Here is a 253,590-nt window from a genome sequence, read left to right as displayed (position 1 = left end):
AAAAGCTCCAGCACCACTTGAAGTATAAAGATCGACTTCATCAGACTGACGCTTTTCGGTTCGTGACCTTACCCTGCTTCTACAGTGCTGTTCTCCAGATGCCATCATGATAAAGATAGGAATAATATCTTAAATTCACTACAGGAGAAACTTGGTGGTATTTGCATTACATGGAAAAAAATATGTGCATATTTGCAGCATTGGCAATCAGTCAAAGTGAGTTAGACAGTATTATCATAACAGACACAGACAATCCAATGCCTTGCTTCCATAAATATCTCACAAGCAAAAAGGTAAATATGACATCACCAAATATCTATTCTTTCATTTTCTTTGTGTAATTTTGCTACTTTTAGCTTTATCTTGCAACTCTGTGTGGATCCCAGCTGGTTGAAAAAAAAACTCTCACATACATCCTACTGATAAATATCGAGCTCCTAAATGTATTTATCTTAATTGACTTACTGGACTAACTTGATTAAGTCATTCAATGGAAATGAGATGGAAAGAGGCCTACGAGTCACTTAAATTATGTAATGATAGTTCTAAAGGGAGAGTGCCTCACACATTCACTTTGTCGCTCCCAAGAGAGCAACAAAATGTGTGTGAGGAAAGGTAGGGAGAATAGACTGTCACAAAAATAGTATAGTAGTAATAGGCACGTAATCCTTTATTGGTATCTCGGGGGAGTCCCTCAGGGCTGGTTTTGGGACTGCTGTAGTTGTAGCACTTAAAAGTTTTATTCCACTTAGCATCGCAGCTCAACAAACACACCACAGCTCCTCTCAATTCCCCAGTACTATTTCTTTTTAAGTCTTCTGCCTTCCCTGTTCTTGCTCCTCAACAGTTTCTGTCTCTGCTTAACGATTAGCATCGAGATCCTTCAGTTTTCCTTACAGTATCCCCACCTGTTTATGTATACCATCATGGCCATTGCCCTGCCCTGATAACACCTCATTTACGTCTCGATAATTGCGGCCTCCTTTAAAATAGAAGTAAGGCCAAGTCCTATTTATCACCAGTAGAAAAAGAACATGAAGAGCCACTTAAGAGAAATCCCTTCAGTCTGATTCAGTCATTTCTGGAGCTGATGTGAACAAACACAGAGAGCTGACAACTCTGCTCTTGAGTCCTGCAGCTCATTCATGATTGCCATGCAGAGGGAGGAAATAGTAGAAGTGGAAAGGTTCTTGTGTGACCCAGAAGCCTTGGGGTTAATAGACTTATCATCATTGGTGGCAGCTCTACAAATATCTGTCCGTCTCTTTGAATGAGGAGCTATATTGACCCAGAGATGGCATCTGTTTGTGGTTTTAATGTGAGTGTCTGTGTGTGGTTGACTGTGTGACTTATTTCTTGGAGACTCTGTGTTTGGAGAGCGGTATTTGATAGCCAGCTGGATGGTTGTGTGTTTGTGTGTGTGTGTGTAAATGTACATGCATCATGGGAAAGACTGTCTGAGTGTGTGTGTGTGTGTGTGTGTGTGTGTGTGTGTGTGTGTGTGTGTGTGTGTGTGTGTGTGTGTGTGTGTGTGTGTGTGTGTGTGTGTGTTGTGCTTTGTGGTGCTCTCATCTGAATTCTCTTTCTGTATGCAGACTGGCAGAAGTGTCAGACCAAACCAGGTCAAGCTTGGTAAGGAACCGTGAACATAACACAGATACATACTGTTGCTTTACAGTTACACACAGCCTGTTCATGTGCATTAGGTATGGTGAGGCTCATTCTGCCATTTCAGGAGAACAGTGTCTGTGTTTCAGAAACAGGGGCGTTTCATCCAAATAGTACACAGTGTCGAATCGAAAGCTTGTAAAAAAAAACCAACTGGAGTAGGTTTCTAAAGAAAAATGAAACATTGAACATTTGATAACACATTGGATATGAAGCTACAGGGATCTATGGCATTTAAGCTTTGTTTGAAAAAATATGGTGTTCCACATGCATGAATCCCAGAATGAAGACCCAGAATATTTCTCATATTCTGTTTATACTGTTGATAGCATTGTGTGAATTATGTGAGCAAAAAGCTCCAGCAACACTTGAAGTATAAAGATCGACTTCATCAGACTGACGCTTTTCGGTTCGTGACCTTACCCTGCTTCTACGGTGCTGTTCTCCAGATGCCATCATGATAAAGATAGGAATAATATCTTAAATTCTCCACAGAAGAAACTTGGTGGTATTTGCATTATATGGAAAAAAAATATGTGCATATTTGCAGCATTGGCAATCAGTCAAAGTGAGTTAGACAGTATTATCATAACAGACACAGACAATCAATTGCCTTGCTTCCATAAATATCTCACAAGCAAAAAGGTAAATATGACATCACCAAATATCTATTCTTTCATTTTCTTTGTATAATTTTGCAATACTTTTAGCTTTATCTTGGAACTCTGTGTGGATCCCAGCTGGTTGAAAAAAAACCTCTCACATACATCCTACTGATAAAAATCAAGCTCCTAAATGTATTTATCTTAATTGACTTACTGGACTAACATGATTAAGTCATTCAATGGAAATGAGATGGAAAGAGGGCTACGAGTCACTTAAATTATGTAATGAGTTTCACTACAATTAAGTTTAAACAAGCATACAAAAGGGCAGGCACTATAGTCTAGTTACAGGTGAGTGTACAAGAATAAGTTCTGATTTTACATTCTTAGATTTTCTTTGTGATTTTCTTTGTTTTTATTTCTGAAAAATTAAACAGGCTGTTTGTGATAGATTAAACTAAAACAAGCCATACTGATCTGTTAAAAAGGTGCTTCAATCAAAGGGACTGTCACTGAACACTACATACATCATCTATTAAGGCGATGTTCTTTTCTTCTCCACCTTCACATGGCATGTTTCCATCATTACTCTCAGCGTAATTTGATATTTACATTCAATTCTGCGTTTCCTCTTCCTGCCTCCTTCCCTTACACACACACACGAGGAGGAAAGAACCAGAATGTAAAGATTATTTAATTACAATATAATTAATACTGTATATAAATGTTATGAGACTGTTATTCAGGACATTCCCAATCTGGCAGATTTACTGTGTTTGCATGGCACACACATGGCATACCAACATGCCTGCATACCATTCATCATCCTCATAAGATTTCTGTTTGCCAGAGAGGCAGCCACCCTCATCACCACCTGCAGCACCCCGCTTGGCATTCAGAGGGTGGTGTCTCGTTCATTCATTACTAGCGGAACATTAGTCATCCGTCACAGGCTGCTGTTGCCATGACCCGTTAGTGCCAGGAAGGGTTTAAGTCAAGTGACAGATGGGCGACCCATGCCAAAGTCCAGCAGTATGTATACCAGGATCCTCCTGTTCCCCCTCTCTAATAGCACCATATCCCCCCCCCATCTCTCTCTCTCTATGAATCTCTCAGCCTGTGATTATTCCAGCCTCACTGATCTAACCCAACTTTTGAATGAGGGTAAATACAATGTGACAGGTAAACAAAGAGAGATAAATGGATGGGGGGTAGTAGAAATAGAAACTGAGAAGTGAAGTATATTTGGCAGTCGACCAAATTCGGACACCCAAAAAAGAAGCGCCATAAAAATTCTGTCTGGCTGTGGAGAAGCATCAAAGACAGGGTCTGTATGAAAGAGAAAAGAGACGGTTTTTTTTCTGATGCTGTACGTGACTCTTCAGGAGTAAGTAAAAGAAGCTCATGTAGTTTGATGTTGTGTTAAAGCTAAAAACCCCCCCCAAAAACACTAGACAATAAATTGATAAAACTAAATAACGATAATTAAATTTTGTACATCTATTTGTTTACAAGTCAAATATTTAACTATTTCATGAACTTCTAAATTGAACACCTTTTAATTTTGAACATTTAAGATGTAAACCCTTTGAAGCCTGGACAAATATTACTATTGTTGTTTTAACTCTCCCCTTTCTCCTGCCTGGAAGTCTCACTCCTCCGTGTTATCTGTCTCTGCTCCCCCGAGAGGAGGATGTGGGGCACAGGATGTAGGACATGTTGCTTTCAGATAGATAGTGTGGTTTTTTTACTCTCGTCTTCTTAAACTGAACTTTATCAGACAACACAAAAACACACTGCTGTGTTACTATGGTCTGCCTGTCAGTGATAATGTACAAGAATGCTGTAACGAGCCCAAAGACTGTTGGAAAATTAATTTGAAAATCAAACAAAACAGTGTCATCACTTACAGTGTTTCGACTGGAGTGTTATTAATCTGCCATTGGTTTGTTGTCATCGGCGTAATCAATATTTCAATGTTCCTTGTGTTGCAACTCCTAAATTGACTTCAACAATGGCCACTGATGTTTTGCAATTTTACAAGACGTGGCACATTCTTTTGAAGCAAATGTCAGACTGTGCATCAAACAAGATGAAAATCTGACATTCAAACTGCCATTTATGCATCTGCGCATGCAGGTCGAGACTTTTTCAAGGCAGCAGTGTGATAGAAGGATTGTTCCTTCACGTGTGTGAAGGTGCAGTTTTTCCAAGGAGGACTTCATGGTATGTTTGTGAACAGGGACATTAGAGCTTGTGGGGATGAGTGCAGAGGCATCGTACAGTAAAAAAAAAAAAGAGTAATTCCCTCTTCTGCTGATGGCTTCAGGTGTAAGTGCAAAGTCACACTCTGCTCGCCCTCATCTTTCAAAGAACAAAGAGAGGTCTTGTGGGAGTTCAGGCCACAAAGCTTCACGTCAAGGGCGTTCAGATAAGGAGAGAGAGAATCGTGCACCCCGCTGCACGCCGCATCTGCCGAGAATCATCTTCACATCCTCTATGTTCACTTTCTATTTCTGTCTTTCATCACACATAAAACCCTCTCAGACTGAAAGACATGAAACAGCCGAGCAGCTGAAATCATGTAAAACATCTGATTATGTATCCCACATATTTACATCGCAAAATGGTTACATGAATAACAGCTTGATGACTCAACAGCTTGAGATCTCTGGAGCAATTAAATCTTGCCCGCCACATGTCAGCTGTAAATGATCTTTGCAGAAGCTTGCTACTAAATTTGTTTCATGTCGGGGCCTTTGGTCATGTCCCAAACATGACTTTAATTCTCCAAGCAGCAGAATTTGAAGTTTTTTGTCTGGAGCAGGAAAGCTTAGAAAACTCAGGTGATGCTGCCTCCTCTTTAACCGTGCTTTACACTTGCTGTCATCAGCTGATCATCTCTAACCAAGGCTCAGCAGCTGCGAGTCCCAACAGTGTCCAGATGTGTTTGCTGGTCTTATAATCACAGACACAATGGCTCAACACCAGCAAATAAAACAGCCAGGCCAGACCCGTGGGGCAATGACAATGCATGTTGTGAATAAGCTAATGTCAGCCTTAATTAAAATGTGCTAAGAAAAAAGAAAACACCTTTTCTCACAGTTGTCAATCAGGTGTGCTGCTGCTGGATTTCCACAGAGAACAGATACATTAGATAACCGCAAAAGATGGAGAAACCTTGGAGAATACAAGCTTTATATGCATCCGAACAAATCTTTCATAACCTGGTGATGAATCTGTTTCTTTTCTTTTGCTTATGAAATACAAGACAAATATAAATCACATATGGCCACTAGTCACGTATTTTTCTAATAAACTTAAAAGATTTGTCAAAATCTAGCCTTGAGCAGGACCCATCACAACTCCATTTGTCAAGGCCGAAAACCGAATACACACATAATTACCAAGTCAAAACTGGACTGGGGGAAAAAAATCCACAACCTTATTATTCATTCAGCCCAGAGAGTGATTGTTTCGTGCTCCTTGAGATGTTTACAGCCACAACAGATAAATGTAGGAGCTATGACACCCAATGAATCCACTATTCTCACGTATCATATCTGTGGATGCACATGACAGTTCAATGGCAAAAAGATCATCGAACGGTTTTGGGCTGTATGTTTTTTTAAACGGTCAAACAACAACGCTTGATCTAAAACTGTCAGAAAATCTAGTAAGGTAGGAATAAGAAAAGAAAGCCCAGGATGGCATGTTATGTCTGTTGATGGCTTGATATTGATTTAAATATTCTGCGTGTTGTTTCTGGAATTAAGAATATTTAAGAATCACAAGACTTATGAGATATATATAAAAAAAAAAAATGTCAATCTTAACTGTTGGATCAATTTCATCAAAACATAATTGATGTGCAGTATATAGTTTAAAAAAGGGTCTACGTTAACTTACCTCTGATCTCTGGTGCCTTGTTTTTATTTTCTTTAATTGTCTTACATCTAAGGTAGCCTTGCTAACCACTGAGTTAAGTAACTGAACAATACAGAAAAAAAATGATTAAATCTTGATTGTGAGGTATGGTTTGTTCGAAATAAAGCTGAAAGAATAACCATCAAATGTATTCCTGCTGCAGAACCTTCCTTCCCCTGAATACTGTACATGATATGATCCTGTTTTCTCACATGACAGCTGGCTGATTGCAACCTTTTGCTTATCAACCTACACATCCCTGGGACTCGTTCAGCATCTCCATTACAGACAACACCACCCCTCTAATCTTTCACTCACATCAGCATTGCTAATAAGCCCCACTGCCAGAGTACACAGAGTATGGACACATTTATTTCAGCTGCAGACCATGATGACAGGCCTGCAGTGTATTCATCCTTCTTTATTAGAGTGAAGGTTTTTTTTTTTTAAGTGCTTTTTTATAAATGTTGTGATAAAAAAGTATTGTACTATAGACCTGTATTTAAAGGAACAAACAACTGAAGTAAAGAACCTTTGACATTCAACACTGGAAAATGAAGACGCAAGGTCAGACTCTTGTTTATAACGACAAGAAGTAAAGACCATGCCTGTTGCGCATGTGTCGGTGTGCAAGCTTATAATGGATCAATAGCCATCAGGTGCATGAGATTCAAGTGCAGCACCCTCCCATTGTGAAATCCTCTTAAAGCCTCTGATAGTTCAAGTAATCTGGGAGAGGCAATGTGTGAGTGTGTGAGAGTATGTGTGTGTGTTTGTGTCTATTCCATGTGCTGTGTCTCCTCCCACAAAGGCCGTCTGCAAAAATATCACGTGAACCACTAAATATTAGCACAAGAAGTGTTCACTGTGCAGCTCAGGGGGAAGGTGAGAAAGAGAGAGAGACACAAAGTAACACAATCAGAGAGACACAGAGAGAGAGAGAGAGAGAGAGAGAGAGAGAGAGAGGTGTAAACTAATTTGTCATTGATCAGAATTTAAACTCAATTGAAACAATGATTAATTACAACTTTGATCACCATTAGTATGCACAGTTTTTAGTCACGTGAATAGCGCAGAGGCTTTCTTTGAGTGAGCAAAAAGATCTCAAGAAAGTGCCAGAAACACCCTGTGCAGCTTCAGCTCGAGCTTCTTAAATTAGCATATTTATAAAACAATGCATGTTTACATCGCCTGACAACCTAAAAAAAAAAAGCAACATTACGATAAACAGCATATTTTGGGCTCTGCGAGTTCCCCACTCAGCAACCACAGCACTATTTTGATCGATAATAACAGCAAAGTCCTTGCCAGAACTTCACCTGCTGATGTTATATATGTCTAATGGAGAATCTTTCCCCTTACACAACTGCCCAGGACGGAAGCCTACAAATGTATGGACAGCTTTATGTATTTTTTTGGTATAGCTGGGTCAGTAATGCTGCCGTTTGGGAAGTGAAGGCCAAGGCATCATTAAAGCATGGGTGAGTGCCGAGTGCTTACATTTGCTTGTTGTTACATAAAGATAGCATCATGATCAGCTGTCACTTACAGTAAGTGCTCTGGGGCAGTAATGTTAGTTTAAAGGCAGTAACATTTTTCTCAAGTTAATGCAGTATTTCATGGCAGGATTAGGAGAAGTCGGTTCTTGTGTTCCCTCAGGGACAGGGGAGCGTCCTTTAGCATTAATCCACAAACTACTCCTCTTGGGGTTTTCTATTTTAGCTAGGATTCTGTAGAAGCACAACCCGGGCTTGTGTCCTCATTGGTTAGTACGTTAAAGGAAAAGTCCGGATGACGTTGTACTTATTTAGTAATTCCTGAAATTCTCATACATGGTGACATTATTACCATAAAACCCAATGGAGGCCGAAACACAAGTCAGATGATCTGAGCCCCAACACTTAAACCAGAATATCTACACTGCTATGGAGGTAAGATCAAAAGTTATAGCTTTCTAACTATTGCTAATGTTCCCTCCTTACCCAAGAAAACTGTATGTGCACCTGTTTACAGTCAGTGCAGATTGGGGCAATCTTTTTTACCATTCACCTTTCTTTACCCTTCAAAATATAGTATGACAATAAACTTTATCACATGCTTGAGTTCGCAACTTCTATCTATGATGACTTATTACTTGATCTAAGCGGTTTACATGTAAATTATTTTTACTAGGATGGCAACGACTGAGAAGATCTAACTCTATTAAATAAGATATCTCTTTCAAACTGTTAAAAAAAATCATATTAAATATCAATAAAATGTCTCAAAGTGTCACTCAGAGAAGTTTCACTAAACTGTAGACCACTTTGGGCTCTATGAAGTTTCATTGTATTGTTTCATTGGTCGCCGGCTTTGTTTGATCTGTTTTGGTTTAGTGTCACTTCTCTCCCTAGTTTAATTTCTAACTCCAGAAGGGAGGCTGTTTTCAATGACAAAACGTGTTGGCTACCATCCAGGTCCACAAAGTTAGCAACTAGCTGGCAAAGATAGTGGGGCATTTAGCAACTTAACAAACCTGTATGCCAGGGTAAGGTGGACCAATAGGCAGAAATTGATTAAAATACTTGTCAGAAGTTTTTTATTAGATTACATTTGTCCTAAAATGAGGTGTTTTGTGACCTTGAGTTTTGTGAAAAGGAGCTCATATCAACAGGGTTTCTACATCACGAGGAGTTTAGAAGAAGATATACTACACTACATACACACATGCACAAACACGATCCTATGGACATGCACTAATGGAAAGATGTCAGAGTGAGGGGGTTAACCCAGCAAGGTGGGGTTCAGCGCCTTACTCAAGGGCACATTGGCAGTTCTCAGGAAGTGAACTGCCAACTATCCAGCTTCCAGACCAATTTCCAGACTTGGTCCCCACTGGGACTTGAATCAGCGACCCTCCGGTTCCCAACTTAAGTCCCTACAGACTGAGCTACTGCCGCCCCGGTGACAAAAATAGATTTTCCTACACAGTTTGAGGGGGAGGTTAAAAGAACATTATCAGTTGGTTGCAATCAATAAATGGCCTGCAAGATGTCACTATATCATTGTTGCTTTCGGGTCCAGATTTTTCCAAAGGGATTGGTGGAGACCAAAACAGCGCAAGAAGAAAGCAGATAAACCGAGACAAATAGATATGCTTGTCTGGCTTGTAAACACGCAGATATACAATGAATAATGTGAGTGTCAGGTGAAGTCAGTTGGAGAGTAATGATCAAGGAAGCCATCACAAACAGAGACGGCTGTATTAAGGCATAGCAGATGAGACTCACCAACACTTGGGGAAAAACAGATGTTAAATAGGAACTTTATATTGAATGTCAAAGACACAACTTGGATTATGTAGATTGGGAGGGGATGTCATCTCATGTTAACCCAGTGCTGCTATTCTCACAGGAAGCTCATAGTTCCCTGGCCCTAGGGTGTTGATCAATAACCAGGAGAAAGTGGCCGTTTGCCTTGATCCTAATTAGTGCAGAGTTAAAGCAGATTAGCTCACGCCTGAGACCCTACCATAGCCTCAAACAAGAGCTCACTAATTATCAGGCTACCTAGAGGCAAGAGACATCTCAGTCAGCTTATGAAATCTTTTTTTCTCAGAAGACCATAAATAAACCAACAAAAATACACTAGATGGTTGGTTTTTCAATAGGGGGATGGGGGGGTGGAAGGGTGATTAGGGACATGATCCTTTCAAATAAATATAGTTTTCATGGAATGGAGAGATTAACTGTAAACCTTTATTATCAAAGTCAAGTCTGTTAAAACCAGAGTTCAGGGAAAGGTTAGGGACTGGAGGCCATGGTGAGATTAGTATGCGTTGCTAGCACTGTGTTTATGTGGTGTGCTGGTTTGTTTGTGACTGCGCATGAGTTTGCCATCATGTGATACAAGCCCTAGTCATCAGCCGAGTGTTGCAAATCAACAGTTGCTATTTATAGAAAATACCGTCTTCATAGGCCTCTGTTATACTATTTTCCTGTAAGGACAAATCAAATATTGTATGTCTATTTTGAAACGCAATCAATGTAGGAATCCTTTGATTGAAGCACCTTTTTAACAGATCAGTATGGCTTGTTTTAGTTTAATCTATCACAAACAGCCTGTTTAATTTTTCAGAAATAAAAACAAAGAAAATCACAAAGAAAATCTAAGAATGTAAAATCAGAACTTATTCTTGTACACTCACCTGTAACTAGACTATAGTGCCTGCCCTTTTGTATGCTTGTTTAAACTTAATTGTAGTGAAACTCATTACATAATTTAAGTGACTCGTAGCCCTCTTTCCATCTCATTTCCATTGAATGACTTAATCAAGTTAGTCCAGTAAGTCAATTAAGATAAATACATTTAGGAGCTCGATTTTTATCAGTAGGATGTATGTGAGAGTTTTTTTTTCAACCAGCTGGGATCCACACAGAGTTGCAAGATAAAGCTAAAAGTAGCAAAATTACACAAAGAAAATGAAAGAATAGATATTTGGTGATGTCATATTTACCTTTTTGCTTGTGAGATATTTATGGAAGCAAGGCATTGGATTGTCTGTGTCTGTTATGATAATACTGTCTAACTCACTTTGACTGATTGCCAATGCTGCAAATATGCACATATTTTTTTCCATGTAATGCAAATACCACCAAGTTTCTCCTGTAGTGAATTTAAGATATTATTCCTATCTTTATCATGATGGCATCTGGAGAACAGCACTGTAGAAGCAGGGTAAGGTCACGAACCGAAAAGCGTCAGTCTGATGAAGTCGATCTTTATACTTCAAGTGTTGCTGGAGCTTTTTGCTCACATAATTCACACAATGCTATCAACAGTATAAACAGAATAAGAGAAATATTCTGGGTCTTCATTCTGGGATTCATGCATGTGGAACACCATATTTGCAATTAAAACAGTTTAAAAAAATTGAATTAGATGACCACATAATTGTTAACCAACTATCAAAATGTTATCACAGCTTTCAATGCATTAAAAAAAAAGATTTACTTTGACAAATGAAAATAGACAAATAGCCAGAAACATACCAAATATGAGTAATCTTTGTGTAATGATAGATTAGCCTTTTTGTCAAACAAAGCTTAAATGCCATAGATCCCTGTAGCTTCATATCCAATGTGTTATCAAATGTTCAATGTTTCATTTTTCTTTAGAAACCTACTCCAGTTGTTTTTTTTTTACAAGCTTTCGATTCGACACTGTGTACTATTTGGATGAAACGCCCCTGTTTCCGAAACACAGACACTGTTCTCCTGAAATGGCAGAATGAGCCTCACCATACCTAATGCACATGAACAGGCTGTGTGTAACTGTAAAGCAACAGTATGTATCTGTGTTATGTTCACGGTTCCTTACCAAGCTTGACCTGGTTTGGTCTGACATTTCTGCCAGTCTGCATACAGAAAGAGAATTCAGATGAGAGCACTACAAAGCACACACACACACACACACACACACACACACACACACACACACACACACACACACACACACACACACACACACACACACACACACACTCAGACAGTCTTTCCCATGATGCATGTACATTTACACACACACACACACAAACACACAACCATCCAGCTGGCTATCAAATACCGCTCTCCAAACACAGAGTCTCCAAGAAATAAGTCACACAGTCAACCACACACAGACACTCACATTAAAACCACAAACAGATGCCATCTCTGGGTCAATATAGCTCCTCATTCAAAGAGACGGACAGATATTTGTAGAGCTGCCACCAATGATGATAAGTCTATTAACCCCAAGGCTTCTGGGTCACACAAGAACCTTTCCACTTCTACTATTTCCTCCCTCTGCATGGCAATCATGAATGAGCTGCAGGACTCAAGAGCAGAGTTGTCAGCTCTCTGTGTTTGTTCACATCAGCTCCAGAAATGACTGAATCAGACTGAAGGGATTTCTCTTAAGTGGCTCTTCATGTTCTTTTTCTACTGGTGATAAATAGGACTTGGCCTTACTTCTATTTTAAAGGAGGCCGCAATTATCGAGACGTAAATGAGGTGTTATCAGGGCAGGGCAATGGCCATGATGGTATACATAAACAGGTGGGGATACTGTAAGGAAAACTGAAGGATCTCGATGCTAATCGTTAAGCAGAGACAGAAACTGTTGAGGAGCAAGAACAGGGAAGGCAGAAGACTTAAAAAGAAATAGTACTGGGGAATTGAGAGGAGCTGTGGTGTGTTTGTTGAGCTGCGATGCTAAGTGGAATAAAACTTTTAAGTGCTACAACTACAGCAGTCCCAAAACCAGCCCTGAGGTACTCCCCCCAGACACCAATAAAGGATTACGTGCCTATTACTACTATACTATTTTTGTGACAGTCTATTCTCCATACCTTTCCTCACACACATTTTGTTGCTCTCTTGGGAGCGACAAAGTGAATGTGTGAGGCACTCTCCCTTTAGAACTATCATTACATAATTTAAGTGACTCGTAGCCCTCTTTCCATCTCATTTCCACTGACTGACTTAATCATGTTAGGAATCAGTAGCGGAGCGAGTGTGGGGGCAGAAGGTGCGGCCGCCCCGGGCCCACTGTTGTCTTAAGGGGCCCACTTTGAGCCAAATTTAACATGCATTTTGTTATTTAGTTGAATTTTCGAATAAAGTTAGTTTGACTAGGTCTGAGTCTCTCTTTTCTTTTGCCGCAATCAAGACACACAATGTATTTGTAGAGCAGAGAGGGGCCCCCCCTTCACTGCCAAGGGGGTTCTCAACTTCGGCAGCAAACAGCACCAGCGGGGTGCTGTGGCCTGTTTATAATGTCATTGATTCCACCTCTTAGCACCCCCTTTGCTGGGCCCCTCGCTGCTGTATGGAGTTTTAAAAACCTAGTCGTCTGTCTGCTTTATTTCTGTTTACCTCGCAGTTTTTCGTAACATTAAAAGTGTAAAAAACTAAATAAGAAATGTTTTCTCATTGACAACTCAACCTGGCAAGTCTCCTCCCGTTGCTAGCTCCACTAACCTAAATGAAACTAACCAAGCAAATAAACATGTTAGAGAGGAGCACCCAGCTATAGCTGCAGGAAAGCAACAGTGCTGATGAAAACTTAACTGGTAAATTGTTTCATCATTATTTGAGATTACGCTTAGATGCTGGTCTTTTGTTTGTGGGTCCATGTGTTGTAGACCGCTGTGTCTGCTTGGTTATCGTACTGTATGAACGGCAGGCCATTGCTGTCACACTGTTTACAAAGTTTGTTGTTGTGCGTGGGTTGATAATGTGGGTCTTATTGTATTGTCTGTGTGGCTGGATGAGCGTCCAACTTCACTGAATGTTAAACTGTAGTTGCCTTCTGTCTTTGGTTTCCCGTCCGGATAATGAAGTCTGCTTTACTTGTTTAATCGGTGGACTATGCGCACAGACATGTCAGCACTTGTTCTGCTTAAATATCAGCAGGTCACTCACTGATAAGTCCCTGTCACTGTTATAGCACCCTTTGTAATCTGCAGCAGAATTTCTCTTCGTCCCGCCCCGTCTTTTATCTCCATACATCCGATACTAAACCATAAATGCTATACTATATTACTATGTAGGCTACAACATAATCTATATAGCCTATAGACAGTTTAAGGGCCCACTATTGGTCCCCGCCCCCTCTGCAATGACCCATAGGCTCCGCGCCTGGTCACAGAGGAGCCCTGCAGCTCCCAGTCAAATCGTCTTGACTGTGCGTTGAGTAGCTGAGACCTGTCTTATCTTCACCTCATAATGCGCAGGCGTGATCCTATCTAAAAAAAAAGAAGAAAGAAGCTTTTAGACGTCGTGTGCGCTGCTCTCCTTGAAACGGACTCGTACATTTTGAGAGATTTATTTTGAACGCGCAAGAAAAAAAAAAAAGAAGAGAAATGAAGGAGGGTCTGGACGGTGATTTCTCGAAACAGCATATTTCAACCTGTGGATAGTGTCGGTGTGTGTGTGTGTGTGTGTGTGTGTGTGCGTGTGTGTGTGCGTGCGTGTGTGTGTGTGTGTTTGTGAAGCGCGTCTGTGGTCACCAGTTACAGGCGATCCGGGACGCTCTGCCTCCAGCCTGCTGTGCTGCTCGTGCGCTTCTTTTCCCCCATCGTTTGCTCCGGGATCCGGTGTGTTTCGTTTGACCCCAAGCTGTGAGCGGGTATTCAGTTTATGAATGGCACTGACATGGAGGAAGTACCGTTTCAGAAAGTCAAAACCAGGCGGAAGAGAAGTCACTGCCCAAAGGCTGTCCCTCTGACCACCATCGTGTGCGAGGACGAGTTCGACTGCAAGGAGCTCGAGTCTCTCTTCCAGAACTACAACCTGAAGCTGGAGCAGACATCCACTTTAAAAGCCCTGGCCGTGCTCATCGTCATGTCCTCCACACTGGCCGTGGTGGAGTTGCTGTCCGTCCCCAGCCTCACCATCTCTAAGGGGTCCCATCCGGTGCACTGTGTGATCTTCGTGTCTCTCTTCATCGTAACTAACGTCAAGTACCTGCAGGTGACTCAGCTCCAGCAGATTGTCAACCTGACGCTGCTCTTCGGCTTCACCTTTTCCTTCCTATGCTGCCCTTTCTCCCTGGGCGCGATGGGGGTGGACCCGCCAACGTCCCCGGAGCAGGGCATGTGGCAGCTCATCCTGGTCACCTTCGTCGCCTATGCGCTCCTACCTGTGCGGACTCTGCTGGCGGTGGTGCTGGGAATAATGGTGTCCATCTCGCATCTGATTGTGACCGCCACCTCTGTCACGATGAAGACACAGAAACTATGGAGAACGGTGCGTATGTGTTTTATATATATATAAATATAATTTTTTTTACCCCACAATCAATAGGGTTTTAATTATCACTATTTAACTTAATCTATACATAGGCTATATACAGTACATTAAGTAAATACATTGGCCGATGGCGAGAAACAAATTATAAAAACTCCGGTTCAGCACCAAGGACAGCTCCCTGTGGTTAGACTTGATGGGATTTACTCAGGCTTTGATCAAATTTGACACAAGTGTTATTCTGCCAAGGACTGTTTTTGTTATTTTTGTGATATAAATGAAGCTATGTAATGGAAAACACAACTATAAAAGAAGAATTTAAATGAGCTGTTTGATTTGAACATAGAGGCATGTGGTGGACAAACTCAAAGTGAGTCATTTCTGCATGAACACTTTTTCTCAACCAAGTTAAACACTTAGAACAGCACAGATATTATTAGTGTGACAGATCTACCTCATAGTAGCCAATAAGTGAGCAAAGTAATGATGTATTATTTTATATCTATATACATGTGCGATTGCGTACCTGTAGCCCCCTTAAAAAGAAAACAAAGATGGACAAATGAATGAGCGTAGCAGTCTGCATGCCCATGTTTGTTTCCCTGTGGATGTGATTCAGTCCCCAAAGGAGCTGGCTGGGAATGAAGAAGCAGTGACATCCTGCTAACACGAGAAGTAGGGCATACAGAGGGGCACTCTCACACACACACTCACACACACACACACACACACACACACACACACACACACACACACACACACACACACACACCCTTCACTATATGCTTCTGTTATGAAAAAAAAAGAAAGAAAGAGGGCAGAGTCATGCATGCCATTCCTTGAGCTAAAATAGAAATTGGTACAGTGCTCTCTGTACATTTATATCTCTGTACCTTTTACTGTCACAGTGAAACACACACACACACACATACACACACACACACACACACACACTCACACACGCACACACACTCACACATTCATATTTTTGACTGTCATCAGGTGTGAGGAGGAAAGATATGTCACATCAGTCAAACCCTCCTGGGGTAATGGAACATTTCTGTCTCTGCCTCGGTGCAGCACATGACGTGAAGATTGTGCATTTTCTTGGAAATTGAGATGTGATCAGTTCATCATGGCCCTCGGTCGATGACAGCGGTATTTGCAGAGGAGATTGTTTTCCCTGTATGTAGGCTATGTGATACCTGCATAGCCATGTGAAGGACAGTGTTAGCTGTACTACCAGAGATAGCTAATCCATTAAGCTTAGAGATGAGCCGTGTGGCATGACCCTGTGCAGCCGAGGCTTGCACTAACCACCCACCTAGGTCCCAGGCACTCAGCCTGCGGAGCTGTTGGCTGTCATGGCTCAGTCTACTTTCTATACCTTTTTCCTGAGGCAAGGGCGTTGGAGTATACAACTTGATAAATAAGTTATTTGTATTTGCCAGCTTATTAAAAAAATAATTCACGTTGTCCTATAGTTTAAAGGCAGAACATGTTTTACATGGCATCTGTAAATAATATATATTAGGTCCAATAAATGTTTTTGGAAGAGTCAAATTTGAAAAAGTAGAAGTGCCAAGGGGCTGGGCAATAACATTTTCCATCTCAGACTGAAATAAAGCTATGAATTTGAATGTATTAGCAGTGCACTGTTTTAATCTCAGAGAGCAGTAGGTGGATGTGTTTGGAAACCTGAGGTTGCAATCAGCATCTTTTTAAAATTAGACTTACATCTCTTGGTTAAAAAGCTTGACTAAAATATGCATCTATCTGCATAACAATAGACATAAATATTAAATAACATGCTGATAATATGACAACTTTCTAATACTCAGACGTTAGTATAAGCTCTGTGCTTTGAGGCAACATTTCATGGAAGATATGAATAAAAATGAACATACCGTATTTTAAAAGCACATTTTATCATTTTATTAGAAATTATTTGGGGCCAGATTAAAGTTGATAAAGTAACTTGTTTGGCCTCTAATTGAATGTACTTATATGGAACATCCATATTTATGCCAAACTGAATTGATCCAAAATGAGTTGAGAGTAATAACATGTGATTCTTGTGGTAACACTTCACAATCTTGCATGTTTAGATGAACAAATAACACTTTTCAATCAATCAGTCACATCACATAACTATTACAGTCTGGGCTTTTTATGCTGCCCATTAACATTTTATTGAAGACTATTAACGTAAATGAAAAGCTTGTATTGTGATTGAACAATACAGCGTTTCAGGTATGCATTTAACACCTTTTGAAACATTTTTTATTATACATAATGAAAGTGAATCAAAGTATTTCTGACTGAAAAACTATATGGAGCTGTTAGAGTGAATTCATTGCAATATGGTCAATCTTTTGCATCTTAAGGCAAGAAAGCAGAGAACTGAGTGTTTTTACCCCCACACCACTCCGATGTCCACTTTTAATAACTGAAGGCTGTAAAGTAACTTGAGCATCAACTGAACGTGTTGGAACTTGCCAGCTCTGATGCTGAGCACAAAGACAGACGGCTGCTGCCAGGAAAAAAGTATTTTCAAGGCGATCCATTATTCATACACTGGGAAACATTCCTGTCTGTGGCAATAGATGTTTGTTAAATGTGAGAAGTGGTGTGCATACCATATGAAGCTTTGACAGTGTATTTATCGTTCTCATGAATGAACTGAAATTACTATTTATTTCTAGAGTTAAAGGGACATTTGTTATGGCTTCTCTTGAGGTCAAATGTGCTCGATAGTCAACTCCGCTTGTGACACTCGTGATGAGTGACCCAGGATGAGAGGAAAATAAATTCCTTTATTCTGAAGAATAAATAATTACTGCACAAGATGACAGCCTGCTAGTGTTCAGCTTAGAGGTGAACACAGGACCTTGTTTGGTTTGTGTAAAAAAAGTCACAGCCAGACGACTTCAGTGAAGTAGAAAAAAAAAAACACTTTTCTCTTTGTGTCCTGCACAAGGTTAAAACAGTCAAGCTGCCGTGCATCTGCTGTGATGGATGATCTGGAGCACAGATCGTCAGATATTTTTGTCACAAAAAAACAATATATTAGGATCCACCACCTACTCATCCATCTGTCATACAGGAGAGTGTTTGTTGTTGATTTAGTCTGAATTGGCATTGTGAAACCTGTGATAAGGATAATAATACAACTGTGTCTGTACAGTGTATACTCTGAATGTAACAGTATAAAGTTATGTTTGTAATTGTTCTTAAATTCAATACAACTTAATTAAACCCAGTAAGAAATAAACAGATACACGTACAAAACAATCAAACTTAAGGCACACATAACGGAGTGAGAAACTAAACTGTACATATTAAAAGCTTTTTAAAAAGTGTTGTTTTTATATGTCATATATATCAAACTAATGATATATACACATAAAATACACAAAAAATGTAACAGTAAATTAAAAAAAAAAAGGCAATTCAGATCTATAACATTTTTGAAGGTACCTACAAGAAATGTAGAAAACCAACTTAACGCTACTTTAACTTCACTATGGAGTAAGTAAACAAAAGTTTGACCCTTAGCATTAGGGGTCAATGTTCTGTATGCAATGTCCATGCATGTGTACATACAGTATATCAGTGTAAACATAAACCCAAGAGCATACTGTGCACCAATAAGGACATACAAAATAAAAAAACATGGAATATCCAATCCAAATGTATTTATAAAGCACATTTAAAACATCAAATGTTTACAAAAGTGCTGTACAATCAAACAATACCAATATAACATCAACATGACTCTGTGATTACAAGGTAACACAAATTATTTATTTTATTTATTTATTAAACTTTCTCGTTTCTTTCTATTTGCAGTTGGTTGCGAACACAGTGCTTTTCACCAGTGTCAACCTGTCAGGCCTGTTTGTGCGCATCCTTACAGAACGAGCCCAGAGGAAGGCCTTCCTGCAGGCGCGCAACTGCATCGAAGAGAGACTGCGCATGGAGGACGAGAACGAGAAACAGGTACACATGGCACCTGTGCTTAGACCATTTGAAAATGAGATGTGTGTCCCTTTTTTATTCTCTTCTCCACTGCCCCCCCCCCCTCCCCCCCACCCCCCTCCCGCCCCCTTTTGCAGTGAGTCATTTCAACACATTATTCATTTCTGTTATATTTGTTGCCTTTTTTGTCTCACACATTTATTATCCCCACTAACACTTTGTCCTGTGATAGCTTTATGTTTCTGATTGTATTCATGTGAATTTAAACTTCTTTTATCCCTCTCCCTCAACACACACACACATACACACATACAAACACCCAGGAGCGCCTGCTAATGAGTCTGTTGCCCAGGAACGTAGCTATGGAGATGAAAGAGGATTTCCTGAAGCCCCCAGAAAGGATCTTTCACAAAATCTACATCCAGCGCCATGACAATGTCAGGTAGGATCCTCAAATGCATACAACACAAAACAACTGAAGGCTCCAGTGATATTTAAACCTCTCTTAACTGTGAAAAGACTTAACCAATACCACCTCAGGACTTGCATTTGGAGACACTATTTTCCTCATGGAAATATCCTGCTTAGTGGCATAAACACTATCTCACTACATTGCTGTGTTAAAGAAGAACATCAGTTCACTAAACGTCTTCTTTGGAACACTTAGGGCTACACAATCTTCATATCTTAATGCAATTAAATGGTTTTTAAACAATACTGAGTTCTTCAGAGGAAGTTCTGTTTCAGTTATTATCCTCCCTCTCTTCTTCCGATCATCCTCTCTCCTCCTTCCGAGCAATTTTTGACTCAACCCTTCTTCCAGCAAACAAACCAGGGTTTAATCCGTTTTTGTCCACTGTTTGTGGATACAGCAGCCCTTCAGTGTTTGAACATAATAATGGCTTGCTGTTGTTTATTTGATTTGGGCTGCTATAATATATTCTGCATGAAAGTATTCGGCTCATTTAACCAGAAGAACAGTAACAATACCACTGCTGCAACCACAGTATGAGTTAAAGTCAGGCATTCTGAAAGTTATATCCAATTATTCAAAGGTTAAATTAGTTATTGTGCTGCAGAATCACCTGCATGTATTATTAATACTTCACTAGTATTACACATATGAAAGCTGATTTTTACACCTAAGCCAGTCCAGAGGAAGCTCATTTTATATAACTAGTTAGTTAACTCTATAGGAGTGAAGCTGTAATATAAGTGGATAATTTAAATACACAGGTAAATTAAAAGTACGACTGAATTGTTCTTATTTACAATAATTGGGTAAATGCACTTATTTACAAAACGTGAATATGGGTCATGAACTTTGTCCCCTGTTACTGGGATTGACCTTTATCACTTTGTCTGCAAACAGTGTGCTTAAAGCATGGCGATCAGTTCCTCCTTTCATAATTAGCTTTAGTGACTGCGTTATTTCCTTCATCACGCTCCTCACCATTTCAGTCCTCACTTTCCATATCTTCTCTTCATTCCTTTCTTGTCCTCTGAGTTTTCCAAGCAGCAGGGAGGCTTGAGGAGCAGAGTTTGCTCAGCCCCAGGATTAAGTTGCTGCAGGGGATTAAATGCAATCGAGACTAAATTCTTGTTGCATAATCGTGTGTGTGTGTGTGTGTGTGTGTGTGTGTGTGTGCGTGTGCGTGTGCGCCCGCTGTGGTTAAATATGGAAACATCTCAGTGGAGCTGTGCTGATTGCTTTTGTGCCTTAAACTGCTTCAGATAGCGCCACCCTTTGAGAGTGATCTACAATGGGTGCAGACCGGTGCAGACATGATTTAAGTGATTTGGGTGGAGGGTAATTAAAAAGTAAACAGTGCACAGCACAAACAACTGTGAGTTTTCTTCATTATTTTCTGAGTCTGTGGGCAGTCTTTGATCTAATTAAATTCCAGCCAGGGGGATAATGTAATGATTACAACAACAACAAAATCAAAAATGACTCCTAAACTTACAAAGATATGATAGTTTAAACCTTATATTAGAAAAATGTATTCCCTTATTATTTTAAATTGTAATTGTTTTTAGGAATTTAAAGTAGCCAATGGGGAGATTCCACTGGCAGTGGTCTGATTTATGAAACTGGATAGGATCATGTCTTGGAAACAAGAAACGTTTTTAAATGATTGTCCCTTAAAGAGTTAAATGACAGAAAAGCAAGGTATTCTTTTAGGCTGGGCTTCTTGTGATTGACAGGTGGGATGGCTGTGGCTCAGTTGGTAAAGTCATCGTCTCTCAACAGGAAGGTCAAGGGTTCAATCCACAGCTAATGCAGCAACATGTCCAATGTGTCCTTGAGCAAGACACTTAACCCCGGCAGCGTATGAATGGGATTAGTTACTTCTGATGGTCTCAGTATTGTTGGCTACTTTATTGCATCGCTTTAACGGCTGCTGTATTCTTTACACATCAGTTATAGGTTTGAGTCCTGGCCACCTTTGATGCATGTCTTCCCCTCTTTCTCTTCCCCACATATCCCGTCTACCTTCAGCTGTCCTATCAATAAATGCAAAAATGTTAAAAAATACAATAAGAAAATGACCAGCAAATTAACTTTTATTAATTTACCCTCAACAGTTATTGTAAACATGATTTCATTGAGAAGAAATCAGAAAACTTCATCTTCGTCAATCTGTTTATAGGTTGACCTACTTTGCCATCGATATTATGAGAAGTTTAGGCTTCTGTAATATGCTGCAAGCACCTTTCACAATCCTTGGTGCTACCCCACTTTATTGACCCAGTGTCAGCACACACACCGCCCACATACTGAGGCTCCAGAGGGGCCCATCCAGAGTTAACCCTTGAGTTGGCACGTGGCTCATTTGTCTTCCAATGTGTAATTAAATAAAAATCACATCTGCCAAAATAGCTCCAGTAATACCTTCCACAGAGAGAAACAGGATCTGAGCATAAATGAGGGAATAACTTTTCATGAATATGTGCCTTTGGAGAAGAAATAATGGATGAGGCTGAGGGGGAGGAAGACAATATTAGATATTAGGCAGGTTTGAGTTACCAGGGGAAATATTCTGTTTGTATTACATTGCTTATTCTTTAGAAGTGTAGAGCTGCAGAGGATGAGTTGGGGATAAGGTTATGACCTTGAGCAGTGAATCTAGTTCAGTACAGTGTAACAGCTGGAGCCCGAGTCACTTCCAGCTGTTGCCAGGAAGCTGCAGAGTTTGTTTTGACTGATTTGCTGGAAGTCATTCAATGTCTCTTACAGACGTTTCCAGTCTGGGATTTCTGGGCTTCCCAGAGCTCCAACTCCTTATGACATGATGCCTTCTACATGGACTTAATCATTTTTATAAAAAAAACAGTAATAACTATATCAAACATCTACAGTATGTCAACTACAGTGACTGTAAATTTCAAAATTATAGATTTTTCACACATACAATGAAAAAGAACGATATGAAAACACATCTTAAAAGTAACACTATGTGGCGGACTTCTGCACCACATGTTTGGGTTGTTCACTGCTAGCTCAGCATCAGACAGTCATATTTTTCTTTTTTGATTTATTGCACCTGTCCCAAAGGTTACTTATGAGCAAGTAACCTTCTGTTTTTCAACATATAATCCCAGATTAGATACTTAATATTACCATTTTATGATCTGAATAAATAGTCCCATGGACATCAAGCATCCTTTGACCCAAATGTGCCCAAGCAGAGCAAAGCTGTTCACCTAAGCTGATGCCACAATACATACAAATAGAATATACAATATTTCAAATAATAATGTTACACGATGTAAAATAGATATCTTTATCTGAGTTATTCAAGGAATGAGAAAAGTAGTTCAATTTTACTGCATTTCTTTCAATGAAAGCCATTCTTTTAGTGGTTCAATGCTGTGATTCCTGACCAGGCACAGGCCTCATGCTCCATGCTTGCTTCAACTTGAAAGTCAAGGCTATGCATGTGGTCTGCATGAGGTAAACACTGACCAAAAATAACTGAGTGTTTTGAGGTTCAGGTGAGGTCATGAGACGGCAGAGTGCTTGCACTCAGTGGGACAGTCTCTGCAGCACATAACGACTGTTTTTTTTCACTTCATTCACATTCACATGCCTCAGTCTTACATTCTCTCAGGGAAGTTTCTGCATAAATCCTCATGAAAAAATCTCCAAAAATTAACCAAACCGAAAGGTAGCATTATTGCAGTATTTTACATTTTACCGGAGTCTGACAGCATGTGCAGCATCTTTCTAAACCGTGTGTGGAATATCATTACATCAAACAGTGAGAGATCACATGTAAGCCACTACACCTAGAGATGGAAGAGTAACTGTGCTGTTTCACAAAAACAGAACTCTGTAATAATCAGCAGTGTTTTCACAAGCTAAACAGTTGTCTTGTGAGCAGATGAAATTAGGAAGGCTTAAGTGTTGACTGAGAAACGGTTGTGTCGACTGTGTGGAAGGAGAGCTAAAGTACATAAGCTGTGGCTTGATGAGTAGATAGCAGACAGGTATGGAGATGTGCCAGGTTTCAGATCAGGTAGCCACGCCCACAAGACGCACAGACACAGCCACACAGACAGTCAAGAGAGGAGGAGAAAACAAAGCCCTGACAGTTGGTTACTTCTATTTTTGTTCTACTAATCTCCCTGTTGAACTCCTATACACATTTCAAGATGGCTTTTAAATGAATGCTGCAGATGAGACATTGAAATTCATTTTACAATTTGTTTGTCTGAGCTAACAGTTTGGCCCTTTAATAGGAGCTACAAAAGGCTAGAGACTGTAAAAGGAATATGTAGAGGAGTTTATTTTTCATGACAACTCATTTACAGTTTACAAAACTGATGATCTGAATCATGAATAAAACAGAATTTTTGCTTTGGTTGCTGGTCTACACTCATGTCATTTTACTTTGGAATTTTACTTTGTCTACTTATATGAAATACATTATTTCATCATTACATTTTAATTCAATCTTGATTAAACTTCAAATTGTTCTCCAGAACAGTAGTTGAATATTTGTCAGCTGCCGATGAATGCCATTTACAACATCCACAAAAATCAAATTCATTGCCCCCCATTAAGTCAACATCTGACTTTTAGCAGCTTCCCCTGCCACTTAACGACTTGATATTGGGAAAAGTCTTGCCCACGTGAGAGCCGCAGACATTCTTGTTGTACAGGACAGGTAGAGTTTGATGACTAATCCTCTTCTCAACCTCCATCCTCAACATTATCCAGGGCACAACCTTCTCGGGAAAAGAACCTGTTCTGAAAGAACCAGAACCGAGAATATGCAAATTGATAACAAATTGTGGATGATGCAAAGCTCTTCACTTTTGCAAGCACCTTGAACTCACATGCAATCTTTCATTCATTTTCTGACTTTTCTTCAGCTGTTAATAAGATGCAGCCTCATATTTAAATTGAGAGACTAACCTATTATTTTCTATTGCTTGGTCATATTTTAATGTTACGTTTTAACAGACAGAATTCAGCAGGTTTTCACATATTGTGAATGGTCACATGTCCAAGGCTATAATGTCAAAACAACTGTTCTCCTCAGGGCTGTGTCCTTATCCCCCTGCTTTTTGTTACGTACACAGAAAGCTGTAGAACTTCAGAAGACAGCAGCTATCTGGTTAAGTGCTCTGATGATTACTGCTCTGCTGTTGCTTCTTAAAGGGATACTTCACCCGTTGAAACATGAATCTGTACTGACATTGGGTCATATGTAGTAGAAATGTGAAATACATTTTTAAGTTGGTGCCTTCTTGGCCGAGAAAAGTCAGAAAGTGTCTTTTTGACTCATGTGGATGAAAGACACCAAATCCCAGAATGCACAGCACCACAGGCCACTCCCACTAAGGTCAGGTTTACAGACACATTTACTTCAACACATCAGGCCATTTCCTCAACTGATCCAGTCTTGTGTCAAGGTGGCCCCGGTGGCCCCAGCGGCCGCAGCAGCCAAAACACAATACCAGCCTGTCGGCAGCAGCCGTCCCACCACTATATTTATATATTTTTTCCATTATCAGCTTTTACCATAGAGCCTGTTAGCATAGCTTCCAAGCAATATGGCGGACGTTAAGTTTCAATTCTGGGAGTGAGTTCCCACCCACTGATATGTGATTGGTCTGTAGCTTCAGTGGTCGAAAATATGAGAAAATTGCGTTGTAGTTTCACCCTGCTAACCGCAACAGCTTCCAGTGACGCAAAATGGCTATTTTTGCGTCATCGGAAGCTCCTTTTCAGACTTAAGCCTGGCTCACACTGCAGTATAATCGGGCCGATTTGAGCTCTGATTCTTCCTTCCCGACACTCTCAGGGTCGCTCCCAACTCAAGGCTGCTCGGACCTGATTATCTGCTCAGATTATCTTGTAGTGGTGAAAGGATCTGGCAGAAGTTGTGTGTGAGTTCAATATAATCACGAGAGACAAGGGAGGAATGTAGTCATGGTGACCAGTAGCAGGACGCAACCCAGCGTTTTTTTTTTTTTTTCGTTTTTTTCGGTACAGATCATCAGTGCAGCACTTTACTGAAACTTGTATCCATATATCTACTAATGTATCTACTTTCCTCTATCCTACAACAGCTTTCACTTCCTTCTCTTTCACCAACCGCCATCCGTTGGAGTTTTCAAATGAAACTTTATTAACAATTGTTAACACTCCGTCCCGATTTCACTCGTTCACTCAGCTCTCCGGCCGTGTTCGACAATCGGGGTGGTACAGTGTGAGCAAGGTTTGGTCGGGCGTCGTAAACGATTCAGTCGTACAGTGTGAGCTGACATGCCACCCCGAAAATGACCATTCAAAAATACTACCAGGTTTCTAATGATACAAAGCTCAATGCGAATGGGTGAAGTATCCCTTTAAACTCCCTGTGGAAGGAACGTGTGGTCCAGAAAGCCAAAGTGATAATAAATCATCCTGGACACAGTCTTTTCTTAAATTCCCTCTGGACAGCGCTATCTAGCTCCTCCTCCGAGTAGAAACAGATACTTTAACTCTGTTAAATGCTCAACAGCCGTAACTGATTTATGGTCAGTTGCTGTACACTTGGTAACCTGTAAGGCCTTTCATTTATTTATCCATTTGTTAAAGTTCACGTATTATGCAAAATACACATAACCATGTTTTTCTTACACTAATACGTGTCCCTAGTCCGTCTACAAACCCCCCAATTATGAGAAAAGTCCACCCTCTTTGACTTTTACCATCTCCACTCCAAAATGTGTGCTCAAACAGGCCGTTTGGAGATTTTCCCTCTGTGACATCATGAAGGGCAGTTACCCCTCCCACAGGTGGGTGACACTCCCACAGTTAGGTATTTGTACATCCTCTGAGTCCTTCTTCTCACAGTAAACAATAGGGAATGGTGCAAAGGCAAGCTACCCAGGCCCTTCTAGAGGGGTCTGGTGGAACACAGCTCACTCGCATCTACAGACACAGTAAAAGCCTGTTCTGAGCAGGGCTGAAATAGAGGGGGTATAAAGGCATGATAAAATACAGGATCAGAGTGGATTTTTGGAAAGAAACTTCAGACATGTGTTTTGGGGAGTTCTGAGTCTTATTTAAACGTATTGAAAAGGAGGATAATATGTGACCTTTTGTGGAGTTGTATGTTTTTTGGATCTGGCTTCTTATTTGGCAGCCTGTTCGTCTGCTGATCTGTTGTTACTGGCATGTTAATGCAATTGTCGAATGCTGTTGTGGCTGTGTTTGTTTCCCTGATATTGTCTTGATTTCTTTTAATAAGCTGTGAAAATGAATTGCCCTTCTAGGATAAATAAAGTCATCTGAAACTTAAATCTGAGTTGTCCCTCAGCTGGAAAAGGAGCACATTAAAACACCAGTCAACAACAAAAGGGCGATGAACATTCTTTAAAAGGATAAAACCATTTGGGGAACATATTTGTGGAAACTGTCAAAGATACATGGGGGCATTTACCATGGAAGTGTTAAACACATGAGGGCTGGTATTCCTTCTAAGTCTAAGAAAGGTGATGCAAGAGCTTGCAAGCTAGGCTAACTTAGCTAGGGACTAGAAAAATGTGAAGTCTGATGATAACTGAGCTTTCAGATTCATTTGTTTTCCCCCCTGTTTAGACAGATTCCCATTTGCTCTAATTAAAGCCAAAACTTGAAACCTAGAAGCTTGTTTGCTAACGCTAGCCAGCTGATGTTTGGAAAGTAGAGGCCTGTCTTGTTCATGCAAAATGCAGAAATGACTTTACGTAATTGCTAATCAATTTTTCTGATTCATAAACACCAACGGGTGCATTGTCAATTAAAATAAGCATATCTAATTTATGGTAATTATTACTCTTACCACATCAGTACTCAAGTCAATCAAACACCAAGGACATGTATGATGCTTTCTCCATTTTTTATTTTAAGTCTAAAGGCCTTTGAATCTTATACAAACTTTCAATAGGGAAAGCAAGTTCACCTGGAGATGGTAACAGCACCTTGAGGGCTGCATTAACCTCGAACAGTTCCTGACTGGCTCCGAACAGGACATGTCTCCACCTTCATCCCCATGAGGATGCTCCTGCTGCTATTTTGAGTTTCTTTGCTTGACTGAGCTGTCAGTCAGTTAAGAGTACAGGCTCTCCTTCTCTGTCTGTTTTTAGTTTATCTGCTGCTGTAGGTCATTAATGTGTACTGTGATTAGTTAGCTAGAAACACATAATCTAAGCAGAGTGTTAAAGATTCACTTTAGCTCAAGTTTCTTCCCTAATGTCTCTTTTTTTCCTTCTTACAGTATGCACCCAGCATCACAATGCATTACCTTTCAGAGTTCATTCATGCCTTCGTTCATGTCTGCCTCAGTCATCCACACCCACAATCATCTAATAATCCAATCATGCCAGCGAGTGTTAGCTGGTGGAGGAGAGAACGCCAGCCTTCCGTAGCCATTTTTCTAAATTTGTCAATTTTGACCCTGACAGGCATCCCACATTATTACATGATGTCAAACTGGCTTGAAGTGAAACATTATTTGATTAATTACATGCATTGACTCAAACGCTTCTTTTTCACTGTGTTACAGCATCCTGTTTGCAGATATAGTGGGTTTCACCTGCCTGGCCTCGCAGTGCACAGCACAGGAACTGGTTAAACTGCTGAATGAGCTGTTTGGAAAGTTTGATGAGCTTGCCACGGTGAGTCTGTTTCCCTTTCCCCCCCAAACACATATCCCTCAATTACTGTCACTGTCACTGTTGGCATAAAAAGCTGCTCCTTTTCTCTCTGTGCACTCTTTGTCCAAACTTATGTGTTTGTTTGTGTGTGTGTCTAAGCGTGTACTGCCTTAGCTACAGTGTGCCGGCACATGCCACCATAGTTCCAGCTTAGAATGATGATGACGTCACATTGAATACTTGAAGCCCATATGATGCTTAATATGATTATCCCGTGCTTCATTTGAGGAACAGTTGAGAGACCTCTTTAATCTAGGCCAGATTTACCCAGAGCTAAACCTTTCCCTCACTCTGACTGTTTGAATTGACTTGCATGACGGGAGCGCCGAGTTGTCCCAATCTCTCTTGGTTTGCATGTGGAAAAGATTTCAGCTCTCCCATCTGTCAATATTTCAGTCTTTGTGAGTTCAGTGCTGAAAATCCACTCAACTTTTGCTGTGAATTTGTTGTTAATCTAGTTGCTTGTGACACTATCAGAAATGTACAAAACCATCTAATCCAAATAGATGCCTTGATATTTGTTTTACTCTTAGCTTTTTACTTTGCTTTTTACTTTCTGTGAGATCACTACTTCTCCAACGCTGTGATTTCTGCTGACACATGCAGTATTTTTTTTTTGGTGAAAGGGTTGAGCACTTGCAGATCACCCTGCCACAGCCTTATCTACATGTAATCTGGCCTCTGTTACTTACACCAGGCCCATGCCCTTGTCAAATCCATTAATCCAAAGGATTACAACTAACCCTTTTTTTGCTTTCATAGAAGGTATTACTTGGCCAACACAGCTTCTATTTTTAACTTGTTTGTTTACAGGCACCAAATTAGAACTGACTTAAAAGAGAGGGCCTCTTATTTGACCCATAATTGTCAATTATGCCAATTTCATAAGCTTCTCAGTAAATCTTCAATCATCTGCGTTACCTTCCCTTTTTCTATTCTCTATTTTAGCTGCGGTCTGCTTTGTCTGGTACATAAAGTTGAATTCTACCCTTAAATGTTGAAGCTGAAACCATAGACTGTATAACTTTTGGACAAAGCCATTTTGAAGTCATCCATTAGTCAGTCTTTTAAAGCCTCAGATTGATCATTTAGGCCATTTGAGCCAGAAGTTACCACATTAGGAAGAGCAGCTGCAGCACAAAATAAACTTTGCAGCAAATATTATTTGGTCAATATTTGTTTGAAATGAAAAAAATCCCCAAATGGCACCAACAACAAAAACAAGGCCCAGATGGTGACATCAGTGACTGAATCAGTTGAGATAACACCAAACACATGGCAAGCCATCTCGTTATCCATCACTCAAATCAAGTGCACCCCTGATTATGCATGACTATGAGCCTTTTTTAATATATTTTGGGTAACATAAAAATTCAACCCCCGTACTGCTGTTAGGAATGAAAAAATAGCCAGAGTCACCGAAAGTGTCCTTTGTACCTGTAAAGACGTTCATTCCTTCTGCCAAGTTTAGCATTTTGATGTGGGGCCTTATGGAGATGGAATTACTTTTGTGGCTAGCCTCAAGCGGCCACTCGGGGTATTGCGGGTTTGGGCAAATCTTCATTTTCCTTAGTTTGCTACTTAACAGGATGCCATGCATTACAGTACTCACTCAACCCATCCCCCCCCCCCCCCCCCACACACACACACACACACATACACTCAAACATTCTCATTAACAAGTCAAGTCTTGTCAACAAGTGGATGCATTTTTACAATTCATTAAGCCTTAGATTGTACACTCTCATTTCCATCTGTGAAAGCAGTTTGGTAATTGCAAAAACTATCTTAAGGCATATTGGTTACTCTCTGTTGTGATTTGAGTTGCATCCTTTTGCTTGTTGTTGAATAAATTGGTCTGATCTCCTCTTGGCTGCTTGTTGGGAATCTTGTGTTTCACTCAAAGGCTTTCCCTCGCTACGAAAGTTGTCATCAAATGTTCTCCTCTTGCCCTGCCCTGACCAGTAGCCGCACTCACTCTGATCCACTTTGGCAGGAAGTGGCAGTGCAAGTGACTCATTGCTGTGGTCATTGTGGGCATGCAGACTCTTCTTGTTCCATACGAAGAGCGGGCGATGCCACATGGCCACTGGGCATCATCCCATGATACGTTTCCAGCACCATCCCCACACCACCTGTCCACGCTCTGGACTTGTCAAGTGGCATGGGAAGTGGGCCAGGAACGCAGTGTTCTCCTCAAGTGCTATTGGTTTAGTTAGTAGACCCAGGATCCTCTCTCCTCTCCTCTCCTCTCCTCTCCTCTCATCTCCTCTCCTCATCTTTTTCAGAAAGCTTCAACTCAACCAGTTGGCTATCTAGCTAATGCAAGCTAAAATACTTACCAGTTTTGAATCTCTCATATAAGATGATCTTAAACCAGAGATACAAACTGAAAGAGAGGATACAAATGTATTGTCTGTTTACACAGAAATGTGTCTAGTATAACAAACTCACCTGTCCTCACATCACGATCACATCACATGTAAAAGACAAAAGCAACACAAGATACAGTAAATAGGAGTCCATTAGTAAGTGAATCATGCTATTTGACCGAGTGTGAGTATGTGAGGCTGGGCCTCTAAACCTAGTGGTTTTGTCTTGCACCCCATGTACAGAGGCTATAGTCCTCATTGCAGTGTCTGTGGGTTCAAATCCAAACCCGGCCCTTTGCTGTATGTCTAAAAAAATCTAAAACAGTCTTACAGTTATTGTTTTCATTTTTTGGTATACATTGATAAAAACATGAACAGACTTGTAAACTAAATGCCCCCCTCTATGTTTGCCCACCTTAAAAAAAGTGTTTTTCTAGAGCAATTCTGCTTTACCTCTTTGAAAACATGAGATGATATCAGGGAGGACAGCTAAGCTCCAGTTTGAAAATCATTCCACATAATGGGTGCAGCATACTGAAGGAGGTCTTACTCAATTCTGTCCTAAACCATAGTAAATGGTAAATGGACTTGAGTTTATATAGCGCTGTTCTAGTCTTCTGACTACTCAAAGCTACTTTTACACCGCAGGTCACATCCACCCATTCACACACTGAGAGGTGGCAGAGGTTTCCATGTAAAGGGACCAGTGAAGTAACTAATCCCATTCATACACATTCATACGCCACCGCCAAAGGAGTAGGAGCAAATTGGGGTTAAGTGTCTTGCCCAAGAACACATCGGACATGTTGCTGCAGGAGCTTGGGATTGAACCCCCGACCTTCCTGTTGGTGAGACGACCTACTGAGCCAAAGAGCAAAGGTCAATGGTATCTTTATTGTCCCCACAGGGAAATTTGTTTGCAGCTGAAAACATACACTACATAAACAACACTAAGAAATAATCCAACTAACATTAGGTGCATGAATACATAAAACATGAAAGCCCAGCAGTCACCCCAACCGTAATATATTTAGTTGAGGGGAATATGTGTCTCTCTTTGACAGCACTCTGTCATCTTGCAAATAAGTATGCAACACCCAGAGGAAAAAAATACAAATATGAAATAGCCAATGTAATATTAACCTGACAAGCTAACAATAAGAAATGGGTGGAATATAGCCAAACTTCTAAGGTCAGGATTGAATTTAAAATGTGTTTGCGGCTGTAAGAGACTAAAGCAGGCTGGATCTTTAAGAGCCCTCCTGATGGAGTTTAATCAAGTATGTGCTTGCGCCCTTGTTTCCAGATATTGATATGAAGGGAATAGAAAGAAGAGCTATGGGCTGCATCTCTTTATCCAGCACCAACAGCATCACATTTACATAAGTAGATTTAAAGAAACATTGTCTTTCTTCAGGCCTTAGACTGTACCAGATTGAGTCAGGGGTCCAGCTTGAAAATTGAAGTTAACAGGAAACCCACTCACACTGATCAGTATTTGCTGTTTGATTCCCACCACCCACATGAACACAAGCTGGGAGTAATTATAACTCTTCACCAGCAGGCTGAGAATCTGAAGACTCCCGCTGAGAGTGAAGACAAGGGCCGCAAACAACTCAGAAAATCTTTGAAACATTATCACTTCACAAAGTTGTGCTGAAAGAGTGTAAATAGTATGTCAGATTGACACAGGAAGCAGATCCAGTAATTATTCTGTAAATGTCATTGAATATAAGTGGGATTTTCTTTTTATCTTAAAGGGAACAAGACGCATTCAAGATATTTCAGTGTTTGTACGTTATAGAAGAGGGAGATTTGTCTCAAAGATTGATAAGATATGCAAAATTAACAGACCAACTGGTCGTCCTTAGGCCCCCACTCTTGATAAACACTTCCTCCTGCTGGCACAGTATCCAACAGTCTGTCCAGTGCCAGAAACAACAGTTTCTTCTTGGAGAAGGACTCTGTGATTAATTTATTCTTGTTTTGATGCTTCAGTATATAACATTAATAGATCTGGACTGGAATTGCTTTTGTGTCTGTCCACGTTAATGTGTATGTGCTTGTCGCTGTTTCCATGGCAGAGTTTCACAAAGCTTTTCATTCTTGTCTCTCTTTTCTCTCCTCTCTCGACACCTCCCTGCATCACAGCTCTAAGACTCCTCCGCCTAGTGTTTCGCAGCTTTTTCTTTTTTTTTTTTTGATTGACATGCAGCAGCCTACTTCCCTACGCTGTGTCTTTTATGCCCTGTGGTTCTCTACACTCGCTTCCTCTCTCATGTTTCCATTTTTAGGGTGGCGCAATCATGTTTCTATCTGCTGCCTCTCACTTCCTCAAAAAAGTCAGAGTTCCCCTTTTCATTCATATCATGACTGTGAAAAAGCTTGAAGAGTAGCCTGCATTATATCCCTCTTTTCTTTTTTACACACACTTCAAGAAAAAAACGAGGACGCATTCTTATTTTTGAGTTTTCATCATTTGTTCCCAGTTGAAACTTCCTATACTAGTCCTTTTTAACTGGAATAACTTAGAAGCATCTGTTTGTTATAAACCTGAGTTTTTATATTTTTACTGTCATTACATTACAGTCGTATTGTTTTCTCTTTGTGAAGAAAGTCCTTCTTTGAAAAGATTCCCAAAACAGGAAAGTTTGTACTAACTGAAGTGTAATTCTTTAATAAGTTATAACCTCTAAAAAACTTGTTTCATCTACTCTGTCAAGGTTATAATTTGTACGTTGCCAGGTTCATGCAATAAAAAAAATATCTCAGCCAAGAAAAAACAAACAAATGCAAGCTGTTAAGACGCTAATAAAATGTTATTTTTAAATGAAGCGCAAGGAGTGTTCACTGCCCACACTGTGGCAGCTGCCTGCTGGAAGCTAAATTCTGGGCGTAAACACGACTCAAATATAACACTGTTTGGGTTTGTTCCATGAACAGGTGCAGGGATCACTGTCGAGTCACTGTTGCGATCCCTCAGATGCATGTGAGCTGAAAAACTGTGGACTGAAGTAAAACCCAAACCGAACATGCCAGCTTGAGGTCTAGAAGCAGGAGAAAGAGAGTAAACTATTGTTTCCTAGAAAAAAAAAAAAAAGACCAACGTGTTGATGGCTGCCAAAAGACACAACTTGCACAACCTGTCTTAACAAGATAAGATAGGAAAAAATATCTTTATTGTCACTGGACAAGTACAACGGCAGAAAACCAGTAGATGCCTAATAGAAGTAGCTAAATATAGAAAAAACAAGGATGGTCAATAATGAAGCAGCGGATCAGCTGGATTTCTTGACCCCCTAGTCTTCGGTCACATCATTAAGAATGATTATGTATCACCAGTGTTTTTATTATTTATTTGGCTTGTTTGATTTGTTCGACCCTCTCTGACAAGTTAATGACCATACAGCCAAAAAAAAAAGATTTGTCAGGTTTGTGCTCTGCTTGGTGGTCAATAAATCGAAACCAGAAAAGTTAGCGCCACATCTCAAAAACATTTCTCTGAGTCCATCAGAGAAAAACCTCAGTAACATTTACTAATTGGAATCTTTTCAAACTGCTTAAAACATGATTATTGAATCTGATGGTTTGACATAGACCGCACCTTTCCTGAGTAACGCCTGATGTTTAATCTTTTTTGACTTTGCTCCACTTCACTCTAAAAAATCAGACAAAAGCAAAAAACATCGGCATGGCTACAGATCAGTGTCAGCTCAAAACTACATTAAAATGGATACAATATGTTGATCAATAGCTGTTGGTTAATTCCCTTTCTCTGATACCATGAATACATTAAGGAACTATTATACCCTTTGAATTGAATGCTTAGTTTATTTTTTTCTCTTTAATAATGATCATAATGTTTTCACCTTTTTACATGTAGCTCAATCTTTCAGTTATCAAAGGCATATTGGTGACATTACAATTCCATCTCTCAGTTAGAGGCTTAAAACCATAGACTCTAAATATTTCTTAAAACAGAGAAAGGTTTTAAACTGTTTTACTGTACATGTTTTTTTTTTTTTTTTACTGTTATTACAAGGCTCACAATCCCAAGTGTTTTTGAGCTTTTGTTTAACTATTGTGACACAGAAAAAACTGAAAAGACATTTTACAGAGAGTTGTGGAATAAGTTGCATAAACAGATTTAGCATGATAGAATAAAATATGTATTTATTTGCTCATTCAGAACCGATTCTAAGTGCAGAATAAGTGTGAGTTCAGTGCAACCTTTTGGTTTGACACAGTCATGGTTGGTGCAGGATTGCGATATTGGCTGTCACAGTTGTAATGTTTTTTTTATTCACCACTGAATGTTACTATTTCTGATAAAGACCACTCCCATCTTTGTATAGTAAGCTATCTGTAAACACTGAACATTCATTATTATTATTATTATTATTATCTATAATGTGATTTTATCTGCATTGCTCAAGCCCACCAAGGTTGTGGTGGGAGGAGGAAGTGTTGATACATTATTCATTCGCTGCATTATATAAATTGTTGTAAATGAAATAAAATCAATGAATGAGCTGTTGACTAAAGGGCAAAAAAATACCCAGGCAGTGAAGCGGGGGGAAAGTTGGAAAACTTCTGTCGCACTTATAAAGATTTTTTACCAGTGTGTCCTGGTAATGAATCATTGTGGGCCTTTATTGATGAAATGTTGACATTTAATAAATCAACAAACCATATTTTCCACCTAATAGTATGCAATGGCCTTATAGAAGCATACAGCGTCACTGTCTATTTACATACAATTCAACATTAGAAAAGGATTAAAAAAAAAAAAAACATAGTCATGTGTCCCTTAATACCCCCCACCCCCTTTAGTCCCATCAATAACGATGACACATCACTTATCTTTGTCTTTGTTTGAAAGGCAGCTCATGGTGTGTGCCAGCTCTCTCCTTTTGGGACTTATAGGAAATGAACCGCCGCTTCTCTCAGCTGCCTCATCATTTCCTTCATAATTATTTTCTGAATGTTTCCCCTGCCTGCATTTGAGTCTTTTTTGTCTTCCCCTTTATGTCTCTACATATTAAAGTATTTGCACATGTGCAACTCTACAGGTGTACTTCTATACTTTATGTAAGGTTCCTGGTATATGTAAGAATACACCTTACCTGATGTGGTTTATGATTTATTTTTTATTTTAAACACTGAGAGCATAAAATATATGGTTCTGAATCTGTTCCAACTAAACTCCTATTGCTTTTCATTCCTTTGTTATAAAAATACGAGAAGGTGTCACTGTATCCATCTTTTGTCTATGCTGATGACCACCCATATTTCCCACAATGCTTCAGTCACATGACGACTGTAATCCAGCTTGTGACTTAATCAGCTCCTAAACCCTCAGAGTGCAGATTAGCAAAGGAAAAGTACAGAGTAGGAGACTCTGTAAGCACTGGGGCTTTCCCTGCTTCCTATCTTCCATCATGGCTCTCTACAGCTCCATCTGTTACTGCTCACATGACCTCAGTTAACCTGAAGACACCTCAGCAAGTCTTTCAAGAATGAAACTTTTTATAGGAGAAAAAAAAACAACTTAGACCTGGAGAGATATACAGCAAGATATGGAATACCTGATTGCATGGTTGCTTGACTTCGTGTGTAGATTGCTAATACCAGAGAGAGAGACATATTTATCTATAGATATTACAATTTTTGCTAAATTAATAGTGTTAACAGAAGGATGAAGGAACAGGTCTACATTCCCTCCCACCCACTACACTAATGAAAGGCGTCTGATCCAACCTTCACAACAGGGCCCCAAGTCTCTAGCTACACTCTTCTCCTCTGTCGCCACCCGGTGGTGTAACGAACTTCCAAACTCCATTCGATCTGCAGAGTCCCTTTTTCACCTTTAAGAAAAAGCTAAAGACCCAGCTCTTTCAAGAACACCTACGCACTTAATGATAGTATTGATAACAATAGATATGATGATGATGATGATGACAAATGTCTTGGTTGATAATGACGATCTTAGGATAGTTTTGATGCTGATTAGAACTCTCAAGAACAGCTGTCAATGTTGTGCTTTGCCTCTGTAAATTGACTGTCAGCACCTGTGTGTCCAATCAGACTTAAAGCTGTTTGTTTGCACTTACTGACGTTGTTTCCTCTTTTTCTAGATCCTTGCTTGTGTTGTTCTTACTCTCTGATGTACATCGCTTTGGGTAAAAGCGTCTGCTAAGTGAATTGTAGAATTGTACTTTATATTTTAGTATATATATTATCAATTAACTATTAACAAATTGTCATGCATTTAAGTACCATCTTGGATCTTTATGTCATTATGTAAGAGGTAATGTATAGTGAGCGGGTTGTTATCACTTCCTCCATGATAACAACCCGCTCACTGTACATTATCCCACTTATTACATAGCTGCTTATTAAGGAACGTTACTATTTGAAACACAATATGGATAGAGAAATGGTTTTATTGATTTAAAAATGATTTACTTCTTCTGCTAAACAAATATTGTTTGCAATCTATAGTTAGATCTGTTTCCACAGCAACAGTTAAACTGTAGCCTTCATCAAATGAGTTAAACTAGCTGTTATCACTCACATGAAACTAAACATTTCCACTGTTGGTGAAATGAGACACAGTCAGAATATTTCACTGAGATTTGGGTAACAATGACAAAAAAAAAGCCAATATGCTACTATGCTTATAACAAACCAGTTAAGTGTTAATAACTCGTTTGTTATCCTGAAGTTAATATGAAACAAGTATCTGTAATCTCTGTGTATATATTGGCCCTGCACAGAGAGCATGTCCCTAATTACGTTTATTATTATGTCTCCAATTATTCAAAATTATTTTCTTCAGTGTTTAGAACAATATTTTGACAGGAACTGTTTACCTAACAGAGCTGCATAAAACTCGTCATCACAGCTCATCCTGTATGGCCTCATTTCACTGCTATTGTATGTGTTTTTTTCTTTTATACTTCTGTGATTAAGAATATATTCCCCATGAGCAACACATGTGCCTCCATGTCACTGAACACCGAAATCTTGACCGCAGCGTGTTTAACCAAACCACAGAAACTTTTGCTGCCATGATGAATTCAAGCCGTTTTTTTCTTCTGAAACCCGAATGGTGTCCATGTTAAAAATAGAACATCATCTTGTCTCGTGCCCATCACCGTGCCTAATTATGACTCTTTGTGTGTTGCACGTGCATAGCCAGTGATCCCATTTCCTCCATGGAAACAATAAAGGGTTATGAGAAGGCGTCAACAGTAAGCCGGTCTCTCTGGTAAAATGAATGTCTGGTGCTCATATCCTCTAATAATGTGTTATATTTGTAAGCAGCCTTTTCATGCCTCTGCTTATTGTCCCCAAAGAGAGAGAGAGAGAGAGAGAGAGATAGAGATAGTGACTCACCTTATTCCCTAAAGTGAAACTGATCCTGTGATGTAGCGCTGCATTGTGAGAACCATTTCAGTGCTGGTGTATGTTCAGAGTCTCAGAAGATAAAGAGGATAAAGAACATGTTTTACATCACAGCAGTCCTGTCGTACATGTTGTATTCTTGTCAGACTGGTTCTGATAATTGTAGTCACTGCCTCGTGTCTTTCTGATTTTGACTGGACAAGCTTTTGTGCTTTCTAGAGCTAGTAAACCTTCAGGTGTCTGTATGCTAAATATAAAAGCCATCACCTAGCTTAACTGAAAGACACAACTCCCCTATGTTCATTGACCAAACAGCTGAGATATTACATCATTGTTAGTGAGCTCTAGAGTTGCTTTGAGGTGGATTTATTTACTTTAGTACGCCAGGCTAGCTGTTTCCTTTGCAGTATTGCTGCCAAGCTAGGCTAACTGACTGCTCAAATTAGCCTCATATTCAGTGTCCAGACTTGACGGTGGTATGCAAGAGAGTCAACAAGTTTGTATTCTGAAAGTAAGATTGTTTGTTAGTTAAGGTCTTGGGGTTTTTGGTGTCACACTTCATTAACAAAACTGAAAAACATTGCTGTGCTAATAGCTGTTAACTAAAGCAGAGAGTTTGCCCGAAGCTCAATCTGGGTTTCCCTGATAAGGGTTTTTATCTTGATGTCCCGTAGTTTGTCACATTCAAAGTCTCAAAAACTACTACATTATTTTTGGACAAACTATAGGCTACTTGGATACACAAGGGAATAAAGATTTTCCTAAAATGTTGAGGGGTGGCATTGTTTAGCATTTATAAACAGAGTGTTATGCTAATATTTTAAAGGCTATAAAGAATCATAAACCTGCACCATAAACTTGAATGACCTCGAAAGCTGCAGCAATGGATAGCTTGAAGCAATGCTAACAAATTACGGTGATGAATCAGTGTAATGGATAAACTATAATTAAATGTCAGCATATTTAACACAAACACAACTGGTCTCAGATACCTCTGGTAAAACTTTAATTAAACTGAAAGATTGATGCCTTTGGTACTCTGTTTTAATGTTTTTTTTTTTTTTTTTTTAAACTAAGTTCATTGTTAATTCCTATGAGATGCTGTTAAAGGCCTTAGGTGCCGACGCAGAAGTTGTTCTGTTCAAGTTGATTTTGTTTCTGAAACTTGTATTGGCTCATTCTTCTAAGAGGATATTTAATCACAGTTTCACTCCTTTTCTCATGCGCAGGAGAACCACTGTCGCAGGATTAAGATCCTGGGCGATTGTTACTACTGTGTGTCCGGCCTGACCCAACCCAAGACTGACCACGCCCACTGCTGTGTAGAGATGGGTCTGGACATGATTGACACCATAACGTGAGTGTTCAGTTTTTTATGAAGGAGGATTCTTGATTAAGATCTTGCAGTACTTTATAATAGTAACATTGTATAGTATGACGTCATCACTGTAAATGGATGGCAATAATAGTTAACTGTCCGTCCATTCAACTCTCTGACTCTGAAGCCAAAGTACCCCCTTGCGACAGGTACTAACATCTTAGTCAGACTCTAAGTCAGTGTCCGTGCAATGGAGATCGACTGGTGGAGCCATGGTGTGGATGTTTCATCCCTTTAACTCCAAAATGTAACTTACTGATAAACAGCGAAGATCACTCAGCTTTCTTAAGAGACTGTTGTGTTCGTTTTGGAGCAGACACTATCAGTTACAGAAAGTTCAATGACTCTAGCGTTTGTTTCCTTTTCTCTCGCTGTGACTCCTCTACTCTGCTGGTCCGATGCACACTGTGCACACTCCCTATATAAGGCATCGAGAACTTCACTCAACAGAAGTGTCGGGGGTTACGTCAGTATAATAAGAACTAACTATAATGACAAAAACCATATGTGAGATTAATGTATTTTTTGTGTATTACAGTTATAGTCTGACTCATGTCCTGTCCGTTAACATGGAGGAGGAGAAGCTTAGAGACTATATTGCATCCTGTAGTAGAGGGAGCTCAGATGTTTTGTTTTCTATTTTAGGGAAAGTGTCATGTCGCCAAGGTTTCAATACATTCTATGGTTCAATAGAATTTGCTTTGTTAATGGATTTTGTAGAAATTGAATCATTTTTCTAAAATCTAACTCAACAGTCTATTTCAGTGAGTTCATGTTGAGAGATTTCAATAGGGAAAACCACAGCCTTATTGTTACCCATGTGGGCTGTGGGTGAATTCTAACACTGAACATTTGAGCAAGCAGGGCTGCAGTTGGCAGAGGGAAAAGGCTCTATTGGAGAGAGAAAATAAGGGATTTTATTGAGCTTGAAAGAGCCTGTTTTCCCCTCACATCACTTATATAGTTTGGAAGGCAGAGGGTGAGGGATGGAGATGCAGCAGAGGATTAAATCAGAAAAATGTCATGACTTGACTGAAAGTCTGTTAATTAGATCACACTTTCTCCTCATCACCGATTAAATAGAAACGCTCAAACAAAGCAGTCCTTTTGTTCTTTGTTCTATTTTGGTGTGTTCGAGCAAGCTGTTTGTTTTCTCTCCACTTCTTGACAGATAGAATCTTACAAGGAATGATTCTTGCTTCAGATTTTACGTCGTTCTTAATTTAGGATGTGCATGTCACATGAACTGACCTTGATTAAGAATGAAGTTTGCTTTAATTAAAATGTTGTTGTATAGCAGAGCTGTTAGATTGAACACTGATGACTTCCTTTAGAGCCCATAATGGAAACTAAAATACTTTTTAAATTCATTAGGGGCTATGCTCATAAAAGGTGCATCTACAGGTATCAGACATGATGGTTAATCAAAAACTAAAAATATTTATATCGAAGTTTATCTAAACTTTAATGACACTGGGTTTAAGTTGGGTGTGTTTAAACTCAGATAATCTAGATGATCAAGCAAAATTAAATCTTCTACGCCCTCACAGTCTTGAGAAATGGTCTAGCAACAATTACAAAGCTTCAGTGAGGAGTTTTTAATTAGTAATGAAAACTGAAAAAAATTACCGAAGCATCTATATGATCTGCAGAAGCAAACGAGACCATCAGTAACAACATGGATTATTACTTTATTGTTATGTTCAATAGAGCCTGACCGATTAATCGCTGATAATGACAACCAATATTTGCTTATCTAGTGACTCTCCGTATCGGCTAATTTTATCACAGATATACGCAGAACTAGATTTATTTACCTGTCAAATACGATTTCATTTGAGTTTTGTTGTATTACACTAGCAGTTCTCTTTCTGGCTGTCAACAGCATAATGAGCTATATGAATTAAATCAAGCATTATCGCTCTCCAGAGTGTCAAGCGGAGATGCATGTACATGTGCAGCTACTCTCCAATTGAGTGACCATCTATCTTTTACAGTGAGTGTTTGATCCACATATGCAATACATGTATAAATCTTTTTTTTCTCCCCGATATCGATATCAGTATTGGCCCCAAAAATTTCATAGCGGTCGGGCAATCATTTTCAATGCCTGAAACAGTTACCGCAAGGTAGGTGTAGGACAAAGAAGAGCTTAAACGTGTGCTGCCAAAACAGACTTTTTACATTTTCGCCCGCAGAGATTCTCGATGAGTGAAATGTTTGACTGTTAAAAGACAGCAGGATGAGATTTTTTTGGGGGAAAAATCAATACTCACACATGTACATGACAAAATAAGCAAAGAGATAAATGGCACTCCTTTGTCCACAGGGGGCACCCATACTGACACAATGTTGCCCACAGGAGATGTAATGTTTTATTTAAACCATGTTTGTAATAGTTCTGAACATGTGTCAAAAGATTTTGCTCAGATCTTTGTGAACACTTCAACACTGATATCAAATATGCATTTTTAATATTTCAAGGTGAAATCCCAGAGGCATAGAGATTTATCTATTTCAACAACCAATGATAAAAGCAGTTGTTTTACATGCTCTCCTTTAAGTATTTATAAAACATAAAAGGTCGAACTCTTAGCTGCTTTGCTTACATAAAGTATAAACTTCAGCGTAGAAAAGTCTGTTCACCAGTGAGTCATAGATATGCTAATCTTATAACAGCACAGTGCTCATGTACATGAAATAAACACAACAAACATGTGCCCTAATAAAGCAAGTAAAGCATCTTGAAAGGCACTCTTAATGTCTTTGTGTTACATTTTAATGCATTGTTGTTTCTGTGCTACCTCATGATGCTCTGCCTCATTATAGATTCACTGCAGATATAGATTTGATATGATCTCTTTACCTCACTCTGACATGTGTTGTGCCCCTGCAGGTCAGTAGCCGAGGCCACAGAAGTCAACCTGAATATGCGTGTGGGCTTGCACACAGGTCGGGTGCTGTGTGGAGTGCTGGGCCTCAGGAAATGGCAGTATGATGTGTGGTCCAATGATGTGACCTTAGCCAATGTGATGGAGGCTGGAGGACTTCCAGGGTCAGTACTAGGTTTATTACATGAATAACAGCCTGAGCGGGATAGGAACACAAATCTTAGTCTTCTTTCATTGTGGTGTTCTAGAAAGAAAAAAACATTTTTAATGATTATTATATGATCTACATTGATGGTTGAAATCTAACTGTACACTATGGTATTAAATTATGGGTGTTTTAAAACAGACATCAACCGTTTGGTGGAATTTCAGATTTCTGACCTTATTTTTACAACCTTCTGCAAAACTTAACTTCAGATGCCCTGCTCTGACCGTCCTGTCTCCACAAAATGACATTAATGTACGACAAATATATATAGTATATATATATCATACATCTTAAGGAAACCAAAATGTTAATAGAATAATGTAACTAGCACGTTGCAAAAATGTCGATACAGAACATGTCAGTATATTATTTAGTAGTGTTGTAGTACTCAAAATCGGTCTTGGTCTCATGACCACTTTTTGAAGGTCTTGGTCTTGTCTCAGAATTGAAAGTATTTTATTTCGGTCTTGTCTCGGACTGGGTAGACTCCAGATTTTAAATCAAAACCGGTCAAGACCACCACCGATTTTTTCCACGTCTTCACTGTGATTAGAAAGAAAACGCCCCTTTCTAACAGAACAAATAACTTCAATTTATTAATAATTTCATTTATTTCCCCCCATGACGGCTGCAACCGTCCCGATGTTATAGTCTAAGTGAGTGACAGGCCCAATGCACACAAGATGAAGATTTCTTAATTATATTTATGGTCTTGATCTTGTTCTTGACGAGGTCTCAATCCCTAAATGTTGTGGTCTTGTCTCTATTATTATTATTATTATTATTATTATTATTATTATTATTAATAATAATAATAATAATAATAATAATAATAATAATAATAATAATAATAATCTTGCAATACACTATCCACACTTACAGTAGGACCTGTAGCATAATACAACGTTTTATGGTTATGTTTCATACAGAGCAATTTAGCAGCGACTTTTTGAGACTCGACTTTAAAAAAAATAAAAATCCAAACGATAACACAATCAGTTAAGTTGTATCTTAATTTCTAAGTGGAGTCCAAAGATTTTCCTTTCAAACGTTATGAGAAAAAAAAAAGTAATATTGCTCACTGTTTTCCTCAGGAAAGTCCACATCACCAGATCTACGTTGGAGTGCCTAAATGGAGATTATGAGGTGGAACCTGGAAATGGACATGAAAGGAACGCCTTCCTCCAAAAACATGAAATTGAAACCTTCTTTATAGTGCCATCTCACCGAAGGAAGGTACCGTATTGTAATTCTGCTCTGAGTAATGTGTGCTTAACATACTGAATATTTCTTTGAGCTGTAAGCAAGGGAAGATGACTAAGATGACAGCATCAGCTTTATCCTCAGACGACACTTTTTGTTTAAACTTGGTCTCATTTGGTCCTCTTCTTACCTAGACGGTGCAGTAAACACATAATGACTGCAGGCTGCATGCTCATTTGTATTAAGTTCAACTACTTTTCCTTGTGATTCAGAGTAGACTCAGTTCTAAATACAACAGGATTATTCTGTGTTTTCTCTACCATGCAGATACAATAATATAATTGACTTTAGCATCCAGCGTCATATGAAGGAGCTCTCACGCATATTTTACAGAGCTGATCTCTCTTCCAGCCCTTAATGGATTGGGACTGGGGCTGTAGAGACTACAGAAAACCAAAAAAAACAGCCCAAGGCATCCATCATCTCAAATCTGCACAGTTCAACAAACTTACAGAGATATACGTGTGTGTCAATGATTGCACATAAACACGCACATCTTTAACCGATGTTGCAGCCGGAGAGGGAATTTCAGTCTTGTGTTTGCTCTCGTCTCCTCTCCTCTCCTCTCCTCTCTTCTCCTCTCTTCTTCTCTCCTCTCCTCTCCTCTCCTCTCCTCTCCTCTCCTCTCCTCTCCTCTCCTCTCCTTCTCCTTCTCCTCTCCTCTCCTCTCCTCTCCTTCTCCTTCTCCTCTCCTCTCCTCTCCTTCTCCTTCTCCTCTCCTCTCCTCTCCTCTCCCTCTAGAAGCAGGTTTTAGGTTATGCAATACAAAGCTTGTGCATAGGAATCCTTATGTGAACCTGTAACATCCCAGTTGCGTGTTTTATTTTCCCTTTGATATACGGGAGACTTTGCTAATCCGCTTAATAGTGCTGTTGGTTAGGCTTCATCAAAGACATGGCACACAGATAGATACTTCCTCACTAAGCTGTGTTAGATAGGCTTCTGCTCACTCTTGCTTTTGTGTCGTTAATTACTCCTGCACAGGGACACATTGCCAATTTTGTGTATCAAACAAACGTATGTTTCCCACTAAAAATGACCCCTCCTCATACTCTTTTATACTTGTTAAGTGTTTTTGAAATAGCTGATATAAAGGACAATCAGGGCCTAACCCACCTTATATGAACCTCTTTCTAGTTAAACACTAGAGCCTGATAATAATGATTGCATGCATGTGTGTCTGTGTGCATGAGCATGTGTGCACATACATACTGTCCAATGCCTGTGCATGATTTACCTTTACATAATACATATAGCTGTGTGGGGTATCATGACTAAATCCTTGTTCCCGTTTCTTATCTGGTGACAGATATTCCCAGGATTGATTCTTTCGGATATAAAGCCCGCCAAAAAGATGAAGTTCAAAACTGTGTGCTACTTACTAGTGCAGCTTATGCACTGCAGGAAGATGTTCAAGGCTGAGATTCCCTTCTCCAATGTCATGAACTGCGAGGACGGTGATAAGGTATAAACTCTCAGTGTCTGTGTTGACGTCTTCTGTGTTTGTCTGTGCTATGATTTGTGTTAATATAGAGGCAAAGAGGTGCACCCTCTGAATGTGTAAAACGTTGTTGTTTAAAAGTTCTAGATTTCCAATTGCCCCTGAATGTGACCTTCATTTTAAGCCAATTTTTTCATTCTCTTAAAGTCGGTGTTTCATTACAGCATTATATGATAATGATAATTAAATTAGTGGCGTAAGTTGAGTATTTCAGGTCATGCCTCAGCTCTCTGCTTTAGGATTTTACAAACCAAAGCAAAAGTCCCCAAACTTTTAAGAACATGTAGCACTTTGTTCCAAATTAAAATGAAGAGTAAACACACGTTTTAATAATTGGAATAACATTATTGTGGTGAGTTGAATAGGCCTGTTTTTGGCAGTGTTTTAGACTTCAGGTGTGAGTGCAGCAACCATATGTCACATTGTCAGAGCCCATGTTGTAACTTACCTTTTGACTATTTTTTAACCTTATTGTCATTTAAAGAATTAATGAATTAGCTTTATCCAGATCCAAATGCATTAGGTCTACAATAATGTGACTAGTTCATGTGATGTTGGGTGTAGCCTGGCATCATTTTTACATAACTGTAATGTAATATTAGTCATACTTTTTAATCATTCTGAAATAATTCCCATTAAATGAAATTCTTTTGGTTTTTAGGGGAAAGACTTGGGCCATTAAGAGTGCGAGTAGATGTAATTCCAGCTGTAGCGTTCCACTAACTGAAGCTCACATATCACCAAAGTTACACATACCACAGTTTAAGAATCACTGTGCTAAAGCTTTAAATAACATCGTTCCAACAGGATCGTCCAAGGGGTCCTCTGAAAACATCATGTGGATTCCTTCATGGTTCAGTAGCTTTACAAATGTGAACTCTTGGGCGGTAGATTTACCATGTGTAAGAGATGTGTCTTTTCGTATAGCTGTAACACAAATTAGGTTTTTCTCACCTCATTGAACATTACACAATGCTCTCATGCATTACATGGAAATCAGAACTATCAATATCCCCCATATAGTAATCCCTCTGTAGTGTAGTTAACACAGATTGTGTTTTCTTTTGATGTTTTGTTGCACATAAAAACTTTTTCTGTGCTACAAATTAGCTGAATTAGCAAACCACAGTTTAGTTGAAATAATTCATAATTCCAGGCTTCAAAATGCTTCACAAACTTGCTCTTTAAATTTAACATTTATTTAGGTATAGATATAAAGCTTTCACAAGGTGTATTCATTTATAGTAAGAAGATAGAGGTAGTGACAATAAGTGATGATCATATTAGCTGTAATGACCTCAGACTGGTGCTCTATCACACACACACACACACACACCCACACCCACACACCCACACACACACACACACACACACACACACACACACACACACACACACACACACACACATACAGTATTCCCCTCACATCCATATACTATACTGTCAGTGACACAGCGGTCTGGCTACATGTCAATATATCAATATGTCAATATATATATATTTTTTATTAGTATGGAGGTTGGACTCATGATGCTACATATTGTGGATCTTTTCTGATACTGTATGATAGTGTCTGCCCTTGAATCTATATATATATATATATATATATATATATATATATATATATAACACCTTTGATGATAGCATCCTCCCATTGTAGACAGTAGTCAGATTAGTATAAAATGGACAAATGAAAAAGTAGGGACAGCTTAAGTTATACACACATTTTACACTGAGTAGTTATTTCACATTCAGGCCACACACACTTGAATTGTGTGAAATGGCATATGCATTCAAGGCACGGAGGGGGAGTGATATGAAGGACCAGGGTTGAATGAATAGGATTTTCAGTGCAGCAGACATAGCTGAATGATTGGTCCTGTGCTGCTCGGAGCAAAATATGAAACGTATGGAGAAGTGGGCCTCTGCAGGAGGAGAAATTTGATTGAAGGACAAACAGGAAACACTGGAGGGAGTAAATAAGAAAAGATGAAGCAAGGGTGTGAGGAAGAAGGTAAGGATGAACAGAAATGAAACATGAAAGAAGGACAAAATCAAGGAAGAAAAGCAGGGAGCAGTGTAAAATATACAGGAGCAGGAATGGAAGGGGCGACATATCGGAACAAAGATAGAAACAAGGGATCATAAAGGAGAACATTTTGAGGCATTTAAGTGAAAAGAACGTGCTGTTTTGTAGTGGAGTATATACTGTAGTAGCAAGACAAAATATAAGTAAGAAAGATCCTACAGAAGCTAAGAAGGTTAGAAAGAAAAAGGATGGGTGTACAGAAGCGAGGGAGGAGGAACGAAAGAAAGAATATGTGGATTTTAAATATGAAAAGAAAAATACACAGACACTGAGCTGAGCAATATGGAGCAAAAATCATAGCTCAGTATTTCTTTAGCTGAATGGTGATACACAATACATCACAATATTTAACCTGTAAAGCAATAAAACAAAACAAAGTCAGTTCTAAGTCAAATCCACATGGGCCACATTCCAAATGTCACTCAGGTACTTTTATGAACAGCCTGCTGCACAATGTGAACATGTACATGAAAAATAACTTAAAAAAACATTTGTGAAATATTAATAATATTATTAAATAAACATGCTTACTCAGTAAAATAAAATACAATTTTATAAATGTTTAAATTTGCTCAGAGAGAGAGAGAGTGAGAGAGAACACAGTGAAGAGAGGACAGACAGGGAGAGGAAAAATAGGCGGATTAGCTGCTGTTCGTGAGGAACGTATGATGTTTTTTTGACCATGTTTTGTCCTTTATCTCGTTTGAAAATATAGCAATATTTCTTAAAAACTCTATATTTTTCCCAGCCCTAACCGAAACAGAGAGGAGATCGAAGTAAGGCAGGTAATAAGAATGAAAATACAGAAGTTTGGAAGAAAACAAGAAAGAGTAACTCAAAGCATAGAAGGAAATAAGGATGAATATAAGAAAGCACTGAATCATGAATGACATGAAGTAGGCTGTTCAAAAACAGAAACAAATGAAGCAGAGATCAAAAAGACAAACATTTAGAAGTTGGGAAGATAATAAAGAAGCATGTGGGAAGCAGATAAGGAAAGAAATAGTTGAGAAAGCATCAGGAAGCATGGCATGCTGTAGGATCAACATAATGAAAAACAAATGGGAGCAGGGTACGCAAAAATACATTAAAGCACAAAAGGTTGTAAGGAAGAATGTGTAGATGTTGGTTATGAAAAAGGAAGTTAAGATTAACATCAAATAAACAAGGAGGGTAGTAAAGAAAAGAAATATGGAAGCAAGGGGGAAAATGAAGGGAGGAAGCGGGAATAATTAACGGTAAGGAAGGACATTAATATAGAAGAAAGAAAAGGAGGAAATGCAGCAAGTAAACATTCATGTCATGTAATGAACTCATGAACACTTTTCCTCCCTTACTCTGCCACTGAGCTTAACAATTCATCCAGAATGCTCTCTTATATGGACAGACATACGCACACACACACACACACACAAACACACACACACACACACACACACACACATACACACGTACTCTGCCATGTCTCTGGCTTTGCTCCAGTGGCCAATGTTTTGCATAGCTGCTCATTTCGGCTGCTGTAGACACTCAGACTCAGCGGGGTGCGTTCAGTAATGAAGTTAAGTGTGAAGGCAATGGCCTGATTTGGAAGTATAATAAGCTGTTGTTCACTCTTATCCAACCCTGTCCCTAATATGATAACACTCCAATGGTATAGAGAGAATACAGGAAACTGAATTTTAGCCTGTTAATCACACTATTGTTTCTAGAGTTCTTTCTTTTCAATGTCTTTTCTTGTTTTTATCCCCCCTAGCGGAGAGCGATGCGAACAGCTCCACAGAAGCTGAGGAACCGTACCAACACAAACCAGGCTAACTTGATCCAGAGCAGCCCGAGAACCCGGGTCAACCGCTACATCGGCCGGCTGATCGAGGCCCGTCAGACCGAGTCGGACACGGCAGACCTCAACTTCCTCACACTCATGTACAAGTGCTCTGAGCGCGAGCAGAGGGTAGGGGTAACATACTTAATATGCACAGTGAAATGAACTGTCCTATTATGTCACTCACTTGTATCTGCTCTCTGTTTGTACACAGTACCACCAGGTTCCTGATGAGTACTTCACCAGTGCAGTGGTGCTCTCTCTAATCCTAGCTGCCTTGTTTGGCCTTGTCTATCTTCTCATCATACCACAGTATGCTCAGCAAATTCTCTTGTTTTCCCCCTTTCTCTCTCTCTCTCTCTCTCTGTCTCTCTCTCTCTCTGTCTCTCTCTCTCTCTCTCTGTCTCTCTCTCTCTCTCTCTCTGTCTCGTTGTCTCTCTGTCCCTCTCTCTCTCTCTTCCTGTATCTCTTTTATTGACTCTTTTGAGATTCAGTCTGCTTAACTAACCGTTTCAATCTTCCTCTCTCTCTCTCTCTTTCTACTCAGGGGCACAGTGGTACTTGTTCTTCTCGTCTTCTGCATCTGTTTCCTAGTAGCTTGTATAATGTACCTGCATATAACTAAATTACAGGTAAATACGGCTGCTTTCTTATCCTAACCCTACTGAATACAGGACTTTACTTTTCTCTCAAACCTCTAATTTCAACATTTATCAGTCCTGTGTGAGTTGGTAAGTGTACCCTTCTCGCTTATTCTTTACCCTGCTATGATTCTTGGCGGACTAAAATATAACATGTAAATGCACTATAAAAAGCCATGTAATGACCATTCCCTTTTTTTTTAAATTAGTTGCAATATTACTTTAAAGCCCCTTTGCAGTATTTCAACTTGGATAGCTAGCTCACTTATTTTCAGCTTTTGTTGAGTCTTATGGTTTTCATCAATTCTCCTGATGACATTAAGCTCCCTCTCCTCTCTTTCTTCTTTTTACACACCTTACTTGCCTCGTGATATCTCAGTATCTGGCTGCACAACATTTTCATCATTTTTCTCACAAACTATTTTTAACAGCTACTTACACTTTTTGTCCTGTTATAATCTTCTTGGTACAAGCACATATACTACACACACACAATGTTGGCATGCTTTACATTCCCATCTAATGTTCATTTTCTCTCAGTGTTTTCCAGGGTGCCTGACTATTCAGATCCGCACTGCTCTCTGCATTCTCATAGTGCTCTTAATCTACGCTGTGGCCCAGGCCTGTGTGGTAAGTGGAATAGGTGATAGTTAAATAACAGCCTTCCAAAACACTGCACTTTACTGGCCAACCTGTGAAGGATTAGAATGTTAAACAAGGAAATCAAAAGTATGGTAAACAACAAATGCCAGTTGAGAGAGAACATGGTTGCTGTCAGTCATATGTGCTGCATTTCAGCCTCTTGTGGCTGAAATGAATATCACAACAACAAACTCTTTTTAAAAAAGAGCCCTGAAACACTACCTACTTGGCTTAATGTAAAAGATAACTAAACTCGGTTGATGTCGTTCAAGAGATTTAAACCTTTGTCAGAAAAGAAGCCTCGCAAAAAAAGAGGTGAAACGTCTTTAAGAACGTTTACCAAGTCCAGTTTATTTGAATAACCACGACCCAAATGACTGAGAACATTCACAGACATTTCTGAAACTGTGATAATTCTCCTCACCTTTTTTCACGGACAAAAAAAAAAATTATAATAGTTAAGACACTTCTGCTTTTCACCTAATAAAACTACCTTTCCATCCATATCACAGGTGAAAACGGTAACAAAGAAAGATTACCTCAGCAACCTTTCTTTAACCAGTTCAAATATATTTTTCCATACAGGGTGATTAGAGAAATTATCTTACAAAACTCTTTTGCCAACTTGGCCAAACTTTTATAACCCCCACCTTTTTCACTGATGAAGAAAAAATAATAAACATGGATAATGTTGCGAAACCTTTTTGCCCCCCTTTCCAAGATCAAAACCGCAGGAGAAAGGGTTGAAAATGGATCACTAGTTCTTTCTTTTTTTGTAAAAGTACCACTGAAAAATTCCTCTTAAGTATCCGGCTATCTTCATGACCATTTATCTTCTTGTTTCGCCTCTGTCAGGTGGGCTGTATGCCCTGGTTGTGGGGTAGTGCCAATACCAACAGTTCCATCATCATCATCGATGCGGACGGCGGCGCCAACCACACCATGGCAGAGCTGCCTTGTGACGGTGCCCGATACGCCTTTCTGTCTTGTGTGGTGGGAACACTTACCCTGGCACTTTTCCTGCGGGTCTCCTGGCTGCCAAAGATGGCGCTAATGCTGCTTCTGGGGGTGCTGTACATCACCGTGCTGGAACTCAGTGGCTTTCGCAAGACAGCAGGGTGAGGGTTCACGCCGCACTACAGAAACAGTCATGCAAAGCACTTCTTTTGCATATTTTTTTTATTTCTGTCCCTGACATACATACATGTATGACAACAGCAAACATCTTATCAGAGCTTAAAGTAAGAGTCCCCTGATCTACTTATGATTGTGCATCATTCGAGTAGCAGAGGCGAAGTGTTTGGCTGTGAATGTCCAGAAAAAGGTTTCTGTGTTTGTTTTAGAGAGAGCAGATAACCAGGAGTTTGGGAGAACATTTACTGTACATGTACTGAGATAAATGTGAGTGGAGGAGTCTTTTGCTTGTCTGCAGCCCACATGCTCTTTCATTTTCCATCCTTTCAGGGCAGCACATGTGCTCATTAGTTCCAAATCAGAAGCCTGAAAGGACACTGTGGGCTGGATGACAGTAGCTGTACAGAGGGGCCCAGCCAATTTCATTGGAGCTCTGAAAATAAACGTGTCCCTGAAAAGTGGTTATGTTGAATTTCTTACAATTATTCAGAGAAAGAATTGTAACTGAAAAACATACTTTGTTGAGATGCACATAATGCATCAGTCAATAATATAATTTTGAATTGTTGAAAATTTCGTTAGTACAATTTTGTGTTGATGTTCCCTATGAAAAAAATATATACATTTTTAATTATTTCTTAAAACTATACTTAAAAATACTCTCTGCACTGTGGGGGGTCCATTCAACTTCTCATGTGTAGTTTTGTGTGTGGTCCAGTCCAGTGCTGACGTGTGTGTTGGTCTCTTCCACAGTGGGGAGTCCTCCCACATCTGGGGCTATGAGCCCATCCTGTCTCTGTTGCTCTTTGTCAGTGCCCTGGCCCTCCACTCCAGGCAACTTGACCTCAAACTACGCTTGGACTTCCTTTGGGCTGTGCAGGTCAGGAAGTGTGTGTATCAGTGTGTCTGTGACAGAGATTTAAATCTAATGATCAAAACACAAGTTTAAAACAGAACAAACAAAGTAGACAAAGTGTACTGTATGAATGGTGACATTTGATCTTTGAAACAAGTAAACTGTTGAGTTATGTTCAGTGGATTTGTACATTTTTGCTGTCTTTTTTTCGGTAAATATGATGGTAAAAGGCTTCATTTAGATTTATGTCTTTTGGCACAACTATAGGGCATAGTGGGACTGAAAGTGTTGTGCAATTTGTGAATTTGAAGCACTTGCTGCTTGTTAAACTCCAAGTCCATACAGAATGCAAATACAGGCCATGTAGGAAGGCTTGTGAAGTTTTATACTGACCCCAAGTGGTGAAAATGTTCAATTTAAGGCTGCATCTGTTTATTTGCTCTTTGCTTCATTTGCTGACAGGCCGAAGAGGAAAGAGACGGCATGGAGAAAGTCAAGCTGGACAATCGGAGGATTCTCTTCAATCTTCTGCCCGCACACGTGGCTCAACACTTCCTGTTGTCAAACCCCAGGAACATGGTGAGCCTCGCTAATAGACACGCAGACAGACAGACAGACAAACAGGTAGATAAACAGGCAGAAAACCAAAAATAACGTCTGAGTAAGTCATCAAAGGACCTGAATTATCCCTTTTCTGTGCTCTTTCTTTTTCTATTAGGATCTCTACTATCAATCATACGCACAGGTGGGTGTGCTGTTCGCCTCGATCCCTAACTTCAATGATTTCTACATCGAGCTGGATGGTAACAACATGGGAGTGGAGTGCCTCAGACTTCTGAATGAGATCATCGCTGACTTTGATGAGGTGGGTTTGTTTTTTTTTTCTGCTGACTTTCAACATTAACTTCTTGGAGGTTTGTTGCTTTGTGTGTTTATTTGAATGTAAATGGTTTGCAGCTCATGGATAAGGAATGCTACAAAGACATAGAGAAAATCAAAACCATTGGAAGTACATACATGGCAGCAGTGGGCCTTGTCCCGACCATTGGTACCAAGGTGACATGACCCTTGTTTTTCTGTTAGCACATGTATGAATACATAGCTCGTTGCAATGAAGATAATATGAAGGATCATTTTAAACAGATTCTAACTGATTGGTGACCGTATCCCCTTTAGGCCAAAAAATCAGTTTATGACCATTTGAGCACAATAGCGGACTACGCCATCGAGATGTTTGATGTTTTGGATGAAATCAACTACCAGTCATACAATGAGTTTGTTTTGAGAGTGGGTGAGTGTAAACTTGTAATCCTACTATGATACAACTACAAATGAGAGGGTTTTGTATTTATTTAACATTTTCCTTTGTTTGTGTAGGTATCAATGTTGGTCCAGTGGTCGCAGGGGTGATTGGCGCAAGGCGACCTCAGTATGACATCTGGGGGAACACAGTTAATGTGGCCAGCAGGATGGACAGTACTGGAGTACCAGGGAAGATACAGGTATCCAACACACTTTGCAATATTAATCTAAAGACACTTTTCAGATGAGGTTAATTTGATTTACTGACATAGGAAAACAACTATATATATATATACTTCAGTTGTAAAGGTTGCATTAGCTTATAAGTTGGTCAAGTCCTGAGCTGACCCTTTTCAGTGAAGTTCACTCAAAACTTTTAGTTTTAACTTTCAAAAATGTAGTTGAACTTGACTACACGGGTAACCTGCTGTGTTTGACCCTTTGGAAATCTCCTGTTTGCTTTGGCACTGAAATAGGCCCTTCAGCAGAGTGTCCAATCTGCAATATCTATTCATTGTTTCATAACAGAGACGAGTAGTGGAACATGGCCCAGTACCTCAAGTTTGACATTTTTTGATGCAAAAATTGTGTAGTTTTTTTTTACTGTGAAGCATGATGCCATATTGACACCCATACAATATAATTTCATACAGAAGACCAAGTGATTCAAAGGATTTTAATTTGATGTTTGATTGAGCTTTGTTGAACCCTGATGAAGAGTTCAATATTTTCCAACATAGATTATGTCAATAATGAATATATTTCTTTGTTGTTTGATACAGGTGACTGAAGAGGTCTATCGCCTACTAAATACCAACTACGACCTGGTGTGCCGTGGCAAAGTGAGTGTCAAGGGTAAAGGTGAGATGCTGACCTACTTCCTGGAGGGGAAGGTTCAGGGCGTGGGCACTGTAACCACTTCCTCAGTGGTGCGTTCCGCCAGCCTGGCGCGTCGGATCCATTCCTGTGGCAAGACTAGTGTCCCGACCAAACTGGGGAGCGTCTCCTCATCCGCTAGCCTTGCTGCTTATGCCAGCATGGGCAGCAACATGCAGATTAACGCTGCCAACAGCAGCAACAGCCAAGCGACATGCCTTCCTTCATCCTGCGTGCCCGCAGTGGGTGAGGAGGACGAGGAAGAGGACGTAGAGGTTACAGGGATTGAGATTGGGGCTGTTGCAGATGTGTCAGTGTAAAAAAGGACAAGACCAAAAAAATTTAAGGAAGAAAGGAAAGAAATCCCTGGTCTGAGGCCTAGAGGAGACAGGGCTGTCCCGGTTCTCCTTTAAATCCTAGCCACTGGTACCAACCAGGACATGCTCGTTCAGGATATGAATATTCTGAGAAATAACATGATGATGCAGACAATCATAGCAGCTCTAAGGAGTGTTTAACTGTGTGAGGGAAAAGGTGAGAAGAAGAAAGACACCCGGAATCAAGAGTCATCTTTTTAACATCTTTTTTCCAGATGATGCAGTTTGTGGTGTTCCTGGGTTCCCACAGATCCAGGTTTACAGTAATGTGCATCTTTGTTTTATAGAACATGCTCCATGTACAAGGGGGTTTGGGAAATTAATATCCAGAAAAAGACTGATCTTGCTATTGCTTTTGCACTGTCTTTCTGAATATGCCAAGGAAACATTGCATTATCTACAGAAGAAATTGTGTTTTTATTTTGTTGGTGTATGTAAGCATGCATGCGTGTATTTGTGAGTGGGTGTAAGCATGTGTGGTCAATTCTGAATTGTAACGAAAACAGCACAAAGTCCTTTTTTTAAATTCTTGGAGCTCATTGGATGAAACTGGCTTTTTATGACATATTTACATTCAATAGTGCATGACTTTTGAATTGTTGACAGCCATAGTTACAGTACTCCTGTTGAAATAAAACCAAAGTATTGAGCTTTCATTAGATCTTTAGTGTTACAGCTTATGTTGCCTCATCACACAACACAGCGAGAGAGAGAGAGAGAGAAAATGTTGCAGTATTCTTGGACACATTTTGTACGTGGGACGTCTTCAAACAACTTTAAAAGTGACTTTTTAACAGAGAGAAATGTACCTGAACTGCAATTATTCATGAGGGTTTAATTTAATATTGCATTAAAGGCTGATGAATGGAGCAAAGGAAGGTGTTTAGTCCTCAAAGTATTTCTAGTTGTAGTGCTGCTATGAAATAAATTAAAGCCAAACTGGATTAGTGACAAAGTATGATTAACATTGCATAAAGGACTAATACACCCTTATGTAGGTGCAAACATACATGTGGAAATCCAGGAACGCATACATCAACAGAGAGGAAATCACATACAGGCACAAACAATAAGCACACAGCTTCTACAAATGCACAATGTAGTCCTTTAGCCAATGCCTTTCAAATGCTCCATGTACATTGACACATCTCTTGAGGCAACAGAAGCTTTGGTGCATCATCCAGCTATACTGTCGTCTTGCAGACATTTATCACTATACTCCAGCTTCTTTGATAAACTCGAGCTTCATTTTGGGAATTCCTCATAAAATGTAAGCTTTGGCACGTCTCTTTCCTCAAATACAGTTTCAGAAATGTGAGGCGCTTCAGATATCTTTATAGCCTGTATCTTTAGCATCATAGAACTTTCACTTTATCTGCAAAAGTGTAATTTCATCATGTTTCAAGTTTTTGCCTTATTAAATAAGCTTACAGTGATTGCAACCTGCCTTTTTAGATATATACACTTTGATATGCAGAGCATACCTTTTTGTAAATAGCCAAAAACTGCAAACTATGTTGTATCTTGTACAGTGTAAAGTTGGTTTATTTGAATATTTTGTAATAAAGACAATATTGGTGTATAAAATAACAAATGAGTAAGGCTGTAAATATCGGTATAAATGTGTAGCTGCTGACACACAAAACACATAGGTGTTAAGGATTGTGGACTAGGATGAAATGGTAAATGGTGATGTTTGTTGATTTTTATGTATGAGAACTATGAGGCCACCAAACATCAATATGTGCATGTAGCATATCAAATGTTAAATGGATAACACATACATCTTTATGGGCAGTCTTCTGTGTTAGTTCTCCACTTAAAAATGGAATCAATCACATTTTATTTCATGGCTCTTAAAGTTAACAGTTTCACTTTGCATGGAAACAAATATATAGGAAAATGTCTCTCAGTGTACTCCCATAGCCAGATGAATGTTACCATGTCCCAAACACTGAGTGGGAACCAAATTTGTTTAGCCAGTGTTAGTGTACACATGGTTGCAGGTTCACTCAGTGCAACAGTTAAGTCAACAAACATTGTGCTTGCACCTTTTTTTTTTTTTTTAGGACAGTAAAGCTGTGGAAGTAATTTAATTAAGAATGAAATAGTTTTGAATAACTTGAAATCAGATGTAATTTCATTTTGAAGTGTGTAAAAAAACTTAAATAGTGCAGCTGTTGTTACAGTTTCACCTTTGTGGTCAAGTTGCCTTACTCCCAGCTACAGTTGACATTAAGCAATAAAGGGAATCTAAGGTGAACACACACAACTCCCACATCATGTCACAAGGGCTAAACAGGCTCAGATGAGTAAATTAAATTCTGACATTTGATTTGACATCTAATTTGATTTTAGAGACCCCAAAGTACTAAGCCCTTTTCTTTTAACTTACATAATGCCGTGGTCACTTTGCTGAGTATTTCTCCTCATGACAAGTAAACTGAACTTTATATCTTAAGTTGGTGACTCATTAAAATAATTTGTTACTAATAAAAAAACAACAATAAGTACAAGTACATTACACTTATTTGATTCAATAGATCATTTTTCTCTGGTTACATTGCCTTCTTCTTCTCCTCTTGTGTCAAAAATGATATCCACCTCCACCTGTCATCTCTGTGTAGTTCAGCTTTAACACCTGATTTCAATGATCAACTAATTAAAGCCTGACACTGCAGGATATTTACATGACATGAAAGCTAGGTCATTAGCCAGCTAAATGGACATTCAGAAGCAAACGGTAAGTAAAAATCGACTTTTGGCTCATGCAGATGCTATCTTTAGTCATTAATAAAAACGTCTGTTCAAATCTCTTAAATTGTGGCAACTCTGTTCTTTGTGTAAAGAACATGATGGAACAAAGGCGACATCTGGAGACCATGCAGGAAGAGACCGAGCCAGAGGAGGAAATCGAGAGAGGCGAAACAGGAGAAGAGAAAGAATATGTTCAAATAAAAGAAGGTATGGAGACTCAGGAGGTAACGGAAGAAGACCAGAGTGAAGAAGATGAACAAGCTGTTTATATTAGGGCCCTGAGACCTAGGCGACTACCTCATTCCCTCAGCAATTCAGAGAGTTATTTAGAAAAGCCATCTACCAGCAATCTTCAGGAGGAAATGGAGCATTTCACCGAGTCCAATCCAAGCACAACTTCAGTGGATTTATTTAATGATTCTACCAAACCTAGGCAGGCAAGATTAAGAAATGAAGAGAGGTCCAGTAGTGGTGAGCTGAGTATAAAGGTAAGACATTTTTGATTATTCAACATTATATATTAGACAACAAACAATACAAATGGGGGGAAAAGATAATGCTCTTTTGATTTATGGTCTCTAAGATCAATTGGCAAAAACACAGACATCAAGTTTTTGCAGCACCTAAACCGTCTGCTCGGAAGAAGACAGGGCGCAAAAGGACAAGGAAAGCTTCTCAAAAAGTGGGTGTTTGTTTTAAGCCATCATTTCCTTTTTACTTGAATAATACAGGTTATATTGTAGTTTTTTTTTTTCCTCATAAAAGTCCTTAATAATATCTCCAAGCAGGAGCCCTTTCCTCAGTGGCTGGTTAACTTGATGGTAAACATCGAAGAGGCAACAGCACACCAGCTGGTGGTTGAGTAATGCTCATCACAAGGTGAGCGCGAAACATGTTGGGCACGGTGATCAATGACCTCTTTGTGGAGCACCGAATGTAGAACAATCTCTTGACGGATTATCATGGTTGGCACTGCCAGGGATTAAAGTCCATGTACAACGTGAAAGCCACAGTTTCTCGTTTTTGGTTATCCACAAATAAACAATATAAGAACAAGATATGTACAATTGAAAGGCAATTCAGGGGCATGTGTTTGCACTTTATTAACCTTGACATACATCAGGCATGTAATTAATAAATCACTAGCACTAGCACTAGTATTCATGAAAAATCCAGTTCCTCCCAACACCTTGAACATGAACCCTTTGACCTTTCTTAGTGGGTGTTCTTTGATTTGAATGCAGTGTACAGTATTATTTCAGAGGCCAAAGCTTTCTCTTCAAACAACATCACATAGGTACACACCACGCACAGATAGTAGTTTATTGAACTTTAGGAGGGCAATGGGTAAGGGGTTATGTTTGAGGTTTTTCATTTACAGTCAGGTTTTGGTTATGATTTTTATTTTATTTTTTTGAAGTTTTTGGAAATTGAGCTGTGAAAATATAAACAAGAATAAAGCTCTTGAAAAACTTTATGAACACAGACTTGATATCTATATCTGTCCTAGGATACCATCGCCATGGAGATAAAACTTAAGGCATTCTTAAACACATGTTTAAAATGTATTTTCCATTGATTTAAGAAATATACAATATTATATTTATATATAAGTAATTGCTTCTCATTACTAATTAAGTGATACTATAAGCTGTGTAAAATGGAATCAATAAAGCTAAGTTTACCTCAAACATGCACTAGTTCTTTCAGAATATATATTCCACAATTTAAATACTCCTGAACCTATCAATTTATATCAGTTTTTCTGTATGCTGAATGTTGTAAATTTAGTTTCTCACAGTTCAAACCATCTTCTCACCACCACCATATAGCACCCAAATTAGTCTCATACTATTTGTTCATCGTGATCTATTTTAAATTATATTCTTCGATATCCATTCTCTGCTTAAAAGCAAAAACAAACAACAGTTACAAAAGGAAGAGCTTGGAGTCATATGGAGTACATTGCATGAGTGGTGTTATTGTGTAAATAGTAAGTGGAGGTATTTGGCAGACATACATATAGTTATACTACATAATACTACACTAATGAAACAACCATTTACTACTGTCTTTCTCCACACAAACATGTTATGATTCAGCCAGAGGGATCCATAATGCTAGGGTTATGCAATGCTAAAGGCGAATGATCTCGTTTATCTGTCTGCCTGATAAGAGGAACAAACAGGGTTTAAGTTAGAAAACAATCTGTTGACATAACTTAACAAAATAACAATCAGAGGTATTGAATCACCGGTCATTAAATCATGGCCTATAACTATATGGATTATTACTTATTCTAGGTGTTATCTATTACCACCTAATTGACACAGTTCTTCCAAAAGCAGCATCCATGTAATTGTTTTCATAACCTTATGTAAAGACAGAGATCAGTAAATTGGTTGTTCAAAAACAGGGTTGTTTTGATGTTCAATCACTTTATGTTCCAAAGTCAATATTGACAACAGACCTTGTGAAACTGGATCTACGCACGTCAAGCAGGGTCATCCATGGTTTAAAGCGACTTTGTCAAAAATATTTTATATACCTAGTTGGCGTGTCAATCATTAACACCTCTAGAGGCCGGACCTCGTATAAATATTGCTGGCTCAGAGAAAGGAGTTTAGAAGGAAAACTACACTTGAACTGAGCAATCCAAAAGGAAGAAGTTATCTACACAAGGACTAGAGATGTCTGGATTATGTGAGAAACTGAGATTAGTGGCAGCAGTTGCTCTGGCTATCTTGGCTGTGGTGAGCTCATCCCCGGTGTTGGGACCGGAGCCTATCCGCTGTGCCGTGTGTTCGCAGGACAAACTGAACGACTGTCCTGCCATCCCAGCAGACTGCAAGCAGGTGCTGAGGGAGCCTGGCTGTGGCTGCTGCATGGCCTGCGCCCTGGAGAGAGGAGCGTCCTGTGGGGTGCACACAGCCCACTGTGGTGAGGGTCTTCGCTGCACTCCCAGGCCTGGTGAGGCCAGACCGCTGCACGCACTGACCAGAGGACAGGGGGTCTGCACTGAAAACCTGAGCCAAGGTAATCTGAGTTTCATCTCTTTCCCTTGAGTCTAATTTGTTAATGTTTACTACTTTTAAGATCTTAAAACGACAAAAAGCACAAAGAACCATTAGGCATAAGGAATAGATGTTGGACAATGTTAAAAAAACAACATATTTCTTTTAGGTTTTCAGACCAAAGATTAATTGTCAGCATTAAATAATTGATGTAACCATTACAGATGAAGCAGATGGAGCTCCTGAACAAGGCTCCCTGCACTACCTGCTGGGTCTCAACCTTCCTCTTGATCACCAAGACACCGCTGAAGGGCAAGAGAGTTTCAAAGCGAAGATCAATGCCATCCGCAACAAACTGGTTCAAGAGGTAAGGTGGGGGGGAAACCTGACTAGTGAAAATGATTCAAAGTAATCTGGCTTCCTTCCACTAGAGGGAGCACTTGCTTATAAGGAAATATATTTAGAGATAATGGGGATGGATATATTTGGCATTAAATACATGCTGGGTCTCTTTACACGTTTGTGTAGTTCTCACTGTTGCCTGTTTGTCTTTTGCACAGGGTCCCTGTCACATTGAACTGCATGCTGCTCTTGACATGATAGCGAGCTCTCAGCAGACACTAGGAGAGAGGTTCACTACTTTTTACCTCCCTAACTGTGACAAGTACGGCTTCTACAAACCCAAACAGGTGAGAATCGCTGGATTCCTCAGAAAATTAAATTCCGCCCACCTGTTGAAAGAGATTCATCCTAAACCACTGGGTGATTTATTCCTGTGGTTAACCGTCCCCATTTCTCTTTCAGTGTGAGTCATCTCTGACTGGACCGCCGGCTCGCTGCTGGTGTGTCTCTTCCTGGAATGGGAAGAAGATCCCAGGATCCAGTGACTTTCTCGATGACTCAGAGTGTCATCAAGAAGTTAGTCACTAAAGGATGGACACTTTTGATTGCTCATAAACAAACACAGACTCATACACAAACAAATCAAGACAAAAACAAAGAAAAAAAAAAAAAAATCTGATGAGTTGACCTCATTTTACGAAAACACACTCATTCACACTAAATCTAATATCCTATTTCAGAGGTGAAAACTTCCTCTCCTTTTATGTATGTATCAAGACTTATTTATTCAGTGCTTGTATATTCAAACTAACCATTTGTCGTTTTTAGATATTTTATATGTTTGCCTATTTTTTTGATTGTAAATAGGGCAACACTGTATACATTTGTGTTTCTGAATAACTCCACTGCTCACAACCACAAGTCCGCAGCTCTGCCAAGCCCATTTCAGAGTCTTCAGGATCAGTTTTTTTTTAAATTCATTCAAAACTGGAGCTGCTCACTGCAAGACACAACACAGCCGCTCATTCATTCAACATGTTGACATTGTCTGAATGTATCTCCGTTGGCGTTTCCTCAATGGGTATTGGGGGGGAAATACTTAAAGGGCCACAAGTATGTACACGGTGGCCAAGCACAAACATATCAAGACTCATCCAGGCCACCATGAGGTTTGGGACTGTTTTTTTTCTGCATTTGTCTACCTCTACAGGTCCACAGGTTCAGCACAGGATCGCTGAAGGCTCTCTTCAGCTACAGCTTTCTCATATTAAGGACTCTTTTATTTGTCTGTTTTGACTTATTCTATCATTTATTCAGGTATTTATTATGATTCACTTGTATATTTATGCTGTTTTTTTTTTTTTGCTACTGAGCTCTTGTGCAGTGAACAGAATTACTGCTGAATGCTATTTGCCAGGAATGCTGCTATTCCATTATTGTTTTGGGGAAACAATGTTCCATGTTTCTGTAATCCTGTGGATGTGCACCCAATTAAAGTGTTATCATGATGAAGTCATGCTTAAATTACTTTTCTCATTGCAATATAATCTATTTCAAACATATAGTCCAATGCAAGAAAACGCAACATGAGAAAAATAATGAAAATGCTACATCTGGATAAATTAATGCTGCCTTTATTAAGGAAAAATAGACCTCTGAGGGTTGCATTGTACATGCAAACAGTATAATTACTTCAACATGGGCAAGTGATGAAAATGATCACTGGCTAACATGAGATGCGAGATAACGGTTCGTGGCCTTTATCCCGAAGAATCAGCTTATGCAAATTTGAAATTGACAACAAAACAGTTACAACCACAGTACAGATCAAAGAAAATCGCTCTTTTCCACGGCTTGAGATCCAGCATAAAAAAAAAAAACTTAATACACACTGTAGTTGCACTGCCTTGTCCAACTCCCTCAGGAGCAGGAAGCAACTGGACAATAGGAATTCATAGTGATAGGAATTCATAGTAAGGCACTGCATGCTTACTCTGAACTACATATATTAAACTTACATACATTTCATGTTTGTCATACCAAGCATACATATTATGATGTACACATGTGCAATGCCATTTAATTGTGCGTAAATGAAGAGCGTTCTCATCAAAGTTTGTGACAAGCACAAATGTCTTTTATTCAGAATAACACAACTGAATACTCAGATGTGGTCTCGATTTGGTCATACAAACAGCTTATGAAGACTCCATCCATGGCAGACTGTATCTGTGACATGAAGGCTTCTTCCTCCTGGTAATCTTCCTCTGTTCTCCCTGCTTTGCCTCAGAAAAAGGTCCCACAGGTAACAGATAGAAATAGCAAACATCCATGTATCGGTTGAGCCATCTCTGGACCTCTCTTCCAATATCCTCAGTGTCTCCATTTGTATTTGTTTACAAATCTTCGTGCTCACACTCCCACCCTCCCTCCCTCCGTCCTGCTCCGCTCCTATTGGCTGTCGGAGTTGTAGTACTGGGCGTCTCCTCGCTCCTTCCCATCAAAACCTGGCAAAGGCTGCCCGTATTTGTCCACACACCAGCAGAAGCCTCGCTTTCTGCCTTTGGATGGACGGCACTAGAAGGGACATTTAAAAGTAGGAAAATAATTTAGGTGGGTAGTAGGCAGCTAAATTCACAAATCCAGTTGAAGATGCAGCATTAAGGTTAACAAGGCACTTCACTCAATGCAGTATAACAGCAATAGTTAAGCGGCATTAATGGTCAGATTGTGCTGAGCCTTGGTTATCCAGCACACTGTGGTATTTTGAGCTGCTTTTATGGTCTACCTCCTGTTACACACACATATAGAGACCTTTAAGGTAAACAGAAACCTGGTAAAATATTTGCTTAGTCCCATTTGTGAACAACTGACAACCAAGATCTATTTTCAGAAGCTGGTGGCCAGTACGAATCATCTGTTGCTGATTACACCCCACAGCTCCAAATTATGGGTACTACAAATGACTTACAGAGCCTGTGCAGCTACCCAAGGGCTGTTATTTTACTGCCAATTTTACTAAAGGTCAACCTCCACTCTAGTAAAACATGCAGCCATTCATTTCAAAGACTAAAGAAACTGCTGCTGCTGCACAGAGAATTCAGAGCTGATCAGGAAGGAAGACATCCTTATTTTTACTCAATATTTTAGCAGGCTTTGACTCATAGGCTGCTCTGAGCTGAAAAGAAAGTCCATCTCTCAGACCAATCCTGCATAAAAGAAGACTAAGTAGATTCAATGAGACTTAAAACTGTACATTGTCAGAACAACATATTTTGTGAACATAGAATGTATGATGAGGAGTTTATAATAAGTATATAAGTTGCATTACAAAAGGCACTGTGATTCAGGTTTTGGGCTGCATCAGCTGACATCATTAAATATTTGCCAAGTCGTGGGTATTTCTGGAAAAACACATCAAGTTTAATTTTGAGTTTTAAGAAGAGATTATTTCTACTAAAATGATGCAAATGTCCCATTTTAAACTGACTATCTACATCTGCCTGCCACTCCTACAGCGCCTTGGGGCTCAGCGAGGACACAAGGTCCATTCCACTAAAACAAAAACAATGAGCCTGGCATTGTGAGACTGGTTATGAGATGATTGCAGGTCAAGGAGAACACTCCATTAAGCAGGAGGGACTGCTGTGTTATAAGAAAAGCTTCTTGGGTGATGCAGTGGCCCAGGAGCCCTAAGTGCCTCCATATGAATGCGTCAGAACCACTCATTTAGTACAACCCAGATCGTGGGTGAACCATGTGAGCGTGGGGATGGCTGAAGCTCTATTTCTGTGCATGCTTCTCAAAAGTCCAGCAATTATAGGGGGAGCGCATCGGGTGCTGGTGGCCACCTTGACGTCTGTCTCCCTGGGAGGGTTCCCGTTAAACGGCCATCGTCCCAGCCGTCAACCCCACTGGGGTTTGGCCCCTGTGGCTTTCCTCCAGCGCCAGTGGCTAGGGTCTACCTCACTGGTGTGGTGGTGCAATGATGAGGCTCTAATAACTACCAATGAATACAGGAGGACAGCTACAAATCTGTAATTGGGCTGTAGGAGCCCTAAAGTTTGAGTCACTAAGCTATAACACTGAATCCATATTAATGCAGCATGTGAAAAGAGAAATGCTGGTTTCCTTTCTTTAACAGCCTTTGTACACAAAGTTTTTTTATCAAGTAGTTTTAGTAATATGTTGCCACTCATAAAACTGAAGCGTACGATGATCCTTGGATTCTTACCTGCTTTTTCTTATAGAAACCCTTCTTGTCACAGTTTGGTATCCGGAAACCTCTGGGGTTGAGGATGTCTGTAATCTTGAGGCTGCTGAGGATGCTCTCAATCTCCCTCTGACAGGGTCCCTGCAGAGTGGGCAAAGTGAAAACAGTTAGTGTGTACATTGTACAATAAGTCTGCTCATAATACCACATCTTCTAAACCTGAGTGCCACTAATCCCATAAGCACATGCTGTCTCCTTTTGTAGCATAAACCGTTGGACGTTTTTCTAGATAGACATAAGCTGATCCAAAATTGCATCAGACGCTGCCCTACTTTAACAACTGAACAATGGTTGTTGCAATATAAAAGGGGTGTGGATGAAAAATGTATTCATCTAACAAGTTTGTAGCCAGTTTTTAGAACTTCATCATTTTACACAAAGGATGGAGTATACATTAAATTCAAAGCGCCCTAATAAAAAGCCAAAAGGCTTCACTTCAAGTCCAAGTTCTTCAGTCACTAATCAACGCAGCCAGTCAATGCCCATTACTCGTGTGTGCTCACTTTTCTGGCCACAAAGAAGATCAAAATAGCAGCAGGACTTCCTAACAGGCCTTCATATAGGCCAATCCATCATTCGCTGGCTCCCAGTGCACCCGGCACGCGGACGCCTTGTGGCCAAACAATCGCCTGACCCAGGTCAGCCACAGGGCCATCGTACCCGCTCGCTGCCATGCCATTCTGCAGTTCACGATGCCTGCCAACTGTCAGCACCATTACCCAAAACATTTCATCACCCGCAGGGGGAGAAAACACCAAAACACAGAGGAAGAGGAGAAAAACATTCCTCCAGTATGCTCTGAAGACTGAAAAATATTGGTTGCGGTACTTACATACTCAGGCTCCTGTTTTGTTTCCAGTGAGAAGTTTAGTTGGTCTGTGATGAGTGAACCTGGGAGCTCCTCCATCTTAAAGCTCTGGGTTCTCTTCTGCTGTTCCCTGCGAAGGACTTCTGACTTGGCAGAGGGGAAAAAGGGGTGAAGCGGATGCCTCAGTGGTCCCATTGGTCTTTGGGTGCTGTACAATGTTTGAGGGATTAAACCGGTGAAATTCCTCTCCTCATCCTGAGACTCAGTATTATCTGCTGAAATTTATAAAAAAAAAAAAAAAAAAAGTGTTAATTTCAAAAACAGAGGACTAGGAAAAAATCGATTTCTCATAAAGATAATATACTTAATATACTTATGTCAAATGTGGCAGAAAAGGAATGAAATGTGAAAGATGGCTACCCCCACTTTATTGAAATGTAACCTTGAATGCCTATAGTTGCTTTAACCAAAAGCACACATTTAATAAGGTTACTTTTTCAATATCTGAATTAAAGAGGAAATCTAAAATGATTATTTGCATACGGGTTCAGGGAAGTTGAGGTTTTCTCATGAATTAACCATCTAATCTTTCACATTCTCTTTCCATCAATTAATTATAAATGTTAATGAAATAAATGAATAATCGGTCGTTGAGCTGGATTTCTACTCTAAATGCATGTTATGGACATAAGAGATGATTATTAGGCTCCTTTTAAAACTTACCTCGCACCACAATGGAAATATCTTCACAAATAGAGCCAGAGGTTTTAAACCATCTGACAACTCCACTGCATCTAATCAATGTATCTCACTTTTCAAATATACATGAGGGCAACACACCAAAGAGACTACGGAGCTAGTATTACATTACATACGTGTTAAGTGTGTGCAGGAACCGTGAAGAGCAAACAGAAAAGTATAAATCGTGCACGTGGCACGCAAACTGACGAGGTGCACTGCAGGAGAATTACCTGGAAGTTCATTAACTGGAGGTGTTGGTCTGACGATAAGTCGTTTATTAGTAGCATTTGCACAAATCCCTCGTCCCTCCAGCAGAGCCAGCAGAGGTTTCGTATCCCCGGGCTGATGCTGACATGTGAGTCCGAAGCCACATCTCCCGGTGTACACGCCGCACGGCTGGCCGAAACTCAGCGCGCAGGTCATGCAGCAGCCGCAGCCCGGTTCGCGGACCTTCTCTGCACAGTCCTTGGGTAAAGGTTTGCACAAAAGCCTCGCTCCGGCGTCACATGGCTCGCATTTTATAACCGGTCCGATTGCACCTGACCTTCGAGTGAACGATGCGAGGAGAAAAGTCATGCAAAGTGCGCGAAAGCAGGAATCCATTGTGGCGTCTGAGGGCTTATGGTGTCAAAGTGAGGAAGAGCACTATGTTACTGTGGTGACTTTTCACTGGACAGCTTCTCTCTCATTCACATGAAGCCACCGGACAAAACATCTCAATATATAGACCCCAGTGACTGTACTAGTCACACCCCCGCATAGCTTGTGGTCTACTGATGAATTGCCTCGACTCCGTTATTCTATAAAACCATATGATGAAATTGCGAAGATTAAACAGATCGCTAGAATAATAATTTACTGTATCGACATGTGACTCAGAACAAAATAATATTTAGAAAATAAGAAAAAAAGCTTTTGTTTGCCTTATCTAACAGACTTCATGTCTTGATATTGTCAATATGTTTTAATATTTATTGACCCACAATCAAGGAAATAATCATGCCAAGGTAAATAAAAATAAAAAATGCACTGAACTGTTTTGATATAGACCAATTCTAAGCTTTGGAGCCAACACAAAGTTCATCACATGCAATACACAGAGTCATTCATAGGGGGCGCCCTATGTGTTTTAGTGTGTGCGTGTGTGTGTGTGTGTGTGTGTGTGTGTGTGTGTGTGTGTGTGTGTGTGTGTGTGTGTGTGTGTGTGTGTGAGAGAGAGAGAGAGAGAGAGAGATATTATTTTAACAACTTGGGCGAATCACTATTTTATTTTCATATTCAAAGGCTTAAATGTTCGTATCTGTTATTACTGTATATAGTTGTTCCCTTAGTTTGTTGTATGATTTGATTTTTGTTGCAAACTGTGCTTGTGTGCACTTCATGTGTCTCGTGTTTGTGTGTCCATTGATTAGTGGCTCAAGAAGCTGCCGCACATGAACCTGCATGACCTGTGTGGTTTTACCACATACACTTGGACAAATCCATGCACAAGATGATTGTATCTAGCTGTAATAAGCTACAACAGATGAAGTATTTAAGACTTGGTGATGAGTGTTAAAAGTACATTCACTCAAATGTTCATGTATGATTTTGTGCCCTTACCTTACCTTTAAATCAATTCTACTATTCCTCCATTACAGAGGCAAATATTGTACATTTCTCTTTTTCACTTAACATGTGCACATGGGAAAAGTTATCCAATTAAATACTTATGCTTTTTTTTATTTATTAAACAACCCAACATGTATAAAAATCTCCAAACTGACAAATGCTTGATAATAAAATTCTGCCTTCACATTCATTTATCTATATATAAAAATTAAGAACACTCCCCTGGAAGATGTTGATAAAATAAAGTACCTTTACTTTACCACTATTGTATACAATAATAATAACTGAAAGAGTGAATATGTAAATGATAAATCATTTGAGACATTGAACATGTTCATTACTTATGCATATATGCATTTTATATGCTTTCATATAGGCTACGTCAGATCTTTATTTTTAAAAACATTCAAAAAATTGCATTGAACTGCAAAAAGTTGCAGAATATATTTTGGTTTCAGGGCTGAATTTACGAAGAGGATAAAGATGAACCAAGTAATGAGAACATAACTCAAGGAGACCTGCCCATATGGTTATCAATGTTTTGGACTCTGTAAAAATACCTCTCATGTACCTGTTCCCCACATGTACAGTAATACTATGGTCTCTGACCTTGTTGTTAGGATGTGTGACATAGCTGGGCCTGTTCGTCAGTGCTACAAAGCAGACCTTAGAATAAGGACACATACCAAACATGTAAGTGAGAAAATTCCTGAGTAATTACATCTGAAGCATTTTTAGGTCCACGATTAATTGGTTACAGATGAGCGAATGAATGCACCAGCACAAAATGTCCAAACAAACCACCTTAAAAGAATAACAGCAGGAGCAGCAAGGTGTATAGTTCCTCATTGCTTTTGAACATTTTTAAGAAGCCAATGCCAAATCAGTTGCCAACAAGCTCTGGCGTACCGCCACTTGACAGACAGGTCTACAGCAGAGCAGTGCTCAGTGGAATGCCAAACATTTGTTTCATAAGCTGAAAAAAAGCCTGCTGATTTCCCTCCCTCTCCTCTTAGAGCTCTTAGGAAGGAGGTCTCTCAGCCACCTGTGCATATTCAGCATAGCATAGGAGAGAGTCGGGCACAGGGAGTAATGTACTGAAGGAATGCCATCCCACAGAGCAGCCACTCAATAAAGGGGAGTGTGAGGAATTAGCTTTAGCACACACAGGATATTACTGTACATGTGTTTAACATAAACTGCTGTCAAAGTCTGTACTGGCCAACCGCAACTGCTTGTCAAAACCGAATCCGGAGCAATTTTCTACTGTTTTAAGATGATTTGGACTAATGGGATACACTCGCTTGAAGCTCTGAGAGTGGTCTGCATTTGCTCCAGCAGTTGTGTTGTAGCTCTCTGTAGCTTATTGAACTGAAACCGTTTTACTGAAAAGTTTTATTTTAGTATTCAAGGGGAACTTACGTTTTATATAAAGTTGTCCGCTGATGAGTCATGATGGCATCGTATGTATTTGATGTATTTTTAATTGTTACACAAAATCCAATTCAATTGTGAAAGGGGCCTGGCACACCTGCCTTGAAAAAAACCAATAAAGTCATACACACCGCAAAGCAAATATCAATAACCACACAAGTGACACACACACACACATATAAAAAGTAACTATTTGTGTGCTTGGGAGAATAGATTTAGAGGTTTTGAGTTTCGCTTAAAGTAGAGACAGTAGTGATGGACCTCAGGTCAGCAGGAAGTTTGTTCCAGGGAGAATGACCACAGTAACTAAAGGCCCCCTTTCCAGACTATGATCTAGGTACGGCTAAGAGACCTCCACCTGGGGTGCTGGTGGCCCAGTGGTTAGAGCGTGCGCCCCATGTATGTAGGCTGTAGTCCTCCAAGCTGGCGGCCCACGTTCAAATCCGACCTGTGGATCCTTTCCCTCATGTCATTCCCTACTCTCTGTCTCCCTGATTTCCAACACTATCCACTGTCCCAGCTCTCCAATAAAGGCACAAAATGCCCCAAAATAAATCTTTAAAAAAAGAAAGAAAAAAAAGGCCTCCACCTGATGACCTGACGGGCCAGGTCAGGTTGTAGTCTGTGAGCAGGTAAGAAATGTACTCAGGAGCTGAACCATTGATAGCTTTATGGACTAATAAATTATTTTGAAAGTGAACTGTATTGTACGGGGAGCCAATGGAGTTTTTTTAGGACTGGAGTGAATGTTTAAATTTTCTAATACGTGTCAGGACTCTGGCTGCTGAATTTTGAATAAAATTAAGTCTTCCTACAGATTGTTTGGATAATCTGGCATATAGAGCATTGCAGTAATCTAACCTGGGTGAGATGAATGCATAGACTAATTTCTCTGCATAAGTTTGGGATAAGAATGATCAGAATTTTGATCAGAATTTTAAATGGTAAAATCCTGTTCTGGTAATATTGTAGATATGACTGTCAAAGCTAAGGTCAGAATCCAGAATAATGCCAACATTTTTGGCTTGCTCACTGTATTTAGTGGACATGGATTTGAGGTGAATATGGATGTGTTGTGCCTGAATTTTTAGACCAATGGTGAGTATTTCAGTCTGGTCTGTGTTTAGTTTAAAAAAGTTGATGGACATCCTTGAGTTGATATCTTTTATGCAGTCTGTTAGTTTATTTATAGGACTAAGATCTTCAGATGAAAGAGAGATGTACAACTGTGTGTCGTCAGCGTATGAATGGTAAGACATGTTATGTAACTGGATGATTGCTCCAAGCAGAAGCATCTATAGATTAAAGAGTAATGGCCCAAGGACTGACCCTTGAGAGAAACTTCCTGTCTTTTAAATAGGACTTTAACCAGTCAGGCACAGGGCCAATAGAATCATGAAGCCTTTGTACCCAGATTTTCTGGTCAAGGTAGCTTTTAGTTAGATTTTACCTGAGTTATGTCAAGGGATAGATTATATACAATTCATACATATAACCCTTTCATCAAATCGAGGTCTGCAGAACAAGTATGGGTAAAAAAAATGTTTATGTATGTGCCTATCCCTAAAACTTGAAAATTAACCAAACTCTTTCCCTGTCTAGCCCATATTTTGAGATGCCAGTTGGGGTACATCTGTCTACATGTGTCTATATATTGTATTTAAGTGTTTTGGAGTGAGAGGGTTTGGGGGATGGGGTTCAGGAATGAGACTGCCACAGATCACATGACAAGTCTGGTAGGGTCACTGTTATTCTTTTATCCCCCGTAGTCTCATGACTGTCTGTCATATAATTGCCCCTGTCTGAAGCTTTTCAGGCACACTCTCATCACATATGAGTTGTAAGCAAATGTCTCTATCATGATTAATACAATCTTCCTTCCCTTTGATTCTGGTCAGACTGGCACCCATACAGGGGTTTGACAATTATCCGATTATAAGATGTGGTTTGAATGGTGAGCAAAATAAAGAGGCGAAAAGGCAAAGGCTACCTTTCATCTAATTCCAGGGTCGGCTAATTATTTTTTTGGAGCGGTCTGTTCGTGTAGCTGTCGTGGTCCCCATTTCTGGAGGCTTGGCCCCCGAGGCAGTCCAAGGCTGTAATTAGGCCTGAGCGTAGTGGAGGACGGAAAGAGAGGAACTCTCAGCACTCAGTCTGACAGATTGCAAAGTGCTCGGAAGTGGGCTGAGAGTGGCGCCGCTCACTTTGGGCCCTGAATCCCCCCTACTGCCAGACAGTATCACTTCCTGAGTCTGTATTTCTATGTCTCGTATTGAAACATTAGAACTTTGAACTTGAATTCACAGATGTATTCATTTTTCTTCACATGTGCAAAACATATTGATTCTCATTTTTGTTTTATTGCTCTTTTTTATCACTTTGCCACTTCGCCTTCTGTTTGACATCAATAATAACTGCTTGAGTAAATCCCATGATTTTCATTACAATATGTACATGAAAACTGTTTCTAATTGAGTAAAAGTTTGTTTTATTCACTATTTAGAATTCTTCTTCTGTGGTGTGTTTTTGAACTTCAATAAAATAAAGCACAAGTGAAATGGACAACTGCATGTAATTTCTTCTTGCAATAGCCCTGTATCATTTTTCTCCCTGACACCAACACACCATTACTCATCGTAAACAAAGACAAAATTATAGTTGGTGGATGAGGGAATATCCCTAGCAGATGCAGGCCCTACAATGCTCCATTTATTTTATAAGTGATGGTGGTCTGTGGTTGCAAGATGTGGTTTGATGCTATAAAGAAAAGACAAAGACTTACAATAGTCAGTTTTAAAAGTTATAGATGTCAAAACAGGGAACATTTTGGGTCTGCAGTAAATAGAAGATATTGAGTTATATTGAGAATATTAATTGGCCTACTTTATATGAGATATTCACTGCTGTTGTTTTACTTACATACAGATAATGTTGAGACATGATTCATTTAAAGCACACCTCGCATGATTTAGAGATCATGAATATTACATTTACAAGTAAAAATTGAAAGCAAGTCTATTCATACACACCAAGTTCATGTGCTAAAACATCACCAAAACTTTTCTGTAATAACGGGGATCTAGCGTCTATCTCTTGAATAAACATCTTAAAGTGGACATTAAAAAAACTCACTTTAAAATGATTGACAATGTCAATAACATCCAGGTACTATTAAAGTGAACATACTAAGAGCATAGTGGTCAAATGCTATTGATCAAAGAAACTTGAGCTCTGATAAGGCAGCAGGCACAGCACACCATTGAGTCACAGGTCAGGAACCCTTGGCCAGTATTAAAATCATGATGTAAACACATATTCACATGACAAAGGCATTAACTGACCTTACAGCCTGTTGATTTCAGTTCAGTGACCATGCCCTACTGAGACCCCTCCACAGCAGATGTGAGCAACATTATCGATGAGTAGACTGGGATAGTCATGACCATCTGTGAACTTTATCCCATGCTACAATCCAGTTATGTTGTCACCTTTTACCACAGTCACGACTGCGGAGCATTACAAACTGCTTTGATTTATTTCTTGGTACTGTATGGCACAGAAACTTGCAGCTTTGACACATAAATCTGTTTTAACCGATTCTGAAGCAAAAAAGTTTGTAATCCTTTAAAACCTATTGACAAGTAATGGTACACTGATGGTGTCGGGTTCATTTAGACTGATGGTGGTGGGTTCATTTAGACTGATGGTGGTGGGTTCATTTAGACTCAGTCCAAACTATGTTGAGGCCTGATCTGAAAGCTAACAATTAATCTCTGTATTTTGTGGTTTTGTTGTCTGCTGAAAAAAAAGGGAAGCCTCAAATTGTTCTAATTTTTTTCTCCCCAACCTATACCCTATTACCCATGTGCCGCAGAGAAAAGAGATGAGCCCTGCCCCTCTAATTAAGTGGCTGTAAAAGTCCTGCAGAGCTAAGGTAATTGAGGAATGAGAATAAGTTCTGTCAGGCAGATATACAGGGTCTCTCATCTCTACATTATATCCAAAATGTGATTGGTCTCAGCCTGCCAGAGGACAGTGTAAATCTGTTAAGTAAATTTGAAAGCTTACATTTTTAGGACATTCATATTGTGTGTGACAGGCTCAGCATACCGACTTCATGCGTCAGTAAAGAATGTCAACACAATAGCAGTGATCATACTGCAGAGGCTTGTCAGCAATTGCCATATGTTGGTTAAAATAAGTCTACTTTTGTAGGGCATTTTCAGTACATCTTTCTTCTTTGAAAAGCTACTCAAAATAGTAAATATAAAGACATCAAATCTTTTATAATGGGAAATTATTACACTATCATGCTAGGCATACATACTCTTCTCAAATGTATACAATGTTATTACCTGTTTGAAATATAGTCTCACCTTACAAGCTTTTCTGTAATCTAATCATGTTGCTTGGTTTTCTGGACTTTCCCTGGCTTCTTTTATTTCAAGGCCACTCCACACTAAATAACAGAGGAAGACAGGTTCAGGGCTCTCTGCAGTCACCACACCTGGGCCCTTGCTTCCTTCCTGCCCTCCCCGGGAATTCTTCACTTTCACCACCTGCAGAGGGACAGTACTGAGAGGGGAGGAAGGAGGGTCTACCCTATTACACCTTTCCTGCTTCTCTGCAATTTTATTCCCTCTAAGCACCATTGCGCCAGCCTGTCCAGGCTTGTGTGCAGGTAAAATCTTTTTTTTTTTTACAGCATTTCACCAATAAGACAGTGGACACGTGTGCTGGATCTGTGCATTTGTGCCAGGAAAGTAACGCACATATGCACTGAAGCTGGCTGTATTTCAGCCCTACTGAAGGATGTAGTGGAAATTCACTTGAGACTGTCACCACAACTTTTTCAGCTTTTAAGAAAAAGCTAAATAAATGAAGGTAATTTTCGCTAGGGTTAGCAGCCACATCACACAACAAAATAGGTTCAAAAATATTGTGTAGCTAGTGTCCTCTGCTGGCTGTACATTGAACTGAAGCTTTTCATAAAACTTCATGTTTCCAGGGAGGTCTCTTTATTACTTAACTCTCAGCAGTATAGTGACATGAACATGTTACTTATCAGCTCCTCCTGAACAATTCGAAGACAATATAGCTTGAACTCTGCCTGTGACAAACACTCCAGATTTTTGTGGCTTCAGACCACACAAGACCTTTGCATGGTATCAGCAGTCTGCTCAGTGACAGTCCCTGAACAGCAATCATCAATCAAGAAAGACATACATGTAACTTCCTGTTATTCACTGTTCTTCTAACCTACAATACTTTAATAAACATCGTAGAGAACACTTAAACGTCTGACAGATTTCATATATGATTCTGAAGATTAAAAAAAATGTACACTTTATAAAATTAGGCACAAGACAAGTACATAATGTCTGTTGGATAATACGATTTAGGAATACAAAACATGGGTTCTAGACTTTGTCATATTGAAAAAGTCTGATTGCTTCAATAAAGAGCAGGTGTAAACTGATAAAGAACATAAACGACATGTTGTGTGACAGAGGATAGAATACGATTTTTACCAACAAACGCTTCAAAGGAGAAAATAAAGCAGAAAACCATTTAATGTCAAAAAGTGAAGTTTCGTGATACTTGCTTACTACTGGTAAGCTATAGGTCTACTCAGATATTAAGTTTGCTAGCTTGTTAGTTACACCCAACACACATGTGGATAAACATGGGGCCAAAGTTAGCCAGTCTCTTAATTCACAACTTAATACGACGAAATGTTGTGTGTTTACTTGAAGCCTTACAAAAACGAAGGTGCTAAGAGCTTTCAACTCACTGTTTGTGGAACCGGTTCCTTGATCTCTGATGGTTGCCAGGCAACAGGTCCTTGTCCTATTTTTCTCTTACGTCATACCGGGATGGGAGGTTAAAATGCTGTTGAAGTGTTACTTGTTAAATAGCCTCACTCTAAATTTATAGAACTTACAGCTGTTGTTAGTCCTATAGAGTTATTAAACAAATCATGTATTTGTCATTGCTGCTGCAGTTATCAGCAAATGAAAAAATAATAAACAGTAGGCTAATTATAAATCTGGAATAAGCACACTTGGCCACTAGATCTATAGCTAATATTTCTGTTAAGTGGTGCAACATGATAGCTAGTATGTGAGAGGCCTAGTTTACATTATGTTTGCTAGGAAGTGGTTCAATTGTTGTCTAACCATGAGGTTATTTTGAATGTTTTGCATTGTCTATTTGTGTTTTCATGTATGCTAGGCCTACTGTTCTTTTGTGGGTATTTTTTCTGTTTGATGAATAAACTTCTGTTAAAAGGAATTTCCTCATGGGGATAACAAAGACGTAAGTCTTATAATTAGCCAATATGTTATAATAACCCATTAGCTATGTTTAGCTAGTTTGACACAATCACAAACTGGGAGCTTTACACTCCGAGCGAGCGTGACATAAGAAACAAATGGCCAAGTAAATAAATTTCAGATTTGACAGCTCAAGGAGATTAAATAAATGTTTCACTTTGTTTATTTACAGAACGCATCACACAATGTCATGTCAATACACAAATAAACTGTCCACTTGTAACAGTTAGCATGTTATAAACAGAGGCAAAGTATTGTGAGATACATATGAGGTACAGAATATAGGTTATGAAAATGCTTTTCTTTTAAAGATAACAATTGTGTAGGCCTACGATTGTGTAGACCTACATTGATGTAATAATTACACCCCTAACAGGACTGCATTTGGAGGTAGGCCCCTCACTAGATAAAAAGGATGCTTAACCAAGAGTTGAAAGGAATCAAGTTTTATGGTCATTTTCTCACACACATTTCTGACAAGCAAACAACTGGGGTCAAAATAGCTATATTTTTGCTCCAGTGCAATAAGTCCAATATCACTGACAAATGGCCCCTTTGTTTCTTCAAACAACTTTTAAAAATAAAACCAAATATGATTACAATGTTTGCTCTTCTGCTTTAGCAGCCTGTTCCTTTTAAGTAAAAACAAAAAAAAATACAACAAAAATTGATTGATAAGCTATTTGGTAGGCCTACTGAAACCTGCTCTGTTGTTTTGGGCAATGAACCATTTCAAACATAGGGCACTTTAGTAAAACATTGGCAGCTGTTTGTAAAATCAATTTGTACCCACTTCAACAAAAAGTAATGAAGTGTTTTTAACTCTATATATATATATATATATATATATGGGAATAATTAAAATATTGTTCTATGGTTCCTCTCATTTTAGCACACACACAACCATACAAGCACACTTTCATTTCAATGTTGCTTACAGCTTTCAAAGTGGTAATAATCAAATACATCTTATAAAGAAAGTTATTTAACAGTTCCAGAAAGGATACATACATGCTGCACATATACAGAAGGCGTTGGTTTAAGTAAAAAGGTTGTTTTTTTACATTGCATAGATAAAATAGATAAAATCCTGTTAGCGATGAGGCCTACCCTGAAGTCAAAAAACATGTCTGCAGCACTGATTTCTCACAGTTTTTACTCCAAAACAAGACAGCATGCTTGATTATAGGGCACAGAGATGCTTCTACATCAGCTTCAATATAGAGACTATATATAGCTTGAACAAACTGTTTTGGTTAAATATAAGAAAAAAATCATCACATGGAAATAGATAGGTTCTTATTAAATGGTACTTAAATATGCCTGTATGAGAAAAGCAGCCTTTGTGTTTTGTACTTTGTTCTTAAAATACATTGAAAGAATATATCTGTGACAGACTTTACAGCTGTAAACCAGTAAAATAGGACAACACATTTCATATTTTTTAATTTACTGACTACTTTACAGCTAATTTTACAGAAAAGAATAGTAACTGAGTAGTAGGGCTTTATATTTTTATATTTTTTATTGTTTCTATTGTAAGATGTCATTAGATATCCTTCTTCCTGCTGCTGGTAATTAATCATTATGCATTTAATGTCCAGAAACATCCAGGGTTAATGTCCAGGTCATCCCCATCTTCAGTCCTTAACATTTTGTCCTTTGGCCTTTAAGTCCTTTTTTGCTGTTTCTTCCCTCAGTGAAAGTTCTTTCAGATGATCAGCCCAGTAGAAGGCAGCCCTACTTACTCTTCTGCGAGCCAATCATCACCTTGGAAACAAAGTTGACAATGGCACTCGCCGGCTGTTCAGGGTCATGCTCTGCAAACAGGTGACATACGTTGTCCATGGAAGTACCAGTTTTCCTCGCCACAAAGCCAAAGATCCTGCAGAGATGGAGCAAAGTAGTTAATAGTGGCCAGGTAATTGGACTCTAATGTGACTTTGAATAGAACTGCTTTAATGCTGTTCTTGTTATTTTAATGTAAAAAAAAAAAAAAGATTTACTTACTTAGCTGAAGGGTAACCATCTTTTTTCCACCTGTGAGCAGAGAAAATAGCATTTTGGTGTTGTTGGCTTAATAGAATTTCCTCATACATACAATTAACTATTTCCACCTACAGCATTAAGCCCTTTTCAACCGCCATACACTAAATTAAGATGTTACATGTACAATTGTATAATATTTAATTGTGTTTTTTATTCATACTCCTTTTTCTCAACAGTAGGAGTATTGCGGTTGACTTGTTTTCTATTTTTTATTTAATATTAACTGTTGTGAACCAAATCCACAAAGACAAATTCCTTGTATATGTAACTCTACCTGGTAATAAACACGGCTCCTGACGTTTAAAATTATCTGTGAAAATGTGCATTTATTTTAACATATTAAGCTGTCCTTTTCAGAAACTAATTATGATATTCCAAGATACATTCCAACATTGCCCGACATATCAGGTTTAGCCAACCACAGCCATTGGCAGCATTCTGTAAACATTTTAAGGACAAGTGTTTCAACTTTAAGCAACAATACTCACTTTCTCTCCTGAGGGTCCAATGCACAAAATATGACTGTGCTGACATTGTAATGCCTCCTGAAGAAGAGCCTTAAATGAGACAAGGGGTAGTTATTGTAACAAAAAGTTTTTTTCATTTCATGCAGATAGGCGTTTTATTGTCATTGTATTTAGGTACCAGTATGAATAATATGAAAAGCCTGTGTGAAACTCACTTCCTCTGGTTGTCTGTGAGGGTGATTCCCTGGGACGACACCTTGAAGTGGACTACAGTGGAGGTTGGTGAGGGATTGGCGTTCAGAGTCATGCTGGTTGCTTTCTGCACGGCCTGGACGCCTGTTAGTGACTCCATCTCCACCGAGCACAGATACCACACGTTGCAGGCTGCAGGAGCACACACAGTCAAATTATACTATGATCACAACTGTGCAAATAGAGCAAGTGTATTTAGTGACTCAGTCCATAATAACAGGGCTAAATATGGGGATACGTGTGGCTGCACCCAGTAACAAAAGTGTTACAGAATTGCACATAAAGATTATGTAAGTGTTTATGTAGAGTGGCATCATTTCTTTGTAATACTGCTATTTAAAGAAGGTGATCCTGGATGATTACCTGCACCCTGTTTTAACAGCTCAGCAGCAGAGTTGGTGACTGATTGTGAGGTAGTCTCCACAACATCTTCAAGAGGATCTTTGGACAAGAAAAGCAGAAAAGTCAGTTATATTATTCAGTAGAAAACCACAACAGTTACATCAACAAATGAAATGACCAAATGGCCAGACAGGCAGATGTGGGTATGACCACAAGCTTCCACATAAAATTAGCTCTGTGACTGTGTGTCCAATGTTTACCTCTGTCAGGTATGATAAGTTTGCAGGGCAGGGCCAAGGGAGTAATTGAATGTTGGCAGACCAGCGCCGTTAAGCTTCCTACAAAACAATACAAAATCAAATCAGTATTACAGTAAATGCTTTCGATGCTTCACAGCCACATCAATTTCTTGTTTTTCTTTTAAATGTATATTCTGCAACTTAAACGTGAATCATCATACTTTATATATCTTTACAAAAGTAGAAAAAAAACAAAATAAAATAATGATCAATGAAACGACCGTTGATTAATCACGCATTCAAGCATATGGCCGTTAATTATATGACAAAAAAAAAACATGATTTAAGCAGAAAATGTCAGGTAAAAATATACAACATGACACAGACGGCATATTTTCCAACAAAAGCAAATGGTGCAATGAGCAACTGACCAGAAGAGGGCAGTATGGTGCATGACGTCTGTTATTCTGGCGCACTATAAACAAACAGCCAGCAGCTTTGAAGTGAGAAGCATTAATAGAGTGTGTACTCACCAAAATAGGGTTCATTGGGGCAACCCTTCAAGCGCACTCCTTTCTGTGTACACTCAATCAGGAAGTGGCGAACCAATTCATTAGATAGATCGCCTCCTGTTAGAAAATGGACCAAATTACATCCAGACAGTGAAAAAAAACCCAGTGAGTCTGCAGTCTGTTGTAGATAAACCATCTCACCTAAATCACAACTCTTAGCAATTACCTCAACAACATGCCATTTCCCAGCCTTGAGGAGTTACATAAAACATATTCATCTCCACACTCCACTTCAACATGTCCTAAGATTAATGTGATTATGATTCAACAGAAGGGCCTCTGAAGGGGCAGGAGGGTTCCATGTGTGGAATGTCCTGACACAAAGGCTTGGAGAAAGGCCCGCTCCTTAAAGTGGGTTTGGTTTCACACATATAAGAAGCCACAAAGCCCTAAGCTGAAAGTGTGGGGAAGGACAGTGTCATGATGTCACTGCAGGTGCCGTTGGACTGGGAATGGGTGAAGGCATACAAAAGGACAGGTGTGAGTGGGAGATGAAATAAAAAGGGATGAGTGCTGGTGTGGGTTTCTGCAGGAAGGGCAGAGGGGCATCCGTTTTGCCCTCGTGTGTTGACAGAAAATACACACAATTTGTTTCTGATAGTTATTGTGTAGGATTGTATGTCCATGTATTGTTGAATAAGAAAAAATGTATTTGTGAATCTCTATAATCACTCAATCAGCCTTTGTTTTCATACTGAAACATGGCCAGAGAATGTTTGGCCAAATTTATCTAGCATCTTCCCCAACCCATTCTTCCCAAACAAAACAAAACAAAACAAAACAAAAACACTGGGAATTACTTCACCGGGCAGCCTGTTTTGACCCTGCTCCCTGGGTAATACATCCATATCAGGCAGTGTTATGTCGGGCAGAGAGCTTCCCATGAAAAGGCCCCCGGATCACAGTAGGCTTATCAAACCGGCACATCCTTTGTTTGCGAGTGAAACATTAGCTGTACATCTAAGACTACGAGGCAAAAAAGGGGGTCTGTTTGGCTTCATCGTGGTGATGCCCAGGAGAGAAACACAGAGTGAGGAGCTCTCACACACAAACAGAGGGAGAGACTCTCAGGTTCCAGCATGAAGGTGAGTACAGTGGGCTGTAACTGTAGATGGCTTTGTGTGTGATTATGTGATGTATGAGTGTCTTTCCACTGCACCAATCACTGATATCAAAATACACTTATTTTCTTTCTTTTCTGTACTAAGATGAGCAGGTGGATACTTTTCCCATATGTGCATGCATGTTCATTTAGGAGTTACATTCTGCAGGATCTTTGCCTAGCTTGGGAAAGAACAAGCATCGAAGGGAAGACAGCCTAGCGCCACTGAAATGGCTAAAACTACATGTAAGGTTCTTTGTAAGAAATACGTTTTTTTTTTCAAAGGAAAAGTCTTGAGCTGTAAACAGCCAGCAACCCTATGCCTTCGAAATCTATTTTTTTACCTTTCTTGGTCTGCTGGAAAACTGAGGGTGGAGGAGTAGCCACCTTCATTGCCAGTCCATAGGCCCCTCTGAAGGAATGACTGTCCCGCACGATGAAGCAGCCAGGCTCCTTGTCCTTTAAGACTGAAATGGCTGAGTCAAAAGAAACATAATCAGGCGATGGCTCTAGGGTTATATGGGGAAATTCATTAACTTTTATCAAATCAGTGGAGACTGAAGGAATACCTTGGTCCCTTGAGATGTCTGGCTTGTACCAGAATTTAGATGTGTCCTGTACAAACTTTACAGTAACCTGCTTGACAGCCAGCACATCTGGAACACAAACACATATCAGTTCAATACAGTAGTGATTTAATTTCATGATGTTAGCTTAAATTAGGTAACTCTTTTTTTTTTTACCTGGCAGAGGTGAGGCTGTGCCCGGTATCTGAGCCGAGAGGTCAGGCAACACATTGGGGAAAGGAATGCTGAGGGAGCTTCCACTGTGGGGACTCGAGAATCCACTGAGGGATGGAGATGCTGTTCCCAGCGAATGCTCTCCATCTGACGCCCTCTTCTTCTCCGGCAGAAGTGGTGGCAGCATTTGAGGCAGCTGAGGCAGAGGTTCCCTGTCCATGCCTCCATTTCCCAGCAGAGTGGAGGTGGAGTTTGGACAGTCCGTGCCATAGCCGAGCCCTGAGTCATCCTGCTCGTCAAAGCTTTGAGCAGGACTGCGGCTGAGGGCGTAGCGACCCATACAGCTTCTCTGGCTGCTTCGGGGAGAGCTGTGGGCGTTAGGGGCAGGGTGGATGTGGGGGTGGGACAGGGTAGGAGAGTGGTGGCCATAGTCCAGTGACATGGAGTGCTGCATTTGCTGTCTGGCAGAGGAGTAGCTGCTAAGAGATGAGTGGCGACTAAGGAGAGGATGCTCCGGCCAAGATGGATTCACTGTTGAACTGAAGTCAAGACGAAAAAAGAAAAAAACAGATTTAGAACATTATTTTTTGTATCTTGCAAATATTGCATTCTTGTTTGTCTCATGAATTAAGGACATCTACAATGTCCTGTTCATCCCAGGTAGATTTGTCGTTTTTGTTTGCCACCATTTCTGTCTCCTCATTTACTTGTGAACTTAAAATTACATCTCTTATATACTTCTTAAAATTAGCTGCAAAGTCTGTTTACATTGCAATTTGTACAGGGCAGCTTTAATTTTGATTAATGCACCAACATCTTCAACACAGATAAATGGATTGTGTAGTGTACTTTAACTTATTTTTAGGAATTAATGACACTCCCGCTGCTCTGGTTTTAATTGGTCTCATTCTTCATTTCACTCTGGTCTCATTTCATTTAATGAGACAATAAAATGTGGATGCCTTATTTATAACACTAGTGCTATCTTTGAAACTGTAGACCGACAAATCCTTTATCAATAAACTTACTTACAATCGCACTGAAAATCAAACCCCCAGTTCTACGTTGTTGTTTTTTTGTTATCACGCTCTCTAACAGGAAGAAATGGTTCTGGATAGGACAGATCTGTACCTGTCTGTCTGCTGAAGGGTCCCAACAATAGAAGCAGAGTGTGTAGTACTGAGCATCCTGTGACAATTGATGGAGGAGTCTGGTAAAGCCTCAACACCAACATGACTGACCATCTCTGGATATCCCCTGGGTTCTGTTTAAGAGCAGGAAAACAAGAAATCGGAATTATTGCACATGCATTTAGCACATTCATAGAAAGATGCTATTTTTGCTCCAAAAGGTTTAAGCTGTGAATTGCTGGTATGTTTAACCGATATTGCTTGATTCAAATGTTGACGTAAAGGTTCATATATGAATAAAGGTAAGATAATGTGTATAAAACAAACTGACAAAGGTCAAATAAGCAGAAGTATTCTAGCTGGATTGTATGATTGGAGTGGGGGAAATCCCTGAGGCTCATGGTTTCCAGACCCAATCAATACCGGGTTTGAAATGAAATGAAATATGTCCACATGGCTTTAACCTTGACCATCAATCTATAAGAAACCAATCAACAATTCCCCCTGCCACAGCCCATGAAGTCAACAAATCAGTCGAGACTGCAACTACAAATGAAAAGTCTTTTGATATAATTATCTAAAAGCTTTATTTTAATCAGTTTCAGCCTAACGTCCCTGTCATGAATATAAAGGTTATGTTCAAAGTCAAACCTAACAGTCAGGTTTTCTCCGGTTCACATGAATGAAAGGTACGAAGCTGAAAGAGTAGCTGGTTTATTCCTCTCCCTGTTTCCCCTCTGTGTAAACTTTCATGGGGGAAGAAAAGTTGTTTTGTGTCCTGCCTCCTGACCCGCAGTAACCATGGAGATGTGGCAGGACTGAATGTGCCGATTCTTGCCGGGGTGTCTGAGGTAGTAAGGCACAGCAGGAGAATGAATCTGCTGCCGGGCCTCACAACTTTTAACATACCAACAGTCAAAGTAAACTGAAAGTAAACGTATAGGTTGTATTAGGTTCACGGAGAATGATCGATCTATGTGTGGGTGTTTTGTTCCTTGCATTAACAACAGTGTTAGTCTATGACAGCATTACAAATAAAGCTAGGCTCACTTCATCTAAAATACTTCACAAAAAACATTGCAGTTCATGAGTTTGAATCACCTCTTCCATTGATGCTTTTATAGTATAAGAGAATAAATATGTAACAATTTAAAGATCTATTTTGTCAGTGTCCACACAATGCTGCACGGCAGTGGACGACGCTGTTCTTTCCCCATATAACATAACATTTTTGAATAACTTTTCCAGTCATGGCGGGCTTAACCCTTCATCAATGTGGACCCACAACAATGCAGCTTTCAATTTGGCTGTGAACTTCATGGAAACCCACTTTTTTGGACCAGCGTCAGCTAACTTCTTGGTTAGACTGAATTGGTTTTCACTGTGAATTGTCAGCCCATTGTATGTTCAGCTTATACAATGTTCCCTGATCTAGTTCCATAAGTTCTAACCCTGGAGTAACTTTATATTTCTATTTTGAAGTTTTAAGAATATCAAAGAACATTCCCATAATGTCCAATTTGTTTTCAGAATGATTGTGATCTTGAGACTTAACCAGGAACTGGCATCTGCTCATTTTAACGTTGACTTGTGATATTCCTTCTTTACTCAGATGAATCTTACTCATATACCCCGTTTAATTGAACATTTAGATGAACAACTGCACAGTGTTGTATTTATCCATGTAAAAATAATTACATTTTAAAGCATCCTAAATCACGAAAGTTGGAAAAAGCATTCTTCTCAGTCATCTGTTCAAATCAAGCTTTGTTGGCAGGTCAAGTCAAAAGTTTTGAACATTAGCTTCCATCAGAAGAGAAATGCCTAAATAATTATGTGATTTAAAAATGTAGCGAACAATTAACACATAAAGGATATTTAATGCAATGTCAACAATCCACAGATACTGGGCTACAAAGTGCTATAAATGCATCACCTTTGCATCTCTGAGAATTATATAAAATGGGGTTTTTCCCTTCAAGCACCTCAAAAAAGAGCACATCCCTTCAAAGAAAAAAAATGCCTAGTTTGAATCTGAAGAACAACACTGTTCTGTCTAAAAAAGATTTCTCCCCTGGCCATGACCACAAAAACATTCTCCCAAAAAAACTAACATGAAGGGCAGAGACTGGTTAGGAATCTCCCTCTGCTTTTGCATTTATGGGACGTCTTTGTTTTCCGTCTCTGACTCAAAACCACTAAAATTCCACAAATGTTGTCTCCATTATTATCTGAAGCCAGGCCGACCTGCTCTGTTCTTCCAAGATATTGTTCCCAAAGAGTCAGTCACAGAGCAGACATGAAAGACAACTCGTGCGTCACCAATAAATCTCTGCATGTCACCGTCACTCACTAGCTTTATGTAGTTGAGGGGGAAAACAATGGGGAGATTACTGAACAGTCACTTGAACCTACCGTGGTCTGTTCTGTATCCTCCGTAGGACTGCATGCTGGGTGATGGTGTTTGCCTGAGCAGGGTGAATTCAGAAATATTTTTCACTGAAAAAAGAAAGGGAACCAATATGAAGACATTTAACCAAACTACAAAAAAAAAAAAAAGATATTGTGAACACATCTACAATCAAATACTCCGATAAAAGCATCTTACTTACAATGACACAGGAAACATTCAGTGCTTACCATAAGGTGTTGGAGGAGAGATAGGGAAGGCTGGGGTGGGGGGAGTCATGTCACTGCCTGCTTCGATCCCAGTGTCCATGTCTGGTCCCTGGGCCCTGTAGTCTGCACTGTCACTCCTGTACAGCATGTGATGCTGTAACAAACAACACATACATGTTAGCAAACATATAGAATAGAATGGTATACATGATATACTTCATAACACTACACATATGTGCTTTATTTACCTGAGTCTGTGGCACACACGGGGAGTAGGTCCGCTGGCTTCTGTACTCCTCTGTAACACCCCACCCCGAATTACAGAAGCCTGGATGGTCCGTGACATCACTTCCTTGGCGACTGAGACTCCTTGTGACACCCACCTGGCCCTCACTGGACTGGACAGCTGGATACACACAAAAGAAATATGCAAGTAGATCATTACATGTTCATAGATTTACAGGGATTGTTAACTTCTTTTACATTTGATACCGTTTAGAAAAACATTCATTAAAAATCTTTGACTATAACTGTCTTCTTCTAGTCAAGGTAGTATTGAGATGTTTTCTCTCATATTCAGGGTGAATAGATAAGGGATGGGCAAGACAGTTGAAACAGTGATCAAATTATTTAGAAGGGTTTGTTAGTTTTGTGTTACTGAGTCTTTCTGGTGGATGGAAAAATGTGCATTACAAAATAACCTCAAAAGAACATATCACAATAGTATTCAGTTTAATTCTGCTGCCTGCCTCCATGTTATGTGTTGTATGTGCGTTCAATGTGGCCTCTGGGACTATTCCCTTGTCTCTCCTGTATTGTCTTTATTGCATGAACTGCTTTGATGTCTTTGTTCCGTCTGTGCCACATGCTGTATGTCTCTCTTCCTTTTGCTTAGGCCTGATGTAATTATAAATGTAATTTAATTTATTGTATTTTAATTTTTAACTCATGCATTTGAGGTTGCCTACTGACAACTGGCCGGGGACTACATATGGAAATTAGCCGCAAAGGCTAAAGCTGCTACTTTCACTGTACAGTTAATTAAAGGGGACTGTCCACCCAACAATAAGCTAATAAACTAAACTAAACTGTGTGGGATTGAGGAGCTCTACCGTTAGAACGACTGTAAATTAAAAAGTCGGACTGCAAAAAAGAGCCAAAAGTATTATCAATAAGACTGATTATTCTACTCACACAAATCCACTTCTTCTAAATTCCCATGTCCTGAAATGCAATGAGCTGTTTTATTACAAAATAAAACAAATGATGTTCAAAGCAAAATCAAAGTCACATCCAGATTCTGTGAAAAGGGTTACTGCCAATATGATTAAAAAGTTTGTGTTTGTAAGTTTCTAGTACAAAAAGCTAACATAGGTATTAAAAGGACATTGTGTTTCTACTGTTGGGCTTTAACTACGGAATGATGCCAACATTTCATTCATTTTTAATGATTCAATACATTTTTAAAACGTGTAATTGACTTTTGGTTTTAAAACAAATGGGTCGTAAAGCTTTTTTTTTTTTAAACTGTATACTGTGAGGGTGAATGATGTATCTGTTGTTGTTTTATTTGCACTTCTGGAAGCTTTTGCCTATGCCTGTTCAGTCATTACTTAATACATGACAGTTGACTTTGTTTTTTATATTGTTAATCATTATTGTGTAATGGATGATGACTGAATAAAAAAAATATGTATAAGTCCACAAAGAGTACGCACTGCACAGCTAACCCTGTGGCACTGCCTGCAGTCATGTTTTGAGAAGACAGCTGAGGAATGCCAGGGGTCTTGTTGGGGGGGGGGGGGGGGGGGGGGGGGGTGTTAGTGTGTATATGTGTGTGTGTGTGGGGGGTCAATGTTGTGACTACTCTGATGAGTGCTGCCACTCAGCACTAGGGTGTTAATTTGAGCCCTCCCAGTGAGCTCTGACCCCACAGCTCTGAAGAATGCTAATGGTGCAAGAAGTGCTAATGCCCTGGATCATTATTCAGCGAGCGAGTGTGGATGACACAGACAGATGTTCCTCCATGCATGCATCACGGTGATACAACTTTTTATTTTATTTTTTTTAATCTTCTTTCATCATTATATCCAATCTACCAACCAATTTACAACATTTGACATATAAGTGTGAACCATTGACTCAGAGTAGGGGATCCCATCCGTCTCTTAAAATGTGTGTGGAAACAGTGAGGAGACAGGTGAGAATGGATCTGAATGGTTTGGCCAAAAAAAAAAGAAAAAGGCTTGTCTTTAATGAGTAATTTTCATTGCCATGTCTGTAACCTTGAACCCTCGAAGACTAGGGCTGGGCAATATGAGGGTCAATACAGTGTTGTGAGGCCATAGAGAGGTTTCTTCAAAGTTTGAATTCAAATCTTTGAACATCTCTAGTTGTTTCACACAGTTAAAAATCAATAAGGATCACTGTTTTCAGGTAGTATTACTGTCTTTAAAGGACTATCGCTCACTGTGATTCATTTCCTTATAGTGTGTCAGGTATTTCATTAATAATACTCACCCAAACAATAACATACCATACAGTAAGGCAAAAATGAAATACTTCTTTAATGTGTTTTTAAAAGTATTTCCGTTACCTTTAACTAATGAATTGCACACTTAACCTTAATGTTGTTTGAGACAATGCACAGTTACTGTAAAAAGTAATAAAAGTAAAACTTGTAAAAATCGACTTTCTGAGCCAACAGACTTTAAAGTTAGTCAAAATGACAACATGGGGGCTTGGTCAAATGACGTGTTGAGCACATGAAGAACAAGTGGGACTGGTCTAGTTGCTGGATGCAAACATGAAAGCAAGTCACCCCCTTATACTTCCTACAGGGTACTTCCAAATTACAAATCTTCTATAGCCTGTAGCCTTTGTTTCTTGGAATGATGCCTCTTTGTAGTTGATATGCACAGACAGGTAAGCTTTCAGAATCAAATGGGAGAGAGAAAAAAAAACGTTGCCTGCGGGCTCACTTGTTCCTCTTTTGGAAATTCCTCAGGCCTCCCTGTCGTGTGCCCCTCTACAACCACATGTTCATGCCGTGTGATTCAAGCACTGCTAACAAGCAGACGGCTTTCTGCATTTTCTCTGCCTCACTGGTTGTCAGCTACAGAATAATGGATTGCTATTTCTTCTTTGATAAGTACTCCTGAGTCATTAGTAGCAAAAACTGACAAGTTGAAAGGACAAGCCAAACCTGATAAAGCTATAAAGTTAAAATCTCAGGAGCAAGGAAGTGGTCAGTGCAACTTAAAAGAAACTACAAATAGTAGCTTAAATGTTGCGGTTTTGTAACCTTGCATTTCCTTTATCCTTTTACAGCTTGTATGGAGAAGCAGACATATAAATAGTGAAACACATTCTGTGAATATATTTGAAATGATCCTCGACTCAAGTGGAAATAACTTCGTCAAAAATCATAGAGATGAGTCAATCCACAGCATAAAAGATAATTAAAGAAGAAATTATAATAAGCAAGGTATCATTCACAAGAGCTGAGAAGGAAAGACTGCGCATGGATGGAACTGTGATCAACATGAGATTACAAAAGGGAGAGAATCTTTTAGTGATGAATAAAATCAAATACAAAAATACTGCTGATTTTCCTTTAACGGCTAACAATGAGCAGTCAGTATAAGGGAAGCAACAACTTCCAGGACTTTGATTTACTGCATATCTGTATTTCAATCTCTGTAATCAAACAGAGAGAGATGGCCATGTTCAGAAAGGTCGATGACAGCTGCTCTCCCTCTCTTCATGTACGGTACTGATCGTTGAGTCAGATAGCTCGACAGACAAGTCTCGACGGCGCTCTTCGCTCCGAAACATACCAAAAACATCTGAAAAGCTGGCAACAACCCTGCTATTTCTGCCACTAAAACACGCCAGGTGGAAGAGGGAGGGACGGCGAGCTTTGTTAAGTTAACTGTGTCGTGGAAGAGAAGAAGAGCTGAGGCTGTTTGAGAGGGAGCGACTGCGCTGTAAAACCAGAGCTGCCAATTCTAATTATCAGCGTAATTAATCATTATGATTTATTTACACGATCTACCGCATGTACACGTTACCATTTTGAAAATGAAAGAGAAAAGGTTCACAGTTTCAAACAAGCTGAAGTAACATCACTATTAGCTTTTTTTTCTTTTTTTGGGGGGGGGGGGGTTAAGCCAACATGGTAAAAGCCAAAGAGTCTTCATTTAGTGACAAAGAAAAGCAGGAAAGCTTCACATCTAAGCAGCTGGAATCGGCACGTTATGAATAAATTATAAGACAATTTGGCAATTGATTTTCTTTAATTTGATAAAACCATTAATCACCATTGCAGATCTATCTTAAATATTCAAAATCATTCCATATTTATAAATAGAGTTTAGAGCCAATGTTTGCCATGAATATTAGGACTTTGAAGCAAAAAGACTTAGAGGGATCACAATGACTGTCAAAGATTTCTTTCCATGACCACATTCCCATATCAAAGCACACCACCACCACCACCACCACCACCACCACCACCTCCACATCCAGACTGTCTGTCTATCTTACCTGTCTGTTGTGTGTTTTTCAACGTTGCTGCGTTATTATCGCTGAATCTGACGTCGATGCCATTTGAGCCGTTCACTATCGTCCCGCCGTTCTTCTTCATGGGGCTGCTTCGGCTCTTCACTGGCATGAATGTTGGATCCAAATCCATGATCAGCTGGTTGAGCTGGTCGATGGAGTTGTCGATGTCCATTGTTAGCGACTTGAACTCCTCGTCGCGCTTGTTGTTGTTGTTATTGTTCATCGTCGCCTGCTCTTGGTGGGGCGCTGTGTTTCTCTGAGAATCCATCGTACCAACTCTTGTAAGGCTGTGTAGTTCAGCGGGCAGGCCTGGTTTTGGTGGACTGCTCCCTTGCTTGTTCCCTGAGTATCTTTCTGTACCGTTTCCCTCATCGGGCATGTAGATAAACTGTTCCGCGGCAACCATCTGCTGCTGGCGAACCCAGGACTGTGTGGAATAGCTCCCCTGTCTGTACACATGCTTTTTTGGCACAGGGGCACTGCTGGGATTAGAGGAGGCCACAGAGTTACTCCTAGAGGTCAGGCACCCCCTTTTAGCCTCAGCGTAGGCTCTCTCGTACTCCTCCATGGGAGGGGGCACAGGCTGGTGGATGTGGTGCTGGCTTTGGTTTTGCTGCTCTTCCCCCCCTGGACTCCCAAAACCATCGGACAGCAGAGAGTTCTGGCTGCTCTTGTGGCAGGAGGACGACAGAGTCCCTAAGCTGTCCACACTGTGCAGATCATGAGCCGTGATGACCTCATCATCCAGGATGTCGGTTTCCCTCTCGCGAGGCCTGGAGCTTCCGTTTAAGTGCACCTGCGCTGGGACTACCTGCTGGACGGCCGACCTAGGGCCTTGATCATCCATCACCTCCAAGGGGTCCTCAAGACCAAATTTGCTTAAAAGCCGCTTCAGCTGGACTTTCTCCTGTGAGCTGGGGCCTTCTTTAGACTTGATAGTGGTGGTGGAGGTGGTGGTGGTAGAGGTGACAGGTGTGGGTCTGTCTGCCCATAGAGAAGTGCTTGACAGTCCGGAGTCACTGCTGACAGAGAGGGCGTGGTCGCTGTGGTCAGGGCTGGAGGTGGCAGAGGTGGTGCGAGCCCCCCGGCCAAGCGTGGCCTCTCCTCCTCCTCCTCCTCCTCCTCCTCCTCCTCCTCCTCCTCCTTCCCCGTGGCTCGGGATCCTCTTGTTAGCTGCTTTGTCCTGGGTTAGGCCTTGAGAGCGGGGCGCTGCAAAATAGAAGAGATGCAGCGCTTCATACATTCAGCTGGGATCGGCACACATACTGTACACACACAGAGACACACAAACAGGAAGCAGGGACACATACACACAAAACCACAGAGGCTCTCAACAAGTACAGTCATGTCATCCCATAAATTAAATCATTCAGGATCTGTTATTGAGAATGTTCAACCCTTACAAACACACGTCACCTGACAAAGACAATACAAACAAACACATGACTACAAAGATGTAGGACATCAATACATTGAAATGAAATGATTTACATTCTGTTATGTCAATGAGAAAAATCACCTGATTAAGAGAAGATACCCAAATTATTCAAATACCTCTCTTTTGTATATTCTAATTCAGGTATGTTTTCAGCAAATCTATTCTTGTAAGCTGTCAATGAGTTACATAGACTGGAGATGCATGTGGACTATCAGGTTATATGATACATGTGATTTTCTGTAAGTTGCTACTAGAGTCAGACGGCCGTGGATCTGCAAAGTCTGACCCCGGCATTCCTCACCCTGCTGTGATTAAGCCTCCCTACTCCCTCTCGACTGCCCCTTGACCCCCAGCATATGTCCAAACAACCGCCTTAATCCTCAGAAGTAACAGGAAAAACTCCCAGGAGTCAGTCATTTTGCAAGGCAGCGTGCCATCCTTGACAACAGAAAACAATCAAAAAGTTCAGCCTTCGTGGACTTACTGAAAATGGAGGCAGGAGAGGAAGAAGAACACGTGAGCAGCGTTGCCACGTTAAGTAAAACTTGCTGTTTCACTGTCACTCTCCCTGTTCCTCAACAAAAGGGAGCTGGAACATGACCCCCTATGCTTCTCCCTCAGTCTGCCGCCTTAAGTGCTTGCCTTTCAGTCAAACCATGACTGGAGGATCTGAATACCAGACATGCATGATAAAAGCTCCCCCTCCTCCTCCTCCTCCTTGTCCTCCACTCAGAAAGCTCCTGTATGTGTAGTTGGGCCCTTCCTCCTCCTCCTCCTCCTCCTCCTCCTTCTCACACAAACACACCAGTTGAACCAGCATCCAGCCTTGAGCAGCCTCTGCTCAGGTCTCCATGCAGGTCAGATCCAGTGGGAGTTTTCCCAGCAAATCCCCTCTTGTGGCATTCTTTCTTGCAAGGTGCAAGCAGGTTTTGGGGCAGATGTTTCCCCTCTTACTCAGCAGAGGCCATCTTTCTCAGTCACCCTTGTCATCATCCTGCCTCTCCTGTCTTTTCCCTCCCCCTCCTCATCTGTTTCAAGACGGAACAAAAAAAAAAATCTCTTACCTTTACCTCCGCTGCCAGGTGAGTACAAAATACAATCCCAGGAGCGGGGGAAACAAAACTCAAGGAGAAGAAGAGGCAACAAAAACACACGCGAGAGAACATGGCTTTCGAGCAGCAGATAATGCTCAGGGTCAAATCAAGAGAGTTTGAATGAGTTGGCCCTGTTCTCTGCCTCTGCTGAGAAGGTGAGAGTGTTTGCACTCCACACAAGGGGGGACCTTGAGATCTCCAAATAAGGGTAGAGGAATGTAAACAAGTAGGGCGGGGCTTAAGTGTGTAGGCGGCGCTGGAGGAGAAGAAGTAACCCAACGCTCTTGCCCTGCGTAAGGGGACTACCCCACTAGGGAGAGAAAAGGGGGAAAAAAGAGAGAAAGAGAGAAAGAGAGAGAGGGCGGTGCAGAAAAGGATCAGAGAATAAAAACAACATTCCTGCAGCTCCAGACTTTTTAACTCTGTAAAGAAGACACTTTTTAATTAAAGCAATCCTCCTACTTGGTGCTCTGGGCAATTTTCATAAAACAAAGCAGCAGCTATGTTGTTTTTCTCTCACTCTTGTGTGTCATGAAATTGCAAGCCTTCCGCCCTTGTGTACAATGCTGCAAAGAAACAGATGTTCTCCACGCTCAATTATGGGGTTCAACAATTGTTTGTAAAACTGTTGCACCTATCGGGATTGCATTCACATTAACAACCCCGTAACTGGTTAACCAAGTATGTTCTTAGCTCAAGAGTCTGTCAAATCTTTTTTAATCTGGCGTTCATCATGTTAGTTGCTGTGGTAAAGTCAGTCCCAGAAGAATCTACCAATTACAGTGCAGAGAAACCAGAACTGTTCCTCAATCTGCTCTCACATCACAGGAGGAGGTCTTGATGTGTATGGCTTTGCAATTACCCAACCTTTCCATTGCTTCTCAGTTATACAAGCCTGACAAGCCCTTGAATGCCAAAACCGTGAGTGGAAAGCATAATGATGATCATCACCCTTATTTTCTTCTGCCCAAGCTTCTACATGCAATAGTGGAGATGTGTCTCTTAAAATCCTGTGTACAATTTGAACAAGACAAACTGTCTGTACAGAAATGGTGGAGAGGAAACAACTGATGTATACAGATGTTGTGTAAAGCGCTTTAATCAAACGCCCCTGGTGGTAAAGTTGCCATGCACACACTCTGACTGCCTATTCTTCAGGCAGAAGAACATTATTTAGTTAGCGGTGCTCCAAACATTAAAAAAAAAAAATCAAAAAATCTTTACAATTTCAGCAGCATTTTTTTCACAAGCAACAGTGAAATCACTCCATAGACTTAGCTTTGCATTGTTTTCTTTGATTCTAAAACTTTTCAAATGCAAATTTGTTTTTCTTATCATTACATAAACATGATCAATTTCTGGGGAAATTGATCATTTCACACGCGGATAGCCTCGTGGTTAGTCCGCATGCCCCAAGTACAGAGGATAAAGTCCTCACAAGTGGGCGACCCAGGTTCCAATCAGACTTGTGGCTTCTTTCCCCACTCTCTCTCTCTCTCTCTCCTGGATTTCTGACTCTATTCACTGTCATGAAGGTCAGCTGAAGTTCAAGCAGGAATATTAATTATATTCTCTCACACAGTCCACTTCCTCTTCCACCATCTCCCTGATGCAGTGATCAGCTGATTTGGGGCGTTTACTCTTGAAGGAATAATCCAACTCTGCCACAACCTCTCTCAACCAATCATCCTGCTGCGGTCAAATTTTTAAATCTGTTCTCTCTCTTCCTGCAGTCAGTGTGTCATTTCAGTGCGATCGCTGCGACCCTCCTCCGCCCCAATCCCCTCTATTCCAGCTCAGCAGAGTTCAGATACAGAATGAGAGACCCACTCCTGATCACATCCTGGTTTCTTCTATCACCACCACCACCAGTATCTAGACTGGAGGGGGGGGGCATCCTATCCTGCTGTCAGCCTCGCTACCCCTCTGAGTGCATGAAGTCATCATGACGGAGTCTAATCACAAAAGACATTGCATATTTATCATTTCCTAAACTGTCAAAAAAATGATTGTAAACTCTTACTTAAGTCTCTCCTTATTGAATTGTCTTCATAATATAGGCTTAAAAGACCAAAAATAAGTCTTCAAAAAAGACAAGAAAAACAAAACTTGAGACTTTCTTAATTGATTTTCATGTAATGGTGAAAAGATCTTTGTCAGTTGCCAAACACAGTCCTTTTAATCAACAGTCGCTGTCCAGTCATATTTGGTTCTGTATTATGGCATTTTTAAGGACCTGGGATTTTATTTAGTTATAATGTAACAAAAATGCAATCAACTTTTATACCAATTACATGCCATAACAGTGTTTTTAGTCTTAACTTTCTGTATTTAAAAGCAGTCTTCCATGGTTATCTTCAGGGAGGATTTACTTTGTTACTATGATTGTATTCTTTTGTTGATCATCTTAAGAGAGATTTCCAAACAGTTTCAACTGGAACTAAATTGTACAAAACAAAATGTAAAAGTTGCCATGAAAGAGTAAATGGCATGGTCCAATGTAAAGCAGACTAAAAGGAATATTATGGTTTTCTGCAGAATTATTTAATGCCATCCCAAATAGTTTTCTACTCAGCAGCAATTCGAGAGCAGCACAATTTAAAACAATAAGCCTGACTAAACACTACCAAAGGTGAGCAAAAAGACAAGGTGCTTTGGGTTAGGTTACCTTTGAAGAGTCAGTACAGTTAGAGCTAACTCTTTTATTTAGACATGAATAATTACTATTCAGCACTTTTTGTTTTAATAGCTACTCTTGTCCAATAATTTCCACATCAGCTGTTAGTGAAGCCACACAGAGACAATAACTGACTTTCACAGTAAACTGACGAAAACAACCTTTCTGGAAAAACCATCTTTTAAAATTCAACTCCTAATTAACACGTGGGGATAAACACACTCTCATAGGTGATTGAAGTAAATGAGGTTTTCTTTTCACTACTTTAGCACTTCTGTGGCAACCGCTCTTTAGACTTCCTCCTCCTGACCCGTCCTCTGACTGACAGCTTCTCTGCAGGCCACACTTGGCCCGCCAGACGACTGGTGGTAAGTAGATGAAGAATTCCAACACAGCTCTGAGTCTTCCCTCTCAGATGTAGTGTTTACATGAGAAGACAAAGCTGTAAATATCCCACATAAATGCTCTGCAATCAAGGCAAGAGAAGAAGAAAAAATGGCTCCTTTGTTGTTGCCTTTGCATTTCTTTGATGCATTCTTAAATTGTGGTGTTTCGCTCTTTCATTGAAGTCCCAGGGGTTTTCGTAAAAAGTTCTAAATGGACGTGTTGGGGTGTTTTAATGGAAAATAAAAAGAAGGCAGCTCATTTTCATCAAGCCGAGCCTTGCTTATAAAAACACTGAATGAATACTGGGAAAGGGTGGATCTCTGTTTTAATGCTACCACCATGTTGCTCTATTCTAGGAAGTTGTTGTGAATTCTGTGGTTGAGCGCAGAGCAACCACCGCAGCTAGGACGGGACGCTCCGAGTGTGAGTCTGTGTGTGTTTGTGCACAAAGGAGTGAGAGTTAATGTATGTGTGTGTGTGTGTGTGTGTGCTGTGTGTGCTGTGTGTGTGTGTGTGTGTGTGTGTGTGTGTGTGTGTGTGTGTGTGTGTGTGTGTGTGTGTGTGTGTGTGTGTGTGTGGGGGGGGGGGGGTGGTTAAAGCATGCCTATTCATTTGATGGAACAACAAAATAGAAATCTCTTGAGAACTAACTGCTCTTCCTCTGAACTCAGCATTCCCTTCTCTCCTCCCTATCCTCCACACAGGAAAAACATGGTTTGTCATTCCCAACATACTGCAACCGTCAAGTCAATTTTTAGCTTTCATTTCCTTTCACTAAACTAAAATAGAAGTCTTCATTCCCCAAGGGCCTGTGCGCCTGGATTTAAAGCCTCACTCATGCGTAATAACTTTTGTTATTGACGACCGAAACATAAACCGAGCGAGTGGTGACTGTGGGTGCATGTTAATGCAATCACACTGCAGTCCCTAAATGCCATAAAGCACAGGACCTGTCATGCTGTGTTTATTCCCTAAGAGATAATTAGTGTATATTTGTAGGAATTTTATTTTTAAAAAAGGCTAAAAAACAGTCATGCTTATATCACACCCTTTGCATTCTCCACCCATTCATTACACAGCCACTGATGTTTTCACGCTCGTCTGATTTATTAAGCAGAGCTTGTCAATGTCATAAAGAGAGTCTTGTGAGTCATGCGGTGACTAATGCAGAGAAGGAGCCGTACCTTCACCATCACAGATGTTCTGGTAGGAGTCCCAGCGGATTAGTGGATCCGCTGTGTTGTAGTCCACAATAACATCTGCTCCATTTTGCCACCTGTCAGCACCTAGATGCAAAAATAACAGACACTGTTTTGTGTTTTTACGGCTAAACAGCGGGGAGTAGAACAAATACAAGTCAGTGTTATGTTGTAGTAATGTTGTTCATGGCTTGAGGGAGATGAAAGTAGGAATGGTTGGACAATTATTTGAGGTTCTCGGTTATGCAATTATATCACAAAGATTTGATCCTTTTCTTTAAACTTGTTAAGAACTGGAAATGTATTTTCTTAACAAATGTTAAGCCGCGAACAAAAAGAAAAAAACAATATGAATGTTGTAGAAGAGAATTAAATCAAGTTTGTCCTCTTTTTCTTTGCAAAAAAAAATGATAAAGTGTATTTTATCAAACTACTAAGAATCCCAGCACCTCATGGGGAAAAAACAAACGGACAAGTCATTACGAAGGTATTTGACCAGAAAAAACAGTTTTGATCAAACAACAACCATTCACCATGTCCATATTCCCCAACCCGAATATTGAAATTTCCCACAGATTGGTGTTTTTTAATGAATGCTGAAGCAAATATTAACAATACATAGTACATCTGGCAAACATGCAGAAACACACACCACGGTTTCATTCTGCAACAGAGCATGCTGTGCTTCTTTACCTCTCTGTCAGCACACACTTCACACTACATTTCCCCTCTGCAGCATTCCACATCCCCTCTCATCGAGGGGGGGGGGGGGGGGGCAGAGGGGGAAGAGGAGAGCACAGGACTGTGCAAAAATAAAGGCCGGAGAAAGCTCTGTGTCTGCTTTTCTAACTTAAATCTGTTCTAGCAAAGAAAACAAAACAAAAAACAAAAGTGGAGGTTTGGGAATCTACCTGGAATCTTCTCTGGTCCCTCGGAGAACACCAGCTCCACTTTACCGTAATCTGGAAATCTGGGATCTGGAATATCGGAGCCGACAGGAATCCCAATTGTGAGGCCATTCAGAAAAGAAAAAAAGATGAATGGTGTTGTGTGAGAATAGTATTCCGCTCTGTACACGTAACATGTTTTGGAAAACAAAATGATCAGTCTCAAAGTGCCAAGTCTAAATTAAGTGCAGACACGGCCCAGCAGATGTTGCATGGAGCAGCTGAGTGAACTCGACGCAGCACGTCGAGACCTGTCCACAGGGTGATTTGATTCAGGTGTACCTTTGTTGGCAGTCTCCATGTCCTCTTTTTCAAACATCAGGTTGTAGCCCTGCACTGCTCCCGTGTGGAACTGCAGGCGGAAAATGACTTCACGCTCGGAAGTGATGTCACTCTTGTGATAGCATTTAATCTACAAAAGTAAACACAAGAATATTTTTACTACTAGTCAACACTGATTTCTGATTTGAGGAACTTTCCAACGGTATCCTCTGCTTTTTTTTTTTTTTAAACCTACCATGATGTCTCCTTTGAGAAGCTGGGCAGGCTCCAGGGTGATGCATACACGGTCCCTGTGGGTCAGACCAATGTGACTGAAACAAAAAACAGAGACGCCAGTCAAGCGAGCACAGATACAAAATATACAGACAACATTAACTCAGAACGATTACAATAACTAATGACTGTACCACATGTGTAAACTACTTACTAGATACCAGAAGAATAAACTGCCTGCATCCCCTGGTAGACCTTGATGTACGGACGACAAACTGAAAAGCATAATTTCTGAATTAAATAAAAGTCAAAAGTGCATTGATTAAATGACCTACAGTAACCTGATAGTAATTCATGGGTTGCTACTTAAATTGTTTCTCTCACACGTGATTATCTGTTGTTGTGAGAAATAGTTCTCAGCTCTATGATGTAATTAATCTCTGTCATTTCAGTACAATTGGGCATTTACATGCAAACATCTGAGTTTATTCTATTTCACTGGTAATCCTTGAATCTCCCTTCAGTTTTGTTTATGTAAGGGCCTCTTTCTGTCTGAGCATGTGTGTGTGTATAAAGTACATATAAGTCTCCATCTTGTTTACTGCTTCCACTCTGATGTGGTTGTGTCTGGATTCTTTTAATACTGTCATGGTTGCAGCAACAGCAGTTTTATTTGCCGTGGCAGCTGTGTGAGTGTGTGTGTGTGTGTGTGTGTGTGTGTGTGTGTGTGTGTGTGTGTGTGTGTGTGTGTGTGTGTGTGTGTGAGTGTGTGTGTGTGTGTGTGTGTAGTGGTAAACAATATGAGTTTAACCTCCAGTGACATCAAAGTTCGGTATGCCATGAAGGATGATGCAGTGCATGAACAAGGGAGAGGCGTTGATCTTCATGGATCCACTTAAGAGACTGTTGAGGATCCAAACGTACCTGATGTCAAAGCACAGAGGAGGGTTTAAATAACAGGCAAAACGATGGGAAGTAATCCCACAACTAAAGAGTTCATACGTCCTAGGCATCAAACATCCATATTCATTTAAAGGCAAACTGAAATTGTAACTGTTGAACTGTGCGTTGTAATTTGCCAAGCAGTCTTCTTTACTTTTTTCCAAAATCAGGTTCTACCTGACCATGACTTTGCACAATTTAAACAGTATTTCATAAGGCAAAGTTTAAATCAAATTAACATGCACATAGTTTTACATTCTTCTAAATCTGGGGAAATGTATCAGTTAGAAAAGGAAAAACAATTAAAAAATGCCAAAGACCAGTGAAAAAGATATGCAGGCCAACCCCAAGTATCAAGCTCCACAAAACTGGATCCCACACTTCCCATAATGCAGCAATAATATTTCAACCCCAGAGCACATATGAACGTGTTTAAGAGTCACTTATAAGGGGATTTCTGTAACAGTTGGAGAAAGCAGATATAGCAGCTCCACTTTTTCAGTCTGTAAGCTAAACTAAAATAAGCTCAGCTACCTTGCCGATTTCTCATATGAGCTCCAGACAATGTCAGGAGAGTCATGAGGAGAGTCAGATCTGCACAGTGTCAAGAGCTGCTCTGCAGACATGTAGAACACAACAGGACAATGGTCCGTGTGAAACATGCCACATACTCTAAATACTTAAAACTACTTTAAATTTAGGTGAGGGGTGTTTTTCTGGGTAAAGTGCAAGAAGATTGAGTTTCTGTAATAATGGCTTTTTCTGTGTTGATTTCAATATAACATAAATTTGGATTAGAAAATCAATATACAAGGAAGGCAATCTCAAACTGTGATTGATTCACAGATCTAATCTGCACAAATTTCAAATGATACAAAGCCATTCTAACGGGGTCTCACCCATCCATGTTGCAATTGAGTCAATTGATTTCACACAAAAATGAGGTCAAAACAGCTTGAAAAAACCGAGGGCGAAAAAATGCAGTTCCTCTGTGCCAGAGGCATCAGTGTGATGTTGATTCACAGGGAGAGGAGGATTACACCACATCGGGATGGGGTCCATTCACATTACAAACATCAACAATGATGAGCTTTTGAATGAAAAACAAAAACAGGATATGCAAAGTGTGGTATTGAATCAGGTGGCTCTCAGGGGATGTGTGTGTGTGTGTGTGTGTGTGTGTGTGTGTGTGTTTAGATGTTGGTCAACAAAGCACCACACAGGCAACAGCACATGGACTGACGTGCGACGCTAGACAGAAGGGTGTGCTTTAGTTTCGAGTCTTACCGTTTCTGTGAAGGTGTCATCAGAGCTGAGACCTTATCATCATAGTATTTCCTCATTGCAAAGCGGTCCAACGCCTGATCAGCACTTTGGGGGAGACAGAGAGACACATTAAATGCTTTAGGTAATTATGACTCAGGAGAGAGGTTTTTCACTCTGCTGCTCTATAATTGAACAGTGTTGAATAAGGATAACACACACACACACACACACACACACACACACACACACACACACACACACACACACACATATAAACATGCATAATGGACAAGAGTGAAAGTACGCGGGAGACAGGGGATTCCAGCAGAGAGGAAGAGAATGCCAGCCTTAAGTAAACACGGAGGGGGAGAGGAGGACAGAGAAAGGCCGGAGTGTGTGCACAGCTCTGCTATTCAGACAGATCTTAAACCAACAGACGCTGCAGCCTTTTCACCAAAGCTCTGTTTCTCTCTCTCGTCGAACCCTCTCCCTCTGCTCCCCCCACTGAATCTAGTCCATTGTAAATCTGCCGCATTGTTTTCCAATCTCTGCCCTTTCCTATCTGTCTTTATACATGCGCCTTACCAACCCAGTTTTCCTCAGCGGGACAAAAACAGAGAGTGAAAAAGAGGTTAAATTCAATCGAAGGCTGATGTGTGCTCGTGCCACAATGGGACTTCTGTGTGCAAAAAGGATCTACAAGTTGGAATATCAGCAGGGTGTCCCTCAAAATGTTTGCTGCACTTCTTTACTTTAGAGCTCGGTAAAGGACCCACCTCAATCAAATTAAATGCCTGACGATGGCTACCAAATTGGAATCGGTTTTCGTCATGATGAATAGATTTCATGAATCTGACACTGTGGCCAGAAGCGATCAGAGTAACTAACATGTTTCCACGTTGATTCATGTAACTCAAAACAGGATGATTCAAGGCTTAAACTGTGCGGTTTTTCCTTTGGATTTCAAAAGCGCTCGCCTCTCCTTGACTCACTCTCTGAATCACCTTGTCCCTAAATCAAATGGAGGAAAATAACTCAGACGTGGTTAGGGGATGACATCGCTTGTGGTAGATGGAATGCCTTTTTAAAATGCCGTGGGTTATGTTATGTCCAGACTTTAGAGCAAACAACAACATTTTAAGTAACATGACAAAAAAAATGTGGTATTGGTTACCTGGCTGATACGTCGGTGAAATGAACGAAGGATGAAATTACAACACCGATGCGACCCTTGCCACCCTGAAGAAACAAAAGAAGTCGATCACAACACATGCAGTTGAATTCAGTTTTTTTAAAGCCCCAAACACTTATTGTCTCAGCTGCTTTCCTTTTGTGCGTGTGATGGGATCCTACATTTAAAGAAACTATTTCAGTCAACTCAGGAAGGAGCTGAGTTGCATTTTTAAGTATTTTCTCAGTGCTCTCCTTTCTGGTTATAAGTGGGTGTGGCCTAATAATATGACTGTAGATGGGTTGGTAACTCCATTGTTTAAGATTTACTTTTGGGCTTTTTTATGCCTTCATTTTGGAGACAGGACAGTGGATAGAGTCAAAAAGTGGGGAAAGAGAGAGAGTGAGGAACGACACGTGGGATTTGAACCCGGGCTGTCCGCTCTCTCTTAGGTCTCTCTACATGGGGCGTGTGCAGTAACCACTAGCCCACCGCCTTTGTAACTGTAAATCTATCTACATTGGACACATATACCTATAAGCAGATTCAAGTTTTTGAATATTGAATATAATAACTCAATACATTTTTGATGGAGTGTGACTCATCCGGTCATAAATATTTCATGTTTCACAGATTTCTTCTGAAGGATGATTAAAAAGCAAAATTTTCAGATGTGTTGACAAAAAAAGAGTTCAACAGAAATCTGCATGGACATAAAAAAAAAATCAAACGCAGTCAAATCTTGAATCATCACTGAGTATTGATGCTAAACTGAAATACAGATGCAACAAGCCAACCAGTGTACGCTCACCCTGCAGTGTATAACCACCACATGGAGAGGGTCAGCATTGAGCCAGCTCTCCATGGCTTTACAGATGGTGCAGATCTTATCCAGAGGTGGAGCATGCAAATCCGGCCAACCTGTGTCCAGTGTCTACAAAAAAAAACAAAAAAAAAAACACATCAATCACTGTAAACAGATAAAGTATACACTCTATCCAATTCCCTTTACATCACCAAACACTGATCAATATTACACTGTTATCTGTCGCTGGTTGGACACAGATGATCAAAGAGGATGAACAGAAATCATTTGTGTATGCATGTGTTGTTTTTACACCAAGATGACACAGTGACATGTAAACGTACCTTTGGGTTCATTTTAGACAGATCATGTCTTTTCTCTGACAAGTTGATAATCTAAAGAAAAACATAAAACAAAACCAACGACTTTAAAAAGATGTTGCTAAGATGATTGCATTCTGCTTTAACACCGACTCTTGCATTAGCGTGAGGGAAAGATGAACTGTGCACCCTAAGATCAATACTCTCATGTCAATATCCCCTGAATACAGCCCTGACATCTCTACTGTTTGCACTTTGACACTTGATTCATTTGGAGGTGACAGGAACAGCACATGCACAGCACTGACCAGGTAATTATCCGCATGCTTGGACTTCAGCATTCGTGTGACATCCTTGAGGTTGTGCGAGTAGATCTCCCCTGAGCAACCCCGCGGGAAGGACACAGCGATGATGCGCTCTGTGATATACGTCAGATCCAGTTCGTATCCCTCCTCCATCTTGAATCTTGGGGTTTCCTGTAAAAATGAAGCACAGACAACATAAGAGGCCTTTCAGTTACCTCACACCAATGCCGCTTAAAGCAGGTGACTTTGCTCGTGTCAATATTTGACGTTCAAAGTCCTTGACTTTAGCCATTGTGACCAAGTTTCCGGCAGACATCTTTTTAGAGTGTGACCTCACTTGTCGATTGTGGGACAGGGGGGCGTCTTGTTTGCTCTTGTTTGTGCCACAAATACTGTAACGCCACTTATCTGTTCTTCCAAAAGAGATACAAAGCGGACGTTTCAGAAGATTGAACACCAACCATTTAGAAGCCACTGTCAGCCTGTCACTCATCGCAACCATGACAAAAACAAAGAAAAATCCTTCAAAGAACTCCGGCTGAAACCAGTTGCTGTAAATCCCTGACCGATGGTGTGTCGCTGTGACCTCATGGCAATGCACTTCCTGCAGCAGTGGTCTGGAGAGAGCCGCCACAGACACATCCCTCAATCTCTTATCTAGTCATCTGTGTGTGTTCAGTGCCGGTTTGCAGCCCCAGAATAGCAAAGTGTGGCCGGTTATCAACACTGTTGACGCTATAAGTCCATCCATCCATAAGCTGAATCACTTTTTTTTTTTTTTACAAGTGAACATAAACATTTACAGCCAAATAACAGTAAGGATTTACTGCTTCACTTTGAAGATTCATATATTTAACTATTATGATTAATGGACAGAAAATGAATCACAAATGATCATCTTTGGAAATAACATTTGTTACAATAATTATTTTATAATAGAATCTAAATAAATAAAATGGTTTTTGATTTGTGTTGTGAAGCATGTATTATGATGAGCCACTGTATATGTCAAGGAAGGCATGGGAGGCCATTAGTTGAAGCTTTAGAGGCAAAAGATAAATCTTCATAGATTCAGAGCGAACTCAATAAATTGGACATTTAATGACTTTTCTGATGAAGGGAATACTTGAACTGCTTTAATCAAAGAGTTCTTCAAACGCCTTCAAAGAAAAGGCGACACAGCGGCCTACGGGTGAATAGAAGACACTTATCTCTACCATAAAGAATCTGGATATGGCTTAAGTTTTTTTTATTTGTTCTTTATAATTCTGGACTTTTGCATGTATTATAACACTGTTTGAAACAACAAATCAATTGTTTTATGTATATTAAAAGTAAAAAAAATCAGTGAAAAATAACCACCACAAAGAAAAAGTGAAGCCTTCAGATAGATTTGTTTGAACTTTTCTCTAAAGTAAAAATAGCAGTTTAAAGTAAGTTATGACGAAGAGCCAAAAGCAGCTAATATTTAAGTTAACTTGAAATACATATACTTATATTTCTGCTCATTAAGTCATGGTTTAACCTCTTGTTCTATCACAGTCAAAATCAGATATTGTGATTTGTAATTATATTGGAAAATTGAGAATTAACCAAACCAGATCCTACATTTTGAATCAATCAATCATTATTTGTATCGCACCAATTCACACCAACTGTTATCTTTACAAAAGAGCATATGGGATAATATGCATGCAGGATTTCTCCTTTGTATTCCTCGCGTTCCGGTTGTCCACACTCCCTTGCCGCCGAGGTGGGGGCCAGGGAATGAGCCTGAATTAGTTATATGTCAATGACTTCATCATATTTATCCATACTTATCTGTAGCGTTTGGAAAGGAAAACTGATCAACGGAGCCTCATAAATGTTTCACATTTCACAGAAGCCCATGCCCACAAAGTCAAAAACAGAAAGACATTCTTAAGCTGCCAAAGATATCATCATCCTTCTTCAATCACTTCAGTTGTTTGTTGTTATTAAAAATGATCCACAGTACAAGAATGTGTCCATCAATTAAGTTGCAAATGACTGCAGGCTACGGCCAAACACTTTGAAGGGGGGCCAGAGAGAAGTCATAAAGCAGGGACAGTGTGGCCACAGCTTAAACCAACCCTCCGAGCGGAATGAAAGAGGCCATGTGTATGAAGAGGTCATCACTCGGGGAAACAGGCCTGGCTGTTTTGTGTGTGTGTGTGTGTGTGTGTGTGTGTGTGTGTGTGTGTGACAACGAATGGTGGGGTTAGTCTATTTTCCCTGAGACTCTAAGAAAAAAACTGTTGACTAATGGCAAATTAATGAACAGGTCACCCAGTACTTAAGCTCTGTGTATCTCCAGGGCAGGGCTTAGTGATGTTTTAGAAGTGTCAAAGTTATATGCTAGAGACATGAGAGTATCTAACCTACACTTAACCTCCATGTGACCTCAGAGTATCCGTCTTTATTGTTTGGTACGACTATCATGGGAAAATATGTTTAAAATGTGTTGTTTTTAATCTACAGTTTAAAATGTTGGTTTGTTAGTTTGGAAACTTCTTGACTGTCTTACCCCAAAAGTTAGCCTAGAAGAGCTCTCGCTTCTGTTAGGTAGAATAAGTTAAGCTAATGCTACAGCAAGTAGCAGGCTAGCAATGATTATTTTAAAGACCTAAAATGTAGAAACAGTTAGCCTAACCTTGTTTATAGTTAACAAAATCAGCCTAAAAATGGAGCCTGACTACAGTTATTTCCTAGTCCCTTGTCGTTGTAGTAAAACACTGCCAACGAAATAGAAGAATCATTTTATAACATTTAGATACAGCTAGGTTAGCTGTCTCCCCTGTTTCCAGTCTTTTTGCATAGCTTAGCAAGTTTAGCTAGCTTAGCGAGCAGCTTTGTTTTGACAAAGAGCCATGAGAATGATAACATTTCTTCCTATTCAGCTCTCGGCAATAAGCAAATAAATGCATTTTTTTTTGGAATAACAAACTATTAAATATTATAAAATAAATAACTGGCCTAATTTTAGCGCTACATAAACAAGAGTAATTGCTTCCAACCAATTCAAAAAATATATGATATAAAAAAGGTAGCTCTTATGATAAAGAAATAAATCTCAAAACATCCAAATATTTTACTTGGCCCTAATTAATTTCACATCAACCATTCATGCGCAACCGTGCAACAGCATCCTTTTCCTACCAGACCTCTCACTTCTCCCACTCTTCATTCAAGCTTACATGAGCGACTTGCCCCAGCACGCACTAAAGATAATTGGTCTTTAATTTGCACTGACTGCTTTTGTTCCTGGGTTGAGGCGCAGCATTAGCTCACAAAGGCAGAATAAGCAGTGCCAAGGAACTCAAATCCCAAGCCCACCCATGGCACTGTGAGAGCAAGGCTGGTAGAGTCGTGGGGTAGGCAGAGAGATTGGAGAAACTGGGTAGCCAGGTCTCCTGTGAACAAGCCGCAACAGGTTTACTAAGGTCAGGATGTTGGGGGATTAGGGTGTGTCTGGCTCCCCCAGCTCCAACCCCTGCAGGTAAGAGCTTGACTATCTTGGCTGCGTGGGTGCTGTCAGCCACGTTCACACTTGCATGACCATCACTTGGGAGCAGCTCCAAATGCCTTTCTTTCAATTACCTAGAACAACGCTGAAAATAAATAAATCAGACATTCGTGTTATGAGTAAAGAAAACACTGGGAAGACGAATCAGGAAGGCTAGGATGAAGCCTGTTTCTATTTCAGGAGCCACACCCTTCACCTGGCCTGCTCTGTACGCAATCTTCCATTTTGTATGGGCAGGTAAACCACAAGATGAAAGAAGATGGCATCATGTAATATGTCTCTTAACTGCTTAAGAACTGTCTCCAAAACCTAACGTCAGATAATCAGATCCTTTATGGGTAAACCGTGGCCTAATCCGGTGAAAAGTGACCTCACAGTTGTTTTCATTTGCGAGTCTGTTATGGTGACCACACTTGGCAAAAACGCTACATGCCTATCTGTCACAAATAATGAGACGCTGCCAAGCTGGTTGAGCTCCAGCAACCGAGTCCATCTATGAAAGAATTTGTTCGTATGTGATCAAGCTGGTTGCTTCACGTCTGTAGGCTCACCAGCTTTATTTTGCTTTGGTTATTTCAGTGTTGCCTCATCATGCAGATTACTTTTACATATTTGTACAAACCAATGGAAGACGAAATACAGATTGCTACAAATCTTGGTCAAAATTAGGGAAGGAAAATGATTTGTTTTGAAGGTTTACCATCACAAGTCTCACCAACTGTTTCAATGTTATGAATCCATATTGTAATGGATTGAACTGGATGAACTTTAGTAAGAGACGTAATTGAAAACATTTCGCCTCCACACATATGAGAGTAACCCCCCTCCCCATCACGCTCTTATATCAAACTCAATTGCTTCTGTTGGCTCCAGCTTCTAGTCTATGAATGACATGTTGTGGCAGCAGCCTTCATTTTGAGACAGCTGAAATATTTTCACAGGTCCATTAAACTGGAATTCTGCGGGAGGAAATAAAAAATGGGCACTCTGATAGATACAGATCCACAGTCGAGTACCAAAACAAATTCAGAAAGCGCCATGCCCCTCGTTACACCTCAACTTTATCTGGTACAGACTGCAGGGCTGGAATTCATAGTGGGGCGATAAAGCTCATCCAACTCAGCATGAGTGGACTGGCTGTGTTATGAAGAAAGCAGCTACACATACAGCTCACCACTGTCTCTTTGGGGGACCCATAACAGATTAATGATCTCCTGAGCGGTTTGTCTGTGGTAACACCTTTAAGTGTCATAAATGCTTCAGGAAGTCTGGCTGCCTGTGTGGGGGGGATAACAGGACAGAAATGTTTTTCTATACCTGATGCATTTCAACGGCATTAAACTTCATTTTTACCTAATGACCCTAATGGTTTTATTTCTTTTTTTTTTTAAAGTAGCGTTGCACAGTACAGTACACAGTTCATAAAGTCAATTTAAATAATTTAAATTCCATTTGACAGGGGCTTCACAACCACAACAAAAGCGTTGCTTGCTCTTGACCTCTTCCCCTGGCTGCAGCCCCCCATTAGTATTTAGCATTCACACCTAATAGCCCCCTAATAACTTTGATACCATCAGCGTCACTGCTCCAAACCGCCTTTTATTCCAAACTTGGCATGAGCACACGCCTCACACTGCAGGCTAACATGTCCACAGTGACATAACAGGCTGACTGAAGGGCCCTGAGAGGGACAAGGCCACAGTTTGTTCTGGCCTTTTCCTGTCAGGGGCTCTATATATGTTTGCGCTGTGGCTTTGACACCCATCGACTGCCGAAGAAACTGAAATAAACAAAACCATGAGAACTATTGAGAAAAAGCCACAGGAAAGGGAGTCTGTGTATTTATAGCAGATTTATGTAGTAACCCTGGAACTCTAACGTGTATTTGTCTCACATTTTCATGAGATATTTTGAAGGGAATAAAAATGACAGCCCTGAGCTTGGAGCAATTCTGCGCACTCTAAAGGCTCCTAAAGTGCTCCCTAATTACCGTTTTTCTATCCCAAGGTATAGAGGAATGCGTTCCAAAATGGATTATGTTCCCACTCTCCCTCCCTCGTTTTCTCTTTTTCTTTCCCCATTTTCTTGCAATTCTTTCCCCTTTATTGCTTTCAGTCTCCGTCCTTCTCCTTCTTTCGGTTTAATGGCTTACACATGTCTGCCAAGTGGCCGTGGCACTGCTGTGACAAAGTGAAAAATACCCCAATGCTCCGTCCCATGCGGTTGGATCACTGCTTACATTACACAACCCCATCCCACCTGTCCAATCTGCATTATCAGGATCCATATTCATTGTTATTGGCGCCTGGTATCAGTGAAATAAAACTGTAATTTTGGGTCTCTTATGAACAGTTCTTAGAGGCAGAAATGACAAGCGCTCTCTGTTTTCTTTCAAAAGGGAAGTAGACCTACTTTTTAAAACAGGGCTTTTCATTTCTAATTTAAGTTTTAATTTGGAGTTTTAACATTTTTACGTCTTTCATGTTTTAAATTGAATGTATAGGTGTCAAGTTTTCTTCTTACTCTCCATCCTTTTGTCCCTTTGTGAAGCACTTTGGTATGCTTTGGTGCTCTTTAACTTTTGTTGAGTTAAGCTGACATATTGCTCATACAAATCTGACCCCAAAAAGAACTTGCAAAAAATCTGTAATTACCGGTTCAAAGATGTTTTTTCCTTTCTCGCAGGGTCTGTAATTAAAGGTAATCTTGAGAGAGTTTAGCCTGCAAAATGTTCAGCGCAACCTGCAATGTCTATGTTGCCTGAAAGGATGTTGTGCAGGAAGGCGTAAATGCAGGTGTGTGTCTCAATTCCAAACAGGGAACGGAACAGTCTGATATTCACTTTAAGAAGTGCTGTGATGTAAGGATGCTTGTACATGTCATCGACAATGGCTTCCCTCCAAAGCACAGCTTTAAGACCCATAATAGCACCCAGCTGCTGCTGCTCAAAGAAAAAACAAGTTTAACTGTTTCAAGTCTGATTGTCTTCACCATTTAGCCACCAACAAAGTCTGAAGAGACAAGAAAGAACACAAATGTCCTGTTTCTTCAAGAGACTACTTGGGACAAGTCTTCCAAAGTAATGGCCCCATATGTTTCACATTATAGAGGTCTCCAGAACACCATGCCCACAACAGCAAGAAACCCTAGAATACGAGCCACTGCAAAAGACAATTTATTGAAGAGGACATTTAAAAGCTAAAAAAGGCTGACAGAAATCAAGCTAAGCTATAGAGGGTTTAATTCAAAGGCTGTAAATGATACTCTTTCACATTAAAAGGGGGGGGGGGGTCACAACATCAGTGCTTGGTCAGTTTGAATGACTCCCTTCTCTGTCTTGAGAGTGCTGGAGCACAAACACACACTCATACCCAGAGCCAAAGTAAATATAGACAGCGGTGGCTTGTTTTGCACTTTGAATAAATGGGCAAACTCAGTGAAATGTTCCTGAGCAAAGGGCTAAAGAGAAGGGGGGGGGAATAAGGGCTGAGAGGTAGTACGCAGTGTGTAGAAGTCTAATCCTGCTTTTAAGAAACTGCCCTGCCTGACTTTGAAACCCTCCATGCTAATGATTGACCATGGAAAAGTTCAAATGCATCGTGCCTTACCTTTTTCAAACTGAAAGCGAGTACTTTGAGTCTTCGTTTGTGTCCCTCTCTGTTTTCCTCTTTGTCAGTAAGAGCTGCTGAAAGAGAAGGAGTCCTAATCAAAGAGCCCTCAGCCCGTCATACAGGCTTAATGCAGGCTGAGAATCTCATTTTCCTCTGCTGGAATCTGCTCTCAGGTCGGTCACAGCCGCTTCAGGGCGCTCACTTCGTCCTTTTGCCCTTTTCTGCGGTTCTTGTTTTTTTTTTTTTTTTTTTTCTGTCTTCACACAGTTCCTGAACTTTCTGCTGCTGTAGCTGCTCAGTCCCCCAGCACGGTACACTTCCTCCAGTCCGGGCTGCCGCTGCAGCCACCACAAGTCCTAGCATGGGATAGTCCTCCCACTGCGCCGCCAGGGCTGTCTCCCCTTGTTCCCTCCCCCCTTCACTCTACCTCCCCTCTCTCTGGCCTCCTCCTCTCCATTTGTTCTCACCATCACCCCTCACACGCAGACGGCGACTTCCTACCAGCAACCCCTCAGTGGACCACCTCAAAAACCAAACATTTTGGAGAAGTAAAACATCTTAGTACCATAAGGTTTTACCAAAGTTGATTTAGGAAGTTGAATATGTTAATTCAGCTTTGTTTGTGGTGCCCAACACACTCGTAACTCCAAAGGGCTCTAATGCCTTTTCTGTTCAAACATATTATATTGGTTTAATGGTATGATGGACAATAATAGCAGGATGTATTATGATGTTAAACCAGGATTATTAAATGTCAGATATTACATCATTTATTATAAAACTGCAAGATCTTATTTTATTTTAACATCCTTATTATATATATATATATATATAAAGCTGTCTTCAGACCTCCAAAGAAACTTACTTAAACTTTAAGATGATTGTGGAATATGGTTTTCTCATCTTTCAAAACGCCTCGTGCATGATGGTGATTTCCTGTTCAGTTCTCCAAGATATGCCCTGCTTTTAATATACTTCAAGAAAATGTGATTCCCCCCCTCCCATTCATCTTTGGTAAAATGATTTGTAGACGGCAGACGGATAGCGCCATCCACAGGTAACAACAGAAACTGCTTTTGAATCAGCGGTCTCTCCTCATATAGTGAACTGCTTCAGCTTTTAGTTAACATTGCAAACATCCTGCTAATAACTTATAAAGAAAAGTATGACTCAAAATTGCTATGAATGCTTTATTTAGAATCTCTTGAGAATAACATTTAGGTTGCAAAAAAAAACCATGATTAATCATTAAAAAGTCAGGTCAGTATTGTCAGCTAAATCTCTGTCAAAATAAAGACAAAAAACAGAATTTTCTAGATTACAAAACATATTTTAGTCAAGCAGAAACACACTACAAACAAAATAGCAAATTTAATGTTGCCTCCATTGTAGAGCTGGGGTCAACACTTATATTTAAAAATAACATTCTGAATTAGAAAAAAAGCCTTATATTCAAATGAGCAGTGACAAATATATTCAATTACCATGCATGTGTTAGAAAAAATCATAAATTTTTCTCTTAAGCTTTTACATTATTGAATAACAACAAATCACCACAAACTTAAAATATCAAAATACTTAAATGAACCAGTGTCAGAATTTAAGCAAACCTCCAAAAATCTCATGGGTAGGAAAAAAAAAGACAGAAGTAAAGCAAACTGCATAGAAACTGCTGGGTTTCATTTCATTATTTTGCTGTATATTAAAAGTGAGAGGTGGTGCTTTGGGTAGTAGTGCTGGAGGAGAAGGTCATGCTGAAATTAGAGGAGTAATCTACACTGCCTCTACGGGATCCACTCCTGGAGCCGGCTCTTGACCCAGAGCGGGATCCTGGGTTAGAGACATTGTAAGGGCTGCTGATTCCCTTTGAGGAAATCGAGGAGGCTTGCAGCATCTTCATCCCATTACTTTCCTCCACCATGCAGCCATCCATGGCTTCCTTGTAAGAGATCTTCAGTTTGGTCTTAGGGCAGGTCAGATTCTTCTGGTGGCTCCTTGTGTCTTGAAGCTTCTGGGCCCCTTTACCATCCAACCAACCTCTGCTGATAGCCTCCTCGATGGTGATGCGACGTTCGGTGCCGGGCTCTATCAGGCCTCCTGTCAGGTACTGAAACTCCAAAAATCTTTGGCCAGCTTCATAAGGCAGCCATGCCTCCTTCACTGCTTCTGCTGCTGACATCCTTCTTTTAGTCTTCACATCCTCAAAGCCAACATAGGCTTTCTGTGCAGGTTTAAGCTTAGTGGCCATGCTGTCATCAATGATGCTGTGATGCACCGCGTCCTGCAAAGACAGTCTCTCTCCGGTGGCAGGATTGATAATGCCCCCTGTACATGCCTGGGCCTCCAGGAGCCTCTGGACTGTAAGAGTGTCAACAATGCCTCTTCGGTGTGCTTCAGGGATGGTGATTTTCTCCAAGGTCTCTGTGTCGAATATAGCCCCCACAGGGCTGTGGTCATCGAACATCTCAGGGGGAGATACAGTGATAGAAATACTGTTGAAGCGTTTACGGACGGTAGGAGAAGATGGTGCGGCCTGGGTGGGACTGCTGCAGGTGACCATGTCATCAACAGTGCTGGTTGAAATGGTCATCTCAATGGTGCTGGTTCTGCTTGTAATTTCATCAGCAAACTGGGTCAGGGTTAGTGTTCCAGCACGATACATATCCAACGACTTCTGGTTGATGATACCGCGGTCCAAGCAGTCTTGGATGTCATACTGGGTTCCTGTTTTCCTGTCCACTATAACCAAACGAGCCGAGCCGTCAGACCCCTTGATGGTTATTTCCTCCCACTCACACTCCTGCTCTGACAAGTCCAGGAAAGTGTCATAGTCGATTAGATCCCGATGGTAGGCCTCCCTCACCGACATCTCAAGCCCAGTGTCTGGATCGACGATCACAACTCTCCTCTTGCGAAGGACATTGGTACGGCTCTCCTGGGTTTTCTGCTTCTTCTTGTCTCTGAGAGGCAGGAGTATCAAGTCAGTTTTGCTATCTTTGATGCATCTGTCCTTCAACTGAAGATACGTCAGGTTATCCTTAGTATTAGGGTCGAAAAAACCTTTGGTGTCATCTCCTTCATAAGTCAGGATGTCATTCATCTCCTCATCAAAATATCCCCTTTTATAGGCAACTGAGACATCAATACGATGGCTCTCTTTGGGGTCAATAATCCCACCGCTGGCAATTTGGGCCTCAAGAAGACGGATTCCATGACCTTTCTCAATAAGATCTTTTTCAATAGCCTGGAAGAGGGAGACTGTCTTTCCTGTGTTTGGGTCTCTGTATCCAGTTACTGCTTTCTCTGCAGACAACAACTTGTTTTTAAACTCTTTTCCGATCAGCCCCCTCTTTGAGGCCTCCTCTACTGTCATGAAGACATTGTTGACTGGATCAACAATGAAACCAGAAGCAGCTTGGGCTTCAAGAAGCTCTAGGGTGGTTCCCCTCATGAGCAGACCGTCTTTCATCGCCTGATAGAAAGGCATTATCCGGTCATTGGCCTCATCGTAGATCCCTGCAATGCAGGCGGAGCCGTAGAGGTAGGACTTAAGCTTGTCTTCAATTTCTTTGGTGGTGAGTTCGCCTTGATTAAGCTTTTGCAAATCAGTTTCATCTATCAGTTCTGAATCCATGAGCTCTTTGATAGAGACTTCACCACGAAGACCCTTCACTGTCATAGGCGTTTCTGGTCCTCGGAGTAGAAGCAAACCAGAAACAGGTTCCACTGTGCACTTCCTCCTCAGCTCATTATAGCTTGTCTTCTCACTTGTTGCTGGATCCAGGTAGCAGGTGGGTTTTTTGTTCAAAGCTCTGTAAAGATCCTCATCAATGAGATTGCGGTCCAAGGCCAGATCTTTGGGAAGGTAGACACTCAGAACAGGGTCAATTATGCCTCCAACAGACTCTTGAGCTTGAAGCAGGCGGACAGCTGTGTCTTTGTCTACATGGCCCTGTTTGCAAGCCTGACCCAAGGACAACACTTTGCCAGTGTATGGATCTTTAAAGCCTGTACTCGCTGCTTCGGCTCTCACCAAGGTGTCTCTGTCTTCTGTGTCTACGATCCCTCTTGAACAGGCAGTATCCACAGGCATCTTCTCATTAAATGCGGGGTCAATGATGTAACCTGTTGCTGCTTGAGCTTCCAAGAGCATAAGGGCGCTCTCTGGACTGAGGAGGTTCTTGTTTTTCGCTTCAGTGAAGGGCATTTTTCCTTGGGAGCCTGTCGTCATGCCAGCGATGACTCCTGTACCCTTCAGACTAAGCTGGATGTCCACAGCTACCTCATCCACAGTCTTTTCTCCCTTCAGTAGCTGGTCTAAAGTGGCTTTACTTATTATGCCACAGTCACAAAGTTGGTGGGCAGTGACTTTGCGGCGCACTCCATCAAATATCAGCTTGGATGGATTAATCGTTGGGATCTTCTCATCAGTCTGGGTTTGCCTGCTAGTGGCGCAAGGTCTCTGCTGCAGCCTAAGAATCTCTCTCTCCAATGCATCTCTCTTGAGCGCCAGTTCTTTTGCCTCTTTTTCTGAGCTAAACAGACGACTCTTGTACCTCTCCTCGACGCTCTTTAACTCTCTCATGAGCCTCTCGATCTCATTCTTCAGAGAGAGCCTCTCTCGATCAAGATTGTCTCTGTCTGACTCACACTGCTTAATCTTGCCGTCCCTGAGCTCAAACTGGCTCTTCATGTAGTTGAAATCCTTGAGGACTGCGTTCTTTTCATCCTGCAGCCGCTGTTTGCTGCGAATCTCAGTCTCCAGTGTAATCTTGATGCGGTTGAGCTCTTCTTCTAGACGCTGCATGCGGGACTTGTCCTGCTCCAGCAGCTTAAGCTTGGATAGCAAACTGTCTCTCTCCAGCACTATCTCACTGAACTGGCTTTGGGACTGATGTACAATCATGGAAGTCTGGGAAGAAAAAAAAAAAAAAAAATTAATATCTGATCAGAAAAAGAAAGGTGATGCACAGAGCAAAGAGTGAAAACTGTGATTAATGAATCATTAAGTATAAAGGGGTTACTTTAGGAGCATGTTGTAAGCATAAAGTATTTCATTCATGGATAGTTAGTTTCTTGTTTGTTTGTTTGTTCAAGACCAACTGAATGTTTGAGGAAAAAACAAGCAGTTGTCATTTTGCATTGCACTGATTGATCATGGACATATGTATAGAGAGGTATGTCCTTATTAAATCAGTTAGTATTCATTGAGTATGAAGTGACTGTTATTGTTGTCAGTTTAGTCAAATTATGTGAAAAGTAATATGCTGAACATAAAGATGCATATCTCAGTAAAAGCATAGATAAGCAGATGAATTTCATGCAAAACTCTGAGAAATCACATGTCACAGACTACCTGAAACCGGGTTAGGGTTAGTCTTAATACATTTTTAACCATTCATGCAAAAGCAGGCAGGCAGTAAACAAGTGTTGTTGAATTATGTGGAGATGATCCTTCAATGCAACCAAAAGTACCTCAATAGATTGCTTTTTGATTTTGTCAATTTCCAGTTTAAGCTTTTCTCTCTCTCTGGTCAGGTCATTGATGAGAGTCTGGAGCTCCGCTGTCTTCTTGGTGCTACTTTGAAGCTGGACATGCATGGCCGAGATCTGACTGGCGCTTTCTCCATCGATAGCATCTTTGCTCAGTTTCAGCTCATCTCTCTCCTGTTTCACTGCCCTCAGCTCCTCCTCCAACCTCAGTCTCTCCTTTGTCAGGTTCTGTGTCAGAGTCTTCAGCTTCTCGATCTCAGTGGTGTATTCATTAAGCTGGCGGCTCTTTTCCTCTATGGTCTTATAAAGGCTCTCGTTACGTTGGTTAAGTTCACGTACTCGATTCTCTTCCTGCTGGAGTTTCTGTTTGAGTGCCCTCAGCTCGGCTGTGACAGCTGCCAGTTCATCCTTGGTGACTCTATGATCCCTTAGACTCTTGTCCAGAGCGGCCTGGAGGGCGCTGACATCTTGTTCATACTTCCTCCCAGAGTTGGATGCCTCTATCTGGATAGATTTCAGTGTGCTAATTGTGGTGGTGTGCTCTCTGCAAGTGTGTGTCATCCTCTCCAACTCTGCCTCCATTCTCTTTCTACGTGTGAACTCCTCCTGTGTTGCCTTCTTCTGTTTTTCCAACTCAGCTTCCAGTCTATCCAGAGATCCCTGAAGTTCCCGGATGCGGCTCTGCAGCCTGGAAGAACTCTGCTCGGCCTTGTTTTTCTCACTCGTCTGCTTCTCCAGCTCTACTCGAGTGATGCGGATCTCCTGCTCGGACACTTTAAGCATGTTGATTTCCTCCAGATGTGATGTGTTCTTTGCCTTCAGATCTGCCTCAGCCTGCCTCAGGCGATTGATTTCTAATTCCATAGCTCTCCTCTTCTTCCCCTCCTCCTCCAGGTTGAATGTCAGTACGCTGATCTCTCTGGACTTTTCCTGATTACTTTTGGTGGCTTCCTTTAGTTTGATCTCATCATCTCCTTTCTGATTCATGAGCGTTCTCAGCTTAACCTCCAACTCGCTGCGAATCCTTGTCTCTTGTGTCACTGATGCCCTCTGCTGGCTGACCTCTTGCTCTGCTCTGCTCCTCTGCTCTTCTGTGTGAGCAATGGACTGCCTCATTCTCATCAGCTCCTGCTCCAGATCTCTCTTTTCAGCAGTCAGTCTTTCAATCCTTAGTCTCAGCTCTGTGGTGTCCTCTTCTTTCTGTTGTGAGGCTTTCAGGATGGTGGTCTTGGTAACGTGGATCTCTGTCTCGTATGTCTGCTTAAGTTGATTAATCTCCTGGGTGCACTGTGTTCTTACCTTTGAAATATCTGACTCAGCGTTTCTTCGGCGTGTCGCTTCCTCCTCCATCAGTATCTTCATCCTCTCCAGTTCACGTTCCTTGTCCTTCACAGTTTTTTCAAGGTCAATCTTTGCCCAGTTGAGCTCTTCCAGCTCCTTCTGTCTGCGACGCACCGCTGCCTCATATTCTTCTTGCTGACTTGTGTAGCGTTCCTCTGCCAACCTTCTTTTTCTTTTCTCCTCCTCCAGCTGGTACTTAATGCGTGTCAGCTGGTCATTAAGATCTTGGAGCTGGTTGTTTGTGCTGTCCAGGTTTTCCTTGGTAGCATTAACTTGCATGACTGTGGTTCTCTTGACTTCCTCCATAGAAATGAGCTGATTTTTGGATTCACTGAGCTCCAACTTGTAGCGGGACAAATCATCCTCCAGGGCCTTGTTTTTCTGGTTGCGATCTTGGAGGTCTTCCCTCAGACGCCTCAGTTCCTCCTCCAGCATCTCGATCTTGGTGTTCCTGATCTGAAAAGAGCCATGACAAAAACAGAAGCTACGGTCAGATTTGTAATCTTTTGGTTCATTTAGCTCCAGTTCATGTTGCACTTTATTTAACAATCATGGGATTGTATGCTCATATCAATATGATCCTAAAAGGTGTGATCCAAATCTTCCATCTACCTTCAGTTCCTCCATGTTCTTGAGCAGCTCCCCAAGAAACTTGTAGTAGTCACTGGAGCGGGTAAGCAGTTCAATGTAGTTGGACTGGATGTCAGCCGCCTGATGGAGATCAAATAATTGGATTAATACTGATGTAAAATGTCGATGAGCTCATTACGTACCAGTGTGATCTTTAAAATATCAAATGAAGGGATTAACCTTTAAACATACTGTGTTAGCTTCACCATAACATTTATGTGAATGAAAGGAGAGAGATCACTCATACCTCTTGTCTGACTACAGAGGCTGGGGACTGAAGCATTGTTCTCTTGATCGGAATGTTAAGAAGAGTTTCCAGGCCTGAACTGTACGAAGCCAGCTGCAGCTCATAGTCCTGAAAGTATAATAAAATACAGACTTTATTAGACTTTGTTAAAATGATTTCTTGTGCCCATAAACATGGTAATATGTCTGAATATAAATTATGTATAGAAATACAAAGAAAACAATGCATATTAATTGGCTACATACCTTTATGGAGGCTGCACAGGTGTCTGCGTTTTTCTGCACGTCCTCTACTTTCTCCTTCTTTCCCTTGATTTCTGTGTGAAGTGCCTGTGTGGTATACAAAGGATGGGAGACATTAAATTCCCTGATTCAATGCTTATTTAGTTTATATGTGTAAGTTATATTGGTTTAAGTATGAAGTTTATTTCAATGAAGTTTATTTTATTCATTGACACAAAAAACAACAACAAACATGCAAAAATCTCAAATCTTGAATGTGACCTCAAACTGCCTAGTCTCTTTTTCTTTAAAGAAATAATCAAGACAAAAATATGACACAATACTAGAAAAAACATTGTTTGGATTAATTTTCTTTCGATTCAAAGTCAAATAAGTTGAGTTGACATTTAAAGTATGTGTTGACAAAGAAAGAAATGCGTGCCTTCTGTTGGTTGAGGTGGTCCATTAGAGTCTGGATATCGTTGAGCTTAACCATCTGCAGGGTGTCCTGGCGCTTCCTGGCATTGTCTACCCACTGCTCCAGGGAAGTGCTGCTTTGCTGATAATGTTTCAGCTGTTTCTCCTGCTTCTCCAGATCCCACACTCTAGGGAAGGAAAAGGTGGGAGGCAGAGGAAGGGATGACAGGATGTTTACAGTGTTGTTACCGGCAGTGGTCTATTAAGGAAATGGAAAATATTCACAGGTATTGGAGGAAAAGAGTGTACGTGTACAGACTACCCTACCTGCTGTCAATCTGGGTTTGGATGCGGCGCCAACGGTCGGACATCTGACCCACCAGATCTGAGTACTTGGACAGGTCTACATCGCACTTGTGGAAGGAATCTGAGATTTGACCGTTCCATTGTATAGCTCTAGACAGGTCGGACTCCATGGCTGTCAACAGGTCTCTTTTTAGCTCCAGATCACTCTTCATTTGCTTTTATAAAGAATCACAAAATATATACTATGTATTAACATCCCATTCAATACTGATTTAGATCTGCAGGCAGATGCTGTGCTGATGCATACATAACGGGATTCTGACATTATTGTACATAAATAATACAGTGATTAATGAGGTTACAACTTCAACAGTTAGAACACCTATCTCAAAGCAAACTCAAACCTCATGGTCTACATCAGCAAATTAAGTTGGCCATTAGCTATTCAATTATTTAATTACAAGTAAAAGCCTTGCATTGAAAAAGTATTCAAGTAAGCAGGATTTACTTAAAAGGTATCTAAATACATTAACTCAATGCATATTGTGCAAAATAACTAGTATTTATAAATGACTGTAATACAGAAACATAATGGATATCAAAATGTGTTGGTTTCTTTTTAGTGATGTTGCAGATTTTCCCTAATTAGTTTTCTTTTGCATTCATTTTCAACTGTCCGTTGCATTAAATGAGCTCATCACACATACGATGTATTAAGGTACATTGTTTTGCTAAATGCTGCTTAAGGACTGATGGCAAAGACTCAATCACTGTTTCCTAGATAAGAAATGAATTTTGAAAGTTTATTTTCATCAAGTTGCTCAGTACATTTTGCATTTTGATGCATAGGGCTTGAAAGTGGAAGTGACTGAACAGATAAGTTTAAACATAATACTGAAGTTGTGTCAAACCTTTAGAGTGCTCCGATAGTTCTCCACCTCACGAAGGTCCAGGGAGGAGGTCTCCTTCTCTGTCAGCCGGGCCTCGTGGACTTTGATGATATCTTCAGCCTGGAGAAGGCTTTGAAGTAAGCTCTTAAGAGCTGACAGCCTGTTCAGGACACAAGGCCATTTCGTTTAATACAGTATCTACATTTGATGATGAAATATGATATCCCATTACATACAAAGTAAATCTTGATGTTGCTACAACCGCAGGTACTAGAAGTAACGTTTTATGTACAGAATTCAATCACTGCTAGACAACAAAAGGGCATGTGATTAGATTAAATTGACATACCTTTGAGTGTAGGCTGAGTAGAGACCCTGGAGGCCTACAAGCTTTTGGTTGATGATTTCCAGTTCAGTGCGGAGAAACTTGGCTTGCTCGGAGTCGGCTGGTAAACCTTCCAGTTGCTTTATTATCTTTTCTCTAAGGCGCAGGTACTCGTCATGAATGGAGTCCAAATCTTGGTGCACAGTCTAGATAGCGTAAAGTCACAAAAAGTTTAATTCAACATGTGCTGATGTTTCTTAATGTCTTTGAAACAGAGTTTAAAAGTTTAGCTAGGGACTTTTTACAAAGTGCTATTTATGATATAAACTTATTAGTATTTTTCTTTTGGTAATATATATGTATATTCAACGTTTCATTCTTCCAGTAGTTGCAATATTTTGCAGCGAAGAAAAATTCTCACTTGACGCTAGATTGTCTACTAAATTAAAAGATAAGTACCTGAAGCTTCTGGATGTGCACTGTGCACTCGTGCACACTGTTCTCGCCGAGGGGAATGTGCAGATGACTGGTGAGACCAGACTCTGCCAGCTCCAGCCTGCGACGGATCTCTTGCAGACTGCTGAGCAGGCTGAGGCTGAGGGTAGAGGTCGGTGGGGTGGGAGGCTTGGTGGTAACCTTGACCTCAGTTGTCTCGACGACAGTTTCCTGCTTGCAGGGTTCAGGCTTGGAGGGTTTAGGCTTCGCCCCTTCATCTCCTTTATTTGTTGGTGAAAATATGGAGAATATCGTTTAATATCAGATACAAACAGCAGGATTTGAAATGATTTAGTGAACTGACAGTTAAGGGATAAGGTGAAGGGAGTTTGAACTCACTGTAAGCAGGCAGCTGGATTATCAGTGTGTCATAGTGGTTCTGGGCTTTGTCAAAGTAGCCCTGGATGTTCATCTTGTCATCTTCCCCGAACAGATCAGAGCCTTGGCTGGTATGCTGGAACTCTTGGTAGTGAGTCTCCAGTCTTTTGATGATGCTGCGGTACTCCTCTGGTCGCATTTTTGACAGCTGCAAGACAACAGAGAGGGAAGGAAAAAACACAGGAAGTAAGCAAACTAATGCAGACCATGTTTCAGAAACGAAATCTAGAAAAGCTTAACATACAATTCAATTTAGCACTCAGCAAACGCTTTTGTAAAAAGACGTTAATTGCACTCTTTGTGATTACTTACCATGCTGAGTGTGAGGGAGTTGATGTAGTTGATGTCTTTGACACAATACTGCCACGAGATGAGACTCCTGATGTTGATGTAGAGCTGATTCCAGATACCCATGATTGCTTCATAATACTGCTCATTCCTGGTGAACAGCACAAGCCATTTATCACTCTTAGTGCTAACACAAAACTATGCAAACGCCACACGATAAACAAAAGAGACAGTGTGTTGTGAACATTTTTTTTTTATCTGCTTTGGCTGACACATTTTGAACAGTCCCATCTTAACTTGAGCTTGGTTAATCTACAATGACTGAATGTTTCCTACTTGTTGGCGAGGCCGATGCTGAGCGGGTTTGGTGGGGGGATCAGCAGACACACAGAGGGAATCAACATGTCCAGACCTCCGGGTCCTGTCACAAGCCATTTACTGCGCTGCGAGTTATCCTTCAGGATGCCCTCGTTCCCTTTGAAAATTCCTTTCTGTAACACAAATTGGACATATCAGAAAATATTTGCGATATTTAGGACTTTACATTTAATGCTTAATATTCTGTGCTTATGTTTGTGTATTTGCGTGCGTGTATGTGACAGAGGGAGCAGGCATATAACACACCTGGTCTTGTTTGAAGTCACACAAGGCCTGGACCATCACAGGGCTGCTGCTCTTCTCCTCAGGGTTGCGCGGTTTCAGCCTTACAATGGACTTTGATTTGTTGACCAGACTTTGGACCTGCCTCTTCTGCTCAATGATACGCTCCTTCTCTTTCTGTGAACATCCAAGAAATCAGTCCTATTTTAAATATGCCACTGTAACCTGGAGCTACCATTACAGTTAAAAAACAAAACTTTAGAAACATGAAACCAGACACACATTACCATTCCACTAAGCCTTTGAAAAGAACTGGCCAAACTTGTTCACCAGACATGCAAATTGTTTTCACCCAGGTCACAGAACATATTTGGTGGTTTAAACCTGCAGAGAAACATGCATTTCCTGGACTTATGATAGTGAAATGCTACCTCCAGGTTTTTCAGGAGCTCAGTGAGATTTTCCAGTGGAGTGTTCTTGTCGCAGGTGAACTTGCTTCGGATGGCCTCATGTTCCTTCTGCAGCTTTGCATAGGTCTCATTGGCATCTTTGAAAAACTGAAAATGACAGCAAAAATGTTTTAGAAAGTGGTCGCATGAAAACAAAAGTGGCTCTGTTTAGATAAGGGAAAAATCTGGTCTGAGCACTTACTTGGCTGTAGGCAGAATTCTCCTTTAAATGCATAGAAATACACTTGGTGATCTGGAGAAGCCAACTCCACTGGGTCTGCAGAGTGTCCATGTAGGCCTGTGGGCACATTCAGTCATCAGTACAAAACCACTGAATCATTTGTTGTCTTGCGTTGCATCAAACCCAAAAAACTAAGGGTCTTACTTCAATCTTATCTGAGGCGGGATGGTTGTTGTTCAGGAGTCCATCCGCTTTCGTCTTCAGCTTGTTCAGATCTTTTTCTTTCTCTTCCAGGTCCCTCATCAGACCCTAAAGAGATCCAGAACAGACAGTTAGGGATCCAGCAGGATAGAGCCATCACACCGAACTCAGATTTTAGCAGTACAATTAATTAAAACACAATCGCTTCAGCAAAGGATCCTTACTGAGTAGCTCTCTTGTTTCTTAGGGATGTACTGATCGATGTTCTTGTCTCCCCAGTCAAAAACCAGCTCCTCCTCCTCCCTCTCATTCACCCACATGATGGCTCGGGAGATCTCCTCGATGATGCTCTGAAGCTCACGCAGCTGATGCACACGGCTGTTTGAAATTTTCTAAAGCAGAAGTTAAATTTAGGAATTAGAAAAAAAGTAACAGAAGCTAGAGAAAACACATCTGCTGGTTAAATAAAAAAAGCTAGAGTTGGGATATACCTGAAGACTGTCCCATTCTTGTTCCAGTATTGAGAGATTGTACTTGTCAGACCTTGAATGCTAAAAGAAATAGAGTTCGTTTTTTTTTCATTTTATTTCAAATAATATGAGTGCAGATTATTTCATTTTTAATAAACAACACATCTCAAACCAATCATTAGGCTTAAACATTTTAAACTAAAGACATCTTCAAAGAGCTAAAGAATCAAGGAAACAGTGAATAGAAGACGACTTACCAGTTCGTCTCTGGCTCGGTCTACTTCCTGACTTCTCTGGATGGAGCTGTGGGTTTTGTTGTGGCTCATGATTTGCTTATCAATGGCTTCGGCATCATCACCAAATGGAGCGGTCTCAATCATGCGCTACAAGAATACAGAATCATATTTGTAACATGTGTATTTTAGAAAACCACTACTTCCCTCACAAAAAAAAATCAGATACAAGTTTAGTTGAAGGAAAATAACACATAGAATATAAAGGAGTTTTTAAGGAAGTATACTGTATATATACAAATACAAAGTTTCTCTTTTAATTATCAACAAACTCCAGAAAGGCAAAAATCAAAAGGTCTTGGGACCTAAAGCCATTTGTTCTTTCCAATACAAAACTTTAAAAACAAGTTACAAACATATGATTTATTTTCGTTTTACTTGTTTTCTTTCTTTTTTTAAAAAAAAAAAGCTCCTTAACACCTGGGCAGAGTGAATAGTGAGTTTGGAGTTTTGGTTTGCTGGCTATATTCAGCTTTAAAATAACAAATAGTTAGCCTTTAGTTGAACCATGATGCCCTTGTTTGTTGAATTGTAGGAGCTTGTCACCATTTTTTTAGTTTCCAGGCTGTAAACTTACTGCATTTTTTTCCATTCAGGAAATACTTTGATCGACTTATACTTTTATTTATTTATAAGATTAGAAAAAGGGCAACATCCTGTCTGTATTCTTAGTGTAAAATGATTTTGAATCCAAGCTACACAATTCCCTCCCTTCTATCATTTTCCAGAATTTAAATCTATCTCCGTCCCTACTTTGTCCACTAGGTGTCAGCAAATAATCATGTTCACTGTCAGCAGGAAACAATCCCAACTATTCCCCCCTTGTCTGCAGCCCTCAGCAGTGATAAGCTCTCTGCCAGTAAGTCAACATCAGCCGGTCCCTCCTGCTCTTTACGTGCATTTTTTTTCTCTCCCTCTTGCCCTCCTTTTTTCAAGACTTTTGTTCTCTCACCACTCCCCTTCCGTCCATGGTTACTTGGCAGAGGATACACACAACAAATCTGTCAGGAGACTTTCGACTGTGAAGTTAATGTGTGGGGGAGAAAGGTCAACAAAGTTATGTAAAGCTCAGTAGGACTGTAGGTACAATGGCAGACAGTGTAATCAGCTGAACACAGACAGAGGTCGGTAATGGCAGGTTTTCAAATGACATGTTTATGGATTTTGAGCTTAAAAATATAAAAAATATCTTAAGTAGAATGACTGATACACAGAATTATATGAAGAAATGTTTCTACATTACATGACACGGGGAAAGCGAATGACAAAATAAGAAGGGTGAAGCTTGAAGTGTTGACAGAATGACAGGGTGTGTTTTTTAGTTGGGTGGGAGGGTTGGGGAGGTAGACTGCTGAAGGGCGTTTTTTTTCCCATGAGCATGTTAGAAATCTGCTGAACGGCCCCGTCCCAAAACAAGTGAGTCAGTACAGTGTCAGATATCACGCTCCTTTACTTCTACTTTTCTTTCTGCTTCAACCAAGTCTCTATCTGCTTCCCTTTCTGTCTCTCTCTCTCTCCCTCTCTCTCTCTCTCTCTCTGTTTCTCATATGGCCAAGCTCTTTCCTCTTCTTTGTTTCAATCCCTCTTCACCTCTCTTGGCCTCTTTTCACTCATGGAACAGGTTTGGCAGCATGGCCAGATGGTATCAGTTACAGGAGGTCAGAGTACGTGATAGTGTAAGTACTACCCCCCCTCCCCCTCCCCACGCCCAGTCACGTAAAAAAATGGTGCACCTTAGCGCAACATATACAGGCATGCACACACATGCAGATGCGACCATTCACACTGCTCCAACAGGTTTGAAGTGTTGTATCACAGTCAGACAAGTGTGCAGATGCTAATAATAAGTCAGTATTAGAATATGACAACATACAGATTGGCATTCATTTACCAAACTGTAACGTGTATCAACTTAGTGAAATAGTTCTTATTGCTATACTGTTTTCAGCATATCGTGTGTGTTTGTTTTGTTTTTACATTTGCTTCTAAAGATATGAAAACCTCACCTTCTGTTGTGCAATCCAGGCCATAGCATCATTAAAGACCCTGCCCCCGTCAAGGGAGCCCACGCTACCCCTGTTCCGTCGTGTGGTCATACCACCCAGTAGCTGCTGTTGGATGGAGGCATGCATGTGCTGGAACTGGTCTAAGCTGATTGAGACGAACAAAAAAAAAAGAGGAAAATACTTTTGAATCTTTCAAGAGGAATCAAAGCTCAACTTCAAAGAGCTCCACATGGTCAAAAACAGCTAAAGGAGAAGAATTGTCCTGTCCGAAATTCCATATCTGTTTATAGTTATGGTTTAACACTAAAATAGGATTCAGACGTTGCTCAACCAAAAGCACATTTTGCAAATGTAGTTAATATACCCATGCTAAAACTGTAGGCAGGTGTAGTCAAATACATATACAGTCATGAATGAACCTTTGGAAAGACAGCAAACAAACAAACAAACACACACAGACACACACACACACACACACACACACACACGCACATGCACACACACAGACACACACACACACAGACACACAGACACACACACACTGCACATTGTCTTACTTTCTGCCCACATCGTTGGGTATACGCAACTGCTGCAGCTCTCTGCCACAGACCCTCATATGGTCCATGGATTCTGCAGCCATGTTCAAAAACTTTTCTCCCTCTGCTGCCGGACCTCCCTAAAAAAACCACAGAGTACAGATATATTCTAAATGATGCATTATTTTCCTGAGGACAGTATCTGCGTATATCTACATTTGATATCAGTATTTTTCAGTGTAAACTTTTGAGCTATACTTACACCCTGAAGAACCATTTTTGCCCGCTGCAGGTACTCCTGACACTGGCCTGTTAGAAACATCGCCTTTTGCTGAATAGCCTGTACACTACAAAAGAGAAAAGATCATTCAGGCTCGTATACAGCTTTAAGTAATATTCATTTGTTAACTATGCTTAAAAACATGTAGGTGACACTCTTTGGTAGTTAATTAGAAAGAAATCAGATTTTACAATAAAAAAATGTCATCATTTAAAAGTGTTGATATGCAGGTAAATGTTTTTGTTTTAAATAACTTTTTACCATGGCTTCAGGTAACTAATAATGCTTACTCAATTTAACAGAAATTGATGTTTAAACAGATGAAACTTCCTTTAAAGCTAAATCATCCCTGTATTTGTGTAGAATGTGTGGAAATCAAATAAAGCAGATTTTTATTATTCTTAAAAAAAAAAAAAAAAATCCTCTATCATTGTTTGTGAAGGTCATGCTATAGGATGTTTGGGGAATGGGTCACCAAAGGGTCACCACTACAAAAACTAGGTTAACCAACAAATCTTCAGCTCTGGACTTTCTCCTCTTAAAGCGCTTGAAACTCATCCATACATCTTAATATGATTTCTCTATAGTCTCCTTAAGTTTGACTTTGTTCAACATGAGTTAAGCAGTTTTGAGAGGACTCTTGGGGAAAAAAAGGAAGTAGTTTGGAAGCTCTTGCAACAGAGACCTCACTGCTTCAACATTAACACTGACATCATAGTGAATGATAGTAGTGGGAGGACATTTAGGGGTGTGTGCAAATATTTCTTCCATTAACAGGCTACAGGCAAGGAGGGTTACAATGAGGGTCACCTGGAAACACATTGCCTATTGTGAAAAACAAAAAAAGAAAATATTTTAAAAGGGTCTGGGATGAATTTGGACTGATAAGAGAACAGTTTTATGTTCTTGTACGTAGCCCAACATCACTTGAGCTACAGCCTAGAGCTTATAATATTAACTACTTTCCTGCATTCCTGAACGTATCTTTCGGTTTCAATCAGCTCAAATTGCCACAGAGGCTTCTTGATGTCAACGCATTGGTATTTTATATCTATATTTTTTTTAGCTTTGTAAATGTTCTACTTGTAATTGTACGTTTCTACGTCACGGACTACACGTAGCCTACATTTAACGGTTAATTGAAGCACAGTAAAGACTCGTTAAAAAGTAACAGGTGTTTTTCTTCCTCTTACCTTATTCCACCACCTCCGCCTCCACTCACGCTAACGTGCACCTTCTGTCCGCCGCCCCCCCCTCCGTGCATGGAGGACCTGGAGAAGGTGGTGTAGGTGTATCCGCCTTCACCTCCCTGGTAGTCTCCATGAAAGCCGTTTCCACCGACAAAAACGTCGTTTCTCAAACTCGGACTCGCCAAATCCGGCCGCGAGTTACTTCTCGGCCCCATTTGAGCCAACCTTGGGTTGGAGCCGTACGTACTCATGTTTGCAAATGTTCTTTCAAAGTCTTTTTTTTTTGTTAATTTAAGTCGTCTGCTCTGCTGTCCAGACAGAGGACAGAGCGCGACTCTCCCCTCCCCGTCTCCTGTTACGCAGATAGTGCTGCTCTGCTGTGAATAGACGGAAGCGGGGCTCTTTTGGAGAGAAACCACACCTTTCTGTGTTTATGAGTCGCTCCTGTGCTCTCTCGGCCCGTGTGAGAAGATTAGTCAATTTACACTGGAAAATCCAAAGGGGAGTTATGTTGCAATCAATACTTGGAATGATCAGTTGTTTTTGGATGAAATAGCTACAACATGTGTTATAACCTGTTGTACGAGACTCAGAGGTGAAGGAGGTTACTTAGATTAGGAGTTTAGCTTATTTTACTATTTAAGCATTTTCTGCCACGTTCAAACCAAGCACTACAAATTAAATAAAAAGGCTTTAGCCTATAATAAAAAGGTGGAAAACTTGAGTCTTGCTGTGTTATTGCGAGCTAATAAGCTATAAATATTATGATATAAGGTGTAGCCTACAGATGTACATTAATGCTAATGATTTAAATGTAAAAGTTAAATATATACACACACACACACACACACACATATATACATATATATATACTGTATACAATGTAGATGGTCTGCAGTAAAGTGTGGACATGCAGGAATTAGCAAGTAGGCAATAAAATGTGTTGCTTGGAAACAGTCAAGTCCCAAAACAGCTAAATCTTGCTCCAGTAAAGTGAAACAAGTTGTGTTGGAGCAAAGTGAGTGGTTTAAAAAAAAAAGAACACAAGAATCTATTTTTTTCTCATTCACTTTTATTTATTAATGCTTTTTCTTGTACAACAGCACTTCTTCTCCTGTGATTTATTTCTTAAATGAGCCTAAAGATTAAACTTTGTTGGGAATAACATCCAACTCGACAGCCAAAAACTACAACCATGCCTTTTCCTGTTATTACATTTAGCTTTTTATTATTTGTATTGCTAATGCAAGTTTGGCAAGGGGACAAGAGTTCAGATATTGCCTCTTTATTAATATTGGCACATCCACAGTGTTGTGGATCATTGTATTTTCCCTGTAATAAATATAAAGCCTATATAAATGAAAATTAAAATCCTTAATTATATGTTTTGATAATTGTTTGTGAGCAATTAACCCCCGCCTGTGTGCCCTCTCATGTATTTTAAACCTCTGATGTGATTGCTTTGGGTCGTCAGTGCAGAATTGTCTCCATGTTAATGTCGTCCAAATCAGTGTGGACTCATTTTAAACTCTTGTCCAGTTTGAAAAAACAAAAAAAAGAATACAGCAGCCCCCACATTTGTTCTCCAGATGAGTGAGTAGACGAGATAGTGGTTGTGCAAAGAATCTGTCATCCAGAGTTTAACATTCTTGAGGTCAAAAGGAGTCCATTTGAGGATTGAATGTTTTGTATAGCTAAACCACCAAGTAAAACCAAATATATGTTTTATTTTCCCATTTCCCTTTACTTCTGTACTAGCTTTTCATTCCTTGGGTGACTGGGCACATCACAGGTAGGCGTGTCTGAGCTTTGAAAAGTGAAAGGGACAAGTAGACAGGAGGGAAAGTCATGCATACCTTGTGTCAGTGTGAGACAAAGTTTCTTAAGTATGTGGGAAAGTAAAGGTTGGTGAAATGTCCGAAGAGAAAACAATTAACAATGAACCCAAAGTATTTTTGCCAACTTCTGTTTCAAAAGTTGCCAAAGTGGAGAAGATGGATCCTCTAGGAAAGATATAGAATTACTGGCAACAAATATATATATCTGTATTTAATGCCAGAAATCTTTTTGTCTTTAGCAATTAGCTCAGTCTTTGTTACCTTTTGTTTTAACAGCCATATTGTGCCCTTGTTTGTTTAAAGACTGAATTATTTCCACAGAACCCTGTGCCACCACACTGTCAGTGAAGTGTGAAGACAGAGTGAGATAGGAGGGGAGGGGGGGCGTGCTCACGGGTTGCAACTAATCTGACAACTTTAAGAAACCAACGCCCTGAACTGGAATTTTCAAACCATTTAAGAGAGAACAAAAAGTTGTACTTTTCAAATGTAATGTTCATGAATTAATATTTTTTTTTTAAAAACTTGTCTTGACTTGTCTGTGCTCAATATTGAAGGTTAACTTTCAAATGTATGACGACAGCCTCATACTATAACGCCAAATTCTTGAACAACCAGCGTCAGACGCTGCAACACACACACACACACACACACACACACACACACACACACACACACACACACACACACACACACACACACACACACACACACCTAAGGACACACCTTGCTTTCCCACTGGTCAATGTGAGTTTGCGTTATGTCTTTGCCTTTTTTTTGGTTCCAAACAAAAGCCACTGCAAGATTGAACATGAACAATTTGACAAACTTCATCTTAAGTTCAGCTATGTGCCAAAAAAAAAAAAACAGACTGAATAGAAGGACAGTGAACCGCTCTGTACTTTATAATAGGATAGTAGCAATTAAGTGGAACCAAGCCCCTTCTAACAAGCTCTCCAACAGAGAGGGGTTGTTCTTATTATAATAAAACCTTAGAAATAACGGCATTGTTGTGCAGTTCTTTTAGTATTTGTTTTTGTGTGTATTGCAAGACAAGAGTCTTTATAGATGATTTAAGTAACAGTAAGGCTGCAGGGAGGGTTCTACAGTCAGATTTAGTAATACTCATCTGTCATTCACTGGAAACACCCTACGGCTTATCTTCCTTTATGACTTATGTGTCACTCTAACTGTACTTTCTGTGTGTAAAGGCCACTTTGAGGAGAAAATAAAGCCGCTGCTGGCTTTCTTCTCCACTTGGGAGTCAATATTTAACTTGATGTTTGCTTTCCAAAAATCCCAGTGCGGGTCCTGGTTGTAAACAGGAGATTTTATTTTTTTGTGCATGCCCTGTGGAATACACAGAAAACTGACATCTGGACTGTAAAAACACTCACTTGATATGTGTGACCCCATGGTGTGACCAAATGAAATATGATGAATCCAAAACCCAGAAAGGGCAACAACAGGTTAATTCTCATGAATTAAGTCAAATGATTAATAATAACTGAGTGACCTGCTCGTAAACATGTGTGTGCTATCATTTCCAGACTCTGGCACTGACATCATTTACTGAATAAACAGTGAGAAATTAAAGACTGACATCTGGTTTATTTAACTGCAGACAACTGACACATCTCGGGTTATTAACCTTGTGTCCTGACTTTACCCTGCAGCTTGTTATTATACAGATGGTTCTCCAGGCTTTATAGATACATCTCTTCACTGCTTCTTTGCCAGTTCACCCCAGATGATTCAGTCATGAAATATAGTAAATGTTAAACAATGATCTTTATGTTAACTATGTAAAAAACACATTTACATACAGAGGATGAAATACAGTGACGAATGACCGCCCCCAATTATATAAAAGATGATGGGTCAAGAAACCACAGTGTATTGACTCTTTTGGAGCTTTGTTTGCATATTTATGTAATTACTGTTTCAAGATTTGATAATTTTAAGTAAATCTTATTCAGAAACTTCCTCGATAAGATTACTATAAACCAGATAGCTCCTTATTTGTATTAGAAAAGTCTGTTTTTTCCGGACACTCATTTAGAAAAACACAGTTTAAATGTACAGCCTTCTGGAGGAATTTCCTTGTAATCACTCCTCCGGTCATTATATTGTCCCAATCTCCCCAAATTATATACAGGACATGACTTCAGATCTCATGGGAAATAAAAGCCACAACATCAGAGGCCTTTCCACAGTGATTTAGCGCTTCGAAAACTTTGTTGTTACCGCCTTTTCTTCTCTAATATTTGCTTATCAGCAGGTAGATTATCTGAAGGCTTTCTACTGTGTGTGTGCGCGCATTAATGTGTGTATCTTTGTGTGGTTGTGCATATACTTAAACTGTGTACACAGCTCATGATTCTTTTCTGTGAACACTATCTAAGTTGACATTAACTCCTAAGTTATAGGAGACTCAGACTTTGGAACCACTAAAACTTTATTTATACGAGACAACATTGTTCTCCTGTGATAATGCTCAAGACTTTTTAAAAAAAAAATCAGCAGCATATGCTACAGATAGGCTACACATATCTTACTGTGAAAAGGAAAAATAAATACAGAATTTCTCACAGCTGTGTGAAACCTCTGGCACACCTCTCTGATATTATCAGGTATACACCAGCCAGTTTGTAGACACACAGAGACCCACACAGACACACTCTCACTCACAGTCAGATAGAACAACACAGACATTTGAAGTGACTCATAGCATGGCCTCAGGGTGGGTCCTGGACACACCTGTATTAGTTGCTAGGGTGCGTAATAAGAAGCTTTGAATGATAACAAACAGCACAGTGAGATAGTGTGACGGTACAACGGTCGACTGGTTTCTGTTGGCGCTCTGCCATGAGATTTAATATGCACAAAGTGTACTACAAGAGAAAGCTTTGTCTGCATCACAGGTATGTAAAAGATTAAGACAAAACCTGGACATTAAGGTAATTGTATTGTTACCTTACAAACAACAGAGCAGAAGAATGCAAACATTTCTATTTTTAACAAACATAATTAAATGATGAGATGTTGTACAGTTGATCGAAAGGTACTTATTGAATCTAACAGATTTATTTGACCCATTGTCTGAATATTCTATGTCCATTGCAAATCGTAAAATCCTCACAGCGTTTGTATATGAGCTACACACACTGCTTTGCTGTAATCATAACAACCTCAGTCCTTTAAAAAGAAAACACAAATCCTAAATAGTTTATGTTGTATGATTGTTGCTACAATAAAAAGGAAGCAGTGCTGTTTCTCCAAACAGCCAGCAGGGGGCATCGGTGTGTAACAAACGACCAGAGCAAGACGGTGGAGGCCATTCAGAGGGGCCTTCAGACAAGTTTCCAGGATCTGTCTGCTCGCTTTGCATCTGAGAGCTGTGCTTTTTACCCTTAATAGAATGTCAGATGTAGAATAAGCTGGGGCAACTGTGAACTTATAAAATAATAAATGATTAACAAAAAAAGAACTCAAAGGTCAAAAACTAAACGTTCACCTTTTAGCATGTCTTTAAGAAATCCATTTGAACGTAAAAAGAAAAAAAAAAAACATCAAAATATGCGATGTGTGATTTTACACCCTGGATAACTAGAAGTGTGTATTAGCACTTTGTGGCCAGGAGGGTGCAGCATTGCTGTCTTGTGTCTGCTGTCACATGGTCAGCTAAATATAGGCTATCAACCTTGTGGGTGTAAATCAGACATGAGCAATATTGAACTCTTTATTATGAATATTATTCCTTGTATTTCATTCTAACCAGGCTACATTAAATACTTTAACATTGGTATTATAACAAAAGCATATGCTTAAGTCAAATCTGAAAGCTCATAAATAAATAATCTCAATCAATACTATGATTAAGTGTTCATTCATTTTTGTGGTCGTGTTCATATGGTCATAATGAATGGCCTACAATGTTTGTAATTTCTGTCAGCTAAAGATGAAAAATATTACCATTGTTAACAATCTCCTCTGATACTGAGTACGATTTTGTAGAATAAAATGAATAACACATGAAATGATGGAAATGGCTATCAAGAATGTATACTAGCAATACTAAGGCCTTCTTCTTATGACATTATTTATGAATGGATGGTTATTATTAATGTAATGCTTTATAGATAGCAGTTAGCTATCAATAAAAAAAGGTTTGAATTTACCAAGGTGTAAAAAAAACACTTTGTTACTTGCTAATTGTTTGTTTTTCTAAATGCTCTGGAGCAAAGTCCATTTAATAACTTCTAAATAACAACTCCAGACAAAAAAAAAACATCATAGCACAAGACATGTTTCTTGTCACCGAAGAGTTACAAATGAAAACCTGTTGGCTTGTCAAAAAGTCAAAAATAGTTTCGACATTTTCACACCAAGCAACTTAAAACTTAATCAAAATAGTTGATCCATAAAAGCATTAAAGGGATACTTCACCCATTTGTATTAATCTTTGTATCATTAGAAACCTGGTAGTATTTCTGAATGGTCGTGCATCCCGCCCTCATTTTCCCCTGAGATGGGAAATCTTTGTATTTATAAGTCTGAAAAGGAGCTTCCAGTGACGCAAAATGACAATTTTTACGTCACTGGAAGCTGTTGCGGTTAGCGGGGTGAAACTACAACGCTAGTTCCTCATATTTTCGACCACTGAAGCTACAGACCAATCACAGATCAGTGGGTGGGAACTCACTGATCCGCCATATTGCTTGGAAGCTATGCTAACAGGCTCTATGGAGAAAACTGATAATGGCAAAAAAATATAAATATAGCGGCGAGATGGTTGCTGCTGACAGGCCGGTCTTGTGTTTTGGCTTCTGCGGGCGCTAGCCACCGGGAGGCCGCCGCGCGCCCGTCCCCCAGGAAAGCGGCCACCGCGAGCCCCGGCCCCGGGAGCAAGACCGGCATGTCGGCAGCAACTATCTCGCAGCTATATTGCTATATTGCAGCCGCCGGCCGCTGCCAGCTCAGCAGCCAAGACACATAAGGCCTGCCTGTCGGCGGCGGTGAGGACGAGGAGCCCGGGCCGGCTCGAGCTGAGGCGGACTGGTAGTGTTGGTGCTCTCACTGTTTGTCTATGGACACAGACACAGAGTCTGTTTTCTCCCAGGAATTTCCAAGATCAATTCTGGAAGAAATCTCTGAATCAGTTGAGGAAATGGCCTCATGTGTTGAAGTAAATATGTCTGTAAATGTTTTTATTTCTATATTTCTACTGCTATACTGTATATTTTGGAGAAACTGTAACGGTTGAATTTCCCTCTGGGATTAATAAAGTATTTCTGATTCTGAAATAGAGAACCTTAGTGGGAGTGGCCTGCTGTGCTGTGAATTCTGGGATTTGGTGTCTTTCATGAAGCCAAAAAGACACTTTCTGCCTTTTCACGGCCAAGAAGGCACCAACTTCAAAATGTATTTCACATTTCTACTACATATATGACCCAATGTCAATACAGATTCATGTTTCAATGGGTGAAGTATCCCTTTAAAAAAAGGCCAGTAAAATTTTATGAAGCAAGTTTGCTTTTGTTTTCTTTTTTTTTAACTGAAAAACTCTTACCTCAAATTACCCCCAATAACTTCATTAGGCTGCCTAACACATGGACAAAATCTTAGAAAGATTTGGTAAGAAGTCTGTGGAACAACAAACCAAAAAGAAATGACTCTCATCAGTTTCTTCAAACAATGTGACACACCTTAATAAAAGAAACCATATGGAAAAAGGAGAACATTAAAAGGCCAAGTGTTTTTATGTTTTTGATATGTTGGATCACTCAACTCAAACTATGAATGAATGTTGATAAGCTGTTATATCACTTTGAGCTACTTCCTCACACTGTGCGGCTTAGGCCTACTGTATAGGCTAGGCTAGTTTTTCCTTTATTTGTGTGTTTTTCTTTACATTCACAACAACTAATTTAATTAAGTTAATTCACCTCTACTGGTAGCCAATCTACAGTAGAACAGACATGTTTCATTGTTTGCTACAGAGAGGGGCGGAGACAGAGCCACTTCCCCCTCCTCTCTTCCCCCTCAGACCCCCTGCTGACAGGACATCTGTACTGTACATTCTAACTCTTTGTTTTTAACTAGCCTATATATTCTTACCCATTATGAATCTTTCAACACTTACACATGAATTGCATAATTGTAGCTAAATACAACTTAGAAAAACACCGAATCAAAAATAATTAAATAGCCTTGATCTTGTGACTTTTGCGCAAAAATCTTTGGAATGATCAAAAATCGAAGTGGAGCAAACGTTGCTATGGCTCCTGCTATGGTTAAATTGTGATTTATTCGGTCAATAAGAAGATGGTTTAAGAAATGCACTGTCAGTAACATTGTGCCCTTTAACATACACTCACTAGCAATGGTGTCTTCTTGGTGAACATTTACACAACAGCTACATGTAAACAACCTGATGTGTTTTTTCAGTCGTCTGACTACATCACATGAGCATTTTCCATTCCAAGTGGTAACCAGTGGTTACAGGTGGCCTTGTTGGGTTAAGGTGATCAGCACTCAGCCTTTTGTGGGCAGGTGTGTTACCTGTGGCTCCCTCAGGAAGCACTTCCTGTGGCTGTGCTGCTCCCGCGGCTGACCGACAGAGACACCAATGGATCACAACGACGGACGGAGGAGATCCTGAGATAGTTTTCCTCGTCATTGCCTAATTCACCGCAATCCGCTTTTGTTTTCTGAGCTCGAGCCGGCAGACAGCCCCGCGTGTTTATCCTGGGTTTTTTTTCTCCCTTTTTGTTTTTTGTTTTTTCTGTGGTGGCAGACGGAGGGGAAGTGCTTCCTGATAATAAAGAGGTGCGTCTTATTTCCATTCCAGTGATTGACTGCGCACGGCTTCCACCGCCGGAGCAGGGGGCATTGACGCATTGTGGAGTCGACAGGGGGTAGTAGCACTGCAAAACCCGGCTTCGCTTCACTACGGAGGCATCTCTCGGCGGAACCGCGATGGCCGTGGTGCAGCTCGACACGGAGGACCACCAACCGGAGAACGGCTTCGTGTCCCCCGAAACCACGTCCGCGGGACTGCTGACACGCATTGACTGCGCGGTTCTGCCGTTTCTCGGGGGATTTGGGAAGTACCAGAAACAGCTGATCGTGCTGACTTGGATACCGGCGTTATTTATTGGATTCAGCCAGTACTCTGATAATTTCCTCCTCGCGCAGCCGAACAACACATGTGTGCAGCCTTTGGCCAACCTGACTAATCGCACCGCAGGTTATTCCTCGTTATTGGACGGTCCAAAAAACACGAGCGCGCGGCCGGCTCACCTCTATGCCAATGGAAGTTATGGCACCCACAATGAGACGACCAAGATGCAGTGTCAGTGCAGTGAGTGGACGTTTGAGCTGCACAAAGGGCTCGTGCAGAATGTGGTTACCAAGGTAAGGATGGGCATCCTTTGCCATCATATTGTGTTATGCATCAGTGAAACCCTATCTGCTGTAATCCCATTATGCTCGATTTATAAGAGGGGGGGCGGGGGGGATTCTAGCATTTATCCACACTCGCCCCATCGTTAAAGATAGATCACTTTCAAGCAGAAACACACTCATGTTTAGACAAAACTGTGCTTTGACAGCTCTGCCTCCATTGTCGCTCTGGGCATTTCTCCACAGTCATTGAGTCATCTGAGTCATTTATTTTAAATCGAGATCTGAATGAATTTGCCCTGAAAGTAGCTGGATTGCACAGGTGACATGGCATGCATCACGCTGCTGCTGACAGTGACTCACCGCAGCAGCTGACACAGTGTGTGTGACCTATGGCAGAGAGACAACACCATTGGCACATAGGGCACAAAACTGCCAGGGCTATTGGAATTTACGGGTTGTCGTAATGGACATAATAGACACGAAGGGCCTTTGATTTGGAGCAAAGGTCATTACACTCTCTAGAATAATGCAGCCCTATCACTGACCAAACAACACCCACCCTGAACAAACACCAGGGAGATGTTCTTATAGCTTTCAAGCTGGGAACCTTCAGTGTGTGCGTGATGTCTTCACCTCCTATCACGTCATTGTATTGTTGGGATATTCCTCTCTGTATGTAAAGGCTAGACTGAGGAGACAGCATCAGCCTGCAGTCTTCTTGCAGGAGAAGGAAGAGCTGTATATCACTATGAGCTCTTCTGTTGATGCTGCATGCCAATATCAACATTTCAAATTTTATTATTCTGTGAGAGAAAAAGCTTAAGATTTTGATCATCCTGGCTCTCTGAAAGAATGCGTATTGGATAACGTGATTGAATCTTCAGGAGAAAGACTCTGCATTTGATCAAAGGGAACAATTGAGGCTATTTAAACTGAAAAAAAAAAAACCAATGATAATGAATTTGAAATGTTTGTTTCTTCTCAGAACAAAGTCTAAAATGCTGATAAACCCTCAGATAACCTAAAAAAAAATATCATTTTAATCTGCAGCATCTTCATCTCAGAAGAGTTTGGCAGCCATGCAATAATCAGAAGGCTTATCAGGAAGAGTAAGATCTGACGCGGAGCTTTGAAGCTTCTGTGTGCTGCAGGAGGGTGGGTGTGTGGGGGTGGGGATGTGGCATCCCGAGCTTGCGTCCACTGTGATGCCAGCAGCCCATCTGCTAATCACTGATAATGTCCTCATTTAAATAAATCAAGTTTTAATTCAGCATTGATCTGGGGGAGGGCAGTTAAAGTCCTAATTTCATTCAGTGTCCACAGTGTATTTCAGGGGGTGGGGTTCCTGATAAACATTTTTTTTTTTTAATGGATGAGGCCTTCAAAAATTCCTTACTTGCAGCTGAAATGAAGTCATAAACAGGGGGAAATTGAATGGGTGGATCCATATATTACTAACAACCAAAAAATGTTAAGTTTTCCCTGGACAAAGTGTTAGTTTCCAATATGAAGGTTTTTATTCTGAGACCCTGCTGGCCCTCCCCCCTGTCCCCTCATGCCGGCGTAATAACCTGTAGGTTCTAATATTTGTGTTGTTTTTGCACACACACAGAGAATGTCATGTTGACACTATCACCACTGCAGATCAGTGACAAGTCCGAGCAGTTGGTTGCAATGTCTGTGCTGTTGCCCACCTTCCTTGACCCACAAGCTCCATATACTGACAAGGTCACCGTCAGGAGAAATTCAATCAGATTTTGGCACACAAATCCCAAATTGATGCCAAAAATGAAGCAGAATTGACCCCATAATGTGTCTCTATTTGACAGCCTTCCTCACTCTTCCAAGGGCCCTATATTTTTCCAACACCAGGACACATGAACAAGGATGTGACACTACATCAGGATGTGATGACTTGGCATTTCTCCCTGTGTTTGGATTGCACAGGCATAACTGCACATGACTGGGCTCAGCTATCTGTGACATTCAATCCTGAAAAAGCAGAGCGGGGTGCCAGCACTGATGAACTGTGATAGTGTCTCTGTCAGAATATAGCAAAACATTCTGTCTCCATATTTCTCTGTAATGAGGAAAACATGTATGCAGATGTTTCTCTGGTTGCAAATGCACAGGAGTCGTATCTACTCCGTATTTTCTCAAGAAAAGAATGAGAAAGAATGTTTTGATGGAGGTTGCAGTGGTGATGGATCTGAAGTGGTTAATGAGTAGACCCATCCTAATTGAGCCTAAGCTCTCCTCAGGGTCTGTCTTAATTGGCTTGAGCCTGAGAAATGAGAATGTATCATTACTCAGAGACAGATAGTCTCTCTGCAGCCTCACCCGACTCAGATCCCATTCAGGCGGGGGTCAGCTGCACATGCCGTCTGAAATAAAGGCTTAAGAACCTCTGCTAGGCAAAGATTAACCTCCACTTGTATATTAATAAGAGACATTTGCCATTTAGAGACGGACGATCATTTTACCATCTTAATCTGAATCTTGGATTCCCCTTTCGTGATACCTGAAGAATGACGTCAAGACCTTTACAAAACTGCTATGCCATCATATAATTTTCTTCATTAAGCTTAAAAGATGTCAGTCACAAGTTTTTTTGAGTCCAAACTATTGTCCAGATGCTTTTATGTTGAATTAACTAAATAACCCAAAGATAGTCCATTAAAATGAGAATCATGAATCTGAGGAAAAACAGCGTTTCCTGTTAATTCAGGACCTGGTATCAGTTATCAACATAGATGTGATTCCTGTTTGTTTAATTTCGTAGTCAAAATACAGAGAATCACCTCTATTTAGATGATTTAAATTATAATTGAGTTATATTTTAGGCCAAAAGTGAAACGTTCTGTATGTTTTAGTGTGAGGTCTATAAAAAGTATACATTTTAAGATATAAAGTTAAGCTTTTGGTGTTGATGAAAATTTTTAACTTTTCTTACATTCTTTAGACCCAATTAAAATGCTTTTTTAAAATAAACTAAATAATGGGAAAGCAATAGGCTTCTTCGACAGTTGATAATCAATAACTTCAGCCTTAGTTGGGTGATTTATTGTTTCAGCATTACTAGAGTATAAACATTTGGCTAATTTGCCAATTAATCAAGAGAATAATGCATCCATTTGACAAAGGATAATGAAAGTCTATTTTATCCCTAGTTGAGCTTTTCTTTAATTGAGTTTTATTTCAGCATTTCTTTCGTATATATGGTACAGTTCACAGTATGTAACAGTACGTCACAGCAGAGTAATGTGTGGAAGTGATAAGGCTGATATGTCGTAGAAGCATATTGTCGGGTACACCCTGCCTCAGTATCACTGAGCTGGAGGCTGCACACCCATAGATGTGAAAGATGATACTGTAGCTGAACATTCAGGCCTCTTCGCTCTGTGTCCCTTCATACTGTTTACCCAGCTGGCTGGCTCCTTCCACAGACCCCCGGATCAGTGTGGGACACTTTGAAACGGTCTCAGCTGTCGGGAGGCGATGACCCCACTGCAGATACCCAGTCAGCACACAATGACAGCCACTCACGGCGTCAGCTGGGAGGAAAGAGACTGTGTGACCCAAAGATAAAACTGCTCATGCTCTTTACGTGTGTGTGTTTGCTGCAGGCTTGTTTCTGATAAGCGCTGTTTCATAACAGGGAGGGGTCCAACATTGTGGGGTCTCTGACCCTCGCCTGAGGTTTAAGTTAGTTTGTAGGAATGTCTGATAGATTTCAAGTTGTAGGAGTGCTCGTCCCTTGTCAATGCTCATCAAGTCAATTTGGCGACAGATATGTGTAGTTATGGATCTTTACTGCAGACAAAAGGAGGCAACGTTTCATAAACTGATTGATTGGTTTGTTTCGTCACCTGCCACTGTTGGTCGCTGGAAAAACTGAATTCATGCAACCAGTCAAACATGTTAGTCTATGGGCTGTGCAGTCTGGATGCAACACTAGTTTGACAGTTATTCAAAGCATGGTCACATAGGTAACGTTAACCTTCTTCTGTCAGTCTCTCAGGCTAAAACTGTAATGTCAGATATCTGTGCATTGTTTTCCTAACTTCTTATTATGAATGCAAAACTAATACAAGAAAGAAGTCATTGTTAGTAAAGTTTCATGTTTGCACTCACCCACCCACCCTCCTCTTCTAATTACCTTCTAAACTAATATACCACATTTCAGGATTTCTATCCATTTGTGAGGCTGTGCTGCTCAAACTTGCACTTGGAAGCAGCATGAGTCTAATAGCCATGATGCTATTCAATGCTCTTGTTGCTAGGCAGTAACTATGCAGCAGCCTCTCCATGTGTGTTTTTGCCTTCTCTTTGCAGCTGCCTTTTTAAGCGTCTCTCAGCCATTTCTCTGTCTTTAGTCTGTTATTATTTTCCATACTTACATTCGTTCTTTTTATTTCCCCCATCTCTGCATGTTCTGTTTCTACATTGTTTAATCAGCATTCCTCCCTCCCCTTTGCCTGCCCTCGCTCTTCAACCCTTCAGCCACCCACATATCTGTAGTTCAACGATTGCAGAAATGTGCAGCTGTAGTTGAGAGCGTCTTCATACGAGCTAATGAGGCTCAGTGGAGAGGAACAATCATTGGTGGACCAGTCATTTGAGAGAGGTCGACAGCCCCCTTTGAGGTTCTAACTGAATTGTTTCTGGCCCCTCATTGTCCTGCATTTACTGTATGCATGCATGTAACCCAACTGTACTGATTTCTATTCATTAGTCCCAAATGACAGAGGCGACAGGGAGCAACTGACAGAAATAATAAGGGGCATGGCAGACAAGCTTTGTGGATTTGACTCATGCTTTGTAGGATTTCTTTATCCTGCTACAGCGGAAAGCCTGTCCATATTTTTTCTATTTGTGCTCTTCTGGATGCCCGTGATTGCCTGAGTTTGAGCTCGGTCAGTGTGTCAGCCTGGAGAGAAACCTCATGTTGCTGCTGCTTTGTCTTCAGCATGTGCCATGAGAATGCTCATATGTTGCTATTTAACAGCACTGGTCATCTGTCCCTGGTCAACCACAGACTGTCTGTTCTGGACAGTCAACACACTGTCATCCAGCTGTGCAGTGCAGTGTGATTATGTCACAGCCCCAAAGGATGTCAGCTCTTGTTTTTTTCTTTTTTTTTTAAACACTCTTGGTTGTGAAGTGATTGTGCAACAGGAACTTGTTAGCCCGCCTCCGTCTCTTTCTCTGCTGACATCGATACTGAAACCGTGAATAAGTGGCATGCCTGGATCATGTGATGGCTGGGTGGCTCTGGGTAATCCTGGAGCGTTCCATTCCAAGCAGGTCACTGTGACAGAGGTTACGAGAGGTCAGAGCCCTTCAGAAAAAAAGGAAGAAAGAACCACACTTTTTGTGCTATTCCAATTGAAGTTGTCTCATTTTTTCATAGCATTACATTTTATGAAGTAAAATATGTAGAAGTTCTGATGTGATTTTTTTTTTTTGTCCTTTTTCGAATATCAATTCCAACAATAGGCTTGTGACCACTACCTAGTTCCCGTCTTACACTAGTCTGATTCGAAAATTATTTCATATTGGTTGGCAAAAAAACTGATGTGACTGATTATGTACCTAAAAGCAGATTATTTTTTGGGGTTGTACTAAATTATGGTTCAGATTGGTGCATTGACTGGCGTACTCACTAATGCTCGATACTACATTTTTGTCTGTATACTCGTATTGGAACAATATTTTAAGGTGTTTTCTGGACATTTTGCTAGCTTGAATAACATTAGACTCTTGCACCACACGGTTTTTGTTTGTTATTGTCACATCTTAATGTTATTGCCACTTCATTGTTTTGGGCCCATTGGTTTTGGTATCTGCATTGTCTGGAATTCTTGCAGTATCGTTGTACATTACAAATATTGGTATAAGTATCAGAACAACTGTGGCGTTTTTTGAAATGACATTAGTCGTAAAAAAAAAGAGGCACAGTTAAGATTCATGTTGTTCAAACCCACAATCATTAAGCAGCTGCTTCAGCCACCACGCCCCTCTCTGCTCCTTCCTGCTGCTTGTATCTGCACAGACAGCTGGTTGGCATTCGGTACCAAAAAGACCCCTAACATCCACCCCCTTCCCAAAATCCATTTTCTTTTTCCCTTAGAGGCAACTACTCTACTGATCATTAAATATTAAAGGGAAGGATAGTAAAAGTTGCAGGTTTCTGGGAGATGTATTTCTCTCTCACTCTGAAAGGCTTTACGTCTCTGTAATCATTGTGATGTTTACAGGGTCTATTTATCCTATTACCTGTTCCTGCTTTGGGAAGAATAATATCAAGGTGTGCACGATTCATACAAAAGTGGTCATACATTGCATTGTTTGCACTCTAAGAGTCCCTCTGCTCCTTGGGTGGAGGATTTCAGTCACAGAAGAAAATAAAGAGAGGCAGACTTGATGGTAGTGCTGTAAACCCATTTGGACAATGCAGAGTAGGCAGAAAATAAGAAATGTCATGCTTTGTAAACATGGGTACATTTGTTAGTAAAGGAAAGTGCAATTCATCATTTTGACAGTTTATACAGCTTTTTGATACTTGCAGTAAATTCTGTCTAAATTGAAGTCAGTGTTTCTTTTGTTTGAGAACGTGCCCATCTCACATTTCATTGTTTTGTGTTTTGAGCTGTAACAATACCTCATACATCTGACAGACCAAGTTCTATTAAGCAATAGTCAATAGCTTGTCTCATCCAGATTCCCGTACCCTGCTTGCATGTCTTGAAACTAATTCCTGTGTTTATTTGTCTCCACAGTGGAGCCTGGTGTGTGACTCAGCATGGAAAGTTCACATTGCAAAGTTTTCTTTGTTGGTGGGATCGATCTTTGGATACTTGGTGTTTGGAATCCTTGCAGACTGGTAAGATTTTTTTTTTTTTTTTAAAGTCCTGCATGAAAAGAAGACTTTTTATTTACTATGAAATGGCTTTATTCAGAAATGACTTTTTTTTTGCCTCCGTAGGTTTGGCCGCCACCCAGTGCTGATCATATCCGTGCTGTTCATGCTGGTGTTCGGTCTGACTGTGGCCTTTTCTGTCAACGTCCCCATGTTTAGCACTCTGCGCTTCTTTGAGGGCTTCTGCATGGCAGGGATCGCCCTCTCTCTCTACGTCCTCAGTAAGTCTTAATCACACAACTATAAGTACTCTGCTACATCATAGGCCATTTAACCTTTTACTAATCCCCTCTTACCTTTTGTTGTTGTTGTTGCTACAAAGAGAACAGGCTTTGATTTCTCACAGAAACCTTTCAACTTTGTCTGAATCTTTTACACCTGTAGCTAACATGGTTGGAAAATGTGCATTAAACTGACCTTTTAGTTTTCAAGCTGATTTTTACCTTGTGTAAAAACATAAAAACAACAGCCTATGGCATAGAGATAAAGAGTTTTCAAGATAACATGCTCCAACAAACGTAATGTTTGGCAAAGGTAACATTTTTACAGTTGGCTAGCTCGAGTTGGTAAAAGTTGAAACTTCTCTAAAAATAAAAGCAGAAAAGAGCCACTGTCATCACTCGCATTATTTACTCTGAACTGGTCATTTTCTAATATTTCATAAAATGATGTATCATCTAAACCTCCCATGCTAACATTTGCTCATTGCCTTACAGCTACTAACATACTAGTGCTGCTCAGTGGTTTTTGGTTCTGGACAGGGCTTTTTTTTAAAACAGACATTGCCCTCCTAACTATTTTAATACAGAATGCCAATATTTTATTTGAGTCTAATTTATATCACTTAAAGAGCCCATATTATGCCCTTTTTGGGGTTTGTATATTTAATCTATGTACCTACTAAAGTATGTTCACAATAGCTAAAGTTTGAAAAAAGTGTGTGTTTTCATGTACTGCCGCTCCATGCACCGGCTCGCTTCTGACTCTCTCTCTAAGGCTCTGAAGTGCCCACGTTCAGAGTCCCCACTTGTGCCAAGTCTGATCTGATTGGTCGGCCTGTCGGCTCTGCCGTAATTGGTCAGTCGCTCAGCCACTCTGGCTCCGAGGGCCGGGGAGCAAAAACATTAGCACCTTAGCACTACTGTGCTACTGCAGGCTACGGCATATCGTGGGCGTGCTACAGAAGTTAATGGGCATACAACATGAGCTGCTGGGCTTGCCACATCGAGCCAATGGGCTTAGATCAGTTATATCACACTGACAATTTTTTTTCGAGGGGGGCTAGAACCGAGCATTACATGCAGCCGCGTTTCGGTGGACTTGAATTTTTGCACATAGATGTGCCTAAACATGCACAGGACACATGGAAAACACACTAAAGAGCATATAAAACCAGAAAAAGCATAATATGGGCCCTTTAAGCGTGTTTAAAAATCTGTATCTTGACAGATCTGATTTCGTTGTAAACCATTATGGACACAGTAATGTGTCTGGGAGGGGTTTTGCCAACCGTCAACCCATGAAAACTTTTCGGTGTTGACTCTGAACCTTTTTGCTTGTTATGTCTCGGGCACTAATGTTAAATGTTGCCCTTCAAAAAACAAAGAAATTAGGTTTGAGACCGCTTGTGTAGCAGAAGAAAACTTTGAAAGCCAGTTGCTAGTTTGCTTCAGAGCTGCAGCTTTGCATTTGGATTTTGCTGAAAAAAATTAATTAATTAAATAGAGGCGTGTGGATTTACATGGTGGCCAAACTAGTTTGTTTGGGAGTTGGCTCGTTTATGTTCAGGAAGTACTGTATGAGTAGCTTGTGTTGCACTGCTGGTTGTTAGATGTGTTTTTTTGTCTGTGTTCGGTGGAGTTAATTTTTAAACATAATTGTTTTTATAAAATGGTCATACAATTTAATTTCCTACATTTGTCATCCTTAAAGTAAAGATACTTTTGCGCATGCCGCCGAAGCTTAATCCTTAGTATTCTCCTATTGCTGTTGTTCTTGTTATGACCAGACACACCTAATCAAATGCCTTGTCTTCTTTAATTCTCATCTCTAGCAGGGGGAAGCATTCCGTTAAAGGAAGAGTAATTGTGTTGCGGTGACCTCCCAACGTTAATTAAACCAAACGGCATTGTCGGGATAAATTCTCATTACAGCAACAACTACTAGCCTCCTTACCCTTGAAGTGAACTCTATATTTTCATTTGGGTGTAGCAGCATTGTTGTTTTTCCTGATTTTTTAATCTGAATCACTTCCTATCAATAATCTGATAATGACAGCAAGGGGTTGGGTGCGGTTTGGTAACCTGTCACTGCAAGGAGAGTCTGTAGACACCTTTTAATATTCTCTGTTAATGGGACCTTCTTCACAATAAAGCTTTGAATAATTTGTTCTATGGGATTTTAGCCCTTAGGAATGGGAGGGAGAGAATTTCATGATAGCGTTTTACTAATTTTCCTTTATGATTCTGGCCAATTGATGATTCTGGTCACAGTGATGGATCCTTCAAAAGCCTCTCTGGCAGCGGAAATTGAACAGAGGGAGGGAGCAAAGGGTGAGATAATGAAGGAAGGGGCTCTCAGTGTCCTTGTCATCCTAATTTACTCCACAGTGTATACCTTGAAAAGCTTCACCCGGCTCCCAAAATAGAAGGAGCGTTTAGGGACAAAGGTGGGACAAAGGGAGGCGAAAGGGCGGAGGTAAGCTGTACTGTACGGCGTCTTATCAAATTTAAATGAACTCGACATCTGCTTCCATTGTTTTCACATTAGCACTGCAGTGTATGGTTCAGTAAATCATTGGTTCTCAATTTTGGTGGTGGAGTTGTATTATACGTTTGTGACTTCCTTTAAATCTCCTCAATGAAAGCTAATATAATGGGCTTTTTTGTGCTTTTTCAACCTTTTTTGATTTATTTTGCCTTTTGTTTTAAGATTTTAGAATACTATCCAGTTTATAAACTTGCTTGGCTAATAAAAGAGAGGAAAAAATTACAGTTTGTTGCAACATTAAGTTGTAAATGGGTACAGCAACATTTTAAAATTCAGGTTTGATACTGCAGTTCTATAAGTGTACAGTTTCATCTTGATGTGTAGATATATTTGTGGTACCATAATAGGTTAGATTAATCTATGATCTTTAATGCACAGGGTGCAACCAACAATCTGAGCTCTAGAGTTGATGATTTCATGGCCATCAGTCCTGGAGAATGACGGAGTTTGAGGGGACGAGCTAAGGGCTTGTTTTTTCTGTTTCTATTGTCTCACTTTCTCCTTTTTTAAACAGTTTTTTGTAGACCATTGGTGTTTTATTATTGCAGATTTTAACTGACTTTTAAAAACATAAATCAAAGGCCTTATTAATGGTTGAATGCCAGAGCGGCTCTGCACTATTTTATCCTTCCCATCTCTAAAAAGGAAACAATATATGACTGTTAAATCAGCAGCGGAGCTATAGGGTTTGCATTTTAAATAAAGTACATCTGTGTCCAGAGTGTCCAGTTAATGTGAGTAAGAATTAATAATACCTCCTTATCTCGTCCTCCTTTCTTTTATTCTTTCTTCAGTTAAACTTTGAGCCCAATTTCTGTCTCAGTCTGTACTTTTTTAGTCAACACCTTCCCTGTCCCCCTATCTGTTTTTGAACCATTCTCTAACATAACTATGACATTTTTCTTCACACGCAATCTACAAAAGTTCGATACGGTGATTGCGAAGTCAATAAAAAACGTCAAGAACAATCTGTTGCAATGTTATTGACGTTCTTTTTATTTCTTAGCCCAATAAACTGTGAATGCAACACGTTACTTCTCTGTAATAATATTTTTTTGAAAACCAACTAGAGAACCTTGGCCTCTCTAATGTGTGAAATCCCAGCAATAAACACCATGTAGGATTGTTGCATCCTGTAAGAGGAACCCATGTTATTTGGTTTGCATCAACAGCCAAGTTTTCACAGTTTCTTTCTTCAGGCTGAAACTGGTGATTATGATTTAGACAGTCAATCAATTTTCAGTTTTTGATTGGTACTTATCTGTGAAATCATGAAGTAATTTTGCATGCTTTTACATGCTGCTTCATCGTTTTTGCTGATGTCCTTATGACTCTGACTGTCTATGAGCAGCTCCTGCATTACATAGTACACTCAGCTGGAGCAGGCCTTAGGACTTATGTTTGCTTAAGCTTTGCATATTTATATAGATTTTGTTTTGCCATACTGCTGCCCTTATATCTGATCATGTGTAGCCTCTGTCACATGATATTTACCCTGCAGCCACTCTGTATTGACAAAACTCTACCAGAGCTGCTCCAAGAGGAGGAAGTCAATCGTTCAATAACACATTACAGGAGAGAATCAATCGTTTTATCTCAAGGCATTCTTTTTAGGGTATTTAATGTATTTGGAAGGTGGCTATATGCTAAGAATGCAGCTAATATTCACATTGTAGTTCCGACACTGTATGTCACATGACATTTCTGCATGTAACATTACAAACCACATGACCTTCTTTTGTGGTGTGCTTTGTTTGACTGTGCTTACAAAGCTTCAGCTGTGTTTGCACTGGAGACGTAACCCTAATCCCCTCTTTCCCATAAACCACTGTGCAATTAAGTCTGAGTACATGGGTCTTAAAGGCTGGATTCCATTAGCATTGTCAGGTGTTTTGATCTGGAAAACAAAAATGTGCTAATTGCAGTCTTGCTCTTTGACTATACAGACAATTCCATACATCCCTGTAAACACGGATATGCGGTAATAAGGGGACACCACCTGCCTTAACCAATGTTTTTTATGGTACTGTGCCCTAGAGGCATCAAACAGGAAGTGCATAACATTTCAGGATATGGGCGAGGCTCTATAGATGAGTGTAGAGCAATTTAGGCAAGGATATCCGTACCGCCAGGAGTGTCTGTCAAAGACGGGGTCAGAGAAAGGGGCAGGCATAGCTTATATGATGTAACATGTTTATGCTAACTGCCAGGAACAGACAGAAATTATGGGAAATGCAATGAGTTGCTGGACATTTTTCAGACAAAGGAAGATAATTGATTGACCATATTCACACTGAGGTCATTTTCTTCTTATGTCACTCAAAGGGTTGTAAGCTCAGTTGCTTTTTGGTCGTACAAATGAGTTCCTATAGTACTTTATATCATATTGATTTAAGGTATCTGAAAAATTGTTAAATTAAACCACTTGTCATTTGACAAGCAGCTAAAAAACAAATCATAATAATCTGGAGGGCAATTTTTAAAACTTTAAAACACAATATTTTATAACCGGGAGCGTGCCTATGTTCCCACATTTCTAAAAAAAAATTCAAAATTAGGCCCTATGTTCCCACATTTCCTTTTTCATAAATTTGTATCAGATTTTATCCCCCTCTCTCCCAATTTGGTAGCCAATATACACCCAACCTATTATCCAGTAGCAATGGACTACAGATGGAATGTAGCTTTTAGCTAAATCTGGTGCGCCCATCTCTTTGTTTATTGCAAACATTTAATGTAAGTGCACAGTGTCCTTTTGAATAAACAAACTAAACTAAGTAGCACAGAGGCCTCGCATTAACTAGCTTCCGGTCAGATCAGTCGAATGAAGCGCAGCAACTGTTTCAAGGCTCTGGAAAGCTTTTGAAAATAGACATAAATGTACATAGGCCATTGAAGTGAAGATTTTTTGTTTTTGTTTGATATTTGTTTGTGCGTAGACACATAAGTTACATAGGTACATTATGTATGTACATATTTACGTTTGTGTGTATGTGTATGTAGGTATGAATATGCATATATGTAGCATGTGATTGTATTACAAGTATATACCGTATGCGTATTTGTACTTACCTGGTTTTGTTTGTCTGACTTAAGGAAATGAAATCAAGGGTTCAACAAGCTCTGCTTCAGCAAAAACCCTTTTCGATCAGCCTACTTTTGTTTTCTTTCTTGTAATGATTATGATTGTGACGATTTCTGCTGCTGCTGATCGAAATAAAATTACTCATTCATCCATTCATTTACTATAAAGTGCTTCCAAAAAATATTGTGGGAGGATAGGGCTTAAATTGAAGGGAAATGTAGGAACGCAAGACCTAATTTTGAAAATGTCCTAGAAACGTTTTGCTTAATATTAAGTGATATAACCTCAAACCCAATATTATGATGTCACATATATGGCCAACGTGTGAATAAGGGGAATGGCAATTTAGTAGAAAATAGTAAACAGATGGAATGAATGAAATGGTCAACTTAAATAAGGAGAAAAGGAAAAAGTAAGGTTTGAGTGTTAAGTGTGATGCGATTACACCACATCATATCAGTAAATGAGGTAAAGTGTTTCTGTATTTAAACATTTAGCCTTTACATGTGTAACCCAGGCTATTGCATCTTTCTATATTGTGCGATATGTTTTGATTCAACTTACTACAGTACAGTTTAGTAAAGCCCATAGCTATAGAAAGTCATCTAATGCAGCGCAGCTATTTATACACTAGTGCTCCAAACACTGTGGACCAGCCTTGTTAGCGACGCAGCACCTGGTAGCACAGGCAGGCGAGGCTCATACTACCTTTAGCTCAGCATCATTGTGTTGCTCACTATTGCATTTTAACAGAGAACCCTCCCCCCTCCTGCACCACCTCCTACAACCCTTACATACAAACAGATGTGACACAGCAGCTTGCTGAGTCATGCTACAGTAACTGACTGCGTTTGGGGTTTGTTTGAGAATTTTGTTATCGGCTTTAGGCGAGGAGATTGTGTTCTGGGGCAGTGGGCCAGAGCTCGCTCTTTTGTTCACACAGATTCTTTCATACATGCAAAAAGGCAAATTGTTAGCACTTTCTTGAAAGGAACATTGCTTCTTTTTGGACTTTGAATGTGTATTTATTTGACATATCAGTTATGCAGCTTAATTACAGTGTCAATAGCACACATTGTGTCCAAAACAAATGAAATAAATAACTTGTTTAAGTGAGGTTTTGCGCAACAAAAATCACTGTTGCTGAACTTGTGTGTGTCTATGTGAGTTTATACCTTTTGCCATGTTTTCAGATTACACCTTAACTTCCTGGATGTGACAATCGAATGATGTTGTGGAGCAGGATGTGTACTCAGAAAAGTCTGCTTAATTGCCTTGCAACAAAAGCAAATGCTGTGCACTCATCTTAAGTGGAGCTCACTTTCCATGCCTGGATTCAGAGGTTGCAAGCCTGCACACGTCAGGGTGTGTGTGAGAGGCCTCATGAAGAGAGTTACTGTAGTCACACAGAGAGAGGAACAGACAGAGTGATGCAGAAGACACATCACATGATGCGGTCATAGTCTCGGGCCATGCATCATAAAGAACTGTGTGACATTTTGCCGTCAGTAACCTTTGACACACATGCTCACAACATGGCTACTTTATTTCAATAAAGGACATTATTTTGAGGTGTGATTACCTTTCGCTCTGTATTAACACATAAACAATTGCTATAGTTGCTATTTAAACAAGCAAAGTTTCATTCCTAGTGCTACAATTTTGTACACACAGCAATAATAATAATTAACAGTCTGTTTATGCACTGTGCTGATCATGTCAACCTCAAAAATATAAATACAATCTATATCTGGTCATGTTTCTAACCTAATGTTATGAATAATATGAAGTACTGCCAAAGAAAATTAGTTAAAAAGCATGTGTTGCTTTGTGTAAAATCACAATAATTTCACGTTCCCTGAGAACCTACCTTCATTCTTTCCAAGCGGATGCAGTGCTTGGGGTTTGTATCAATGTTTGTTTTTAGTCCAAGCTAAAATGTTCACTGTATAAATTAAATGTTTTCCTTAAGAGGTTTGGATCTAGTATAGATAATAATTTCAGTCACTGCTTATAGAAACTTGTCATGTCTGTATGTAAAAAAAAAAGATGTAAGACAAGGAGAGGGAGATACGCAACAAAGGCATGGGAGAGGTAGACAAAGGGTGATTGATAAATGTATGACTTTAAAATCTAGAACTTGAACGTTACACATTACCAGACTCTAGCAGGTGTCATGTCTGAGGGGGTTCAAAAAGCTGTCTAGCATTCATGTCAATAAAGTAATATTGCTCCTGTCAGACCCAGACACTTTATTGACTGTGTGAGTAATGTTGACTGTCTGTCACTCCTTTTGTACATAAACTTCACAAGTATTTGTAGTGAACAGAAAAACACATATAGAAGGTAACTTTTTAGAAACTCATGAGTAAAGAACATGATACTCCACTTTTCCATAATAGTTTGTATTTAAGATTGTGTTTTAAAGTCTAACTTCAGCAAGGACACACTACGTATTTTTTTTACCCCATAAATGTAGAAATAATGTGCTTTCAGTCTGCTCATGTGATGCCTCAGAACAAACCTGATCAAACTTGATACAGTCCTTCTCTCAGCTCCCCTCCCCTCCAGCACAGTCTGAGATGCACAAGATATATTGAACAAGAACACATGTTAAAATCAATGAATAATAAATTCATTTCAATCTCAGTGCTAAAACAGGAGGAGGCTTAAGAGGTAGATTTTCCGTTAAAAGCATCCAGGAATCTTTCTAGAACGAATAAGTACCATGCAGTGTGTGGCCCACATAGAGTTAGGTCATGGTCACCGTACATAAAGAGGTAATGAACTGCCTTCTCAGCAATTCTCATTTTAGATTTGTTTTCCATTCTGAAGAATGTATATCAGTGAAAAAGTGCAAAATCATAGGGCACAGTAAGAGCATTTTTGAACATTTCCGCTTTTATTAAGGGTTATGTGACAACACCCATTTATATCCTCTCATCTGCACAGATTAGTCATGTGTGTTCCCAAACGTCTCCTTCCAGTATGTTGGTGGATTAATGCTCCTTTTTTTCAAACAGAAGGATCTATGATGTATAAGCTTCTTGCTGCAGAACCTGCTCAGGTTGGCCAAGGCCAGTCTGGGCTAGTCCTGTCCTCTTCGCTGTCCCTGTGTTGCCTGTAATGAGATTCTTCCTCTCTCTGTGGTGCCCTCTTGATACCATTCACATTAATCTCTCGAAAGGGGCATCGCAGAAAGACTGAAGCTCTGTGTGCATTATTCTGTGTAAATGGCTTCCTTTGTGTCACTGTCAGATTCCCTCCTGTTGGTACAGTCTGACAGAACGCATGCTTTGTTAGCCTGCCTCCTCGTCCTACCTGTATTGCTCTTAAACTGTTTGTATGTTTGCCATTGATATTTATGGCTAAATCTGGCCTGAACTGAGAAATGCCTGCCAGATCTGGACTCTAAAAACAGGAGTTTTTCATTTGCAACCATATGGCTATGTCTCTTTGAGGACAGCTGCCAGGTTCTCTTAACAAAATTGCAGAGATATTGTGCTACTTTTTATTTGTACTTATTCAATTTTTTAAGAATGGTCTGGGGGGAGGGGGAGAGTTATGGAAGAATTCAAAGAGGCTAAGTAGGACTTAGTGGGCTGTGCAAAGAGAGCAAAGGTCTTTGAGCCAAAGAAAAGTATTTTCCATGATACACATGTTGACCTGTCCATGTCCTTCCCCTCGAACTGCTCTAGCTGTCTCCTGATATATGGGTTAAGGTGCAGCCTTTTTTTTTCTCCATCTAAACAGGGCTAAAGTTCATTTTTGTGCAGAGTTTGCAAATGTGGTCGCTCTGCAGACTTCCTCCTCTTATACTTTCAGACCAAATGTATCTGTCCTTATTTATATTGGAGGACTTTTTTTTTCCTGTTTAAAAGCAGACGGTATGATGGTGTTCGACTTGGCCTACTTAGAGTGGAAATCATTTAGAACCTTTTTCTTTTATGAGGGACACTGCATGGCATAATCTCAAGCTATCTCACAGCTCAAATTCCTGATTGAAGTCCAGTGATTGGCCAAATCAGCAAGACTGACCTTTGCACTTTCATTTTAAGTGTCAAAGAAAAATGAATACTTTTTCAGTTCTTCTTTAATCAGGCTGATGACTTTCTTATTTTGGGACACCTCAGAACTTTGTGTATCAGTCATTCTGTATCTCTCTTTGGTTACTCCTGGAGAGCTTAGTTTGATGCTGATCTTCCAGTGTGTGGGAGAAAGAAGGTGGAACCAGTGGGTTATTTTTGAAGTAGAAACCCACTCACACACAAACATTATCAAAGTAGAAGACTCTCCTGTTGATGTGAGCACACTTAGATCAAAAGAAAGTCCCAGTGACTAGTCAGTGCTTTTTGGCATTCTTTGCAGCTCCAGATAAGGTACTAACCAATGAGTAAGACAATAGCCCTTTTTCAACATGTATAAGAAGTTAGGATCCCTCAGGATATTTGTGTGATAACAGTGTCAACCTATAGATCAACAAAGACAAGAGTAAGAATTTCCCTTTGGAGCGTTGTTGGGAAGTTATTTGCCTCAGTAAATTTTAATAAACTGCAGTTGTTCTTGTTTACATGTACCTGTAGAGAATCTCTATGGTCTATATTCAGAACAATGTTGTCACTGTACTTGTAGTCATGCCGTGACCCAAAAAAGACCATGTGTCTTTCAAACAAAATAAGTCTCTTCGTGCTCTTTAATGCCTTTAGGTTATCATGTTCTATAAAAATGTGAAGGGCACCTGGAGAGCTCTGCCTACTCTCAGATACTTTCCCAATTAACTGTGTGTTAATCAGGGCTGTGCACCCACCCCCCACTGCTTGATTTATTCTCCAATGTAGTCACTATGTTCGACGGAGGGTGCAATTCGCTTTCACACAAAAATCCCCCTCTGCAGTAACTCTAGGCAAAGACCAAGGTTCAGTGGGTTCTTATCAGGGAAGTGCTGTTTGCTGACAGTGCTGCTCTGGGCTCTCACTCACTACCCTCACGCACTACAAAAACCTCATCAGCAGCTTTACACATGCCTTGATTGGACACATCAAGATTTTTCATGTGTGACCATGACGTTGAAGGTGCAATATTTTAGCGATAAATTGTTTTATTACTGTCCTGCACATGCCATTTTCAATTAACCATATTGAAATGGCTGCCATTTCTTCCAAACCCCAAAGTCTCAGTTATAGTGAGTTATAGTGTAGCCTACAGCTGTCTTTCAGGTTTGCAATAAGTATAAACCGAGAGGATTCAACAAATTATCATGATTTCATGATTTCAGCAGCTAAAAAGTCAATTGGTGAAGCTCGAAAGTGAAAATGGGTCATGCTAATGTTAGCATTTAACATCTAGCTAACATTACAGTCTGATGGTGTCACCTCCCTGCAGAATGTAGCCTAATGGACACCAATGGAGAGGACAAAAATAACTAGCTTATGGTAATTTATTGAGCTAACTGAATGTACAACATGCCTGATTACCTATTAGCTACTGTCATACAACAGCTATCATTCACATTCAACCACTTCCAAGCTCAATTGACCATTAAATAGTCGTTCATGATATGTTATGAAGGACATAAAAATCCTTTCTGATTGAAATATCTAAGGGTTTGTGTCCGTCTTCTAACTTTTTTGCAAGCTTCTTACTTATTAGCGTAGCTCATATAGTTAGCTAACACCCTTACACTGAAGTATCAAACATTAATGTTAACTTTGAAAAGACATTAGCTTGAAAAGCTTTTATTGCAAACATTTGATGTTGTCTAATGGTAAAGACTTTTACCTTGACATTTAACCTAATGTCCTTTCAAATTTTCATTATTACTTACTACTTCAGTAAAAGCAGTCAAACAGTGAACTGATCAAAAATTCTCAGACGTTAATGTGATCACATCAGTACAATATTTTAGGAGTATTTGAACTTCTCATCCCAATCAGAGAAAAATGGCCGCCATTTGACAAGAAAGATGCTGTAAAGATTTGTGCTGAAGAAGCTTACACGTTTTTCCAAAACAGAAGTACAAGAATATAAGTAAGCTAATTTCTGAGTTGAAACCCCCTTTACTGTTGGGTAATCTCTTTCATTTGACCATTTGACCGTTCTTAGCCATTCTTACTTCACCATTTTAAAACCTGAAGTGTGGTTAGGTAGCCAGCCTATTGTTTCTCAAACAGAAGGGAAAAAGCTGCTAATGAGCAAAACTGAAGACCTGTTTTAATTACTGAACATCTCAGAGATGTGAGCAGTGATTCAGAGGCCATTGACAAGGAGGTTTTGGAATTAACAACAGCAGAAGTAAAAAAAAAAAAAAAAAAACGATGGAGGAGAAGAGGAAACTCAGCTGAGGGATGACACTGCATTACAGCCGCAATTTTTCCACCTGTTACACCCCATCTTTGTGCTGTGCTGCTACTGCAGATGATACTAAAAATGTTATAAACATTTATCATAGCAGCAACCAAACCGCTGCTATCTTATAGTATAAAGAAAGGCCACAGAGTTCTTACGGGATTGAGTGGCCGAGATTAGGCTGGGAAATCATGGCATGGAGCCATACGGACCTCATGTGACCAGTGAAAGGTCACGACATTAGCCTGTGGGTACAGGGAGTGGCTGCACTGAGTGCCTTTAGTGGTCAACCAATCTCTTTCACTCGTAAAACAATGGGCCGCCTTGACTGAGCTCTGTACATGACAGAAGGCTGGTGAGCTGCTGCAGCGGGTAGCAGAACGTGTGATTCATATTCTTGTTTTGACAAAGTCAGCAAAACAACCAAAGCTTCTTTAAGGATTACCACTATTATTAATTGGCTATTGGCTCGATCATTGATGATGTCATTTCCACTTTCACTGTGTGCAGTTAGGGTCCCAATGCATTCAAATGTGTCCTCCTTTTATAAGATGTATGTCCTGCTAGTTTTGTCACCCCAGGGACCCTTTGTTTGCATCATTAGTGAGTTTCATGAAGGGGAAATCAGATTATTTATGTCAGTAGAACAGAGGGTGCAGCAGAGCATTGTGGGAATGCTGATCTAATGGGTTTGTGAAGGATTAGGGTCAGCCGGAGTAAGGAGCTCAGAGCCTCCTTTCCAGAAACTTTGGTCCTCATTGTGTAGCTCCATCTACAGAACATGTACCACCTTTTGTATATTTCAACACTTATTTTTTAATTATATATTTATGATATACAGTAGCTCGTACTGAAATGTAATGGTGTCTGTCCGTGCATGTGAGCACTTTTCTATAGCTCACCACAGGATGTACTTTCCCTATCTCAATGCGATGGCATGTTCAGCACACATGATGCCTTATACATAATTGAAGAATTAAAATCCCATGCGGTCCATGAGCAGTGAACCATTACTTTTCTCCCAGCGGCGTGCAGCGAAGGGGTCCTGAGGTTAGCTGGTTCAAACTCAGCAGGTCTTGCACCCATCGCCCTGCTCTCAGCTCATTGGCTTTGTCATTCCAGCTGCGATAGTGTCTGTGAACAGAGAGCATTATTCATGTCCTCAGAAGGGGGCAAGTCCTAATTGAAATTCCAGTCTTTTCCACTGGAATGAAGCGGGGCCGCCGACACCCACTGTATTATGCTGGCCTTGTCACCTTGAAAGGCCCATCTGGAGACTGTTCACATTCCTGACCACTAGAAAAGACCTATTAGAGAAAAAAAACTGTGATGTAAAACAAAAAGGATGAATGAAGTGGGACAAAAGACTTGTGCAGTTTGAGAAAAGAAGCATTACAGTAATCTGCACTTTCTATGGGTTGATGTGAAGTCATGCTCTGCTCTGCACTAACTAAAGGGCTGAACTGTCTGGTTGCTCGCTGCCAGTGTGGTGTGCATGCTAATGGCTGGCTGAATGAATCAGTGCCATTCTGATAGAGGAGAATGGAGTACAAGGAATTTCTTTCTAGTTAGTTCACTCTCACAGAAGCTTACTGTCTTGATCTGTCTACTGTCTCTGAACAACAACTGTACACGCTGATTTATCGCCTTTATTTAATGTCACAAACTCTGCGCTGCACTGTAGCTGTGACAGTGACCTTTTTAGTTTTTGATACAAGGACGTTATTGATGTTTTTTTGTGTGGTTAGCCATGAATTGTGGGAAAAAAAAGTAGGTATTTAAAATAAAATATTTTTTGCCAGTGCCTCAGAGTGCAAGGCGAGGTCTGTGCAAAATCAGATAAGGGGTTGCTCTGAGTCAAGGGTAGGTAAAGAAAGGTGTTTCTCTGTGTTAAAAGTCACAGTATTTTATAGAATAGTTGTAATAATGTACAATGGCCTTGAATAATGACTGTGTAACATCATTCAGTATAAAAACTCTGCATTGAGGTCATCAAAGTCATTGTCATAAATACTGTGTGATCAGGTTGCACTTGCTATTCATGATTCTTTATACAAGTTTATGTGTAAAGTCTGTCCTGCTAAGAAGCAGGTATTTCAGTCTCATCTGGGAATGAATCAATGTAAATACTGTAATTCATTTTTTTATTCCTACTTGTTGTATGATTTACATGATATTCTATAAGAGCAACTAGCTCATAGTCTGGTTCTGGAAGTCTTTTGTTCCGTGTTTTCACATACGGCTGTAAAGTGTTTGTGTCCGTTGCAGAAAACCTTACAACACACTTTCTCTTTCTCTAACTTCTTTATATCTCCTCTTTGTTCTCTCTGCCAGGGATCGAGCTGTGCCTGCCAGGATGGCGTTTCTCCATGACCATGGTGGCCAATTTTGTGGTGTTGGGCGGTCAGCTGTTGATGCCTGGGGTGGCTTACCTCTGTCAAGACTGGCAGGTTCTCCAAGCGATCATCATCTGCCCCCTCCTGCTGATGCTGTCCTACATCTGGTAAGGAATAGAACCAGGAGCACCTTTGCCCCCACTTTCTTTGCGTTTATTCTTCTTTTTCAGTTTAAAAGGTGTTGTTCACTTGTAGTTTAACATGATGCACTTGTAATGGGTAAATATGTGGCACCATCTGCACTAAAATTCAACATGTGTTAGATTCTCATAAAAAAAGCGAGTGTTGATGTAGTATGAATTAAACCTTGTTAAACCAAAGGGGCCTTTGCAGATATTCTTGGTTTAAACAAAAAAGTGGAGAATGTCTGAGCTCCAAGGACAAACTTGTGAATTCTCAGCTGAAATAAGTGTAATGTCTTTTCATTAACACACTGCCAGTGACCTCTGCTGTGACCACAGTTCACAGTTTTGCTCCAGCTCAGGCAATAAATCCTCTTGATTTCACTTCAGTATATTCTCTCCTGTAACACACAGTTCTCCACAGCATTGCTAATATGTGCAAAGCTGGCAGAATAAAAACCAAGAATGTACATTTAACCACAGAGTTGAAGGCAATAGCATTTTTCTAAAGGTGCTCTACAAAAAAGCTGTTTCCCCTGAGAAACTGTTAAAATATTATGATCTGATCGAAACATCAATACAGTGCACTCCAATCACTGTAGGACACTGAGAGGAGAACTAATGGGGTATTGATGGGATTTCCACAATGGAGCAGTGCAGGGTTCAAGAAACCTGAGACATTAATCAGTGTAATCATTCTAATAAATGGCTGAAACACAATGTGTATCCCTTATCACTCAGGAGTTAAGTTGCTAAGCTTGTGGAAGGCACTTGTAACACTTGGTTGTCATGCAATCATGGCCTTGACAGATAAAGAAAAGGCCACAAAATTAAGAACTTGAGGGCACGAGTTACTTGACATGAATTATAATTCTTGAAAAAATAGATGCATAAAAACAGCTCATAAAAAAAATCAGTGAGGTCAGACTTTCCAAGAGGACTCTGGGAGTGTCATTAGTGTGGACCCATGTTGACTTTCTTAATTAATCCAATCAGTGATTAAGTTGACAAAGTGAATAAGGTGTCTGTATGTTTATATATAACTGTTAGGACTGAAGAGTTCACTACCACAGATGATCAAAGTTAGCTGAGTTCGGGTAAACATCATCAAGCTACATCAGTGCAAGATCATACATTCTGTGTAGACATCTGTTCCAGAGAAAATTAACCAGCAGGGTCAAATGTGTTGCTGTGGATGACTTTTTTTAGATGAACATATTTCTGTGAGAAGAAACCCTGACAGCTCAGGAGAGGAATATGTGCTGCATCATGCACAACACAGATCAGACAAGTGTGACAAGTGAAAGTACAACTATGTGTTTGTTTGTTAATACCATGTGTGGTTAGGCTAATTTGAGACACCCGTTAGTGCTATTTGAGAGTTAATGGGAAGTTTTTAAAAGACTGATTTCCCTCACATGAATAATTTAACATACAGGGTTTCTTTTCTTCATTTGATTTGAAATGTGTGAGAAGTTCTAACTGAGATTTCAATCAGCCAGTTCCTTTTCATTTTCATTGGCTTTTCTTTGTCTTATTAACAAGGACATCCCCCGTCTTTTCCTCAGGATCTTCCCTGAGTCACTGCGTTGGCTTCTGGCCACTCAGCAGTACTGCCGCTCCAAGTGGATCATGGGACACATCGCACAGAAAAACCGAGTGAACATGGAGCTCGACGCAGATAATATCCTCACAGGTGACCATTGTGTTTGCATTGAAAACGACACATTAAAGGCTTACATTTACATAATGATATTGTAATTACTGTTTCTGTTGATCGTTTTAAATCTTAACATTTGATCAATTTTGCTGCATTGTCATATTTGAAGCTTTTTGTTTGGTGTGTTGTTGTATTCCCAAAGCTGTTCTTCCTCAAAAAAAAAAAAAAAAAAAGGTGGATTGGCAAGGTTATATCAGTTTCCTGTCTGGTTACCATAGAAACAGACCATTCAGAGGTAGCAGTGGGTGTTGTACATTGCATTATGACTCTATAATGTTCCTTTATTTCATTAAAGCAGGGGTGGATGGACTTGAGCTGCCCTGATGGCAGATGGACGCAGGTCAGACTCTTGACCTTTGAGGCCGGGTTAACTGATAAGTGTCTGCACTATGAGGACGGATGGAGTCTGAGATAAAAGCCATGCTGTTGTTAATGTCATTACTAATTGAACTTGAAATAGAAGTTTTTTTTACATTGTAACGTTTTTAACATTTGAGCACCATGGCTGGGGAAATCCTCAAAGACGAACCACTCAGTGTGAAATCAGAGATACTTTTTTAAAACTCTGAAACTGCAGCATTAACAGAAGTACTCTGCGATCGACATTTATTACCCCCTCTTGTTTTATAGTAACTGCGTGTCCCTGACACTTCCAGTAATATTTCCTCTTTTTAACAACTCAGCCTTAAATAAGAAGTCAGCACAAAATGTACTTATTGCTTGTTTCATCACAGCTGAGGAACTTTTAAAGCACAGAGACATGACAGATGCATGTGTATCCGCCGATTAGTTCATCTTTGGTAAAGTGAGCGCAGTAATTTGCATACAGTAGGAAAATCTCAGTGTTACAGCCAGAGATAACCTCGAGGCGTTGGTGTATGGAATGCAGTCTCATGCCTGAGTCAACACGGACATGCAGTACCACAAAGCCAAGGTGTGTTTCTGTGGCAACCTGCACACTGATACTAAAACATCCACAGTGTGCTATGTCACATATCAGCGACGGCTCAGGGACATGTTGGCCCCAATGGAAATGTTCCTGTTCTTCTGTGAGCAGCGTTGTCATGCAGTGCCTGTTAGACAAAGCAGAGAGGGAGAAGGGGGATGAAAATGCTCATTAAAAAGACTGCAGGTGGAATTTGTTTGTGGTTGTAAGAAATCAGGGGCGCCCTTGTTTATTCATATCACCTCACTATGTTATACTCAAGTCAGTGTATATGTCGGTAGAAACTCACATAAAAACGTTATTATGTGCAGTTCGAGATATTTTTGATCATTTTTTCTTTACATACATTTGCAAAAATGTGTTGTGTGGTATTTAGTACTGTCTTTCTGACAAATACTTATTTCTTTTAAAGATCCCAGTGTCTCCTTTCAATCTTAAATGTTTTGCCATCTTTGGTTTATTGATGTACTTGTCAGGGTACAGAGGTCATCATGTGGCTTTAGTAGATATCTTTTACAGCCCACCTGAAGCCATGGAGGGTAACAAACCAAAATGTTTCTTTCTGCAATAAAAAGGAAACTTTGTTTTATATGAGCTTTAAGTTCTCCCTTATTTACTCAGGCATTTATATAACTAAGATAACAAGAATAAACTATGCAGACCAAAGATCAAAAAGAATAAATTGCCTTTATGTCCAAGAGAAAACTAATAGAGAAACTAGGCGTCCCATGACCAGCCTATATGAAAATATAAGAAATAACTATTATGCTAAAATATTGACATGTGCTACTTATGTCTGATTTTGTCGACGCCATAACATGAATGTGTTTTCTTTTTTTCCAGAGCTGCAGAAAGCTCTTCAAAAGAAACCCAAAAAGACGTGCATAGTGAAAATGGTCGGGACGAGGAACCTGTGGAAGAATATTGTCGTGCTCTGCGTCAACTCGTAAGTGTTTGTCTTCTGTGTTGCTACTTTAAAAAAAACAAAACAGTTTGGACAGTTATATGTCAGGTTCTGCAGGTGGGAGGATCTAAAAAAAAACCCAGAGCGAAAAGAAAAGGGGAAATGCGTGTGTGTGCTTGAATGTGTGTGCAGGGCGAGGCGGTGCCAGTTAGACACGCCATTTTGTGCAGCCAAGATGCCACTATTAACCTGTCGGCTTGATACTGCATTGATCAGCAACCCTGCCTTTTTTCCTTCTACATTTTCTCTGCTCTCTCTTTTCATCTCAGGAGGGATCTCTGTTCTTCACTCTCCATGTCAGATAGGCAGAGCTGCTCTAGCTCTGCTTCTCTGTGTCCCTGACTCCCTCAGTCAGCATTAATTTTACATGAGCTGTGTCCTTATGAAACATTAGACAGCCAGGGGAGAGGGTGTGAGTGTTTGCTTGCTTTTTTTGTGGTTGTATACCTTTGGTGTGTCTGCTTGTGTGTCAGTGTTTACATGTGTGCAGATGTGGGGATGAGAGGGGAAAAGGAGCTCAAGCTTGAAATCTCTTTATTAATTTTATTACGATTTTTCTTTTAGTTTACTTTGTTGTAGTTTTTCTGTATTTCCTTCTGTTTGTTTTCTATCTTTGTGCTTACCATTTCATCCCCTCCCTATTTTTATTTTCACAATTGATTTATCACCCCCCCCTACTGTTTATTCTTAACTAACTTTTCCTCTGTATTCTCTGGTTCTGTATGTACCTGATCATTTTGCCCTCTGTTTGTTCTGTATGAAGGCTAACAGGCTACGGGATCCACCACTGCTTCGCCCGCAGCATGATGGACCCTGAAGCCCACGAGACGACCATGTTTCATAACTTCTATGCAGACTACTACACCATGGCGGGCATCGCGGTGGCGTCTTGCATGGCCCTTTGCCCGGCGGTGGGCCTGATGGGGCGGCGGGGCGGCCTCCTCATGTTTATGATCATCACGGCCCTGGCATCACTGCTGCAGCTGGGACTGCTTAACTGTGAGTTCTTTATGACGAACACACGTCCAGTTAAACATGAAGTTTACTGCGATGGTGAAGTGAATTGGTTTTGGTCATCTGCAGAATTTAGAGGCAGGAAGTAAATCATGACTCTTGTGTACCTTAAACCGCACTTTGACACCCACTTGAGAAAAAAAAAAGTCTGGTACTCTTTTATTGTTTCTTATCGTTCATAAATCTCTTAAATACAAAAATCAACTAAGAGCTGATCCTTCTACCAAGTTTGGTCTGTGTAAGCCTCATTAATTCATATCATTGTACCATAAAGCTGCATCGTCATCAAAAAAACTACAAACTGAGACACATCTCTGCCCTGTTTGGCATACTCCTTTATTTTAAAGGACGTAGTCGTAGCTGTGTTGAAACACTCACTAGTTTACTTAGTTTGATATCATCCAAGGCTGCACAAAGGTCTCTGGCAGGTATTCTATTTTTATCGTGTTTATTTTCTATCGTTTGCTAATAACATCATCGGCCGTCTGTTAGAGATCATTTTTAACAGCCTTAAGAGACAGTTGAGCTTGTAGGTTTTAAACACAGTTTCAGTGTAGCTGTAGTTCCAGAGAGGAATCTCTGAAAAGAATGTAAGAATACTAGACTATATCATCTTAACACTGCACTATATGTCTTCATTATTGCGTTGACTTGCAGTACCATCATTTTCTGATGACGTGATCATATCTCACAGCTTCTCTCAAAATTCCCACAATTTGAATCATTCTGAGCAGAGTAAATCCACAATGCCTCAGGTTTTTGCATTTTACATGACACTCTGAATAACTTTGTCTCGCGTTATCCTTAATGTATTTTTCATTTTCTCATTAAGCCACATAAACGGTACCATTCATGTTTGCTATTCAATATGGCCGCTTTAAAATATCAACACATCTTGTATTCATTTGATTTGTAGAGACATTTTGATACACTGTTTATACTTTGTAAGCGTTCTTAGCTATATTATAAAAATATGTGTCTTTGAATTCCATCTTTATGTGTTTTGATTTGCCATGTAAGAAAAGGAGAGCTGAGTGGTACAACTTCAAAAACAATATTTTTTAAAGTATATGTATATAGAGGTTTAGATTTATAAAATATTCTCACTAATTTCACGGTTCTTTTAAGAGTCCTCTTATTTATCTCTATTCAGTGATGAACACAAAAGGAATATTTAGCCAAACGTGTTTTATTCAAACATTGCTGTTTTCAAAAGGAGCACGGACTTCATTTGAGGCGTCTGGACCATCAGCAGTCTACATTCTGTCCACAAATGCTGCTGTAGTTGTCAGTCAGCGTCCTGAGGGCTTTGCTGCCTTTAGTAGTTTCTAATGGAGTAGTCGGACATGATTACAAACTGCTGCTTTAGTCAATGTTTATCAAAAAAGTGCTCCAGAGGATCAAAACAGTATACAAGTCAGTTTATTTAGTTACAAATGTACTAGACTTAATGTTTAACCTGAGTCAACACAAGAGTTTCATGTTTACCATCATGACGTTTGCAACAGTGTGATGACGAAATTTGCTCAATGTGTGTTCTTGTTTTTGTTCCTAATGTTTGACTCTGGATTGAATTTGTTCTTCCTTTGTCTGAGTGATTGTGAAGATTTTGACTGTTTTGTGTTTCATTACTGACACATATCTTTTCTTCTCCTTCCGTCTCCTACAGTGCTGGGGAAGTACAGTGACCATCTGAATATTGGTAGGATTTATTGCTGTTCTATTTCAGTATTGCACTTGAATCAGGGAGATAAACTGATTAATCACAATCAAAGTCACCCAGTCGCCTCTATCAGCCTCACATCTGTTAATGTGGGAATTGAATTGTTGCCCTATCTCTGATGAGCTTTTCGAAAATCTGCAGCATGCAGGCATCTTCCAGTATTTCATTCGGCGTATACAAGCCCTGTAGAGACACATAATGAAGTGCTCGATGTAATTATGTCTCGCTATTCACTTTGTTTATCCCCTTTGTGTTGAAGAGGGTGAGTCTCTTTGTTATAGAGCTTTGAATCACACAACTAGCATTCCTTTTGGTTTCTCCTCTGTTCATCAATATCTTTAATCTCTCCACACTAATCCCACAACAACTGATCACAGAGCATCGTCCTTACCATGTCTCATACAGCCTTAATTCATACATTAGCTTTGGAAAGGCCATCATATTCTCTTGGCTCTTTACCTCTACTACAGTTTTAAATCAGTTGTGATTATACATTCTTACGTTCCATTAAAAACCTGCCTTATGTGAGAAAACTTCAGGAATTCACTAAGATATATTGTAAGGTCTTTTGTAGAACTAGAATATGTATATAAATTAGTTTTACTGAGGCAATACAGTATGTGGCATCCCACTGAAGCAAAGAAATGCTTCAATAAGTCAAAGCTTATAAGTAACTGAATTGCCATATCAGCACCATAGAATACATAATGTTGAAATTGAAATAAAAGTTGGTGAAAATGTTGTAGAATTAAAATATTTACTTTGAAATATCTTACATTTTTTAAAGGGTTGTAAAGCTTAAGAATAAAAGTTGTTTTATTTTGACTTTAACAACTGAGCAAGCAAAGATTTTCAGGAATCAGTCAGACGTCTCTCCTAGCAATACATCCTGTGAGTCACATAATCAAAGAAGATAAGCCCGCATGAGTAATTGAAAACCTAATGTGCTGGTGGTTGTGAGATTGTGTCTGTAAACACAAATGCTATTCTTTAGATGGATGTTTTATAAAGTTGTCTTAATTATATGAATTAATTGGCATTTAAGGTTTATTCAGTTATGGTTACATTTTTATCGTAAGGTAGTAGCTCTCAAAAATGTAATTACAGAAGCCTTTCTTTATTTATAGAAATCCTTACTATTGTCCATATTATTTACCAGAAATCCATTATCTGTTCTCTATATGTTGTATAATGCTGCATGATTAACTTTCAAGCACTATAATGTATTGTAATAACACAATATAGGCTACCGCATGTTCTGTTTACAGACATGCTTGTTTCTATGCTACCCCTTTAAAAAAATACAGCACTCTGGTCCTTTTTCAAATTACTCAGGTTAATGAGTGCAATCTGGCAAACGTTTGTCTCCTGCTTTGTCTGCAGATAACTCAGGTACGCTGAATAAGAACTTCTCCGTCGCCTTCTCCATCATCGGCATGTTCTCCTCCCACGCAGTCAGCAATTTGAGTATCTTCTTCTGCGCTGAGATTACGCCCACTGTGATCAGGTAAGGCCACTGAAACACGGATACCGTTACAATAGAGGAAGATGAGGAAATGTGGATGATCTGCTTTTATCCTTGAGAGGATGTCGCTGTGTTTGAAATGTGGATCACTGTTTTTTTCATTGAAAATGCAACTGATTCCTCTATAGTGTGTTTATGTTTGTACACTCAAATGTTCAATATAATACATTTACTAGACATTGGAGAAATTGTCAACCCCTAATTTAACAAGAGTTGCACATCATTTGGGTCTGTTTAAATATGTCGTTTAGCTCCTAATTTAGTCAATACAGTGGTTGGTTTCCATAGCATTACATGCTCCTGATGATGGATTAACTGCTTCACCTCCTGTTAAATGAGGGTATGAAATCGTTGAACTGCAGGAAACAACAGCCTCTCACAGTTCAGTGTCAAATGTAATCCACATTTTGTACAAATTAGCAATCCCCTCTGAGAATATATGACACAGCCCTGGATGTTCTTTATCCGTGGTTATGTAAGGGGGGTTGTTTTGCTGACAGTGTTCAGATGGCGACCTCTGGTGGTAAACTTGGGAAACTACATGAAAGGAATATGACTGCATGTAGAGGAGGGCGTTCAGTGGTACTGCAGCTCTCTGCACTGCTGTTTGATAAAATGTCAGCTGAAACATTTCCCTGATATATCACAGACATGATGCTGTTTTTCACTCCCTGAAAAATGCTGAGGATTTCAGATATACCACGCTTTATTCTACCGTGTAATAATATTTGCCATCTCATCATAGGGGTGGTGGTCTGGGCTTGGTCCTGGCCAGTGCTGGCTTCGGCATGCTGACTGCACCAATCATGGAGCTCCACAATCAGAAGGGGTATTTCCTTCATCACATTATCTTTGCCTGCTGCACCCTCATCTGCATCATATGCATCCTACTGCTGCCTGAAACACGCTACCAGCCCCTCCCTGAGACCCTGGCCGACGGCGAGAGCTACACCCGTCAGCCTCTCCTTCCTCCAAAGAAACCTGGAGAACAGCGCCTCTTGCTGCCTCAATCTGAAAGCAGCAGGGATTACACAAGGGTGCACGACACTCCACTCCACGAGGCAGCCAACACTGCAGTGTCCACGATGGACTCCACCGCCTCTTCAGCTGTCGATTTGACCGCTCAGTCGGTCGCCGATGTGTCTGCTCCAGCGTTCATGGAGGTGCACCCTTTTAAGCCTGACTCTAAAGGCCCCAATGGTCATTCTCTTTCATCCACACCACCCATCACATCCCTGGGGAAAGACGGCATCATACATGCAAGTAAAGAGCATTTGTTGTCTTCCACGCCTTTACACAAAGCCCAGTGCATCACAGACCCACTTATAGGCAATGCAGAAGAACCTCCAGCAATAGTCCTGGAGTCCATTGGGCCATTGATGGATTCAGCCACCCCTGTAGAGAATGACATTGATCCTTCCCCAATAAAAGAGATTCCCAACACCCCTTCCCCTTCTTCAGACTCTTCAACTCCTCCTGTCCCTCAAACTGTGCCTGGTTCTTTATTGATACACACCATCCCCATCATCGAACCCCCACCAACTTCCACGTTAGAATCCCCAAAACCCATGGGTAACAATATCAAAAATATCGACACAGAATTGGATCCAACTTTGCAAGATGACTGTAACATCGCTGTAGAAGACTCACCTTCTCCGTCTATGCATGAAAGTCCACTGCCATCTCCTATGCCCTCTCCTGTTCTGATGACAGATTGCAACATTGCCACTGAGCCTCCACCCCTCATTGACGAACATTCAGACATTCATTTAGAAATAGTAGATGAAACCACATGTACCCCCTCCAGTAAAGACTTTGAAAAACCTCCTGTCATAGACTCTGAACCGGCACAGGTAGACCCAACTCCCTGTGTTAATGATACCCTTTCCCCAGTCACTGAGTTCCCTTCACCCAGTCTGCCTCCACCTACTGACCAAGATCATATACCCCCAGCAGACCCATTCCCTCCCCCTGCTCTAGATACTGACACCCCTACACCCACTCCTACCATTCTCCCTGTCACGGACATTGTTCCCACCTCCACACCAGCGTCAATCTCTTTGACAGACATTGTCCAGCCAGGGCAGGATTCAGTTCCCCCCATTGCTGTAGATTCAGTACCACCTTCTATCAACGATCCAGACTGCACAGAAGCAACTCCCCAATTGCTATTGGACTGCACCGTCTCCTCCCCTATTGACTCTGGTGTCCTTTCCATCAGTGCCAGCACAGAAAACAACACTGTCAATGGCATGGCCTCATCATGATCCAGTGTTGGATGCAGCCAAGAAAAGAAGCTTTATGGTTGCAGGACGAAGCAGCCCATGCAAAATGAGGGGGCATGAACTATCCTGCTCAGACTCCAGGCAATCGATGAAGGCTATCCAGAACCTGGGGTCGAGTAAACATGTCTTAAAGAGCTGCTGTATGTTTCTCAATGCCCTCATCCCTTCCTGCGTTAAGCCAATAAATGAGACCACGCAACAGAGAGAGTGCCACAGGCTGGTTTTGTGACAATGTGACAGCATCTTTTGCCCTTCTTTTGAATGTCACTGGAAATCACCAGCCTATAAACTACTTTGATGTTAAATGAATGGGAAATCACTGTTTGTCATTTGAAAGAGACTTGTGACTATACCAACAATCAAGAGTGGTGAGAAATGCATTGATGCTAAAAAGAAAACAAACTAAAAAAATCTGATCACTACTACTTTGGTTCAAATGAAATGTCCGTCTAACATTTGTATTAAAATGTCGCCTTACCTGTATTGACAACAAACAATCTGAATGTTACATAGTATTTTTTTTTTTTTTTTTTTTTGTTGCTGTTACAGAGGAAATAATCCAAATTGGAGTGATTTTTTTCTAAATACAAAGCCAAAAACAACTCAGACCAAAATCAAATGTAGACACAGTGCCAAAAACTGAGTATAAATGCAGTATTTTCCTGTTTGGGGAAATACTGTTTAGTGCAGTGGATTAGAGTGAATCTGATAAACCCTTTTCAACAGTTTAGAAATAAAAGAGAAACGCAAATTGTGTATCGGAATAGAAGAAGTGACACGCTGTATCACGATTTGATGAGTCAGAATTGAGAGCTGAGATTGAGATTGATACAGAGATGTTTGAGAAAAATAATGACCCATATTTTGTCGGTCTAAAGAAACTTTTATTTTTCCAAATCGTTCCGGTCAATGAAATTTATGGTATGCAAATGCTCTTATTTGTAAATGTGTAATTGTATGTAAATTGATAATTAGTTGTTGAGCTTGATTGAGTCTTTTTTTTTAATTCAAAGTATTATTTTGAATAATCTCCCATGGCATTATACCTCTACTTTATTCTTACAGTATTTCTGTCACCTCGGTGGGGTGACACCTTCGTCTTTGCAGTTGGGACAAAGCATGAAAATAATTGTGAACGTGTCAGCTAAACAAACGAGCAAACCTTAAAAAAAAGAAAAAGACACAAATATTTTCTTAAGTGAAATCAATGGATGATGAAATGTTCAATATGATCGCCACCTTTCAAAGCATCGCTAACATTCAGTGTGTTTTCCAAATCATGTTCTGGCATTAACATAGTTTATGTATGTAAATACATTCACATGCACAACTAAGTTTACCTTAAAAAAATGCAATATCTCTTTTATTTGTCACATTGACATCTTACAATACAGATTGAATTCTTCTTCATAGCTTCATGAACCTATTGATATGAAAAAGACGGACTCTTTATTAAGGAAACACTTTCTCTTCCAACACCTGCGTCCGTGGAAAGCGTTATACTTGACTCGTGTGTAAGTGGACAGGTGTAGTTACATACTCCATGCATTGGAGGTTGTAATATTAGTGAAAGATGTGATAACAGATAGACCACTGTTTACAACAACAATAATAATGATACATAGGAATAATAGTTACATGTTACTATAAAACACAAGAGCCAGCTGAATGATGTCTTGTCATTTCAAATGTGATAAAATGTTCTCTTAGTATATCACTTATGCAGGGGGTACTGGTGATCTATCAAGGTGTCATTCAGGAATCAATGATAACTCCAGACTTCTGTTATTTACATCTTGTGGTACTATTATAACAAACGTTGCAGGTACTTGACTCACTTCAAATTTTCTTTTGCATTAATCCAAGTTAAATGTGCACTGGCAAAGGCAATATATCCTTTGGTATGTGAATGATTGAGCAAACATAACTGTGGTGGTTTTTTTCTTCTCAGAAGCAGTTTTAATCAAAGTAAAAAAGTTCCATTTGGTTTAGTCCATTACGATCTGTTAATACACCATGATGTAAGCAAACTTTCATTAAGAGAAAGTTTCATATGAACAAGTCATGTCTTACATCCATATGCCATGCTGCTAAGCCTCAAAGCACAATGCCCTGCTATCATGTGATGTCAAATTTGGTGATGTATTGACAGTAAAAACAAAAAGGGAAAATTGAGTTGGATGTTGCATATAATAGAAAAATTACTAATAACACAACTTTGCAATAGACCCATATGTAATCAGTCTTGTGAAACAGGATGGTAAAACTGGATTTTTCTGCGTCAGCAGTAGAACTTGGGTTATCTGCAGAGGTCAGTAGCTTCACATTGTTCTGAGTCCTCGATGTCTGTGAGTGTCTGTCTCTCTGTCTCAGTGTGCGTATTGCAGAAACTGATCTGTGTAAGACAATATCATGACACAGCACAATACATCCAGTGTCTTCTCTGAGATCTGTTGCTTCCATTTCCACAACTCTCACGCAGCTATTTCAGAGTGCTGATTGGACCATCTACGTCCAAATGCATTTGATTGGACTTTCCTTGCAGATAAGTTAGAAAAGTAAAAGCAATCCAAAGCATTGTTAGCACCAGCGCTAAGGCAGACAATAAGACAGGGAGCAGTGGTAAAGCAAAAAAAAGAACATTTTATGCCTTTGTAAATAGTAAATGTGTGAAGACCCCCCCCCCCCCAGCTTCAATAAGATGAAGAATAATAGCTCATAACATGGACTGGTGAAAAGTATTGAACTTGGTACTTAAAAGTCTCAGACACATGAAGTCCCCAGTGTACACATTTCAGGTTTTGCTTCTCTCAACCGTGCGACTCAGAATCTCTTGATGGGAGATTTGAATGAATGTAAAAACCGTGGATTGTACCATTTATAATTTCTGATTGTTTGATTTCATTTTGTATTTGTTTTAACAGACATAATGCACTTGTATATAAGCCATACCTGTTGTTAAATAAACCACTATTTATTGATCAGCTATGGATATCATCGAGTCCTTATTCTACCAAACCTTAACATTCTTTAAACTAGATGGAAAAAAAAAAATCGCTCTGCTGGCTGGAGGCCTCGTATCTAAATGCAAATTCAATTTAAAAAGTGAAAATGACTGATTTTATAAAATCATCTAACAAGATTGAAATGGTTTTCCATTTCGTCATAGAAAAGGTCCAAAAGTCACAGATCCTCAGGGGTCTAGGAAATTATATATGTGGAAATAATTAGAGGTAGAAAAATACATTTCTGAGTTGTCTGGTTCTGTAAAATGCTTCTCTTCAGTATAATTCACAAAGCTATTTTTTTATAATCATGCTACCTGCTTAGCACAGACTGTATGTGCTAAGGATTCCCTTGTTGCTTATGTTTTAATTGTGAATAGCCTAAAGCATTAATATCCATTAACAAGTTAGTTATTAAAAATATTCAGCAACCTACATTTGTGTTAAATAAAGGAATTAGTTATAAAGAGCAGAGCTGTGATTTGTACCAGGCTGTAAAGTTGAGCATTTTAAAATGGTCATAATGGACCTACTTTTGGATCTGGCCTCATGTGGTCAGCAAGAGACTGCAGTAACTACAGTTTTTTTTAGTCTTACATGTTGGCCTTATTTTATTTAGGAAACTCAGAGATAGAAAAATGTTTGAAAACCAGTGCTTATAACAGATAATATTGACAATCATATGTCATGATCATTTTAGCATGCTAACATTTGCTAGGGAACTGTAAACACAGTTTAATTGTAAGCACATTTGCTTGTAAATTGTAGTTTGTGCAAATTAGAAGTACCAGTTGAACATCTTGGGGATCACCAAGATTATTACAGTTCATCTTATCCATTATTTATCCAGTCTGTTTATATAATCTGTAAACATGATTCCATTGGTTGAAAAATATGTGGTTTATAAATTATCACAACAAATTCAACCAACCAGTAGCAAAATAGCAATGATGAAAAAATGGTCTTAGACTCAAACCAAAAACGTTTAGAACTGTGTCTGTATGTGGTTAAAGAATATATCTAATAGTTGCTCTTAAATATGCTTTGCACACAGCTCACTGCTAAATGGATCAGCACATAGAACTGAATAGCAGTGGTCAGTATACCACTGATAACGTTTAACATTTTCTAGAAGGGAAAACATTGGCTAAGCTTTATACAACAACCTCAGGCAGACATTTCTCTGCATGGGACAGGGTGATGTCAGGGGGATGATGCGGCACGGTCCTCTGGTTCCACTGCATCACACAGCTGCTTTCCTATTGGCTGACGGGGATGCTGGGATGCTGCGCTGCGTGCAACGTCATCTAACCAGCATCACGTTTATCTACCTCGCCGGCTCAACACTCGTCCTAGGAATGAAGCGAGTGCTGATTTAAAGAAACACACGCAATAGACTGAAGACCTGACGCAGGTGAAGTAGAGACAGGACACTTTCTGACCGCATCCGCAGCGCACCATGAGGGAAATCGTCCACATCCAGGCTGGGCAGTGCGGAAATCAGATCGGGGCGAAGGTATGATTAACATAATTTGATTTAGGAAAATTAAAAATGTAGTTGGAATAAAGATGCTTAATAATACACTTATTATTGTTATTTTACAGGGATTCTTGCTTTGATTGATTTGCACTCTCCCTGTAGCCTATGATAAGTTTTGCGTCTCTTGAATATGTTTATCTTTAAAAAAAAAAAAAGTTAGACATCGATTAATAGTTTATTTCATTGTTGGGTGCGGTTCAATCGGGTACAGGGGCTGCAGTGATGTGGCCCTGCTGCGTGTCATTTTCTCTCCAAGCAGATGCGCAATTACTAAAAAAAAATAAAGCAAGACGCACATGTGAGACTGCTGTTTTCACAGCATGCTAGGTTGCTATAGTTTCTTAACCTGATTACATTTGTCCCATCTTAGTTCTGGGAGGTTATAAGTGATGAGCATGGCATCGATCCCTCTGGTAGCTACCAAGGTGACAGTGACCTGCAGCTGGAGAGGATAAATGTCTACTACAATGAAGCCTCAGGTAAAAGATATATATATATATATAGCCTATATTTAGTTTGAAAATGCAAATACCTCTTTGCATTTTAGTAGCTTGCCAAAAAGGAAAACGTTGTTACCATTGCTCATTGTCCTTGCATGACCTTATGCTACATGGACACAAGTCTGGGTGCAACAGCATGATCATGTCACTAATTTAGCAGCAAAGGAAAGTAGGTCCCAGCATGAGTTAAGAAAAAAATGAGGACAGTGAATCTGCTAAAATCTCTCTCTCTCTCTCTGCCACTCTCTCGCTCTCTGTTTAAACTCTCTCTCTCTCTCTCTCTCTTTGTGTCTAAAGGGAGTACAGGTATCTGCAGTCTCTGTAAAGCTGACCCTGCTCACTGCAGCCTCAGTTTCAAAATCAGCAACCAATTTTTTTTTTTGTTTGTCATTCAAAATTAATCTGTATGATTTCTTAGCATTACTAAGGATTAAACATGGTTACATAATGAAGCTAGTATCGTTACAGCTCTGTCTACTTTAGCACTTTAAAATCATGAATATGGACAAATCAGGGCAGGTCTCAATCTGTGCATAATCCCAATTGAGATCAAACAGTGCCCATTCATCAACTTTGGATAAATGACTGGTTAGGCAGATAGGTTACTGTCTACTCTTTTGCTGGCAGCAGGCTTTATTGATCCCTTGTTTCCATGTTGCATGCAGACATCAGTGTCACCTGGGTCAACATTGCATGTAGATTGTAACAACATCACATTAATTCAATCCGCCTTAAAAATGAAAAGAACAGACAAGCTAAAGTTGACAGGAATTGAGCCACGTTAAGATTTTCTAAGGCAAGACAGTGAGAGAAGAAAGAGGTAAGGGTAGGGGCAGATCACGTCTTTGTTTGAAGGAACTCCACAGAGCTCAGCACTTTGAAAGCCTCACCGGTCAGGAATAAGCAGTGCAGCATGCTGCAGCTGTTTGATGGCAAAGTTTACTGACAAAAGGATGGAGCAAAGTACTGAAATAAACAGTAGAAGGCACATAGTATCCTTTAAATATCCAGTGTAAATATAGTTGTCTATATTGAATGTTTATGTATGTATAGATATAAAATGCTTTAAACAGAAGGGTGTTTGCCCAAAACATTACAGCATCTAATATTTATTAAGCAAAGTTAATATGAAAATAAATTATATACAGTCATTTTTTATGTTCTGACATCAATGCACACTAAGACTGTTGATATCTTACTCCAACCCTCCCTCCATTACATCTCTCTATCCTTATATCTACTGCTCTCTTCCAAAGGCAGCAAATTTGTCCCCCGTGCCATTCTGGTTGACCTGGAGCCAGGAACCATGGACTCAGTCCGCTCCGGGCCTTTTGGACAGCTCTTCAGGCCTGATAACTTTGTCTTTGGTGAGTTGGCAGTATACCATAGTGTCGTCACTAATCAGAAACAAAATGCATGTATGTGTGTCTTATTGTGTAAAGCTGAGTTTAGTTTTACCTGACAGAGATGTGTAGTTCTTTAGATTCCCAGCACTAAGCTTCTGTAGCCTCTCTGTGATGTATCCTCCATCCTGTGTCAGACTGAGACAGCTGTAGAGGTGACTCAGCAAAATAGAAATCCACTAGGAGATGATGCTGCAGTGCTAATCACGCCAAGTGTGGATGCAGGGGCCAAGAAATTACTGAAAGGATGACTCCACATTTTCCCTTCACCAGAAAAATACACAAAAGTCCTACATCTCCTAAAGCTTTATTATAAAGTCCATGTAATCAATTGTGAACCCAAAATCAAAGCACACCAGCTTTTTGTAGTTGTGCTTATGAACACGTGTTAATGATGACAGGCTAATGATGACAATATTAACATTTGGAACATTTTGTGTCATTTCTGATAAAAGATTTTGATTACGATTTAGATTTTGTTCATGCTTATGTGTGTTGATATTTTGGCTAAATTTGTGCACTACCCCTTTGGAGTAAACATATGCTCTGCATCTCTGCTCCCGAGTGAAGGCAATAGAAAGGCTATTAAAAGCATGGGGGATTACGTTTTAAAATGTGCAAGCACCTACCTTTAAGAAATCCATATGCTGATGCAAAGTCTGAGTGTGAAGTAACATTTCGGCCACAATATTCTTTTAAAGATAAATATGATTTATTATTTGCTTTTTTTTTTTACATCAGTCAACCTGGTGTTTTCTGCAAGGCAATTAATCATTTAACCTTTTATTTTAACCTCAAAAGGTCCCTGCAATGTGGTGATAATGCTCTCTAGAAGTACAGATACCTTGGGGTTGGACAGGCATTGCTGGACATTATTGATTATATGTTTACAGCAGACTCATTTGCCTTATCTTCTTTACAAAGTCTTCACAACTTTGTGGAATGCAAACTGTTGTGGGCGGGAGAAACCTTTAAATCACGTGAATCACTTTTGTGGAAGTGCATATTACGATAGCGTTTATTTTAGAAGATGACTGTCTCTAAATATGTCATGAATCATGCAGGTCAAAGTGGAGCAGGAAACAATTGGGCCAAGGGTCACTACACTGAGGGAGCCGAGCTGGTGGACTCGGTGCTGGACGTCGTGAGGAAGGAGTCCGAAAACTGCGACTGCCTCCAGGGCTTTCAGCTCACCCACTCACTGGGTGGAGGCACAGGATCAGGAATGGGTACCCTATTGATCAGCAAGATCCGTGAGGAGTACCCCGACCGCATCATGAACACCTTCAGCGTCATGCCTTCTCCTAAAGTGTCCGACACCGTGGTGGAGCCATATAACGCCACTCTCTCTGTCCACCAGCTGGTGGAAAATACTGATGAGACCTTCAGCATTGACAACGAAGCCCTGTATGATATTTGCTTCCGTACCCTGAAGCTGACAACACCTACCTATGGAGACCTCAACCACCTGGTATCAGCCACCATGAGCGGGGTGACCACCTGCCTCCGCTTCCCTGGACAACTCAATGCTGACCTTCGTAAACTAGCCGTGAACATGGTGCCCTTCCCACGCTTGCATTTCTTTTTGCCCGGGTTTGCTCCCCTCACAAGCAGGGGCAGCCAGCAGTACCGTGCCCTCTCAGTGCCAGAGCTCACACAGCAAATGTTTGACGCCAAGAACATGATGGCGGCCTGCGACCCTCGTCACGGACGCTACCTGACTGTGGCAGCCATCTTCCGTGGACGAATGTCGATGAAGGAAGTGGATGAACAGATGTTGAGTGTGCAAAACAAGAATAGCAGCTACTTTGTGGAGTGGATCCCAAACAACGTCAAGACGGCCGTTTGCGACATCCCTCCACGTGGCCTCAAGATGTCTGCCACTTTCATCGGCAACAGCACAGCCATCCAGGAGCTGTTCAGAAGGATCTCCGAGCAGTTCACCGCCATGTTCCGTCGCAAAGCCTTCCTCCACTGGTATACCGGAGAGGGAATGGATGAGATGGAGTTCACTGAGGCCGAGAGCAACATGAACGACCTGGTGTCCGAGTACCAGCAGTACCAGGACGCCACTGCTGATGAAACTGGCGAATATGAGGAAGATGAAATGGAGGATGAGGAAGAAGTCCGCCCGGAAGTTCGCCACTGATTCTAAAGCGACATGACACTGAGTGAACCAGTCTGCCAAAATCGTAGTTGTTGTTGGACAGTGAAGTGAGATCAAAAGAAGTAAGCTAGCAATGCAGATATTCAACTTTATTGCAATGAATGCACTTCATAATGACATATAGCTTTTTCTTTTCTTTTTTTTTTTGCCAAAATTGTATTGCATATAGAGATGGCTTATAGTGACAAAGATTACGAGGGGTGTTAGAACTTATATATATGCAAGTACGATAGTAATGGGTTTTCCTATCATGCCTATCAAGTACAGTCTTGTCCTACATACAGTACAGTTTTGTACTATTTACTTCAACAAGCATTCACTGTCAAGTCTTGAATAAATGATCAAGTCCTGTTAATACAATTGTGTCCTCTTTTTATTGATTATAACAAAGCAGTATGAATCAGGACTCTTTATTCCTCAATATTAAAGGCCTTGTAGTTTTACAAGTGTTCATATGTAATCCTTTGTTTACCTTTCCATTGTTTTTGGGCTTCTAATGGAAGTTTTTGCAATATAATATAAACATTTTAAAATTTGCCAGCTTTGCCCTCTAAAGCTCCTGTAATGAGCTTTTATTTCATCCTGCTCTTGGCTCCCCCTGTGGTCAATGCTTTACATCTTCTTGGCTGATCTTTTTGACAAAGATCTCATCCTGCATTTATTTAACAGTGAACAAAGGCTGTTTCTGCAGCATGCAGTTAAATTGGTCTTATCTGAATCCTACCTGGTGGCAGCGGTTTCATGCCTCAAATATAACTATGTAATAATATAACTGAAGGCTTGGTTTGCTTTTGCAGCTGTTTCTGTATAGATGTATCATTAATGATTTCAGTTTGTTTAATAACCAGCTTATATTCATTACAGGAGCTTGAATGCACTGTCTTGTTAATAAGAATAACCATTTATCTTTGACATGGCCCAGCATAACTCAGTTCAGCATAACTTCAGTTTATGCACTCTTAATAAGAACTTGATCGATAAACTTACAGTTTGCAGTATATTAAGTTAACTTCTATCTTAACATAAATCATTCTAATTTGTTTGAGTTTTGCAGAAGTATGTAAGGCTTTGTGAAATGGTGCTGTATTGCGTTACTCTGCAGATAAGAATCAGACAGAATCAAGTCACAGCAACCAGGGAGGAGTAAATCTGTGCAGAAAATCCAGAGAAAATATTTTCTCACTAACAATCAAACTATTTGAAACCAATACCTGGTGCAACTTGAGCTGATGCTTTGACTTCCTGACAAGACACTTGAGCACACGTTGACATGCGAACAGACATTTGGCTGTTGAATTACTCGCTAAGTGTGAACAGTTGAAATGTCTTCCACTACGGGCCACACCCAAGTCACGCCTGTCAACCTCAAGAATTTTTCCACTTGAGAGCTGAACAAAAACATCTGTTTTGACATGACTGATGGCTCGATGAGCAAATCCTACAATATTTCTTCAACCAAGAGAGGGAATTTGGAGCAGCATTTTTGCCCTGAGGCAGAGCTGTCTTTTTGGTATTTCATTAAAGGTAAAAAGAGAGGGAAAGAATGTTATTAACTCATCTCCTCTACATTTGGAAAACAAATAACAGAAGACAAAAATGCTTACTGCTGTTTCCAATGTTACAGTCTCTACTGTCAACTGTGTTGAAAAAGAAAAGGTAAATGCTCATAGGATGACATAATATGTGGAGGACCAAGCCATTACATGAAGAACTGGTATAAAACTGCTCAGTTCTTTGAAAGTTTTCATTACCATCAAATGAATGACAACATAAAAACTATGCATAGGAATAAACAGGAAAAGGGTAAGCAACATCAACTAATGTATTTAGAAAACCGAGTATAGCAATACTACAAAAAAAAAACATCTAATGCAGAGATTTTGGTTCTACATAAATGACACTTAAATACAAACTGGCAAATAAAAAGAACACATAAGTGTAAGATTATAGTAAGGGTTACTCTGAGGAGCTGAATAAGAAACATAAGCTGTGCAAAGTAGTTGCTGTCTCTACAAAGTTCCAACTTCTCAATCTTCCTATAATCTTGAAATGTGTCTTGAGAACAATAGTTCTTGCTTGTTGCGTCAAGATTCATTGTTAACTTTCCCTGACACTAAAGAAAACCCCCTCTTGCTGTGAGTGATACTTTGTATTCATGGTTGACCCACATGGATACCTCAGTGACAGCTTTAGATAACAAACTACAGTCTTGTACTCCTGTACTGAGGAAATACTATTCAAATCAAGCAGCCTTTACTTACTGTTGATATTATTAACAACACATTGGAGTCCTGCAGTAAGCAGTGAAATTCTTACTTATAATCTCTACTGACAGAATGACTCAACTCAACCTGTGAACAGTCAACATACCCCCATCCCTCTCTCTCTCTCTCTCTGATTGAATGAGATACTGATAAAACATGTCCTCCTCCATTTAAAATCTTACTCATGCTTTTGTGGTATTAATATAATCATTTAACACAAACAAAAAACATGTATTTGAACTGTGTCTCAGTTTAAGTTCTAAAGATTTAAGATAGGCATTTTGTCTGAGTCCAGGTCATCTAAAACCAGTCTTAGGCCCCTCTTGGACTGTACCTGCATTGTAGAGGACTTGTGCACTAATCCGACACGGAAACCTGATATTCTACTTTATCTTTTTTGTTTACGTGAAGCCTGAAGCATCTTTTGGAGCCAGCAACAAAGGAGCCAGTTCTATGGACAGAGGAATGCCGCTGTCTTTTTGGAAAAGCTTGAAGCTAAAAGCCCTTTGTCCTTTTGACCTCACTGAAGAAGGACATTTTGAACTGGCAGGGAGTTTAATGTAGGTTCTAGTCAGGACTAGATTTTATGTTTTAAACCCACAGCAGACTTTACTGTCAGTTTGTCTGAATGGTTTCCATATAAACATGGAAATGAAATGGTAAATGGACCACATTTATATGACACTTTTTCAGTCATATCCCCCTGAAATACATTTTGATCAGGTTTTTTTTTAAACATTTAATAGCTTACATAGAGATAATTTCATAACAGAGGCTGGAATTAAATATGCCTGCTTATCAGTGTTTAACCTAATTCAAAATCAAGCTATGGCTTTGCCTTTGGGAACAATTTGGGGTTCTGTTTCACGCTGAAGGACACAAAGACATAGAGGATCCAGGGATCGAACAGCCTGACTACTTAGAAGTGAACAACCCTCTCGCCTCCATCTAGCTGGCAGTATAAAAACATTTCAAATTCAACTCAGCCCCGCTGGTTTCACAGATCTATTCCAGGTACATCTCTCTTGGAGTATGTTAAAAAAAAAAACCTGTATTGCCATTGGGAGCTCCAGATGAAGCTGAAATCAGCGGATGTCATTTGAGTCAGCGTTGGTTGGGCTTAGAATTCAACAACAACTACAAAATCTGGAATGGTATATAAGGAGGCTTGCAAAACCTCTGGAGTCTGCTCCTCATCTCTGCTCTTGGCAAGCAGCTGGAGGCTACATTAGCTGCTCTTAACAACCAGCTGAATGCTGTTAACGCTGTTATTGCACTTCTGTTATAATGTAGTCACAGTGTTTTTCGGTATATAGATGTCTCTTTTTCTTCTGCATCAATTTTGGATCCCTATTTTGAATGGTTAAATGACTTCCTTGCAGCCTGTACTGAGTTTTCCTATTTTTTACTAAACTGTATAAAATACTTTTAGCCTCACAGTTTTACAGAGCAGTTAAATTATTGTGTTTTTTTTGTAAAGAATTTTGACAAGCACTTTAAAGTTCAAAAATGCAAACCCCATATTAATTCCTTTAACCCTTTTAAAAACGTTTACAATATACTGTATTTATTGTGTCAATAAGACGGTGGGTCATGTTTCTATCTCTAAATTGTTAGAATTGTAAAATTAGATTCATAGGTCATGACAGTGTTTTCATATTTGATTTTATTATATCAGCAGGTGCAAAACAAAACAAAAAAAACATTATCATTACCATGGCAAATACTGATATTTTAGTGCACAATCCTTCTGCTCTTAAGCAATATATGCTATCAGTTCATACTGAAAAAAAAAAACACATGTATGACAAGAACATCAGTATCAACCTACTCAAATTATCATTATGTCTTACCAGCATTAAGAAAGCACAAAAGGAAAGCAAGGTATCTGCAGTTTATCTGGTAATTAAAACTTATTTACATTGGTATAAAAAGGGCATCGTTCTATATTTACATCTTCGGCATTTTCATTTTTTGTCAGCACTTGGATTTAACACTTGGATTATTTAAAATGAGTAATTACAAACCAACAAATATAGAGTAGAAACAATAAAAGGAGTGCAAAAATATAGCAAAGAATCTTGTTCTCTATCTTGAAGCTCTTATTTGGTTAAGGGTGTGTATTGACTATATTGTCTACTGATAAAAACAAGTTAAATCCTTTCTCAGTGCTCTAAATCTTTCCAAGGCTTTGGCTTTGGTTCTTCCGCACAGGGGCCCTTTCATTGGTTTTACAGTACAAACAGCATTTATCTCCGTTCCAAGCAGTTTCCAAGGAAGCAGGGGCCACCCATAAAACAGCTTCTAATTAGTTACAGTTTAACTTGTTTCAACAATCTAAGAGTCTGCAGGGCAGCTTAGCTAGAGCTAAAATATAAAACAAAGCAACCCAAGGGTCTTAGAATCACAACTCAATACAAAAAAAAAAAAAAAAACACAGCACAAAGCACCTATACTAGTATTCAACACCAACATGGAAAAATATAGTAGACTACAGATCGTTGTTCTAGCTTTGCTTCAATTACTTGCAAAACAATTGTGGGCATTTCAAGATCAAGGACCCTCAGTATAAATAGAGTACGCATGTATTTTAACAGGACTTAAGGGAAGAAACTGGGATTAGGGACAAGAAGTGCAGTAAACAGGGTTTTAACAGAGTAAGAGAATCATTTTAGGAGTTTAATAATAGTACTTATCCGTTACAATCAGAACAGTCTCTCTTTCTTTCCCCCAGCCTGGTAAATCATCTACCTTACTTCTTATCTTGTCACTACATGGTTACCTTCTTGTTTGTGTTTTGCATTTTCCAGCATCTCTAGGAAATGTAGTCAGAGGTTTTTTATTTCTGTTGATGGGCAGATAAACACTGTAGGAAGGACTGATTGCGTATATGTTTACTTTGGCTTTTCCCATCCTTGATCCATGCTTATTATGTACCTGAAATAATTACAATGCTTTAAGGACTGACATTTGGTACCTAACTGATCATTTTTGAACCACAGAAGGATCATTCTTTTTTCCTTCTGCTGGGGTGTAACTCCAGAAGTCTGCCTCTAAAAATCTGTTGCTTTGTCCCAATTAAAAAGTTTCACTAGTACTGTAAACTTTCAATGTGTTAACCTCTATAAGCAGTCACTAGACAATATGTGTTGCATTGCACTTTTTCAGACGAGACTCTCTCCATTTTCTGCCCCTGTATATCACAGTCCTTCCATCTTTATCAACATGTTGGTTTTGAAACTCTGTAGTGTACTTTTTTATACTTACGTACATATGTTGCTTTATCACTAGAAAACAACTTTTCTATGCTCATCACATGTTGCACTACGCTCTTGTACTTGATTCAACATTCCTCTCAGTCACTGATACCTTCTTACGTTGCACAACCACTCTCTGGCTCCCTTGAACCTTTGGTGTTGCCGCCATAAGGACGTCTTCATGAGACCCGCTAGAATCAAGAGAACCCAATGAAAAAGTCTGACTTTTAACCTGCATACCTTGACCTCTGAGCTCCATACCGTACTCTGCAGATCCATTTCCTGTCTGAATATAGCCCTGCGCTAAGTGTGCAGCTTGCTCACCACCTGAAGACCCGCTCTCTACCACCAGTACCTTTCTGGACCTGGATGTTGTTCCTCGAGTATGGCCTTGTGCTACATGCCCTGTGGCTCCTCCCATTCCTACTTGCCTATCTACAAGGACCACACCCTGAGAACTTTGGATACCACCAACCTGCATCAGACCCTGACCAAGCCCAGCTGAGCCCACATGACCCAATGCCTGCTGGGTGCCTGACACCAGCACCATTTGCGGCTTCTGTTCGACAACATACATGGGCGTAGCAGCGTAGTACATGGTTGGCTGCTGTATGAGCATCGTCTGACTGGGAATCACATACTTGTCCTGGACATGAACCCTGGGAGCTGTGGCTGAATTCTCAGTGATTCGCTCCTCCCGGATGAAGGTGGAAGACCCGGATGCTACATTGGAGGTGTTAAGGGTGTTGACGTTGACATGGTCCCTATCCCTGAATGTTTCTGTGTGAGTGTGGGTGTGGGTGGAGGGCCTGACAGGAGACACTGGTCTGGGAGGAGAGACAAAAACCCCTGCATCAACAGACTCTGTCACCAACGTTGAACGCTTGCAAATTTCAGCCAGGGTTTTAAATTTAGGCCCAAGATCATCAAGGAAAGCAAGGTCATTGTCATTTTCGAGTAGGCTGCAGCAACCTACAGAACCTGCCAGGGACTCCCGACCCTCGTAGTCATAGATCATCAGAGCATCCTTCTCATGGGACTGGTTTGCAGCATGGTTTGATTTCTGCAAACATGAAGAACAACAACTTATTATGTAAACATAGATTTATAATAATAGTGTTAATTCATCCGTCAAAATATTTATGCTTATTCGTCATTTTAAATTATTTGTGTACATGCGGATACATAACAAGTAATAGTTCTGAATTCTGTCTTAAAAACGGTTGTTAGATTGATATTATTTATGATTAAGTTATTTCAGTTTCTGTTTTTGTGTATTTTTATTGAATGCTGCTAGTATTGAGTCCTTTTTTTTTATGACAACAACGTTTTATATCCATTTGTTGCTTTGTGTGTATGAATGAGGGTTTGGGCGGTGTTATTTGGTGTGGAGTCAACAAAGATATAAAATGAATATCTGATTGATTGATTGATTTACTGATCGATTTGTTGATAATGGCTCAGGTTTGACAGAATGATAAAGTTTTCATGTGTCCTCAAACACTGTTCAATTAAACTTCATGATGTTACCTGTGACGGTTGCACTTTGTTAAATATAGTCTGGAGGAATTATCTTTAAGCCTGATTTTAACTCCGGCAGTTTCAGCTAATGCTAGCTGTTATAATGGACCAAACAATTTATTAAAACAAACATGACATTCAAAATCACACTTGGATCAAACTGTCACTTTAAATACTTACACTAGCATAATACTCCCCGAGAAACTCTTCAGAAAGAGCCATCCCATCATAGTCACTGTATCTGGAGTAAAGATGTTCTTGTCCAGTCATCATCCCACCACCCATAAAGTCCATCTCTATTTGCCCACTGGACTGGTTGTATCGGTTGTACGTATGCATGTTCTCAGTTGTCAGGATGGAGCCACCTAAGGCGGCACCTCCACCTAAGGCTGCACCTCCACCTAAGGCTGCTCCTCCACCTGCTGCGCCTCCCAGTTCAGCTAGTCCTGCCAGGTACCCCTTTCCCTCTAAAGTGTTGATGTTCTTGACATTTATTGTGCCACCATCAACCTCAACGGGGGCAATGAGAAAAGGAACTTCCTGTCAGAAAAATGCGAGATCCCGTCAGAGATGCAGCAAATTTGAATAAAATAGTCAACATATTGTACAAGAGGCCTTCCTATCAGGACTAATCAAAGTACCTTGTCTTCTCCCTGTCCCTCAGTGTGATATGAGATCAGCTGTTGCTTTGTATCAAATGGAATCGCCTTGAAATCTCCTGCAGCTGCTGCTCCTCCACACAGGCAGAACAGCAGCAAAAGGGGCACCACTAAAGAAATACACAAATATGACACCATGTCTTCAGAAATTCTGCAAGTGAATTACTTTCATTCAAAAGAGAGATTAAACTCATGGCAAGAAAAGTAACTAATGATTGTGCAATGCACGCCAGAGAAATGAGCTGCCTTTTCTAAAAATCTGCAGATAATCCCCACCATTCATTGCAGTTCCTCCTTCCTAAAACATGTCTGCTTAGGCGACCTTGTTGGAGAATGTTAATGATTCATATAAAACAAACAAAAACAAGCATAAAGTGTACGGTCATACTCTACTCACACAGTAGGAGCAGCAGTCCAAGAAGCAGAAGCAGTACACCTGATGCTCCAAAACCAGAAGTCTTTGTTTGGCTTGCTGCGCACAATTTAATGTTTTCAGCGCAAGTACACACAATGACGTCCATGACTTGAACATCAGCGCATGACTTTCCCTGATTGTCCTTGACCTCCACTGCAACTTTGTAAGTTCCTGGCCACAAGTTGGCTTTGTCTCGTAGAATGGCTGCAGTTTCTGAAGAAGAGATGAGAAACACATTTTAAAATGTGTTGCACAACTTGTAAAAAAGCACCGCAGTTAATTGAATGCACGGATAAGGCTGATAAAACTGAATGATAGTTAACGCAAAATTAAACAGGAACACCAGATTGAATGAAGTAAGTTTGCAGAGACTCTAATAATTCAAACAGTTTTGTGTTATTCATACTGATTTTGTACCATCTGCAGCGAATAAAATTAACAATTTAAAAAGATACAAAGTATGGGACTTAAACCTACTGTAAGGAGTTTTTAAGTGCCAACTAAACAGGCTAAACTGATGTGCCTGTGGCTCGACAACTGACAATGTCTATTGTTATTTTTATCATCCGTCATTGCTGTTAAAACAGGGTGATTTACAGCATGCTGGGTGAAAGAGCGTTTGTTTATCTTTTCACCTGTAGGCTATTGTTTCTTGGCTCAGTAGTAGTGCCTAAGCCAGTGAAGAGGGAAAAGAAGGGGAATTCTCAAGAAATATACTACACACAGGTGTACAGGACAGAATCAGCAAAGGATTTATGACATACAAATTTGTCATTTGAGGCATTAAAATGGACAAAAAACTGAGATACATCTAGCTGTTTAAAAAACTATTCACTCTTAATTCGTCTAAATCTGCCTCTTTAATGTAAACCTCTTTTAAAAAAACACTTTTGAGTAATCTTACCATTAAGAGGCTCAACATTCCATTTCCCCTTGCTGCTCTCATGAATCACAGTAAAATCAAACGGTGCTGAATTGGGGAACTCATCTTCATCTACGGCTGAGACGTAGATGACATTATCCTCGAGGCACATGGTGTGAGTTGTAGTGGTCAGTTTGGGACAGTGATCATTAAAATCCTCCACCTGGATGGCTATTGTCCCAGTGGCCGTCTTTGAGGTGCTGTCTGAAAGCCGGACCAAAGAGAGATCAATATTTAACTAATCTGGACCAGGAGAATAATAACTCTAATATTTCCAGAACTCACCTGTAGTGATGCATATAATTTTTGCATAATATGTTCCATTGATCAAGAACTTTGACTCTCTGTCTGGCAGTTTGTTCAGCCTGATATCAGCGGTCTTTGAATCAATAATCAACCAGTTGTCATCATCGCGGATCTTGGCATATCTGTTGTTATGAAAATCAAAAATAAGCCGTACTTGTTAATACATTATACATACATTTAATCAAAAACAAAAAGAGCCGTTTGTATATATTTTTTTTTAAATAACATTAGTGGCCGTACCTTACGTTGGTGGCTGTTAGTAGTGTGTCGCTGTCAATAGCAGCATATGTGGTGATGACTTGGTTGAGGGACACAGATGTGCGGTCCTCTGAAATTGTCACCACTTTGACACTCGGTTGGAAACGGGGGCCTTCCTTCTGATTGACCACATTTATTTTAATAGGGTAGTTTTTAGAGGTTGTTGACCCTCCTGATACGGAGCTGCTGCCAAAATTATATGCTGCTTTGTTGGAAACCGCCACCCTCAAGTTGAGTGTCTTTATTTCCTCGTAGTCCAAAGCCTGTAGATGTAGGATATGGAGATGACATTAGCCTTCAAAGTGTTCAATAAATCATATCCATTCATTTGACTGTTTATTATTCAGTTTTACCTTGTTGATCATGATAATTCCCTCATTGGTCTTAGAATCAGTAGAGATGCTGAAGTAGCCGCCTTCATTCCCTGAGATGATTTCAAAGACAGCCAGCCAGTTTTCAGAGTAAATCAGATCCATGTCCAGGGCTTTGATCCTCATCACTTCAACATTGATTGTGTTCTCCTCCACACTTCCTTCATACTGCAGGTAAAAAGTACAGCAAACGTTGCTTTAAAACTACTTTCTCAAATCTTTTTTCTTTTTTTAAAGGAGAAGTTTTGTTTGGTGTATTTGTGTCACACTTACCGATTCTTTTTCCAGGGTCGGGAGGTTGTCGTTTATGTCTAGAATTCTGATCTCGATTTCTCCTGTTCCTGTGTTTCCTCCTGGTAGGCCATTCAGGTCTGAGGCACTTATGGTCAACCTATATGAATCTTGTTTCTGAGAAAACAGATTATAGATACAATGCAGTGATTGATACAATGTAGTTCTGTGGTTTCTGCTAAAAACATGTTTCTTGGTCATTGACTGGGAATGCTGTTAACGGTGAAGAAAGAATGTTTACAAAATGAGAGGATTTTCATTAGACTTGTCCATAAACTAACAGCCAATGTTGTGAAAGTTCCTAGTCAGCAAAGTAAGACTGAATGGAATATGTATTCAGTGTGATTACTGTCCAAAATGATCTTACTGCTGTAGAAGGTTTTTCCAACAAAAATAAGTAGTAGTGACACTCACCTCCCTGTCGAGAGTGTTCTGTCGAACCATGACCTCTCCAGTCTGAGAGTTCATGAAGAACATCCCGGCCGTGTTACTCTGCCCCACGATACTGTAGCTGATCCTAGAGTTTATTGAGTTCTCTTCATCAGCATCAGTAACTATCACTTTCATCACAACAGTACCTGGAAAAATCACCAGAGCAAATTAAGATAATACACCAATTTATTGATTAAAAAAAAAAAAGTGACAAGTTTACAAGAAAACTAGGAGCCGGAAGTACCTGCTGCACTTGATTCCTTAACAGATCCAACTTGCTGTGCTGCAATTATTGGTGGGCAGTCATTCTCATCCACAACCGTAATTTTGAGGTCAATATCCTTTTCAGCTAGAGTCCCGTCCATATATTTTGCCACGCCTTTTAACTACAGAGAGACATATCATCAATCTTAACATTGCTCTCAAGTGTTTAACCTCATACGATATACAGCTCCTGAAGAAATTAAGAGACCACTCAACATTTCCTGTAAATCAGCATCTATACATTCATGGATGCCATTCTGTTCTAGAGTCTGCTGAATTTTAACACAGGAAAGGTGAATTTAACACAATCTTAACCAGTTGCCATTTTCTGCAAATAAAATTTCCTCAATTATAATATTTTATTTGGAAGTTGGGTGAAAGAAAAAAATTTCATTTTGTTGAAACACAAACCTGGAAATGACCAGGAAATAGCTGAACCAGTGGCCCCTTAATTTCCCCCCAGTGCTGAATACCATAAAGATGTTTCAAATAGAAAATGTGTGTCAGTTCTTACGTAATAGAAAGGGATCTGTTCTCGGTCCAGGATGGAAAAGATTTTTACATAACCAGTCTTATGGTCAACCTGAAAGACACCTTCAGGGGGCTGGTCAACACCAGGTCCAGTGAGATAATACCTTATTTCTGTAAAGTTCTCCTTATCAGAGCGGATCTGAAAAATAGATGAAAAACACTAAATATAATACTAAATCAGATGTCTAAGACTTTAGAAAAGTGCAAAATAGAATATTTAATGTAAGTTTACATTTTTTATTTTTTAACATTATTGTGCCAGGCCTAGGATCAAATATTTTTTTCTGATCATGTGAATGGAAACATGCGACCTGATATAGTAGGCTGAAATGCAGATACATCAGTTTATAGAAAACTCTCTCTTTGCTTAGTTTCTATCAAAGCCAATAGCATGGGTTGGATCCTACATACCTAAACTGATATGCGCTATGCTTCTAGATAACGAACAAAAAACACAGATGTCATGCCTCGGCATAAGAACAATGAAGTACTGTCACGTAGCCTAGTGTCTCAACTAACTAATTTCAGGATGTGAACGTTCCAGTCTGTGCTGCTGTTCCAAGTAAAGGCAGTCCCTCCTCAATATGACGCAATTACTGAAAGGACTAAAACATTTTTGCACCTACTTAAAATCTGTCTTATAGTGTTCTTAATGAAGTGGGGTGTGAAGTTAAATCAGAAAAGTACACACTCTGGCAATGCTCTCAAGTCCAGTGTAATCATGGTTCTCCTTCAGCTTTCTGGGAGCGATGATCCACTCTCTCTTCTGTCTGTTGAACCCATGTCCTTCTACGCTCACAAAAACAAGCTGCAAATAAACAAAGAGGAAGAGAACATTTCAATCAGTAACAAGAACAACGTTATCCAGCATGTTGTTGCTCCTGCCTTACAAACAAAATGCATTGTTTTTGCTCATTTCCTTTGTGTAATGAGGAGTTTGACACATTGAGAATCTAAGGGTTATTTCATTATAAATGTGTTCATGGAGTAAATTCAGTGTTTTATAGTCGTTATTAAATAAATGAACACGCCCTGTAATATTAAAAAATACAAAAATAATGATAAATGCAGTGTATTCTTCAGCTTTTTGTGTTACTATATTTTAAACAACACAATTGGACATTTCTTCAGTAACCTCAAATTTGATTCCGTGCCTCTTAAGTTTTTTTTTTCCAACATCCGCTAATCCGGGAAACAATTAGGAATAGCTGCTTTGATGAAGACGACATAAAGAAAGAGTTGTTCCGTGACCTTTCAGTACAATACATGAGTGTCCATGTAAACAGAGACTGCGCATTAACTTTTTATTCCGTTGCCTGGCTTACTGCGGTTCAACTTTAACTTAACCCCCCCCAAAAAAAGCACCTCTGGGCTTGATAGCCCACCAGGGAAGAGCCACACCTGTTTAACATACTTCACAATACAACCACTAAAGTAGACTACATCGGTAAGAAGCGGAGATGTTTACTTACCGTTATAAAGGACGCGAGGAGAATAAAAAGGCAGCCTTTCTGCAGTGGCGTCATACTGGCTTGAAATAAAATAAAATAGTCAATCCTTAAATTGGAGTTAATCCTTAAGTTGGAGTGAAATCGCTTGAAGTTACACTAACTGGACACTAACTGGAGTCCTCCGTTGGTTTCGTACAGACTTTGACCCTATGGCGGGGTAGGGACTTTTACAGCACTAGGCGGTTCCTCCCTCTGATTGCTAACAGGCGACTGCTGATAACAGGCGGAGAGGGGAGGCATTCTGTCCTGTGATGCATAGCTGTAATACTTGTCTTCAGCTGCCTATTGTCTCTTAGGAGGAACAAAAAAGGTAGACTAGACAGAGGGGGGAAATTACTCTAAACTACCACCAAAAAATAGGAAAACCACATTGACATTATTTTATTGGGAGTCTATGGGTGCAAATATGTGAACTGGTATTTTGTTTTGTGGTTTATGCATTACAGTTTAATAAACATTATGACATATAAATGAATTAACTTTTGAATATTGGGTAAAGTTAAATGTGTATCTATGATTTTGTTAAACAGTAAAACAAAATAAAAAATATGTAGGCTATTGGAGTCCCTTTGGATCATCTTTCTCACTCACCTGTAAAACATTACACGTTCACTCCAAATTCCAGTTTCTTGGTTCATCACGACTCAGAAACACAGCTGCTGAACATTCAGCTGCACACTCGACTGTGTGAGTGTGTTTGGTGTGTGTTCGTGTGTTCGTGTGCATGAAGGCATTGAGAGTTAGTTCAACAGAGAAAGAGGTCTATATTGGCAGAGAGCAAGGTTTGTGTTGCCAAGTAACCAACAACTTTTACTCCCAGTGTCCAGAGGTGTCAGCATGGCAGTACAGTATCAGTTTTATCTCTTCTGATGAGGCTATTCGTTTGTTTAAAGGAAGTTTGATGGCTTTATTTGTCAGTATATCTAATAATTCATCCCATTTCTGCTATTCTTGTGCGTGTTTTCCCTCCCAGTGAGAGGGATTCCTATTAAAGTAATCAATTATTGTTCATAGGTGATATCAGTATCTAACAGCAGCACAAAGGTGAATGGGTGGTTTTGATGACACATTATGATGGACTAAGATGATATGTGACACTCCAGAAATGATTAATACACCAGAACTGCAGAAACTAACACTTTTACTGATGTGTCTGGACCAGCACAGGCTGAGTGTTTGGTACATTCTGGAAGTGCAGCAGAGCGAGCTTGTTACTAGGCAATAGGCATGTTACCTGAGCTGGGTGTGTCAAATTTCTGTCCAGTTTAAGTGACCAAACAGCTTTTGTAGGATGCATCAGTTGTGTCAATACTGCTCTGTGTACTGGTAAGAACACAAGGGCTATTTTGACCAACAAATAAATAGAGGACCAGTAGTCATGCACCAGTACAGTATATCCACTTCAAGACAAGGTGAGAGCTCCATCAAGAGAATAATAAAGACAATCAAGGTCCAGACTGAATTGTGCCTACTCATTTTTTTTTTATTGAAGTTCCTAAACTAGTTCCTTCAATATAACAAGCAGCTCATTCACCTTCATGAGGGTTATAATGGCTGGTTTAGTTTGATCTCTTTATTTGAGTTTCAACAACTTTACGGCTGTTTCTGGAACCTGTGGTTTGGAATGACGTCAAATGTGATTGTGAAATATCGAGAGGTGCATCCGATGTCTTGTCCACTTTATTTTTATCAATAAAGATAAACTCCTCTCACTATACTGCAGTAGAATTCAAAAAGGGAAATAATAGCCATAGAGTTGTGTCAAGAAAAAATGATATGCAAGAATGGAAATTAAATTGGCCGTATGTAAATATTGAAAATTACATATTTATTGCTGGACTTTTTGTGGTTGAGTGTTCCAGGTAGAAGTGCCAACCAAAACCATAAACAAACCTGGTAATTGAAGTACTTCACAATGTTTGGTATCATGCATCTCAGTACTGTATGCCCTGTGTCGAAAGATTACACACACTAATAATCACATAGCTATTAGTCACAAGATTTTTCTAAACAGACACCAGTGAGCAATTTGTCTCACCCGAATACGAGCCCTCACACATGACGTGAATGCCCCTCCCTGCCTCCTTCGCTGGCACTTGTTCAACGGGAGTGGAGAGGAGGGTGGAGTAGTTGAATTGGGGACACTCAAAAAACTTTCTAAGCCCCCAGGTTGTACATGTCACCGTCACAAAGTGAACAACGGGAAGTGTCCCCTGTCGCACTGTTAATGTGCTGTCTGAAAACATCTGTCACGAGCCCTGCGGCGCTTCCTGGCATCAGAAAGGGGACGCTGTCGTCATGCAGCCAATTTGCATAGACATTTGTTTTGATTTCACAACAAAAAATATTCTTTGCGGGACAAAACGTCGTGTCAAGAGTCTTCCTGAGAAATTACTCACCTCTGACTTTCTCCAATTGTTACCAGTCAGCAGGAAAGTTATGAAGAAAAGCTTTGGTTATTTTCAATGACTAAAACACCTGTTGTAACTTCTATAACCACAATAAATGGACAGTGTGGGAGGGTAAAGTCAGACTTAGTGTCACCATGAGAATAAATAGGAACCTATAGGCTTATCTGTTCAAACCTATATGCACTAGGTCCAAAAATGAATCCTAATAGATATTTTTTTAATATTTCATCTTGGGAGTGACAGTTAATTCCCTGTTAAGACTCCCAGCCCCAAGACTTTTCATTATGCCCACACCCTTGACTCACAGCAGCTCGGTCTTCCTGACATTTTGCACCTTTCCTGTTTGCAGGCTGACTTCCTATCAATGTATAAACAACATCTACTCCACTGCAGTCGTTCCAAACTGGACGTCATGTGCTAACGGACAGAGGCCAAGAGTTAGTGGCTCTGACAGCTCTTACTTTTTCTTTATCAGTATTTTATAGAGATAGTGAATGCTTCGCTGTGGGAGCAGAGCCTCCCCCACAACCAGGCTCTATTCAGCACACATTCCTGTGGCGTTAAGTGAGGAGCCCGATTCTGTTCCTCTGAGCAGAATGCTTCAGTGAAGCCGCAGAGGAGAGAGGGAGGAGCAGGCAGGGGTCATTGGTCGTTTGGGAGAGGCTTCTCAGAAAGATACTTTTGAAAAAGAGTGACAAACAAGTGACTATCTAATGGATGGACAGATGCAAAAAAAAACAACACAACAACAGTCAGCAGAAATATTCACATATTTATGCTTTTATAGGCCGTTAAATCTCAGATGGTACAACAATGTGTCTTCCAAGGAAAATTATATGGTGTCAAGCTTTGTTTTAGGACTTTGCAACTGTCTGAAAATGATTAAATTAGCAGGAAGAATGCTCCCCCTGCTGGCGGATACGACACATATTTACCAACATGTAGGAATGTACTTGTTCAGCACGAACGCAACACACAATACGCAGTGAGCTCTGCCCTGAAGGTGCTTCGCCTTCCCAGGGAGGTTCACAGGCTGGGTGGGGCAGTAAAGGTGTGTCTTCTTTTTATTGACTCACTGTCGGTGGCGACTGACACTCAGAACAAAGTCCTCCTGACAGCCCGAGTGGTCGAAGAGACGAGTACCTTCAGTTGAAACTTTTTTTTTTCTACGGCGACACTAATCAATCTCCTGTCACTAACCGGACGTCAAACTTTTCGCTGGAGTACAGTTTCCTCGCGCGGGGCACTTCAAAGGCCGCCAAAGGGTTTCCAAAAATGGCGAATGTTTTAATTTTCAACATATTCCTGGTGTTGGTAAGTGCTTCCACTTTCCCTGTGTATGCATTGGAGGCTACTCAAAGAAAACTCTTTGGCGCTTCAAATGTAACACTAGACTTTAATTGTATTTCCCATTAGTACTGAGGAGGATAATGTAACTATTTAATATTAAAGGGGCCTATTTCTTTAAATGAACAGCCCTTTTATTCGATATTTAAAACTCACTCGGAGGTTGATTTCCTACTTCAGATCCTGTCCGGTGTGGAGTCGTGTTACATCCCGAGCACTCTGGACGTGTACGTGCCACACACCATTTCGGCTGGGCAATATATCACAACAGGTAGGCTAATATACCAATTATTTCCTCATTAACTTTTTTTTTTTTTTTTACCCAACAGTTTCTTCTTCCATTACATCTTAAACTGTTTCCAATATGCCATGGTCTTTGTTATGTAACCATATTACACCTTTCGCTCTCTCTATTCTCAGTGGAATTTCCCGACTGCGACTCCAAGTCAATACAGCTCACTGTATACGATCAAAGTTTGAGAATATACAGTAATGGTACAGTCGAAGCTGCAGCTACTCTGTCAGTAGCCACAGCAGGGCGCATATTTTATGTGTATGTTGAAGACAACAGTGGCCAGCAAAGAATGGTTGCAGTGCGCCTTTTAGACAGTACAATGCAAGGAAAGAAGGTAAGCTTAAACAAGATTGTTTGCGTTAATGGCAGGGATATGAAGGTCAGACTTTTGATGGATTTTCCTGCATGTTACAGCAGACAGACCAAGTCTTTCTGAGGCGCTTCAAAAGGCGTTGGAGCCCACCTCCCTTCAACATATTGGAGAATGATGATGGCCCTTATCCTAAAGAGATTGAAAAGGTAATCCTAATATATACAATAAAAGCTTCTCTGACATTGCATTTTATGTAATAAGCATTACACTAAATGACTAATAATTCTTCATAGCTTTATTCACGATTTAAATCCTCGACTTCTCTTCCTTTCCCCCTTTGCTGTACTTGCAAGCTTTTCCCCCCCCAGATTATTTTATTCCCACACCCAGACACACCTTGTTCTTAGAGGAGTTTTGGCTGACTCTTCGCGATGATTAATTCCTGTGCTTTGATCTCACCTGCATTTTGAGGTCGCCTTTTGGAATGTGCCTCTCATTTTTGTCCTCTTTGACCTGTTTCCAAAGTGTTTCCTTGACTCGAAAAGCCAAAATGATTTGTGTTTTTGTTCTAGATTGTGTCAGACTCGGCATCTGATCAGCAAGTGTACTACACCTTCACTGGACCAGGTGTGGATCTGCCTCCAGTGGGAGTGTTCTCTCTTAATCCGAACACTGGGATGTTGTCTGTGCACAAGAAAGTGGATCGTGAGATGTACCCAAAGTTTGTGGTAAGTGTGAAATGAGCCTGGAATAAACAATAGACTAACGTTCCAAATAATTTAAAAGACTCTTGTTATTTTGCATTTTTAATATTTAATTGTATGTTCTTTCACATAAAACTAAGAAATATAAATCAAAAGTTGAAAGCCAAATCTTTAGATGATTAAAATATTAAGTTTTGGAATAAGTGTGAGGCCATACTGTTCATTTTGTTTCTTTGACTGCTAGAATTTGATATTAAAGTGAAGATAACCTTATATATTTTAATTCACAATCTGACTGTGAATCTTCATTTGATATACTTTGCATTTTCTTTGCGTCAACCTTGTTAACTCGACGCCATTCTTCACAGATAACGACCAGAGTTTTCAACAGATTCACAAATCAAGAGACAGACTTTCCTTTAGACATCGAAATACTCGTTGATGATGTGAATGACAATGCTCCAGAATTCAAAGACCGTCTGGACTTCACTGTGCCAGAGAAAAGCAAAATAGGTAAGGAATATGAAATACAAACCTGTCATTTTACAGAATGTGACTTCAAGGTGGAGTATAATTAACTCAATGACACCACAGGTTCAATTGTGGGGATGGTGAATGCTACGGACAGAGACCAAGAAAGAACCCTTCACGTCAAAATCAAATACACTCTCTTGACTGACTTAGACCAGTTTGCCATCAACCCAGTGTCAGGCGTCATCACCACAAAAACTAACACCCTGAACAGAGAGGTGAGCACTAATATATTCATATTTTACTCCAACGTGAAAAAATTGAAAATGGATGATACAAATGCACTATCCTGGTTTTAAATGTTGTTTTCTTTTGTCATACTTAATCTTTAGGTGAAGGACAAGTACAAAGTGATAGTAAAGATTCAAGATATGAACGGTGCAGACAATGGTCTATCCACCACAGGAACAGCAACAATTTCTCTGACTGATGTCAACGACAACCCACCAACTTTTACTAAATCCTCCGTAAGTGATGTGCAATGATGCGCTTCAGATAATATCTTAATGATTTGTGACAATCACATTTAAACTGCATAGTTTACAAAAAATATAGACACTGTAAAGCAGTGGGTTTTTTTTTTAAACTGTTTAAATTAAAAATGTTGCTGTCTTGTAAGTGAAGAACTTTCCCCCCCCACCCCTTCTTTCAGTATCCAGCCAGTGTCACAGAGAATGAAAGTGAAAAACTTATCCTTCGAATTCCCGTGGAAGATAAGGATTTAGTTAACACACCAAACTGGATTTCAAAATTCCTCATCACTAAAGGAAACGAGAAGGGCAACTTCAGAATTGACACCGACCCCAAAACAAATGAAGGCCTTTTGTTTGTCACAAAGGTAAGACTCCACGTTATTATCATTATTAGAATAAAGAAGAAATAATATTACTTTTCAATATGATATAGAGACTTTGTTATAATGGAAACTTAACACAGCACTGACAAAAGACTTGTATTTACAATGAACTCTCTTCCTGTTGTTACAGCCCTTGGATTATGAAAAGTCTCCAAAAGTTGATCTTGAGATTATGGCACGTAATGTACCTGACCTACAAGGCACCACGGCTACGTGGCAGAGCATCCCTGTGAATGTAGCGGTCAAAAATGTCGATGAGGGCCCAGAATTCACAGCTCCTACAGTCCGCTACAATGTCAAAGAGAACACACCAAACGGCACACTGATAGGAACTTACACAGCATTGGATCCAGAGACCAAGAGCAGCAACGGCATTAAGTAAACAATCTTATTTACATTAGACTAAAAGAAATGTGTTGTTTAGAAAATCCCCAACATAAGTTTCTGTTACTCCTCTTAAACACTAGAGGGCAGACTTTCACTGCAAAATCCAGGGATGTTATACTAATACACAAGCATTTGTCTCATTATTTCTCAGGTACTTCAAAGGTGCAGATCCCGCCTCCTGGATCACTATGAACAAAGATAACGGGGAGCTGAGAGTTGCAAACACCATTGACAGAGAATCACACTTTGTTAAGAATGGAGAATACAGCATCATGGTCACAGCTGTTGATGCTAGTAAGTAGCTTGTTGTTAATGCTGCACTTCTCTTTTCTATTTCCTCTTTGAGCAAACAGGCAGAAATCAAGAGGGTTAGTTATATCACAAAAGAGGTATAATAAAATTGTATCTCCAATGCTTCCATAACTTGGCTGAACCTTATTGCAACATCACTGAATCATAAATCACAGGCTTTGACACAGAGTCGGGGTTCTTCGCTCACATTTCCAACCTGTTTAAAAACTGGCTGGCTCTGTTGGGTTAGGCAAATTATTCATCATGTCGTTACAAAGGAAGTTGTGGTTTGAAAAAGTGTCTCGTCTGCATGTCATACCGTAAAAGACGCCTTAAAGTACTTGTCATTTAACCTCAAACCATTTGATGGCATTGATACCGGAGCCAAATGTCATTAAGAAGTCCAGCCCCACCCTCACCAGTATCTGTCTGAACAAACTTCCCCCGGCTTTGTCTTAACCTGAGAACACCTGTTGACGAGATGTGATGCGACTAGTCATTGGAAATGACTCACAGTTCTGTGGTATTACAGTGAACTTTGGGATCCTCTCCCAAAAATCCTGTCAGCATTTGAATTTTGGCTTGCCCTCATGTTTTTCAACAGAAATACTAATGAAATTCTAATGTGTTTCAGGCAACAAGAAAGGCACAGGAAAAGTTATCATTGTGGTGGAAGATGACAACGACAACAAGCCGACACTCCCCACTGGCGAGCTGGTGTTGTGTGAGAAGGAGGGAGAGATGGGCTCCGTGCTGGTTACGGCTGAAGACAAAGACCAGCCCCCCTTTTCTTCCCCCTTCACCTTTAGTTTGCCACAAAATAGTGACGGCAAATGGCATTTGACACGATATAATGGTAGGTACCTATTTGCTCTATATGTGCATGTAGTTTAGTAGAATCATTTTTATAGGAGAATCAGGCTTCTAGTTATGAGTTCACAGTCTCACAAACATGTTTTTTTTTTATTAACTCAATGAAACTTGCAACAGATGTATTTCTTGGCAAGCAAACAAACCCAGCAGCAGGCCTGACTGATATGATTTTGATGCTGCTACCAATATTAGCAGTGGTAGGAAAATAATTCACATGATTTATTGAAGTGAATAAAGCAAAACACAACTTTAAACCATCTTTATTTCAACTTAAAGTCCTGTTTTTAAAATCCTACTTTACTAAAATAAGGAAATATCATCATCAAAATGTACGTAGTGTTGACTTACTCCAGTTAGTTTTGAAACATTTAACATTAATGGATCTTTATTATTTATGCTGACACATCTAAGTACTCTTTTTATGTCGTAGCTTGTAGGTCTTTTAATGCAGTTGGGCAGTTAACTACAAGAATTTATCATATTTAAACAGCTTTGTTTATGGTCTGTAAATACATCTTTCAAATGATAATACAGGACAAAAACTACATGATATACCCTGAAATGATGAGGTAAAGTGAAGTTCCAGACAATGGAAAAAATTCCTGCACAGTACAGGTTTCTTGATTTTCTTCTTAGAAATGGTACTTCTTAATATGTTTCTTTCCAGCATTGGAGAATGTTTAATGGCCTCTATTTCTTAGAGGAATACAAACATGAAAATTCTTGAGTTAGTAATGATATCCTGAGAGACATTTGCAATTGAATAACTAACCTGTGTCCAATGCTGACACTGTATCTTAAGTGCTGTTTACATAAATCTTATGGGCAACAAATGTATTGATAGGATATATTTATATGATAATCTTATTTTGGACAATAATTGTTGCCAGTCATTTTATCTGTATGTGTCTACCTGGTATGTGCTAGGGACATGAAAGGTACATGTTGATTTGTAAGACAGATTTTGAAGCACTACGATGGAATATTGCATACTCTTATGTTTTTATATTGTATTGCTTACTCAAGTTTAACGTGTTTTGCAAAGCATTGTTATTTCTTGGACAACTGAAATCTCCTCAGAATTTGAACACATGTTTTTCCTCCTTAGACACAGCAGCTACTTTGAAGCACCTGAAAGACCTTCCTACAGGGATACACAATGTTCCTGTGGAGGTTAAAGATCTGCAGGGCTTTGGCGAAACACAGATAGCCAAAGTAAGGATTTGTCAGTGCAAGAATGGCGTCTGCTTGGCCAAGCAGAGCTCTGTGTCATTTGGGCCACTGGCTATACTGACTCTGCTGTTGCCGCTGGCCCTCCTCCTTCTGCTCTGTGAGTACCCCCACTGTTACAGTATATTTTTTGCAAGCAGAATTGTGTAGATAAGAAACAGGAATTTTGACCTCATGCATGTGTAAAAGCTCAAGAAGAGTGATAGAAAGTAAGAGGTTTTGTCGCTGAATTATGCATTGTGTATTAGGTACAGATGTAGTATTATACATTGTATAATGCCTTTATGCTAACTCGGATGATGCTCCTCTCCAAACCTGCAGAGCTGTGTATCATAAATACACTTGTTGTATGCACTAATTTCTGATATTGTTGCATTGTTGTCACAGGCCTACTCCTCGCCTTCTTCTGTGCGACAAAGAGAGAGAAGATGGAGCTTGAGGATGTGGGAGATAGCGGAGGAATCCTGCTTAAATCAAACACTGAGGCCCCAGGGGAGGAAGTGGTGAGGACATAATAATGAAAACAGTGCCTTGGCTCATATCTTAGCATATTAAAAATATATTTTTATTATTATTATTTATTATTTTCATCATGTTTTTGCAGTGCTTGATTGTTCTTTTTTGTTTTTGCTCTACAGGATGCAAGTCTCATTAATGTTCCAACCTTTGTTAACGATGCTGCAGTGAAGGGCTCAGTCAAGGGGCTGAATGCAGGATGGCAGGGGACCACTAGCAACAGCAACATGGGAGGCATGAGCACACAAGACATTGGGATGTATACGTCCGGTGTCAAAACAAACGAGTTTTATTCTGGCCAGTATGATAGCCAGTATGGCTCACAGCACAACGGGGGTCAGTTGCTTGGTAGTGGTGTGGGCTTTGACAACAGGTTCGTCGCCCAGGACTCATCTCTTCTTCAAACCTGGCAAACAAATGGACGCTACCTTCAACAGGTAAAGTTGCTTTATAGTTATTTCAATTAGTTCTCTTGTTGTTTTTAATGTATTTAATAGGACAAAAAAAGATGTCTTAGATTTGAAGCTGGCAGAAAAAGTGGTAGAAATGAAGTATGTCTTCATGTGTACACTTTTTTCTCTGAGGTTTAATAACTGTTGTCTGTAAGAGCTTAGGAAAGCCTCATGTGTAATATAATCATGTTCTCTAAGCCATGATAGTATCCTCGGTACACTTTAATATTTCTCAACTTCTTTGTGAGACATATTGTTTTTTCTAACTTGTTGGCGAGGTGTTTGTTTTCAGTGTAATATCAGACTGCCACTCATATCCTTGCTTTGTGCTATCACATGGTGTTGTATTGAGCCCGCTCATAGCAACGTCAGGTAATAACTCGCTTCCTCTCCCCTTCCTCCCTGTCTTGCAGAAACTGCCCTATCTGGGAAGGGAGGACGACGGACGGTACGCTGAAGACATCATACACTCCTACGGGTACGAGGGGGCAGGCTCTCAGGCCGGTTCTGTGGGATGCTGCAGTGACTACGGAGACAATGATAACCTTGACTTCATTAACACTCTCGGACCAAAGTTCAAAAGTCTGGCAGAAGTCTGCAATAAGACATGAACAATGAAGCCCAGAAATAAGGGTGTTTATTTTCTACAGGACAGGATGTAGAGAGGCCTGGGATCTGAATGCTTGGTTTGCCCCTGAAAAGAACAAGCAGGTGGCGTCAATGTGTGCGCACTGCTCTGCTATTGCTTATTGTTGTACGTCCCCCCCCCCCCCAACCCCGCTTTTTTGGTAAAAGTCTTTTGCACTGAAAACTATGCATATGCAGTGAGTTGTACATAGTTTGTGTTGTGTATGATGTATTGCTTGCCTTTAGAGTTGTTGTTTTTTAACCCTCCATACATCAGCTGTACCTGCTTATCCTTTCAGAGGGTTGCAGAGGCTGGTTTTTCGTGATGGTAGTTGTTCTATAAGTGAAGTGGAGGGTGTGTGATTGATAAGTATGGGTAATTTGATGGTATTGTTGATAGTCTTTTCTCACCATAAATATTTGTTTGAGTAATTTTTCAAGGTTAGCTAAATTTTAATTTTTGTATATATTTTTTAAAGAAAGAAAAATAAATAACATTAAAAAAAAAAGACAAAAATACTTTTTTCAGTACACGTTTCACATCCAAAGTGGTTAATTTCAAATGAAATGCTTGTTGACTGTCTTCTCCTGGTTTTCCAAATCACACAGTAATTATCTGTGCAAACACATTCCAGAGCAACTCTCGAGCGCGTTGGGCGTAGCTTTAGCTCGCAGGTTGTTGCACCATACAGACAGTAATCCTGTCAAAGTCAGCACAAGGGCGTGAAAGGGAGGAGTGAGGTGATACTGGCACAGCCTATAACTGTCTGAATACAATAATGACCCACAAACAAGAAATTGACTTGATTATGAAATGTCCTTGAGTAAGCTAATTAAAGGGAATCAGACGCTCCCATTCACGTGCAATTTCTAAGTTAAGTAATCTTAAGGAGATCTTTCTTTTACAGGATAAAGCATTTCCAAGTAAATCCGTAGCCTAAGCATATGCACAAGGTTTAGCTGATAGCTGACATTTCATGTTACAGTATCATTTTATATAAACATTAACAGGTAAAAATGAAAAAACAAAGCTTCCTTGTACTATACAAAAAGGTAGCAGGAGACACTGGAGAAGACACAGTTGTTCATTGTGCCCGGTCTGTGAGTACTCTGGTGAATGATTTACTGGGTGTGGCACTTAGATTACATAATATGAAGGGCACAATGTTCCACCTATTAGCAAATGTTTACCTCTGCTGCAGAGCAAGTTGGTGCACTTTTAGGCAGAGTGTCATTGGGCCCTTCCTGCAATTATCCAGTTTTATCAGTGCCAGTAGTGCTAAAGCTGACCCAAATTCGAGCTTCATTATAACTCTGCTGTATTTTGTTAACAGTCATTTCTTAGCTGTCGTCTTTAAAACGGCTTTTCCAGTATAGGAGGAAGTTCATTGTAGTGTCCAATCATCGTCACTGGATGAATTATTGATGATTTTTTTCTTTTTTTTTTTAAACCTGGAATTCTGTAGATAACAAGCTAAGTTACTTTATGCATATACCTCCATGAATAAATAATGCTGTGTAACAAATGTATGGAAATACAAATTGAAATCCCCAATGACTTTGTGATCTCATTATGCTCATGCCGATGGATTACTAATTTATAGACAGTACAAAAAAAAAGCTAATAATACACCAACCTTTGTGAGGATGATGCACACAACATGCATTATTGTGATGAATTCCAAATGTGAACCTGGAAATATAATTATAAGGTTGAGAAAAGACCATCTGTCATGTGATTGTGGTGATGAGTATCAAAGATGACAGCAGAGAGCGAGGAGGAGAGGGGATTAAATCTTGGAATGAAATAGTCTTCTCAGGCGATCAAACGCTGGAATCTTGTTAAAAAATACAACAATGTTATCTGCACAGATTACAATAACACTGTCACTATTATGGGAGGATGTGAACGAGATGTGAACATCAAAGGTTCTTGCTCATAAATCCCACCGGGGCCAATTAGGAGAATCTTGAAAAGTCACTTAACTTAAAAATAATGAAAGAAAGCAGTTAACCCAAAATATCTCCACTCCAAGCACAGTGAGGGACTTTCTATTACCCCCTTTTTCAACAATAAACAGTCTTTTTTCCTATTAATTAGGATTCTCTGCAGAAATAAAGGCCTTTGTGTATGACTGGTACACTCAAAACCTGGCATGAAAAGCCGCAATGAGCCCAACTCTTTAGCTCTTTTGTTTAATAAAGAATTTCCTGCTCTGTATTTAACCCTGAGCCAGATATTTATCATGACGTAAAAGTGAGAGTGTGCTCCCTGTTGTGCTGTAAGGGAATATCTGACTAACAGACTGGTCACAGTGATGACATGACAGAGCATTGAGACCTAGGAAAACTTCCACAGCAAAAAAAAAAGTATCTGGCTCAAAGTTTATTTATAGCTGCATTCTACTCAACGGGTGTGAAATGTATCATGTGAGTCCAAAGTGAGGAGCAAAGAGGGAAGATTTTGACAGCGACGCCTTATTTGGCCTCAGTCTTATATAAGGCTACGTAGAATTTAATTTAGATTGAAGAAGGTGGAAAACTAATAACCCTGTATAGAGCTACAGCGCCAAACAGCAAGCTCAGTTGTTACAATATATGGTGTGTGTTTGAGTGTGTAATGGGGAGCAGCACAACCAAAATACCTTAGCCGCAAATTAAAGGACAGCAAAACTGAGTTTTAGATCATTTCTTCACGGATTATCACGGCCATCCTTATGTAAAGCAATGGCCGTGATAAGCCCTATAATTCAATAGACCCGTTTGTGTGTCCGCCCTTATCAGAGCTGCTTGAGCCATCACTTCCAGTCACTTCTGTGAAGATGCAATTAATTCCAAAGCAGTAGCGTGAAATTAATTTATTGCTTGTAATTAGTTTTCGGCATACTGTGAAAACAATCTCTTCAGATAGGCTGTGTTTTTTTTTTTTTCAGCCTCCACCAGAGAGTCTGAGGACACTTGGCTCCATCGGAGTTCAATATGGAGTGTGTGCCTTTCAGCTGCCAAGATCGTGGAGCACAGAAACGTTTTAACCCCCTGTTGACTTTGGCCTCAGGATTTATGGTTTTAAATGACAAGTACAAGATATTTTTTAGCTGCAATCAACACACATGACAAAGTCATTTTCTTTTCTTGGCTTGGAAAGCAGAAACCAGGTCATGTATGTCTGGAATTAAGGTTGGGTTTTGAATAATTGAGTCATTGAGTGTGCATGTTTCTGCATACAAAAGGTCTTATTCAAATGACCATGATGGATTCATGAAAGCAACCCTAATTATGCTTTGTTAACACTCTCGTGTCACTGATCAGGGATGATAAACATGCACTTTCTTCGTGAAAGGAGGTTAAAAATACAACATGTTATTTCTTTTAGGGCCACTAGGTGTCACACTTACCTCTTCTCTGAGTTTAAGCACAGGCTGCGGGGGCAGCTGGGGGAGGAGTATTTATAGAAGGTGGTGGATTTCAGTCAAGACACTTTCCGTTGTCTGTCACATGTCTAACCAAACACCTGAAATCACTTCAATTAAGCTGTGAAGGCACGACAGCCCTGTTAGAGTGCAGTGATGTGACAATCTGAGGCAGGTGACTCGTCACACTTTCCTGTGGCATACAACAGACTGTATAGTTACCACGTGCTCTTAGTCACCTTCGCTGATATAAGGCGTCACTTATCTAACAAGATCAGACTTGTCAACACACCTGCATGCACGTTATTACTTGAGTGAGATAGAATCTGATCACCTCCTCTGAAACACTTAAGATGAATGATGGACTATTTAAAAACTCACTCTTATAACGATTAAAATCGTCAGCCATCTTTAAAATGATTCAGAACAGAATAAATCACAGTGACAAAGAGTTTACATCAACCAATCAAATTTCTATTCATATAGCTCCAAATCAAAATAAAAGGGTTTCAATGGTACTTTACATAAAGAGCAGGACTGTGCTGTACTCTTTGATATAATATTTAGAGTGACCAAAAATGAATCCACCAATGAGCAAGTTTGTGAAAACACTTACAAGAAAAAGCTTTCATTAAACAAAACAAAAAGTGTATAAAAAAAAAGAGAACAATTTAACTTCTATTACAATGAATACGACCTCAAATTTGGCGCCGCTGTTAATCCGAACACATGGTTGCTTCTCAAGTCATTGATTAGACTGTAAACATTGCAGTAAGTCTAAAGTAAGGATGACCTGAAAGGAAGTTGTTAAAGGCTAATCCCTGACTACTTGCCAAAAAGATAGCCATGGTTCCAAGTGACATAAAATGTCGTTGGACAATAGCCATGGGTCCCGAAATTGCAAAAAACATTGAGGTACATCTTCGTTATTTCAATTCAAATTCAAGTATCTTTATTTATCCGTTAGGCGCTTCAGTCGTGTAAAAAAGCATTAGTGTGCACACAGCTCACATGAATGACAGCACAGCACAAAACACACAAATATCCCATATCAACATCCAAAGAGCACTGAGTGAGTGAAGCTTGTTTGCCGTGACAAATGATGCATGACAGATCAGTAATAAATAATACAAAACAACTCTGGATTTAATCATATTAACTGCTATTAAAGGTTAAAAATATATTAATACAATTACAACACTTAATACTGGAAGCATCATTTGTTAGAACATACTATACCTGTTTTAAATTACCTTTGCTGAGGCTGAAATCACTTCTTACTCAGTGTTTGAGGTGTTGTATTTCCTGGAGTCGCTGTCCATATTTTTCACACTCCATTGAAATGAGCAGCTCACATATTAATGAGAGAAATCTGTTAAACAGCAGAGAGCCTGAGCAAGACATCTGCTTCTTAATTAGTCAAAAGGATTCGAGTGATAAATAGAGGAAAGAGAATGTGTGTCGAAATGCTAAATTAACTCCTTCGATTAAATCCGTGATTACAGACACTGGAATACCTCTGTACAGTGTAAATATCAATCTGTCATGTGTATATCCTATTACGCTTTCTTTGTTTCATTTAGAGATGCAGATACAGATAGATTAATGATTTGTAATCAGATTTGCTGCTTTCTACATTTTTTTTTTATTAAAAAAAAGACATTTTATTGTCATCGTTTGAATAACACAACATGTCATTGGTGCCAATCAGCCCAGCAAGAGACAAGATCAAAAAGATAAATTCATAAAAAAAAAAAATACAAACAGCAGCTTAACACAACAGGATAATAAATCGAATGCAGTAATCATAACACAGATCAGACATCGCTGTATCTCTGAAAAGCCAATTAGTGGAATCATCCTTTTAATCACTGTGAGAATAAATATGTTATTATTCCCCCTGGATTTAAGTGACAGTAGCTTGCTTTTGCACTGTGTTCTGTGGACAGTGAGTGATGCATAGTTTTAAAAGCCTAGACCGACAAAGTAGAGGGTAAAACTTACTGTCAGATTTGTTTTTATTTTTTTTATTTGCAGTAACTTCCATTTATTTTCTATGTTGACTTGTTTTTCACTGCAAACAGTAAATTTCAAAAATATATATAGGAACGGCACAAACAGAGCAAGATGAAAGCTTGACTTTTGTCTCATTTTTTCTAACAAGACAGAACGTTGGAGGTCGAAGCTGTTCACCATCAAGTGTACACCACAGGGAGAGCCTCTCTGACTCATTACTGAAACGAATGAACGGCTGGGGTTGACCGCTACCGAGGCCTATTCATCTCCACAGGCACACCTCTGAACTGCATCAAGAGACTGTATTGGAATATATCTGCTTATGTTTGTCGTTTGAGCATATGTACTGAAGTTCAATAAACCAGAGGTCATCTTGTTGCAGGATCCATAAATAACCACAACCAATTCACACTCTGAGGTTAGGTGGTTAGGCTTTGAACAATGTGCTGAGAGAAATTCCCAGCTTTTCTTAGTCTTGCTGGTGTGAAACCACTTCTGCAACTACTGCCTGTCAAATAATCCTTTTAATGAAAAACACTCTTTAATGAAAAAAACAAAAGAGCGGAAAATAAAAGATTACAGGCAATACTTGCGATCTCTGAAAGGTGTTGTTGGTGGCATAGGAGAAAGAAAGGTTTGTCACAAGATGTTCCTGTCTGACTAAAAGCCTCAGTGTGACGTTGTTGTTTGTCAGAAGTGCCACACATTAGCACAGTGGCCCTGTTACATTTATCTGACAGAAAGAGGAAAAAAAAAAAAGGGTGCCTGATAAAATGTTTTCTTCTGTAGTTATCATAATCAAAGAGAGCCCTCTGCAGAATTCTACTGTCATGTATCACCGACTGCTCGCATTTAACTGCTAAAAAAACATCAATTTACCAGATGAGGATCAGCAGAGTGCAAGTTTTCTGGGCATAAAGAAATAAGGTTAGACAGGTGGGGGGGGGGGGGGGGGGGGGGGGTAAAGAAGGTAGATAAAGAGTTAGAGAAGAGAGCTAGAGTGGCTGACACACACTCACACACAAAGAGGGCAGACATCTTTCACGTGGGTGTTTGTCAGTTGGTTTTGGGGACTGATGTGAGGTATGAAGCCGGAGCAAAGATGGAGGCTCACACCGGCTCTCGGTGTGTAACCCTCCCCCCCCTGTAGAGAAGATCTATAAGGCTGATCAGACCACCTTCTGTGGGGAGCTGCTGCTTTTGCCTTACTGCCAATCCCTCGGCTGGGTTCAGAGGGAGACTTCGGCTGACTACAAAACGCAGACTCACACAGAGGTTATGCTCTGATAACCACGCAGTCTTAGCGAGGAATTTAATTGGCCCACTGCACATTCGACTGCAGGGAATGTTTTGACACTGTAGGTGTCAGAACAGGATGAGCCAAAGGTTGGTGCTGCAGATACATAGCATGCAGCCAAATCTCAACCCCCTCAGCCCTCTGAGCTCAATGGCCATAACACAGATTTGCATATTGATGAGTGAGGATACTTACAAAGTTTTAAAGCCATAAGTTTAGATTTCCGATGCAAAAATCAAAAACAGGGATTATTGGATTTTGGATGGAATTATTGGACATAAACATCACTCATTTAAATTAAGCACTATTTTCTGCTTTTTATTTTATGTATTCTGCACATAACATTGCAAAGCAGACCTGTCTATCAGTCCCTGAAGATCTTTATCACAAAGTGGGAATGTAAAAAGAGCATTCATTGCATGTTTAAGAGAGCACAATACCGCTTCATTATCTTTGAATATATATACCCACTGTGGTCTCCAAAAATCCAATACTGCACAGCAGCAAATCTCTTACTAAGCCCTGTGACCGCTTTGTTGTTTATTTATACCAAAGTGTGGAGAAGTTAAACCACACCGACACCCCTTTACATGGGAATCTATTTCATGTTCTAAGACTGAGCTCAAAAGACATTTTTTTATATCCAACAACACCGATGCTCAGGGAATACAATTCATTGATTTGCTGTCAGTCCTGGATCAACAGGGTCCTATCAAGAGTCTCGCTACATATAACAACACAGTCAGTGGACAGCGAGTGGTGCACATATAGAGCAGCAAATGATAATGTTTAGGCTGGAAAACACAGGAGTTGACCCTTATATCTCATGCAGTTGGCTGGAAAGAAGAAGAACACAAAAAAAGAAAATCTGTCGTGCTCTGATGGGTTCACATGGCTCTTATTCCCAGAAAAAGTGGCAGCTGACTGATAGATGTCAGTGTACACCTGATTTAACTGGAGTTAAAAATAAATCACATCAACTTGTGTTCCATAACAAAAAGTGTAGCACAAGTGCAGCATCTTCTCACAAATGAATTACATTTGTGAGAAGATATTGCTTGCAAAAATACACTAAATATGCCAACTAAATCCAAAATGTTGGGTTAAGTGCATTGTAGCAAAATCAAGCATTGTGTGGCAGCAGTGGTTGAGGTAAATTCAAAGTCTTTATTCACTTTTTAAACTAAACGAAATGAAAGATAAGGTTGTGGGCGTTGTCAGTCTGGACAGTGCCTTAGTGCTCACTGTCACAGTGTTGCCACAGTGCTTTATTTTAAGACCTGCTCACAGCCCACATCTAATTCAGCCAACAGGAAACCTTGACCTATTTGCTTTACATGCGGGATCACCTGTCCCCCTGCTGTTCCCCTGCTTGCTGTGTGAAAGTCAGTTCAATGCTTCTCCATTTAAATGAGGGTGAGATTCCCTTTTTTTTCTATAACTCAGCCAAAGCACGGCTTCCTATTCTTCTTCGCTCATTGATTGCCGCCCCGACATCCCAGAAATCACTCCGTCCATTGTGAGTGGCAGGTGAAGGAATGATGGTGGAGAATAAATCGATAGAAGTACATTTGGCAGTCTTTCCTTTCTCCTAACCTTTCATCTTCTCCACCAGGAGGTCAAATCAAAGTCCCAACACCAGAGATAACAACAAGGTGGGATGAAATGATGGATGTTGTTTGGTTTAAATTCTTCTGAATAGTGTGATATATGTCGAGACTTTATACATTACTCCATATGTGACCTTTTTGGAGAAAACAATGGTGTCCTTTTTGATGTTCCTGTGGCATTTCTAGCTGTCTAAATCTGCATTTGTTTTATTGTAAATTGACAGTTATATCTTAGTAAAACATTAAACACAACATATATGATCAAACTAATAGGGATGTCATTTCCTATCATATAATGACTTCTATGGGTAAAGCTATTTCTGCACATTGTTAATGTACACCTGAACCCATTCAAAGTCTTGTTGGACAATAACTCATTTAAAATGTGCATGGCAATTTGTATCGACTACAGGAGCCCCTCATTTGCCCTGCAAATACAGGTCTCACAGCATGACCAACACATGGAGAGGGGGTGGGTGGGTGTTAACCTTTCGAGGGTCACTGTCCAGCCCGATGAATCCCTCCCAAGATCAGATGAATGTATTACCATGCGCCTGTGATTAATTACTAACAGGGCCTGCAGCAAATTGCCGCCACAGATGACAGCTTGTGTGATAACATTTCTTATCAGTGACCTCCATCACCCCCAAGCAATAACTCACATTGATCACACTGTGCAGATTTAAAGCTTCTTTTAGGTGGGTATTAATAGAGCCTTTGTTGCTGAAGGATTCATTCCTGGAGAAGAAATGTAACATGTATTTTTCAGTGTATACTAAACAGAGTTGCAAGATAAAGATAGAGGATGGAAACATTTTGGAGAAGATAATTTACTGGCATAAATTATTTTCAAAATATGGGGGGAGTGGTACAAGACTACTGATTATGTTCTTAGATTCTACTAAAAGTTGTTTGAAAGATTTAACATGCATGCTTCATTACTGTGGATTTATTTATATACGTACAGTATATATAGCATATATTTCCTACTTTGGTGCTGAATGTCAAAGTAGATCGTGACAAACAATTTACAACTGCATAGAGTTTGTGGTGAAGACAGTCTCAGATAGTTCATATTTTCCCTGTGTATTCCTTGACATCTGGACAGTCTGGTTCTTCACTAGAATCTAAATTGATGTTTTGAGGGTTTGAGCAAAGTTTGCCCCACACTGTCTGTGTTACAATGAGAGAAACACAGTCAGGTCGATGGAGGTGAAGAGGAGGAGATAATGCAACCAAATAGAGTCTTGGGCAAAAAAACTAATAATAGCAATAAAAACTCTCGGCACATGTTCAAATGCAGACAGTTTAGGCATTTAAGTCCCCATCTTCTAGTGAGTACTTGAAATCTGTCTTGGTCTCAAGACCACTTTAAAGGTCTCAGTATCGTCTCAGAATCAATTTTACTGGGTCTTGTCTCGGCCTCAGACTAGGCGGACTCTGGATTTTAAATCAAGACCACCACTGAAAGGTTATTTTCCACATCATTACTGTGATTAGAAGGAGAACACCCACTTTCTAAAAGAATGAATAACTTTAATTTATTTGTAGTTTGATTTTTATCCCCCCGATGTTATGGTCTAAGTGAGTGACACGGCCGAAAGATTTTTCAGTCATATTCATGGTCTTGTTCTTGTCTTGGCCTCGATCCTGAAGTGTCTTTGTCTTGTGTCGGTCTAGGAGCACTCTGGTCTCGGGGTATGTCTTGGTCTTGGTTAGTGTGGTCTCAACTACAACACTACCATCTTCATCAAAGTTTGGTTAACCGAAAGGCGCAAAGCTGTTTATCATCAACATAACTTTGGAAACTGCTTTTTAATATAAGGCTGGAGGATAAATGGGCGAAAAACACAGCATGTATCCCCAGCTGTGGACGGGATATTTATGAGCTAAAGTATTTCTCATTAATAACCGGGAGACTAATGGCCAGGGTTGTTGCCAGGTAAAACCTTTTATCGCTCTGATGCTTTCAGCCTTCATAAAGCATGAAAGGTTGTTTTTTTTAATTTTCAGAACATTCTGTTTTTACAACTACGTTATACTGAATACAATACTGCAGTGTAATTAAACCAGCAAATAGTGTGCAGGCTAATTCTCTAGATAGTCGCACTTGAAAATACGTCTCATCTAAAAAACACAAGACAACTTGAATTATTCATCTTGATCATTATTTTATAACTTGCCATTAACAAACCAACTGAAGAGGCTTTAATGCGATCTTATATGCGATTCCATTAAATAGTAAAGATTGGAATAGGGCACCATGCCAGCCAAAATATATCTCTTTCAAGCTTTCTTTGTCTTTTTAAAGTCACAAAGCTAACACGTTGGAAAGTCTCTGGGCGACAGCAGCATAGGCACACACTGACCCCATCCATAGGCAGCAAGTAGCCATAACAATAGAGAACAGGGCAGATGAAGGTTGCATGTAATTACACCTACCCTCAGGCTTAATTAGGTCACCCTTAAGTGAGTATTGTGTGAGAGAGTGTGTGTGTGTTTGCTTGTGCATAAATGTGTGTGTAAACACTATCTCCAAAACAGACCAGAGGTTCATGAGTCACAGGATCAGGGTGAATTTACAGCAGGCTGCAGCAAAGTGCCTCTCTACTCAGCTGAGAGCAAATGTGGCAAAACATACTCATGCAGTGAGTGTGTTAGCATGCAAACATCTGGTTGTAAGAAATAGGTTTTTTATGGTTTTGTTTTGGGATGTGTTGTTAACATTAAATATCAGGGTTGTCTATCGGCCTTGATATACGATCTTTGAGATTTTCAATTGTTTGTTTAATACTGAAGTTTAAAGTCATTTTTAAAGGCCTACTGACATTATCTCTACAGCTGAGCATGAAGGCACTGTAGTTTATGTCTGCAAAAAAAACTGCTGCATTGTAATGCAGTGGCGTGATTTTGACGTTTTTTCCTCTTATCGCTATAGGAAGCTTATCGTCATGTTGTTTGTTTTTCTGACTTACTCCTGAATGGCTCCAGTTGATAAAGGTTGGAGCAGATAACAGACAGTGATCAAACACTGGGACAGAAGCTTTTGCAAGTGTTTATCTCTGTATAGTTTTTTGAACATGCACAAAATGAACGTGTTTGCATGTACTACATGTAGTAATGCAGTTGTGGCATCGTTGCTATTTTGGATATGTTAGAGGTTCTGTTGTTTTAGCCTTCAAACATGACGTCTTGAGAAACGTCTGGGCATGTTTAAAGGCTAAGCTTTACAGACTTGTCAAAAACTTCACATCTAACTACTTGGGATTCAGATGTATTGACTCTTTGCAGATACTGTCTTCACAGAGGAATGAACGCAGCATCTCATTTAATCATTCTGAAATTATTCCAAGGTGACATTACTGCCTGCATTCCACATGTTCTGCTGTTTTTTTCTTGTACTGCTTCCATTTTTCATTGTCATTTAAAACTGTCAACCTTTTAGTCCTGCGCTCCTTCTCTCTCTCTCTCTTGCTGTGTCCTTGATATAAGTACCCACTGTGTCTGTCTGAGAACACCATTATTACCATAAATGGCTGTTTGCTTGGGGGAAAAAAAAAAGGAGAAGAGAGAAAAGCTAATGATGTTGGCTTGAGCTCAGAGCTAATTAAAATTCTATAAATATGGTGGTGGAGGTAGGCGGGGTGATGGATGTAGTGTGTCAGAAGTCCGGTGAGCAGGGAGGCGCGCGGAGATGTCCGGACGATCAATACCTGCATAGTTAATGCATGACACTGCATATGCATTTAATGAACCAACAGTTTTATCTGTTAATTACACACCAGGACGCACACCTTAGCATTCCTCACACTCTGCTAAACATTCCTGGCTGTACAGATAATGGCCAGCTATTTCACACAACAAATCTGCAAACGGTGGGCACATTCCTCTATATTTACCCGCTCGCTTTATCTCTTCCTCTCCTGGCCGCACTTTCATTTATTGCAGGTAATTCTCCATGCAACACACTCCACGCTGTATCAGTAAATGTAATGCATTTCTTCTTTTGTCCCTTGACCGCCGCCTAGTTTAGAGAAGCATCAGGCGTTTATTCTGAAAACATTTGTATCTCGGAAAAAGCCGGTGGTTTCTCAACGTGCTGGGGATATTGTAAGGCAGGCGGAGGGGGAACAGGTTAATTGGTCTGACAGGCAAATAGAGAAATAAAGCTCTAATGTGAAAAAATCACATAGACTGCATCTTCAGCTACTGATGCTAAACTTATTCGAAGACTTAATTTAACAGTCTTTTGGGAAGACTAATGTAAAAATAAAACAATATAGCGGTAATTCAAAAGCCTCTCTCTGAACGTCTAAACTATCATCACAATGGGATGATTACTGTAAGAAAGAAGGAACATATCTGCCTATCAATGCGCTTATCGCTTATGTCATTCTGCTGTTCAGGGAACTTTGTGCAATTTCAGAGGACGCTTTGGTATAATTTGGTATTACAGGAGAAATCCTTCAGTAATGCTGAATTAATTTGTGGGTTACGCTTTGAATGTGAACTCATCCAAAGGTAGTTTGTTGTGAGCTGAGGAGGTTATAGTGGATGTGGACAGTTAAGTAATCTACAGTGAAATATGACTAAAGAATAGAGGTGAATATTTCATGAAACAAAACAGTGACCTTTGATTGTGGTTACTCATTATCTGACACTCGAGGGTCTGACACCGACATGATGTCATCTTTGTGTGTTTAAGTATTTCTGTGTGACGATGTCCTTGTGGGTGTTTTTTTTTGGGGGGGGAGGTGATTCTTTCCAGTGTGTTCATGAAAGAAAATGAAAAGTATCCACTGTAGATAAATAGAAGCAAGGTTCTTATGTTACAGTAGTGTCCAGATACAGTAAGCTAAGGTTCAGGTGTAGTTGTTGCGAAAGGACGCATTTATTGTGCTCAGTATTAAATAAGACAACATTAGCACAACGTCTTAATAGCATTCCCTACAAGTCAGTTAGTTAGCAAGTTAGCAGAGAGGTCTCCACAAATAGTCTTTGGAGCACCAAAGACTAGGAGGGACAATTTATTACATGTCGGCCTGTTGCTTTGCTGTTTTTTTTTTTTTTTTACAAAATTGAGAATCATTACAATTTTGACTCTTACCATTTTCTTTAAATTAAACAGCTCATGCAAAATCTATCCGACTGTGGCTCAGTGGTAGTTGGCCGTCAATTATAAGGTTGACGGTTCGATTCCAGCAACTGCAATGCACATGTGGAAGTTTCCTTTCCTTGGCAGTTGTATGAATGCTTTTAAAAGAAATGAGTTAATACTGATGGACACTTTTTATAGCATCCTCTGTCATCAGTGTATGAATGAGTGAAAGTGACATGAAGTGAAAAAGCCCTTTGAGTTGACAGAGGACCAGAACAGTACTATAGAAATACTATCTATTCACCACTTATTCATGTATTATAAATGCGCATAGAGCGGGTTAGCATTTCTAATAAATGTAGCTCAGTGTTAAGATAATTGTTCATGATTTTATGCCTCAGCCCTGGAATTGAAATAACTTTCTGATGCTCTGAAAACAAAATATTTAAGGCTTATCAAAATGCAACTCTTTCATCTCTGGTTTGGGGGCAGCACTGATAAAAAGGACTACAGATTCAGTTCTTTTCACCTATTGAGGATGCAAGCAGGCACCCTAAAAGCAGATCAAAGACAACACTTTAACCACACAGTTTTTGTTTACAGAGTTATCAAATGTACTCAAACAGAGGATACACTGTTAAGTTATTCACACTGTAGTTTACACATACAGGCTCACACACACACATACACACAGTACTAGATGAGTTCAGGTTTCTGTAGCTGTGAGGCAGAGCAGGGAGCACAGGGACTGTGGGACAGTGACTCAGCTGTGTGCTGACTCAGACTCGGCGGTAGTCAGAGAGCAGGGGGCCGGGCTGGTGAGCAGTTACTATTCTTACTGCAATTCTTTCAACATGTCTGCCTCGTCTCTTCGGCTTATCACAGGAGCAGCTTGACAGCTGCCAGAATTCCCTACTGTATGATATGAAAGCTTTTTTTTTTTTTTTTTCCAAGTTTTATATCAGCACACAGCAGTAGAATCCTAATAAGACAAGATAATGACATTTCTCATTTATCATTGAATCTTAGTTGGTATGCTGGGACTGGAAGAGATAAAGGGCTAAATGAATGAATGCTGTCATAATTTTTTGGAAACACACACAATATATTGTAAAATATATTAATTTAATGAGTTTTATGGCGGGGATGGTGTATTTGAACAAAGCCAGCTGATTTTGCTCCAAATCTAATTTGTAGTTTTTGATGAAAACGTTCGCTAAAGACGTACTAAATTCTTTCCAAACCAGCACTCCCTAACTCCCTTTTTTTTCTTCCCCTTTTACACACTCATACACACACACTTAACAAGTACCATGACCTCTGGGCCATTAGGTCAGCCTCTTGAAGTTGTCTCCAAAGCACTCACCCACTCTCTTCCCGCAAGTACAGTTTGTTTATTTATAACTCCAGCAGCTGTATCTCATCGTCTCTCTCGCTCTCGTCTAAAACTCTGACACACTGTATGTCCAGATGGGCTCAGACGGAGGAGGCAGAGATAACATTCCTCAGTAAGCTACACTCCTTTCCCAAAAGAGAATAAAAAAAACGTTTAGAAAAACCAAAACAAAACGGTGCGATATAACAACCCTGCGTCTTGGTGTACAACCAGTGGTGCTGGTGCAGGTTTCTTATTGATAGTACAGTCATTATGTGACTTACAGTAAATTCACAGTGGGGGGTGGGGGCGTTTTCTTCTTGCTCAGACATCATGTGTAACAAACGGTGACCACCATGTTCCAGCTGTGTGATGTGGGTTACATACTCTGCATGTCCCTTCAGTTTACAGTCTAATGTTGTAAAATATATTTAAAAAGGAACAACAGGTTTGTCAGTTTAACAACTTAGATTTCCAACCTTGGTGAGATTATATTTCTATATATTTCTATCATAATGTCTATCATAAAGCAGTTTTGCCTTTTTTTCTGATTTTTGTTAAAATGTGTGCTTTTTGTAGGTCACATTCACCATGACTCATATCAGGAAATACATTTTATTAAGCCTGTTTGTGTACCCTATACTATTTGAATTGAATTTGAATTAAAGTTGTTATTTTAGTAGAAAATAAACCCTACAAATAAGCAGACAAACAGAACAAAAGTAATATGTACAAACAATGAAAACTTCCTATATGTTTTTATATTATCTTACCTTTGTTGTCTTATCTCTCATGCTGTGTTTTTGCAGATCTTTTGCGATATGGGTAATGAGCAATATATATCATCTTGTTTTGCATCATATAGTTATACAAAAGACATTTTCAAACACTTAGTTAATTCAATTTACAAGTCCAAAAAGGAGACAGAAGACGTACAAACTTATTTAATCCCACCCCTTCTCTATTATTTATGAATCATCAGGTCACTATGCAATCAGGTTGTAATATTAACACAAAACAGAATATGCCAAAGTGAAATGAAACACTGAAATTTGTCCTGCAAACTGGAAACTTCATCCCAGTGACCAGGGCCAAACATCTCGTCTTCGGCAAAACAGTCTGTCAACAAGGTAAAGTCTTCCCACGGCAGAGACATGGCCCCATTTTCAGATCCCATGAACAGGCAGGAATCACCAAACATGGCAGACATTTCACCCCACCCGTGGAAAATCAGTCTGCCAACTCAGTGGTGGTGGGGGGGGAGAGCGTGTAACAGTTGGCCAGCAGCAGGCCAGTACTGCTCTGGTTGGCAGGTAATTTTATAAAGAGGCAGGGCGATACTTTTGGCACGAAGGGCAATATTTCTTCTGTGCTGGGGGATACTGTCTGCTTCGCAAGTTCGTTTTTTAAGTTGAAGGGAATATTTTTGCGGTCGGAGGCACCTCTGCGTGGTCAGCAGGTTGTTCTTTCAGAGGCAGAGAAAGGGGCACAAGGGCTGAGTCTTTTATGGTTCTATTTGAACCTTTTCCAAAAAGTGTTAGGAGGACACAAAAAAATTTCAGCTCTGACACTTGCTGTAGCTGTCTTCTTGACGTCATGTTCCCGCCTCACAGGGAATCTCGCTTAAAAAATGACGGTCAGTGGAGTCGGTAATGGATACAGAAGGCGACCTACAGGAATAAGAAAGCCACAGGCAATTAGGAGAGGTGCCAAAGAAGTCGTACTGCACTCCATTATGTGTGAGTGTGGTCAAAATTAAAATCTAATTTAAGGTAGCATAAAGATTAAAAAATAATAGTTTTTCATTTCTTCAATTTGCACAACTATTCCATTCCATTAGACATGTAATTTCTGCTCATCAGACACTGGGTGAAATTGGTGCCCCAAAGGAGAGATTTTTTTTTGAATTTAAAGTAATTAGTCCTGGAGAACAGGGATGAGCAAGCATGCATGGATGAGGTAGTTTTTGCCCATGTAGTGTAGGAAAGTGGATGAAGATAGTAAAGGGAGAAAAAGGAGGAAAGGAGGAGAGGAGAATGCGATAAAGAGGCACTTATTATTTTTAAAGTATTAATTTCAGTCTTTGAAAATTCAAACAACCAGATATCTCTTGACAATTGATTCAAACGTTTCTTTTCATCTTTGAATTTGTTTTTCTGTTTTTAAGCTCTGCAGCTCTCACCTGCCTCTTTTGTACGCCATCACAATCACTCACAGTTGACACAAGTAGAACCTTTAAATGACGCTGTACTGTCAGCGTCCCCACAGACACAGAGAGATCAAAGGCACAGGATTGTAGAGCCAAAGAAATGAGGCCCTGCTGAGATGACCTGACTGCTGCCTACTCACTTACAAAGCTTATTAGACTGACTCACCATGTGGATGTCATGCCCATTTACCAGCATCCAGAGGCTACCAAGGCAGGGTAACCATGGTGGGTGGTAGTGTGCTGATTCTTTGTACTCGACCCAGCAGCCTTGCCACTGATTGGAATGATTGTGTTCAACTCTGTATGAGGTTTCACCGATCAGGCCTTATGACTCATATTTTATACAGGGATAAGCCAAAAATATCTAAAACATCATAGCTCAATCCTTGTAATAGTCTTGCCAAAGAAAACTCCAAATGTCCAATATAGAAAAAAAGATCAGAAGCCCTGGAATTGCCAGCAGAATTATCTCATTAAGGGTACCTGTGCTGAGCAGCCAAAATCTGTATCCAAAGAAATATCCAGAAATACTACTTTGGCAGCTGCACATGCAGCAAAATGAATAAATTATTTAAACAACAGAGATTGTTATTCTTTAAAGAAAGGATCAAAAGCAATTAAGATGATAATGTTTCAATCTTAGACTGTATGTAAAGATGGACAACATGACAGCTACCCAAAAGTGAAGCCAAAATATCTAAAGTAGCTTGTTGCAGTGAAGGTCACAAAGCCTCATTTTGCACAATATCACCAAAAACTCCTCTTATCACATGTTAAAGGCAGATCCAGAAGGTCAAGAGAAAAGAACAGTTCAAAGATAAACTGTTCAAATTTCAAAATAAGAAACTCTCTTGTTATCTGTAAAGATGCTTTCATTCTGCCTAAGAGTTTATTACTATTGAACTACACTATTAACTATGAAGAGCCATTAAACAAAGGATGAAGTGCCTCGACTATTAGCCTCACTTCACATCTAGTTTGGGTTGTATACAACAACACCACCTGTCCTGCTAGCTGTGACTGCAAAGTTAAGCTTTCTTTTGATTCTACTTTTTTTTCATGTTGCATTCAAGTCAACAGGCTCACGACTTCTTTGTTCATATCAAATATACTTTTTCTCAAAACATTTGAAAAATCTAGTTGAAATCTTGTTTGACTGTTTTCAGTCTTCCGGTTTAAGCTTTGGTAAAAGCACTTTCTTGACATCATGATTATAGTAATTTTAAAGCGATTCAATGGTAAATGTTCTACATTTAAATAACCCTTTTCTACCATTTAGGACAAAGCACTCGACAGATTTATCTCTTCAAGTCACTCACTTACACCTACATTCACAGACAATATAAAAAAAGTTCACTGCTAAAAACATTCTGCCATATTCATACTGTGCAGCGGTTCAAAAAGATTCAACACACGTCAAGGTTGTAAGTTATATGGAAAAGATTCCAAAACACAATCACGGGTACATAATAATCACAAAAAGGGTACAGAACAGTATTCTCTAAGATTCAATGGTACTTTTCCTTTAAAGGTAACATTTCTTCTCTGGTAAGATCAAACAGAACTCTACAGGCGCGGAGCCTATGGGTCATTGCAGAGGGGGCGGGGACCAATAGTGGGCCCTTAAACTGTCTATAGGCTATATCGCACATGCCGTAGCCTACATAGTAATATAGTATAGCATTTATGGTATAGTATTGGCTGTATGGAGATAAAAGACGGGGCGGGACGAAGAGAAATGCCGCTGCAGATTACAAAGGGTGCTATAACAGTGACAGGGACTTATCAGTGAGTGACCTGCTGATATTTAAGCAGAACAAGTGCTGATATGTCTGTGCGCATATTCCACCGATTAAACAAGTAAAGCAGACTTAATTATCCGGACGCGAAACCAAAGATAGAAGGCAACTACAGTTTAACATTCAGTGAAGTTGGACGCTCATCCAGCCACACAGACAATACAATAAGACCCACATTATCAACCCACGCACAACAACAAACTTTGTAAACAGTGTGACAGCAATGGCCTGCCGTTCATACAGTATGATAACCAAGCAGACACAGCGGTCTACAACACATGGACCCACAAACAAAAGACCAGCATCTCAGCGTAATCTCAAATAATGATGAAACAATTTACCAGTTAAGTTTTCATCAGCACTGTTGCTTTCCTGCAGCTATAGCTGGGTGCTCCTCTCTAACATGTTTATTTGCTTGGTTAGTTTCATTTAGGTTAGTGGAGCTAGCAACGGGAGGAGACTTGCCAGGTTGAGTTGTCAATGAGAAAACATTTCTTATTTAGTTTTTTACACTTTTAATGTTACGAAAAACAGCGAGGTAAACAGAAATAAAGCAGACAGACGACTAGGTTTTTAAAACTCCATACAGCAGCGAGGGGCCCAGCAAAGGGGGTGCTAAGAGGTGGAATCAATGACATTACAAACAGGCCACAGCACCCCGCTGGTGCTGTTTGCTGCCGAAGTTGAGAACCCCCTTGGCAGTGAAGGGGGGCCCCTCTCTGCTCTACAAATACATTGTGTGTCTTGATTGCGGCAAAAGAAAAGAGAGACTCAGACCTAGTCAAACTAACTTTATTCGAAAATTCAACTAAATAACAAAATGCATGTTAAATTTGGCTCAAAGTGGGCCCCTTGAGACACCAGTGGGCCCGGGGCGGCCGCACCTTCTGCCCCCACACTCGCTCCGCTACTGGAACTCTACCAATAGTGATCAAGTCATCAAGGCCACAGAGGTTACGCAAACTGAAGATTAAGAACAGATTTTTTTCTCTCTTTCTTTCTGATTGCAATAATTTTTTAAAGTCTTACAATGAAATCGGATCAGGACTTTGTGTCAGCTTCTTTTGAAATAGAGCTGTTAGAATTGGTTACAGAAAGGGATATATGATATCGCACACCTCTGTCATATCCAATGCATGGTCTAAGTGACACTTCAGAGATTTCACTCTTGGTGAACCAGAATAAAAAAATCTAGCAATGAACAGATCCATACTTAATTCAATAAAACCATCACAGTCTTCCTGTTCCTGACTTTGGAGTAGTCTTGAATTTGGAAGAGTCTTGTGCAACTTTCGGGGTTTATGCACCGGAAAACAAGAAACATGGTCGCTCTCCGTTGCACTGTTCACTGACTCCCATGTTAAGGGAAGCAGAGAGTGGGACGGCAAGCCACAGAGAGCAATGTGCTCAAATAACACGGCCTGTCAGCACAGGCAGCCCTGCCACTTTGATTAAACTATGTACATCAACAGGCCTGAACCCCAGAGGCTCTAGCTAACAGAAGGGCATGGCTCGGTGGAGTGAGTAAAGGGTGTGCACTGCTGCCTTTTACCATTACTTTTTCACTACAGGGTTGTGTAAGAAAAAAAAAATACACACTCAAGTGAGAGGATCTCAAGTGTAATTTTTGTGGCGTCAGAGCTGTGAGATTGTTCCAGCTGGTCTTTGAATGTTTTAGACCCACTGTGTTGATGATGAATCTCCGCTAGGCTGTCTTAACAGAGAGTGTTTTATCTACCACAGTGCACCTGCGGAAAAAGATATTCTTAAAAAATCCATCTCATTCTGGCCCATGTTGATGCTAAAGAGTCCTCCCTGTAGGATCTCACATGATGCCTGAACCAGGCTGGGAGGCCTGACCCAGTTACAGCGTCCCAGCGTCAAACACAGCAGCCGGCGATATCACTCTCACGCTTGCACGCAGTTTCTTTCATTTCCCATTCCCTCCTCCAACCCCCCCCCCTCCTTTCCCTCTTTTAAAGAGAAGTGTTGAGCTATAGAAAAAGGGGAAAAAAGCTCTCCAGGGGAATGAGAATGAGAAGTTGGCTAAAAATGTTAGTGCGTCTGAATAAAAATGTGCAAGCGTACACGAAAAAACAGAGAGGCCGTGGAGATATTGCTCCAGTTGTTCTGCAAATTTGTTTTTTTAACAGCATATAATTATGGTAATTATAGTAATGTTAAAAAACGCACTTGGAGAATAATAGCTTTAATATGCAACAATGGCAATGCTTTAAAGAGTTTTAGCCTCCTTGGTAAAAATTAACGGTTCTGGTGTTCCTCTTTAGATGCAATAAATAGCTCAATTTTTTTCATTTATGAAGGTGTTTTGCAGGCAGCACACAGTTAAAATTAAATACAAATATAGCATTTAAAATGTGCAAAGGAGGGTGTAGTAAGTGTAACCTTTGGGTTTGTGAACTCAGAAGACCTCTTTGTGATGAGATTTTCTTGTCTAGTTAAGCTCTAAAGGTAAGTGACCTTCACCAGAATTGGAACCTGTTTGTCCTTGTGACCAATTGCACAAAGAGAGAATAAAGGTACTGTGGAGTAAGCACCAGTAAATCCAGCAGGGTCACTCTACAAAGAGAGAGGCTATGGTTAAGAACAGGCTAATTTATCAGCATTACGTCAAATAAAGAAGAGAGAGAGAGAGAGAGGTTGTGTTGGCGGAGGGTTGGGGTGAGCGGTGGAAAGATAGTGTGGTGGGTTGGGTACACATCAGCAGCATTTAAAAGAGACGTCAGGAGATAATGACTTCATTCCCCTTCATCTTCTCTAAGTGTACCGCAGCTTTTTTTGCTCCCCAACAGGCTCTTCAGTTTCTTTAAAAGAAGACCACAGGGGGAATAAATGTCTGTACATTGAAGTGTGTCAGACCTTAGCAGCAGAAACATGCTTCATAAGTTCCTCCCTACCATTTTTCAATTTCATCAAATGGTCTGTTTTTTTTTTTAGAAAATGAGATTAAATTGAAGCAATCAAAATAGCAAAGAGGATTTAGCATGTCATGCTAGCATAGATTTATTGCTCTGCTTCTCTTACACACAAACGCACAGACACTGATAAATACAAACACATGCTTATTGCTATTCCCAAGCACACATCCACACACACTAATGCTCCTCCACCAAAGCAAGCGGACTGTCATTGATAGTGCCGTGACAGATTCGTCAGTAGGCGGTGGGCGTGGGTGTGCTGATGCAGTGTGCGTGGGTGGACATGATTTAAAACACAGTGACGCTAACCGCAGTGAGACATGATGGCACTGCTGGAGGTAAAACAATTGACTACAATAGATTATAGCTCTTCATCCCTAACTAGTGTTTAATCTTACATTTGGAGTGCTGTTATTAAAGGGATACTTCACCCATGTGCATTAATCTTTGTATCATTAGAAACCTGGTAGTATTTTTGAATGGTCGTGCATCCCGCCCTCATTTTCCCCACAGATGGGAAATCTTTGTATTTCTAAGTCTGAAAAGGAGCTTCCAGTGACGCAAAATGCCGATTTTTGCGTCACTGGAAGCTGTTGCGGTTAGCAGGGAGAAACTACAACGCTAGTTCCTCATATTTTCGACCACTAAAGCTACAGACCAATCACAGATCAGTGGGTGGGAACTCACTCCCAGAATCGAAACTTAACGTCCGCCATATTGCTTGGAAGCTATGCTAACAGACTCTATGGGGAAAGCTGATAATGGCAAAAAAATATAAATATAGCGGCGAGACGGCTGCTATCGACAGGCCAGTATTGTATTTTCGCTGCTGCTGCCGGGGCCACCGATGGCCTATGCTGCCCACCGCTGGTCGCGGCGGCCCCCGGGCACAAGACACTGTCGGCAGCAACCGTCTCGCCGCTATATTGCTATATTGCAGCCGCCGGCCGCTGCCAGTTCAGCCGCCGAGACATAAGACCTGCCTAATTTCCCTCTGGGATTAATAAAGTATTTCTGATTCTGATTCTGAAATAGAGGACCTTAGTGGGAGTGGCCTGCGGTGCTGTGCATTCTGGGATTTGGTGTCTTTCATCCACATGAGCCAAAAAGACACTTTCTGCCTTTTCACGGCCAAGAAGGCACCAACTTCAAAATGTATTTCACATTTCTACTACATATATGACCCAATGTCAGTACAGATTCATGTTTCAATGGGTGAAGTATCCCTTTAAGCACCTTACATCTTAGCTCTTCTTCTCTTAAAGCCTTTAAAAGTGGTTCAACAAAGCTGTTTAAAGTAACCCCCTTGAACTTTTCATTTTCTCATAACGTTCCTGCTTTGTAGCTGTTAAAAAAATATATTAACTTTAATGTTCTTTAGTGTAATTGTCAGGTTTACTTCTACCAGGAAAGATTCATAAATTGTGACCCTCTGGCCAAAAAAAGCAAACTTTCTATAACCCAAGCAGTTGACGACAACAAACTATTGACCACAGACTTGAACCATAGTATGATAAATAGTGATGTTTTTTCACCATGAAAAATATGAATACAATAAGGCAAGAATGTTGCTCACTGAAATGTTGAGCACAGACTTCTTGAATGGCAAGTTAGTGCCATACACTGCACAGAAAGCTAGTTTATTTGTCCATTTCTTTGGCCGAAAAAATCCCAACAAAAACACAAACGCAGCCGAGTACTACGTGTCTATATTCGCTGTTGATGAGAGCCAGCAGGTCACGTCTGTCACTCAAAGCAACTATGCCCTATAACTTTGATGCATAACATAAATTTAAAAAATGGGTTATAATAAAAATTAAAAACCCTTAAAATTGACAGGAATAGATGAATGAGCTTTATAGTATAATTCAGTATTATACCATAATGGGTTCTTTTGGGCTTTGGCAGCTAGCCTCAGGAACAGCACTGTTTTGAACCGTTTTTTTCTTAATTTTCAAAAAGAAGAAGGTTGACTCTCAGGATTTTCTGTGTGTTCTCTGCATGTTGTCCCTGTGCCTGCCTGGGTTTTCTTTAGGTACTTCCAAAGTAAAACCCATGACTTTTGAATCTCCTCCTTAATTTAAAAGACATGCTAGTTTGATTTGGTGACTCTAAATTGGCTATAAGTGTGAATGTGAGTTTAATTGGTCGTCTGTTTCCATGTCTGGCAACCTGGCAAGTTGTACCCCAACTCTCACCCAATGTCCAACCCTCCCACGACCGTCTACTGCTGAGCGGTAAGGATAACAGATTGATGTTTTGGGTGACTGCCTCTTGAAATCACCTGCAGGAGATTATATTAAAAAATATAACTATTTAAGTTTTCTGTTCATAGGTCAATTGTGTTTAGCTTGCTGACACTAAGACATTAACATGGCTTCCATTACTTATGCATACTTATAATTTAGCATTTTATATTACCTTAGTGTTTAAAAGTTCTTCTACAAATAATATTGCCATGCCAGCAAATGTTATTATTCTAACAGATGCTTGCAGAACATTTATAATGTTAGGTTTGAATGAAATGTCCTAACGTCTGTGTGTTGTGCCAATAAGAAACCAAAATGATAAGTAAAAAGAAAAGGAAAATAAATTACAGGAATTTGAGTTACATGGTTTTCCCATGACAGCAACAATATGAATGGCTCTGCTTTGATTAAAGGTCATTTCACCTTTGTGTCTGTGATAGAGTCTTCTCTCCGTACCAGCTTGGCTTCCTGACACCATCAGAGCACAGTTGAATCCCGTGCTCTGGAGGACAATCATCTTTCAACCCTGCGGTGCTCCTTGCAGTGAGGGCACAGAGAATTAATCACTGCAGCTCAGCCCACAGACATGGGAAAGCTGTTAACAAGTTCAAGAGGGGCCCTAGGTGCTGTCCAGAGAGGGTGTCGGGGGTCAAAATGCACTGCTGGGTTAGTAGGTCAACTCCTGACCACTCACACTGGCATTTGTTTGTGCACTGGCCAATTCAACAAACGACAAAATCAACATGTGTGAGACTGCTGTGTTATTCCATCAGCAGTTTTCAGTTAGTAAGGTAATTCATTATAACCCCACATTAACCAGAGATTAACAGTTGTGGGATTTCATATTTTTTGGGAAGTGCTAAAGGCTTCATGACTGAAGTTCGGTTAAAGTTACAAATAAATGTAGAAATGTCAGAGGCCAAGTCACATAGGAATTTTAAACAGCACAACATTCTTGTGGTGAAAATAATTAATTTGAATACATTTGCACTGTTAACTGGATATCTCAAAGGGCAAAGTAAGCAACCCACTTTTTTTTGCAAAGTCTTCAACTTTGGTGAACTTTGGAAAACTTTTTGTCAAATTGTCAACAGAAAGAGATCTTGACAGTGTTGATTACTTATTAAGGAAAACAGATAAATGGACTACTTTTACTCATTAGCCGAGTTGCACCATCCATTTTTCTTCAACTCTTCCATGACCCAGAGCAAAACATGATTAAAAGAGAAACACGTAAAAGATTAATGACTTGCTGACAGTTATGAGACGGGACTTGATCGTGTAAATAGCTACCTTATTTGGTTGAAGCTAAGTGAACTTACTGTTCTGTTGGCAAGTGAGCTATGGAGCTTGAAAGTTGGTTAAAATTTTTACCGCCTTACAAATTTTCCTGTGTGAAAAATAAAATATACTCGTGAGAATAAATGTAGAGACAAAACTGAAAGAGGCTTGAATAACTATTGTCACTGACCAGCACTAGCATGTTTCCATGGCTCCCCAGCTACATCAGTATAAAAGAAAGCCTGTTTCCTGTCACGTAACCCAAAATAACCCGCCTCGAAAAAGTTATTGGTGTCACATTTTGGTCTTGTTTTTATGAGCTATGAAAAGACTGGGTAAACCTGTGGTATGTATGGATAATGACAAACAGCTCCCTCAGCGGCACAGAAAAAGATTTAGAGCTCCCCCTGCTGACTGGCTGCAGTATAGATGATAAACCCTGCCTCCTCCACATTAACAGATGTAACAACGGGCAAACTTTAAAATTCAAATACATGCCAATCCAAAGATGTATGTCATCATTTGTATCCCAGTGGTCACTTTTCTAAGAAATGTAGCCGTAATTAGTTATTTTATGGGTAACAGAGTGGATGTAAAGTCATGATTGACAGCTCTGTTGACAAACTCAGCTAATGCAGCCTTCTTAACTGTTTTATCAGAGAGGAGTAATGGCAACAGAAATGAAACAAACACTAACTAAAGAGTCACTGAAAAGAGTCTGTGCATGTCCCGGCTCCATGCATGGATAACATCATCAGCACAATGTCTATGAACCGTTACCGGGGTATTTCGAAAAGACTGAAACTCAGGCCACCCGGTTGTAGCTAGGGGAACTACAGCCTTGTAACCTGCATTGTAACAAGATCAAAATCATAAAGAGCAGAGAGAAATTCTAGATCTTCTATCATTTAAATACATTTAAAATGTCCATTGTCACACAAATCAATAATGCACAAAACAAGAGACCTGAATTGAAAGCAGCCAATTGTAACTAAGCCATCTTTCATTTTATCATTTCCTTCTGTGCTTCACTACAGGTCTTCTAAAAAACAACTAGGTATCATCCAGTAGCTACTTGTAGTCTATATCTCGTAACTTTATGAAAAAAGAACCGATATGTATATATTTTTTGTGTAGGAAGTAGGAAAAAAAAAAAGTACAAAGTGATAAAACAAAATCTGTGTTGAGAGGGGATTAAACTGTTTTGAGTGGAATAGAATTAGGTTGGAGGAGGATGTGTGAGCATTTGCCTGTCCTTTTGTTTAGTCAGTGTTTTATTTCTTTGTTAGGAAAAGCACTTTGTGATGCCTCGTTCAGATTTGCCAAATTACTGTAAAATGATAAACAGTGACAATAAAGCACGAAAAGCAACGTTACGGCTTTATTTTGAAGTATTGAAATCTGCAGATTAGTGCTTCCAGTTCCATTTGACCATTAGATTCTGCCTTTAGACAATAGCTTAAAAGCTTTCACAGATAACAACACATTTTCTCAGATATTCCAATGTAAGCAATTACCAAGGCCCATACGCTCTCCATCTGCAGTCTGAACAATTTCCAGCCACTCTGCAGTTACTGTACAAACACAGCCTAGTCTGTTGTTAGTAAAGCAAAGAGAAAGCCTTGCAAACTTTCTCAGCCAAAGAACTTATTTCAATCACAGGACTTTAATGAAAGTGTTTGAAAACTAAGTCTCAGCATGAACTGAGACATGCATCTTCCTTCTTGTTTAATACCCGGATTAACTTGTTTTTTTTGGGGGGACACAGCCGTTTTTCCCCCTTTATCAGCACAAGACAGGAGGAGATAATTACATGCCAAAGCACTCGATTGCCTGAACAAAATACTTCTTCAGCTACTTCAATCAATATCAGTTATGTTGAGACGGATAAACAATTGGCCATTTTAGAAAATAGGAAGAGCCTGCTGGGTGTTACAGCAGGTGGAGACGTAATACATTTCAGACTGTTAATGGAAATACAGTAGCATGTCTTAATGTTAATGTCAGACTAATCTGGAGGGTGGTTTGAGATGCCTGTGAAGACTTTATAAAATATTATTGTTAAAAATACAATTCTGGCTAAATTCATATGAAGACAGACATGAATGATAATGTGTGCTACAGAAAATCACATTTGAGTAAATAATAATACATTCATTTAATAATTATCAGAATGGATCTGGACATTTCTGGTCTTTTTTTCTACTTAACCTTTGATGTTTTGACCTGCTGTCTCTCTGGTATCACTCAGGAGCCTCCCCTTAATCTTCTCATTCTGAACACATGTTGGAACCGGCTAATACATGCAGACTTAAGCATAGGACTTTTTGATTAGTAGTGACCTCATTAATTCATGATCAATTTTGTTATCTTGCAGTGTGTCTGGGCCTGTCAAGCCAACTCCACATCACCACCACCACCACCAAATAATACTTCAAAGGATGTCGATGCAGAAAGACATTTGACATGAAACCGGGTCACAAACAGATTCTTATGACCTGAACCTGAGCCTGTCAATGATGAGCAGCATGCTAAAGGTATTGACACAAATCCTAGAGTTGAATTGATTATCCTTTCTTATCTAACTTACATTAAGTACAACTAAATAAATCTAAATAAAGGCTAAACTAAACTAAGCCAAATATGTTACATTTGTTACTAAAACTTGCACCTAGTGTCTTTTGGAGGCATAATAATTGGTGGAGAGGAATCCATGAATAACTCTGTGTCACATCAGAGTGCAGCTCAGGAAGTGGTTAAAGGCTTCTTTTAAAACTTCATCTTATGAAATCAAATATTCACTCAGAGTCCTTAGAAAATCAAACATCCTTATTTACAGTAGCTTACAATAGGTCAAGATCACCGGTTCCTATTTCAATTTAACTTGTATTTTCTTGATGCTTGGATTTAAATAAATCTATCAGTAAGATGTTTTTCCAAGCATTGTTTTCACACGGTGCCACTATAGTTTTGTTTCATGTTATAGCACATTTCCTTAAAATCAGAGAGATCCAACCTGGTGAGCTTCAGCTCAGCTAGTAGAGCAGGTGCCCCATGTACAGTATATATATGGGTTAACTTGGACCTTGCCTAGCACACTGATAGTAAAACTGTGTTTTGATAATACTGCATCTCAGTTAAAGATCATTTTAGGCAACAAATGTACAATGACTATCAGGCTGGTGCAGTCACGGCTGTAGTTTGTTACTGTAGCTCAGTTTTCTTCTTTAACAAAGAAAACACAGCGTATTTGATAAACATATTGACTATGGGTTAATACAAGTACAGTGCAATCTTGATAATCTTATTGTTTTCATGATTGTGGGAAGCTAAAATAGTAATAGAAATTGAAACTCGATTAATTGTCCAGACCTAATGAGGTGAATAGCCTTTCTTCTGTGCTGGCACACCGGATGACATCTCCTGTGGCGAATACACTTACAATTGACAAATACCTGATACAATCCCATTTCAAAAAAATCCAATCCATCCCTTTAAAGCATCTTTGATCTTTCCTGTTGTATTAAGCTGCTTTCTGCTATTTACTTGCGGCTGTATTTAGCACAAATGGCTTTTGCTGTTCTCCTCTGACTTCTCTTACAACAGAGGAGCACTGACTGAATGGATGTTTTTAAAAGCCTCTTCCGCTGCAAACTCCAGAAGCAGAATGCATGAAAATCCCAAGGGCGCATGTGGTCACAGGGTCTCTAAGATGCTGGAGGCATATCAGACCCCTGTCAACATACCAAGTTCGAATCAGTTACAGTAGATCAGAGCCAGCACATTTTAACATTTATCTGAGAAGTAAATGAACCGACCAAACCTGTCTGCATGCTTTATTCTCATGCTTTATTTATAAGGGAATGACTGACTGGAGTTATGACCTGTTTGTGTGGAGAAAGAGGCTAAAAACAAATGCTAGCCTACAGCATCCTTCATCAATTCAAGTCACTTTCATTGCTTCAGACGTTAAATCACCTCCATTCAAAGCTCAGTAAACACAAACATTTTCAATTGCCTATCATGATGCATTTACCATCCCATGTCCTCTCCTGCATTTGATATGCTTATTTCCTGGAATGTATAAATGATGTATTGAATTTGCTGGAGACCAAATGCGAATATAAAAATATGATCAAACTGCATTTAAGTACAACCTTTGCTGGAGACGGAGACGCCATTTTCATACAGAGGAGGGCTCATATTATTCAAGAGTTTACAGAGAATACTAAATAGCACCGAGGCACCTCTGAGTATTCAAAGTAAAAGTAACACCTGATAAAAAACTAATCAATGTTTAATCAATCAGTTCTACATTAAAGACACATTCATGTAAATTTACAAATATATAGGTTTGTTTTAGTTTCTTTTTTACATTATTTTCCTTTTTTTATTATTAATTTGTTTTCTATTTTATTGTCTAATTCTTTCTGTTTAGTCTTATATACTGTCTGGTCACTTGGGGTGGGGGGGGACACATTCAATTCTTAATAATAGTTCTCAAATATTTCTCTTTGCAAGCTAACATAGATCCAAGTAAAAAAAAGGCATTTTCAATTTGGCAAGCGCAAAATCAGTCCTGAAGTCTCGGTCTCTGGGAACAGCAGCACCAAGTTTGGAAAATTCACAACAGATTGTTAAGACATTCAACACTTCTGAAAAATCTGTGTAGAAACAAAACCGTGACCAAAAATTGGAAGGCAGAAACAGTCAGCCGAAGCCCCTTTAGTCCAAAAACACATGCAGCCTTGGTATGGCAGAGCTATTAACATAAACATTGATAATGACTTCTCGCTGAGAAACAGGGGCCCACAACATGTTTTCTACAATAGCTACACCATCCAATTATCCACAGATGTTAACTTCACAGAATGCTGGTTCACCACATCTGTTTGTTGGTGGGAGATCTCATTATAACGAGCGCGTTTTAAACCCCAGCATCAAGCCCTGCTTGGCACATTTTATTGCAGGGTGTTGAGCATTTACAACAAACATTCCTGACTGCTGTAAAAGTTTGCATGTTAGACTTGATGACTCCTAACAGTCAGTTAAATTCTCCTTGTCCCTGCTGATTGTTGCAGACAGTTTCCATGTTGACCTTTCCTGCTGGTTTCCATTTATTGTTCATTTTCCTTCATTTTTTTTCTTTAGAAACTGAAACTGAATGTTTTTGTGAGAATATATGAGGCTGAAATCCAAAACCTAATTCAAGTCCCGGCACGGACCAAGTCCGGAAAATGGTCTGGTAGCTGGAGAGGTGCCTGAGCACTGCAGAGGTGCCCTTGAGCAAGGCACTGAACCCCAAAACTGCTCTGGAGCGCTCGCTGTGGGCAGCCCCTCACTCTGACATCTCTTCAATAATGCATGTTCTGAAGGTTTTGACTAGAAAAATGAATCTACTATCAAACCTACAGCACTGCTATTTGATACTGATAGATGCATATTAGTCCAAATTGATCTGTAAATTGTATTCAAGAAAACCCCAAAGCAATTTTCACCAAGTGGAAACCCCCATTGGAATATTCTCTGCTTCCTTCAACAGATTTAGCCCTTGAAATTGATGGTGGTATAGCTCATTCCCCATGGAGAACGTTCAACGCCATGCTATCTTTGAAAATACACCTCTCACCCAAATTACAGAAATTGCAAAGTAGACATTTCCACACATCAAGGACACAGTGGGGGCATGTGTGTGAAACCTCTTTTATTTCATTATATCATCAGGACATGTGATGTCAAGCGGTGATCCCATGCTGATAATATAATTGTCTCCTTGTAAGGCAGAAGCAAAAGCATGACACTGCGCTCCCTGTGAGAAAGATGAGGAAGTTGTGGGGTGTAGAAAAGTGTTGTTGATGTGCATTACAACGTTTGTAAGTAATTATTGTGTCTACAACACTGAGAAGCAAAGGTAACATTGAAACAAGTGTTTGCAGGGTTGTACTCATTTATACAAAAACATTTCAGATACTTGTACTGTCAGTGCAGTTTAAGTAGGCTTCAACTTCTTAGAGTGCACCAAGTAAAAACAGGACAGCAGAGATGCCACACTGCATTTTATATCCCTATTTCATGTCAAAGCCGAGGCCCCCTCTGGTTTACAGCATAAATCACAGTTGAGTTGTAGGTGTGTGATGAATTTACATATTCTGTTTGCAAACGCTGCCCTCTATAAGGATCTTGTAGGCAGGGAAGCAGCAAAAAACATGACCTTTAAAGCTGCTTTGTTGAGCAATCCATTCCTGCACACACTGCAGTACTCGGCCTCCGTGTCCCCTGAAGAATTAGGTTGATTGAGGACGGCTGAAATTGGATCAACCGTATCTTGCATGGCGGAGCACAGGGCCCGTTAAATCGCCTGGAATATGAGGCAGCCAAATACTTGGCTTTTTAGTCAGTGGGACCGTTTCCAATCCAAAGCCTGGACGAGTTAAAGACCAGCCTGTCTTTGTGACTGACTGCTGTCAAGCTGCAGTGCTCATTTTAGGCGGGCTGTGAGCTTCGGGTTGTTCCGATATCAATTTTTTCCTTCCTAATACTGACGGTTAGATTTGAGTAATGCCAAAAACGAGTACGTCTACCATGAAAATATGGTTTAAAAATATTTATATTTACGGTGTGTAATATTGGGGGTTAAATACTAAATACTGTCATTTGCAAGCTTTGAAAAACATTCTCTCAGCTAGCACTTGTCTGTTGATATTTGTTATTATCACATCATTATTAAACTAGTTGATCTTTCAGAGCTAATGGGTTAAAGTATCAGTGTCAGGACAACCAGTGTAACACACACATAATACCCGCCTGCTCAGACGATGTCTGTGTAGGCTGTCTGAGTATATTTAAGGCCATCCAAGTTTGTTTGCCAACCAATTACAACATCATTTTTAAAAGATTGCAGTCAACAATTGAAAAACTAGTGGATATTCTCCCCTCGCTCTGTGCCTCTTGCATTTCGGTCGTGAACAGCCTCTCCACCCAAGCTCTGCAGGTGATTAAAAGAGAGTATCCCCTCTACTAGTGTGTCCTTCCTGTTGGTGAACTGATTGAGGTGCAACATATCATGGTAAATATGGACTTTTTAAAAACAATGTTTAATGATAAAGGACATGCAAAGGAACCATATAAAATCCATTTACATTTCTTGTGGGTGACTTTATAAAATGTACAGTTGATGAAGAAAGTAAAAAGAGTCGGTACATATAGGAAGAGAGAAACAGAAAGCTGCTGTGTCATTAAGAGAAAAGAGGGAGCAAGATATAAGTCATTAAAAAGTAATAAAAAAGGATAAATGATATATGAGCATTCATAAATATTACACATTTCTTCAAATATTCTCTCCAGACGACCCCCCACCCCCACATCCCTGTCATCACCCTGCCACAGGTACACCATCTTTCTGTTACAAATGCTGACAATGCTGCTTGTTGCAGATCACACCTGAGCACTCCTATTAAACCTAAAGATACTGTTCTTTTTTGATCTGTGCAAAACTATGGTTGTGTAATATATTTGATGTTTCTCATCAAACTTACTGTTTTGGTGTGGCGTTCATGACCTCAAAACAACTTCAAATTGACATATTCCACAGTATAATTTATGAGAATAACAAACCAACAACTGTTCATGCATTAATTTCTTGTTACTCATATAGTTCCCGGACCAGCAAAGTTGAACATATAGCTTTGTGTCCATTGGCCCGTTCTACAGAATCATTTATTTCTGGATTTTTTTAATGCACTGATGGACAACAGTGGTGTATCAAAGCCTCTCAGCCTTAACACCTTCAAGAGTAACATTACATGAAAATGAGCCAAATTTACAATTCTACTCCGTGCAGCACTAACAGCTGTCTGCCCCAATAAAAAAGTCTGTATCCCCCCTAAATGTAACCGCTGTAGAAGCTATTAGTATCAATCACGTCTCAGTGGAAAAGGCCATTTGAGAGAAAATGAGGCTCAAATCAGCCTTCTGAAATGAAAATTGATGTGAAATATCAGATTAAGATATTAAGATTGATCGAAGCACTTCAACACCCCCCTACAATCCACACAGATACATGAACATGAACACACACACACACACACACACACACACTTCTTTCCTTCTGTTGCTTTTCTCAATCCTCTTCTTCCACTCCTTTCCCAAGTGTGCTCTGATACAGCATGCGAGGCCTGAGCTGGGGGGGCCAATGCAGAGAAGGATGGCTGATGATCCAGGCTGCAGATGGAGACGTGCCATGGGAATTAATCCCCAGCGCAGTCAGAGAACTCCTGAGATTTTAATTATAAACGCCCCAAAAAAGAAAAGAAAAAAGAAAAAAGAAAAAACTGCCCGCCCCCCCAACGGCCGCTGCCCGCCACTCTTAAAGGTGTCAAGTAAAAAAAAATAAAAAAAAGATTAAGATTTATTTTTGTGCTTTTTGTGCCTTTATCGTAGAGATAGGATAGTGGATAGAGTCGGAAATCAGGGAAAGAAGTCATTTAAGGATACCTTTCCGATAGAAAAGGACAGCTGTCATTAAAAGTAACGCATGAACACCAACATTCCTTCAAGTGTTGTGTTGGCGTGTGTCCCCCCCCCCCCCCCCCCCCCCCCCCCCCCTCCCCACCACCCCAAAGCTGTAAACCTAGAAGAAACACTGAACATGATCTTTTATTATTCCAGCTGAGGGACACACATTTCCCAGTTATCAGACCTGAGCTCACTGTAAGGGATTAACTGGTGGAGAGAATGGTGTAGTGATGGAAGACAAATTAGGGGATGGAAATGAAGGTGTAGACTGAGCAGGTGAAAGTTATTTTGGTATTCGGTAAATGCTGCCATCTCTTTTCCTTTTCCAGGTTCACAGACAGTATTACTGTCTGCCAAAAAACTGAGTTTTTATTTTATTTCAAATCTTCCAATTTTATAACCTGTTGAAAAAGAAATGAAAAAAATTGCGTAACATGATGTACTGAAGCCTACAAGTGATTTTGAAAGGGAATATTTATGTTGACCATGTTTGATCGTACTTTATTTTGTGTGTCTGTTGTATCAGAAGGAAAAGACTGAGCCCTCGGGCAGACTACTATTTTAGTTCTGGATAAACAACGTTAGACATAGCATCCTGAAGTGAAATGTAAAAACTTTTAGACTTTGATTTCAATCGAAAAAGAGGGCCAGAACACTTTTGAAAGAGTTCTGTTTGGGGAAAAAAAAAGAAAAAGACAAATGTGCTGCATTGATGTTCAGCAGAATGTAATGGTGCATAAGATGATTTGCAATGCAAAATTTCATATTACCACTGTATGCTAATGATATTCATTCCAATTGTTTAAACTATATGGTGTTTGATTACATTTTAATAAACTTAAATGCAAAAGCATTTAAATTGGAAAACACAATGTGGTGCACATTTCATCTCTGCTGCCTGGGAAATGTTTGTGGAGTACTGTTGCTCTATGATGGATAAAGTGCATAAATTAGTGCTATTTTTACTCCAGCAATTTGTTATATTGGAAAGAGGCTTTCAAGTACAAATGAGCCCTTTTGTTTTCCCATTGAATAGTTACACAAACTGCTGCACACAAAAATGATGGTGGCATGCCTCCTGTCTTTGTGAAGCTATCTGTGAACCCATTTAGTAGTATTTATTTGGTCAATTACCTTTAACAATTATCTTCATTGTCTTAATAAACCATCACAATTTAGTCAATATGTATCGGAGATATTCCTCATCGTTCAGCACGAGGGTTGACTGCAGAAAAGCCTTCTGCATGATTTATTCCAAAGGGCGATCATGGCGATAATGGTGTAATGGACTGAAGGCAAATAGACAAATAATGAGACAAAGAAATCAATAAATAAGAATTGGGCATGAAATGAGCACCCACACACAAAATGAACGCAACACACACACATTCTCTATACAGGAAGGAAAATCTGGACTTTGGAGTTTCAGCTGGCAGTCTGCCCTGTCCTGTATTCAGCTGTGTGACGTAGAGACTGACACAGAGAGACAAAAAAGAAGCTGTTCAGCGTGCCTGACTCACGCAATTACACATCGCTGCCTAATGTGGGCCACCATTATTCAACATGAAAAGACGGGTGAGACATAGGGGGCCAGTGTTGGGTTTTTGGATGCCACGTGAACAAGTAATCTTCCCCGTCATCCTCCAAAACAAAGGAGATGTTTGGAAAGTTCAGTCACGGTTTTATCAGAAAACTTGTGCAACACCTGTTTGCTTTCAGTCTTCTGAAAATGTTTCAAAGTGAGATCACAACAAGTTCCATGAGGATGTGTTAAAAAAAGAGGAGAGGTTACAATTGGAGAGAGAAGAATGTAAAAACTTATATACTTATACTTATATTTCATCGTTTAAGCTTTTGGTACTTTGTTTAAAACAATTAAGAATATAATCAAAGAATCAAAGAGAAATAAAAACATAGCTGTTGTTTTTGAGCAACTTTGACTAGAATGTGGAGCTGCTGATCAATTTTAATTTAGTTCAATTTGTTTGCACGAGTGAACGGCATCAGACGCTGTAAAACTACATGTGAGAAAAAGGGATGAACTGCTTATTAAAGATGAGCTGAATATAATGTGGAGCTTAAGTCCACCAAAAATGTTTTATACTGAAACAGACACAATGTGTTTTATCAGGGGTTTCGAAGCGAAAGCAACAGGAGGCACATCTTCGTCTCCTTTTTTAGTGATGATCTCCCTGATGTTACAAGTTAAGGTCGTGGCTTTTAATTTGAAAGGTTGCGATGATAAAAGGGCAGAGGACACTTAGTGGTAAAAGTGAGGCTCCAGAATATAAATTGGTTGAGGTGATAGGATCAGGAGCAAACAGATTGGCTGGACAGATATGGCAAAGAGGCACCAGAATGAAAAGTCTGCTGGTCTTCTGACAGGGGTGATGGAGATGCTGTGTGTGTGTGTGTGTGTGTGTGTGTGTGTGTGTGTGTGTGTGTGTGTGTGTGTGGGGGGGGGGGGGGGGGGGGTAAAGGTGGATATGTCACCTGCCCTGGCTTCACTTTCCACAAAGAAAAACCATGAATAAGGCCAATTCTTCCTTGGTATTGGTGCTCAAATGTTCCTTTTTCTGAGGGGAAGGGTGCTGAAATGCTGGGAGGGGGTAAACCAAGATCCAGTTGTTAATTGAACATATTGCATTTAAGGATGTTTGAATGTGGCTGTGTTAAAGTCACAATTGTCTAATGGACAACAATGGGATCATTATTCTTAGACGTCACCAAGGATTTCATAATGACATCATTATCACCCTCTTTCCGTCATTTCTATCCCAGTTGACTTCAGCTCAATTTGAAATGTAAGCAGTCGAATAAAGGTCGTCATTATCATGAAGAATGTTGCTGTCATGCAAAGCGTACAAAATTAAGCACATTACCATCGTCATTGCAGATTCAGTGTATACGCCAAAAGTAGTTTAGCTGCATATTTGTGGACAAACCATTTAGGCCTGCGAGGAATGACAAAAAAAAATGGATGTGCGATATTCAATATTGAGAAAGCTACATAAAGTGCAATAAACAGAAATGAAAGAATGCATGTTAGCTTTAACTCCAATATTGATAGCATTTATCAATTGTCCTTCACAATTTTTTACACAATGCCTGTTTGCAACATGCACCTCCTAAATCCAGAAAAGTCAGAAAAATAAAATGTTCACATGCTGAGTGATTGTTTACATTAAAAAAAAATCTTTATTTTTCATGGTAAATTTAGGCTCTTGCGATGTTTAAAAAAAAAAAAAAACTACAAACTTACAGTCATGGAAGAGGAGAAGGCTAATAGGAATAGAGGACAGCATGAGGATGGACTGAATAAGGAAGAGCAGCACAACTGCACCCAGGTTTTTTTTAAACTTTATTGTAGGTATGGACAATGTTACGATGGAGTACAACAAACACACAAATAAACATGCCAGGGTCAACGAAGACTAAGACAAAGTCAAACATAGGAAAGGGTAACAATCTATGGATCATGAACACAATTAAACTGATCACAAATTTCAAGAGACTTCATGGCCTTGGGGTTCTAAGTGTCGAACGTAAGGTCTTACCTGCTCTATATTTCCTGTCAATTTTGGAACCAGGTGAAGATGCATCCCTGTGTGCTTCCTCCACTGTGATTGACTTCTGCTAACAATGCTGCCATGTAAGCTGAGAAGGCCAATAGAAAGAGAAAGTATTCTGATGCAGAGTGTGTCAGGGAATCTCAGTCTGTTGGCTGCCACCTCACTCCCTGCTCGGATGATGACTGTAAGTGACGTTGGCTAAAACCACTTTTGAACCAGACAATGATATAACCTGCTTCACTGCTGTCCACTGTGACTGACTGTTCTGCTGACAGTACTGGCAGGAGAAACACTTTTGGGTCTGGTGGAATTTTGTAACTTAATCAGAAAAGGGTGAACACTTTCACTTTGTCTTACTGTGTAATAATCTGATATCTTAACCTTACAGATCACAAATTAAGACAAAAGCAAGACTTGTATTATTATTAAAACAAATAAAGGCTGATGAGTTTTGTCTAAGTAAACCTTCACACTGCAGGGAAACTTTGCTTTTCCATGACAGAAACACAAAAGAACATACTCTCACAGCTTTAAGTAAAATATAAGAATATTTCATTTAGGCTAACAGCTCCACATTTTGCTTCACCTTGTACTGTTTAAAAAATGTTCACATTTCTACTTAAGCCCTGTTGAACCTTGAATTGAAATGAGAATGAAAAAAACTGCTGTCCCCTTTTGTTGGTATTTCTCACAGATAACAATAAAAAAAAATCTAAAAATCAGTGAATAGTTTCCGAGCAAGGACCATGTTAAAAGCCTTCAAGGCAATATAATGTGCAGGAGCATTAGTCAAGGCCAGCATATTCTTCAGCTGAGAGGAAAAAGGAAACAAAGCATTCCTACAACTGGGTCAGGCAGAGTCACCTCACCAGTGAAAATGATTCACAGTCAGATGTGAAAGAAGCCTTTCAGAAACATCTATTGAGGCAAACTACAAGTATGGTAGTTCGGAGAATTATTTTTAATTAGCTAGCAACTTGTATACCGTCACCTGGTTGTAGCTCATACAAAAGTATGAATAGCCACATGTCATTCTTTATTATCTGCTGCTGTAAGGACTCAAAAGGGAAAGATTACTTTACCTTGGCATTAAGGCAATACTTGTCCTCATCTGTTAAAAGCTGACTATTGCATTGACTATTGCAACTGCATACTGGCAGGTCTTTCTATATGCACCATCAAACCCCTGCATATGATCCAAAATGCAGCAGCTGGACTGTACTTCGAGCTACCCAAAAGAGCACATGTCACTCAACAGTTCATCTCCCTACACTGGCTCCCAGTTACTGCTCCCATCAAATTTAAAACCCTGCAGCTCGCTTACAAAACAGCTACAGAAATGGCTCCTCCTTACCTCAACTCTATAATCAAGGTCTATAATCCCTCCTGTCGATTATACTCTGCCAATAAAAGGCATCTGGTCCAACCTTCACAACATGGCCCTAACTAGAGTCTTCTCCTCTGTCGCCCCCCGGTGGTGGAACGAACTAAAAAAAGCTAAAGATCCAGCTCTTTCATGAATGCCTACGACCTTAATGAAATTGATGATGACAATGATGATGACGATGGTCTAGCTGTTTGTTTGCACTTACTGACACGGTTCCTCTTCTCTAGATTCCTGCTTGTGTTGTACCTACTCTCTGATGTATGTTGGATAGAAGCGTCCGTTTAATGAATTGTAGAAAAGTTAAGCGTCAGTTATGGTCACTGACTCTTTGCAGGTAATCTGATACGTTCCTTGTTTTTGGCTGCAGCCTTCTTCTTTTGATCGCTTTGGGTTTAAAGCATCACTGTCCTGCCTGTAGGGACGGTGTAGGCATCTGTGAAGCTTGTGAGAAGATCAGTTTTGAATAACCCCGCTGCTTATTATACGCAAAGCTCGTGAGATCATCAGGGCTTAAGGTTTAGATGACAATTCATGTTACACAGCAGCAACAGGTCATTTGTACCGTCTAAAATCATACGGACATTTCAATCCATGCTTCTGTCTAGTGTCCCCTCTTGACTGTATGTGAATTTAAAAAATATTTGAATTGGTCAAAAAAGTTTGGCTTTTATAAAGTAGTTTATTAAGCAGTTTCTCTAGACTTTTAAGACTCTGAAAAAAGTAGTAGCCTACATGTAATTCATGTACGTGACCTCTCTTACTTTTTAGATTCTGGTTTTCAGTTAAATTCAACAAATGTTATTAAGAAGTCATCGTGAACATCAAAGAACTGATATTTTGACAGAAATGACAAACTGGACCTCAGTCGGATTTAATAAGCCCATTGGGCCATAATAAGGTACCAAAAATAAGCTCTTTGTAAAGGTCAGGGAAACTGCATGGTTTGGGTAGAATTTCTATTTGATTAAGTTTTCAAGAGCATTGTTGCCATGGATACAATAATATGCATGCAGTTTAGGCCAAGCAGAAAGCAGGTTCAAGCCAAAAAATTAATAAGAATAAAGAAACAAAACATTTTTGGATGTGGATGCATTATTAATTTTCCATAAAATTTATTTTGGTTGTGTGTTTTGATTATTTCCCAAGTTCAACAGGATTATACCCATATAAGTCTTTCATCAAATCGTTATTTGTTTGTTTGTTTGTGAAGCAGAAAGGCTTAATCTCTAAACAGATCTCATTGGAGAAGTCTTGGCTACTTGGAAATTTTGTTCACTGAAAAGGGAATTCTAAGTACAGGAAAATTGGTGAATGCCTAAAATTCTATTGAATCATTTCTATGATCCACTTAAGCACAAACCTGTTCACAAGAGTGGTTTTGCATGAGGCTCTCTCGTTGATGAGAGATTTTCTCTGCTTATGTGTACCACTGTTTTCACATTCTTTCATCACAGCGTGTGTATTCCAGCGGGCCCCTCTGCTTTGTTTTTCTTGGATAAAGACACAGGTTTGCTGTTGATCTGTACTATGAGCATCTGGCACTTATTACTGAGGGATGGGAGCGCGAGCTTGGATTATTAGGATTACTGCTGGATTGGTAGAAGGACAGGATTCGTAGCGAGGTTAATAATAGCAAACTCTCCTTTACCCGTATAACAGCGGAGAGGCAGGACTGCAGGCTCTCCCTACTTTACAAACGTCTGAACCCACCCCCACTTTTTGAACAGACCATGAGAGAAAAAAAAAAATCCCCTTAGAAATCTCACTAAAGCTGCTCTGCTACCAAAGGAAAGGCTCAAACATGTGTACAAAGACACACAAAAAAACAGAAGACAGCATGCATGAAGACCAAGGATTCAAAGAAGAAAACAGGTGATTTCTGTTTTTTACAAAATCATGAGGATGATGCCCAATTTGCAGTTATTCAGAAACACCTTTCCGTTTGTTAATCTTATTTACAGCCTCAACACCTCGCTTCATCTTGCTATCCTGTCAGCACATTTTTTCTGTATTTCTTCGCCCGCGTGTGTGTGTGTATTTGTGTTTAGAACGTGGACTGTATGCGCAATTCCTCCAGGCAGATATAAAAGGACCACTAATCCAGAGCGACAGAGGAATAAACACAATCCCTAATCTCATTGATCCCTCGCAAAATCATTCAATTATACTCCACTGCTGAACATTGAATCATGCACAGAGGGAGAGGTGGTTAAGGTAAAAATGTCTCATTACTGAATGATAAAACCAAAACTCAGTGAAACATGGAAATGAAAGAGGAAAAGCAGACAGAAAGGTGGCTCTATTCAAAAGAGGCCTGTCATGCTGCTTTAAGAGCATAAATACTGGCAGTCCGACAATACCCTATATAACCAGCAGCAGTTTTGTTAGGTGGTATTACTAGAGAGGTAGTTACTGATACGAAAGGGGGGGGGGGGGGGGGGGGGACTCTGTGCGTCAGGGCTCTGCAGGAGGGTAGGCATTCTTTTTTTTTAAACAGGGGGAGGAAGAAAAGAGACAAAAAGAGAGGAGGAAAATATTGAGAGAGCTCAACAGATACATGCAGCACTAAGTGACCCAGTTTAACAGCCTAAAGCCAGCTACCTATTATCACAAGGGATGTCTGTTTTTCTCCAGCAGTTTCAGCATGGAGGGCAGACCCACTCTGATGTCAGTGTGACAGCTACAGGGTTGCTGCTGCCTGCTCATTGATTCAGGGGTTGTGTTTTTTTTATCCTGTTCATTAGAGCTTTCTAAGCGGTTGGAGCACTTTTAGGTTCTTGACATTTCAGGGAGACACATCAAAGGCTTTGGCAAATAGGGTGACGTGTGGAGCAGCTGAGGGTATGAGGGCTGAGAGGTGAGGCTGGAATGGTAGCAAACACACATTAAAATAAATGGATCAGAAAGCCTCCATACACATTATTTTGCTCCTTTTTTCCCACCAAAAAAAAAAAAGAAAGTTCAATTTCACTACCTGGACTGGAATGACCTTTCAAAAAACAGGGCACAAGAACCTGTTCTGCCTCTGGACCCTTTCAGTCCCCTTTTCACCCCGTAAAGCAAATGTTAGTTTTGAGAAGTTAGTTTGATCAGGCTAACATTGAGTATGAGGGGCGTGGAACGTGGTGGAGCTAGTTTGATGTATGGCACCAGATGCCCGCTGCCAGATGTTGTACAGGCTGACATGAAGGTCTGGCATGTGGCTACTTTTCAGGGCTGGCTGTGAACTAATTAATCTACTCCCGCCCTGGTTTCACAGAAGGTCACCGGAAAAATGTGAGTGTGTGAATATCTGAATGTCTGAGTATGTCTTTGTTTTGAGTCTGTGTTGTATGAAGTGCTTATTTTGACAAAAGCTTTTGTGTCTGAGAATGTGCCCATATCCAAGGACAGTTTCTATTAATTTGAGATCGTACAAGCGTATGTCTGGTATCCTCTTTGTGGGAGTATATTATGACCAAAGAGCATGTCGGCCAGTGAGAGGATAAATTGAAACAAGATGTGGCGGCCCCTCACTCCTTTGAAGGTGTTCCACATCATACCTCTGATTCTGCGGAGGGTAGGAGCGCTACCATAAAAGGACACTCTGTTTACCTTAACCTGCCAGCGTCTGCTTGCCAGATGTTCCAACGTTTTTCTTTCATCTCCTCACACGAACCTTATTTTCATTTTTACTGCGAGTTTGTTACCCTAAATTTTGCCCCGGTGAGAAAGAAGAAAAGTCGACTTTCTTTGGCTGCAGGGCGGAGAGACTAAATTTGAACATTGTTTGATTTGCTTTTGGAGAGCTTGCTGAGATTGAAGGATTTGGGTGGAGAGGCACATAAGGCTCACTAGTCTCTCCTTCAGAATCACTGTTCTGATGAAAGCATTGATACCACAGAGACTAAAGGCTAAGACCTATAAACATGGCCTCCATTAAGTCCTCAGATTTGGAAAACACGTCTACACATGTCAGACTTTCTCTCAATGTCCCTGTTATTTTAACAGAAGTGTTTCCTTTGGAAAACTTACTAGCTGATTTCAATGACAGCTAATAGCTATTTAAAGTAATTTTATTTTCATTAAACACAAGGACATATTGCAAAAAGGAAGTGGGAAGTGGATGGCTATTTATACAGAACCATATGGATGAAACGCTTAGCTCAACCTAGAGTATGTTCAGCATTGAATTTCCAATATTTTATTAAGAAAATAGCTGCACAAAAGAACTTGTAAAACAGCATGTATTCAATAGGCTGTAGCAACTTGGTGTAATGTGCAATGTGGAGTAGATTAGGCTTGTATTTTATGTCAGTAGTTTTATGATCTACCAAAGGTTGGTGTGCTGCTTGCTCTCTTTACATACCATTTCGTGTAGGGGTGCAACGGATCACATATCTCACAGATAGATCAGGGATCTGAGTCACGGATTGGATCGTTGTTCAAATCAGCCAAAAAAAAGAAAACTTATGACTCATAACTTATATCAGACACAAACCAAGTGGGCAGTGTCATCAGGAAGCAAGCAAATCATATGCAATCTATTCAAAACTCAGCAGCAAGAGTGCTAACAAAAGACCAGAAGGAGAGCACATCACAGCAATTTTAAAATCATTACACTGGCTGCCTGTGAGGTTTCTTAAAATTATTTTATTAGTTTATATGGCACTGCATGGCCTTGCACCGGACTACATCTCAGAGATGCTTTTAGTTTATGAATCAGGGAGGCCCCTTTAGATCCTGTAGCTCTTCTCTTTTAGTTGTCCCACAGAGTCAAACAAAAACATTTGGTGATGCTGCTTAAGCCACTATACGCTCTGAGGAGCTGGAACCGTCTGCCAGAAGATCTGAGAGGAGCTGAAAATATCCATACCTTTAAACGTCAACTAAAGACATACCTATTCAGTCTTTATGTAGGTGTCTTATACTTTTATTTTGTTATGTTTTATATTGATTTTATTAATTTTGATGACTATTTTTTGTGCTTTTATTTATTTTTTAACTGTATCTTTAAACTCTTATTATCTCAACTATTTTAACTTTTGTTAATCTTTAACTTTTAAACTTTTTAGTTTTTACCTTTTTATTGTTTTAACTACATATATTTACCTCCTATTTGCGTGCATTAGTCTCTACTTCTAAATCATCACACTATGTACCATGTTTTGTCACTATTTTATGTTTTTTCTTTATTGTTTTTAGTCGCTGTAAAGCACTTTGAATTGTGTTTGTATGAAAGGTGCTGTATAAATAAAGATTGATTGATTGAATTGTTGGATTGCTTCTTCATATGTTCACTTCAGGGACAACGTTAGTTGGGATTTGGCACTGTATAAATAAAAACTGATTGATTGAAAGAATCAGAAAATAGGAAAATACTGTTTACAATGCAAATGTGTCAGAGAATGAAATGTAATCAAATTCAGAGTTTGACCCTGAGCATTTTGCCAGACTTCCTCTTAGCAGACTGTTTAAATACGTTCATAAATTTCCACCTTTCTAATGTAATCAAGAAAAGCACTTTTCATGGAAATAGCTTTAATGTTATTATATGTAATGAATTCTTAACCTTGAACCTCAAGTTGTTTTATTCCAAAGAGAATCATTGAAATGCTGGGGCAGTTAAGACCAGTAATTACGAGGCCCTTAGCCTGAAAGAGGGAAAAAATAATAAGTGTAGAAGGTCACTCATTCCTGCTGCCACGCTGCCGTCTCCTCCTTAAAATTAAAGACGGAATAAAGTTCTGCATAAATGATGGTCTGACGAGAAAACATTATTTAAATAGAAGAGAATAGTCATAGTACGATATATGTTTTATTTTGGGATTAATGTAACTACCTGTTTAGTGGATGCAATGCAATACATTTCAATATATTTCAACTACATTTCAAAGATGCTGCTCCTCATCCTCCTCAAGTTGAAATTAACATGTTTACAGATGAGTCTGGTACTTAGCCTCCTTTCTTAATTCTCTCAATGAGGTGGAACATTTGAGAGAGAAGCTAATGGGGAAATATTTTCCTAAACTGGAGATGATTATTTCTGTTGTCTGGTTGAAAGGTTCCTAATTTTCTCATGTTCACAAAGAGGGTGTTTCAAAGAGATGAATGTCAGGAATAGTTCTGCTTTGATCTCAAAGATTATAATCATAAGGTATTGCTTTGTGAACAAAAAAACATTTAGAAGATTTCATTTTCAAAGCGGCTTAACAGAAATGTACCTGTTACTGGGGTGCTGGTGGAGCAGAGGTTAGTGCGCACGCCCCATGTATGGAGGCTGTAGTCTTCCAAGTGGGCGGCCTGGGTTCGAATCCAGCCTGTGACTCCTTTCCAGCATGTCATTCCCTATTCTCTCTCCCTGATTTCAGACTCTATCCACTGTCCTATCTCTCTATTAAAGGCCCAAAAAGCCCCAAAATAAATCTTGGAATGCACGTGTTACTCCTGCCAACTTTTAAAGAGCAAGGTGGATGGGTAATGTCAGGACATGTGCAGAGGCTCAGAGGCAAGAAGATGCATCCTGAGAGAAGATGGAAGAAAATGTTGTCATGTTGTCATCTGCATTTATGGAAATTAGCATAAAGTTTAAATTAGTATTAACCATACATAACGGTTACAGTAATGTGAGCGCTCAGTATATTACATTTATTGGAAGAAGTCCAGCTAGAGAGAGAGAGAGAGAGAGAGAGAGAGAGAGAGAGAGAGAGAGAGAGAGAGATGTGTCATAGGCCTAATGATTCTAATGGCATTCAAAACAATGGTAGAAACATTGGTGCAATTGTAACATCTCATACTATGTGTTCTGTATTATGGAAGTTGTGTGGTTGAGAAGTTGTAGTACCAAATGAAAGAGCCCAATAACAGCAAAGTGAGGAGGTTGCCAAAAAGATTCCAAATGTAGTGCACACTTCAACTTACTCAGTTTTTTTTTCTGGGTGGTCTTTTTTTAGGTGGCTAAAATGAGTTTTACTGCAGTGCAAACCCCATTCAATGGAGGTGCATGGCTGAGAAAACGACGGCTTGCAAACCACCTTGGAACCACCTGCATCCCCTGCAGAGGCTCCTTCATATTTCTAAGCAGTTACAACTCTGAGGGGACCTTTGATCTTCACTACAGCACAAGAAGCAAAGAGCAAAGAAACCAACATGGAGTGGCTACGCAGTAGGGATGAGCCGGAATCCGAATATGAATTCAGAAAGGCACCGATAATGAGATGGATACGGATATAGATGGTTCTTTTTTAATGCAAAAACCTGCTTGGCCAGGTCTCCCTTGAAAAAGAGGTTCCTAATCTCAATGGGACCAACCTGTTTAAATACTGACACAGCAGTCCCTGCAGCTCAAATCATATCCCTAATATCATTTGTAATTTGATTACGTCTTTTCTTGTCCTTTATGATAGTTGTTACAAGAAAGATTTAAAAACACACTTCTAGTATGAACCACGCCCACCTCTGGTTTATATCCGAATACAGAATACAGATAATTTCTTGATTGAACAGCTAGAGATATTGACGTATATCTGCACTCTCGTAAGCAGCTTTTCCCTCAGTCCAAAAATTCACAAGTTAATCTTTTGATGATCAAATGGAATGAAATGGATCATAAATCTATACCTGAGATTCATCCAGCGATGCTCAGCTAGTTGGTTTAGGCATGTTTTCCTATGACAATATAAATTGCCTTGAGGAACACAAGACAGATAGAAAGCACAGGAGTTTAATCCTTCTCACACATCTTGATCTCCTTAGCTTTATGTGAGGTGTGTTGAATAACCACTGACTACCTACAACTCCATTTACGATTGAAAGGATTCTGCAGAAAATCCTCGTTCTGTAGATTGTGGGTTAGGCTTAAAGGAACAAAATAGCCTTATCAACACTTTCCCATTTGACAAAAAAACCCCACACTTTAGTGTGTAGAAGCCATCCTTTGTCTTCATTGTCCTTCACAAAGCATTACATAGTAAACAACCTTGGATCTAGAGGATGCACTTCAACAGACTTCATTAGTTTTACTGCATGTTTGAGGACAGAAAGAACATCTTCAGGCATGTTTTGGCTGTGAGGGTCTCATTGAAAACAGCCATGTAACCAGAGATTGGATGGACATACTATCTTGTTGTGAGCCATAATCTCTGATTCCCCATCATTCCTTTGTCCAGTCGTTACACATTTCAACTCAGTGTGTTCAGTTTATTTCCTTGGTAATCGTAAAGAAGTCCATTAACTGAAGAATACCTTTTTCTGTTGTTCTGGAGAAAGTCTGCGGACAAAACTAAACATTTGTAGACTTTTGGGGGTGATCATGGTAAAACTCTCTTTTCTTCACTCCACTGGGTCTCTAAACGCATATTTGAATACTTCTTTGGCATCTGGTGAGTGTACATCTTGAATGTGAGGAAGTCCCTTTTTTTCGCTCTTCTGTACATAAAAAGATGGGAAATACAGCACATATTTGAGCAAGAACACAAAAAGGTAACTGCGGCGGCTTTTGAAATCTTGATCTAGAAAATACATAAAAGTGCCCTTTGACTAACATGTTTGGGTGCTGAATTAAATAAGGGAACAGTATCAGACAGCTGCTGGCCAAAACCTTACTGCACATCACACAATGTGACTTGGTTCATAGGCTTTACCAATGTAACAGTGTGTCATAAGAGCATGCAACATGAGCAAGAGTCAGCAACAAAATCTAATGTGCTCCATTGTTTCCTATTTGAGTGTCCTAACAGCCTGCGAGCTACGCAGCGAGAAGCAACACCCCGCTTTTACCCCAGACGCCCTGTAAATATTGAACAGATGCAGTGTGGACAGCGAGCGTCCAATACTGCGTAATGCGACGTGATATCAGATGCTGGCATGCTGTGAGGACACAGTGTAACCACATCATTTTTCCTTCCTTACCTTCGAGTATGACACACACCCATAACACCCTTTTGGTCGCATCCTTTAAATATTTGCCTAATTCAACTACTTTAGCAAGTTTGGAGTAATAAATAATTAAAATGTGTTGTTTTTTTCTTCCAGCTAAGATGAGTCAAGTCCATTATTCCGCAAGACAGCCTTTTCTACTTCTTCCTACACACTCTGCTTTACTGTACTTTTTTCATTTTGCTACCATCTTTGCACATCACCTGAAAAAAATAGTAAAAAAAACTTCAAGAAGAAATCTTTTTTTCCTTTTGTCTTCCTGTTGTTTTGCATGCAACCTAAAACCCCTTCTCTTACCCTCCTCTTATTCCTGGGATAAAAGTGACAACATTTTCAAAGGCTGCTTGATTAGGCAGAGTGCAGTAGTCGCTGGGCCCTGCGGCTGTTGTCAGGCTTGTCTCTGCACCGCTGCCTCTGCTGGTGAGATTTATCCTGTTTGTTTTGGTACAGTAGCAACATGTTTCTCTTTCTGAGCAGATATGCACCTTCACTCCCTCGAAAGAAAAACAACATTGTCACAGGAGGAGAAGAAGAAAGGCACAGAGGCAGGTGTCTGCGCTACTTCCAGGAAGGCTTTCTCACCGGCAGACAGTATACAGTGTAACACGTTTGATGTTCCTTTATCTGCTATGCTTTGAGGACCCTTCCACACCTTTATTTATGTGAACACTGATTCTTACAGTCACACCATCTGTATTAGTTTACAGCACATGCAAAAAAAAAGCCTCAGGTGAGATCGTGCTACTGGAAGTTATTATGTTTTAGGTGTTTGTGTGACATGGTTTTCACACATGCACATAAGAACATATACTGTGCGAACGTGTGAGCTTTATTTATACACGATATCATTGTCTGTAAGTTGATGACTATCTTCAAACAACTGTGAATAAATCAGGTTACTTAGTTAAAGCTTGAATCCACAGTGTTCTGCTTGTCACCTTGTCCTGTGACGACAAGTAATTAAAAGGATGTTTGAATTGTTGAGCTTCACTCACTGTGGACGCTTCCAATAAAAGACGGCTGTTTGAAGAAATCAGCCAATTGCAAAAAAAAAAAAGGGGGGGAAAAGGAGGAAGACACACCAGCATGTGAAGCATAATTACTGTGCTCATGCAGCTTATATTGATGCAGGAGAATACAAACGTGGTATGAAAGGCTTCACTTTCAGTGTAATGGCATGTCGACCAGGGCGGTTTTAACAAAACAAGCAGACTGATGTTTCTATAATGGTGCTTTTTGAAAGTTGAAATGGTTACAAACAATATGAAGTATAGAGGGATACGCACATGATGTAAGGTTCCTAAATTTTCTCATTTGTTCAGAACTGACAGTACAATGTAGATGTGCAATCAATGGTGCAGACAAGGATGTGTAGAGAAGTGTTGTACGAACAGTTTTTTTTTGTTTCTTGCTCAAGTTTGGAAGAGGAGTTCAAAAGTTGAACTTGGGCAGCAGTAGCTCTGTAGGGACTTGGGTTGGGAACCAGAGGGTTGCCGGTTCAAGTCCCGGTGCGGACCAAGTATGGAAGTTGGTCTGGTAGCTGGAGAGGTGCCAGATCACCTCCTGAGCACTACCGAGGTGCCCTTGAGCAAGGCACCAAACTCCCTCCCCACCACCAGCTCAGTCACTCTGACATCTCTCCCTTAGTGCATGTCCATATGATCCTGTTTGTGTACATGTGTGCATGTGTGTATATATACTTCAGCCTATGTGTGTGTTGCATGACTACAGAGTGTAAAAACTGAAATTCAATAAAGTAAATCTTCTTCTTAAACACAGTCTTGGAGAGACCCACTGTACAGGGATAATACTTAGCCATTTGATATTTGGTATAGCCACGTTGTCATTGGACCATTGTTTAAGTTAAAGCTTGAGATTACAGCTCCAAGCTGTAATAGAATCTAATAGGAGGAAAAAAGTAATTGGTGTGACTTAAGTCTAACGCAGATCATTGACCCTGGTGACAGCTAGCCCACAGGATTGAGCAGAACATGTACTGTATTAACTCAGTCTGTCTGCTCTCTGGATGGATTCCCCTTCTCCAGGGAATTTCACTTAACCACAAAGGCTGAAACTGAATTGTAAAAAAGGAACCTTTCTCTACCTCTCCAGTCTGTCATACTTTGCATTCTTAAAATGAAGACGATTTTGGGTCAGTTGGAGGGAAAAGATAATTTAATGTAACCGGTTTCACTTGTGACAGTTGCTTCTTACAGGGCAGGGAGAGAGAGAGAGAGAGAGAGAGAGAGAAACAGCTGTTCAGGCTTTCTCTGACTTCCCAATTGTCATTAAAACACTGTGCACCTCGCATGGTGTGGGGATACTACACACTCTATGATGCACATCACACACACAGTGCCTCTCTTTAACTGTGCCACCACTGTCATTGATTCTGTAACAGCCAGGTATGTCTTTAAGGCGGGGCCTCTTACTCTGCTTACTGCAGGCCAGTGGAAACAACAGTTAAAAAGGAATGACCTTTGCAAATAAAAGAGATTCACTTAACTATCTGGCAGGTTCTATGAAGGAAAACAGACTCTAGGCATAGGGCAGGAACGAAGGTGTATTGCGTGTGCATGCATTCACAAATCCACAAAGTAGGAGAAACTGAGGTTGAATAGGAAAGGCTTTACACTCTGTGTGGCTGATCTTGTAGTGCTGACAATCTGTGTCCATTGTTGTGGCACAGAAAGCTTAGCAGCTGCTTGACGCTAATTGTGGGCCTCAGGTGAATTGGCAGCTGATGCTTTCTAAGACACCTGAACAATGTAAGTCAGAGGAAAGTCATCATTAGAGGACTGGAGGAGAATCAGGAACCAATTTCAAATGCAAACATATAGTCAGCTATAGCAGAATGGACAAAAAAGTTGACTTATTTGATCATGTGATTTTAGATGTATCTCCGACTACCACACTTTCTTTATTTCTTCTTAGTGCGTAACCATGGTAACGCCTGTCGTTTGAGCACACATCTGTGACAATTTTCATAATGACAGGTCATTTTAGCTCCAGTTGAGTATCGAGCATTGTTTGAGGGAAAAAGAGAAGGCGCAAGTGGGGAGCCACAATTTCTTTAATTTACAGTAAAAATCGGTGTTTCTTTTTTTGTATTTTCCTCGGAGCTTTTATCATCTCCTAGAGCCAGCTGAACTGATCTGCCATTTCATCCATCTCATCAAAAAAATTTGATTGTATATTTCAAATTCTTAAAACCAGATGTTGTTTGCATTGTTAGCATATTGACTTATGACCTATGAAATGTGCTATAGAAAAACATTGAGGAACCTGCCTGACTCCAACTGCTACAACTATCAGTCATTCTTATTTGATCATTCTTTTAGTTTTAAGTGCTAATATCAGACCTGTTGACGCATTTCTATCATCAATACTACCTTTACTGCATTTCCCTTTATCTCACTTTCTCAGCCCACAGTTGCTGCAGACTCTAGTTCACCATGAGTCTGGTTCTGCTAGAGGTGTCTGCCTGTTTTATCCCCGCCACTGAAACAACGTGTTGTTCATGGTGATCTTATGTTGGGTCTCTGTAAATAATCTAACAGAGTATGTTCAATACCTACTCTTCTCTTTGTATTGTTTCCTGAGTGAACTTCTTTATTTATGATTCAATGCTGTATAAATAAAAACTGATTGACGTTTGCAGACGTATCTTAATGTCACTGACTAGCGCACAAACACACAGCATCAAACATTAAAAGTCATTTTGAATCATTTGTTCAACTAATTTTCTTTTGTTGCCACATAAACAGAGTCTAGCAGAGCAGTATGTGTGAGCAGGAGATGAAAATATATAAATGATTATTGAGTTTTAAATTGAGAAGACGAAAAAAAAAGATTGCATATGCTTCACAATGTAATAGGCTTTCTAATCAAGTAGAAACGTTTCTGTGTGGCTGTTTTTGTCTGTAAAACAGAAAAGAAGAACAGAGGGAGAGAAAGGAGTAATACTGTTTTGTATCCACTTCTAACCTCCTGCCCTGTGGCGATGACATGGTCTGTAGGAGTTCCTCCATTAGTACGCACTGACCTAATGTAATAAACATCCAGGACTGATTCCTCCCAGACCATGGGTAGTTTATCACAGATGATAAACCCTGTTCTGGTAAGGCAGGCTGGCTGGGGGGGTAGTGGGGGTGGGGGGGGAGGGCCTAGGGGGGAAGCTTAAAGGGTGAGCACAGACATTACAAAGGGCAGGGACGGACTGTCGTGCTTTTGCGTCAGCCTCAAACCCCCCTTTTCTCTGTCTCCGTCTGCATTCTGCTTCACTTGTCAGGAAAATTGGCAAGCACAGGGAGTGAAAAAGGCGGATCAAGTTGAGCAGGCTCCCAGCTCAGAGGCCATGCTCAGGCATTGAAAAAGAAAAGTTAAGGTCCTCCCACTCGAGAAAACAAGTCGAAAGAGAAAAAAAACACACACAGAACAACAGACAAGCTATTTTTAGACAAGACTTTTACAGCTGTAAGCATTTTAAACCGCAACCAAAAAGTTTTGACTATATTGTAACCATATAAGGAATCATGAAAGATGATCAGTGCATACATGATGGCCTTTAAGGAGGGGTAAAACTTCTAAACATCACAACACTTCCAGGAAAGTTGTGTTTCAATGGAAAACCGTTTGCCAGAGGTGGGGGGGGGGGGGGG

At 39.9% G+C, this 253,590-nt stretch overlaps 9 protein-coding genes and 1 long non-coding RNA gene across 15 annotated transcripts; 6 read left to right on the top strand and 4 right to left on the bottom strand.

Moving 5' to 3' along the window:
* The first annotated feature begins 13,886 nt into the window (after positions 1 to 13,886).
* On the top strand, positions 13,887 to 56,506 carry LOC109985061 (adenylate cyclase type 1-like). Of its 2 annotated transcripts, none has more exons than XM_065954098.1 (20): positions 13,887 to 14,971; positions 18,824 to 18,973; positions 19,276 to 19,394; positions 28,000 to 28,111; positions 39,162 to 39,289; positions 42,207 to 42,365; positions 43,504 to 43,645; positions 44,982 to 45,137; positions 49,016 to 49,213; positions 49,299 to 49,396; positions 49,632 to 49,716; positions 50,266 to 50,355; positions 51,223 to 51,485; positions 52,255 to 52,381; positions 52,820 to 52,981; positions 53,076 to 53,222; positions 53,315 to 53,413; positions 53,534 to 53,648; positions 53,735 to 53,859; positions 54,442 to 56,506. In XM_065954098.1, the coding sequence occupies exons 1-20, from the start codon at positions 14,363 to 14,365 to the stop codon at positions 54,853 to 54,855; spliced, it is 3,498 nt and encodes a 1,165-aa protein (XP_065810170.1). In that variant the 5' UTR covers positions 13,887 to 14,362; the 3' UTR covers positions 54,856 to 56,506. The 2 variants fall into 2 exon arrangements, with proteins under 2 accessions (XP_065810170.1, XP_020490947.1); XM_020635291.3 differs by having other exon boundaries at positions 13,888 to 14,971; positions 52,820 to 52,936.
* A 1,073-nt stretch (positions 56,507 to 57,579) lies between these two features.
* On the top strand, positions 57,580 to 58,675 carry LOC136178892 (uncharacterized). Its single transcript, XR_010666194.1, has 4 exons — positions 57,580 to 57,655; positions 57,762 to 58,157; positions 58,253 to 58,351; positions 58,458 to 58,675. It is a non-coding gene; the product is annotated as an uncharacterized lncRNA (long non-coding RNA).
* Positions 58,676 to 60,290: 1,615 nt separating this feature from the next.
* LOC109985238 (insulin-like growth factor-binding protein 1) lies at positions 60,291 to 62,537 on the top strand. Its single transcript, XM_020635501.3, has 4 exons — positions 60,291 to 60,705; positions 60,908 to 61,050; positions 61,244 to 61,372; positions 61,488 to 62,537. Exons 1-4 carry the CDS (start codon positions 60,360 to 60,362, stop codon positions 61,611 to 61,613), a joined length of 744 nt encoding a protein of 247 aa, XP_020491157.2. The 5' UTR covers positions 60,291 to 60,359; the 3' UTR covers positions 61,614 to 62,537.
* Positions 62,538 to 62,643: 106 nt separating this feature from the next.
* On the bottom strand, positions 62,644 to 67,552 carry LOC109985214 (insulin-like growth factor-binding protein 3). Of its 2 annotated transcripts, none has more exons than XM_065954097.1 (4): positions 67,078 to 67,552; positions 66,131 to 66,378; positions 65,260 to 65,379; positions 62,644 to 63,602 (listed from the first exon to the last, which is right to left on the bottom strand). In XM_065954097.1, exons 1-4 carry the CDS (start codon positions 67,448 to 67,450, stop codon positions 63,477 to 63,479), a joined length of 867 nt encoding a protein of 288 aa, XP_065810169.1. In that variant the 5' UTR covers positions 67,451 to 67,552; the 3' UTR covers positions 62,644 to 63,476. The 2 variants fall into 2 exon arrangements, with proteins under 2 accessions (XP_065810169.1, XP_020491139.1); XM_020635483.3 differs by having other exon boundaries at positions 66,131 to 66,381; positions 67,078 to 67,549.
* Positions 67,553 to 76,363: 8,811 nt separating this feature from the next.
* On the bottom strand, positions 76,364 to 110,890 carry LOC109985051 (tensin-3). 2 transcript variants are annotated; one of them, XM_020635282.3, is made up of 27 exons: positions 110,504 to 110,890; positions 103,355 to 103,522; positions 103,071 to 103,121; positions 102,733 to 102,855; positions 101,925 to 101,989; positions 100,772 to 100,855; positions 99,354 to 99,466; positions 98,757 to 98,817; positions 98,565 to 98,640; positions 98,330 to 98,459; positions 98,012 to 98,077; positions 97,086 to 97,187; positions 90,288 to 91,514; positions 85,988 to 86,145; positions 85,761 to 85,893; positions 85,536 to 85,619; positions 83,122 to 83,254; positions 81,994 to 82,529; positions 81,820 to 81,906; positions 81,595 to 81,726; positions 80,110 to 80,205; positions 79,598 to 79,675; positions 79,359 to 79,436; positions 78,959 to 79,127; positions 78,765 to 78,833; positions 78,238 to 78,267; positions 76,364 to 78,112 (listed from the first exon to the last, which is right to left on the bottom strand). In XM_020635282.3, the coding sequence occupies exons 2-27, from the start codon at positions 103,502 to 103,504 to the stop codon at positions 77,968 to 77,970; spliced, it is 4,176 nt and encodes a 1,391-aa protein (XP_020490938.2). In that variant the 5' UTR covers positions 103,505 to 103,522; positions 110,504 to 110,890; the 3' UTR covers positions 76,364 to 77,967. The 2 variants fall into 2 exon arrangements, with proteins under 2 accessions (XP_020490938.2, XP_065810168.1); XM_065954096.1 differs by lacking the exon at positions 90,288 to 91,514 and having other exon boundaries at positions 110,504 to 110,887.
* A 792-nt stretch (positions 110,891 to 111,682) lies between these two features.
* dspa (desmoplakin a) lies at positions 111,683 to 128,108 on the bottom strand. Of its 2 annotated transcripts, none has more exons than XM_020635242.3 (24): positions 127,747 to 128,108; positions 126,536 to 126,620; positions 126,295 to 126,413; positions 125,738 to 125,882; positions 123,696 to 123,821; positions 123,460 to 123,519; positions 123,193 to 123,360; positions 122,972 to 123,076; positions 122,789 to 122,884; positions 122,569 to 122,694; positions 122,162 to 122,314; positions 121,874 to 122,028; positions 121,562 to 121,688; positions 121,211 to 121,397; positions 120,836 to 121,092; positions 120,401 to 120,582; positions 120,073 to 120,211; positions 119,183 to 119,376; positions 118,881 to 119,043; positions 118,463 to 118,546; positions 118,218 to 118,325; positions 117,953 to 118,051; positions 115,982 to 117,796; positions 111,683 to 115,418 (listed from the first exon to the last, which is right to left on the bottom strand). In XM_020635242.3, exons 1-24 carry the CDS (start codon positions 127,992 to 127,994, stop codon positions 112,209 to 112,211), a joined length of 8,151 nt encoding a protein of 2,716 aa, XP_020490898.3. In that variant the 5' UTR covers positions 127,995 to 128,108; the 3' UTR covers positions 111,683 to 112,208. The 2 variants fall into 2 exon arrangements, with proteins under 2 accessions (XP_020490898.3, XP_065810166.1); XM_065954094.1 differs by having other exon boundaries at positions 117,299 to 117,796; positions 127,747 to 128,106.
* A 7,987-nt stretch (positions 128,109 to 136,095) lies between these two features.
* LOC109985079 (solute carrier family 22 member 23-like) lies at positions 136,096 to 171,791 on the top strand. Its single transcript, XM_020635318.3, has 10 exons — positions 136,096 to 137,000; positions 143,774 to 143,877; positions 143,980 to 144,134; positions 158,447 to 158,615; positions 160,199 to 160,326; positions 162,140 to 162,242; positions 163,024 to 163,259; positions 164,944 to 164,976; positions 166,381 to 166,504; positions 167,268 to 171,791. The coding sequence occupies exons 1-10, from the start codon at positions 136,563 to 136,565 to the stop codon at positions 168,787 to 168,789; spliced, it is 3,012 nt and encodes a 1,003-aa protein (XP_020490974.2). The 5' UTR covers positions 136,096 to 136,562; the 3' UTR covers positions 168,790 to 171,791.
* Positions 171,792 to 173,148: 1,357 nt separating this feature from the next.
* Positions 173,149 to 177,782, top strand: LOC109985130 (tubulin beta-2A chain). Its single transcript, XM_020635406.3, has 4 exons — positions 173,149 to 173,328; positions 173,723 to 173,831; positions 175,109 to 175,219; positions 176,320 to 177,782. The coding sequence occupies exons 1-4, from the start codon at positions 173,272 to 173,274 to the stop codon at positions 177,402 to 177,404; spliced, it is 1,362 nt and encodes a 453-aa protein (XP_020491062.1). The 5' UTR covers positions 173,149 to 173,271; the 3' UTR covers positions 177,405 to 177,782.
* Positions 177,783 to 181,334: 3,552 nt separating this feature from the next.
* On the bottom strand, positions 181,335 to 190,575 carry LOC109985264 (desmoglein-2-like protein). The gene is made up of 14 exons (XM_065954095.1): positions 190,386 to 190,575; positions 189,605 to 189,721; positions 188,897 to 189,052; positions 188,363 to 188,504; positions 188,101 to 188,264; positions 187,669 to 187,803; positions 187,378 to 187,563; positions 187,007 to 187,287; positions 186,746 to 186,888; positions 186,443 to 186,664; positions 185,521 to 185,751; positions 185,106 to 185,233; positions 184,645 to 185,004; positions 181,335 to 184,006 (listed from the first exon to the last, which is right to left on the bottom strand). Exons 1-14 carry the CDS (start codon positions 190,437 to 190,439, stop codon positions 183,011 to 183,013), a joined length of 3,315 nt encoding a protein of 1,104 aa, XP_065810167.1. The 5' UTR covers positions 190,440 to 190,575; the 3' UTR covers positions 181,335 to 183,010.
* A 3,252-nt stretch (positions 190,576 to 193,827) lies between these two features.
* Positions 193,828 to 202,812, top strand: dsc2l (desmocollin 2 like). Of its 2 annotated transcripts, none has more exons than XM_065954093.1 (16): positions 193,828 to 194,149; positions 194,363 to 194,453; positions 194,603 to 194,811; positions 194,895 to 194,996; positions 195,363 to 195,518; positions 195,863 to 196,007; positions 196,089 to 196,243; positions 196,358 to 196,492; positions 196,678 to 196,863; positions 197,012 to 197,259; positions 197,420 to 197,562; positions 198,194 to 198,415; positions 199,541 to 199,762; positions 200,050 to 200,165; positions 200,301 to 200,615; positions 201,044 to 202,812. In XM_065954093.1, the coding sequence occupies exons 1-16, from the start codon at positions 194,111 to 194,113 to the stop codon at positions 201,239 to 201,241; spliced, it is 2,682 nt and encodes an 893-aa protein (XP_065810165.1). In that variant the 5' UTR covers positions 193,828 to 194,110; the 3' UTR covers positions 201,242 to 202,812. The 2 variants fall into 2 exon arrangements, with proteins under 2 accessions (XP_065810165.1, XP_020491022.1); XM_020635366.3 differs by having other exon boundaries at positions 194,892 to 194,996.
* Positions 202,813 to 253,590: the final 50,778 nt, after the last annotated feature.

The sequence above is a fragment of the Labrus bergylta genome, chromosome 4 (assembly GCF_963930695.1).
Source record: "Labrus bergylta chromosome 4, fLabBer1.1, whole genome shotgun sequence".
Lineage (NCBI taxonomy): Eukaryota > Metazoa > Chordata > Actinopteri > Labriformes > Labridae > Labrus > Labrus bergylta.
This window is presented reverse-complemented; position numbering and strand designations above follow the sequence as displayed.

Coding starts and splice junctions, on each gene's coding strand:
- dspa (XM_020635242.3), bottom strand. CDS start 127,994: ATGAGTACGTACGGCTCCAACCCAAGGTTGGCTCAAATGGGGCCGAGA. Junction 121,398..121,561: donor ACTCCCTCACACTCAGCATG/GTAAGTAATCAC, acceptor GTTGTCTTGCAG/CTGTCAAAAATGCGACCAGA. Junction 121,093..121,210: donor AATCCAGCTGCCTGCTTACA/GTGAGTTCAAAC, acceptor CAACAAATAAAG/GAGATGAAGGGGCGAAGCCT.
- dsc2l (XM_020635366.3), top strand. CDS start 194,111: ATGGCGAATGTTTTAATTTTCAACATATTCCTGGTGTTG. Junction 197,563..198,193: donor GGTCACAGCTGTTGATGCTA/GTAAGTAGCTTG, acceptor AATGTGTTTCAG/GCAACAAGAAAGGCACAGGA. Junction 200,616..201,043: donor ATGGACGCTACCTTCAACAG/GTAAAGTTGCTT, acceptor CCTGTCTTGCAG/AAACTGCCCTATCTGGGAAG.
- LOC109985079 (XM_020635318.3), top strand. CDS start 136,563: ATGGCCGTGGTGCAGCTCGACACGGAGGACCACCAACCGGAGAACGGC. Junction 158,616..160,198: donor CTGATGCTGTCCTACATCTG/GTAAGGAATAGA, acceptor TCTTTTCCTCAG/GATCTTCCCTGAGTCACTGC. Junction 163,260..164,943: donor GCAGCTGGGACTGCTTAACT/GTGAGTTCTTTA, acceptor CGTCTCCTACAG/TGCTGGGGAAGTACAGTGAC.
- LOC109985130 (XM_020635406.3), top strand. CDS start 173,272: ATGAGGGAAATCGTCCACATCCAGGCTGGGCAGTGCGGAAATCAGATC. Junction 173,832..175,108: donor CTACTACAATGAAGCCTCAG/GTAAAAGATATA, acceptor TCTCTTCCAAAG/GCAGCAAATTTGTCCCCCGT. Junction 175,220..176,319: donor GCCTGATAACTTTGTCTTTG/GTGAGTTGGCAG, acceptor TGAATCATGCAG/GTCAAAGTGGAGCAGGAAAC.
- LOC109985264 (XM_065954095.1), bottom strand. CDS start 190,439: ATGACGCCACTGCAGAAAGGCTGCCTTTTTATTCTCCTCGCGTCCTTT. Junction 186,889..187,006: donor CTAACAGCCACCAACGTAAG/GTACGGCCACTA, acceptor TCATAACAACAG/ATATGCCAAGATCCGCGATG. Junction 186,665..186,745: donor AATTATATGCATCACTACAG/GTGAGTTCTGGA, acceptor TCCGGCTTTCAG/ACAGCACCTCAAAGACGGCC.
- LOC109985051 (XM_020635282.3), bottom strand. CDS start 103,504: ATGGAGGAGGGATACGAACTGGATCTGACGTATATCACAGAGCGCATC. Junction 98,078..98,329: donor CATGGAGACTGCCAACAAAG/GTACACCTGAAT, acceptor CCGATATTCCAG/ATCCCAGATTTCCAGATTAC. Junction 83,255..85,535: donor AGGATACAGAACAGACCACG/GTAGGTTCAAGT, acceptor GCTCTTAAACAG/AACCCAGGGGATATCCAGAG.
- LOC109985061 (XM_065954098.1), top strand. CDS start 14,363: ATGAATGGCACTGACATGGAGGAAGTACCGTTTCAGAAAGTCAAAACC. Junction 14,972..18,823: donor CACAGAAACTATGGAGAACG/GTGCGTATGTGT, acceptor TTCTATTTGCAG/TTGGTTGCGAACACAGTGCT. Junction 53,860..54,441: donor GAGTACCAGGGAAGATACAG/GTATCCAACACA, acceptor TGTTTGATACAG/GTGACTGAAGAGGTCTATCG.
- LOC109985214 (XM_020635483.3), bottom strand. CDS start 67,450: ATGGATTCCTGCTTTCGCGCACTTTGCATGACTTTTCTCCTCGCATCG. Junction 66,382..67,077: donor TCCAGTTAATGAACTTCCAG/GTAATTCTCCTG, acceptor TATAAATTTCAG/CAGATAATACTGAGTCTCAG. Junction 65,380..66,130: donor CAAAACAGGAGCCTGAGTAT/GTAAGTACCGCA, acceptor CCCACTCTGCAG/GGACCCTGTCAGAGGGAGAT.
- LOC109985238 (XM_020635501.3), top strand. CDS start 60,360: ATGTCTGGATTATGTGAGAAACTGAGATTAGTGGCAGCAGTTGCTCTG. Junction 60,706..60,907: donor CACTGAAAACCTGAGCCAAG/GTAATCTGAGTT, acceptor TAACCATTACAG/ATGAAGCAGATGGAGCTCCT. Junction 61,051..61,243: donor GCAACAAACTGGTTCAAGAG/GTAAGGTGGGGG, acceptor TCTTTTGCACAG/GGTCCCTGTCACATTGAACT.